Source organism: Rattus norvegicus, chromosome 1 (genome assembly GCF_036323735.1).
Source record: "Rattus norvegicus strain BN/NHsdMcwi chromosome 1, GRCr8, whole genome shotgun sequence".
NCBI lineage: Eukaryota > Metazoa > Chordata > Mammalia > Rodentia > Muridae > Rattus > Rattus norvegicus.
Genome location: NC_086019.1, coordinates 95,942,589 through 96,229,385, shown reverse-complemented (window position 1 = coordinate 96,229,385; position 286,797 = coordinate 95,942,589). Strand labels below are relative to the sequence as shown.

At 45.4% G+C, this 286,797-nt stretch overlaps 4 protein-coding genes, 2 long non-coding RNA genes, 1 other non-coding gene and 1 pseudogene across 30 annotated transcripts; 5 read left to right on the top strand and 3 right to left on the bottom strand.

Moving 5' to 3' along the window:
- Positions 1-63,655: 63,655 nt before the first annotated feature.
- On the bottom strand, positions 63,656-63,736 carry Trnas-aga33 (transfer RNA serine (anticodon AGA) 33). The gene has a single exon. It is a non-coding gene; the product is annotated as a tRNA-Ser (tRNA).
- A 19,071-nt stretch (positions 63,737-82,807) lies between these two features.
- Positions 82,808-127,396, top strand: Lsm14a (LSM14A mRNA processing body assembly factor). Of its 9 annotated transcripts, none has more exons than XM_039082050.2 (11): positions 82,841-83,164; positions 97,714-97,877; positions 101,596-101,725; positions 107,160-107,282; positions 112,993-113,169; positions 113,473-113,538; positions 117,746-117,928; positions 118,037-118,205; positions 120,069-120,300; positions 123,724-123,780; positions 126,088-127,396. In XM_039082050.2, exons 1-10 carry the CDS (start codon positions 83,044-83,046, stop codon positions 123,745-123,747), a joined length of 1,389 nt encoding a protein of 462 aa, XP_038937978.1. In that variant the 5' UTR covers positions 82,841-83,043; the 3' UTR covers positions 123,748-123,780; positions 126,088-127,396.
- LOC120099791 (uncharacterized) lies at positions 125,757-133,577 on the bottom strand. 2 transcript variants are annotated; one of them, XR_010059987.1, is made up of 2 exons: positions 129,346-133,577; positions 125,757-127,869 (listed from the first exon to the last, which is right to left on the bottom strand). It is a non-coding gene; the product is annotated as an uncharacterized LOC120099791 (long non-coding RNA). The 2 variants fall into 2 exon arrangements; XR_005498992.2 differs by having other exon boundaries at positions 125,757-125,967.
- A 3,731-nt stretch (positions 133,578-137,308) lies between these two features.
- LOC120099790 (uncharacterized) lies at positions 137,309-151,746 on the bottom strand. 2 transcript variants are annotated; one of them, XR_005498990.2, is made up of 3 exons: positions 150,355-151,746; positions 144,535-144,845; positions 137,309-137,483 (listed from the first exon to the last, which is right to left on the bottom strand). It is a non-coding gene; the product is annotated as an uncharacterized LOC120099790 (long non-coding RNA). The 2 variants fall into 2 exon arrangements; XR_005498991.2 differs by lacking the exon at positions 150,355-151,746 and adding an exon at positions 147,197-147,845.
- On the top strand, positions 151,745-230,081 carry Garre1 (granule associated Rac and RHOG effector 1). Of its 12 annotated transcripts, none has more exons than XM_063261650.1 (16): positions 153,014-153,823; positions 176,675-176,747; positions 177,749-177,982; positions 178,430-178,993; positions 200,711-200,911; positions 206,498-206,638; positions 206,938-207,033; positions 207,158-207,319; positions 208,234-208,392; positions 210,632-210,729; positions 219,708-219,833; positions 221,744-222,756; positions 224,659-224,824; positions 226,139-226,276; positions 226,940-227,018; positions 227,534-230,081. In XM_063261650.1, exons 4-16 carry the CDS (start codon positions 178,499-178,501, stop codon positions 227,840-227,842), a joined length of 3,183 nt encoding a protein of 1,060 aa, XP_063117720.1. In that variant the 5' UTR covers positions 153,014-153,823; positions 176,675-176,747; positions 177,749-177,982; positions 178,430-178,498; the 3' UTR covers positions 227,843-230,081. The 12 variants fall into 12 exon arrangements, with proteins under 12 accessions (XP_063117724.1, XP_008757377.1, XP_006228912.1 ...); XM_063261647.1 differs by having other exon boundaries at positions 178,399-178,993; XM_008759157.4 differs by lacking the exon at positions 153,014-153,823 and adding an exon at positions 152,552-152,572 and having other exon boundaries at positions 177,749-178,993.
- On the top strand, positions 195,043-195,445 carry Rps23-ps12 (ribosomal protein S23, pseudogene 12; annotated as a pseudogene).
- Positions 230,082-232,453: 2,372 nt separating the features above from the next.
- Gpi (glucose-6-phosphate isomerase) lies at positions 232,454-263,997 on the top strand. Of its 3 annotated transcripts, none has more exons than XM_063283691.1 (19): positions 232,454-232,957; positions 235,797-236,312; positions 237,068-237,158; positions 237,411-237,479; positions 239,525-239,644; positions 245,805-245,888; positions 245,971-246,117; positions 247,628-247,699; positions 248,422-248,466; positions 250,172-250,225; positions 257,763-257,823; positions 258,131-258,174; positions 258,268-258,420; positions 260,203-260,332; positions 260,494-260,570; positions 261,883-262,011; positions 263,161-263,236; positions 263,436-263,502; positions 263,587-263,997. In XM_063283691.1, exons 2-19 carry the CDS (start codon positions 236,191-236,193, stop codon positions 263,720-263,722), a joined length of 1,677 nt encoding a protein of 558 aa, XP_063139761.1. In that variant the 5' UTR covers positions 232,454-232,957; positions 235,797-236,190; the 3' UTR covers positions 263,723-263,997.
- Positions 263,998-269,647: 5,650 nt separating this feature from the next.
- Positions 269,648-281,910, top strand: Pdcd2l (programmed cell death 2-like). Its single transcript, NM_001109544.1, has 7 exons — positions 269,648-269,786; positions 269,901-270,067; positions 270,218-270,278; positions 273,953-274,311; positions 275,917-276,024; positions 279,144-279,292; positions 281,641-281,910. The coding sequence occupies exons 1-7, from the start codon at positions 269,679-269,681 to the stop codon at positions 281,769-281,771; spliced, it is 1,083 nt and encodes a 360-aa protein (NP_001103014.1). The 5' UTR covers positions 269,648-269,678; the 3' UTR covers positions 281,772-281,910.
- The last annotated feature ends 4,887 nt before the right edge of the window (positions 281,911-286,797 follow it).

The window sequence follows — 286,797 nt, the reverse complement described above, 5'->3', positions numbered from 1 at the left end:
CGCGGACGGAGGACCCCTCTCTCGGCGCCTGGTGATGGTGTGGCGTTTCTATCCCGGGTTTCAGCACCAGATGCCCCGCGCTATTGTCTCGCCAGCAAGAACACGCGGGGACACACGAATCCTTCTGCAGCTAAAACGTTTATTGTATCTTAAAGAGAGGGCCCGGGGCGCCAGCATGGCGCGGCTTATATACACCCTAGTGCAGCGCATCCACACCTGATTGGTCGCTTACCCATGATCTCATGAGGCACGCCCCGGAGTGGGCAAAGACCTGGCATGAAGGCACTCTTGCACATGCGCACACAGTTAACTTCCTGAAAGGAAGTCTGCTGGCACGGCAGAGGCCAGCACCATCTTGTAATGGCAAAAGCTATCCCGGCTTTCCACGTGGGGCACAGTGGAAGCCAGCGCCATCTTGTGGTGGCGAATGTTATTGCAGCTCTCCACAGTGAAGCCTCGTTCCCCACGATGGTACTCAGGTGTAGAGGCCTGTGAGGGAGATAATCCTCTGACTTCTTGAAATGCCAAGACCGCACCATTATGAATTTGGTGGCATACAAGTATGTCCCATTATGCCTGTTTCCTAAAAAATGTTTTACAAACTTTATTATTGTTGTTGTCATCATCGTCATCGTCATTGGTGGTGGTGGTGGTGGTAGTAGTAGTAGTAGTAGTAGTAGTAGTAGTAGTAGTAGTATTTGAGACAGGGTATCACTGTTTAGTTCTGGCTGATCTGGATCTCCTATATGGACCAGGCTGGACTTGAGTCTGAGTAATCCTCCTGGCTCTGCCTTTTGGTCATGTGCCATCATGTCTGCCTCTGAAAAACATTTTGAATGTTGAGAATAAAGCCACCACTTTTAGCGCCAGTCACAACGGCAAATGCTTAGCACTCAAGAATGATTGTGAATTTGAAGTCAGCCTGCGCTATATAGTAAGTTCCAAACTATCCTGGGCCACATGGCAAAGCTCTCCCTCAGCCACCCACTACAAATAACTTGAACAGAAGATGTAGCTCAGTGGTAGAACATTAATATGTATAAGGAGTGAATGATATGTTCCATTTCCAGAAACACACACATGCATATGCACATGTGTACACAAGTGTTTTTCAGCTACCCTTCTCTCTGGATCAAACGGCTCTTGTCTGCTTGTCTGTTTTGTCTGTCTGTCTGTCTATCTGTCTGTCTGTTTTAAGACAAAGATTTGACATTAGTCCTAACTGGCCAAGAACTCCCTATGTAGATGAGGCTGGCCTCAGACTCAAGAGATCTTCCTGCTTCTGTGTGCTGGGACTAAAGGCGTGTGCCACCACACCCTGCCCTCTGTGTTGTCTCAGACACTTTCTTCCTCCCTCCCTAAATTCCCCATGGTTTCTCTCTCCAACTTCCATACCAGATCCAAGCTCCATTCCAAGAACTCTGAGGCATAAAGAGCCCTGGGTCCTGCTAACTCAGTTGAGTGTCTGTCCCACTGTCGTCTACAATGGAAGGCTCCTCCCAGATAATGAGAGCTGAGCTTTTATTGGGTGTCCTCTGAAGACTGAACCACGGTAGCAGTGTGAATCTGAAATGCTTCCCACAGACTTATGTTTTGAAACCATTCCTCCAGCTGGTGGTGTGACCAGTTGAAAAATAAAAAAAGAAAAAGGAAAAAAAATCCAGTAAAGCTGAGGCAGCCTAGGGGTCACATGCTTTGCCTTTAGTCCAGACAACTTGAAGAGTCGGATATTAAACAATTATTTGGTGGATTGTTTTGTTTAGGCACTGAGGATGGAACCCAAGACCTTGTATATATAATCAAATGTTTCGACTTCTGACCCATATCCCTAGTTCTCTATGAGGGGATTCTAGACAGGGGCTCCACCACTGAGCCACGCCCCCAGCCCCTCATTGGGGGATTCCAGGCAGGGGCTCTACCATTGAGCCACGCCCCCAGGCCCTCACTGGGGGATTCTAGGCAGGGGCCCTACCACTGAGCCATGCCCCTAAGCCCTCACTGGGGGATTCTTAGGCAGGGGCTCTACCACTGAGGCACATTCCAACATTTACATTTTAATATTATGCTGCCTTTCTTCATTATCTTATGAAACCTAACTATTCCTAAAAGGCCAAAGAGAATACTTACTAATGGTTTTGTTGGTTGTTGTTCTTGTTGTTTTGGGGGGTGTGGGGGTGTTGTTTTGTCTTACTGTGCCTTATTGAGAAAGAGTCTATGAAGTCCAGGCTGTCCTCAAACCCAAAGCAATCCTCCTGCCTCAGCCTCTCAACTGCTGGGACTATGGTTATGCACAACTATACTTACACCTTTGTCTGTGGATGGGATGCTTTCTGGCCCCTTAATTGCTAATAAAAGCTAATGCACTTGTAATGGTTTGAATGCTTGGTGCACGGGAAGTGGCACTATTAATTAGGAGATGTGGTCTTATCAGAGGAGGTGTGGCCTTGTTAGAGGAAGTGTGTCACTGTGGAGGTGGGGCTTTGAGGTCACACATGCTCAGAGTACACCAGGTCTGCCTGAATGCCTTCAAACTTCCCACCATGATAATAATGAACTAACCCTCTGAAACTATAGGCAAGTCCCATTTAAATGTTTTCCTTTGCAGAGATACCTTGGTTGTGATGTCTCTTTATAGCAATAGAACCCTAAGACATCACTTACTTACGTCAATTTGATGAAAAATTTCATCACTGTCCTTACCATTAAAATGGCAGAACTGAGAGAAAGAACCCATCGTCTACAAAGTCAAAACTATCTATCATCAAACCCTCTACAGAAAAGTACAGTGTGACAGCACCCACCTCTAACTCTAGAGTTAGGAGTCTACTGCAAGTGAATCATGAACTCAATGGCAGTCTGAGTACACCGTGAGACTAGCTCAAAAAGAACTTCCAGGGCTGTAGAGATGGTCCAGCCATCAAGAGCACTTGCTGCTCTTGCAGAAGACCCAAGTTCAGTTCCCAGCACTGGCACTGGACAGCTCATAGCCATCTATAACTCCAGGTCCAAAGGATCTGATGCCCTCTTCTGGCTTCCAGGGAACCTGCAGTAATGTGGTGCTCATGGCATATGTCACACACACACACACACACACACACACACACACACACACACACAATGTTTTAATGTAGTTTTTTTTTAAAGAAAAAAAGGGTTTCAAGGGCCAATGTCTAACCCTCTGAGTTTAAGCCATATACAAGTAAAAGGAGAGAACAGGCTTTACAAAGTGGCCCTTGACCTTCACGCACACACTGTGGCAGGCACACACTTCCCACCGAACACACAATTATAATAAAATAAAGACTTTTTAAACCTTTTATTTTATTTTATTTTTTTGGTTCTTTTTTTCGGAGCTGGGGACCGAACCCAGGGCCTTGCGCTTCCTAGGTAAGCGCTCTACCACTGAGCTAAATCCCCAGCCCCTTTTTAAACCTTTTAAATAGGTTTACAAACTACATGGTGGAGCAGTAAGGAGGCCAAGGCAGGAGGACATCAAGTTCAAGGCCAGCCTGAGCTATCTAATAAGAACTCGTCTCAAAAAAAAAAAAAACAAAAAAAAAAAACCCTACATTAAGGCCAAGAATATCTTTCCAAAAATACAAAATGATAATCAAGTAAGAATATGGGGGTCTCTGCACACTTGGGTACAGGAAGACAGAGATGGATGAAAAGCTCCACATCACGGGCAGACACAGGTCTACTCAGGATGCTCCCAGTCTGATGTAGGAGCTCAAGGCATTGGCCTCCCTGGGACTCGGTTCATCTGATGGTGGAATTGCTACCCAAAAGGGCTTTTCCATTTTGAGAGTCATGAAAATGATCCAAACACTGGGATCTGTTTTAGAAGCTGGAGGAAGATGGATCCATAAACACAAACTTGTGCCTTCCCTTTGTTGCCTTCTGATGTTTCCATTTGTAGCATTTGAATTGGTTCTACCTAGACTAATAAAATGATTTTATGGGAGACCTTGGATAATCTAGATTTGCAAGACCCTTGTGCGCTAAATCCTCTCTAACCAGAAAGAAACCTGGAAGAGGGAGGAATAAACACAGAAGTCCCCCGAGAAGAAGAGCGAGGTTGGAAACAGCCTGTGGCCTTCAGCAGCTGTGCGATCACCCACTCACACAAGCTCACTTGAAGACTATGGCGGAGGAGGGAGAAACCTCCCAAGCCGCCTGCACTGCACTCAGCCGCAGCTGTAATGGAGGCGGCCCTCCGGGCGGTGGGGGGTGGGGTGGGGTGGGGAATAAGAATGAGAGTCTGGGAACTGCACGAAGCTAAAAGAATAGAAAACCCGTTAGAAAAAAGCTTGATGTTACCAAAGAAGCAGCTATAATGAGGAGGGGGAGGGGCTCCTAACAGCACGGGAAGGGGGAGGGGGAAAGGAGGGAGGGGACCGTGACCTCTCCAGTGCTCAGCTGCAAAAGGCCATGGCAGAGACGGAACCAGGGCTATGGGAGGGAGGTAACGGGTCCTGGAGAATGTAAGTGGCCACAAACCTGGGATATTCACAGATGTAAGGATTGTCAGAGTGATGGGGGAGTCAGTAATGTTAGTTAGCCAGCTATGGACTTAGGAGTGAGTAGGAGGTCACAGAAGTGAAGGTCACAACCAGGGAGGAAGCCAGTTCTGTTGGCAAAGCTGCTCCCAGCTACTCCAGGAGGCTGAGGCAGGAAAATATGAAACCTCAAGCCAGCCTAGACTACAGAGTGAGTTCAAAGACAGCCTGGGCTACAAAGTGAGTTCAAAACCAGCCTGGGGAACATACAAGATTTTTGTAATTGTATAACATGAAGATCTGGGAGCAAAGCAATAATACAGAATCTCCCAGTGAGGGGTCGGGGCTGGGGTGAGGGGTAGGTCACTTACCTGGCATGCAAAAGTCCCTGAGTTCATACCCAGGACTAAAAAAAAGAAGAAGAAAAAAGGAAGGAAGGAAAAGAAAAAAAGACTAGAGAGAAGGTTCAGTGGTTAAGAGCACGTCCTGCTTGTATTAGTCAGGGCTCTCTGGGGGACCGGAACTGATAAAATGAATGGTATTGGATGGTAGAATGACATATGTGTATATATGAGCCAGAGAGAGGGGACTTATTAGAGTGGCTTACAGGCTGAGGTCCAGCTAGTCCAACGATGTTGTCTACCAATAGACCAACAGAAAGTTGTTCAGTCCGTGAGGCTAGATGTCTCAGCTGGTCTTCAGTATATGCTAGAATCCTGGAGAAGTGAGGAGATGGACCTGTCAGCAAGAGTGAGGGTGAGCAGGCAGGGTCGTCTTCCTTCTTCCACATCCTGTATATATGCTGCCAGCAGGTACAGCCCAGATTAAAGTGGATCTTCCCACCCCAAAACATCAGGATTAAAGGTGGATCTTCTGACCTTGTCAGATCCCGATCAAAGGTGGGGCTTTCCATTTCAAATGATTTAATTAAGACAATCCCTCACGGGTGTACCCAGCTACTTAGGTTTTACTTAATTCCAGATGTAGTTAAGGTGACACCAAGAATGACCAACACAGTGTTCCTGTGGAGAACCTGAGTCCGACTCCCAACACTCACACCGCGTGATTCAGCGACTGCCTGTGACTCCAGCTCCAGTGATCCTGTGACCTCATCCAGCCTCTGCAGGTGTCTACACTCATTCACTAGACATTCATGTGCACACTCACGAGCACCACATTCAGACACACAGAAAAATAACATGATAAGTCAAAGAGAGAGAGAAGAGGGGGTTGGGGATTTAGCTCAGTGGTAGAGCGCTTGCCTAGGAAGCGCAAGGCCCTGGGTTCAGTCCCCAGCTCCGAAAAAAAGAACCAAAAGAGAGAGAGAGAGAGAGAGAGAGAGAGAGAGAGAGAGAGAGAGAGAGAGAGAGAGAAGAGGAATTCCCAACCTCTGTGCACTGGGGATGGGGTCTCTGGGATGACAAAGCAGCGTGCCAAGGCTGAGGTAAGGATAGAGGCTATCAGGATGCTGAGTGGGTAACTCCACAGTGAGGGCTTCAGCTCCTCAGCTGTCAGACTGCTGGTGTAAGGGAGGAGATGGTGCAGATGCTCACAGACCTTGCAGCCAACTCTCTGGATTCTCCATCTCCCAGGATGACAGAATTGCTCCAGTCTGTGGGCAGGACCAGGAGCACTGCCAGGGGAGGCTCTGAGCAGGCTAACTAGACTTTATACAACTTTCCATAGAGTTTCGTTTTTAGACCCATTTGCAACGTCAGGCTGCCTATTCCTAAGCCTTGGGAGGAGGGTTTGACATAAACCAGCATGTTTTTCCATTTCCCCACCCACCAGCTTAGAACAGTTCTGTCCTGGCAGCTGGATCATCTAACCCACATCCCATGTCCCCGTCTCATGCTTCCTAACTTCTAAAACGTTGCTCTGTTTCTTTCACGTTCTCTTTGTCCTTGTGATATCTTCTTTTAAAGGCTTTAAGATGATTTACCTATTTACTTATTGTGTTGTGGTGTGTGTGTGTGTGTGTGTGTATGTGCACACATGTGCACCTGCATGAGTCTATGTGCACCTCAGGCATGCAGGAGCCTGAGCTAACTCAGGTCCCTTCCAAGAGCAACAAGTACACTTGACCACGGAGCTGTCTCTCCAGTCCAGTGAGGTCTTCTTTGGTTGGTCGGTTCTTGGTTTGGTTTGGTTTTCAATTGGTTTGGGCTTTTTGTTTTTGTTTTTTTTTTTTTTTTTTTTTTTTTTTTTTGCTTCTTGTTTCAATAGAATTATGGGAAGAGCACAGCTGTCAAACGGGTTTTTTGAGACAGGATCTTACTTTTATAATCGCAAATGAAAAACAATGCTGTATTCACTTCAGCATCAAAGGTATGTGCTGTCCGTGGTGTGTGTACAAGGTACCTACCTGGGAGAGAGTTGACGCAGCTTGTCCTGTTGCTATGTCAACCATTTTCTGTGAGCCAACCACATCCTCCAGGCCATATCCCCAGGGATGGACTGGGTCTCTATGAAATTACCTATCACGAATAAAACCACAGACTACTCTGTGAGCGTTCCACCCGGAAGCAGAATAGAATCCTCTTTTTAAATCACAGGCTGTAAAAACATCCCTTCATTGTGGTGTGCGCATATGGAAACCAAAAGAAATGATTTAAGGAAATGGCTCCATAATAGAAGGTAATTCCTCCATGATTGAGTACAGCACCATCCAGTTAGTCCTCTCTAAAGCGTTGGTTGAAGGGAGAAAAAGGAAGATTGAGCAATCCTGGGCAGAAAGCATACATATAGTAGATGGTAACATTGGGGTTCAGGAATCGTTCCCCAAACCACATGAACATCGAGCTCAGTTAAACAGGGATGGTTTATTGAATGCATACCCCCAAGATGGATCTGTCAGAACAACAGCTCAAAGCTGTGCTTGTACACAGGTGCTAGGCCCAGTGGTCAGGCCTGACTGAAGCCATTTTAGACATAACAGTTTCTATTGACCTTTAATTTGATGGGTCCTACACGAAGCCTATAGTTGTGGAATTTCTTAGATTAACAAACGCCATACAGAACGTAACAGGGTATGTGGTCAGCATGACCCTGCTCTGAATTGAGTTATTTTTCCTGTGTCAATGACAGGCAGGCATGTTACAGCAGTGATATGAAATAGCTGGCAGGCATGAAACAAAATGGCTGCAGCTATGCTAGGGGAGCAGGCCTCAACAAGTAGCTAAGATATCGGGGCTTCTAAACTACAGGGAGCGTTCACTGCCAGCTGTCCTAATCGGAGCTGGCTTTCAGGACTGGGGCTTTTCCAGGAATGGTCTTGTTGAGGCCATGCCTAGACTCTGGGGTCACTGGGTCCTTGTTGTTAAATCCTTAAACAGTGTTAAGAGGTTAAAGCACTTGATATCCGCCTTTTAGAGATGAAAAAGAAACCACAGAGATGTTATGCTCTTGAGGTCACACGACTAAGCAACTATGGGACACAGGGACTCGAGGGCATAGGCTCCTTTCTGCTCGCTCTTCCTATGTGGGACTCTGTTTCTGGAATCACACCTGTGATGAGAAAGGAGGAAAATGCACACTGAGGGGCAGGAAGTAAGGTCCAGACGGGCACTCACTGTAATTGCTGTGGGCGCATCAGAGGGGTGTTCTCATCCCAGAGACTCGGGCTGGTGAGCTGATGAGGGTAGGGAAGGGATGGATGAGGATAGAGGAGAAAAACCAGGCAGCAGAAGCTAGGCAAGCGGGGAAAGGCATATTTGCCCCCTCCCTAAGCTGTGTGCTTAGAGGACAGCCTTCCTTGATAAAGGAAGACTGGTCCTCCATCAAGGATGTACAGGTATCTGTAGTCCTCTGGGAGAAACTCCGAATAACTCTCAAAGGACTCACGCCAGCTCACAACTTCATATATGTAAACAAAAATAATAAGAAAATAAGCGAAACACACTATCCTTATACATCGTTTGTCTGCAATGCTTCTGATGAAGCTGCTCCCACAAGTTCATGACCATGGATGGCTCTATGGTTTTAATCATAGGAAAGCTCACTGACATTAGAATCCTATCATATGGCCTGTCTCTTCCCACAGAGATGGATAAACTGGGGGCCTTGGTCCCTACGGTGACACCATTAGGAGAATGGTAGAATCTGTTAGAGTGGGGCCCATTGGTAGGGTTTTCCGAAGGGGGTGTTATATGAGGAACGAGACTGAGACAAGCAAATGGCTCCGTGGTTAAACGTGCTGGCCCCCAAGACTGAAGATCTGACTTCAATCCCTAGAACCCACATGTCAGAAAGAGAGAACCAACTCCCGAAAGTTTTCCTTTGACCTCCACTCATGTACCATGTGTACCTACACACGTATACACAAGAAACTACATACATTGGAATGAGCCTATTCTTAACCCGACCTTCTCTTCCACTTCCTGGCTCCAGAGGCAGCCTGCTGCCCACGCCCATGACCACTATTTACTGTGAGGTGATACAGCCCAGCGATCCTCTTAGAGAGCCTGAGTTATGCCACTTGGACCTCAACTTCCCAGTGTTTAAGGTATTGTACCTTGCTAATAAGTTTGTAGCCTAGACATGTCCAGACAGCTTTTCCTGAGCTCAGCGCAAATGGAGGACTCCCTGTTCTTAGCGGGGCTTCCTCTTCTCCGTCTGATCTGGGGAGCAGGGGGAATGTCACACAGTCTCTGGTAGGTTCAACTTCCTTTCTCTGGTAAGAATATGCTTAGCAAGCCCCTGGGATTTCTGGAATGCCTCCCCGTGCAAATGAGGTATTCCCAGAACCCAAGCCTCATTCAATGAAACTTCACCCTAAGAAGAAACCCTTCCCACTCTCCAAATCCCCCCTGCCCCCAATAAAGTGTATGCTCACAAGCCATTTCATTGAACATGGTCTAATAGAGCTGTAATGTTAAAATCCTCGGAGAAGTCCCACCCCCATTCTGCGGACCCACCCATTCAATCGTTCGCTTCATCCTTCCCTGCCAGGTGGGCAGCAGTGCCTGAACACTCCAAGAGAAGAAGTGGACCAGGGAACCCAGCTCTGCTCCATCCTCCCCCGCCTGGTGTACAGCAGCGCCTGGATAACCCAAGGGAGAAAGCGGAACGCGGACCCACAGCAAGGTAAATAAGCTCCTTTTGTGTCAGAGTTCGCAGAGTTTTATACTCCTGTTATATATTACATCCTGAATGCAATTTCCCCGTCCTCCCCTCCCCCAGTCACTACTCCACTCCTCCATATCCACCCTCTCTACCTCCCCTCAGAAAAGAGCAGGGGAGGAAAGACTTATTTGGGCTTATAGCTTTAGAGACTCCAACCATTGGCTGGCTGGCCCTATTGGGCTTGAGGCAATAAGAATCGTGAGACAGAAACAGAAGCTGCTCAGCTCTCACCACAATAGAGGACCAGAAATGAGACAAACCCTTCGAGCACAGCCGTGGCCCCCTTGCTCTAACAAGGCCCAACTCCTTGGCTCAGCTGTTCCATAGATTGCCATTGAATTAGAAATCCATTCATTCACTCCCCAGCCTGTCTTCATTCACTATCCAACATGTACTAAGCAGAAGTCTGTTTCCACAACCCAACCAATCTGTCCTCCAAGGGAGTGCCATCTTTTTTTCTTCATTTTTTGTCCCTCCCCACCCCCCATTTGGGGGACTTGGGGGGGGGGCAATGGGGCTTATTTGCTTTTCAAGACAGTATCTTGGGCTGAATGGATGGTTCAGTGGTTAAGAGTACATATTGCTTTTCCAGAGATCCTGTGGTGGTTTGACTGAGAATGGTCCCCACAAGCTCATAGGTTTGAATGTTTGGTCCCCAGTTACTGGAACTGTTTGGAAAGGATTAAGAGGTGTGGTCTTACTGGAGGATATGTGTCACAGGGGGTGGGCCTTGAGGCTTTAAAAGCCCACACCAGGCCCAGCCCGTGGACTGGGATACAGCTCTTAGCTACTGCTCTAGGACCACACCAGGTAACATCTGTTAACTTTTTCATCCCAAGTTGGTGAAACTATTTTAGGAAGTTCTGGAAACTTTAGAAAGTGGGACATAGCTAGAGGAAGTATACTGCTGGATATGGATCCTTTGGGGTAGATATCTTGTCCCTCACCACTTCCTATCTCTCATGGTCTACTTCCTGTCTACCATGAGGTAAAGACTGCCAGCCACAATGTTCTTCTGCCTGAGCGAATGGAGCCCAGCCATCATGGACAAAGGCCTCTGAAAACCGTGAGCTAAAGTACATCTCTCCTCCTTTGAGTTGTTCTCTGTGCTATTTTGGTTACAGGAAAGAAAAAAGACAAAAACAAATACAAACCAAAAAACCAAGTGAACAGAAAACTGATATAGATGGGCAGGCTTAGCCATACCTACTGCAAGAGCAAAAGGAAATAGATAACTGTGTTCTCAAGTGATTATGTTCAGGAGATGGCAGAGTAAAATAAGAATTTAACACACTCACCTACCCTTAGGTTTAATGATGTTTCTTTAACATGACCGCTACAAAACCTGCGTAAGTGAACGCTAACTCATCCCACTGAAGTAAAAGAGGAAAGGGCTCCTCCTGAAAGTGCTCTCTTGGGGGATGGGATAAGGGGGTTGTGGAGGGGAAACTGGCGGTAACATTTGAAATATAAATACATAAAATATTCAATAAAAACTTTTTTTAAGTGTTCTTCTTAACTGCTTAACAAAATTAACACTCCTAAAGTATTTCATGCTTAAATCTTCCCTAGGGAGGCTCAAGTCAGGTTTCCCGGTGATAGGAAGCTGTAGCTCTTGAGAATTGGAGCAAAATGACTTGTTTACTAAACCAAGGCAAAGGCCGAAACACCAGTGTTTCTGTAAAGTGTTCCTATTTTATCAGCCAAGCTGAACAGCAGGGAATCATCCTGTGTCCAGAAAAGAAAATGTAGAAGAAACAAAACGGATCCTCTAGATCCGACTCTGTTACTTTAAGGACGGGATCTAAAATGACCTGGCATGCTCAGCCTTACCCAGGGCTCCAGTGTCGGCAAGGGAACTCATTGTGCCCATCTCTGACATGATGCTAATGTTCAACTGCCACTCACCAGCAGGGGGCACTGCACCAAGGCCTTTCTGTAGGCCTCACTGGAGACTGAAACGCTCATTTCAGAAGGTTGCAGAGAGGGTAGGGGAGGCAGAGAAAGCATCACCTCAGACAAATCCATCCCCGCATAACCAAAAGCACGTTGCCACGTGGGCCTCAGTGGTACTGCCCGCTGGAGGATTTCTGAGGTTTGGCATTTTGGAATTATACGTGGCCTCATGCTTGAACCGTGAACGCCAAATCTTTCTGTAATCCTTCTGAGCATTACAATCCTGTAATATTCAGACTCACTGGAGTAAGTCTGAACATTATTACTAGTATTGGCTCTTTAAGACAGGCTTTCTCACGGTAGTCCAAGCTAGCCTTGAACTAGGTAGCCCAGGTTGGCTTGGAACTCAATCCTCCTGTCTCAGTTTCTACTGTGCTAGGACTACAGGTGTGTATAACCGTGCCCGGTAATTGCAAACATCATGTCTAAAGTCTACTCAGGAAGAGTTCTCAGCTCATAGCTTATTGGGCCTGGATTGTTTTCTGAGTAGGCTAAGCTATAAGTCAGAAAAGTAAGCAGACATGCAAGGGAAAAGCTACGATCTAGGGCCGGTGGAATGGTTTAACCGCACAGTGGTTGAGTAAGAAATCCCCCAGAGACTCGTGTGTTTGCGCGCTTGGGCCCTGGTTGGTGCTTTGAGGAGGTTATGGAACCCTTAGAAGGTGCAGTCTTACTGGACAAAGTCCATCATTGGGGTAGGCTTTGAGGGTTTCTACCCCACCCATTGGTTGTTCTTGTACTCTGCTTCCTATATGCAGCTGGGGTGTGATCTCCCCTGCTGTCACAGATGCTCCCTCTGAACCCCTAAGCCATAAGCTCCTCAGGTCGCTGTGATCACTGTATTTTATCATCGCAATGAATAAACCATTGACACACAGTCAAAAGCGCTTTCCACCATGCCGGTCTGCCTGAGCTCAGTCCTTGCAGCCTACACTGTGGAAGGGGAGAACTGAGTTCTGTAATAAGTTGTCTTCCGGCCTACACATACACACACACACATACACACACACACACACACACACACACACACACACACACACACACGCATACACATGCACACGTGCACACGCACACACACAAAATGAACATATATTTAAATAAATCAAATTTATTTTTAAAAAGACCATCAGCATTTACCATAAGCTTAAGCAAATTACCCTGAATGAATATCAAATTTATTAATAGTAGGATTGGGGGGAAATAGTAAATACTGATATATAAGAATTACTATATACTTTAGCAAAAAAAAAAAAAAGATTTTAAAGCATAAAAATTATAAAAGGAAACTGAATGTGGCAGCGCCCTCGTACAATCCCAGCATTTGGGGGCTGGAGAGATGGCTCAGCAGGTAGAGAGAGGTACTTGCTATGGAAGCCTTACAACCTGAGTCCAGTCCCTGGGTTCTGTGATAGAGAGAGGATCAACTCCTGCAAGATGTTCTGACCTCCATGTGTGTATCAAGGCCTACACATAGCACACACATAAATAAACAAGCAGGAGAATCACAACTACCTCAAAAAGAGAAGGAAGAAAAAAAATAAAAAAAAAAAAGAGAAGGAAGGAAAAGAGTAGTTGTCTTAGTCGCTGTTCTACTGACCAGGGCAACTCTTACAAGAGAAAGCATCTGAGTGAGGCTGGCTTATAGCTTCAGAGGTTTAGCCCATTATCATCATGTCAGGGAATGTGGCAGGCAGAGGGAGAGAGAGGGAGGGAGGGAGGGAGGGAGGGAGGGAGAGAGAGAGAGACAGGGAGAGAGAGAGAGAGAGAGAGAGAGAGAGAGAGAGAGAGAGAGAGAGAGAGAGAGGCACGCGCTGGGCCTAGCATGGGCTTTTGAAACCTCAAAATCAGACATGGTGCTGGAGATGCTGAGAGCTCTACATCTTGATCTGAAGGCAGCAGAGGGAGGCTGTGTGACTGCATTCCACAGGCAGACAGGAGGAGGAGGAGGCTCTGATTCCACACTGGGTGGAGCTTAGGCATAGGAGATCTCAAGGCCCACCCTCACAGTGACACACTTCTTCAATCAAGGCCATATCTACTTTTAAAAGCCCACACTTCCTAATAGTGCCATATGGGCCAAGCATTCGAACTCGTGATTTAGGGAGGAGAGTGGCAGGCCTATTCAAACCACCGCAGCTACAAATGGAGTCAGAACAATAAGTACTCCAAATGGCTGAAACATCTTTCTAGCCCCTATTTTTTATTATCTTTAATTATTTGTGTATAGGTGTCTCTAGAAGGGGTGTGGTTGTCTGAATAAGAATGGCTTCCATAGACTCATATACATCAGGGAGTGGCACTATTTGAGAAGAATTAAGCGTATGGCCTTGTTGGAGGAAGTGTTTGCAAAGCCCAAGCCAGGCCAGTGTTGCTTGCTCTTCTTGCTGTCTGTGGACCCTGTGGATCCAGATTTAAAACTCCAGCAGCATGTAGGCCTGTGTGCTGCCATGATCCATACCTTAATGATAACGGACCTCTGAAACTATAAGCAAGCTCCAATTAAATATTTTCTTTCTTCTTTCTTTGTGTCTTTCTTTTGCAAGACAGTCTTTCTGTGTTACTTTTGCTATACTGGAACTAGCTCTGTAGACCAGGCTAGCCTCAAACTCACAGAGATCTGCTTCTGAAGTGCTGGGATTGAAGGTGTGTGCCACCACCGCCTTTAATCTTATAAAATCTTATGAAAGAAAATGTTTAGCCAGGCAGATGGTGGTGGTGCAAACCTTTAATCCCAGCACTTGGGAGGCAGAGGCAGGTGGATAGCTGTAAGTTTGAAGCTAGCCTGGTCTACAGAGTGAGTTCCAGGATAGCCATGAATACACAGAAAATCTGTCTCAAAAAAGCAAAACAAATAAAAAACATTGAGGAGGAAGAGGAGGAGGAAGAAGAGAAAGAGGAGGAAGAGGGAAGAGGAGGGGGGAAAGGAGGAGGAGGAAGAAGAAGGAGGAGGTGAAGGAGAAAGAGTTATTGCCTTGGTCACAGTGTCTCTTCATAGCAATGGACCAAGACAGGTAAATGTGCACATGAGTGCAAGGACACACATTTCTCAGAGGTATAGATTACCTGAGAGCTTGCTGGGAATGGAACTGAGGTCCTCTGTAAGAGCAACAAGAGCTCTTAATGGCTGAGTCATCTCTCCATGCTTCTGAGATTCAAGCTTCGCTGGCCATGTTGTAACGTGTGTTAAGCCAGACAATTGTGTCACCAAATCTCTTAGTTCTGTTTAGAACTGATGGAGAGGACCAAAAAAGCATCGAAGTCACCCAGCTTCATTCTATGAGTGACAGACAACAGTCAGAGAAGAGCTACAGTAATAATAATGTCCTCATCTCTTTGCAGGAACTAAAGACAACCAAAACCTCAACAAAGAGGAGACACTTCTACACAGATCTGATCTATTTTGGGAATAAACACGGTTTTAAGAGGATGCTTCCTAGCAAAGAAATTTGATTTTTAAATAGGAGGGGGAAGGAGGGTGCATAAGAAAAGACTCATGGAGGGGTTGGGGAATTAGCTCAGTGGTAGAGCGCTTGCCTAGCACGCGCAAGGCCCTGGGTTCGGTCCCCAGCTCCGAAAAAAAAAAAAAAAAAAGAAAGAAAGAAAAGACTCATGGAGAGTTTATTATTAAAGAAAGCCAGAGAGGTGACTCAAGGGTTAAGACTGCATAGTGTTCTTACAGAGGACCCAAGTTCAGTTCCCAGTATCCATATCAGAAAACTGAAAGCTGACCAGAATCCCAGCTCTAAGAGATCAGTTGCCTCCCTCTGGCCTCCTTTGAGCACTTCATTCACATACACACACATACACACACACACACACACACACACACACACACACACACACACACACACAAAGACAGAGAGAGAGGCTATATGAAGTCAGGCTGACGCAGAATAGGGACCCTGAGAAAAAGACAAAAGCGACTTTAGTTCTGTGTCCTTGTCCAGAGTAGATTTGGCGAGGCCTGTCTTATGCTGGAGCCAGTGTCTCAAAGAATCAAGGTTGTTGTTTCTAGGGACACAACTATTGCCCTTGGGCTGTGGTTATCAGCCCTTAGGAGGCTGAGTCTGAAGTATGTTGGGTTCTCTTTGCCAATATTGTCCGACTTAGCTCTCTGCAGAGCTTGGCTGTTTTCGCCGCTGAAAATTAAAGTGGAATTTTCTGGTTTCTTTGGAGACTCAGTTGTGTCATGCGATATTTCCTCTGGAGACTGGAGGATGCTTTGCTTAGGCAGACACATGGAAGGTGCCTGGAAAGGGGCCTGTGATATGTTGCTAGAGCAGACACTTGAGAGGACACGTGATAATTGGAAAGAGTATAAATATAACCCAACAAACAGTGGGCCATGCTGTGTGGTATCGGCTCACCTTGCCGCTCCTTGCTGGGCTTTGTTGGGCTTTGCTGGTGACACTGTGACACTGGTTCACCTTGCTTTCTTCTCTGATCATTATTTGTTGTGACTTTGTAGAGAGAGGCACACCAAAGAACTTCTTGTGACATTCCGGCAGCTTCTTACTGCTTCCGCAGACTGAGCCCCAATCGGCAGAGCCTAGCAGTTTCTTCTGGATTGATCCGCCATTGCTGATTCGTGAATGGTGTGGATTGAGCTACCGCTGCTGCTGCTGCGTTTGAACTGTGGATACCCTGACAACAAAGACTGGAATGGCACCAAAGGGCTATTTCTAAACAGGACCTCATCTCCCTTTGCCCTATTAACCTTTCCCTTCCACTACCTTGGGTGGGCGGTGAGCTAGAAGGGAGGTTAAAGTGTTTAAGAACTCTTTTTTAAACTAGGTTTTGTAAAATCTAAGCCTGCAGAAAACAGTGTGTGTGGTGCTGGGCTTCTTAGGTTCTGGTAAGGCCTCTGGGTTTTCCCTTTCTATCTTCAGCTTTCTCATGCCCTGGTCTCATCTCCCCACCAGGACTTCATCACTCAAGAATGACCTGCTGGTCCAGGTCACAAACACATCTAATTTAAAAATACCTTTCCTTTTTCAGTTATAAAAGAAATGGTGTTTCCTTCTCTATACCAGGAGAACACACACTTGTGTGACTTGCATCACCAAAGCTCGTGTGTACAGAAGATAGAATTTGTACACCTACTGTCCTAGTGTGCTCTGTGTCACTGTGATAAAACACTGACCGAAACCGACTTGGGGAAGGAAAGAGTTTATTCAGGAACCTGGAAGCAGGGACTGAAGCAGAGACCACAAAGAAATGATGGTTGCTGGTTCACTCCCTTTCTGGCTTGCTCAGCCTTCTTACACAGCCCAGATCCACCCACCTAGATATTGCACACCAAGTACAGCCTGCTGGGTCCTTATGCATTGATTAGTAATTACTAAAATACCCCCACAGACATAGCCACAAGCCAATCTGTTAGAGGCCACTGCTGATTGTATTTCCCTCTTCCCAGGTTACTCTAGTTTGAATCAAGTTGACAAAAAACTATCCAGAACACCTACTAAACAAGAAAGCCACCACCACCACCACCATTATCGCCACCAACAACATCATGACAATCACCACCACCATCACCACCACCATCACCACCACCATCACCACCACCATCACCACCACCACCACCACCACCACCATTATCACCACCATCTTTAGAACACCATTAGACTTCTTTCTCTTTACTTGGGTTTATTTAGTGAATCTGTTGTGCTTGCAATTTCTATTTAGAATTTAACACAAACCATGACATGATGTTGAAACTGTCTCGGAAGCACTATTTGTTTACAAATAGGAAGAAAAGTTATTTCCTTCCATACTGGAGCAGCTACAGTATTCTCTTGCCCACTAGGACTTCAAGGAACAGGGATTTCTAACAGTCTTTCCAAGGGGCCATCTCGGGTACCAACCCCCAGGCTCACGCACCATATTCTCAGAGAAGCAAAAGGCCTAGGCACAAATAGGGACCTTGTTTGGGTATCCCTCTGTGATGGTTTGAATAAGAATGGCCTCTATAGGCACATAAACTTAAATGCTCAGTCATCAGGGAGTAGCACTACTTAAGTATTAGGAAGTGTGGCCTCTTGGAGTAGGTGTGGCTTCTTGGAGTGGGTGTGGCTTCACTGGAGTGGGTGTGACCTTGTGGGAGGAAGTGTGCCACTGGGAGTGGGTTTTGAGGTTTCAAAGGCCAAGCCAGACCAGGGTCACTCTCTTTTCCTGCTGTTTGCCAATCTGGATTCAGAACTCGCAGCATCTCCAGCACCGTGTCTGCCTGCATGCCGCCATGCTTCCCAGCCATGACGACAATGTACTAAACCTCTGAAACTGTAAGCAAGCTTTAATTAAATGCTTTCTTTTTTTTTTTTTTTCTTTTTCATATGACTCACCACGGTCATGGTATCTTTTCGCAGCAATAGACAAGGGCCAACCTCATCTTCTCAACCGGGTGGTCAATGCCTCCAACTCCTACCACACCCTGAAGGCTGGGCCCGAAGAATTTAAGTCAACATGACCAGCACTGATATAACCCATATTCCCAGCCAGACCTCTCGAGTAAGCACAGGGGAAACAGCCAATAAGGCACGCTGCTCCTGCCTGTGTAGAGTTCAGGTGAGTGGTGTGACCACCACATGACAACCACCTAAATCAACAGCTCTGGAGACTCATTCACAGAGGAGAAAGGAGCCAGATCTGCACGGGTGGTTGGTTGAAAGTTGCTTCAGACAGGAAGAAATAGTACACTGCACATTCAAGAATGGATATGAGCTGGAGAGATGGCTCAGTGGTTAAGCGCACTGGCTGCTCTTCCAGAGGTCCTGAGTTAAATTCCCAGCAACCACATGGTGGCTCACAACCATCTGTAACGGGATTCGGTGCCTTCTTCTAGTGTGTCTGAAGAGAGCAACATTGTACTCATATACATAAAATAAATAAGTCCTTTTTTAAAAAGAATGAACTTGAATTTTCCAGGCAGGCAGATAGGTGGATGCTGGGGAAAGGAAACTGTATTTAATTAAAAGACTAAGGAAAAGCCAGGTGCTGCTGGTGCACACGTCTAATCCCAGCACTCAGGAGGTAGAGGCAAGCAGATCTTTGAGTTCAAGGACAGTCTGGTGTACAGAGTAAACTTCAGGTTCCCAGGGGTACACAGAGGAAGAGGAGAAAGAGGAAGAGGAGGAAGAAGAGAAGGATGAGAAAAGGAGAAGAGGAAGAAAAAAGATAATAATTGGAAATAAAATAATTAGAAAGTCCACAGTGTAGCATGAATATTTACTGTGACCAAAACATCTGACAGAAAAAGACACAGAACTATAGATACAGAGATGCCAAGTATGTCTGACAAGCTGGGGACAGCAAGGAGGACATTTTTCTGGGCTTTGTTTAAAGGTGGAAGCATAGAAGAATTTTTCTTAGGGAGGCTGGAAAAAACAGCTCAGTTTTTAGGAGCACATACTGCTCTTGCAGAGGACCCTGGGTTCTGTCCCCAGAAGCCACATCAAGCAGTTTACAACCACCTGTAACTCCAACCCCAGGGGATCCAATGTCCTCTTTTGGTCTCTGAGGATATGGCAGTTATGTGCACATATATTCATGGATGTTGTTAAAAATAAAATAACCTTCTTAGTTTTTTTTTTAATTTCATACGTTATGGGTATTTGTCTGCATGTAGCTATGTGTACCATGTGCATGTCTGGTGTCCAGGGAGGCCAGAAAGAAGTGTCAGATTACCTAGCAATGGCGTTACAGCCTGTTGTGAACTGACAACACATGGGTAGAAGCAAATGAGGTTCTCTGCAAGAACAGCAAGTTCTCTTAACCATTATGCAGCCCAAGGAAATCTTTAGGAAGGAGGAGGAAGAGAAGGAGGAGGTGAGTTTTTCACAGGAAAGCAACATAGTAAGTGTCTTAGTTGGGGTTTCATTGCTGTGAACAGACACCATGACCAAAACAACTCTTTTTTTTTTTTAATTAACTTGAGTGTTTCTTATTTACATTTCGAGTGTTATTCCCTTTCCCGGTTTCCGGGCAAACATCCCCCTAGTCCCTCCCCCTCCCCTTCTTTATGGGTGTTCCCCTCCCCATCCTCCCCCCATTGCCGCCCTCCCCCCAACAATCACGTTCACTGGGGGTTCAGTCTTAGCAGGACCAAGGGCTTCCCCTTCCACTGGTGATCTTACTAGAATATTCATTGCTACCTACGAGGTCAGAGTCCAGGCAAAACAACTCTTATAACGGAAAACATTTAACTGAAGCTGGCTTACAGGTTCAGAGGTTCGGTCCATTATCCTCATGGTGGGAAGCATGGCAGCGTGCAGGCAGGTGTGGTGCTGGAGAGGAGAGGTCGCTGAGAGTTCTACCTCTGGATCCGCAGGCAGCAGGATGAGACTGTGACACACTGGGCCTGGCTAGAGCTTCTGAGACATCAAAGCCCACTCCCAATGACACGCTCCCTCCAAAAAGGCCACACCGCCTAATACTGCCAGTCCCTGTGAGCCTATGGGGCCATTTTCATTCAAACCACCACAGTAAGAGTTCAGTTTTAAAAACCATGTTCTTGGGGCTGGGGATTTAGCTCAGTGGTAGAGCGCTTACCTAGGAAGCGCAAGGCCCTGGGTTCGGTCCCCAGCTCCAAAAAAAAGAACCAAAAAAAAAAAAAAAAAAAAAAAAAAAAAAAAAAAACATGTTCTTGATCAGGTGGAGCCGAACAAAACCTAAAAAGAGGCCAATCAGTCAGTCACCACAGTCAGTCACCACAGGGCAGGTCGGCCTCGGAGGCTGCAGCTCTGAGCAGATACACACTCAGCTAGTCTTAAGCATCTCTCCCCTCAGGACAGCTCCTTGGACATGTGCTGGGTGCAAGTGCAAACAGCCCAACACATGAAAGGGCTCTCACAGTCCTATTATGGTTTGAAGACCAGCCGTCCTTCCCAGGCTAGTATAATGGGGGCTCGGTTACTAGCTGATAGGTTTTTGCAAAAGTGGCTGAGTCCGAGTGGCTAGCTGTGACCCAATCAATGGATAAATCTTTTGAGGGAGTCATAATTCAGTGTTTTACTAGGAGATATCTAAAACGTAGGTGTTTGGGCTTCATCGGGAAATGTAGGTCACTAGGGATGTGTCCCTTCTCCAGCTTTGCTTTGCTTTGCTTCCTGTCTTCCATGAGATGAGCAGTCTCTGACCCACGCTCCCACTACTACAGGCTTACAAGAAATGCAGGCACTGGGGATGGAGCAGAGACTGAGGGAACGGCCAACCAATAACCAGCCCAACTTGAGACTGTCCCATGGGCAAGCACCAATCCCTAACACCGTTAACCATACTCTGTTATGCTTGCAGATAGGAGGTCTAGCATAGTTGTCCTCTGAGAGGCTCCGCCCAGCAGCTGACTCAGATGCGAGACCCAAACAGTGGGTGGGGCTTAGGGACTGACATGGAGGGATCGGAGGAGGGATTGTGGGCCCTGAAGTGGCAAAGCCAAAGACCAGGAACTGAAACCAGGAGCCAAATAATGAATCATTCCTCTTCTTAAAATGTTCTGTCAGGCACTCTCTGTCAGATCCCCTAGGACTGGGGTTACAGGCTGTGACAACACACAGGCACTGAAAACCAAATGACTAGCATAGTCTCTGGCTTGAAATTCTCAATAATTTTTAAATGGGAGTCTTTGCTTTAATTTTTGACCATGCATTAAAGTCTGTAGCATGCCCTGGCCCCTCTGTGCAATGGCTATGATGATGATTCAGACAGTGAATTGCCAGAGAGCCTAAAGGAGACAGTGCGTATAGAATGCTTGTTTAGTATGAACCTTCCACTGATGGAAGCTGTTTTCTTTTGTTTCGTTTGTTTGTTTGTTTGTTTGTTTGTTTGTTTTGGAGACAGAGTCTCACTGGGTAGCGCTGGCTGCCCTGGATCTCAGTGTATAGACCAGATTGGTCTCAAACTCAGAGATCCATCTTCTGCCTCCCCATTGCTGGGATTCAGGGCATGCACCACATAGTCAGCTACTTCACATTATTCTTACTAAACCCCAGGGAAGAAGATAAGGAGCAGCAGACAGAGCAGTGAGGGGAACACAGAGGTCAGAGTGGACATGAAGACACAGAAGCAGGAAAATCAGGCAGGCAAAGTCCACTCACCCAAGTTGAGGCTGGTACCAGCTTTCACAGTATGTTAAGCTACTTGCTAATATCCATAGGGCCAGATTATTGGCAAGGGACATAGGTTGATGTTTATTTGAGACTTACAGAGCTCAGATTAGCATCAAACTCACAGTATACCTAGGAATGCCCTTGAACTTCTGAGCTTCTTGCCTTAACTCCCAAACGCCAAGATTAAGAAATGGACCACCACATCAAGTTTCCTGTAGTTTAGGGGAATTGAACCCAGGGCCTTTTGGATGCTGGGCAAGCACTCTCCCAACTGAGCTAGATTCTCCAACCCGAATAAGGCTGCTTATAAGCTAATGTGCCTTCCACAGCCCTATCCAAATGCATCCTTTTCTGAAAGCAACACTGTGTTGGTGTTTCTATGAGGGCTATACCCATTTTAGAACTGTGGGAGCATACCTGGCCTCTAGCTGTGAAAAGTCAGAGGAGGGACTGAGGGAGGCATAGGAAACCAATTCTTTGAGAAAAGAGAAAACAAGAGATGCTATTTCAGGGAACTATTCAATTGTTGTTATATCAAGTCGGGAAATCTAAAAGCCTGAAATTGAATTAGAAAGCTAAGTAAGTAAGTGCTGGAATAATTACAGACGCAAACAAAAGGAGCAGGTAGCACTATTTCTCTTCTTTCTCTCCTTCGTTGCTTTTGGTCAGGTAGAATTATTTGAGACGGTAGTTTCTATAACCAAAATGAATTTAACTATCATGTGGCTCGACTCACATTTCATGATAAAATTGGTGGCTTCAGCCACACTCCTGGGATAGAGAAAATGGCTCAGCCGTTGGGGAACTTGCTAATCTACCAGAGACCTGAATTCAGTTCTCAGCACCTACCACAGGCAACTCACAGCACCCAGAACCCTGGATCCAGGGGATCGAATGCCCTTTGACCTCTCCAGGCACTACATACGTATAGTGAACACACACACACACACACACACACACACACACACAGAGAGAGAGAGAGAGAAAGAGAGAGAGAGAGAGAGAGAGAAAGAAAAAAAAGAAGCAGTGTAAGATTTCTAAAAGGGAGCATTTATTATTCCTATGATCAGAGAAGAGTAAACAAATATTAGTTTTTTAAGAGAAGTAATCCGGGAAGAAAGCTACATCTTCCTGGAAGGCGTCTACAAGATGGGACGCGAGGAGGGGTTAAAAACTCAACAAACACCCTGGCAAAGCCACGGCTGAAGAGCAGACATGCAGGGAATGGGGGGGGGGGGGGGCGGGGGAAAGGCGACCATAAAAAATAGTTTTATGTTTGAAGTACGGGTGTATTACAGCTCGCGTTCAATATTACGAAAATGGCGCTTTATTAAAACATGAATTCCACTTGATCAAGAAAAGCAAATTAGCGGCTGGGTAATTCCTCTACTTATTATTTATTGAGCTAATAACAAATGCACGGGGAAATGAGACAGAAGGCTTTAAAACCTATCGGAAGCCTCTCTGTGGACCTGGGCCAATCAGCTCTTGCGAGCGGTTCTAACTCATGACACAAAAAGCCCTCTGGAGCACTCAGATGGGTTCTTTCTAAACACGCACAGCTGCTTGACACCAGGGCGCCACTAGGGGGTGGGTTAAGTGCCTACGAACAGACATGGGGCCTCCAGCACTTTTAATTCTCTAATCTGTTTTATTCTGGGTCTAATGGAATACTTAGAATACAATGGGGCTGCAGGATGGAACTTGGCCTTCCCCTCCCCCTCCAAGAATATCAGCAAGTGCTGAGGGCTTAAAACATGGCGGAGAGCTGAGGTAAGAAATCATCAAGGGCTCGGACGGCTCAGAACTCACCTCCTCCAGGGTCTGACTCACGGATCCTCGCAGGACCCCCTCACACAGTTGCCGGCTCAGAGCTCACCTCTGTTGGTCAGCAGCATCTGACTCATAGATCCTCACACGGATCCTCACACAGTTGCCTGCTCACTTCGTGCTGGTTTCATTTTCTTTCTTCCTGGCTTCTTCCACTTTGCAGCCCCCATAGATCCTCTTCTGCTTCTAACTATGAAGTAGCTTGGGGCTCAGTCTGAAAAAACATCTCTTATTTCTGAAAAAAAAAAATATATATCAAGGACTCCTATCCAGCCCTGTAGTTTTGTTATTATTGTTGGTGTTGTTTTGAGACAGGGTCTGTGGTAGCCTGGTCTGTCTTGGAACTCTACACAGCCAAGGATGGATGACCTTGAATTCCTGATCATCCAAGACTCCACCTCTAAAAGTCTGTCCTTATGGGTATGTCCCTGGCTCCCGTGGCTTTGATTTCTCCATGTTTTCATGTGTAATATGCATGTATGTGGGTGCATATTTTGCATGTATTTGGGCACACAGGTAGGCCCAAACTACACATGTGTGCCCATGCATGTGGAGGCCTAAGGCTGATCCCCAAAATCATTCTCTATTGCTCTTATACCATAATGATTGAGGCAGACACTCTGTGGCCAACTTCTGAGGCTAGAACTACAGGTGGCCTGCCGCTACTGCTTGCCATTTATGTGGGTTTCTGAGGATCCAAACTCGGGTCCCTCGTACTTGCTTAGCAAGCCCTTTAACCACTGAGCCAGTTCCCCAGCCCCTTGTGTGACTTTGACCCCCCGATGCTGAGGATTAAACCTGGGACCTTGAACATCCTGAATAAGCCATTCACTGAGAGCAGCATTCCCGACCTTTGATGCTTTGTTTGTTTTCTTTTATTTTGTTGGTTTTGATTTTTTTCCCTCCTCCTCTTCCTCTCCCTCCTTCTCCCCATTTTGGTGATAGGCTTTCTCTCTGTAACCCTGGCTGTCCTGGAACTCCCTCTGTAGGCCAGACTGGCCTCAAACAAGATCTGCCTGCCTCTGGCTTCCAATGCTGGAATTCAAGGTGTAACGCCACCATGTCTGGCTTCTTTTTCCTTTTTTGAGACAAGCTCTGCTATGTAGTCCAGGCTGGCCTGGAACTCAGATCCTCTTGTCTCTGCCTCCCAAATGCTGGGTTTCAAGTATGCAGCACCCCAGCTAGCCTGATCACTGTGGCTTCCAGTGTCACCCATGCTCTGTGAGAGGATTGTAAGTGTGTCTCTCCAGCCCTGCCTCTCTCCTTTGAAAATGGCTTGTCATAGCGTGCATCACGTCTTTCTACTTGTATGGATAACAGGCACTTTAGACTCGACATGGCCAGAATGGCTGTGCACATACACCATCTGTAACCAGCTCCACGGGATCGATTGCCCTCTTCTGACGCCCACAGCACCAGGTACACGTGCAATGCGCAGACCTATGTGCAGGCAAACACGCACACAAATGAAAATAGCCCTTTCGGAAAGTAAATGATGCCTTCCCTCCCAAATACCACAAAGTAATTAAAACCATTCGCTGCTTAATCTAGAGATTTAACCTGGACGAGGGTAATTATCAAAATAAAAATTTTAAAATCATACTTTTTAAGAATAGACAAGTGGGGGGTTGGGGATTTAGCTCAGTGGTAGAGCGCTTGCCTAGGAAGCGCAAGGCCCTGGGTTCGGTCCCCAGCTCCGGAAAAAAAAAAAAAAAAAAAAAAAAGAACAGGCAAGTGGGGTTTGAGAGATGGATCGATAGTAAAGTGTTAGTCACACATGCATAAATCTTACAGGCTGACGACAGCCTGTAAGTTCAGCTCCGGGGAGATCCAGTGCGTCTGACCTCGGAGGGCTCCTACATTCTCTGAGTGTGTGCGAACACATGCACGCGCGTGCACACCTGTGCACACACACAGTCACGAATATTTGTACATGAACATGCACACACACAATGTTCTTTTTCTGAAATCATTGGTATGTTGGGGTTTTTTTTTTTTATAAAAGAATATATTTGTTTTGCCCTGAACATAGACAATATAATAATAACTAAAACCTGTTAGAAAAAGAAAGCTCATAGCATACCTCCATAAAAAAAACCTAGTCACGACAGCATGCACCTGCAGTCCCAGCCCTCGGAAGGTGGGAACAGGAGGACCATTGGAGTCTGATGGCTGCTCAGCCTAGTTGAATCGGTGAGCTCCAAACAAGGCAGAGAGCTGGGAGCTGGCACAGAAGGGAAAGCATTTGCAGCAGCGAGGGTGAGAAGCAGCCATGTAACAGCCAGGTAGGCACGACAGCCTGTCAGTAATTCCAGCACAAGAAAGCAGAGACTAGGAACCCTCAAAACAATCTAACCAGGCAAACTCTAGATTCAAGGAACAAGAACCTACCTCAGTGAGGAAGGTAGAGAATGGCCTCCACACATGTTCACACACATGCGCGCGCACACACACACACACACACACATGCACACACACATACGCACGAACATCACACACACAATAATAATATTAAATAATTATTTTACATTTTTAAATTATGCATACTTGTGCACACATGGTCATGAGTGTGTGCATGGATGCATGTGCATTGCGTGTGTGTACACTCATGCTCATGAGTGCAGGTGCCCTGTGCAATCAGAGGCACTGGATTTCCCGGGAGCTGAACTCTCAGGGGGCTGTTAGCCACCCAATGTGGATCCTGGGACTCTAACCCTGGTCTTCTGGAAACAAGTGCCTGTTAACTAATGAGCCATCTCTGCATCCCCTTGTATAACTTAGGGATGTTTAGGATTACAGCATGAAACGAACTATGTGCTGGTCACTTTTCAAGGTGCAAACAGCTACAGCATGCACAAGAATGAACTGAGCTACCTCTCTATTGCCTATTGATCACCGGCATAGATTTGACTGTTCTGGCTGGCTGGGCAGGTATCCCCTTCCTCCCTCACCACTTCATGTGTGTCCCTTTGGAAGCTATGTACTGGGTCAAAGAGAACAACCTCCTTCATCGAGAAGAACTTTCCAGCACTCCACTAAAACTCGCAGACAAGCTCTCAAAACAGCCGACAATAGAGTGGGTGTGGGAGTGTGAAAACAATCATCGTTTCTGAAGACAACTTGTTTTATTGTGTAGGAAAGGGAAATACAGTTGATGTGCTCTTAAAGACATAAGAGTTCTTAACCTTCCAGTTGAAATTATTTTTAGATGACCTCTCCCATCCCTTCCCTCTCTCAAGTCCATACAGGTTATGTAATACATTCAAGGTCAACCAGGGCTACAGAACAAGCCCTTGTCTCAAAAAACCAAGAAAGAAAACAGAAAAGTAAATAAAAATGTCTAGAGTATATGTTTACATGTTACACCTGTCTATAATATATGGGGGGTATAAAACAAGAATAAACTATTGTAGAGAATATATTTGTTTTACCCTGAAAATAGACATATAGCTTAAACCTGTTAGAAAATGAAATCCACAGCCCAAAGCCTTGTTCCTCATCCTACGAGGGAGGAAACTGAGGCCTCATCTGGTAGGGCTAACAGCCATAATATGCTCAGTGAAAGACCACACAGATCCATGTGGACGTCACGCGTGAGGAAGTATGTCTGGTGTACTTTCTCATCCACGACAGATGATAAAGAAACAACGAATTTAAAAACAAAGAAAGAAGGAAAAGAAAATCACGACTGCCTCATTCAACAGGAGCTGACCAAAACTCTACTCGCAGTGGCAAGAACATCAAACAAAAAACGAAGCTGTTTTCAAAGAAAGTCGAAATAAACAATAATGCAGCCAGCGAGGATAAAACACTGAGAGCGAAATAAATTTATACATCAGACAGCTACTGCTCAAAATTCTCGCGCGGCTTTGGACGCTCCCGTTTGCCTGGGAGCTATGAGCACTGTCTTCACACACTGGGAAGGCTCGGAAAAACTAGTCAGTATTCAGGGTTTAATCCGAAGCCCCGTGCACTGGGCCCTCGGGCCGTGGCTGCGCAGGCAGACAGCCGCGTGGCCTCGGGAGAGGTTAGGGGTTGCGATACAAATATGCAAACGAGAGAGTTTGCCTGTGATTCCTACTGCTATTTTCTTTGAAGGAGGGGGAAGGGCAGGGTAGTGGGCAATCTTAGAGATTTGTTTAAATATCTCAGTATATTTCGATTTGGAGGAAGAAAATGATGGACGGGAATGGACACACTGGTCCTGGGGAAAATCGATACTCTTTGGAGAAAAGGTTGACGTGTGTGTGACCGTTAATTCACCAGACTCACTAAGGAGTTATTGATTTCTCAATCAGTGCCCTGGGCACTTGATTCTCCCCAAGGGGAAATTAACAATCCCAACTAAACTAACATATTCTGCTATTGAACTAAACCAACGAATGCAAAAGTCAATCCTGTCACAGGGCATGACAGCCAATTATGGGGGTGTGGGGAAGTATGTCTGTCCTTTGAGGGAATACCTGGAATTAAAAAGTTATTTAACAACAACAACAACAAAATAGTATATTAAACACACAAAGTGGAAGCCAACAGACTTTAATTTCTAAACCGGCATCTTGGACGTAGCCCAGACTAGCCTTGAACCTAACAGTCTCCTGCCTCAGCTGCCTGGGAGTGGACGTTGCAGGTGTGCACCAAGGCTATGTTTCCAACAGAGATATTTTTGAGATAGGCTCTCATGCGGCCTAGCCTTAAACTTGTGATTCCAGTGGCACCTGGTATTGGTTTAAACAGGGAACGCCCCCTAAAGTCTCACGGTCTGTTGAACATTAGACGCACGCTGGTGGCCCTAGCCACGAGACTACAAAATCTTTACATGATGGAGACTGGCTGTAGGAAGTTTGTCAGTAGGGCAAGCCTTAAGGTGTCATGGCCTGGCACCACTTCCTGTTCTGTTTCATGACTGCTGCTGCTGTGTGACTGACCAGAGCTGTGTTCCTGCCTCCATCCTGTAGGGGGTTGGGCCGGTGCTGCTTACCCTCAAATGCCAAATGCTGTACCCCAAGATCTGGATGCTCCAAGACAAGCTTTGACGTGTAAGCCTTGATCCCCAATTTAAAACTATTGGCTAAATCAAACTGGTGACAGCCAGTTACTAGGTAGACCGACCGGGCTGGGGGTCGCAAGTAGGGCTACAAGGGAGAAGGAAAGCAGAGGAGGAGAGAAGGTGGAGAGAAGGGAGTCTCCATTAGACTCGATGGACCAGCCAGACCATACCAGAGTGAAATGCCTCCCCGGGCTGCCAGACTGCTGGAGCAGAAATAATTCAGAGAAATTCAAACAGCAAGTATTTGGGAAGCAAAGTTGGGGCAGTAGCCAGACTAGTGTTAGAGATTTAGGTTAGAGATAACCCCCAGTAATTTCACAGAGGCTAATAAATATCATATAGCTTGGGTCTCACTGATTTGAAACTAGTGGGGAGGAGTTTAGTTGTAGTGTTCTATACCGTCCTCCTTTAAATTACCTTTGTTAAGATATTTTATTATAGCAATGAGAAAGAAACTTACACACTTGGCTTTTTTTTTTTTTTTTCCTGTTGAAGACGTCTCTATATATAGCTCTGGCTGCTGTGTAATTCACTATGTAGACCCAAGTTGGTCTTGAACTCAGGGAGATCCACCTGCCTCTCCCTCCCTAGTGCTCGGATTAAAGTCTGGTGCCACCATACCTGGCTACACACAGCATTTTTAAATGTATTTTTTAAAAGATTTATTTATTTGCTATCTATAAGTACACTGTAGCTGTCTTCAGACACACCAGAGGATATCAGATCCCATTACAGATGGTTGTGAGCCACCATGTGGTTGCTGGGAATTGAACTCAGGACCTCTGGAAGAGCAGTCAGTGCTCTTAACTGCTGAGCCATCTCTCCAGCCCTACACTCAGCATTTTTAAAAGATCAAATTAACAAGCTTTATAGGAAATAAAAGGCCCCTTATTAAGTCCCTAGCACTTCCAAAAGGGATGGGGATCAAAGTTGGCCCACCATCAATAAAATAAAAAGATAAAGCAGGAAGATCATAAGTTCAAGACCAGCCTGAACTTCTTGATGACAGTCTAGGCTGCCTAGTTTTAAAGAAATAGGGACCAGGCATGGTGGTACACACCTTTAACCCAGCACTCAGAAGGCAAAGGCAGATGGAAGTTTTAGCCTTTGAGTTCAATCCTAGCCTGGTCTACATAGTGAATGACCGGACAGCCAGGGCTACATAGTGAGACTTTGTCTCAAGGTTGGGGAGAATCGCTAAGGAGATGGCTCAATGTAAAATAGCATTTGATGCACATGTGAAGGGCCTGAGTTCAAATCCCCACAGCCCACATAAAGAGCTGGACACAGGCTAGAGAGGTGGCTCAGCATTTACAACATTGGCACCTCTTCCAGAGGTGCTCTGTTCAATTCCCAGCATCCACAACTGGTTGTAACGGTTAGTAGTTCTATGGAATCCTGTATCCTTTTCTGGTGTGCAGATAAAACACTCATAGGCATTTAATAGCTAAATAAGTCTCTTTTTACTAACTAGACACAGTACTAAGTGTTAGGGGGAGTTTACAGAGTGCTAGGGTTAAAGTGTAGTGTGTACATCTGTAATCCAAAAGCTGTTTGCATGGTGTGCACATCTGTAATCTAGCACTCCCAGGGAGATGGGAGGCTTAGAGAAGTGGGTTCTCAGGAGCTGGCCGGCCACTGAGCCGGGTGTATATGGTGGGGTACAGCAGGGGTCTTTGTCTCAAACAAGGTGGAAGATAAGGACCAAGGAGGTAAGGCTTTCATCTTACCTCCACACACATGCCACAGCACACATCAACTTACATCCACACTTGCACAGTGTGTCCACACACACACACACACACACACACACACACACACACACACACACTGAACACAAACACAAAAGTATACCAACATAGCCTAAACCCTTCCTGGCCCTTTCAGTAAAGCTCTCTAAATCTTGAAGGAAGTCTTGAAAGCTTCTTAAATGTGCATTTCACAAATGCTGGTTGGACAGCTCACAACCATCTGTAACTTAAATTCTATGAGATGTGAAGCCCTCATGTGGCCTCTGCAGGAAACACACACACACACACACACACACACACACACACACACACACACACACACACGGAAATTTTACATACATGCAGGCAAAACACACAAATAAAATAAAAATATAAATAAACTTTACAAGTATTTATCAGTCAATCAATACAACAAATGGGAGATATAACTGGACTTGTTGGGGCTGGAGAGACGGCTCAGTGGTTAAGAGCCCTGACTGCTCTTCCAGAGGTCCTGGGTTCAATTCCCAGCAACCACATGGTGGCTCACAACCATCTATAATGGGATCTGATGCCCTCTCCTAGTGTCTGAAGACAGCTACAGTGTACTCATATACATGAAATAAATAAACTTTAAAAAACTGGACTTGTTTTAGTATAATGGTATAATGCAAGAAAAAACACTAAATGTGTGTAGAAGTTGTGGGGTAATTTCTTAGCTCTACTCTCACAGACCAAAGTAAACTCCAGGACTCAGGCGCACTTCTCAATGGGCTCAGGATGATCGGGACAGATGGTGGGGCTGACTCTGAGGCAGTGAGGTTCAATGGTCAAGAACTTAGACTTTGAAGTCTGACAAACTCAAGTTTACATTTTCCAGTCAACCTTGGACAAGCTATGTGGACCAGTGACACGCTGCTGTACAAACTGCATGAACCAAGACTGCTCCGTCTCTCACCCCTGGCTATGTAAGTATCTTTATAGCATGGCAGCTGGCTTCCCACAGGACTCAGGTTAGGGGCATAACGTGATCTAATATGGTTTACATTCTAAAGAAATTATTCTCACCATGATATTGGGATCCAACTCAGGTCAGCCTTGAGGTGCTCTCCCCCACTCCCAAGCCATCTCACCAGCCCTATTTCTGCAGTCTTATGAGTCCCCTTCCTCCCCTTCCTTCCTGTCCCATTGTGGAGCAAATAGCTACACAGTGGATGGAAACACAAAGGTGGAGTTACCTGCTCAGATCCTGGATTTGGATGGAAAAATCGAAGTTTGCCATTGGTTTTACGTGACGGGAAGAGAAGAGTCATCAACAGCTCTGACATTTTTGATCCAAGCAGCTTAAAGGATGGAGCCACCATTTACAGAATGGTAATGAGCTGTAGGAAGCATAGGTCTCGATGTCTTAGGGTTTCCACTGCTGTGAAGAGACACTATGATGAAGGCAACTCTTATAAGGACAGCATTTATTTGGGGCTGGCTTACAGGTTCAGAGGTTCAGTCCATTATCAGCAAGGTGGGAGCATGGCAACATCCAGGCAGGCATGGTGCAGGAGGAGCTGAGAGTTCTATATCTTGTTCCAAAGGCAAACAGAAGAAGACTGATTCCCACTTGACTGGGAGGAGTGTCTCCAAGCCACCCTCACAGGGACCCCCACAGTGTTGGCCTTCCTCCAACAAGGCCACTCCTCCTAATAGTGCCACTCCCTGGGCCAAGTATGCAAACCACCACGCTCGCAGCAGCAGCAGCAACAGCATATCCTCTTCTTAAGACCAGGGTACTTTTCTGAAACAAAACGCAGCATTTCCGACCAATCTTAAAGCTAAACCAAGTGGGCTGGCTACACATAAACCATCTGTAACTCCAGTTCCAGGGCATCTGATGCCCTCCTCTGGCCTCCATGGGCATTGCACACACAAGATGCACAGACATACACTTATGCACATAAAAATAAGTAAACAAATCTTGATTTTAAAATATCTGGCTGGACAGGATTTCCTTGGGCTAGGGGAAATTATATGTTATGAAATCCCCCCCATCACTAACAACCAGCCAACACCCAAACAGCTCAACTGACTGTGAAAATTAGTTCAGAGAGGTTTAGCTTCATAAAACAGTTGGCCCAGGAGGCGTGGGAGAGGGGCGGGTGTTTCGTTGTTGTTTTGTGGGGCCTGGTTTTGTTTTGCCTGCCACTTATGAAATTCTAGGTTCACCAAGTGCCAGGTCAGGTGTACTATTTAACAGCGCAAGAGGAAACTGCAAACACGCAAAAGCCACATACATATTAATCCACCAGATGTCAAGGTCTAAGGACATTTTGGCACGTACTGTAAAACACTGCCCTCTGGTGTTAAAGTTGTCCCATCCTTTTAACAAAGCAGAAAGGAAAGAGAAGAGACTCTTTTTGTGGTACAGAAACCCTTACCGTCAGGGACATCTGATTCTGACTTGAAAAAAATTAGGAGCACAAAACCCCACCAGATTTTAGTAGCCTGCATAGGGGGGGCTCCTTCCCTGAGAAGCCCAAAAAAAGAAAGTCATGCTATTTCACACTGTCTCAGTCAACATGAATGGAGCAGTCTTTTACAAATACAGAGCAAGCTTATGCTGGTGGGTGCGAGCTTCCGTACAGAGACCAGAGCCTGACATCCTCAGTCACCACCCACTTTATATATAGGGAGAAGGTCTTGCATAGAACTGGAGCTCACCAGTTTGGCTCAGCTGGTTAGCCATGGATTCCTGGGGATCCACCAGCCTTTGCCTGTCCAGCACTGAGATTATAAAAGTGTGTGGCGATGCTCAGCTCTCAGTATAGATGGCAGGGATCCAAATTCAGGTCCTTGTGCCTCCACGGCAAGCACTTTCCCCAGGGAGCCATCTCCCCAGCCTTCACACGATAGAGTTTGAAGCACAAACTACAGTGACTGAGCATGGATTCTCAGGGCTGACGGTGAACTGAATACATCTTGAAACCATGTGAGCTTCAGGCGTCCGCAGTAGGCTTGCTTTCTCTCCCGTCGCCTCTCCACTCAGCATCAGGGTCACAGTTACAATTCAGTGAAAAGGAGGGATTTACCCAGTGGTGCGTGCACCAAACCGGGGGAAGGCCAGCCTGAGCTATGTACCCTCTCTGTCTTAGTTAGGGTTTTACTGCTGTGAACAGACACCATGACCACGGTAACTCTTATAAAGGATAACATCTAATTGGCGCTGGCTTACAGATTCTGAGGTTGAGTCCATTATCATCGAGGCAGGAGCATGGCAGCGTCCAGGCAGATGTGGATCTGGAGCATCTGAGAGTTCCACCTCTTATTCCAAAGGCAGCTAGGAGAAGACTGGCTTCCAGGCAGCTAGAAGGAGGGGCTTAAAGCCCATGCCCTCAGTGACACACCTACTCCAACAAGGACACACCTTCTAATTGTGCCACTCTCTGGGCCAAGCATACACAAACCATCACACTATCTAAGAGAGAAAGAGAGAGAGACAGACAGACAGACAGACAGACACACACACACACACACACACACACACACACCAGTGAGTACTGGCTCAACCAGTAAAACAGGTAAAGGCACTTGTCATGTAAGCATGACAGCCTGAGTTTAATCCCTGGAACCAAATAGGAGGGAGAGAATCAACTCCTGAAAGTTGTTTTCTGACTTCCACATGTGGCGTGCATTTCTTCATGTGTGTGTATGTGGTGGGGTGGTGAGGTCAGGCACACAGAACGTATCTTAGTTATGATTTCTAGTGCTGTGAGGACACTCCACGACCACAGCAACTCTTACAAAAGAAAACATTTCATTGGGGCTGGCTTATATTACAGAGGTCTAGTCCACTGTCTTCATGGTGGGAAGCATGGTGGTACACAGACAGGCATGGTGCTGGATCAGCAGGCAGAGAGGAAGACAGTAGGCCTAGCTTGAGCATCTGAGATCTCAAAGCCCACCCTCAGTGACACACTTCCTCCAACAAGGCCACACCTACTCTCACCAGGCCACACCTACTCTCACCAGGCCACACCTAGTCCAACCAGGCCACACCTACTCTGACCAGGCCACACCTACTCCAAGGCCACACCTCCTCATAGTGTCACTCCCTATGGGCCTATGGAGGCCACTTTTATTCAAACCACCACAATGATGGAAATAAATTTAAAGTTTTAAATTTTTAAAAAAAGAAACAAAGGAACTTCTCTAAGGGGTAACCAATTAGTGAAATACAGTGGGTGGCCTTCTATGCACCAGTGGCAAGGCCAGACCTATATGCCCCTGCCACCATCTTGGCATACCAAGCTTCCCTCCCACACAGCCTTCACATACCTCTCTAGGTTCATCTAGACAGTGTCATGAAAACCTGAGTTGGGATCCCCAGAGCATAGGAGGAAAGCCTAGAATGGAGGCATATATACTGCCTGGAATTCCAGCACTACTAAGCAGAGATGGGCACATCCCTAAATCTCATTGACCATTTAGCTCAGCTGAATCTATGAGCTTCAGGTTCAAACACACACACACACATGCACACACACGTATATACACAACAGACAGAGAGAAAGAGAGGGGCAAGAAAGGGAGGGAGGGAGGGAGGGAGGGGGGAGGGAGGGAGGGAGGGAGGGGGAGAAAGGGGGAGAGAGAGAGAGAGAGAGAGAGAGAGAGAGAGAGAGAATATATGAATATGAATGAGAATATTAAGCACAAAACCCCTGGACCCAGTGTGCTCACAGGGAACTCCGTGACAGAAGAGGTGAGGTAAGCTATCAGTGCCCTGCTCCAAGAACAGTGATGTTACTGATAGGTAGTGGGTCACCAGTGCTGTGCACCTGCCTGTAATCCCAGCACTTGGGAAACATAGGTAGGAAGATGACTTTGAGGCCAGTCAGGTCTACCAAGTGAATTTGTCATTAGCCTGGTCTACACAGCAAGACCCCCATCTCAAAATCCACCTCAGAACAATAAGAGATTATGCCTTGCAGAGAGCAGGGCAGAAACAGAGGCCTTCAATCTTCTCCCCGAGAACTGCTCAATTCAAACCGAAGTAACCACATCCAAACTGAAATAAGCACGTAGGGCTGTTCAAACCCAAGTGTGTTGTTGAAGCAATGGACGTTTTGATGTTACACAATCAGGAGGGGGCTGACAGCCATGAGTACAGCAGACAAATTATAAACCAGTAGAATTTTAGTAAAGAGAAGAACCAGGGGAAAGGCAGCTGAGAATCCTACCGAGGCCTGACCAAACCTCCAAGACTGGCCTCTGAGACTACTCTTTAAAGACTATTGATTTTAATTAGAACAGAACGTGTAGCAATTTATATCCCCGGGACTATCACAAACAACAGAGCAATCTCCTCTATTAGTGGAAACTGTCAGGGCTGCCAACACAGATAGATCCTTGTGGCATAGATTTGTAACACCAGTACTTGCCATGGAGTCAGGAGTTCAAGGCCAGCCTTAACTATGTAATTCATTTTGGACCAGCCTGGGCTACATGAGATACTGTCTCCAAGCAAAATAGCAAGGGAAAGAATCTGCTCTCTAGTCTCTGGTTTGCCCATTGGGTGCCTTTGAGGATGTACCACACTTCCGGGAGGCCCTATTCATTTTCTCCCTCTTTTCCTCCCTGTTGTTCGTGTGACACCTTCTTCCTCAATATACCTTCGAGTTGGCTGATCCTCCCTTCTCCAGCTCAGTGCTACCACAGAGATGCTGGGCTGAAATTCATCGATGTCGTTTTCAACTCCAAAGTTTCTATTGTCCTTCTCTTTTAATAGTTTTTCTCTCTTAACCAATCGTGTCTGCTTGATGTTATGTTTTCCCAAATAAACTCTTCCTTCTATGTGTTGCCTTGGTCTCAATGTTTTATCATCGGAATAGACAAGTGACTAATATGGAGCCAAAGGATTGAAAACAAACTAAATACCCACCAACGGGACCGCCCACCAACAGGACCGCCCACCAACAGGACCGCCCACCGACAGGACCGCCCACCGACAGGACCGCCCACCGACAGGACCGCCCACCAACAGGACCGCCCACCAACAGGACCGCCCACCAACAGGACCGCCCACCAACAGGACTGCCCACCAACAGGACCACAGGATAAACTAAATGCACTAGTTTAGTGTCAGGGGTCAACAAGGCACAGCCAGAGTCATCTGAGGGAACCTCAATTAGGGTATCACCCAGATCAGACTGGCCTGTGACCAGATCTGTGGGGAACTGTCTTGATTGTTGAATGATGTGGGACTCTGCAGCCCACTGTGGGCCGTGCCAGCCTTGGGCGGGTGCGCCTGGGTTTTCTGAGAATGGTAGCTGAGCATGAGCTAAGGAGAAAGCAAGCCAGTGAGCATCATTTCTTCATGGTTCTACCTTCAGGTGCCTGCCTTGCATTCCTGCCTGAGTTTCCTCAAAGATGGTCTGTGATGGAGCGTGAACCAAATAAACCGTTTCCTCCCCAAGTTGCTTTCCTCCACTGTGGTTATTTGTCAGAGCAGCAGAAAGGCAAACATGGCCGCTAGGTAAAATCTGTACATGGGTATATCATTTGGACGCAAAATGAAAGTGGTATGCATACAAACCGCAGCGCAGATGAACCTTAAAAGCTGCAAGCTAAACAAAAAATGTCGGTCACAATGAGTCACATTCTGTGGTTCCGTTCATATAAAACTCTCGGAGCAGGAAATCCACAGAGTCATAAAGTAGATAGTGATAGCCAAAGGGCAAACGGTTTCATTCTGAGGCGATAAAAATGTTCCTCAATTGTCTATCGTCGTGGCTGCACACATTCATAAACACACTAAAAAAGTCACTGAATGCTACACGCTAAGTGGCCAGATCCTAAGTTATATGAACTACATCTCAATAAAACTTTTTTTTCTCTTTTAAGACAGAGTCTTGTTTTGTAGCCCAAGTTGACCTGGAACTTTCCAAGCTCCTGCCTCTGTATCCCAAGTGCTGGTCAGGGAAGTCAAGAGGATCAAAAGTCCTAAATCGTCTTTAGCCACATAAACTCAAGGCCAGCTAGAGCCACATGAGACCCATTTCCAAAGAATAAAGGAAATAATACTAAACGTTTAAATAAGGGGCTGAAGAGATGGCTCACCAGTTAAGAGCACAGGCTGCTCTTCCAAAGGACCTAGATTTCATTCCCAGCCCCCACATGATGGCTAACTACCATGTTGAGCTACAGTTCCAAGAAATAGGACACCCTCTTCTGACTTCTGAGGTCACCAGACATGCATGTGGCATACAAGCATGCATGCAGGCAAAACACCCATGTATGTTAACAACGCAATAGGTTAAATAAGAAAACAATGATCTTTCTTAAAGGTTTACTTATTTATATATTACATGCATGTGAGTGTTTTGCCTACATGTGTTTCTGTTCTCCGTAGGCATGCCTGGTATTCATGGAGATCAGGAACCATCAGATTCCCTGAAACTAGAGTTATGGATGGCTGTGAGTCAGTACATGGGTGCTGGGAGCCGAACCTAGGTCCTCTGAAGAGCAGCCAGTACACTTAACCATTGAGCCAACTAACTTTTCAGCCCCAGAAACTGTATCTTAATCATGCTTTTCAAAAAGCTTAAACACAAAACTAATTATGTAAAAAAAAAAAACTGAAACAAAACAAACAAAAAAACCAACCAACTGTTTTAGATCTAGGAAATGGCTCACTGGATAAAAGCACTTGTGGTGGCTCAAGCCTAGTTACCTGAATTCAATCCCCAGAATGCAAATAAAAAGCCATACACTACCTCCTATCTGTAACCCCAGCATTCCTTGCAGAGAGAGAGCAGCACAGGCAGGAGACTTACCAGAAGCTCCTGGGGCCAGAACCTGGAAGATTCAGAGGTAGAAAACAACAGGGTGGAAGTCGAGAACCAGTGCCTGAAAATTGTCCTTTGACCGCCACACAAGTCCAATGGCAAGTGCACATCTACACAAACGCGTACAAATGTTAACATTTCTAATTACTTAATTAGCTAACCAAAAAATGTAGCTGGTCTTTGCTGGTCTTTGGGTTCTTCTTTTTCCCACTCTTGGCCATCCCCCTTCACCCCTAAAACTAGATAGGAGAGACAGAAGGATAGAGGTAAGGAGAGGGAGAGAGGGGGGAAGGGGAGGAGGAGGGAGCGAAATCTGAATCTAATTTCCTTCCTTTTGTTTCTTTAACCATAGCTACCAGCAAACTGCAACCAATCTCCCTAAATGACCAACAACCACCCACACCTCTCTGGGCTCTCTCACTTAAATACCCTCCTAAAAGTTCCTGGAACTCCAAACATCACACAATCACAAAAACTATCTGCAGCTGACAAAACCATGCCTCTGCTAGAGCACGAGGTAAATCAGGGTCAAGGTCCCCATCTCTCCACACTTGGGATTAAAACAAAAACTTATTCTTTTAATATTTCTGGGTTTGTTTGTTTTTTTTTTTTAAGAAACCAAGATTTCTCAAAAACGTCACTACAAAAAACAAATCCATCTTCCTAAAAAAGTTTAGAAAATATAAGAACAAAGAAAATGTAAGAAATAGGTAGGGAAGGACATAGCTCAAGTTGGTACAGTGCTTGCCTTATTATGTCTTAGTTAGGGTCTCTAATGCTGTGAACAGACACCATGACCATGGCGACTGTTATACAGGAACACATTTAATTGAGACTGGCTTACAAGTCAAAGGTTTACTCCATTGTCATCATGGCGGGAAGCATGGCGGCATGAAGGCAGACATAGAACTGGAGAGGTAGCTGAGAGTTCAACATCAGGATAGCTACATGCAGAAAGGGAGAGTGATACTAGGCCTGGCTTGAGCTTCTGAAACCTCAAAGCCCACCCCCCTGTGACACACTTCCTCCAACAAGGCCACACCCACACCAACAAGGCCACACCTCCAGAAGTGCCACTCACTGTGAGTCAAACCCCCACATTCAAACCCCAACATCTAGCATGTTGAAAACCCTGGGTTTGATCCCCAGCATCCCATAAACCATGCATAGTGGTTCATGCCTAGAATCCCAGCAAGTGAACTGGAGTTCAGGGTCATTCTCAGCTGCATGAGTTCAAAGCCAACCTCTTCTGGACTATGAGCATCTCACAAATGTGCACATGTATACACACTGTACATGAATTTTTATTACACTATACCTTATTATATTATAAAATCTTTTTTAAGAGAATATATGCTCTCTGTCTAGAGCATCTATTGTAAGCGGGGTTCGGGAAGAAGTAAATTTGAAAAAATAAAAGGTATTTGACATGCACTTATACATTCTTTTGCATGTATGAAATAGTACATCAGAGGAATATAAATAATAGCTTCATGGAAGGGCTTTAGTGAAAAGAGATTGTGGGGTGCTGGGAGGGCTGTGCCAGCTGTCCGCGCCTCAGGACAAGGTGGCTTTTGCTTCACAGCAGGCTGAGCTCAGAGCAAAGCCTCTGCTGTCTCCAAGTGAAAGCCTCTGCTGTCTCCAAGTGGGGCCCTTATCTCCTCAGGAAGAGTTGAATGTAACAGCCCCAAAATGCAAACACCTGTTTAGGGCAGGTGGTCCTGCTGAGCCAGGTCTGACTCAAGTCAAGACCGTCACTGCCACAAGGGTAGGCTGTTGTTAGGCACGATAAGCCCCAACTGCAGCCATTCAAGGACACCATGACATTGAAACAGTGCCTGACTTTGCTAGTAGAAACAAACAAAAAAAGGCAGCCCTTAGGGCCAGCAAGGTAGCTCAGTGGGTGTATAGGTGTTTAGGTGTTTGCTGAAAAACTTGGTGCCCTGAGTTTAATCCCCCAAAATCTATATGTTGAGAGAGAATGAACTCCCAGAAACTGTCCTTTGACCTCTACACAGGTGTCTTGACACGTGTGCGTGCGTGTGTGTGTGTGTGTGTGTGTGTGTGTGCGCGCGAGTGCGCGCACGTGCACACAAAGAAATGTAATTTAAAATTATACTAGAGCAAGTTTTCTCACCACCATTTGCCCACTACATATTGCAGTGTGTCTAATCAACTCCGCTTCTGGCTTCCATCTTCGGCGAATCCACTCAGGGCCCGTCTCACCGGCCTGTCAGCACCATTCCTGACACAGCGAAGATGATAGGCGCAGAGGTGGGGATACAGCTCAAGAGTAGAGCCATTTCCCAGGATATACAAGACCCTAGTTTGATCTCCAATACCCCTCAAAAAATAGGAGACTCTTGATGCTGGAGAGAAGACGGGTCGGCAGTTAAGAGCATTCACTGCTCTTGCCGAGGAACTGGGTTTGGTTCCTGGCACTCACAGCAGATGGTTCCCACGTAGCTGTAACTTCCACTCCTAGGGAAGCCAGTGTCCTCTTGCCCCCAAGAGGACCTATACATTTATGGACCACATAAACCCATACAGCCTCTCACACACACATAAATAATAAATACTTTAAAAAATACACGAGACAGATTAGAGAGATAACTTGGCTATTCCAGAGGACCCAGGTTCAATTCCCAGTACCTGTCTGTAACACCTGTCCCAGGGGGGCCACTGCAGTCATGTGGTACACGGTCATACAAGCAGGCAAAACATCATTCACATAATGTAATAAAGAAAAAAACCACCTTTAAAGGAAAGTAGATGGGAAAGGCTTTGCTATAGGTAAATACAGCAGCACAAATGGCTCACAGTTTTAGTCTTCCTTGGCCAGCAGTATCCACAGATTCATTTTCTGAAACACAATGTATTTCTCAACTAAACCTCCACACATTTAAAATTGAGTTTTCTCTTTTTGAAGTACAGCTCCAAGCGACTACAAGTTTTCATCCCTCTAACCCGAGGCAGCGGTTGCTTTTAACTTCTATCTTTTATTTAAAAAACTTAATTGGAAGTTTTTGTAGCCAGAAGGAGCACTTCAAAGGAAGGGGGAAAAAAATCCCAAAAATTAATACTTTATGTCAGAGGTTAGTAGGGAGAGAAACAAAGATTGCAGACACGAGGGGTTAATGGTACAGAAGAAATCCCCAAAGAGAGGAGGAAGACTGGGGTGGACTCAAGAAAGAAAGAAAATGAGAAAACACTTTTTTTTTTAAGTAGAGTGATATTTCCCCTGCTCTGAATAGAGGAAGACAACACAAGAATTCCAGCAGTGTTCGTAATGTCTCACACATAGCCCAAAGTCCCTGAGTTCAAATCCCTACACCCTGCCCCATCGTTTGCTTCATCCACACCTACCTATCCAGGGGCCACCGCTCTTCCCAGACAGTCCTGCCACTGTAGATTCGACTTTTTTTTAATTTCTATTCATTCTTGTTTCCTTTATAAAAGATTTATTTTATTATTTCTTTATGTGTGTGCACACTCGTGTATACAAGTGCCCACGAATCCAGAGAGAACATTGTAGCCGTAAATATTTAAAAAAATCCACCATCCCACCCTGTGGCCGGCACCCGCAGGCCACATGGCATCTGCGGGATACTTTCATCGTCATCAAAAAGCGTCTGAACCCAACTAGCCAAGCTGCCAATCTCCATCCCACGCTGCTGCCAGCTACTCTCTGGGCCCTAGCGCTACAGGACATCACATCCCCTGGAGCTGGAGTTACAGGCAGTTGTGAGCTCCCCAAACATGGGTGTTAGGAACCAAACTCCGGCCCTTTGCAAAAGTAATGCATTCTCTGGGGCCTCTCTGGGGTCCTGGCTGCCTCAGATCTGGGCATGCTCTGTATCCAGCCCCTCTTTAGCCTCTCTGTTCACTGTGACTGTCCTGGTTTGGTTCTCGGTTACTGTGATCAAACGCTGCCGGCTATAAACTTGGGGTAGAATTGATTTGGTTCGCACTTTCCAGTCACAGTCCAGCTCTGAGCGAAGTCAGGACACAGGGATCTGGAGGCGGGAACTGGAACAGAGACCACGGAAGAACCAGCCTGCTCTCAATGGTTTGCTCTGGCCACTTTCTTTCTTTCTTTCTTTCTTTTTTTTAATTAATTAATTTATTTATTTTTACACTCCAGATTTTATTCCCTTCCTGATCCACCCCCCACCACCACAGTTCCACATCCCACCCCCCCACTCCCACCCACCCCCATCTCCACAAGGATTCTCCTACCCCACCCACCTTACCAGACCTCTAAATTTACTGGGGCCTCCAGTCTTTTGAAGATTAGGTGCATCTTCTCTGACTGAACACAGACCCAGGAGTCCTCTGCTGTGAATGTGTTGGGGGCCTCATCTCAGCTGGTGTATGCTGCCTGGTTGGTGATCCAGTGTCTGAGAGATCTCAAGGATCCAGGTTAATTGAGACTGCTGGTCCTCCTACAGGGTTGCCCTTCTCCTCAGCTTCCTCCAGCTTTTCCCTAATTCAACCAGAGGAGTCAGCAACTTCTGTCTATTGGTTGGGTGCACATATCTGCATCTGACTCTTTCAGCTGCTTGTTGGGTGTTTTGGCCAGCAGTCATGATAGGCTCCCATAGCCTCAGTAATGGTGTCAGGTCTTGGGGACTGCCCTTGAGCTGAATCCCACTTTGGGCCTGTCCCTGGACCTTCTGTTCCTCAGGCTCTTCTCCCTTTCCATCCCTGCATTTCTTTCAGACAGGAAGAGTCATGGGTCCGAGCTTTGACTATGGGATGACAACCCCATCCCTCACTTGATGCCCTGTCTTTCTGCTGGAGGTGGGCTCAGTAAGTTCCCTCTCCCTACTATAGCGCATTTCATCTACCCCCCCCCCTTGAGTCCTGAGAAACTCCCACTTTCCAGGTCTCTGGTATATTCTAGAGGGTCCTCCCAACCTTCTTCCTCCCGAGGTCACCTGTTTCCATTCTTTGAGCTGGCCCTCAAGGCTTCAGCCCTTTTCCCCCCATCCAATACCAGATTATGTTCTCCTCTCCCCCTCGTCCCCATCCCTTTCCCCTCCCCTGTCCCTCCCCGTCCCTAGCACTATCTGCCCAGGGGTGGTGCCACCCACCGTGGGTGGGGCCTCCAGCATTAATCCCTAATGGAGAAGATGCCCCAGAGACTCGTCTATCGGCCACACCCTGGTGGAAGCATATTCTCAGTTGACAGTCTCTCTTCCCAGATGACTCGGTGTCACTCAAGCTGACACTAATAATAGTAGTAATAATAACAACGACGACAACCACCACCTAGCCTCACATCTGCTTTATGTGAGACTCTGGATTGAACCCCTAACACTGAATATATGGATGTCTGTGTATATGTATGTGTCAGTCACATTACAAATAGGGGTCAGGACTGAGGGAGCTCAAGGACTGAGTCCCAAATCTTCTAATATCTAGGTGGGAAGATGAGGAATAGCAACAAAAGAGACCGGGAAGGCTCACAGGGTGAGGAAGCAGGTGAGTCCAACAATATCATCCCTGTGGGTGGCGGCCCAAACCTCGGGGTTTGCTCAGAGCTTGAAGAAGAAAAGAACACAGGCTGGCTAAGGAAGATAAAGCATGAGAAAGGGCCGCCAGGGGCTAAAGTCCGAGCTACATATATTCCAGAAAGATGACAGTGGGATATAAAAAGCGTGGCTGTCTCCCCAGCGCTCCAGAGGCTGAGGCAGGACTGATGTGAGTTCAAGGCCAACCTGGGCTATGTTGTGAGACTATCTCCACAATAAGAACCTGCCCAATTTCTCGAAGAGACTTTCCAGGAAGTGGAAACTTAAAAGGAGGCTGTCTCTGGAGAAGGACAAAGGATAGCACTTTTCCAATCCCCAAATGATGATATTCTAGGAAATACGTACACAGAGGGGAATGAGCCAGTCGACAGGGAGACAAAGACCTGAGGAGTGTCCTTTAAGGGGGCAAAAGAAGATGGGATGAGGTGTAGAACACAGGTGCCTCCGAGGCAATAGGAAGAAAGTGAGGCACTCATGGGAGGAAGGGGCGTGTACTTTAGTGTGGAGTTATGGTTGTAAGAGAGGCCTGTCATGAGCTTCCAGGGACTAAGCCACTACCCAAAGACTATACATGGACTGACCCTGGGCTCCAACCTCATAGGTAGCAATGAATAGCCTAGTAAGAGCACCAGTGGAAGGGGAAGCCCTGGGTCCTGCCAAGTCTGGACCCCCAGTGAATGGGATTGTTGGGGGGAGGGTGGTAATGGGGGGAGGATGGGGAGGGGAAGCCCAAATAGAAGGGGAGGTGGAGGGGTTAGGGGGATGTTCGCCTGGAAACCGGGAAGGGGAATAATAATCGAAATGTAAATAAGAAATACTCAAGTTAATAAAGATTTTTAAAAAAAAGAGAGAGAGGCCTGTCATAATTGAGAAAAAGTCAAGGAGTCCTCTAAGAGAAACCCACCAGCTGGCTGTGGAGGTCTACACCTATTCCAGCACTCAGGAATCTGAGGCAGGAGGATTACCATGAGTTCAAAGACAACCCAGGCTACACAGTGAAACTCTATCTCAAAAAAAAAAAAAAAAAAAAAGGAAGAAAGAAGGAAGGGCTGGAGAGATAGCTCAGAGATTAAGAATTCTCTTGCAGAGAATGCCAATTTAATACCTGGCATGTAATTCCACTTTAAGGGATCTGATGCCTTTTTCTAACTTCTGTATGAAACCGTACACATATATATGAATATGTGTGTCTGTGTCTGTGTGTTTCTGTGTGTCTGTGTCTATGCATGTGCACACATTATTAAAAATAGATCTAGGGGTTGGGGATTTAGCTCAATGGTAGAGCGCTTGCCTAGCAAGCACAAGGCCATGGGTTCGGTCCCCAGCTCTGAAAAAAAGAAAAGAAAAAAAATAGATCTAAAAATATATAGAACCAGAGAGATGGTTCAGGAGTCAAGGCACCTGCCATCAAGCCCAGTGACCTAAGTTTGATCCCCCAGGACTCCCATGATGAAAACCAGCTCCTATCAGCTGTCCTCTGACCCCCACTTGGGTGCTACGGCATACACACTCCCACACACCCAGAGAAGCTTTAGCCGTTTTTAGGACTTGCTGCTCTCTGCACAGCGATGATGCCTGATCTTATGCAGTTGTCTGTTATACTCAGTAGAGACACTTAATCACAACCCAGAGGAAACAGAAGTGACACATTCAACACAGAGTAATCAACTGTTTGCCGTACTGCCTCTGCTCTCAAGTGCATGGTTGTCATGGAACTTGTACTAAGAGTATTCTTATGCACCGTAACATGACACTGTGTGAAGAATCTGGTCTTTTTCTTTTTTTTAAAGATATATTTATTTATTTATTATATATGAATACACTGTTACTGTCACCAGACACACCAGAAGAGGGCATCAGATCTCATTTATAGATGGTTGTGAGCCACCATGTGGTTGCTGGCATCTGAACTCAGGATCTCTGGAAGAGCAGTTGGTGCTCTTAACCACTGAGTCATCTCTCCAGCCCAAATCTGGTCTTTTTCAAGATTAATAATGTGTAGGTGAAATTATGTCCCAACTAAATAAAGCAGACTAGGGTCAGAACTATAATTTAAGATTTAACATTTTTTTATTTGTGTGCTCGTGTGGGCGCATGCCTGTGTACGTGTGTGTGTGTGTGTGTGTGTGTGTGTGTGTGTGTGTGTGTGTTCACACATGCATGCATGCTCACAGTATTTCCAAATACTAAATATCCCTCTTCCACCTCCACTGGAAGTGAAGAGGGCAGCCCGTAGCTCCTCCCACCCAGAGCACAGATGCCTGCTTCAGACTGGGATGACCCCCCAGCCCGGTCCCTAAGCCTCTGTAGTGGCCTGTGTCTCCGTGCATAACCACTGACTCTCTGAAAACAGAGAGACAGTCTGTGGGAATTGAATTACTATTAAATGACAATGGCATGAGCAAGGATGCTGGAAATCCCACACTTTTTTAAATCTTGCTTGTTGAGATTTGCTCTGTTGCCGTGTATTGTAACGCTAAACACTGGCCTCCAAGATCCGGTTACCTCAGGGAAGACGAGATCCTCACATATGCCACTCGATGTCCCCCAATAGAGATACTTATAGCCTATAGCTGGGCAGAAGAGAGGTATGGGGTTTTGGGGGAGAGCTTCAGTTTTTGGGCTTGGGGTCTGAGGCAGAGAACATAAGGGGGAGAGAAGAGGAGAGGACACCATGGAATAAGTGAATCATGAAAACACAGCCATGAGGGTTGGCCAATCAGAGTAAGAGCGGCCCAGTTGGAACATGGCAAGTCACATCTCAGGGTGATTGACAGGGAAGTGGACAGAATAGCTTGGAGGGTTGATATCTGCCCAGCTTTAGTGCTGTTTAAAGCTTATTATACATATAAAAGTTTTATCTTTTATCTGGAAACTAAATGATCAAAAGCGGGATAGAAACTCTCAATTAATAGTAAATATTGACCACAACACTTGCTCACGGAGCACAGTGGTATACACCCAGACCCCCAGATGTCCAGGAGGCTGGGATAGAAAGATCGATTGGATCCATGAGTTTGAGACCAGCCAGAGCAACACAGCAAAACTCTCGCATCAAAGTCGAACAAACAACATCTTGCAGACATCTGCACAGCAAGACAGATCCAAGGACACTAACTAGAAGTACCAGCAGCCTGATGTAGGTTGATGTCAATACGCAAGTGAGGGCTGGCACAAGTTAGGTCAAGGCCATGATTGGACAGTTAAAATTAATAAGGCGAGAACAAAGTTTTTGTAAGGCGGGAGAGAAGGAGAAGGGAGGAGAATCAAGATGGAGATGGGGAAGGATAACCCAGATCCGGGTGGTCTTGAATCGTCAAGGTAGTTGGGATGGATTTCTGTAGGCAAATCTATCTTATCTAGGTGGGAGGTTTCTATCCTTACCGATTGGTTGTAAGTTTATTGTGTGGATGTACTGTGGATTGAGGATTTAACATATAAATCTGATTGTTGGGTTGCAGTTTGTTGAGTCTTGATTTTAAAGGGTTGCTGGGAGTGTCTACCATAACTATTAGGGGGCGGATGTTGGGAACGTAAACAGAGCAGCGGCAGAGAGTTATGAGAGGGTAGCCACCACTGGGACCAGGGGGTGGATGCTGGGAACGTAAGCAGAGTCCACAGTAAGAGAGCTGTGAGACAGGCAGTCTCTGAATGAAACTGGCGTGGCAGCGACGCGCCTGGGTCACAGAGTACTTGGGGGTAGCGTGGAGCTGCTGAGATAAATTAGTGCTAGTTCCAATGGCCCTCTGGAGCCAGAACTATCGAGAGCTTGACCACCAGGGTACGCACTGAAACTGGTTCCACCCTTTTTTATTTTTTACCCCAACAGCCTGAGACCTTCCAAAGTGTCCCTTCAGTCTCAGGCAAGCACTGCTTGGAACTCAGAAGGAATTTTCAAACTTTCCTATTAAAATGAATCACTGCTGCGAGGTCTTACTTGCCATACAGAGTTCTATCCGTGCTGCTTTCTGAGGATAACATAGACTTTAGCAGGTAAGCTGAAGGCGTTTGAAATGCTTCTACATGATAAATCAAAATGTCGATCAAGCAGGTGGGTAAGAACAGAGATGCTGTTTTCTGCATGCCATATTGGTTGAGATGTTTGCTAGTCACTCAATAGAAATAGCATCTCAGGCTGGGGATACATCAGCTCAGTGATAGAGAAGAGAACAGTGTCTTGCTAAGCAGAGGGACCATGACTGTAATCTCAGAATTCAGGAGGCCGAGACAGGAAGATCGTGAGTTTGAAATCCGCCAGAGTTACATAATGAGAATCTACCCCAGCATCACACTAGCTTCCTAAAAAGGCAATTAAAAACAAAGAGACTAGTTTCTGGGTAACTCCATACTGAGGTCCACATGCCAACACCCTTGACAACAGACTAATTTCAAGGGGCATGGGCAGCAGTAGCTGTCAGGAGGCTGCTGACCATACAGGGATCAGCCAGGAAGCCCAGCCCTGAGGACTACTCTGGGAAGAGTATATGGACTTCCTTCTTTTTCAAGATCCATAAAGTACAGGGAACACAATCAAAGAACTTTCTAAAGACAAAGCAGTTTTTTCCCCCAATAATGGGATTGCATCCAGAGCCTTAAACATGTTAGGCAAGGGCTCTACCACTGAGTCACATCAGTGCCCTTGATAGTTTATGATTAGGTCTTATGTTGCTGGCCTTGGTCTTGAACTTGTTAGTCCTCCTGTGTCTACAGCCCCAATTCTGAGGTTAAAGCCCTGCACCAGGATGCCCAGATAACTTCTTTTTAAAATTTATTTTATTTATATGAGTGCACTGTCACTGTCTTCAGACATACCGGAAGAGGGCATCAGATTCCCATTGCTGGGAATTGAACTCACGACCTTTGGAATAGCAGTCAGTGTTCTTATCCACTGAGCCATCTCTCTAGCATCCCCCCAACCCCCAGATAACTTTTAACTTTGAACTACTTTTAGACTTGGAGGAAGGTGGGAGTATACTTACAGTAGGAAAATGGTCCCACAGTGATTCATCCCTGCCTTGGATCTCAAGTTCAAGGCTGGCCTAGGACAATTTAGCAAGATCCTGTTTCCAAACAAAAAGAAAAAATAATGGCCAGGGGCTGACGGGCTGGTTCGGTGGGTCCAGGCGCCTGCTGCCAGTTCTGCCACTGATACCAAGCCTGATGCCTTTCCATTGTGAGAACAATGAATGTCTCCCAGAGGCTCCTGAATGCGAACACTTAGTCCCCGGTTGGTGGCACTGTTTAGGGGAGGTTATAGGACTTTTAGGAGGTGCAGCCTTACTGGAGGAAGTACATTTGGAGCAGGTTTGAGAGGGTATAGCTTTGCCACACTTCCCTTATTCTCTGTACTTTTCCGTGTGCGGTTGAGGATGTGACTTTTCAGCCTCCTGCTCCAATCACCTGCTGCCATGCCTGCTGTGTCACTGTGAACTCTAATCTTCCGGAATCATAAGCCAAGATAAGCTTTAAGTTCCTTCTAGTCACAGTATCTTCCCCAGCAACAGAAAAGCAACAAATACAGTGTGTAGTTAGGCTGGTTTCTAACTTACAATCCTCCTGCCTCAGCTTCCCAAGTACTGGGATTACAGATGTGTGCCACCGTGCTCACTCTCAACAAATATATATTTTAGGAGATGAACTTTAAGTCATCATAGTATGGTAGAATTTCATTTTGTGTTTTTATTCTTTTTCTAGCTCAAAATATTTTGAGCGATAGAATTAAGTCATTTCCTGTTGTGTCAAGGGGCCGAGGGACTACCTTTGTACACACATCTCTGAACGCACCTCTGAGTGTCCTGAGGATATTTCTCTTTCCTTTCTAAAAAAAAAAAAAAATATTTATTTATTTACTTATTTATTTATTTGTTCTATATGAGTACACTGTAGCTATCTTCAGACACACCAGAAGGGGCATCGTTCCTTGATGAAGGAGATGGTGCTTGCTTGTCCAAACTTTTTCATTGTTATGGCAGATGTGAATGCATATGCCTACTCAGGGTGAACCGGGGTTTTCCCTAATAGTGGGAAAGGATGCCCAGGAGGGGAAGCTCATTGGCTAAACACTTGGGGCCTATCTGGATACCTCATTAGCATGGAGAATGATAGGTTTTTATGCCATGTGACCAGTTATCATGGTCCTCTAAATGGGGTGTCATGGTTATGTGTTCCAAGACAGGTAGATGACACTTATCATTCTCAATTATGAGAATTCCCAGGATTTTTTTAACCTGCTTCAACCTTACCAGGTCTTCTGTCTGGTGGTACTGTCCACCTCTCCCACAAAAAGATACTTATTTTTATTATTTTTAGGTGTGTGTGTGTGTGTGTGTGTGTGTGTGTGTGTGTGTGTGTGTGTGTGTTAGGTCTTATATTCTCCAGGCTAGCCCAGCACTCCCTGGGTCATCTCCTGAGTACTCGGATTACAGGCATGCACCATGCCCAATATTCATAGTATCGGGCTCAAACCCAAGGCTTTGTGCATGTTAAACAAGCACTCTACCAACAGAGCCTGGTTCCCAGCTCCTAGGAAGTAAAATGTTAAGAAGATTTTAAAGGGCTGGAGGAAAGGCTCAATGGTTAAGAGCACTTGCACTCCTTAAAAGGACCTGGGCTCCGGGGTTGGGGATTTAGCTCAGTGGTAGAGCACTTGCCTAGCAAGCGCAAGGCCCTGGGTTCGGTCCCCAGCTCCGAAAAAAAAAAAAAAAAAAAAAAAGGACCTGGGCTCCACACTCAACATCCACATGGTGGCTCACAGCCATCTAGAACTCCAGTTTCAAGGGATCTGACACTTTATCCTGGCCTCTGTGGGCACGCGGAGCAAACCTGGTGCACTAATATACAGGCAGGTGAACAATCTATGTATGTATGTATGTATATATATATATATATGTCTCTTTACAAGATGTTTAGGGGTTGCAGAGATGGCTGAGTGGTTAAAAGTACTGACTGCTCTTACAGAGGATCCAGGTTTGGTTTCCAACACATAGGTGATGGCTCACAACTGTCTGTAAGTCCAGTCCCAGGGCAGCCAGTGCCTACTTCTGGCCTCCATGAGTACTAGGCATACACATGGTATATCTACATACATGCAAGTAAAACACCCATACACATACATTTTAACTAATATTTTTATATGACTTATTTGTGTGTGTGTGTGTGTGTGTGTGTGTGTGTGTGTGTGTGTGTGTGTCCACAGGAGCCAGAAGATAGTGCCAGATGCCCTGAAGCTATAGTTACAGGCCTGTCATCTGCCCTATGTGGGTCCTGGGAGCCAAACTCTCTAGTCCTCTGGTAAAGCAAAAGGCACGATGAAATAAGAACAAATTGCTTGATCGAAAAGAAATATTTGAAGCTGAGTTGAAAAGATTGGCAAAGACAAAACATGAATTTGAATTAGCCCTTGGAAAATGAGGAAAAAATATAAAAAGCAGTGTTGGCTTAGATTTTTCAAAACCTTACTTTAATTATGGTTCTTTAATGCTTCAACCTCCCTTCTAGCCCACCACCCACCACAGGTAAGGGGAAAGAAAGGTTGATAGAAAACGGGGGATGTGGATCTGTTTAGAAATTTGTTCACCACTGTCCACTACTGTTGTCTGCCACTGTCATCCACACTATCCCACACCACCATCCACCACCGTCCACCACTGTTGTCTATCACTGTCCACTGTTGTCCACCACTGTCCATTACTGCCCAATATCCACTACTGTCCACTACTGTTGTCTGCCACTGCCGTCCACCACTGTTCCATACCACTGTCCACCACCAACAGTGGTGGAAGTAGTGGACAACAGTAATGGACAGTGGTGGACAGTGGTGGACAGTGGTGGATAGCAGTAATGGACAGTGATGGGCAGTGGTGGACAGTGGTGGACAGTGGTGGACAGTGGTGGACAGTGGTGGATAGCAGTAATGGACAGTGATGGGCAGTGGTGGACAGTGGTGGACAGTGGTGGATAGCAGTAATGGACAGTGATGGGCAGTGGTGGACAGTGATGGGCAGTGGTGGACAGTGATGGACAGTGGTGGACAGTGGTGGATAGCAGTAATGGACAGTGATGGGCAGTGGTGGATAGCAGTAGTGGAAAGTAGTGGATAGTAGTGGACAACAGTGGTGGACACTAGACAACAGTGGTGGACAATGGTGGATGGTGGTGGACAGTGGAAGACAACAGTGGCAGATAGTGGTGGACAACAATGGTGGAAAACAGTAGTGGACAGCAGTGAACAGTGGTGGACAGTGATGGACACAGTGATGAACAGTGGTGGAAAGTGGTGTGGGACAGTGGTGGACAACAGTGGAGTGGACAGTAGTGGACAGTGGTGGACAGTGGTGGACAATGGTGGGCAGTAATGGACAGTGGTGGACAGCAGTGGTGGATAACAGTGGTGGACAACAGTGGTGGACAGTGGTAGGCAGTGGTGGGCAGTGGAGGACAGCAGTGGTGGACAGTGGAGGACAACAGTGGTGGACAGTGGTGGACAATGGTGGATGACAACAGTGGTGGATGAAAGTAGTGGACAGTGGTGGACAGTGATGGACAACAGTAGTGGACAACAGTGAACAGTGGTGGACTGTGGTAAGCAACAGTGGTGGACAACAGTAGTGGACAATGGTGGACAAAAGTAGTGGACAGTGATGAACAATAGTGGATGGTGGTAGACAGTGGTGGACAACAGTGGTGGACAGTGGTGGACAACAGTGATGGACAGTGGTGGACAATGGTGGATGATAATGGTGGTGGATAGCAGTGATGGACAGTAGTGGACAACAGTGGTTGACAATAGTAGTGGGGAGTGGTGGACAAAAGTGGACACTACTGGACAACAGTGGTTGACAGTAGTGGACAACAATGGATGGTGGTGGACAGTGGTGGACAAAAGTGGACAGCTCTGGACAATGGTGGACAACAGTGGTGGACAACAGTGGTTGACAGTAGTGGACAACATTGGATGGTAGTGGACAGTGGTGGGCTCTGGTGAACAGAGGTGGACAACAGTGGATGATGGTGGACAGTTGTGGACAGCAGTGGTGGACAACAGTAGTGGACAGTGGTGGACAACAGTATTGGACAGTTGTGAACAGTAGTGGACAGCAGTGGACAATGGTGGACAGTGGTGGACAACAGTGGTGGACAGTAGTGGACAACAGTGTTGGACAGCATTGGACAGTGGTGAACAGTGGAGGACAAAAGTGGTGAACAACAGTGTACAGTGATGGACAACAGTGGTGGACAACAGTAGTGGATAGTGGTGGACAACAGTGGACAGTGGTGGACAACAGTAGTGGTCAGTTGTGGACAGTAGTGGACAACAGTGGACAGTGGTAGACAGTGGTGGACAGTAGTGGATAGTGGTGGACAGTCATGGACAACAGTAATGGACAGTGGTGAACAGTGGTGGCAACAGTAGTGCATAGTGGTGGGACAGTGGTGGACAACAGTGGTGGACAGTGGTGGACAATAGTGATGGACAGTCATGGACAGTGGTGGATGACAGTAGTGCACATTGTCATTGTCAGCAGCCTAGTCCTCTAGCAAACACCAAACAAGAATCAGCAGCAGCAACCCAGTCTGCTTGCAAGCGGCCAGCTCTAGAAGAAACTGTGACACTCCAATCAAAGAGCCACCAGAAGTTTTCTGATACATTTTTTCTACATAAAGTCACAAGCACAACAAGCAAAGATCAGCAAAGTGTTGCAAGGTGAACCAATGCCAGAGCATCGCCCACTGTCTGTTGGGTTACACTTACACTCTTTCCAAACAGGATGTGCCTCTCTAGAGTTCACTCCAGCAAAACATCAGATGCCCTTTCACCAGGCAGTTTCCAGGAAAATATCACCTGTTTGTTCTCAACAAAACACCCTCTTGTAAGACAGTTTCTAGAAAAACCTCATATGACACAATTCAGTCTCCAACAAAACCAGAAATTTTTTTAACCAGAGAGTTAAAACAACAACAACAACAACAACAACAACAACAACAACAACACCTGAAGTAAACCATTTTGCTAAAGAAGCTGGTTTAGCAAATAACAGGAGAGTAATCTCAGATTTATTTTACAGGCAAATGAGAGCCACCTAAGGCTTTGATGCTTTAGGCATGTGGTGATGTATCCCAACAAGAACACAGTGTCAGGCATCCCAGCAAGAATGCAGTCAGGAAGAGGTGCTCATCTCATGACAATTAGAAAAGCAAAAAAGAGACCAAAAAGAGACCAATGTCTCCATCCAGAACATACTCCCCATGACCTAACATCCTCCCCATAGGCCACACCTCCTGAAGGTTGCAGCCTCTCCCAATAGCATCAAACTGAGAAGGGAACCTTTCTCCCAGGAGCCTTTGGGGAAACATTCAGGATCCTAAGTATAGCACTAACACATTTAAGCCAGAGCTCCTTGTGAGTCTGAGACAAACCTGTACTCAGCCAGTGCCCATTGGACAAGCATGAGGGACCCTGCTTCCCGCAGACCACATCATTTTGTACCAGTTGGGTCTGTTTGTTAAACCCTATGAGATCAGTGAGCATCCTTCAAGGTTCCTGAAGCCATCTGTCTGTCAGACTTGCCTTGGACCTGCCAGTAACATACACCTTGATGGATCCTCAGTCTTCTGACTTTCCGGTCCCTTTTCTTCTCTTTAGCTCTGATGGCTGTGCTCACCTCTTTACAGCCGAGGCAAAGATTACATGAGGCCAGAGATATGGCTTATTGGGTTGTAGGGAGCAAGGAGTGAGGACGTGAGGCTTGTGTGTTATAATAACAATTGTATTAAAATACAATTCTAAAGATCAAGAATGCATATTGTCTTAGTAATGGCTTTACTGCTGTGCACAGGCACCATGACCAAGACAACTCATAAACAACATTTAACTGGGGCTGGCTTAGAGGTTCAGAGGTTCAGTCCACTATCATCAAGGTGGGAGCACGGCAGTATCCAGAAAGGCACGGTGCAGGTGTAGCTGAGAGTTCTACATCTTCATCTGAAGGCTGCTAATGGAAGATTGGCTTCCAGGGAGCTAGGATGAGGGCATTAAAGCCCACACCCACAGAGACACACCTACTCCAACAAGGCCACACTTTCTAATGGTACCATGCCCTAGGTCGTGCATCTACAAATGATCACATGTCTTGAGCCTTGCAAATATGCATTATTTTTTGAGGCAGGGTACCTCAGTCTGGCCTTGAACTGACAATTCAAGCCTCCCAGGTTTGTAGGTACGGTTGCTTCACCTCAGACAAGACCACACTCATTACCTTATAAGGCTCCATCCCTGAGGGAGAGGCCCACAGAGAGAAGACTGTAGAGGAGGTAGCACTGTGTAATGGCAAGAATTCCTTTCCATCTTCTTTAATTCTTTTCCTCATACAAGGTCTCACTGTGTAGCCTGGCCAACCTAACCCTAGCTATTTAAACTGGGCAGATGTTGACTGACAGAGGTCCGCCCACCTTCCCAAGCGCTAGGATTAAAGGCCAGAGCCACCATCCAGAGCTGTCTGCTTCTGCTCTTCAAAGTGCTATTCACCAGGGAAAATCCATGCAGGCTCTTCCGGTCCTCACTGAAACTTTCCACAGAAAAGCATCTTGGGAAAGAAGTTGAAAACATACTATCTTGGCACTAGTGTCTAGAACACTGGCTCCTCCAGATAACTGGGATTCAAGTCTAAGCACCGGTAGGGCAGCTCAAAATTGTCTGTAACTCCAGTTCCAGGGGATCAAACACCCTCTTCTGGCCTCCACAGACACTGCATGCACGTAGGACACCAGTGTAGATACAAACACTCATATAAATAAAATAAAATAAAGAACTAAAGTTTAAAAATAAAATATACACCTTAGTTTCTTTTCTTGTCGCTGTAACAAAATACTCCAGCAAAAGCAATTGAAGGGGGTAAGAAAGAAGTTGTTTTAGTGCACAGATGGACATCTATTGAGTCAAGAGAACTGAGGTAGCAGAGACTTGAGGCAAGATGGCATCCACACACAAGCAGAGAGGAATGGACAGCCACTGCTCAGCTCACTCTTGCTACTGTATATAGTTCACAATCGCCGGCCAGGGAATGGGCCCACAACTAAGATGGCCAACACCAATTAATGTAATCAAGGTAATTCTCCCACAGGCATGCCAAAAGGCTCATCTCCCAAGTGATCCTAGACCCTGTGGACTTGGAGTTTGCTGCTGGTCTCCTCTCCCGGTTTTCCATGATGTGAGCGGCTGGCATTACTGGAGGTTGTGTCACCTGAAATCTATCTCAGTACATCTCTCCCTGGAATCTGTAGAGCGTCCTCTGTGGGCTACAGAGTCAGTTCCAGGCCAGGAGATCAGGGCTTGGGCTTGGAGATTCAGTTCAGTGGTAGAGCCCTTGTCTGCCTTACACAAGACCCTAGGTTCAACCTCTGTCTTAGGTTTTCCATTGCTGTGAAGCGACACCATGACCAGGGCAACTCTTATAAAAGAAAACATTTCCTTGGGACTGGCTTACGGTTTCAGAGGTTCAGTCCATTATTGTCATAGCAGGAAGCACGGAAGCATGTGGGCAGACACGGTGCTGGAGACGGAGCTGAGAGTTCTGCATCTTGATCCATAAGCAGCACTGGTCATGGTTTGAGCATCATCAAGGTGGGAACATGGCAGCATCTAGGCAGGCATGGTGCAGGAGGAGCTGAGAGTTCTACATCTTCCTCTGAAGGCTGATATGAGAAGACTGACCTCCAGGCAACTAGGACCAGGGTATTTAAAAAGTCCACACCAACAGTGACACAACTACTCCCTGTGGGCCAAGCATTCTAATAGATGAGTCTACGGGGGCCATATGTATTAAAACTACCACAACTTCTAATACTTGTGTTAGGGGAGGAAATCTTCAGTTAACCCTAACAGTTACAAAATTTAGTAAAAAATTAAAAAATCCCATATGTTTCATAGATATGCTATGATTTATAATGTGTAAGGAGCTTGTCAAGAGGACAATTACCACTAACCATCACATGCTTACCCATTTTTTTTTTTTTTTTTTTTTTTTTTTTTTTTTGGAGCTGGGGACCAAACCCAGGGCCTTGTGCTTGCTAGGCAAGTGCTCTACTACTGAGCTAAATCCCCAACCCCATGCTTACCCATTCTTAGTCCGTGTTGGTTTAAACCATCCTCAAAAGCAGAAAGGAGGAGACAATGAGTATCTCTACCACTTCAGTTCCAGGCTCAACTGTTTTACGGTTTTATTAGTATTTTATGTGCATGGGTGTTTTGTTTTATCTGTCTATGCACCACATGTATGCTTGACCCACAGTGGCCAGAAGAGGGTATTAGATCGTAGGGCTGGAATTAAAGACAGTTGTGAGCCACCCTGGGGATGCTGGAAATCAAACCTTGATCCTCTGAAAGAGCAGCCAGTGCTCTTAACCACTGAGCCCTTTATTTCACTCTGTGAGACCAAGTGCCACTCTCTAGTCTGACCTAACCTCAAACTCACGATCCTCCTATCTCGGCCTTCAGAGCTCTGGGAATATATGTGTATATCTACATGAACAGCAAACCTTTACTCTCTGGAACAGTCTAAAAATTGTAACAGATATTGTCAACATGTTTATAGAAAGTCCTTTGGGAAGAAAGGAACTAATACTTCTTATCTTCCACTTCTTGGAAGAAGTTTCCATGCACTGTTGATTTACTCCCCAGAACAGTTCTTCTAGAAAAGCTAAAACAGAAGCCAGCACATCTGCGTACCTGCACCCCATCGCAGCCCGATTTCACTGCAACAGCTGATCCACCTTGCCTTCACCGGGCCTTCGGGCTCTGGACAGCTCAAATCACTTCTCCAATTGACTATATATTTTTGTATCATGTTTTTTTTTTTTTTTTCCCAGAGCTGGGGACCGAACCCAGGGCCTTGCGCTTCCTAGGCAAGCGCTCTACCACTGAGCTAAATCCCCAGGCCCTGTATCATGTATTTTATTACATCTCACTCAAAGTTCTTTCTCCTGATTTCATTATTTTTTTTTTTAAAAGTTATACTCATTGAACAAGGTGACACACAACTGAAACCTCAGAGTAATGGGGCTTCAGGCGTCGCTCAGTTGATCGAGCCCTGGCTTAGCCTGTATGGGGCCTTGGGCTCCATCCCCAGCATTGCATGAAACAGGTGCTGTGAATTTCAGCAGTGGGGAGGTAGAGGGAGGGATGGCAGGTAAGGGTTACTTTCCAGGGCTGGGCGTGGTGGCGTACTCCTTTAATCCCGTACTGGAAAGGAAAAGGAAGGCAGATCTCTGTGAGCTTAAAGACAGTTTGAGATAGATATATATATAATATATATAGTATATAATATATATATATATATAAATCTTTTTTTGAGGCCAGCCAGGGTTATAGCCACTGATGCCCCCTCTTAGGTAGATAGGTAGGCAGGTAGATAAGACAGACAGACAGACAGACAGGAGGAAATAATAAATAAAAATAGGAACACGATAGAGAAGCAAATATAAACGAGACATACCATAGCTCACAATCTTATTCCTTGGCGAACATCCAACAGGAAAAGAATGCTTACACATTACTGACACAAAAAGAAAGATAATGCTGGCCAATGAGGTGGCTCAGCGGATAAATGCACTTTCCCCCACAGTCCTAATAATCTGAGTTTCCCTAGAACCCATGGAAAGGAGGAAGGAGAGAGAAGCAATGCCACAAAAGTTGACCTCTGACCTCCACAGGCAAGCTGAGACATGTGCATTTCCCTCCCCCCCCACACACACACATAATAATAAATAAAAATAAAGGGTTTTGTTTTACTTTGTTTTATTTTGTTTTAAGTAAGCAGGCTTATTTAAAAGAATTTTCATGGTTGCCCAGGCCTTTATTTCCAACACTCTGAAGGCTGTTAGGTGGGTCTCTGTGGGTTTCAGACCGGTAAGAGCTATAAAAGTTCTACTGATAGGAATGTGTCTGTCTGTGTGCTGCCTATGTGTTCTGAGAATGGTTCCCATGTAGCCCTTGCTGGCCTGGAACTTTTATATAGGCAAAGATAATGCTGAACTGGTCTCTTTTGCCTCTATCTCCAGAGTGCTGGGATTATAGCGTGTGCTTTCACACCCAGCAAGAATTTTTTAAAGATATATTTTTATTAGTTTGAACTATGGGTATGTGGGAGGCTTTGTACGGAGGTGTGCGGAGGTTGAGTGCAGGTGCTCCTAAGGCCAGAGGAGTCTGATCCCTCTGCAGCCTGTGCTGGAACCCAAACTCAGGTTATCTCCGCTGTGCCACTGTGCCCTCTTCCCCGGGAAGCACGAATGGTTTTTAAAGTATGTTACCCTTCGCTTATGGAGGAAGAAACGATCACTTCAAACAGAAGATTCACCTCGAAATAAATCACTCCAGTGTTGCATTTAGTTTTTGTAACTCGGCCTGAAGCCCACACCTCGACGCAGGAAGGGCATCCTAGGTTAAGTCCCTAGGTGACAGGACTGGAGGCTCAGTCCTAAGTGAGCAGAGGACCAGGGAAGAATTATCCCTACCTGCACCAGCAACTCCCTACCCACCTTCCTGCAAAAAGCCAGAGCAAATAACCCTGGGGTCCAGGAATCGGCCAGCCTGATTTAGCCAAGGAACTGTAGCCTTGAACCTACAGCAAAAGGCTGTGAAAAGGGAAGGCTTGTTGCCTGGCAACGCCCACAAAACCTGGAATCCAGCTCCACCCTCGCGCATCTCCTCTGCGCATGCGCTTGGCGTCCTGGACTTTGTACTACTGGGGCCTTTGGTGGTCATGTGGATGACCTGCTGAGCCGCCTGCAACTGCCTCAGGGCTTCACAGGTCCCTGGATCTCACTTCTGTTCCAGCCCTCTGGGCCTCCGGGCCATCCATGGGGCCCTCTTCTACCCTCCCTCTGTGGGATTTCCTGCAGTCCAAAACTAAACCATGTCCTTCCACTCCCTGCTGATTCTACTGTAATTGTTATGTTATTAGATCCCCTCCAAAATTGAGACGGTGAAAGTGGAAAGTTAAAGGAACTCTGTTTTGTTTTTTTTTTTGTTTGTTTGTTTTTTTTTTGGTTCTTTTTTTCGGAGCTGGGGACCGAACCCAGGGCCTTGCGCTTCCTAGGTAAGCGCTCTACCACTGAGCTAAATCCCCAGCCCTAAAGGAACTCTGTTAAGATCTCAAATCCAGAATGTGCCATAAACCGATTGCACGCTGCCAGCCGCCATTCTACCTTGTACATTGCACCCAGCAGAACTATGTGCTTTTACTAAATAGTGAAACTTGGGTCATTTCCATTATGTATATGGCCTCAGTGTTCCTTCCTCCCTGTTTTAGTCTTAAACAGCTTTATGGAGAGGTGGACGTTTAATAGCTTGCACTTCTGTGCTCCGGAGGTCAAGAAAGATCCCAAGTTTTAAGGTGATCCTACTGCCCAGTGAGTTTGCGTTAGAGACCCTGCTTTAAAAAGAAAAGAAAAAAGGAAAAGGAAAAAAAAGGAATGTGTACATACTTAAAGCATGAAGTTTTTACATGTGTGTGCATGCATCCCTAAAACTATCGCCATAGTCAAGAGAATGGGTATCTCCATCATGTTCAAATGTTCCTTTCAGCCTACTTGCAATCCGCCCCCTCACCCCACCCCACCCCCGTCCCCCGAGTCACGGCCTACCCTATCTGTATGGTTCCCTTATGTAACTGTGGGTCTGTTTCTACCTATTGTACATTAACCAGGCACGGAGGCTCACATCCGTAAGTCTAGCACTCTGGAAGTTGAGGCAGGAGGATTACTGCAAATTCAAGGCCAATCTGGCTGACAGAGAGGGGAATTTTTTTTTTTTTTTTTTTTGAACAGGGTTTCTCTACATAGCCCTGGTTGTCCTAGAAACCATTACGTAGAATAGACTAAGCTGGCCCCAAACTCTCAAAGCTCTGCCTGCCCTGCCTCTGGAATGCTTGACTTAAAGGTTTATGCTACCACACCCTGAAGAAGACCGGGAGGAGGAGGCGGAGGAGGAAGAAGAGGGGAAGGAGGAAAAGAGGGGGAGGAAGAGGAAGAGAGGGAGGAGGAGGAGGAGAGGGCGGAATTGAGAAGTGAGAGGTAAGAGAATCAGAAACTCAGGTCTACAGAGTGGAGTCCATGAGAATGTCACAAAAACACAAAATCTGAGTCAAACACAGTGGCTGTGCTTGCTGATCACAGAACTCTCAAAGCCAAGCAATGTCAGGAGTTTAAGGTCAGCCTGATGAAACACAGGAAATTTGTTTCAAGAAACCCAAACCAAACAAACAGTGTAAGCACTCATTTTGCAAACTCCTTAACGCAGGCACCTGCCCATTGTCTCTTTCCACGTCTAGGTTTAGGGATGAAGCATCAATATTTTTTCCCTTTTTCCAGAGGATCTACCCTTTAGTTTTCTAACCATCCTTTCCTGGAAACAGATAAGAAAGTATGTGTCAACTATGCTGCTAAACAACATTGTTGCTAATGAAAATGACCCCCTAGTTGTTAACTTTTATCTAGTCAAGGGATCACCGTAGCTTTGGGCTCTTTCTCTAACTGCCAGTTCCCCCTTGGGGATCTGGAAGCCAGGCCTGCATGCTGAATTGTTATCAAAGAAACTGTTAGCCAGGGGCAACAAGGCGCCTCACACCTGCCCCTCACAGATCTTGTCTCCATAATCTGAGCCATTTGTGCGCTTCTGCAAAGCTTCCCACTGCTAGGACTGTCAGACACAGACACTCTTGCTGCCTGGGTGGATCCTGTCCCAGCTCCTTCTGAAGACTCTAATGGGACTGGGATTCTTGTTTGGTTGGATCCAAGAAGACTCTGCCAAGGGCACTGCTGAGTAGAGAGCAACACCCTAGCTCTTCCAGACCCCCTGATTGGATTTGGCCAGTGGACTGAGTTGGGCAAGGCGGCTCCCATCTGTAATACTAGAATTCAAGAGCTAGGGTCAAGCTGGACATGGTGGCACACACCTTTAGTCCAGTATTCAGAAGGCAGAGGCAGGCTGATCTTTGTAAGTCTGAGGGCAGCCTGGTTTATGTAGTGAGATGCTGTCTCAAAAGAAAGTAAAAGAACTAGAGGCAGGAGGAACAAGAGTTCAAAGCTGGCCTGGGCTACATAGTGAGACTCTTCTTTAAAAAAAAAAAAATCTTTTTTTCTTTTTTAAAGAAAAGCTTGAGAGGATCTACCTATCTTTCTTCTGATATGGAAAGGTCTGTATTGCATGAGGAGATAACTCAGCCCTTAGTCGCTGTGTGAAAGGCAGACACAGATTGGAATCAAAACAAATCCAGGCTGAACAGAAACTGCTCAGCGTCCACCAAAGAGACCTAAATAGAAACCCAGTGGCAGGTGGGCTTCCAGGATGGATTAATGTACACCTGAGATGGGTACTAGGTGGGCGCAAAGAAGACGACTGAAGGGGTTGGGGATTTAGCTCAGTGGTAGAGCGCTTGCCTAGGAAGTGCAAGGCCCTGGGTTCGGTCCCCAGCTCCGGAAAAAAAGAACCAAAAAAAAAAAAAAAAAAAAAAAAAAGAAGACGACTGAATAAACTCAGAGACCCCATGCCTGTGACCAGAGCTCTCGCTGAAAGAGGAAGTGTGACTTCCAGATGGACTCCAACTGTGTCCAGACTCTCAGCCTCACTGATTCATGTGGGATCTTTAGAGCTCGGGCAGAACACAAATACAGAAGGCAGGGCTACTCCAGGACTACTGGAACCGATCTGGAATCACACATGAAGGGTTAAAGAAAGTTCCCCCTGTAGAAACATAAAGAAAGTGGGTGTGGTAGTCACACCCCTGGAATCCCAGCATTCAGGAAGCTGAAGCAGGAAGAACAAGAGTTCCAGGCCGTCCTGAGCCTCAGAAAACCGAACAGGCAGGCATGGAGGTATGCTTCTAACTGCAGCTCTCAAAGGCGCAGGAGGGCCTGATCTATATAGTGTGTTTCAGGACAGCCAGGGCTACATAGAGAGACCTTGTTTCAATATAGGGTGAGTTTCAGGACAGCCAGGGCTATGTAGAGGAACCCTGTCTCAAAACAAACAACAAACAAAACAAACAAACAAAAACCCTACGGGATAGAAACAGTGAAATGGCTCAGCAAGTAAAATAAAGGTACTTGCCACCAAGCTTAAAAGCCGGAGTTAGAGCCTTGTGATCCACATGACAGAAGGAGAGAGGAAGCACTCTGAGGTTGTCCTCTGACCTCTCTTCAGTATACATACTGTAGCACACACAATAATGGCCTCTCTAATTTAACGCGACACTGCAGTCAAGCCACTGTCCTCTGCTGCCATCTAGTGGAAGCCGACAGGAATGCAAACATTGCTTAAAGGGACAGACTAAATACATTCGTTAGGGTTTTTTTTAAGCTTGTTGGAACAGAGTCTCTAATGCAGTCCAGGCCAGACCATAATTCACTATTGTAACTCAGACTGGCCTTGAACATCAACCTTCCTGTCTCAGTCTCCAGAGGATAAAATCGCAAGTATTTCTACTGTCTGCAGCGCATAATTGATTATTTTAAAGATCTTGAGTTGTTCCTTAAGATTAATAAAAAAAATCCTAGGGCTGAAGAGGTGGTTTCATGGTTAAAAGCACTAGCTGCGGGGGCTGGAGAGATGGCTCAGTGGTTAAGAGCACTGACTGCTCTCCCAGAGGTCCTGAGTTCAAATCCCAGCAACCACATGGTGGCTCACAGCCATCTGTAATGGGATCTGATGCCCTCTTCTGGGGTGTCTGAAGACAGCTACAGTGTACTTACATACAATAAATAAATCTTAAAAAAAAAAAAAAAAAAAAAAAAAGCACTAGCTGCTCTTCCAGAGGATCTGGGTTCAATTCTCAGCACCCACATGGCAACTCACAACTGTCTGTAACTCCAGGTCCAGGGGATCCAACACCCTGACACAGACATACATGCAGGCAAAACACCAATGTATTTAAATGGTAGGTAGGCAGGCAGGCAGGCAGGTAGATAGATGATGGATAAATCTTTTTTTTTCTTTTTTTCGGAGCTGGGGATCGAACCCAGGACCTTGCGCTTTCTAGGCAAGCGCTCTACCACTGAGCTAAATCCCCAACCCCAGATAAATCTAAAAATGTTAAAGATTACTAAAACCCTTCATTTACACATAGTATCTAGCAAAACATGCTTTTATAAGAAAGTTGAGTAATTTTCACTGTAGTAAGCTGGATTGGGGGGAAAACTACCCTACAACACTATTTGATATACAATTTCTAAAACTAGCACAGCAAGGCTGGGTATGTCCTAGCACTTGGGAGGAAGAGACAGGTGGGTCTCTGGGAGTTTGAGGCCAACCTGGTTTACATAGCCATTTCCAAGCTAGCCAAGGCTATATTGAGAGTCTCAAATCCAATACATAAATAAATGAGCACAATTAAAGGGGTAGACTACTTCTCTAACAATTAAAGGCACTGATAGCCAATCTCATAGGATATGGGGCCCACATCCCATTGGATTCACAAACCCTGCTGGTCGCAAAACGTACTGTCTTTTTCTATTAAAGCCATTAACCAAAGCTATAGGAGTAGGACCACCAAAATGCCCCACCTAATCATTTAACTGCAAGCTTATGTTTATCTCTGAGAACATCAACTATGCTGCTAAGAAAGACGGCTCTGAGTTTTAAAAAAAAAAAAATGGTTGACTGCAACTGACTGACAACTAGATGACATTATAGCCATTAGCTTTTGTTCATCTGTTGTACGGAAGGTTGCGGGGCTGGGACTGGAACCCAGGGCCTCGCACAAACTCGGCAAGCTCACCACCCCTGAGCCGCATATGCCATTGCTACTTTAGTTCGTGTTTCCTGAATTCGGAACTTTTTTCGTGGGCCCATCCCTTGCAGAGGCCCTGGAGGCTACATCTAGAAAATTGTGGTGGGAGTCTCCTGTGAGAAGTGGAGCTTTTAAATCAGAGCTGCCCTCAAAAAGAACCCTAGGGGTTGCTTGGTTGGGTTTTTGAGACAGGGTCTCATTATGTAGCCCTGATTGGGCTGGAATTCACTGTGCAGACTCCCACTTAGGTAAAGGAACGAGGGTCGACTTTTATCTCAGGTTAGTTCAGGTCTAAGCCCCATGTTGGGTGCCAATTTGTTGCTGGAATTTCCAGCCCAAATAAGCCCATATTAAAAACACACAATCCAGTTTTTATAATTATACGCTATACGCCAAGATTGGGCAGACCTAACACCACACTAATTTATTCCCCAACTACGAGATCCCTTATTACTCGTGATTTCTCCTGGTGGTGTTCTGTCAGCTTCTTGCTGCTTCCATCATGGCTTCTTTCCCTTCTTCTTCCGTCCTCCTTCCCTCCCAACCTCTTCCCCTCTCTACCTTCCCCCCCTCTCAAATCTCTCGTTCACATTTCCCCTCCACTGCCCATTCACAGGCTCTAGCCTTTATTGACCAGTTAAAAATGGGGAGAAGGTTCACATGAGATCACATGATGGACTGCTCCGCCCGGGCAGGGTGGGGGAACCCCTCTTGAGGAAGCAGAATTAAGATCAGAGTGCAAACAGCGTCAGGCCAACCCACAACACAGGCTGGCCTGGAGCTCACAAAGATCAGCTTGCCTCTGCCTCCCCAGTGCTGGGAATAAAGCTATACATGGCTATGCCTGACACCAGTGGAGTTTTTACCTGCTTTCTTTTTTTTTTTTTAAGATGTATTCATTTATTATATATTAAGTACACTGTAGCTGTCTTCAGACACACAAGAAGAGGGCATCAGATCTCATTACAGATGGTTGTGAGCCACCATGTGGTTGCTGGGAATTGAACTCATGACCTCTGGAAGAGCAGTCGGTGCTCTTAACTGCTGAGCCATCTCTCCAGCCCTTTACCTGGTTTCTTAAACCCTCTGAGTGACCAACAACAAAGACACTTGCTTCCAGGAATACAGGAAGGAGTTGTCCCTGCTGTGAGCTGGGCCCTGCCCTAGGTCCTTCCGGGCTGGTCATCTCTGAGCTAGCATGTGCATTTGTTTGTTTGTTTGTTTGTTTGTTTGTTTGTTTGTTTGTTTATGGAAGTGCTGGGGTGAGTCCAGCACTGCTCTGTCACTAAACCCCGTGCCCAGCCCTCACTGGAGATATTATTTTGAGGGCCTTGAACTTGTGATCCCCCTGCCTCAGCCTCCAGATTAGCTGGGATTATAGCCTCTGCCTTCAGGCCAGGTCCTGTGAGTTTAAAGAAACCTAAAGTCACTATGCAGGACACTGCCTGAAAGTCACTTTACCCCCACTTTCTTTTCAGCAGTGTATTCATTTTCTTTGTCTCTGGAGCATTTAGAAGAATGTTGAATTCTAGGTAATGTGTTGGTGGCATCATAGGTGTGAGAGAGGAAGGGTAAAGAAGAAATGCATTATTCATATACATATGTGTGTGTGTTCATATAATATATATTATATTATATTATGTCTTATTATAATATATAAATAACATATCTATAATATTGTAATATATTATAGTTCTATATACAAATACATAATGGGTTTTTGAGGCAGGGTTTCTCTATGTAACCCTAGCTGTGCTGAACTCACTTTGAAAAGCAGGCTGGCCTCAAACTCACCCTCTTCCTGCTTAAGCCTCCTGAGTGCTAGGAACACAGGTCTGAGACAGCACTGTAGTGGTGTCTAGGAACACAGCAGGAAGTCGGGAGGCAAAGCCTTGCTGGAAGAACTTGATCCCTAGAAGTGTGCCTCTGGAGGTTGCAATCTTTCCTACCCCTTCTCTTTCTCTCTGCTTCCTGTTTGCTGTGTAGTGAGCAGTCCCTGCCACATACCCTGATGCCATGCCGTGACCTTCTGCCCAGCATTGGTAGTGCCAAGACTACGAAGAACCGTCTGAAACCCGAATTGGAAACTTATGGTTTCTTCGGAAAGTCAGTTGTGTCAGGTGGCCTTTGGCTAAGGCAGACATGTGAAGGAATTCTTCACTGAAGCAGACACAGGTGAAAGGATATTTTGCTAAAGCAAGCACATGAAAGGACATGTGATGAAGGATTCTTTACTAAGGACACACATGTAGTGGTTTACCTTACACTATGTAGCTAAGCTGTTCGTTGTGACTTCGTAGAGAGAAATGCACAAAAAAAAAAAAAAAAAAAAAAAAAAAAAAAAAAAACTTCTGGTGGTGTTCTGTCAGCTTCTTGCTGCTTCCTCAGACTCAGGCTGATTGACAGAGTGATGTCAGCTGATACAGACCATGTGCTGAGGCAAGACCCTTGGAGGACATGGGATGTTTGAAGGGAGCACAAACAGGACCTGACTGAAAGAGGTTTGCTCACATGGCCAGCTATGCAATGCTTCTGGGTCTCCGCTGCGAGAGGCACAGCAGAGAACGGCTCCTGGTCTCTCCTGCTGACTCATGCTGATTCAGCTGAGGCCTGACTGTTTCTGCTAGGTCGTACCACCACCGCTGCTGATTCTTACTGGATATCTCCGCTCTACCGAACTGAACTGCTGGAACGTTCCTGAAGTATTTGCAAGTGGATCGAGCTATTGCTACTGAATCCTGTGAACCGAGCTGCTGACTTCCTGACATCACAGATGGGGTTTGCGCCAAAGAAAAATTTCTAAACAGGTGCATTTCCCCCATATCCTAAAAACTTTCCTTTCCACTACCTCTGGTGGGTGGTCGGCTAGAGGGGAGGTTGAAGCATTTAAGAACCCATATTAAAAGTAGGTTTTGAAAGATCTAAAGCTACAGAAACCATATGCCAAAACAAATCATTTCATTTCCGTCTCCTCGGATAGTCTTCTGTTGGACAAATAAGAAAAGATGACAGTCAGGTTCAGGTGTAGGGCCTGTCCCTGAGCCTCCTCTGCACTGCTCTCAAGTGTGCCGCCAAGGACTGCAAGCCCTCTGGAGCCTGTCCATTGCATTTGACTTTCTAGATCCGAGGTCTGCAAACATTCCTCTCAAAGGTTTCTGCCACAACCATTCCATAGGCTACCACAGTATGAAGGCAGCCCAGGTTGGATGTGGATGAATGAGAATGGCCATTTGAATATCCCGGATGAACTCACTCAGGCACTCTCCTGCAAATCCCAGCACTTGGGAGATACGAACAAAGAGATCTAGTTCCAGCTCTTATAGAACATGTGGACAGGATATGTAGAGCTCAGGCTAGCCTGGAAGTCAGGCATGGAAGTAAACACCTTAAGTCCTGGCACTCGGAAAGCAGAGGCAGGTAGATCTCTGTGAGTTATAGGGCCAGCCTGTTCTACATAGCGAGTGCCAGTGCCCTGTCTCAAAAAAAAAAAAAAAAAAACCAAAACAAAACAAAAAACAAAACAGAAAAGGCCAGACTGGGTTAATAACTCTGTTAAAGTAATTTTTTAGAGTAAGGATCTGGAGAGAGGGCTCCGCAGCTCAGAGGACTCTGCTTTTTCAAGGAACCCAGGTTTTGCTCCCAGTACCCACATTGTTTGACTCATTGTTGTTCCTCCAGTTCCCGGTCTTCTGGACTTCAAGGGCACTACACACATGTCACATACAAACAGCACACACACACACACACACACACACACACACACACACACCCTATAAAGTAAAATTAAATGTAAAAAATAAAAGTGAAAAATGTAATCCCCATTGTGAATTAGTAAGAGCGCAGGCCAGAAGCCAGGCATGATGGGGGGAGGATACGATGTGGTGGAGCAAGCCTTTAATCGCAGCATTCAGGAGACAGAAGCAGGAGGAGCTCTTTGAGTTCAAGGCCAGACTAGCTCAAGGACAGCCTGGGCTACAGAACTGAATGGTCTCAAAACAAAACAAAAACCAAAGTGAGAGAGCCAAGTGGGACTTTTAAACCGTGGTTGGATGGTGAAGGCCCTGCTCCCAGAGCACATTAGCGCACGGGTGTCTTACAGGCTCAGGGGTTATGTCCACAGCGGATCTGCCAAGAAAGCCAGTGTGGCCCTGCCTTGTGCCTGAACCTGCTCTCCGAGAGATGCCCTCCGCCATGCCACAGTCCAGCAGGAAGGCCTTTCCCACATGCAAGTGCCCATCGATGCCTTGTTCCTAGAGTTTCCATACTCCAGGAGCGTGAGTTAAATAAACTTTTAGTTCTTTAGTTCACCCCACACTCGGTTACTGCAACAGAGTTAGACTGTGACCTTCGGTTGTTCTCAAGGAGGTGGTATTTTTTTCCTCTTGTGGGGTCTGCTGTTCTCTTCTCTCCCTGCCACCAACAATACATGGATCTGTAGGGGAGGGTGTGAGGACAAAGCCCTGATTCCAGAGTGAGTTTCTCAATGAGCTCAGAGAGCACACGACAATTTACCAGTATAATGTTTGCTACACCAGAGTTTGGTGACACATATGCTATTATATGTTTTTAAAGTATGTACATGGGTGTTTTGCCTACATGAATGTCTACATGTCACATATATGCCTTGTGCCTTTGGAGGTCAGACGAACTAGACTTACACTTATAGATAATTGTGAGCCACCGTGTAGGTACTGGGAAATGAACCCTATTTTTCTGGAAAATTAGTCAGTGCCCTTAAGCCCTAAGTCATCTCTTCAACCCCATATTTGCTTTGTTTTGTTTGTTGGATGGGCTTTTTTTTTTTTAAAGCAGGGTATCATTGTATTGTTTAGACTGGCCTTAAACCATAATTCTCCCAACTTCTACATCCAGCCTACCGGCCTCTGTTCTAGTTCATGCCTGTCCAACAAAACCCAACGCAAATACAGAATCCCGTGCCTAAAGTACTGTCTTAGTCAGGGTTCCTCTTCCTGCACAAACATCATGACCAAGAAGCAGGTGGGGAGGAAAGAGTTTATTAAGCTTACACTTCCACATTGCTGTTCACCACCAAAGGAAGTCAGGACTGGAACTCAAGCAGGTCAGGAAGCAGGAGCTGATGCAGAGGCCATGGAGGGATGTTACTTACTGGCTTGCTTCCCCTGGCTTGCTCAGCTTGCTCTCTTATAGAACCCAAGACCACCAGCCCAGAGATGGCACCACCCACAATGGGCTGGGTCCCCCCCTTATTCACTAGTTGAGAAAATGCCTTACAGCTGGGTCTCATGGAGGCGTTTCCTCAACGGAGGCTCCTTTCTCTCTGATAACTCCAGCATGTGTCAAGTTGACACACAAAACCAGCCAGTACAAGTACCAAACTCATTTCTAGACTGCACGAACCTCACCCATGTCTTTTATCCTGAGAGCCACAATGTTACCCCCGGAACATGTCTTTCTCTAGGATTTTGTGTGACCAAGAGATGACTGCTTTGAGATCAGATTTAATAGCTGGAGCGTTTGTGACTATGGGAAGAGCTTGAGTGGGAAGGGAATCAAGCTTGGCCTGGTGGTCTCCCTTCAACTCGCCAGGTTCTGAAGTGGAACTCAAAGGATCTGAGAAGTCTACCTTTGAACCTGACTTTCCAGAACAGTTTGAAGTATAGTTAACACAAGTAAAAGGAATAAAACATGTTAACGGATTGCTTTTTTTTTCTGTATATGGCTACTTTGCCTACATATACGTGTACATGCCTGTGTATGTGTGCACCTGGAACTGGAGTTACAGTTGTGAGTTGCTATGTGGGTACTGGGAATCAAAACTGGATCCTTTGGAAGAGCAGTCAGTGCTTTTAATGGCCGAGCCATCACCTCTCCAGCCTGTATATAGTCGGACAATGTGTGGTCTCCACTTGTACTTTACCCCCGCTGTATAACACAGGGACTGCCTGTGTCAAACTGTGAACACTGAGGTGAGACACCGTCTTGCTATAGTTGTTCATACAGATGACTGCAAGCTGCCTCCTCCTATCCTCATTGCCCCCTGAGGATCAGAGCAAAACCTGGTAATGCCTGCACCCTTCTCCTTGCTTGTCCTGTCCACTCAGCTTGGTGCCAAGAACCAGTCTTAGTGCTGTGCCTCAAAAGAACAGAACAGAAAAGTTCCCAAGCTTTTAGTTCTTCAGTCTTTCCACATTCTCTCTTCAGAACATCTTTTCTTTGTAATTTATCTAAATTGTTTGCACATGGGAATTTGGGGGCTCGAGAGACAGGTCATGGGCATGTGATTCTCTGAGAGGACTTGAGTTCAGTGCCTCGCACCCTTGTCAAGTAGCTCACAGCCACCCTTAACTCCAACTCCAGTGACTCCAGTGCCCTCTTCTGGCCCCCTAGGGAACTGAATGAATGTACACAACTCCCTCAAAACACAGAGTGAGTGAGCAGGGGGAAGGAGGGAGGGAGGACACATCAGACTTCATTTCTCTTGCAAGAGAATTAAAATCATGGGAGATTTCTTGGTGTCTCCCACTCATTGAATATAGCCACCGTTGAGGTCTGGGAATCCCTGCACAAGCTGCTCAGATATTGATCTCAGTTAAACAGGGCTGATTTATTGAATGCGTATCTCAAGACTGATCAATCAGGGAGGCAGTACAGACTCAGGAGCTAAACTGTGACTCCCAACCAGAATAGCACAGGATCCTTAAGCCTGAAATTCACAAACATCTGCCAAGTTATTCCACCAATCAGGATTTAGGGATGGGGACTTCCTTAGGAACCTGTCTTTGTTGTGTACTTTCTCTGTTCCCATGGGTCGAGGTATTTGTAGTGGAGGGGACGTGCCTTGCCTAACATTGATCTCTTAGCTTGCCAACCAGGATGTCAGTAACTCACGTATATGTCTCTATCTGCCAAATAGGATGTTAATTCCCAGGGAGGTCTCCAAGACTTAAAACTTTACTTGACCCAAGCTTATTGTTCCTAACTGTACAAAGCAGTTCTAACTGACCTCTGCTGTGACTGGTTTCCAAGAACACCAAAGCACAGAACATAACAGAATATACAGTCAACTCAGGCATGAGAAAGTATCCTTATAACGAACGGCGTAAGATGGTCGGCTAAACAGGCAACAGTTGCCCAGGCCTTAGCAGCCACCATCGCCATCCCATCCCCACCAACCTCATTACCCCTGTATCTGTAATTCCATCAGTATAGGACTTTAAAATATCCTTACCCAGAACATAATTTATAGCAAGTTGCCATCATACCCACTTATGCTTAGTTACAACACATTTTGAAATTCCAGGAAACCAAATAATATCACTGTGGTACCAACATCATTTTTTTTAATTTAAAAGATTTATTTTTAATGATGTGTATTATGTAGGTTTGCGTGGGATTAATATTCATGCGCATGCAGTTGCTTACAATGGCCTAAAGAGGGCACAAAATCCCACAGAGCAGGAATTCCAGGCTATTTTTAAGCCCTCATGCATTCATGCTGGTAGCTGAACTCTGTAAGACAGCAGTAAGCACTCTGCTGCTAAGTCATCTCTTCAGCAAAAACATTTTGGGTTTTTGTTTTGTTTTATTTATTTATTTATTTATTTATTTATTTATTTATTTATTAAAGTACATTGTCGCTGTCTTCAGACACACCAGAAGAGGACATCAGATCCCATTACAGATGGTTATGAGCCACCATGTGGTTGCTGGGATTTGAACTCAGGACCTCTGGAAGAGCAGTCAGTGCTCTTAACCACAAAGCCATCTCCCCAGCCCTTTTCTGTTTGTTTTAATGTGAATGAGTGTTTTACCTACATGAATGCATGCATGCTAAATGCATGTCTAGCACCTGAGGAGGCTAGGAAGTGCATCAGATCCCCTGGACTAGAGTTACAGAGGGTGTGAATTGAACCTGGGTCCTCTGGAAGAGCGACCAGCGCTCCTGAGTCGGCTCTCTAGCCCCCAAATGTGCAGTTTTGATACTTTGAATCTCTTAAGACAAATTTCATGAAAGTGTTATGCAAAAATATATCGATAATTCTACTGTTCTGTTTGATAGTGTGTCTATTGGCATACGATTTGTGTTTTCAATGACTCAAGAACACATAATCAAGATCGGGGGCGGGCAGGGGCGGGAGGCAGTCATGATCTCAAAAAGACCAGCCCAGGCTGTGTCTGAACTTGTAATCTTACTACATCAGTCTCCGGAGTGCTAGAATCACAAGCATAGATTACCACATGCAGCGAATGCAGCTAACAGTCAAGAGATAAAATGGACAAAAGTATGGAGGTTTGTACCCAGAGAGTATGCACATTGGAATCAGTTACTGATTACTTTGGTGTGTGTGGCTGGGGGCGGGAAGGGGATGTCAGGTGGGGGGGTGGAGCGGTGTTCAAGACAGGATTTCTTTTTTTTTTTCTCCATCTTTATTAAATTGGGTATTTCTTATTTACATTTCAATTGCCACTCCCTTTCCCGGCTTCCAGGCCAACTTCCCCCCCCAACCCCTCCGCCTCCCCCTCCCCCTCTATATGCGTATTCCCCTCCCCAACCTCCCCCCAACATTCCCGTTCTCTGGGGGTTCAGTCTTAGCAGGACCCAGGGCTTCCCCTTCCACTGGTGCTCTTACTAGGCTATTCATTGCTACCTATGAGGTCAGAGTCCAGGGTCAGTCCATGTATAGTCTTTGTGTAGTGGCTTAGTCCCTGGAAGCTCTGGTTGGTTGGCATTGTTGTTCATATGGGGTCTCGAGCCTTGGGGGCTGATTATTAATGGACTGAGTCTTCCGTGTTGAAAACTTTGTCCAAGTCGGGTGACCATATTGGAGCACATATGAGAATAAGATCATAAAGAGCTCATTTGGGGACTCTGTGTTTGTAGTATGCTCCATTCCCTGGAGAAGTTCACCAGTGAAACTGAAGACATTCGGGTCCCTGGAGCTGCAGTTTTAGGAGGTTTGGAGTTGCACAATGTTTGTGTTAGGATCAACTTTTGAACCGCAGTCTGTGCTCTTAACTGCTCAGCCATCTCTCCAGCCCTTCCTTCTTGTTTGTTTGTTTCTCTCTTTTGGATTCTTCCTTTTGTTTTTGTTTTTCTTGAGCCAAAGTTTCTTTATGTAGCCCTGGCTGACCTTGAACTCACAGAGATCCGCCTGCCTCTGCCTCCAAGCCTAGTCTCCTGTTCTTATTTTTTGGGATCAGATTTCAGCATGTAGTCCAGGATGCCCTGGAATTCCGGATCCCCCTGCCTCAGCATTAGAATTACAGTCCTACATCAACATTTTCAAGGAGTAACACGTTAGACTGTTGCAATGCTGTATGAGAGGGATAGCAAGGAATCGATTACAGCCATGTGGCACTTTAGAATACTGGGATTTCTGGATCTAGTGACTGCTCAGTGCAGAGGAATGTGGACAGCCAAGTCCTCTGTTATGAAATGTCAGAAACCAGGGCACATTTGGCCTGGAAAGGATCTGTGTTTGCTCCTGTGTCAGCATGGTTCCTCAGCAAGAGGCGAGGGCAGGCAGAGGGCGGAAGAGTGTGAAACCAAGCACTGAGTACACATGCTTTAAGGAGGTCTTCATGCCTAAGGCTCCCAGAGATCGAGTTCTGCTCTAACACACTCACTGCTGTCTGGACAGGGACATCCAGAGCACATGTATGCATTAGCGATAGCTCTCCAGAGAAACACATCAATAGGATATATATAGATTTATAAGGAGGTTTAGTTAGGAATTGGCTCATGCGATTATAGAGGTCAAGGGATCTCACCATCTGCTGTCTGTAAAGCTGGAGAGCCAGGAAAGCATGTGGTATAATTTATCCTGAAGCTGAAGGCCTCAGAATGTCAAAGTCGGAGGCTGGAGGTGAATATTGTTCTAGTTTCTGGAGAAAAAAATGCTCTGACTGAAAGTACCAGAGGAAAGAAGGGTTTACTTGGCTTTAATTTCAGATTACAATCCATCATTGAGACAAGTCAGGACAGGAACCTGGAAGGAACTGGGAGGAAATGCTGCCTGCTGGCTGACTCTCAGGTTCACACTTAGCTACCTTTTTTACACAGGACCACCTTCCTAGGAATGGTGCCGCCCACAGTGGGCTGGTCACTCCTGCATCCATTAATAATCAGCCCCCGACGGATACACTCACAGGCTGATCTGTGTAGGAAACTCTCCTCAAATGAGGCTTTCCTTTGAGACGACTCTAGTCTGTGTCAAGCCATCAGTTAAACTGATTAGGGCAGGTCTGTTCTGAGAAGACAGGAGGAGGAAGAAGAGGAAGAGGAGGAGGAAGAGGAAGAAGAGGAGGAGGAGGAGGAGGAGGAGAAGGAGGAGGAGAAGGAGGAGGAGGAAGAGGACTTACCCTGACCTGAGGATGGGGTAAGTAGAGAAGATTGGGAGGATGGAGAGAGGCGAGGGAATATGAGGGCTCATGAAGGAGACTTTTTCCTAGGGGGAGACGACACACACATCTACTTACCCAAAGATGGACGTCACAGCAGATCAATGCAATGGTTTCACCAAAGTCCAAGTTGGTGAACTTTCAAGTTGTCTTGAAAGCAAGCAAAAGATGCTACCAGCAGCCATGAGGCATTCCTCGAGAACCATCAACACAGCCGAGCTCTTGCATAGGCCAGGCACCACCTTCCCAGGCATGCAGCTTGGATCTCTGGCTTCCATAAAGCCAGAGTAACCGGAGACTAGAAAAGGTTTCACAATGTGCCCTGTGAGACACATCTTTAACACCAATGGAAATGAATAGCTAGTGTGGTTGTCTAGGGGGGCACACACTGTCATCCCTGCCACTCAGGTGTCTGGGGCGGGAGATTCAAACCTGAGGTCAGACCTGGCTACATAGTAAGAACTTATCTCAAAACAAACAAAAAAACCCTGGGGAAAGAGCTCAGCCATTACCAGCGTGTGCTTTTCTGAAAGAGTAGTAGTTTGGTTCCCAGCAGCACCCACATCAGGCAGTTTACCACATCCTGTAATTCCAGGGTCAGGAGATCCTGTGCCCTCTTCTGGCCTCTTTGGGCACCTGTACACGTGTGCAACTCCATATGCAAACATGCACATGCACATCAGTAGAAATAAGTCTTGAAAAGGAAAAGGAGCTGGTGGTGTAAGCATAGCATGCACATTATCTAGACAATGACAGAGACACCAGAGCATGCTTGCCTCCCTGGGAAGGCAGCTGGGAAGAGGCTGGGAACGGTTGCCATGCGTTACGGTTGCTTCTGTGTGATGTGATGATAATCTCACGCATTTCAATCTGGAAAAAAATTTTTTTTCAAAAGAGAAATGACTGAGGGTTTTCTTTTTCTTTGTGTAGCATTGTTTCGTTCTGGAATCTTCCAATTAAGCTTTTGGCTAAACACATAAATATGATAATGGTAATTATTCAGGAATTGAGAGGTTTGCGAAAACACTGTGTGCCATTAGAGTAATCAAGCCAAGCTCTCACACATCTTGGCTTTTCAGGATAATTACACCACACTGGAGGCCCAGATGGGGTGAATGAGAAAGCCATGGGTGTCTGCCACATAGGAACAAGAAAACACCACACACAACCACTCAACTGGCAACTGAAATTTGCAGTTAACATTGCACACAAGAAAGGAACTGAAATGCTTGGATCAGGGGCAAAACATTTCTTTTCAAAACCCAAACATAGAACAGTAGTAAGAAATAGTCCTCACAACTTACTTTGATTCTGTGAGTTAAGACACAATCTTTGAAGCTGGAAATAGTTCATTTTACGTCGTCTATTTTTTTAAAGGCTTAAAAACATTTTAGATGTGTTTTATGTGTATGAGCGTTTGGCCTGCATGTATGTCTGTGTGCTTCATTCGTGCCTGGTGCCCTCCGAGTTGCAGAATGTTGTTAGCCGTCACATGGGTGTTGTGAACTGAAGCTTGGTCCTTTGCAAAAACAAGTGCTCTTAACTACTGAGCCACCTTTCAGCCACCACCCACCCACCCAAAAAAATTTTTTTTTCATTTAGGTAGTCTCACTGTATAGCCCAGGCTATCACAGGCCTCAGATTTTTCTGCCTCCAAAAGCAGATTACAAGTGCACATCACCATCTGCACCCCTTTCTCTGTTCAACTCCCAATTAGACCTAAGTAATCAACTTCTGTTGCATAACTATTTCCTTTGTGGAAGAGAAAAGGCCAAGAGGAGTCCCAAAACTAAGCACACAGTAATCTCAGGAAGCTCCTGAATTTTACATGTTTCAGGAAGCTCAGAAAGCAAGGCGATTCACAAGATCTTTCCCCAAGTTTCTATCAGCAGCCAGTAATTGTTGAGGAGAATGGCTTCTGAGTAGCTCAGGTAGGGAGCACAGAGACGAAACTTCTAGGAGCTGGGATCAACTTGATTCAGTGATGTAGCTGCCTTTGATCACCTGTGCTCCTATAAGTAAGCCAAACAGACCCATCTGCTCATGAGCTATCTTTGTGGATGACACTCTGCCTGGCAGGATTAAGCTTTTGTTCATCTCTCCCAAGAAAAGCCATACAACCGCTCTCATTATGTATCTAGGATAAATTATAAAGGAAGAAAATGCAATTTATGATTGCAATATTAGAATTAAAAATGATTTTACATATTCTTATGTGCTAATGAATTGGAGCATTAGCTAGACAACATAGGCAAAAGAAATGAGGGTTTTCAGGAGGAAAAAAAATCAGGGGTTGGGGATTTAGCTCAGTGGTAGAGCGCTTGCCTAGCAAGCACAAGGCCCTGGGTTCAGTCCCCAGCTCCGGAAAAAAAAAAAAAAAAAAAAAAAAGATTTAAACCTTCAGGAGGAAAAAAAATCAATTTTGGTTTTTTGTTTCGTTTTGTTTTCTTGAAACAGCAGGGTCTCTCTTTGTAGCTCAGGCCTGGAACTCTAATTCTCCTACCTCCCGAGTGCTGAAACTATCAGTGTGGTGTGCAACACCATGTCTGCCTAAATTTAAATAACCTAACTGCATATTCTAGAACTAAAAAGACTATACTTACTGGGATGAATAGCCGGTTAAGATAAGTACAAGATAGGCCTGGAGGGAGTTCAACAGTTAAGAGCATGGGTTGTTCTTCCAGAGGACCTGGCTCAGTTCCCAGCAACCACATGGTGGCTCACAACAGCTTGTAATCCAGTTCCAGAGGATCTAACACCCACTTCTGGCCTCCAAGACACTGCACATACTTCATACATAACGTGTGTGTGTGTGTGTGTGTGTGTGTGTGTGTGTGTGTGTACATGTGTGCATGTGTGTATATACATACGTACATACATACAAACATACAAGACAAACACCCATATAAATTAAAAGAAAAAAATTTAAAAGATCAATACAAGAAAAATAATTGAAATCGAGGGTTTCGAAATTAGCTAGGGTACTTATCCAGCACTCATATAAGGCCATCGGTTCAATGCCCAGCACCACATCACACACATCATTTTAAAAGAAAAGAAATCTATGCTGTGTGTACTTTATATTTAAAAGTAAAATTACATGATACATGGTAATTATAGCCTAGTTGGGTGTGGTGCCAAATGCCTTTTCTCAGTACTTGGGAGGCAGAGACACATGGATCCCTTTGAGTTCAAGACCTGCCTGGTCTATACAGCAAATTCCAGGAAAGCCAAGGCTATACAGAGAGACTCTGTTTCAAAACAACAACAAAAAATATTTTATGTGTTTCCTGGTTAGGGTTACTATTGCTGTGATAAAACACCATGACCAAAAAGCAACTTGGGGAGGACAGGATTTATTTCACTTACACTTCTAGGTAACACTCTGTCACTGAGGGAAGTCAGAGTGGAACCTGGAGGCAGACTCTGATACAGAGGCCATGGAGGAGTGCTGCTTACTTGCTTGCTCTCCATGGCTTGCTCAGCCTGCAAGACAACCAGCTCAGAGATGGCTCCACCCACAATGGGCTGGTTCTTTCCCCCATCAATCACTAATTAAGGAAATGTCCAACAGATCATATGGAAGCATTTTCTCTACTGCTGTTCCCACCTTTCTCTAGCTTGAATCAAGCTGACATAAAACTAGTCAGCACAGTGTGTATGCATATTACCTCTCTTCCCAAATATTTACTAAGAGAAAAGAAACAACAACAACAAAAAAGGAGTTAGATGTGAAGAAATTACTAGTCAGGATCAGAACTTATCAACTTGAACAAAAATACAAAGTTGGGTTGTGGAGATGACTTAGTAAAGTACTTGCTACGCAAGTGTGAGGGCATGAGTTTGATTCCCAAGACCCATACCAAAAAGAAGAGAGTTGGTGAAAAACGCTATAATCTAGTACTTGGAGAGGTGGAGACAGGAATACAAACACGGAATTTGCTCGTCAGGCAGTTTAATCAAACCAACAAGTTCCAAGTTGCAATGAGACACCCTGTCTCGTAAAATAAGGTAGAGAACAACTTAAAAGAAAGCCACCTTTGATCTCTGCTCTCCACGTACAAGCACACATGCTCACACCCATGTGAGCGTACTTTCAAATACAAGTGTGCACACCATGAACACATACACGAAAAATGCAAAACTTAATTATGTTATTACCAGGCACACGTCATACACAAAATTGACTTCACAAAAGGATCATAAAGACCAACCTTAATGATAAATTGTGAACTCACAGAATTAACAAGATTGATTACTCAGTAGGTATACCCAGGTAAGAGCCCAGTTTCAGGACTGGACACTGTATTGACCCATTTTTTTCCTTTATGTTGGGTTTTTTTTTTTCTTTTTTCTTTTTCAGAGCTGGGGACCGAACCCAGGGCCTTGCGCTTGCTAGGCAAGCGCTCTACCACTGAGCTAAATCCCCAACCCCTATGTTGGGTTTTTAAGATAGGTTTACATGTAGCATAACCTGGATTTGAACTTGCTATGTGGCTGAGGCTGGCCTTGAACACTTGATCTTCCTGCCTACATCTCTAAATACAGGGCTACAGGCGAGAGCCACCATACCCCATCATTTCTGCTGTTGTAACAGAATACCTTCAACTAGGTACTTTCTTTTTTTTTTTTTTTTTTTTTTTTTTGGAGCTGAGGACCGAACCCAGGGCCTTGCACTTGCTAGGCAAGCGCTCTACCACTGAGCTAAATCCCCAACCCCAACTAGGTACTTTCTAAGCAGAAGAGGATTTGTTTAGCTCACTTTTGAAGACTGCAAACCCAAGATCAGTTGTCTTATTTGTCTGTGAACTCCACTGAGTCACACATAATGGTATCATAGATGAGAGTATACAGCATGTTCAAGAGGGAGAAATGAGACAGGAAGCCAGACCACAAGTAAAGGAAGGTCAGTCTTGCTCTGTGTATAACACTTTGCCCCTAGAAGAATTCAATTCTCAGGACCAGCACTCATTTGTCTCTAACAACCCAAGGACAAGATACTAGGCCACACCCCAAAAAGTTCTACGAGTGCCTTTCGTGCCAGCTTTTGGGAGGCAGAGGCAGGCAGATCTCTGTGAGTCCAAGGTCTGCATGGTCTACAGGTCTAGGCCAGAGCAACAGAGTGAGACCTAGCCTTGAAACAAGCAAACAATGACAAAGGGTTCTATTTGTCAGCTGGTGAGATGGCTGTGATGGGCAGAAGCTGCCTGCTGCCTGCTGCCAAGCTTGATGACTTGAGTCTGAATCCCAGGATCTATGTGGCAAAGGATAGAATGGATTCTTCCACTGCGGCATGCTCTTACCTCTGCTTGGGTGCAACAACACATGTGTGTGTACACATAAAACATACACACACACGCCACTTTTCAATATTGCCCCAGTGAGGATTAAACTTTACATGAATTCTTGGGAGACACATTCAAACCAAAACAGACACAAACCTGGGGCCACTGAAGACCCTAGGAACCATGGATAAAGGCAGTTTATTTGGGGAGGGTAGATACGGTACTGGAGAAATTATCAAATTGGCAATTAAAGGTACTATAGAATTAGGGCAGGGGTATAGCTCAGGAGTGGAGCACTTAACTAATACGCATGAGGCCCCGAGTTCCATCACCGGCTAGCACCATGGAAGAAAAACCAAGAGAAATGGCAGCCGGGAGATGTGGGAGATGTAAATTTGAGTGTTGGATATCATCAGTTTATAGAAACTGACAAGGGAAAGAATGTGTTTACTGTGGAAGCAAGAGAAGGCAACTTTGGTCTGAGACCTACAGTGAATCCTACAAAGGGAAGGAGAGTCCAAACGTAAATTTGCACACCCAGGTAATGACTTTATGCTGAAGCAGGGACCCCCTTGAAGCCACTGTGCACCAGTCACAGCACAGCTCATCAATCTTTTCTCCTGCTTCCCAGAACACCCAGAGAATCACCGTGCATTTGTTCAGCTCGCCAGACATCCTACTTGCTGCTTGTGCTCAGTTCTTATCCCAGCTGTTCACTCTTGCAGCAAATGTCTACGGAGCAGCTGTCCTGGGATGGTTGCTACACTTGGCCCCAAGGATGATGCAAACAGTGACCAAAACCAAAAACCCTTCCTTAAAATATCTGCATTCTAGCCAACAAGGTAGACAGACACTTATGGCTAAATAGACATACTAGGAGAGATAAATGGTATGTGGGATAGGGAGGGAGCAAGCCAAGTAGAGGGGTGTAAATCGAGATCTACCGTAGTATTTTGTGGAGAGCTTTTGAAGGAGCCTGTGGGAGGGCCCTGCTCTCTTTTTACAGGCAAGGAAGTGGGCTGGGGGAAACCCGGAGGAAAGGGACCTGGCTGAGGTCCCTGGAGGCCAGCCTACCTAGAAGGAAGATGAATGAGAAGTTCCCCGGAAAATTTATGCAGGGCTATGGCCTGGGTTAGAGGTGAGTCAGGACTGCCACCCTACTGGGCCGCCAGAGAGGACACAGGGGAACTGGCTAGGCTGAGACTGAACCTGCCAGATCTCTGGGGTCCCTGAAGAACCAAGTAGCCTTTGGATGTTAGTCTTGTGTTTCTACGGAGGTGATGCATTTTGTCCTAGGCTAACCTGGTTTAGTGGGACTGGGACACCCCAAAGAAGCCAGTTTCCCCTAGAGCTTCCACATCAGGAAGTGAGGGTTCCCCCAGCCTACTTCATTGCCTGTAAAAGGAGAGCAGGACCCTCCCACAGGCTTCTTCAAAAGCTTTTCACGGTATTTTAAATAAATCATCTCTTAGGGCGGCTTTGTGTATAATGAACTGTGAAAGCTGTGTGAAGAAGGGATACTTGGAACAGCATGGAGCTGTGTAACGAGAAGCTAAATCATAAGCCAAACTAGCAAGTCTGGTTTTCACTTTGTGTAACATGTAATCTGTGGGGAGTAGAGGGATTTGAACAAGAGTCCACCATCTCGGGGTTGGGGATTTAGCTCAGTGGTAGAGCGCTTGCCTAGGAAGCGCAAGGCCCTGGGTTCGGTCCCCAGCTCCGAAAAAAAAGAACCAAAAAAAAAAAGTCCACCATCTCTTGCTACTTGGACATGATTCCCCCGACTGCTGTGTTAAGAAAAACGAAGTAGGGCTAAGAGAAGTAGAGAGAATTCTAAGGAAGCTACTGCCAACACTTCTGGCACTAAATTAGTAACTGAAAGAGTAACTGAGACGTCTTGTAGAGCTGTACCGATGGAGATGATCCAGAAGATTTACAGTTAGGACAGGTGTGGAGGTGAAGACAATCCAGGGGCCTTAGTAATTAAGTAAACGGTCCCGGCTCATAGTAAACGGTCCCGGCTCATAGTTAACTCAGAGAACAAGCTAGAGGGATGAGTTTGGAGTAAAACGAGTACAGTTACACCTCTGGATGCAAAGTTTTAGGATGCCAATTTGGCACCCGATCGGAGAGACGATCGTTAAGAAAGTGGAATTGACTTTAAGTGGTCAAAGCTGCAGAGAAACATTTGGACTGATGTTTCTTGCATAACTAGAGGCCAGGAGCATCTTGAAAGCTAGAAACCGGGATCAAACCGTATAAAAGGGGTTGGACTCAGCAGGAAGGAAAAAGAGTTTTGGGAACCGAGTCCCAGCGCCGCCTGGAGCAGCAGCCCTTGGGGTGTGAAATTCCTTTGGCGAAGATGGCTGTTCTGGCATTGACAGTGAGAGCTCTGTGACCCGCGGAAACCGGCAGCTGGTCATGGAGCTAAGAGGCGACCGCTTACAAAGACTCTGGGATCGTAACAAAGTACAGCCCGCCTAGAGATGGCGGAGGCCGCAGTCAGCTTCACCAGGCGGGATGAGCCCTCATCCAGTTTTCACGCAAGGTCTAGGTGCCGTGAAACATTTCCGTCTCTCCGAAACTCCTACCGAGCGCAAGCTGGCGAGCCAGTCCCATCAACTGGTCTTCGGGCCGCCGCGGAAAGAGCCAGGAACCGTCGGTGAGCACACCGAGTCTCGCGAGAGAGTGCGCGGCCTCACCCTCCCGGCATGCCCCGCGCCGCCGCCGCTGCCGCCGCCGCCGCCGCCGCGCCGCGGTTTGAGGGCGGGAGGCTGGGGGAAGGGTAAGCGGAGCCGGCGCAGCCGCCATGTTGGTTCTGAAGAAGCTGCTGTGAGGCGCCGACGGAGCGAGCGGGCGGGCGTGCGGAGCGGCGGGCGCAGCGCGGGATCTGCCTGAGTGCGAGCGGCGGGCGACGGCGGCGGCGCCATGAGCGGGGGCACCCCTTACATCGGCAGCAAGATCAGCCTCATCTCCAAGGCGGAGATCCGCTACGAGGGCATCCTCTACACCATCGACACCGAGAACTCCACTGTAGCCCTCGCCAAAGGTACGGCGGGACGGGCCTCGGGGTTGAGGGGCGCGGGACGGGCGCCCCGCCGCCCTCGCGCTCTTCTCTCTCTGCAGTCCTCAGGGGAGGCCGCTCCCTCGGTCCCGGCTCCGGAGCGACAAGGGCCGGGCCGCGGCCTCCCCGGGTTCCCCGGGCTTCTTCCCCGGTAGCTCCGCGCCTTCCATCCAGGGAACGAGTGCGCGGCTCCCGGGGCGGGGCGATCTCAAAGTCCCGGGAACCAGCCAGAGAACACACCCAGGTTCGTGTCTTCCAAGACCGAAATTCGGTCGTTCCGTCTTCTGAAGCGCCGAACAAAGCCGGAGGAGTCGAAGAATCTTGACGCCTACCTAGAGTTGAATGCGGATGTGTTGATTCCCCGGGCACCCATTTTCTCAGCGTTCCTCATCTGGGTCGGTGGCGACTGTTCTCGAGTGAACTCCTAAGGAGTGTGCTCCAAACTTTGGGTTTGCGCCGCAGACTTATGATCTCGAAAGGCCATTTGGTACCGTCGAGTCGATCGCATCTCGTTTGTCTCCTCTGTGATTGTTACCTGTTAAGCCGGAATTCTTATGCAACCAAAGGGTGCACGTTAAAGTGCTTGCTTGCTGTCCCCACGGGCCTCTTTTCTGGAACCCTGGTAGAAAGGAAAGTTCAAGTTTTGATGATCCGGGACTCTTGTACACAGTTCAGATCGAGTACTGTCTGGCCGCCGACCGACTCCGCTGTACTTGGCGTTCCATGGGGAGAGGAAGTTGTGTTGAAGGGGATCACCCTACCTGCCCCATAGTCTGTACTGTCGATACAGTCAGTTTGTGGGTTTTGTTTCCGTTCACGCGTGCTAGACCTTTGCTGTGCCAGGAAGGCAGAAAGAAAATAAACTTGAGCTTCTGATCTTAGAGGATTTTATCAGTTTTTGATACCAGGGAGGGCTATTTTTCCACCACACCTAGTGGGATTGTTAAGAACTGCGTACATACGCTAGGAAAAGAGGTCCCAGGGATAGCAAGATTCTAAATCTAAAAATGTCAAATGTTAACTGAATGAAAGAGTCGCTTTACATTACCCAACTAGTTTTAATGACCCCTTTTAAAAACAAAAAACAAACATTCCTTTTAACAGTTTCAGTTTTGGGCCAAATCGACCTGGATAAGAAAACCTTTTTTAGGGTGTTGAATTGTACCTAATAAGGGTTAGGGGTGTGGCCTGATTGACAGCTCTACCCTAGCAAGTGGGAGATCTGTGTTCCCTCCCCGGAACCACAAAAACAAAGCTTAAAAAAGGTACACTATAAAAGAGTAGGGTGATGTTTTCCTTGGTTGCATTGTGATGATACTTATGTAAGTTTTGAGAGTTTACTTTAAAAAAGAAATCCTTGAATCAAATACTGAAAAAGTCAAGGAGTCTGCTTTTTAAAGAGCAGTTTGAGGCCTGGTGCTGTGACACTCCCCTGTAGTCCCAGATGTGCAAAAGGCATCTGGAACTAGGGACCTGCTGGACTGCTAAACCAATACAGCCAGGTCTTCTCAGTTGATAGAGTGCTTTCTTAAATGCAGAAAACCCTGCTTGGCTCCCCAGTGAGAAAAACCGGGTGTGGGTGGTTCCACCAGGGAGGTGGAGGCAGGTCAAGGCATTCAAGATCTGCTTGGTACACATGAAACCCTCTCAAAAAAGACAAAAACTGAGAAGCCAAGGGCTACGCCATAACTTTCTCTTTTCCTTATTGAGTGTTGCGACACATTGCCTGTTAGAGAACCTGCTTTCATCTTTGTGGATGCTCACGGTACTTAAGGGTATATGATTCTTTTTAGTATTAAAGCCTTGACTAATGGTGTGAGGCTGAGCTTGGTGGCACAGGTGCCACTGCCATTCAGGAGGTTAGTGACAGGTGGGCCTGAGTTCCAGGCAAGCCCCATCAATTTAGGGAGTTCAACTTCAGAGTGAGACACAACTTAGTTTTGCTTGCCTTTTTTTAATCTGTTCTACAGAGGGAGATTTTGCTTCATGGTGTTAGTTTTAATGACTTTATTAAAGGGTGGATAAAACTCTCTAAGGTTCTTGGTGCTCTCACCAGGTATTCTACACACTGGTTGAGAACAGATTTCTCATTAAAGTGTTTTGTAGAGGCTTGGGGATTATTATTTGCATGGTCTCATGTAGCTTGGGCTGGCTTCAAACTGGATAGGTAGTCAAGGATGACTTTGAAGTATTGCAATGCCAGCTTCCACTTTGAATTCCTAGTCCTCTGGCCACCACCTGTGTGCTAGCCTTATAAGGCATGAGCCAGGCTTAGTAACGTTTTTTTAAAATATTTTTTATTTATATGTATGTGGTGCTAAGTGCATGTGAGTAGAGGGACTGGCAGAAGCCACAGGTGTGGACACAGACACAATTACTCTTTAACAGCTGAAATTTCTGTTTTCTTCGGCTTCCCTTGGGCTGGTCTGTTGGTCATTTGGTTTGTTGGTTATTTGGTCTGCCTGTAACCCAGGCAGTCCTAGAACTCACTATATAAGTAGACTGGCCTTAAATTGTCAGTTGTTCCTTTTACCTCTGCCCTCCAAGTACTGGTACTGCAGGTGTAAGCCCATGCCGGCCTTCTGGGTTTCTGAGGTAGGGGTCTCACTGTGCCTTACTGAGGCCTTGGATGAAATTAGACCGCTTCCATCTCCAGGATTACAGACTTGAGCTATCACAGCCCATTTTTAAGATTTTGAATGTATTAAATATTTCTTGATAGTAAACCTATCCTTTTATATCTTAACCTCAAAAAAATTTATGACTCAAAGTTTTTAAAAATGTTTTATTAGAGTAAGATTTTGGTCATCTTATTAGTTTGTAATAAACTATGGTCATTTAATTTATATTTATAACATTGTTATTTAATCCATGTATCAATATATAATTTTTCCCCTTAATGTCTAATACTTAACACTTCATTTTTCAAAATTAGAAGTTGGGGACTAGAGGGATAAATAAAGCCTATAACATGTCTGCCACCAAGCCTGGCAGCTTGAGTTCAATTCTTAGGATCCATATGGTGGAAAGAGAGAACCAACTTCAGCAAATTGTCCTCAGGCCTTTAAAAACAAATGCACACAAAATAACTATTTTTTTTAACCTTTATTTTTATTTCATGTGTATGGATGTTTTGCTTGCATGTCTGTCTGTGTACCACATGTGTGTCTGGTGCCCATGGAAAGGGCGTCAGATCCTCTGGGACTAGAATTACAAGTTGTAGTGAGTACTGGAAGAACAACTACTACTCTTAACCCTGAGACATTTCCCCAACCCCCGAAATAATTTTTTTTAAGTTATCAAAGAGCTGGAGAAATGGTTCAGTTGTTATGAGCACAACAGTTTGAACTTTGTATAAATAGGATGCACTGATGTGTTGAAATCGTTTGGGGGAGGGCACATACTTTGAATTTGAGTTGCAGGAACATAGAGAGTATGTGTCTTTACTAAGTAATGCAAAGTAGTTTTCTCTAGTAGGTGCTTCTGAGTGTTTATTTCAACAGTAAGGATTCTATTTGTTCCACATGTCTCACCAGCAATAGTACTGAGTGCCATATATTTTAATTTTTGTCAGTTTGATGGGTAGGTGGTTCAATGGGATTTTATTTATTTTTGTTACTAATTGGGTGTGTGGAGGAAGGTGTGTTCACTTGAGTGCAGGTGCCCACAGAGGGCAAAGGTGTGGATACTTCCGGAGCAGGACTTACAGGTGGTTCTGAGCCATCTAATGTGGGTGCCGAGAGTCAGATGTGCTCTTAACTGCTTCAGCCTCTTGAATGTGATTTTAGTCCCTATTTCCCTGTCAGCTAATGAGTTTTGGAGATATTTCCATGTCTAAGCCATGTGATGTTCCTCTTTCCTTAAGTGCCTTTGAAATTATCACTTATTTTTTTCCCACATTTTCTGGAGTTTTGGATTCTAATAACGCATCCTCCTTTGGATGTTTTTATTTCAAGTAACTTTTCCTGCATAGCGGTTTCTTTTTTTTCTTTCTTTTTTTTTTTTTTTTTTTTTTTTCCGGAGCTGGGGACCGAACCCAGGGCAAGCGCTCTACCACTGAGCTAAATCCCCAACCCCGCATAGTGGTTTCTTATTGTAGATCTTTATTTTAATTTAGATGTGTTTATTAGACTTTTCTTTTAGGGCTAGGTGGATAGTGTTTTTCTTTTTCTCTATCCCTGTTAATAACATACTTTTTCCTTAATCCAATACTGTGGAAATACTTTATCTTTTGAGAATGCATTTTATTTTGCTTTTTCACATTTAGGTCTATAGTTCATCTAAAACTGGTTTTATAATGGCACAACATATTTAATATCTAATTTAAGGAAAGGATTCACTTGGCTTTTATGGTTTGCATTAGAATTTAGGTCTTTTACATGCTACCACATATAATTATATATGCCTGAAACTATATAATTCATTTGATATTTTGGCTAGTTGACATTTGTATGGTATAGAATTAGGGTGACCATACCTGTAACATTACCTATAGAAAGTCATCATTTATGCTTGCTTTAATGTCAATATTAAAAACATTGCTCTTTTAATATTGCAGTTTGGGCAATAAGTTTTATCGGCCTACAACAATAAAGTAAAAGCCTTATGGGGTGGGACTGGTAATGAATGGTTTGTTTCCCATGTATTCTGCTAGAGATAAAAATTAACTCCCTTCTAGAAGGTGAAACCCAGATAAGCTTCATGGCCTTTGACCCTAACAACCTAAGTAAATGTCAAGAAGTCTTAACAGGGCAATCTGAAAAGACATTGACAGCCACCATTTAAGTGTGTTTGTGGATAATCTGGGTCATGGTGTTTTCAGCAGCTGTTTTTAGCAGCTCTTCCAGTTTGCAGTCCTGTGTTATTTTTTTAAAATTAAAATGTCTGGGACTGGGGAAATAGTTCAGAGAGTAAGAGCACTGGCTGTTCTCCCAAAGGACCTGGGTTCCCATCTCAGCACTCACATGGCAGTTAACAGCCATCTGTAACTCCAGTCTCTGGGGATCTGACTGTATCTTCTGGCCTCCAAGGGACTGCTTATGTGTGGCACGCATAACATACATACCTCAGGCAAAGTATCCATACACATGATTTTTTTTTAAATTAAAGCATAATGATCCCCTAAATAAGAATATTGGTTAATTTCCATGAGTGGATATGTAAAAGAAGTTTTATAACAAAGTAGACATTATTAGGAAGGTAAAGCTTTACTCTGTGACTTTCATTTTCACTTAGAAGAATGAGATTCGGATGCTGAAGAAAATTGTAAAGTAAGGGATAGGCCCAAATTTGTGAAATAGTTCTGGTATGTTTGCACTTCACATATGGATGAATACATTTAATAAGCCCGAAGTGCTAAAATGAGAGAAATTCTTACATGAATGGAAAAATTTTGTATGTTTAGTTAGCTGTCCTGGGGAATCATTCAGGTTGCCATTGCAAAGAAAAACCTGGAAAAAGAGTGTCAAGTCAGTAGCTTTTAAATGAATTGCCCTTAAACTGCAGGGGATTTGTGTCAGATACAAAAGTGGTAAACTGTTAACAGAGTCTTTCATTATCTTGAGTCTTGTCAGCTGGCTTAGCTTATCCTCCTGATTGTTTGTTGGCCCCGTAGTGATAAACCACTGTCCCAGTGGAGTGAGCAGGAACGCATCGGAAGTTCCTGTGAGATATTTTACTGACCTTTGAGACTGGGTCTTTTTATGTAGGCTAGTCTCGAGTTCATGAGATCTACTTACCTCTGCCTCACAGTGCTGAGATTAAAGGCATGTAACCACCACGCTTGGCAGCAACTTGCATGATGGGAAAATATAAATCTAAACTCACAAAATTGCTACCTCAAACAGCAAAGATCTCATGAAATTTAAAGCCCAGATTTCTTTCACTTGCCCTATTTAGAGAAGTTGCCTAAACTAAGGCTTCAAAGTATTTTTGTTGTTGCTCCTATACAAGCTACAGGAATACTGGGTATTTCTAAGAGTCTGAATTCAGGTGCTGTTTTTCTTGAAAGGTGGATAAGATGAGCCATGACTTTCCATATGATAATACTGAAAAAAACAGTGCACACCAGAAAATAATAGAGGAGAAACATGAAAGCAGAGAAACAGCAAGAGCTGTATTTAACTCAGTGCTGCAGTGATAACAACAGTAAGCACAGTTGGTTAACTTGAACTTAGTTGTTCTCCAGGAACACTCTGCCCATTCTTTCACAGTGCTATAAAGTAATACTTCAGCTATGTTGAAGCATGATTATATTAACATTCCGTGTAAAGTGTGAGTTGGTCAGACTTAGTCTAGTTTTATGTGTTTCTAGAAGAGCATGGGACCCAACAGGTTGATTGCCACACAGAGTAAGTACTCCTTGACCATGGGCAAGGGTCTTAGAATCTTTTATCTTTTCCATGAGGATGTAGTGCCTCACTTTTACTCATCCTGATAATTACATAAAGTGTTGCATAAAAAGTAATCAGCTACTTAATGAAATATTAAAGCATTTTTAAGTGCTTAGTGGCTAAAACCCTGACTTTTATCATTTGTTCATCATTTTCTCACTCATTGCTTTACTATCTTAATTCTGTTTACGTTTCAAGATCAGTCATTAGAGTCAGAGAATTGTACCCTCCTCATTCCACACCCCCATACCTCTCTCTCTTGTACTCTTGTACATATGAGTTTGCAGAAATCACAGCTCTCATTATATAACCATCTTCACTTTTCCTTACTTGGATTCACACACCTCAGCAGTCTTAGCCACTTCGCAGGAGTCGTGCTGTATTTCCATCCGCTACTCTTTTCTGTGAGACTCCTCCTGTGTTCCTGCTTTTCAGACCTTCAACATGTATACCCCGTTTTTACTTTCAATCTCTTGGTTTTTTTTTTAAACTCAGCAAAGAATAGCAGGCAATGTGCAGCAGAGAACAGTAATGTGCTATAAATTTCAAAAGACTGGAAACAAGTATTTCGGAAGTTTGACAATAAAGAAAAGTGAAAAAGTCATTATGTTTAACCTAACATAAACATTACACAATTAGGATCCATGTAACAAAACAGTACATGATACCCCATTGATATGTACAATATCTGTGTTCTTATGTATCAGCTTAAGAATAAACAGTAGAGCCAGTGAGGTGGGTCAGTGCTTAAAGGCACTTGGCTGGGTGACTTGAATACATATAACCTGGGACCAGCGTGAATGAAGGAGAGAACCAGCTTCTGCTCGAGGTCCTCTGACTTCATGCAGTGTGTAGCACATGTGTATACACACATAATATGCCTGCTGGTCAGTAAGAACAAACCATACCTCCACCCTTCTACCCAAGCACTTTGATCCATTCAGCTCTCCGTATTGTTTTCTTCTCTAATTGCACTTCCAGTTTCCTTGGTTGTATCATTGGGAAATTCAAATACAGTACCAAGCACAAGAAAGAATGTCCGGGTTGGGGATTTAGCTCAGTGGTAGAGCACTTGCCTAGCAAGTGTAAGGCCCTGGGTTCGGTCCCCAGCTCCGAGAAAAAGGAAAAAAAAAGAAAGAAAGAAAGAATGCCCAACTGAATTGCAGATTCAATATAAGGCCAGTGTGGCAAACACCTCCCAGCACTGGGGAGGCTGAGGCAAGCAGATTTCTATGCGTTCAGGACGACAAACAACAAGTAAATGAGTTTAAAGAACAAATTCTTAGTAGAATTGAGCCTTTAAGCTAAGTAGGTAGAAGGTAAAGCTAAGAGGTAAACCTGAGCTGTACCCCTGAAAGGCACCCAAAAGGCTCAGAATTGGCATTGGCAAATACAGAGGAAACTAGAATGCTATGAAGTAATTGAGGGTGTCAACAGAGCTAATAACTAAAGGGTTAGCCCAGTTTGTTCAGATAGTGCTTAGACCAGCAAGTTCCTACTTCATTTATATAACTGGTTACTTTCTTGTTCTCTAGAGACAATAAAGTAAATAATAAAACTGGTTCCAGAGAAACTAGCCTCATTTGAGAGCAGATGGAATGGAGTAAAGATAGACAACACTGGATGCTGAGAAAACCATGCTCAGTGTGTTCCTCTCCTAAGTTATGCTTTGCGTTAGTTTTAGTTAGTTAGTTTGCGTTAGAATTAATGCATGTGTCCTTTTTGTCCTTTTTGTTTGTTTTTTGAAGGGTCTCATTATAAAGCCCTGGCTGGCTGGGAACTCTGCAGACCAGGCTGGTTTTGAACTTGCCTTAATCAGCTTCTTCCTGAATGCTGGGATTATAAGTATTAACCACCATACCCAACTACAATTAAGTGCTATTCATCAGCTATAATTTTTCTCTTATTTTTTAAGAAAATTATTGGATAGAATGTAGTGAATATTACATACATAGTATATAGTTTCCATATATAGTATAAAATTCACCCATTTTAAGTATACAAAGCAGAAAGAGTTATACAGCTATCACCTCTTTTCTACTTTTTTTAGGAGGGTTGATTGACTTACAGTTCAGGGAAAGGTGACATGGCACGTGTCTGCATGATGGCAGGAGTGTACAGCCGAGACTCCTCCTACCTTGGTAGAATAGGAAGCAGAACTGGAATCTGGCTTTGCAACAGTTCTATCAACCTAAAGTTTCTTTGTGTCTGGTTAGTCATATCTACTCTCCTTGAACTCTGCCACTACCACAGAGATACAGTTCCTTTGTTTTTAATATGTAAATTATACTGATGGGTTTTCTAATTCAAATAATTACACTGGAGTCCCCAACTTATTGCCAGTTTTACTTGTATGTATGTATGAATGTATGTATGTATGTATGTGCATCACACATGTATCTGGTGCTAAAATCAGAAAATATTGGGTCCTCTGGAACTCTAGTTATAGATGTCATGAGTCACCATTTGCTTGGAACCCAGCAACAAGTGCTCTTAACCACTGAGCTATCTCTCCAGCCCTATCTAATAGGATAATCTTAATTGAGTAGATTTCATGGGATCTTTGGTCCCCTGAAGTTATAAATGAATCTTGTCTTGTGTCAGGAAGAGAATTCATAAATTTTTGTAGTTTTCTGAGACAAAAGGAGTAAGACCTTTGCCTAAAAATTTGTTTCGCAGAAATTTTTTCAAAAGAGAGGGGAGAGAAATTTTTCATGGACTCGAGGTATATGTCTGCCTATGTCCTACATATGTAGTAACCTGCCTTACCAGCTCTCTTGTCTCTTTGTTCTGCTCCGTCCCCCAGTGCTGGGGATAGGATTTAGGGCTTCACACAAGTTAGGCAAACATTGTACCACCAAGCTGTCTCTCTAGGTGCCCCTCTTCCCTCTTCCCATATACTTTTTTTTTTTTTTTTTTTGGTTCTTTTTTTTCCAGAGCTGGGGACCGAACCCAGGGCCTTGAGCTTCCTAGGCAGGCGCTCTACCACTGAGCTAAATCCCCAACCACCCCATATACTTTTAAACATTGCTCTGTTGTTTTTCTAGCATTTACTTTTTCAAATAAATTTGGTGCCATTCTGGTTATTTCTGTGTAGAAAACATCTTTTTTTTTTTTAAGATTTATTTATTTATTTATTTATTTATTTATTTATTTATTTATTTATTTATTATGAGCACACTGTAGCTGTCTTCAGACATACCAGAAGAGGGCATAAATCCTGTTACCATGTGGTTGCTGGGAATTGAACTCAGAACCTGTGGAAGAGCAGTCAGTGCTCCAAACTGCTGAGCTGTCTCTCCAGCACTGGAGAAGCAGATCCTGAAGTATCACCACAAACTGAAGTCTAGCCAGTGGTGTAGATACTGTCTCCAAAAATCCCCAAAAACAACAAACACATATTATTGGTGAGCTTTCTGGCAGCTTCCTATTGGAGCTCTTGAGACTTTTTTTCAACAGTGTATCTTGTACTACAACTTCATGTTGATCCAAGGAAATTAGCCTTTCTAGACCAGGAAAATGTGTGCTCCTTTTCCGGTTGTTGATTTTCATTGTAGATCTCTGCTTTACAAATATTTAGTTTTAAATATTTTTCCTCTTTGTAGTTCTGGCTGGCTGGGTACTTTCTGCATAGTCCATTCTGTCCTTGAGCTCAGAAATCTATCTTGTCTCTGTTGAGTGCTGGGATTGAAGTAAAGGTGAGCATAGCCTTGTAAGTACTTGAAGCTAGGAGAGCATACTGAAGCTCTTTCAGAGAGTCGGCTCTCCTGTCCTTGAATAAACAATGAGTGTAATATAACAGCACCTAAAATTTGCCCCTTCCTCAAGGTTGCATGTTGGTGGAACCTTTTTATTTAAAAGAAGATGATTTAGGGGCTGGAGAGATGGCTCAGCGGTTAAGAGCACTGACTGCTCTTCCAGAGGTCCTGAGTTCAATTCCCAGCAACCACATGGTGGCTTACAACCATCTGGGATCCAGTGGGATCTGATGCCCTCTTCTGGTGTGTCTGAAGACAGCTACAGTGTGCTCACGTACATGAAATAAATAAAATCTTTTTTAAAAAAAAAGAAGATGATTTAGAGGTCTGGGTTTATGATCAGCTTGCCCCTTTATTGAAGCCGCTGACAGTGCAAATGCCTCAGCACCAGGATCCTGTGGCAAACAGGAAGCAAATAGAGAAGAACAAGGAACAAAATAGATCTTCGCAGGGCGTGTTCTTAGGGATCTCCCCTCCAACAGATTTCCGAATAGTGTTGTCATGCTGTGACTCCGTGGACGGATTCATCCATTATTTACGTCAGAGCTCTTAAGATCCGCTCACTTCCCAGAGCTAGTCATCTGCAGCCATAACCTACTGAGATGTCTTTTGATTGACTGCATCTGTACAGTAGCCGGCTTATCCAAGACCCTGCCACCTTTTACCTGGCCCACTGTAGTCCCTGTTCTGCATGTACTGTGCTAAAGCACGGGAAGCCTCAAGTCACACGACTCTGGGAGACAAGTCTTACTGTGATCTTTACTCTTTTGTTCATTATGTTTCTTATCCCTTTTTCCATTTCATAACGCGTATCTCTGCCCCAGGGAATTCACCCCTATACCCCAGAATCATCTTGGAATCTCAGTTCAGATGTTGCACAGTCACAGCTGCTCTTTGATCTTCATGTGATTTCCTTTAATCCTCATTTTTCTCATTCTTGTCATTCTTTATGAGGGAGTAGCCACTTCCAGTACGGTCTTTGTGTGGCGTAGTTAAATTAAAATTGGGGAAGGAAAGGCTCAAAACTCTATTAGTTAGTGCTCGCTGTTAAGCTGCTCCCTGTTAAGTTATTGTAAACCCATGGCTTTCCTGGGTTTCCCTCGGATATATTTTTAAGCTCTGTTGATTCTAATTTGTCCTCACACATAATTGGAGTCTACAGCTGTGAACGGCTTGAGTTCCAGCTTATCCATTGTTCTTGACTTCCATGTCTACATCTGCTTCATTTATCATTTGAGTGGCAGGCTAATGTTTTTTCCTGGTATGCTATAGGGAGCCTTAAAAAGTATTCACCAATAATGACTTATCAGGGTTTAATGTAGGAAGTTCATACTGATAGCATTTTGTAAAAACTGATAGTCTGGGGGCTGGGGATTTAGCTCAGTGGTAGAGCGCTTACCTAGGAAGCGCAAGGCCCTGGGTTCGGTCCGCAGCTCCGAAAAAAAGAATCAAAAAAAAAAAAAAACTGATAGTCTAAAGCAGGGAACTGTGCTGTGAGATCAGTTGCACTGTTTTAAGAGGTTGGATTAAACCTAGCTTTGTACTTACCAAGCTTCGTCTTTCCATTTCCCTACAAGACGTCATAGGGGCTATTTATTGATCACATGAAAGGTACTCTTTTGAAAAGTTTTGCCTGGTTGGCATAAGTATGGTTCAAATCTTAATGAGTATGTATGTAGAAGATAGTAGAATGACAATGACAGGTGTGTGGTCTCACTGTGTAACCCCCACTGGCCTCAAATTTCAAATCTTGCCTCAGCTTCCAGAATGCTGGGGTTACCATCACATCCAACCTGAAGACAATATCGGGGATAATTTTTTCCTCAGATATGCTTACATCAGCTTCCTTTGACTATCCTGTGCCATTTAGAAATGTTTTGAGGTCCCTTAACTGGCAGATCCTTGTAAAAGTTTTGCCTTATTATATCACCATGTAAAAACCTCAAGTGTTTGGTTGGGGTTTTAACATTTTTGTGTTGTTACTCTAGAACTTTTTATCTATAACAGAATCAGCTCAGTATCTGTCCTGCAACCTTTTTTTTTTAAACTTTCTCTCACATACCTTCAGTATGTGTTCCCTTTATAAACAAGGAAAGAAGTTTGGGGTTTCCTTGTTGTTTTGTTTTGTTTTGTTTTTTGTTCATTTCTGTAATTCACCATAGATTCACCTGAATACAGGTTGAAAGGAGCCCTAATTGAGCTCTGGTTTTATAGAAGGGCCTTTGATTTACCCACTGTACTTCAGAACAAGCTAATGGCAACTGAGAAACCTAGGATATTATTCATCGTGGTGGTGATGAAGATGGATTTTGCTTTCTGTTCTTCATCCTTTCATATAGAAAAGGTTGGGCTGGAGAGATGGCTCAGCAGTTAAGAGCACCCGACTGCTCTTTCAGAGGTCATGAGTTCAATTCCCAGCAACCACATGGTGGCTCACAACCATCTGTAAAGAGATCCGATGCCCTCTTCTGGTGTATCTGAAGACAGCTACAGTGTACTTATATAATAAATAAATAAATAAATCTTTAAAAAAAAAAAAGAAAGAAAAGGTTGAAGTGGGAACTGGGGAGAGAGCAGTACAGCTTCTGCAGAGGTCCCAAGTTTGCTGTCTGCACTCATATCAGGTAGTTTACAACCACCTGTAACTTCATCTCCAAGGCATCCATCTGATACCCTCTGCTCTCCTCCATGGGCATTTGTTAGGCACAAACATATACTAATACACATAATTTAAAATAAAGCAAATCTTTTTTTTAAAGGTCAGAGTCTAAACCTTTTTACTTTTATTACTTTGTGGGGGAGGATATGCGCCATGCTTCCTGCCTCCTGGCGTATTGTTTGACCATGAGCAAGTGGGCTGAAGAGCGATGCTCAGCTAAAGCCTTGCGCATGCGCTTCTTACCGCATTTGTGTCCTAGCCTCATTTACCTACTTGGTCTGCTAGTGAGATGGTCTTTGGAGGAAGAGTGGGCACAGGATTCTACCTGAGTTCTACCCTTGTTCTTCCAGTTGAGACTAAGTCTGCATCCAGAAGATTGTCATCTTTGAGACTAGGTCTCCTTCATTGTATCTAAGGTTGCTCCCCTGAACATAAAGTAAAGGAACATGGAGTGTACCACCATGCCTGGGTGTTTAGGTGTTTGGCGTGGTTTGGTTTTGTTGTTGTTTTGTTGTAAGTCTTCTGAGACAGGGTCTCATCATAATCCTGGCCAACCTTGAATTTATGGTCAATCCTTCTGCCTCAACCTCCTAACTGCTAGGATTATAGGTGAGAGCTGGTGGGTTTTGTTTGTTTGTTTGTTTGTTTGTTTTTGTCTGGGGGGGGAGAGAGAGAGGGAGAGAGAGAGAGAGAGAGAGAGAGAGAGTGAGAGTGAGTTTTGTTTTGAGCTTCCCTTCGATTTTCATTTCTTTACATTTCAGAGAAGGGCATTCTGCAAACCTAATAATGATGCCATAGTTTTTCTTGAAACATACGTATTAGGAATCTTTAGAGTATGGAAGCAAGACATTAAACTGAAAAAGCATTTATTCTCAATCTAGCTGTGGATCACTTCTATGAAAAATTGACTGCAGATCCATTTCTGACCTCATGCACTCTTGCCATGAACAGTATGTATCTTTCAAGCTTTCTTATTTGGAACATCACATGGATGCTGACATTTTCAGTAGTTTCTTGAGGTAGTAATCATAAAATAGTATAAGAGACTCAGGAGTGGCTTCAAATGCAGATTCCGAACACTGTTCTCAGAGAGTAATTCAGTGAAGTTCTTCATTTATACCCAGCTTACTCTATTGCATGTAAAACATAGTTTAACTTTGATTAATTCCATCTTCAGTGTTAAATACTGAGTTAATTGAGCACAACTATTTTAGGTGACAGGCATTTTAATCTTGCCCATGGAAACTTAGCTTCTGGAAGACTTATTGTTCACCAAAGGAAATGTTACCTTCGTTGGTTTCTCCTTGCCTCAAAACTTAAACTTTGGGTTTTATATACCAGAAAATTGATTGTTGTCACCCTTTCCCAACCAGAAACTATGATGTAAGTTATCAGATCTTTATTTTGCTGAATGAAAACACCAAAAAATAAATAGCAATGAAAAAAGGACATTTTCATACCTTACCACAAACAGCCACCAAAAATAGAAGTAAAATTGTGAGAACACAGCCTCATGACACTAGGCTTCTAAGTGGAATACATTCTGCTTTGAGCAAAATGTGTTCTAGTTTACTCTTTTAAAAATGTTTGACTACATGGTAATAAATATTTTCTTATGAATGGTGTTTGAGAACTGATGCTTGGTATTTGGAACAGAATCCTCAGGCCCTTCCTAAATATAGTGAGTAGCAAGCATACATCTCATCTCTTCTATTTTCTTACCAGTTCGATCCTTCGGTACAGAAGACAGACCAACAGATCGTCCAATACCGCCTCGAGATGAAGTCTTTGAATATATTATATTCCGGGGAAGTGACATTAAAGACCTCACTGTTTGTGAGCCGCCCAAACCACAGTGTTCTTTGCCTCAGGACCCAGCTATTGTTCAGGTAACTGAAGCAAATTGCCTTTCAGAGGTACAGTTACACCTGGATAGGCTTGGCTTTTTTTTTTTTTTTTTTTGGCTTTCTTGAACCTTCATGTAACTTACTAATTAGAAGTTAACTTGAATACATAAAATTACTTGAATAATGTTCTATAGGTCTCTTTAAAGATCTTAAGTTGAAACTGAGAAGTAGCTAAGAATTTAAATACATTTTATAATATTTTCTAGTTTCAACACTATGTAGTTACAATGGCTACCATTTATTGAAAGTTAATTGCATAAGACTTTTTTTTTTTTTTTAATAAAATGCACAGACACTACACTTAAAAGTTGGTCCTCCTGGTACTCTTTCCACTTGCTATTCAATTCTCTTTTTCTTTTTTAAGTGAGGAATCACAATTTCAATGGATTCAGGTAGTAAGATTCCAGAATCAGGACCCATGCCTCTACACTATACGGATAATGGTTCATATCACAAACCAGGGTGCAAATAGCTACTCAGGAATAAAATAATTCGGTTAAATGGAGGAGGTGCTAAATTATAGTATGCATTATACAATATACAATGGTATATAGTAAGATATCACAAGCATAGAAGGGTTTTAACATAAATTCTTTAAAGTGACAGGTTAAAAATTAGCCAAAGTATTCTCTTTTAACTTTTTATTGATTCTTTATATTTGTCACATTATGCACCCCAATCCTATTCATTCCCTTTGTATCCTCCCTCTGCCCTTGCAATATCCCTTCCTCAAAGAAAATAAAATAAGATAGAATAAAAAATAATAACCATTATCACGGAAGCTGTAATGTGTCACACAGTATATCCTTTTGTTAACACATCTTTACTTGCAAATGAGCATTGCAAGGAGTCCTCAGTCTACTTTAAGGCCTCTGGCTTCTGATACACTATTAGTACTGAATTCTTATCAGGACTCCTCTTGGACATCCTTTTGTTGCCCTGTGTCGTGGAGATCCTACAGCTTTGGATCTGCAGGACTGGCCTTTTCACACAATCCAGCAATTCACAGATGTAGTAGACTTGGTAACTCAAAGCCCTGTATCTGGGAGGTAGCTGAGTTGGTCAGCCCACCAGCTCTTCCTCATACACCACCAGGGCAGGCTTTCCAGCACTGCCCCAGCTAGGCCACCCAATGCTACAGCCAACAAAGGACAGGGCCAGCTCTCTTGGTCTCATATCCCCAGTTCTGGCTCACCTATACCAACTCCACCAGGGGCAGCTCTACTGTACTGCCCAGGCAAGCTGCAGGGCCTGCTCTCCCCAGTGCTGCAGCCAGTGAGGGGCAGGGCCAGCTCTCTGCTCTCTAACCTGTCTTGGAAGTAGTGAGAGGCTAGGTGGGCATCTCTCCCTTGCCAAAGCCACCCTATGGCAAACTAGTAAGCCAAAGTAGTCTTAGAATTGAATGTTTGCATCTTTTATTAAAAACAGATGTATGGGCTGGAGAGATGGCTCAGCGGTTAAGAGCACCTGACTGCTCTTCCAGAGGTCATGAGTTCAATTCCCAGCAACCACATGGTGGCTCACAACCATCTGTAAAGAGATCCGATGCCCTCTTCTGGTGTATCTGAAGACAGCTACAGTGTACTTATATATAATAAATAAATAAATCTTAAAAAAAAATGTTTAAAAACAGATGTATGAGCAAGGGTGCCCATACCTGCAACTCCAGTTCTTCAGAGGTGCCGGTAGTGTGCACAGCAGGAAACAGTTAGGCTTTTCTCCCCCACACAGTGACATGTAGGCTATACAGATCTTACCTAGAAACTAAAATAAGCAAGCAAAGGTGAGGGAGAAAGCAGGAGATGGGGATTGTAGTCCTCACAGGATTTTTCTCTTGGTTACATCTTACAAATTACTTTTAAAATGTATATCTTTCCTAAGGTTTTTCTTCTGCCTACTAAAGGAAGATACCTACATAGTCCATCTAAGTGAAATGAGGCAAAGAGCGTAGCTCAGTAGAGTGTTTGCCTAGCATAAACAAAGTCCTGGGTCTACTCTTTAGTACCAGGGTTAGAAAAAAGAAGAGATATGAAATATTTATTAAAGTAACATTTTTAATAAGAGTACCTTAATTTTTTCTGAATATAAAAGAAGCTTTTTGATTAGAAATTGGAACTTTCATCTTTGCAAACTAGATCTTTGTCTTTTAATTTTTATTTTGGGGCAACAAAATATAAAGTAACCTTACCAAAACATGAGTCTTTTAAGCTGAGAAAGAAGAGACAATGCTGTACCAGAGGTGGCTCCCATGCCAGATGCGGCTGTTAACTTAGTGTCTTTTACATCTATCATTCAGTTACCAGTTACTTTGAATATGAGCTTTGTGGAAACAGAAAAGCGTAGGTGAACATAAATCAGGTGGTGTTAAGGGACAACTTCAACCATAAATCTTCACTTATGCAACCATGCATATCGAGTCCCTGGCATGTGCTCTTATTAGCAGAGAAGGAAAGATAAAGTCTGAACTAGCAAGATAGCTAGGTAAGTAAATGATCTGATGATGTGAGTTCTATCTATCCCTAGGACAAACAAGGTAGAAGAGGACTGACTCCCACCAGTTATCCTCCATTCCTCTATTTGCACATCAAAGCACCTCCCCCATACAGCAATACATTTTCTTTTTTTCGGAGCTGGGGACCTTGCGTTTGCCAGGCAAGCGCTCTACCACTGAGCTAAACCCCCAACCCCGCAATACATTTTTTTTAAACTTACGATCTTGCCATAAATTAGCTTCTTCCCTGTAGTCTTCAACAGAAATCACATTTCTATTGTAGGATGTTTTATAAGATCATTTAATACAATATATATGTATTATAAATTGTGTGCATATAAGTTTGGTTTTTTGTTTTTGTTTTTGTTTTTTAATTAATTTATTTATTTTTATACGAGTACACTATAGCCATTCACAGACACACCAGAAGAGGGCATCGGATCCCATTACAGATGGTTGTGAGCCACCATGTGGTTGCTGGGATTTGAACTCAGGACCTCTGGAAGAGCAGCCAGTGCTCTTAACCTCTGAGCCATCTCTCCAGCCCTGTTTTTTTTTGTTTTGTTTTTTTTTTTTTTTTAATTTAGTAAGTTGATCACTCCATTAGCCTGAAAAATACAGTAAAAGGAGGAAAGGTTTTTATCTTGGTTTATAATTTCAGAATCTTTAGTTCACTTTGTTAGGTCTGTTGAGATCTGAGAGTAGGCACATTTGTCGTTCAACAGGAATATGTAACTGAGGGTGCTCTCCTTGGAATGGCCAAGAAGGAGGGAAAGCATGTCCATGGTAGAGAGCAGTCATCCTTCATTCTCTTTTGCTCCATCTGGATTTGAGCCTATTGGTGGCAGCTAGGTTCAGGACAGTTGTCTTCCGTTAATCACTCAGCTCTGGAGAAGGCTTTCAGAAGATGCTTTACTGATCGTCTGAGCACATCTCAGTACAGTCAAGTTGACTAAGTAAACCACCATGTTACAGTTTATTATAAAATGTTTCTTGACTTAATCTAGAGATCTTAAACCATGAACAGTTTTATGTAGGATGTTGTTTCTGCATCCTTTTCGGTGAATTCGGTATGTACTGTAAGTCATTATAATTAATTGCTTTTTTGTCTAACAGTTAAACTCAGCATGTTTTTAAAAAAGCTTTAAAAATAACTGATCTTTGTTATGAAGCTTTGAACAGAATAACTAACCTGTGGTTTTCTTTCAGTCTTCACTAGGTTCGTCATCTTCCTCGTTCCAGTCAGTGGGTTCCTATGGACCTTTTGGCAGGATGCCAGCATACAGTCAGTTCAGTCCAAGTACATTAGTTGGGCAACAGTTTGGTGCTGTTGGTGTTGGTATGTAGTGATTTCTTTTTCTTTTCTTTTCTTTTTCTCTTCTCAGTTTCTTAACTACAAAGGTATATAAAACTTGCCAAAACTTTTGAAAATGTTATTTTATCTTTGCTTTAAGATTATAAACACTTGGGGTTGGGGATTTAGCTCAGTGGTAGAGCGCTTGCCTAGCAAGTGCAAGGCCCTGGGTTCGGTCCCCAGCTCCGAAAAAAAGGAAGTTCAAGCTCAGTCTCAGAAACAGCAAGTTTGAGGCTTGTCTAAGATAGAAAATATATGGGACCTTGCTTCGAAAACATACATTGTAGTAAATATGTCAAAATACATTTAAGGAGCTGGAGAGATGGTTTAGCGGTTAGAGTACATACTGCTCTTATACAAAACCCAGGTTTGATACCAAGTGCCCCATATAGTATAACCATTTGTAACTCCAGTTCAGGCAATTCAGTGCTCTCTTCAGGCATCCTAGGGTTCTTGCACACATGTGTACACATCCTCTCAGGCACATACATCTAAACATTTAGTAGATAAAGGAGCAACAAATAAGTGTTTAATCCTCCTAACCCACCAAACATGTTAATGCAGAGTAATGCATTGATCCAGTTTTAAAAAATGAGTGTAGCCAAAACCCACTTTCCGTGAAGTACAGAATCTGTTGTATAAATACAGATGACATTTGCAGGCACGACAGGGGTGTGGGAATCTGACGTATCTTATCACCTGCTAGCTTGGCTGCATATCACATGGTAAAATGGGTGTGTCTGCTCCTCCAGTCACATGGCTGACCAAGAGCTTTGGCTTTCTGCATATGACTAGCTAACCTAGGAAATAACTTAAAGAATAATTTCTACTAAATCACCATGCTTTCCAGTTACTATGAAGTAGATTAATTGTAATCAACCATCTTAAGTTTGGAGCTGTTTTAGTATTAGTATTCCTTCATAATAGTTTTATTTGCCATTGATTTTACTCTATTACATTATTTAATTTTTATAATGAAAGCTTCCAAAAATAGTGGAGAAGATCAGCAGTTCAACACAGTTAAGAGTTTGTAACTCACTACAACAAATGTCTAGGACTGGAGAGTTAACTTAGCCATTAAGGACTGTGAGTTAGCCAATGAGTTCAGATCCCTATTACTTACGTAAAAGCCAGGCACAGCAGTGGAGAAGGGTAGAGAGGCCAAGGGCAGGGATAAATGAATCCCTGGAGCTTGCTGCCAGCCAGCCTAGATGAATTGGTGATTTCAGTTCAAAAAAGAAGATGAGAAACAACTAAGAAAGATACCCAATGTTGACCTCTGGCCTTGACACACACATACTTTGCATATATATGTACAAGTGCCTCCTATACACACATGCATACCTATTTAAAAAAAAAAAAAACAGTCATAGTGACACATTTAATTCCAGCAGGCAGATTTCTGAGTTCAAGGCTAGCGCTGGTCTATAGAGCCAATTCTAGGATAGCCAGGGCTATACAAAAAAACCCTGTTTCCCCGACTCCCTTTACCCCCTGCCACCTCCCAAAAAGAAAAAATGCATAGGTCCCATAAACATGTAAAAAAGGGTGTTTTACCCTTATGCCCAATTAAAAAAAGTAGTACAAAGCAAGAATCTTGGGGTGCAGCACAGTGCTTGCCTTGCATACAGGAGGCCCTGGGTCTGATGCTCGCACCACGTTAACTGGGTGGGCTGGTGCATACTTGAGTGCCCAGCACTGAGGTAGAGGCAAAGGATCTAAAGACTGATTGGTTTTTAAATTTATTTACTTAAACTTTGTGTGTGTGTGTGTCTTTCTGCTTGCTTGAATGCATTTGTGTACACACATGTGTGCAGGAGCCTATACCATCATGAGAAGCATCACATGCCCTAGGACTGTGGGTGCTGGGGACCAAACCCAGAGCCTCTGCATAAGCAGTCATGTTCTCCACTGCTGAGCCATCTATCTAACACTAAGGCAGAGGACGTGGAAAGTTTGTGAATAGCTGCCTTCAAAAATAGATCAATCACACTGAGGCACCCTTTTTTTGATACCCATTTGTTTACCCCAGTCGATAAGTTCAGCAGGAATAGTTAACACAGGTTTATTTGCTGGTGTGCCATGCTGCGCTGAAGTTCGGTGCTCTTACAGGCAGAGTATTGACCCAAATAGACAGACGCTTGCATTTTTTTTTTTTTTTTTTTTTTTTTTTGGTTCTTTTTTTCGGAGCTGGGGACCGAACCCAGGGCCTTGCGCTTCCTAGGTAAGCGCTCTACCACTGAGCTAAATCCCCAGCCCCCAGACGCTTGCATTTTAGTTGGTTGATCAACCAGCTGTTTGATGGTTCTCTTAGGTTTCTGGTGTTAAATAATATTTTAAAGATTTATTCTATTTGGAAAGGGTGGAGGTGTTCAGAAAAGGATCAAATGCTCTAGAATTGGAGTTACAGGCAGTTGTGAGCCACCTGACATGAGGCCTGGGAGCTGAACTCAGGTCTTCTACAGGAGTAATACATATGCTTAACTGCTGGGCCACCTCTCCAGTCCCTTGTATAGATTAATTTTTAATTGGCAAGAGTGGAAAAAGGCACCAAGACAGTGAGAAAGAACAGTCACACACATTAGTAACAAAGCTCATAAAGGTCACTACTGCCGTCAGCCTTCATATACAGAGGTCAGTTCATTAGAACTCTGTAACAATCCCAAATAATGGCTGGACATAGCGGTGCACACCTTTAATTCTAGAAGGAGAAGACAGACAGGTATCTGAGATTGAGTCCAGTCTGGTCTACATAGTGAGTTCTAGGTCGGCCCATACTACATAGTGAGACCCTGCCTCAAAAAACAAAACTAAAATAAAATGCAACCCTAAATGTATGTTAGCTTTTAGAGCCCTCACAGTTGGTGAATATTAGTTCTCTGCAATTAGAAGTCGTTGATCCTATCAGGGGCTACAGACAAGTTCCATAAGCCACAAAAAATAAATTTGGAATTATAAAGGTAGTTTGAATGAATAAATAATTTGAAATAGTGCAAGCTAGTTGATCGGTAACAGATGAAAGGTGGATTCACAAAGACCACCTGTAGAGCACGTTTGCTGGCACCTGATCTGAACAGAGTGTCGGGATATATGACACAGCACTGCTTCCGGCAGTAGGGCAGTAAGGAGTGCCACATAACCAGGAGTGGAAGACGAAGGATGTTTCTGTGATGGTTTTCCTCACTGGAGATGGACCAAACTGCCCACGTTCTCCAGAGGACATTTGACAGTGAAGGGCCAGGACTCCATTTGGACTTTTTTTTTTTTTTTCTTTTTCTTTTTCTTTTTTTCGGAGCTGGGGACCGAACCCAGGGCCTTGCGTTTGCTAGGCAAGCGCTCTACCACTGAGCTAAATCCCCAACCCATATTTGGACTTTTAAAAGTAGAGCCACATTGGCACGTGGTGGGTAGAGAGTCTAGGGTGTGGGACAACTCCTAATAACAAAGCATTGTCTGACCCAAGAGTGCAGTGAGTGCTCAAGTTGAGGTCACCCTGCTCCACAGAGAACCACACAACTTCTGAGAGACTAACGCTCTACATAATCCATGCTTACGGCTTGAGAGTCAAAACATGTCAGGTGACACACTCTCCTGAATTGATTCACAGACTCAAGATTCAAGTCAAAAATCTCATCAGTGTTTTTAAAATGGAAGTTTGAAGTCTATACCATCCAATTTCAAGAATTACAAAGAATATTAAGAGCTCTGAATTATTAGCATAAAGATAGACAAATATGGATAATTAAAAATAAAGAATAGAAGAAGACCCACCCAAATACTGATTTTTTTTTCCATAAAGGTATCTATCAGAGGAAAGAAAATCACCATTTTAACAGATAGTGCTGTAGCAGCTGGATATCTCCATAGAGAATACAAACCTTAATTGACTCTTCTTAAGCCATGGATAAAAAGTGATTGGGAGGCTCATGCTTATTATTACCCCAGTACTTGGAAAGCTGAGGCAAAAGACTTTGAATTTGAGGCTAGCCTGGCCCTCATAGCAAATAATAATGATTATTGTTTGAGGAGGGAATCAGTAGCAGAGTTGAGTCAAGGAGCAGGGGGCAGGTGAGAGGATTACAACATAGTTTGCTGCCATTGATTGGCACTCCAGCCAGCAGCAAGAGGATTGGAGCTCACACCCTCCAGAGTAAGTGCCTTGATGTTCATCTTGCCTGGCAACACAAGATCTTTAAATATGCTCACTACTTTCCCGGGGTTATGGGTGTGATAGTTGGTTTCTTCCAGAGCTGACCAGCACAGACACCTGACTGGAATGTGCCTGTGTGGGTGAGAATGCGCCCATATGTGAGACTGCTACATTCTGATGGTTTTTAAGGGGTTGATGAGTAGAGTTTATCAAATTGGAGGGTTCTGGGAGCAACAAAGTGTTTTAAACAGCATGGCTGAAAGTGGTTAGAAGTAGTTGAAAAACTGGAGTTGACCACTCTGGAAATGAATAGATTTCATTATAAGAGCAAAGTGTAGGGGTTGGGGATTTAGCTCAGTGGTAGAGCGCTTGTCTAGCAACCACAAGGCCCTGGGTTCAGTCCCCAGCTCCGAAAAAAAGAAAAAAAAAAAAATAAGAGCAAAGTGTAAATAAACACTTTACAGTTTATAGGGATTCAAATACACAAAGTGATGTAAGAGGGGCAGGGAACCAGGGCTTTATAAACAGAGGTAGTAGTTTATAAGAGGAGTAATCAAATTTGTACTTTGTAAGAGCTCATTTTAACTGCCATTGTAGAGTAGTATACAAATGAGAGATGAAATAGAAGTTGCTCAAATACAGGAGCAACCTTCCTGGATTGAGTGCTTTGTATATTTGATTCCCACTCTTTTTATCTGCTTTGGGCAGAGTGCAGCAGCACAGTTCCTTCAGAGTGGGAAGCATTACAGAGTCTGTTGTCTACTGACTTAAATGGTGGAAAGCTCTAGCAGAGGATCTGCAGGTTCACCTGTTGGTACAGTAATTGAAATTAGTATGTGTCTAATGTATTGTTTCTGCTATTCACCATTTGATTATGTCATTATTTTTGGCAAGTTCCTAAGACAGTGCTACATGTGTTCCAAAAACTATTTGCTTGAAGGCTATAGGACTACATAGTCCTTTTTTTCCCACTACACTGCTATAGATTTCCCAAATTGTTTTGTATAATTTTAAGGATTATTAATGTTTTTTAAGATTTATTTATTATGTATAGTGTTCTACCTGCATGTATGCCTACAGGCCAGAAGAGGGCACCAGATCTCATTATAGATGAGCTGTGACTTGAACTCAGGACCTCTAGAAGAAAGCCAGTGCTCTTAACCTCTGATCCATCTCTCTAAGAGAGCTCAGGATTATTAGTTTTTATAAAGTGCAGAGTGGGTACCAAAACAATCAGGAAAATGCTGATCTTTTAAAAATCTTTTCAAGCTGGGAGCTCCTTGACATCCTTTGGAACAGAAGCATCAAATAGTGGTACCTTATCCCAGAGCAATGCAGTTGGTTCGGCCTTCACGCAGGATACAAGATCTGTAAAACCACAGCTGGCCCAAGGTAAGCTGCTCTGCGTTGAGTGCTTGCCACACTTCTGTAGTGGTCTTTGCCTTGCTCTGAAGGTCTGTAAACAGCGTGTATCATTGGTGTGAAGGGGTTTCATTGCTTATCTTAGGCTAACTCGGTATGACTCGGTATATTCCTGCCTCAGCCTTCTGATTACCTGGCTGGTTCAGGATTTTATTCTTCCTACTTACTGTATTACAATAAATGTTTTGCTGGATGACTTCCACTATTTTTTTTTTTTTTTTAGTTTTACACATTGAAATTTAAATAATATGCAGTTTAACATTTGTTTACAAAGTTTATCAGATTAGTCCCAGATGTGCCACTGAAGGTTGAACTCTGTACTAGGCTAACTTGATAACCCATCAAAAGAAATAAACTGTTGATATGCATGGTTTTAGTCTTACTTAACACCCCACAGACTGTAAAACCATCTGTCTGTGTAATCACCACAAAAGTGATCTTGTAGTACCTCTGAAGATGCAAGTCATGATTGAGATCTGGACTGGCAGACACCCTGAAGCCTAGACATTTTAACAATTTAATCAGCTTAAAGGATCCTGTTTTCATTTTGAAAAAGTCTGTCTTTCTACCAATCTCATAATCTTTAATCACGCAGCCCTGTTTGTGCTGTGTCCATGGCTGCCTTCAGTGTGATAAGGCCATTGTTTTATGTTCAGGATTAAAGTGTAGATTCACTTCATAAAGGTGGAGCAGTCGCAGGGCAAAGATGGGAAATATCAAAATCAGGCAGTGCTAATAAAGACAGTCCTGTATGTTTTGTTGTTGTGCATTAAAGTCACTGTGGTCAGTGTTGTCCATGCAGCTGACTTACTGATTGTGGAGCTGGAGAAATGGCTCCAGTTAAGAGGATTTAAATTAGTCTTGCCGAGGATCTGAGTTTGGTTCCCAGCACCCACAAGGGACAGCTCAGAACTGTCCATGATTCCCTCCCCAGTGGGATCTAAACCCATAATCTCTGGTTTCCATGGGAACTGAAACATACCCTCACATACAAACATAATTAAAAGTAAAAATTTAAATATATATGTGTGTGTATTATTTTCAAGATTTTCTGTAAATGGGGGCTGGGGATTTAGCTCAGTGGTAGAGCGCTTACCTAGGAAGCGCAAGGCCCTGGGTTCGGACCCCAGCTCCAAAAAAAAGAACCAAAAAAAAAAAAAAAAAAAAAGATTTTCTGTAAATGACTTGGAAATAGAAACATAAGGAATGAAACAAAGCCATAATCTTGCTTCCTATAAATGAGGATATTTTACATTTTGCTAGTTTTTTTCCAGACTTTTCTAGGCTAATATAAATGCATACTTATTCTTTATGGAAAAAAATAAGCCTTAATTTTCTGAATTATGAAATGGGACTTTTCCTTGGAATAAAGGGAAACATTTAATTTAGGTTGGCTTGTAATTTCAGTTTAGTCCATTATCACCATGGCAGAACACATGGTGTTATGCAGACAGTCATGATGCTGAAGAAGGAGCTGAGAGGTCTGCATCTTAATCTGCAGGCAGCAGGAGACTGTGTGCTACTCTGGGCACAGCTTAAGCATATAAGACCTCAAAGCCTGCCCCAAAAGTGACACACTTCCTTCAACAAGGCCACACTTCCTAATAGTGCCACTCCCTCTGGCCAAGAATTTAAACACTTGAGAGTCTGTGGGGGCCAAACCTATTCAAACCACCACACCTTGTCTTATAAAAAACAAAAAGAATACGATTTCTTTCCATCTATGCAGTGTTGCTGGCATTAGTGTCTTCCATAGAACATGCTTAGTAAATGGTAGCTTTCTTAATTAATAGCCAATATCAGACTTAATATTAAAGTTCAACAAGAATTTTTGCTAACATCATAAATATAGATACCTATTCACTGCTACTCATTTAAAAACATCTCTTGCAGAAGACCTAGGTTCAGTTCCCAACATCCCCATTGTGCCTCAACCATCTATAACTTCATTTTCAGGGGAAATCTCATGCCCTCCTCTGGCCTCTGAGGGCATTGCACATGTAGTGCACTTAGGTACGCACAGGCAAACACTCCTAACACATAAGTATAAATAAAAAATTTAAGTCTATAGTTGTCTTAATACAGTCTATATGCTATATTGGAGATAAAAGAAACCGCTCTCAATAATGAGAAATCAAAAGTATGTATGAAATATGTTAAGAAATGTAAATCTTTGAGAAAAGTTTGATGTAATGAGAGAAACCTACCTTGTTCATGAATAAGAATCAGTATTGAGAAGTCTTCTCATGATATTTAAATGGAATAGTAGAATTTAATATATTTAAAATAAAAATAGAAGTGAGAGGGAGAGGAGAGGAGAAAATAATAATAAATAGAAATTTGAGAAATAGCTTGGGGGGGGGGTGTTAGAAACATTTGCTGCTTTTTTCCAACGACCCAGATTTAATTCCCAACACCCATGTGGAGGTTCACAGTAATGCATAACTCCAACCTCAGGCATCCAACTCCAACTTCTATCCTCTGTGGACACTGAGTGTGCACGGTACATACATGCAAGCAGGCAAAACACTAAATACATGAAAATCACAAATAAATTGCTGCAAAAAAATAAATAAACCTGGACATACATCAGAACATAGTTGAAAGATGCAAGTAACAAGCTTACCCACTTGGTATAATAAAACTGTAAGACTTGATTTAGAGACGACTAAAAAGTGCAGTGTTGGAAACAGCTCTGCTCTAAGTGTAAGTGTGATGGCTGGTGGTGCAGTCTAGTGGTAGAGCACTCCCTGGCCGTACACTCCTGAGTTGGATCCTCAGCACAGCTGGGGTGGGGAAGGAGTAGGATTAAGTAGATGATTAGTATTTCTAGGTTAGGTTGGCCAGTGGTGATGCACGCCTTTAATCCTAACACTTGGGAGGCAGCAGCAAGCTGTTCTCTGAGTTTGAGGCTAGCGTGGTCTACATAACCCACAACAGCCGAGGCTAAACAGAGAAATTCTGTCTCAAACAAAACAAGATTTCTAGATTAAATTATAGTGGAGAAAGGTTGGTTATTTCTGTAAGTGATGATGACTTATAGTTTAAAAAAGTAAGGCTGGATTCCTTCACTCATACTAAAGACTTGAAAACAGAAGTATTTATATTAAAATTTGATTGGATATTTACATAAATGTGTGTTACAGAAAGCCTAAGGAACTTCATCAACTAAAATGTTTGGATTTCAGAGGCAGACAGGTGGCTGAGCAAGAGCCCTTGGTGCTCTGGCAGAGTACCCTTATGGGGGGTATCAACCCCACAGGGGACTTCTCCAGGGCACCTGACACCTTCTGGCCTTATGAAGTACTCACTTTTAGGTGCACAACACAAACACATTACAGGATAAAAATAAAATCCATCTTTTTCCAAAAAGTAATAAAGCTGGGAGTGGTGGCACACATCTTTAATCCCAGCACTTGGGGTGCAGAAGCAATGGATCTGTTAGTTCCAGGCTAGCCAAGGTTACACAATAAGACGCTGTCTCCAAAAAGTTTCTAAATTCACACAAAATACATTAAATTTTCTTTTAACTATGATAAGAATGTGATCTCCACTCAAGGAGGTTGTGCATTTTCTGAAGTTATTTTTGGATTCATTACTAGTCATGTACACCACATTTTGTTATTTGTAGCAGAATTAACACCATGATCAGTAAGATGTTAGGAAAGGGGAAGTGTAATGTGCAGCTCTGAGTCAGTAACTGCTCTGTGAGCCCCGTTGTGTCTATTGCTGTACTGCTTCAGAGGCACAGGCCTTCTTCTCAGAAGAGCAGTGATCAAAGAAATGGAATAGATTTGAAAGTCACTTAGTAGACTATTATAAAATAAACTGCAGCAGGAGGCTTTCCTCAATCTTAAACTTCAAGCTCTTTGTGATTCCACCAGTAATATCAGTGTATGGAAAACGAGGCAGGAATATTGTGGGTTCAAGGACAGCTTTATATGTTTAACAAGGACTTGGTCTAAAGGGGGAGAAAAGAAAATAAACTTAACTCTTTAAAACTGCACTATGACATATGCCTGTGACCTCTGTTGCATAGGCAAATACATTGGAAGCGGAGGCAGAAGGATCCTTTGAGTTCAGATGTTCAATGCAGCCTGAGCAGCTTAGTCCTCCCCTGTCTCAAACAGAACTTAACCCTCCCTTTTTAAGTACTGTACACCGTCTCTTGTGAGCCAAAATATTATAACCAGAAAGAATGAAAACTTAGTGTTTCTATTAATAGTACCTTATGTTTTCAGTATTCTTTGGTAACTAAACTTTTCATTCAAGTAACTTGCCATTACTGCCTGGAAGCGTGTAGACACTGTTACTGCATGCTTAGAGCACCTGGGGATTACCCCGGGTTCTCAGTGCTCCACAACCAGAGGTCGGTCGGTACTCACCCTCCTCCCCGGTGACTGAGCCTGCACTGCAGCGTCGCTCAGGATTTTCTTTCTTTTTTTTTTTTTTTAAGATTTATTTATCATATATGAGTACACTGCAGCTGTCTTCAGACACACCAGAAGAGGGCACCAGATCCCATTACAGATGGTTGTGAGCCACCATGTGGTTGCTGGGAATCAAAATCAGGACCGCTGGAAGAGCAGTCGGTGCTGTTAACCACTGAGCCATCTCTCCAGCCCCCGGGATTTTCTTTTTAAAAAATGAAGAAGGTGATTTTTTAAGCAAAACTCACTATTTTGGTACAACATCATGGAATCTAAGAGCTTCTTTAGAAGTTTAGAGCAAGCATTATAGGAACAAAAACATGAGTAGAGTGTTTAATGTCATTCTGACCTCATAGAAAGAAAAGTGGAATCTGGTAAGTCAAAGCCATGCTAAGCAGAAATGAGGCACGAGAATGACTGAGGAATGAGGTCACACTGCTCTGCAATTCTCAGAAGCTTTTTTTTCTTCTTTTTTTCTTTTTGCTGGCTTCTTAAATTCTGACGTTTAATTAAATGTCATGTAAGCCAAACATGTAAAGCTTCTAAAACCCATCTTCTGGGCTGCAGAGGTAGCTCAGTGGTTAAGAGCACTGACTGCTCTCCCAGAGGTCCAATTCCCACCAACCACATGGTGGCTCACAGCCATCTGTATTGGAATCTGATGCCCTCTTCTGGTGTGTCTGAAGAGAGTGAGTGTACGTATTCACATATAAAATAAATCTTTAAAAAAATAATAATAAATAATTTTTTTAAAAAAGGTCCCTGCCATGCTTTACTATTTTTTACATTCTTGTAACATACTTTCCTGCTTTAGTCATTTACATGAACACAGACCTAGAATCCTAGCACCAGGTGTTGGAGGCAGGGAGATCAGGAGTTTAAGGCCAGCCTGGGCTGTATGAGATTCTGTCTCCAAAAAGGAAAAGAAAAGAAAGCCTCCATTTGGCATGCCTACACTCTGATCTTTGCTGATATTCCTATACTAGGTGCAAGCATGTAGATAAAGTCATGGCAATAGTGTTACCTTGGGGGTTTTGTTGTTGTTGGGGGGGGGGGTTGTTTTGTTTCATTAGCTGAATAACCAGCCCACTGAAGATAACCAGGTTTAAACACTGGTTTAATAAAATGAATTCAGTCTTATGCTAAGGATTTAAATTGACAGAATAAAATTTAGTGCGTATTTTAATGAGGTCTAGATGGTTTTGAAATCCCAGGTTAGGGTAGTTTATTATCTTTTGGTTACATTTTAGGTCGATCAAGCCCTCAGTTAGACCCTTTGAGAAAAAGTCCAACCATGGAACAAGCAGTGCAGACCGCCTCGGCCCACTTACCTGCTCCAGCACCTGTTGGGAGAAGGAGCCCTGTACCCGCCAGGCCTTTGCCACCTACCAGCCAGAAAGCAATAGACAACCAAGAGCACAGGCGAGGTAGAGCTGAGCTGCTCCCTGTTCTGCACTGTGACCACTCTCCATCTCCTCATGGCACCAGGACTGTTACTTTATGTGAATGGCGCTAGCAGGCTGAAGCTGACTTGATTGTAATAGTGTTCAGTCTTTCAAATTTGATTCAAAGTGGGGTGTGTGTGTGTGTGTGTGTGTGTGTGTGTGTGTGTGTGTGTGTGTGTGTGTGTGGTGGGTATTGCATGTGTTGTCATCTCCCCCATTCTAACTTACACAAGTTTTTGGTTGTATATTCGGAGTTGATTTGTTACTTTGCATGTCTTTCTGTAGCTGAAGTTCACAAAGTCCCAAGGCCAGAAAATGAGCAACTCAGAAATGACAGCAAGAGGCAAGTAGGTAAGTTACCTGGATCTAATTGGTTTGGGTTTGCTTGATTTGAAGGGTTTTGTTGTTGGTTGATTGGTTATGACAGGTCCTCACTGGGTAGAGCTAGCTGTCTTGGAACTTGGCCTCCCAAGGGCTGGGATTTAAAGATATGTGCCACCATAGCCAGAAGCAGCTACGGGGTTCTGAAAGCCATGTGCCATGGTTCTCAATAGGAGATACCATTTCAAAGGACTGATCACAGGGGGAGTGATTTGTTAAGTCTGTACATGTGGCAAACTGTTGCTGGCCTCTACATAAATACGTGTCAAAGATGCTTGTCAGAAATTAATGACATCTGAGTAAGATCCATAGTTTGATTAATTAAACTCTGCCAGTGTCTGCTTTCTAGTTTCCTAGTGTGCATTAGTTCAAATGTTACTGTTGGGAATGAAGCTGGAAAATGAACTGTAACCCCACAGTGTACTTTTCTTCTATCTGTATTTAATTTAATTTTTCTGAAGTACTATTTTTCTGGAAAGGATTGTACTTGACGATGCACAGTTGTCTTTGAGTTTGGGGTGGATGTGCATGTTCTCATGGATGTGTGCAAGCAGGCACATAATGCATATGTGTGCACATGGGGGTCAAGGTCTGAAGACAGTATTAGGTGTCTTGGTCACCCTCCACCTCATTTTTTGAGGTAAGAGTCTCTCACTGAACCTGGAATCATTAACTTGCCTGGGATGACTGGTCAGATTCCACCTGTCTTCAGAGCTGGGTCCTCATGCCCATCTGTACATAGGTATGTGCAATTGGAGGCCAGAGGTTGACATTGGCTACTCTTCATCTAATATATTGGGGGAGGTTTTCTCACTTTAACCTTGAGCTTGCTAAGTTTGCAAGTTTAGCTAGCCAGCTTGCTCCAGGGATCCCCTGTTTCTGCCTCCTGAGAGCTGGGATCACAGGTGTGGGCAGCTTTGTCCTCCCAGCACTTATGTGGGTGCTAGGACTCTGGACTGCAGTCTTCCCTTGTGGTTGTATGGTAAGAGCTTTACCCCCCAGGAATGCTTCCTCAGCCCTTTTAAGTGTATTGAGTATTTGCCTTCTTGTATGTATACCTGGTGGCCACAGAGGTCAGAAGAGGACGTCAGATCACTTGGAATTGGAGCTACAGAGAGTTGTGTAGTGCCCTGTGGATAGTGGGAACCCTAGGTTTTCTGGAAGGGCAGCCACTATCCGCTTCATTGCTGAGCAATTTCCAGCCTTCAAAATAAAATCTCCTTAGCAATAAATAAATATTTAAGGCACCAGCAAGATAGTTCATCAGATAAAGGTGCTTGCTGCTAAATCTGATGAAATGAGTGTTTCTTTGTTTTAAGGCAATCTTATGAAACTCAGGCTGCCCTGGGAATTACCACACAATCAGGGCTGACAGTGCTGGCCTGCAATTCCTGATTCTGTCTCCCAAGTGCACCACCAGACACAGACCAACAATTTTTGCCTCTTTGTTTTTTAATTTATGTTATGTGTATGAATAGTTTGCATGTATGCATATATGTGTGTCACATGCTCATTGAATCTCCTAGAACTGAAGTTACAGATGTTGGGAACCAAGCATGAGTCATGTCTTCAGAGCTCTTAACCCCTGAGCTATCCCTCCAACCCTTTATTATTTTTTTAAGAATTATTTATGTATGTGAGTACACTGCAGCTGTTCTCAGATACACCAGAAGAGGGCATCAGATCCCATTTCAGATGGTTGTGAGCCACCATGTGGTTGCTGGGAATTGAAATCAAGACCTCTGGAAGAGCAGTCAGTGCTCATAACTGCTGAGCCATCTTTCCCGGCCCCCTTTTTGCTTTTTTAAATGAAGTACTTATTTAAGAACTTTCCATTTTCTTTCATGATTATTGATTTAATAAGGTTTTACATTTTTTGACAATATTAGTATGTTTTTGTTAATTTCCAATCTATTAATGGGAAACAAAATCTAAAACTTCCAAGTTAAAAACATAACTTATATGGTGATTAAAAAGTAATCTTTGTATTTATTGTTAGATACCTTAATATGCTTTGGGGGTAGGTTTTGTTTGTTTGTTTGTTTGTTTGTTTGTTTTGAGACAGGATTATTCTATGTATCCCTGACTGTCCTGGGACTCACTATTTAGACCAGGTTGGCCTCAAACTCACAGAGATCCCCCCCTGCCTCTCCTAGGGATTAAAGGTACAGTGTGCTTTTTTTTTTTTTTTTTTTTTTTTTTTTTTTTTTGGAGCTGGGGACCGAACCCAGGGCCTTGCGCTTCCTAAGTAAGCGCTCTACCACTGAGCTAAATCCCCAGCCCCACAGTGTGCCATTTTTAAGTGTATAAGCATTCTTACTTTTCCTGTACATGTTTGTGAGTGCCATGTGGCCTGGGCTGGCGTGGACCTCCTGAGCTGAAAAGGGCCTTCTCCCTTCTCCTCCTGAGTACTTGTTGCTTTCCATGTAGTTTCAGGTGTGTGGCAGGTGAATCTCTTCAGCTGTCCCATTCTTACCATGCAGAGGTTGTACAAAGAGCTGGACAAAGGCCTCCGCAGTTACAAACTCTTCTCACAGAGGAGCAGGGCTTGGCTCCTAGTACCACACCTGTGCTCTCATAACTCGAGTTACATCCAGGGAATCAGCACCCTCCTCTGACTCTGCAGGCTCATAGATATCATACACATACATAAAAACAATACATCTTCTTTTTTTCCTTTTCTTTTCTTTTTTTCGGAGCTGGGGACCGAACCCAGGGCCTTGTGCTTGAACAATACATCTTTTAATAATAGTATGTGAAATAGTAAGTTTATCTTAACAGTATCCTCCAAAACTCACTACATGTGTTAAGAGATAAAACTTAATGGTGGGGGCTGGAGAGATGGCTCAGCGGTTAAGAGCACCAACTGTTCTTCCAGAGGTCCTGAGTTCAAATCCCAGCAACCACATGGTGGCTCACAACCATCTGTAATGAGATCTGATGCCCTCTTCTGGTGTGTCTGAAGGCAGCTACAGTGTACTCATACATAATAAAATAAAATCTTTTTAAAAAAAAAAACCAAAAACTTAATGGTGGAATGCTTGCCTAATATCCAGAAGGGCTTAGGTCTCCAGTATCACAAAAACAAAAGATAAGCTAAAAGCTTCACTACCATCCTCCACCACTAAGGGTCACTAACAGAATAGTGAATTTTCTTGCAGTTTCTCCTTGGATTTTACACACATGGATTTTTTTTTTTTTTAGAACTTTAAGGTGAATCAGACCCTGTTTCCTGGCATGTAACTGAGTTACTTTTGATAATAAAATTGAGTGTGTTACAGACCTGCTCATCGAGACTGGACATGCCTGGGTGTGCTGCTCTGTGGGTTCATGCTCAAACTCAGGCAGTTGGCCATCTTCACCAAACAATGAACACAGACCTGGCACCCTGTAGTCACTTCTTATTTTTGTCAGTATGCTACTCAGCTCACATAACTGTTCAATTTGTACTTCATGAAATTATTAATCCTGCTTTGTGTTCTGCATGGTTTTGAGTTAGACTCACACCCAGATTCTGGGTTGTTTTTTCTTAGTCATACATGTGTTGGATATTTGTGGTCATAAGTTTTCGCTATGTATTTTGCTACTTTATATTGTTTATTATATCTCAGATGATTGACTACAATCCAGTGGTGATGGTGGTAGAGGTGGGGGGCGCTACGGTGGATGTGAGGGTGAAGGAGGTAGAGGTGGGGGTGGAGGTGGTGATGGGGGTGTAGAAAGAGAACACAGAGTCAGGAAGACTTGACTACATGGAGTCATCAATCACTCCCTGATTGATGTGATTGATGGAGGCATCAATCACTCCCTGGAACTGGGGTTTTGAATGTGAGCCACCATGTGAGTGCTGAGAATTAAACCCAGGTTCTCGGGGTTGGGGATTTAGCTCAGTGGTAGAGCGCTTGCCTAGCAAGCACAAGGCCCTGGGTTCAGTCCCCAGCTCCGGGAAAAAAAAAAAAAAAAAAAAAAAAAACCCAGGTTCTCTGTAAGAACAGCCAGTGTTCTTAACGACAAACCCTTTCTCCAAACCACCCCCATTCCTTATTTATATAGAAATACATATATAGAGACCTTTAAACATTTATATTATAGATTGTTTCATACAAAGACCGCAGTACCATTCTAAGCCAGCTAATACATACTGAATGTTTATTATAAATATTCTTTATTAACCTAGTTCCTGGAGTTCCTTCTGCTCCAAGAAGAGGACGTGGGGGTCATCGAGGTGGCAGGGGAAGATTTGGTATTCGTCGAGATGGTCCAATGAAATTTGAGAAAGACTTTGACTTTGAAAGTGCAAATGCACAATTTAACAAGGAGGAAATCGACAGAGAGTTTCATAATAAACTTAAATTAAAAGGTAAATTTTTATTTTTCTACTCAAAAAACGATTAACTTAATCTGTAAGTTAAAAGTGGTTTACAGCTTAGATGTGTAGAGTCATAACTTGCGTTTTTTTCCTTAGAAGATAAACTTGAGAAACAAGAGAAACCTGTAAACGGTGAAGACAAAGGAGACTCGGGAGTTGATACCCAGAACAGCGAGGGGAATGCTGATGAGGAAGATCCCCTTGGGCCCAACTGCTACTACGACAAAACCAAATCCTTCTTCGACAACATCTCTTGTGATGATAATAGGTACTGGATGGATTCTATAAGATTTATTCAGTTTTATCTTACTTATATTGTTTTGATATTTTGTCTGCATGTGTGTCCATGTACAACACTTGCATGCAGTGCCCACAAGGGCAGAAAAAGGCATCAGATCCCTTGAAATTGGAGTTGGATATGGTTGTGATCCACCAGCTAGGAGCTTTTTTAACTTAGGTCCTCTGGAAGAGCAGCCAGTGCTCTTCATTAACTATTGAGCCATCTTACCAGCCCCACAGTTGGGGGGCGTGGGTGCTTGCTTGTGTGTTTCTTTTTTTTTTTTTTTTTTTTTTTTTTTTTTTTGTTCTTTTTTTCAGAGCTGGGGACCGAACCCAGGGCCTTGCGCTTCCTAGGCAAGCGCTCTACCACTGAGCTAAATCCCCAACCCCTCGAGTGTGTTTCTTTTCCTAAAAGAATGTACTATTTAAAGGTTTTTTATTCTTTTTTTTTTTTTTCCTATTCTTTTTTTCAGAGCTGGGGTCCGAACCCAGGGCCTTATGCTTGCTAGGCAAGCGCTCTACCACTGAGCCAAATCCCCAACCCCAAGGTTTTTGATTCTTTGTATGTATGTCTTCATTTGTGCACATTCTATGGAGTAGGTGCAGTAGTCAGAGGATAACTTATAGAAATCAGTCTCGCTGGGGATTTAGCTCAGTGGTAGAGCGCTTACCTAGGAAGCGCAAGGCCCTGGGTTCGGTCCCCAGCTCCGAAAAAAAAAAAAAAAAGAAATCAGTCTCTCCTCCCACCATGTTATCTTTCCAGGAATGAAACTCAGATGTTAAGCTTGAATCTTTATCCACAGAGCCATCCCAAAAGTTTATCACCAGCCGAAAAGTTTTAAATTATAATCCTTTTTTTAAAAAGTAAAAGCTACATGGAGGAATACTTGCCTAGTATATTGCAAGGCCCTGGCTTTTATCCTAGTAACAGAGAAAAGAAAAAGAATCATAGACTTTAACCTGTAATCCTAGCACTTGGGTGGGAGGTGGAGTCAGGAGGATGGGGGTTTAGGGTCACCCTTAGCTAGGCCTAGAGCCAGCCTACGTTATGGGAGATCTTGTCCTTAAAAAACCTTACACTATTGTTTAAAAATGTAGTCACACCTAGATAAACAAGTGTTTGCGTAACATAAACCTTTCTGTTACCTGTCTACATTGTAATTCAAATGAAACCAGACCCAAATGGAAAATACTTCTTCAGAATTAACTCATACAGTAAAACTGACATATTATAGTAAAAGAAGATCCAGAAAATTTCTAATTGTCAAAAAGAAATGACCTAGAACATTAATCTAAAAGCTGCAGACCTTTGCTGCCCACATCCATCACATTGCCTTTGTCCTGACTGCAGCTTGGTGTCACCTAGAAGCAACTGCTGGCTTCTGTGTAAGCATGGATAGGGAGGCCTGAGCCCTACTAGGCTTCAGGATTGGCAAAACAGTGTAGACACTTGCTGGGTTAATTTCATCAGGCCCAGAGATTGAGCTAAGATACTAGGACCTCCATCTCCCAGCTTTTCTAAGCCAAGGCTTTCCCTACCAGCTCTGCCCTCTTTTCTGTGGCTTGAGTGAAATCAATCACAAGCCCTTTGGGGTCTTAATTCTCTTCATAGGAAAGCTTTTAGCAAATTGTATTTGTAAGAAACTAGCCTCTGTGTCATGTGAAAACATATTTAGGAATATACAGAGTTTGCATGCCATGAGAGCTGGGAAAGTCTAGATTGACTGCTCTGTTTTCTTTAGTCGAGCTTGAGAAATCAATTAAATTTATCAGGAATTGGGGCTGCATAGATTTTCTGGAAGATGTACTTTTTGAGTTGACATATTAATGTTCCTCTGCTGTTACATAACAGAGAAAGGAGACCAACTTGGGCTGAAGAAAGAAGGTTAAATGCTGAAACTTTTGGAATCCCACTTCGTCCAAATCGTGGCCGTGGGGGTTACCGAGGCAGAGGAGGCCTTGGCTTCCGTGGTGGCAGAGGACGTGGTAGTGGCCGAGGAGGAACCTTCACTGCCCCTCGAGGGTTTCGTGCTGGATTCAGAGGCGCTCGTGGGGGTAGGGAGTTTGCAGATTTTGAATATAGGGTAAGTATGGCTGAGTGCCGTGGTGAGAGCATTCAGGATGTTTTACTTGTATCTAATTTGGCAGAATTATTCTTAAAACACTAGAATAACTTTTAGTTTAACTTCTTGGAGAACATGCATAGATTATTTATTTTAATTTAAAGGACCGTGACTTCTTGGCTAATAAATAGAAAAGAGTTGGGAGGGGTTGGGGATTTGGCTCAGTGGTAGAGCACTTGCCTAGCAAGCGCAAGGCCCTGGGTTCGGTCCCCAGCTCCGAGGGGGAAAAAAAAAAAAAAAAAAAAAAAAGAATAGAAACGAAAAGAGTTGGGCAGAGTTGGGCGTGGGTGATGCATATCTTTAACCCCAGCACTGGAGGATCTGTGAATTCCAAGACAACCAGAGCTACACAGTGAGACTTGTCTCAAAGAAAAAGAATACTTTATTGAGTACTTAATTAACATCATATTGGACAAAACAGTAGCTGGAGTGCTGCCTGAAGTCTAACTGCTCTTTCAGACAAAGAAAGGAAGGTGATGACTTTTGTCTTTGTATTAGAGCCATGAGTTCAGATATCATGAACCAATAAAATCTCTGAAACACTCCCCTCCCCACAAAAAAAAAAAAAAAGGAGTAATCTGCCAGTGGTTAAGTTAGTGTTACCTTTTTTCTGTCTTTCTCTAAAAGAGAAAAGCAAATTTATAGGCTGCACACTGAGAATCACTAAAGCTGTGTGTAATAACAGGTGACTGTAGTATCACCTGCATTTCCTGTTACTGAATTTCTACACTTTAACACCAAAGGACGCAAAGGACACCTGTACATCTGAAAGCGTTGGTGTTCGAATAGTAGTTATGGAGTAGCAGGCATGGTGCTGAATGTTTTCACACTAACTCACTTAAGCCTCATGTCAGCTCGGTGAGATGGGTTCTATTATTATCTAACTTTTACAAAGAAAACAGATACAGAGATATTAAGTAGCTTGTCCAAGGTCACAACCAGAGGGTGATGATACTGGGTATTGAGCCGAGTAAGTTGGCCCTTGAGTCACTGCTCTTAATATAGGTTTGTAGAGAACTCACTCGGCTCCTGTTTTCTAATTAAGGCCTGCTCTCGAGAACCATCTGGTATATTAGCACTGGTATATTAGCAGATGTGAGAGATTCTGTGGCTCTGTGTAGCATGTTTTTGTGTACAGTTTTTCCAGTGAAAGGGGCCAGTCAGTTAAGGCAGACATTGCAGCTAACTTATTAAAGGATCCTAGTTTATTGTCAATGAAAGGAAATAGAAAAGGGCAAGGTCCTGTTATACAGAGAGCCACTGATAATAACAAAAGACAGCAAAAATTTGCTGGTGGGAGTTTTGTTGTCTGGTTTTTATAACCAGCCATTGTGGAGGGTCTCTGTGGAAGGACATTGGCAAGCTTTGGGACCAGCTATGTTGATTGTAATATCTTGGATATTGTGCCCAGCCATGCAGTTACAAGACCTTCCAGCTCAGAGCTCCTCACATCATGGAGTGCCTGCCCTTGCTTACCCGATGTCTCAGTTACCAGCGACCCCATCACAGCTCAGTAGCTCTTCCTCAGTGTTCAACCTCTGGAATGCTTGACACTGATGATTAGCCACTGACTGTCCATCTGTCTAGCTTTCTTCCTTCTCTTTTTTCTCCTTTTGTGAGAGGGTGTGACTCTGTAGCCCTGACTGTCCTGAAATTCACTGTGTGGACCAGGCTGACCTCAAACTCACAGACCCCCAACTCTGGGACTAAAGATGTTTGACACTCTGCCTAGCCTTAATTCCTTTAATGTGCTTGGATTTTGTCTAAAACAGCCTGTATGTTGTTTCATGATCTATTTCTCTCTCCTGGTCAGAAATCTAGCATTGTGTCTAGTCCTGTTGCCAGTGGGGCTACCCTCTCTGCAGCCTCATGTTTTGAGTCCCCAGAATATTCCTATCCTAGGATCTTTCTTGTTTATGGCTTCTTCCTTCCTTCCTTTTTCTTTTTTTTTAACCTAATGCCTAGAATGTTTAGATTGGTAGAGGGTATCTTACACAGAGTCAGAAAGAATCTCAGTAGCCAAGGCTGGCCTCAAATTCCTGTGTAGTTGAAGGTGATCATGAACTTGTGATCCTCTTGCCTCTGCCTCCCAAGTGCTGGGATTACAGGCATGGGCCACCATACTGGATTTTGTGTGGTAGAGATTGAGCTCAGGGCCTCACGAACACTAGGCAAGCACTCCCAACTGAGCTACACCCGCGTCCTCAGTTTTCTTGAGAGAGGAATGAGAGTGAGCTTCTGTGTGTATGCCAGTTTGCTCATAGTCACCCACATTGGCTTTCTTTCCCAGATACTTTCACTCCCTCTTTTGTGAGCTTGTCTACTTGTGCTTTATAATTTTTTTTTTTTGTCTTACACATTGCTTCTGCCATATATTTCTTGGGTTCCACCTACTTTGTAGTCTTAGGCTGACCTTGCCCCTTCTCTGGGTTGGTAAACCATACACATGGTGAAAGGATGTGACCACCTCACTACATCCATTCATTTGGAATGTCCCTGCCAACTATACGATGGCCCACGGACAAAAGCAGTGTTTGGCAGGAAGGGTTTCTTTAGGCTCACTGTTCCAGAGACCACCCACTGGGAGGGAAGGCGTGGCAGTGGGTGCTTGAGGAGGCTGCTCACATACCACCTGCAGCTGGGAATTAAAGACAGTTGAGCACCGCTGCTCAGGTCTTCCTCCTTTCAATCCAGGAACCTAGGCCTGTGCAGCCTCAATCCTTAAATAGACCATCAGGATTTGCCATCACACCTAAGCTCCGATCATCTGTCACCTTAAACATTTACAGTGATTCTCATTGTGTAACAAGAAGCTTTGCCCCTGAACATGAACTCATTTCTAAAGCATCTTGTCCTGCCCCTTCCCCAGGATGGGAGTTGCTGCTCTAGGCAGCCTTACTGAGATCAGCCCGTATAGTGTGTGAGCACTGACTGATGAGGGGGTCTGGATTACGATGTAAATGTAGTCCGCTTCTCTCTCATGTGCTACTGCTAAGTAGTTTCAGTGACTGTGGCGGGTGAGACTGTACATTTGAGTCTTATATTCTGTCAGAGGGTCCTAAGGCAATGAAGAATTTGGAGGTGACTCAGTGGTTAAAAGTCCTTGCTACACTTTCTGAGGCCCCATGTTTGGTTGCTAGCACCCAAGCTGCCTGTAACTCCAGTGTCAGGCAGTCTTCTGGCTTCCACAGGAATGCGCACACAGAAAGACAGATTACATATATATATATATATATATATATATATATAAATTTTTTTTATTTGGGCAGGTGGGGGGAAGAATCTAAAATGACTCAGTCTCTTTCCTTCCCCTTCTATTTTCTCCTCCCTCCCTTACCCCCTTTCTCTCCCTCTCTTTCTCCTATCTTTTTTTTAACCTTTCAGAAAACCACGGCTTTTGGACCCTAAAAGGTCTGGATTGGTCATACTGCTTTCTGAAAGGTAAAAAAAGAAAGAAAGAAATTGGGAGGTGTGAAGGTTGGTTTGGTGGGGACAGAGGGCCATCTTTAGTTTACTTGTTTGTGCTTCAGTGTAAAGTAACACTGCACACGGTTTGGTGTCGTGCCCTCAGAGGAAGTCTTTCAGCCAGGAAGTAGCTGACCTACTGTAAGTGGGATGTGCATCTGTAAAAGTCGGAGTGGTGCGGGTGTGATTGTACACACCTTCAATCCCAGCACTTAGGAGTCGGAGGAAGGAGAACCTCTGAATTTCAGGTCAGCCAGGGCTGTTACACAGAAAAACCCTGTCTCTGGAAAAAAATAGGTATGGCCGTCATTCTGTGTATAAGGGGAATTGCCTCCAAGATCCCCATGAATCCCCAAATCTGTACATGCTCAAGTGCCTTAAGAATAACATTGTAGGGCTGGAGAGATGGCTCAGCGGTTAAGAGCACCCGACTGCTCTTCCAGAGGTCATGAGTTCAATTCCCAGCAACCACATGGTGGCTCACAACCATCTGTAAAGAGATCTGATGCCCTCTTCTGGTGTATCTGAAGACAGCTACAGTGTACTTATATATAATAAATAAATAAATCTTAAAAAAAAAAAAAAAAAAAAGAATAACATTGTAGTAAATACATAAAATATCCAATAAAAATTGTTTAAAAAGAGCATTGTATTTACATAGAGCCCATCGTATCCTCTTAGCTGTTTATGGGGGCTTGGGATTGAACATGGAGGTTCACTTACGCTACACAGGTGCTTTCTGCAGGCCTCACTGCCAGCTCCTTGTATTTTAGCCTGCAGGGAACTTGTAATTCAGTCACGCAGTGTGACTGCAGATGGTTATACTCTGCTGGTCAGACCCGAGAGCGTGTAAGTGCAAAGAACGATTCCTACATGTTTTCTACCAATGTGTACACATACACACACATGTGTAGTTTTTATCCATACCTGAAAAGATATAGGGAGTGGACTGCGTAGTAACGGCTTGTCTGAGAGGAAATAAAAGCCCCTGACTACAAGTAAGCCTTGAGTTTAGGGTTGATCTCACTGGAACCTTCTTCAGAGCTAGTTTGCGTTTCTTACTGGTTAATTACTGTATAATTTTCCCAGCTAAATTTGTTTTTCAAACTTATTTCAATTTTAAGAGTTTTGTTTTGTTAATTTTTATTAGCTTACAAAGATTTCTTTAGACCTGATCTTATATGACTTAAAATGGCGGAGAGCCTACTGTGTAACCAAGGATGACTGGAGTTTTTCCTGGCTTCACGTCCATAGTGCTGTGACTAGAGGCATGTGCCACCACAGTCTGTTTACATGATGGTGGAGGCAAAGCCTAGGGCTTTCTGCATGCCAGCTTGAGGCTCTGCTGAGTGAGGGACATCTTAACCCTTTAGGAAGGGGTATTTCAGGGGGCTAGAGAGATAACCTAATAGTTCCGTGTGCCTGCTGCTCTTGGAGAAGACTCAAGTGTGGGTTCTAAAACCCATATTTGGTTGTTCGGAACTCTTTTTTTTTTTTTTTTTTTTTCTTTTTTTCTATTTTTCGGAGCTGGGGACCGAACCCAGGGCCTTGCACTTGCTAGGCAAGCGCTCTACCACTGAGCTAAATCCCCAACCCCTGTTTGGAACTCTTACACCCACCCAAAACTCCAGCTCCAGGGATCCAGTACCACCTTCTGGCCTCTCTGTGAAAACACAGGCATACACACAGATAATAAAAACAAATATTTTATATATATTATATAAGCTGAGGACCGAACCCAGGGCCTTTCACTTGCTAGGCAAGCGCTCTACCACTGAGCTAAATCCCCAACCCCATATATATATATTTTTTTTTTAAGTTACTTTTTAAAAATCTATTTCAAGACCAATACTGCTTTCCCCTAGCATGCAATTTTAGAGAAATACTGCTTTACCTTCTGGATTATTGTATTGCTTGGTAAAAGATGTCAAAAATTAGGAATTTTATGAAACTTGTTTCAAAAGAGTTTTATGAGTGGCCATGTGAAAGTTCACATAGTTGTTGTGTTTAAGTTGTTAGGGCAACCAAAGGTAGTGGGGTCCCGCTGAATTGCAGAATGGCGTCCTGCATGTCAGGTCTGCTGAGGGGTCATGCAGCAAGCAGAGAGTTGGATGCGGATGTTAGAGCAATGCTTCCCAAGAACCAGTGGGACAGAACTTTTCTCTGTGAAAATAAGAGGAAGGGTTTATTTAAGGTAACCTTAAAAAACTAAAAAGACTAGGAAAAGGTCTTACTGAGGAGCCATGGCTTGGAACATGAACTAATATTGCTTTTCCTTTTCAGAAAGACAACAAAGTTGCTGCATAGTCTACAAACAAGTCTCTGAACATAGGTGACTCCTAGCTCTTCATGGTCCTGGAAAGTGGTTCGGTCTTTGTGAAGAATGAAGAAGTGAAGTTGCTGTCTGTCTGTCACCAGCACTGGGTTTTGTCTGTTTTCTGCTTCACGTCAAAGCTATACTGCAGTTGCTTTGGGGCAGGAAGGCTCGTCTTAAAACACAAGCATAAGTGTGTGTGGAGTAGCAGGTTATGATTCCTTGCTTAGAGTTGAACTAAAGCCAGCTAAATGGAATTGCTAAGTGTTTTTTCTTCAATGAAAGGATTTTTCTTATCACTAATTAATTGTATTCGGCAATTACTTTGAGTTGCCTGCAGATAGGCCGTGATACTGTGTTTTGAGCCACAGAAAGTTTTGTGTGTGTGCGCGCGCGCGCGTGTGTGTGTGTGTGTGTGTGTGTGTGTGTACGTGTGTGTCCCATAATATGAGGTAGCTTATTTCGACACTTAATTAGGGTGCTGGATGGTAGAGAATTTTGTCAGTCAACTATGTACACACAGGTAAATACTGTTTCTTAGGCAAAGGTAACTTTTTTATATAGTTGTAAAATTCCATTATATTCCATTGCCAAAGAAACATTAAGAACTTTGTATAGCTGTATAAAAAGCAACTAATTTTTTAAAGAATAAACGTTTTAAAGTCAGCAAACATACGTGTCCTTGCAGAAGTCAGTGTGCTGAGGAGCAGGGATATGGGTGGGTCTTTTTCCCCTTGCTTTCCAGGCTTAAGGTTTTTTATTTCCTTTGTAATGTTTGGAACACAAATGAAGATTTGATAACTTTATTCCATTATCTAAAAAGCATAAATTATTCATGCATAGTGTATGGACTTCGTTTTGTAGCAAATCACAGGATTTGTTCAAATAACAGATATTTTAAGTGTGTGAATGTAAATAATCATAGATGAGAATGTACCTTGCTGTATTTTCAAATAAGTAACCTTCTCCTTTTTAAGACATTAAGACTCGTTGATCTATCAGTTGACCCGCTCCTCCTGCTATGCCTGGAATTCTGTTGTGGTAATGCTGACTCCTGTTTTCCATCAAAAAGATGGAGTTTTCAGAATCATCTGGCACCTGTAAAACATCACTAACATAGTGTGTAGGCCTGCGGCCTACCGATGACTCTGTACACGTTTGTTGCTAACTGTAAATTACTAATAAATCTTTTTTGATATTTAAGCTATAGTGGAAAAAGATCTGGCCACTTTGTGTTTTTAATAAAGGCCATGGAATAAAGGGATCCAAAGATTTCAATATTTTTAACTATATTGGCTTTTGTTAACTTTCTCAATAAAACATTGAGTAGTGATAGACGTGTGGGAAACTGCACTGTAGGAGAATTGGGCTACTTAAGGGTGTCTGATTATTTTTTAATTTTATATCTTTTGTATAGATCAACAAGAAAATGTCTTGTAATTTGGTTTCGTTGTTGAGATCCAGAACTTGACAGCAGTAGTTTACTGCTCCTGCATGTGAACAACTAGCCCTTTTATAGGGTCCACAAATCGTGAGATAGAACACACATTTAGGCACACTAAGCATCAGAGCACATGCTGTGGTAATGCTTGTAGGCTGAGATGTCCCAACCCAGTTCTCCATGCTCATGCAGAGTGAGCTCACCCAGAGCTCACAGCCCCCTGGGTCACTGACTGGAGCATTCGTTGTCCCAATAATAACCAGCAGCATGGTAACCCCACAGTGCATCTTCCAATGGCAAGGCTTTTAACCTACAACAGAATGAAACTGTCGATAAAAACTCTTCTCAGAGTTCTTTCACATAGGTAGTGACGTTCTCTTCATGGGACGAGAATGAAAAGCATCTTGAGTGTGAGATGCTGCCATGGTAATGCTTGCCCTGGAACAGCTAAGCCTTTGTCTAACCACTTGCAACATTTATCTCTTGTCTGTGGTCTAGGAAAGCTAGAATTCCCTTTCTGTCTGAGCATGTGACACTCACTGATTAAGATCTGTGACTTGAGGAGAAAAGATCAGCCACACATAAACGACCCTGGAACACCCTGTCCATAGGGCACCTCTGTGGGCAGATCGGTGTAGGAGGTACCAGTTGTGGGTTGCAGATGCAGCTCAAGTGAGTGGTAGGCAGCTCACCCAGAAGCATAAGGCCTGCACCTCTACACCCACTTAATGCAGCAGTAAGAATGGACCCCAAGGTTCCGAGCATGCTAAGGGAACTCTGCACCAACTAAGCCACTAACTTGTCCCGGCTGAGCATCATTTTGACCATAGGCTCCAATGTGCTGCACTAAATACCTCAGAGGTTGTCTGGCCTAGGAATCACGCCTCACAGGCCACTGATGAGCTGACCATCAACGTTGGCTCCTCTGATGGTCCTCTGAAAGCCTTGGTAGAGTCCACACTAGAAAAACTACAATCCCCCCCACCCACTTCTGAATCCAAATCCCACTTATCCACGTTGAAGCTGATTAACAAAGCACAAAGAACAGGTTCTCACTGGACACTCTGCTGGCCATCATACCTCAGCCTTCTTGGGATCACAAATGTTAGCCACCACACCTGGCAAAACAGAAACATGGTTCTACTTTCCTTTGGGGTTTTTTCCCTTTCTCTCTGAGCATGCGACACTCACTAATTAAGATCTGTGACGAGATCTTTGCATGCAAACTTGTTTGTTCCTAGGAGGTAGCAAATGAGTGTATTTTGTAATCTATCAGAAAGGTGGCTGCCTTTCTCAGCATACAGTGAGTGAGAAGAAACTTCTTTTTCTAAGAAGCATTATTTTAAGCTCTTTAATTGTCTCTCCAGGTGCCTTGTCTGCATTTACTGTTATGGGTGCCTGGGCCATACTCAGTATTTAAAAGTTTACTGACATTGGGGTGTGTCGTAGTGGTGGTAATCAGAGTATTTCTTACAGGAGCCCAGGTGGCACTGCTTTGTTTACTGGTTACAGTGAGCTTTAAAGCCAGGAGTCAGGGCACATACATACCTTTAATCCCAGCATTTGAGAGACAGAGACAGAAGAACTCTCTGAGTTAGGGGCCAGCCTGGTCTATAGAGCAAGTTCCAGGACAGCCGGGGCTATCCAGAAAGACCCTGTCTTGGAAAAGAGCTAGAAGTATGTACTTTGGTGGCAGAGCACTTGACTAATTCCTACAATGCTGTGAATTTGAGCCCAGCACCACACAAAAGGTAGAAATCAAAGTCCTGGAGTTAACACTATTTACCTCTTGAATCAGTGATAAGTGGGGACTTGCCACATAGCCTTGTGGTGACAACTTCCTGGAAGATGGCAGCAAAGGAAGTCACAGTTCTGAGTGTCACCGGAACACTAGACAAGCTCCTGTGGCAGCGGCCCTCCGAGGTCTTAGTCCTGTCTGCCAGGTCCACAGTTAGGAAAGGAAGGGCCTTGTGGTTTTGAGGTTCCACCAGCTCAGGGCCAGACCTGTGAGCCTGAGCCAGGGTCTCCTAAGTCCCAGCTCAGTCCATATTTAATAAATGTGGCTTACCGATAAAAAATACTTTCATATTAAGTCATAAACCTATCACTAACAGACCCAAATCTAACTCCAGGGCAGGATGAGGTTGATTTTTAAGGAAATGCCTTAAAATGTGCTGATGCCGTGTTGTGGCTTTTAAGTCCTGGGCTTTCAGGGAAACAAAACGGCTGTCTGAGGCAAGAGCAGGTTTTGAGTCAGGAGTGAGGCTTTCTTGGGGCGACTCACAGTCACTGGTGCTTTTAGGGGCATAAATCTGCCTAGAGCCACTCAGCCCAGAAAGTTACTTCTCGAAGACTGGCAGTCTGGAAGCGAACAGTGCCAAGGTTGTGTGGAGCCTGGGCCTAGGCAGGGGATAATGAGTCCCAACTGCCAGCTTTGGACATGTTCTAGAACCAGGGAGAGGGAGGAGCATGTTTACTAGGTGTCTGAAGGGCACCTCTACCATCCTGGTGCTCCCTAATCCAGGTAATCTTCAACTGCCAGCCTCCCTGGCCTGTCATTGAAAGTGCAGATCCCGGCAGTAGTGCAGGAAACTGCTAAAGGCATTGTGCGGACTCTGGGTTAGCTGGACAGTGGCGCTCTCTCTCACTCTAGATTTAATAGCATTTCCTTACCCTGTGTTAAGTACAGGGAGCACTGCAGGTGGTGGTTTATAAAGTGGAATTAATAGGTTTCCCTTTCCTTGAAGGCACCACATGTAAAAAAGATGTGCATGCTATAGAATTTGTGGGGATTTTGTGGTGGAAACAAGATCTCCCATGAAGTCCAGGCTGGCCTTAAATTCGCCACCTTCTTGGCTTAGCTTCCCAGATGCTGGAATGCGTTTGTACTGTGCAGCCAGAGCTGACCTTGAACTTTAAAAAGTCTGCCTCTACCCCCTAACTCCTAGAATGACCGGTATGCACCAACCTTACTGATTTTGGTATTTTAAGATGGTGTCAACTATGTGGACCTGGCTGGCCTGGAACTCATGTAGGCTGACTTTGAACTTGTAACAGTCGCTCTGCCTCTGCTTTCCAGTTGCTGGGACTGCAAGCATGGCCACCACACCTAGCTAGAAGACAGGCTTATAGAAAGGAGAGGAAGAGAAAATGGCATGCTACACCATCACCTAGAGGAGGGTTAGCTCTGTGAAGCTCACCTTTTTTTTTAAACTTTATTCTTTGTGAGTTTCACATCTTGCACCCCAGCCTGTTTCATGGCCCAGTGCCCTCATATCTACTTTGTGCTCTTGAACCCTCCCCCCCAAAAAAACACACAAAGCATAGGACACACCGTGGAAGCTGTAGGGTGTCCCACAGTCTATCTCTCTGTCCACACATCTTCACTTGCAAATGCTCAATGCAATGTGTCATTGATCTGGGGATTTAGCTCAGTGGTAGAGCGCTTACCTAGGAAGCGCAAGGCCCTGGGTTCGATCCCCAGCTCCGAAAAAAAAGAACCAAAAAAAAAAAAAAGAACTCTGGCTTCTGTGACACCATCAATACTGAATCCTCACCAGATCTCCTGGTTATCCTGTGGTTGCCCTGCGTCATGGAGATCCTGCAACTTTGGATCAGCAGAACTGACCCTTTTACGGGTCAGAGGTCAACAATCGGCATAGGCAGATTGCCAGGCCATCTGTCCCACTCCCAGGAGCCTTCTTTCAAGGCTCACTCCTAATCCTTCCCAACACAGATTTCTTGTTTCTATCCATAGAAATAGGAATGTGCCAGGGGGTTTGTTTTCCCATGCATGGAGCCAGAGGACAGCTTGATGAATTCACTGTCCTGCTTTCACCAGTCAATCCTAGGGGTCAAACTCAGGTCATCATCAGACTTGGAGGCAACAAGTACCCTTACCCACTGAGCAATTTTGCCACCCTCCCAGATAGTGTGTGCGTGTCTCTCCATCTCTCCCTCCCCCTCTCCTCTCTCTCTCTCCACCTCCCTCTCTTCTTCCCCCTCTCGCTGTGTAGCCCTGGCTGGCCTAGAACTCACTGTAAACAAGCAATAGTGACCTCAAACCTGAAAACTTGCCCACCCCACCCCCTGTCTCTGTCTCATGCCGAGGTTCCACAGTGTGGGGCTCCCCTGTGTTATCACCATCTGGCTTGCAGGCACTTGATTTCTCATTGGAGCACGTTCGATATATGAACAGACTAGCCCACCTACTCACGGACAATGCCACACTGGATAATGTCTAGCTTCTAGTAACTAAAGTGTGGCTGGGGCAGCCTGTGCCTAAACCAGAGAAGGCTAGATGGGAAGAGAAAACTGACTTAGAGCCCTGAGGACTTGAGAAGTCTAGCTGTGTGCATGCCATGTTAGTTTTCTACCCTCAGTCCTGTGTCTTTAACCTGATGAACCAGAAAACCCTGAGAATGCAGGTCAGGGATGAACTCTGTGTGGCCGACCTTCTTTCATACAATATCATTCCGCCTGCCATTTGTCCCCATGGTAGCAGTGAGCTAGGTCTTGCCCTGGAAACACATTCAGTAAGCAGTATGGTAGTCTTGTGTCCTCTCCTGCTTCGAAATACAAAACAAAAACTTTTGGGAGAGGCCTGGTGACACAGGACTTTAATCCCTACGCCCAAGAGGCAGATCTCTGTGAGTTTGAGACCAGCCTGGTCTACATGGTGAGTTCCAGGACAGCCCAGGGGTATACAGTATGACCATCTCAAAAAAGAAACTTGAGTTACCTGATCTTTTTCCACTCTGGGTCATGACTGTCTACCCGTGACCACCCTCATCTTGTGAAATCCAGTGTCCTCCACTCCCTTCTTTAAGTATGTGGTTATTTTTATTTTGGGGACAGATCCAGGCTGGCATTGAAGTTAAGACACTCACTCCCCCTTCTAAGTGCGGAGCTCGAAGATGTATACCACCACCACCCCGAACTCCTCTCTGCCTTTGGGCTGTCTTTGGCTTCTGGCCTGGAGTCCAGGAGATCATTTTTGTGGCCATGGTGTGTTCCTCTGAAAGAATTCAAAGCAGAGGGGAGAGGCCCAGGAGCAGCATATAAGGCACCAGGCCCAAGTGTTGAAGGGGACTTAGGAAGTAGAGCGTCTCAGGATGTGCCCAGTTCTCCAACATGAAGTATGAGGGTAGAAGGAATGCTGTCCGCCAACAAGGCTTAAGACTCGGTACCCATGGCTTCCACAGTGGGGTGGGGAGGACCGGCTATGTAAGCACCCTCTGCCTGCCTTACACCCAAACGCCACACTTTCAGCAGTAACCACAAGTAAACCACACTGTTTGTGCAGACGGTGTAGAGACAGTGAGCCATTCTTAGCAGTTCTGGAATTGGGGCGTGGGAGGGGCTATCTGGCAGTACACACTTCCAGATGCCGGGCCAGAGGCAGACTTGTGACAGTCCTCCTGAAGCCACAGCAGTCCGACCTGCTGAGTGACCTCAGCCCATCACTGCACTCCCTGACTCCGTCCCTCGCCCGGTGACCTTTTCCTATCATCCCCTCCTACGCAACACTGTAGGTACACCTGTCCATCCTCCCCAACCTTAGGAGCTCTGAGTCTTGGCTATCACTTGCTTTGGTCTTCAGTTGGTTAGTGGGAGGTGAGGCACCGGGAATGTAACTCCGGGTCTGGGATCTTTCTCAGCTTCATGAGCCTCTTCCTTTCTGTTCCTCCCCCATCAGATCTCCAGCCAGCTTAGACGCCATAACCCATCCTTTATCTTGCAGGTACCCAGAAGTCCCCAGCTCCTCTTGTGAGCTTCTTGTGCTTTTCTCCTGGCAGAAACCTCAGCTCTGAAAGGATCCACTTGTCTATACAGTCGTTCTTCACCAGGAAGAGACTCGTAGTCGAAGGGCAGGACGTGCAGCTTAATGGTGGAACACTTGCCCAGTGTGCCTGGGTTCCACTCCCAGCAACAAATAGTTGGGGAGTGCGCACTGCTGGAACGGGAGCCTTCCTCTCCTAGGCCGGAACTTGACCAGCAAAGCATGTTTGTGCAATCACCTCTCTGCAGACACCAAGTGCTCAGACCAGCTACTTCAAAGAGATCTGGAAGCTGCCGGACAGACTGCTCCCACCATCTAAACCACCCTTGTCTGCCTCCGGCCTTCCCCGGGGACCCAACTTTAAAAAAGACCTGTCAACAGTTTTGCCTGTGCCCTGGCACTGTACCGGCCTCGCAGCCTTAAATTACAGGCTCACCCAGCTTCTTTCGTGAGACGCCTTCCCATTATTACTTAATTACTGTGCTAGCGTACTAGTTTATGTTGCGTACAGAATTATTATTATTATTATTATTTTGGTTCTTTTTTTCGGAGCTGGGGACCGAACCCAGGGCCTTGCGCTTCCTAGGTAAGCGCTCTACCACTGAGCTAAATCTCCAGCCCCTAGAATTATTTTTATACTGTAGTAGATAACGCGGAACATTTGGCTTCGTGCTTTTTTTTTTTTTTTTTTTTTTTTTTTTGTGGGCGCTGGGGTTTGAACGCACCATTGTGTTTGGCGGCCAGCCCAGATTGTTCTAAAAAGGGCCCCATTAGGTAGCCTTGGCTGACTTTAAACTTGGAAGTCTGTCTGCCTCCACCTCCCGAATGTGGTAGCTCACAGCCCCGGGTGACTACAGCTCCAGAGGTCTTGTGCTCTCTTCTAGCCTCAGCAGGCACTCAGGCATGTGACACACAGGCACAGATACATGAATAAAAAAATTTTTTTTAAAGATTTATTTTGTGTGTGAGAATGTTTTGTCTGTAGATATGCATGCCCGGTGCCCATGGAGTTGAGAACAAGGTGTTGGATCCCTTGGAACTGGAGTTACACACGGTTGTGAGCTGCCATGTGGGTGCTGGGACTCACGCCTGAGGCCTCTGGAAGTGCTTTTCATCACCGAGCCAGCTCTTTAGTTCCCAAAAATAAAAATTAATCTTTAGAAATTGTATTTTTTTTTTAAACTGGGCATGGTGGTGCATGCTTTGAGTGAGGAAGCAGAGGCAGATGGATATCTATGAGCTGGAAGCTGGCTTGTTCCACACAGGAAGTTCCAGATCAGCCACAGATACATAGTGAGACCCTTCTCAAAAAACAGAGAGAGACTTCTACGCTATTGTTATAGGAAAGGTGGGTGTGCCACTTGTCTGATTTACATACTATAGAAGGTCTTGTACCATCACTTGGGGAGGCTAAAGCAGGGGAATAGTGACCTTGGGGCCAGCCTAGGCTACACAGCGAGACCCTGTATTAAACACCTGGTGAAGCAGGACGTGGGGAAAGCGAGGAGATGCAGCATTGGGGAGGCCGGCCTCACCCCACCCCCTGCCTGCCTTCAGATTCTGTTTTTGGTCTGTTACTGACTTTGTATGAAAGCGAGGAAAACCCTTATTCAGCAAACATTAAGTTCTTTTATTTTTAAGGTTTTTAAGATTTATATATGTATATAGCATTCTGTCTGCATGTATGCCTGCGTGCCAGCAGAGGGCACCAGATCTCATTATAAATGGTCATGAGCCACCATGTGGTTGCTGGGAATTGAACTCAGGACCTCTGGAAGAGCAGCCAGTGCTCTTAACCACTGAGCCATCTCTCCAGCCCCAGACGTTAAGTCCTTATTGTATAACAACTCTAGTTCTCATTGCAGAGGAAGCAGCAGCAAAAGGAACCAAGCCAGCTCTGGAGGAGACTAACTGAGCACTTACTACACATAAGAGGCTTAAGAGACTGAGAAAACAGGAAGTGGGCAAGAACGAGAGTGGTACCAGGAGGGGGCTGCTGCCTCCAGCTTTAAGTAGGTGAGGGATATGTGCGTTTAAAAAGTGACTGCATGGTGCCACACACATTTAATCCTAGCATTTGGAGGCAGTGCCAGGTGAGACCAACCTGGTCTACTTAGTGAGTTCCAGGATGGCCAGAGCTACATAGCGAGACCCTGTTGAGAGGCGGGTGGGGTTGACCTCAAGGGCTGGAGAGACGGCTCAGCAGATCCGTTCACTAGCCGCTCTTCCAGAGGACATGGGTTAGATTCCCAACATCCACAAGGCAAGTTAATTCTTGTCCCAGGGGATCTGAGGCTCATTCCAGCGGAACCCACATACACGGCACAGACATAGTACACAGACATACATGCAGACAACACACCCATACACATATTTTTTTTTCTTTTAATACTTACGGGAAGAAGGGCATTCAAGCAGAAACAAGAGCAGCTGAAAAGCTCCTGTGGCGGGGACGACCCTGAACAGCAGCCATGGAAGTTGGGGTGCAGAACAGGACATTTGAAAGTAGAACAGAGCTGTGGGAAGGATGTGGGGGGAAGCAGGGCACTCCATCCCAATACTGGCAGATAGGCTGAACTCTGTCAAAAAAAAAAGCTAGCAGGCCAAGAAGCACGAAGTCCCCTATTATAACCCCAGGTGTCCCTGCTCCCCGTAGTTGGGAGCACGTGGCTTGAATCTATGTTACAATGGCCTTTGTCATAGATCCCGTCTTCAAGCAGAGACCCGTGTGACACTCGGTTGAACTAAGGGAACAGTGTTCAGAATCAGACCCCTTCCCATGGGTTAGGCCTGTGTTTACCCGAAGTTAAATTGTTCTCCCCGTTTTTTGTAATCCAGGGAACCCTGTGGTGAAAGACCTTCATTATCATTTCCCATGTGGGTTTATCTGGAAGAGAAATTCTAAGAACTGGAAATTCTTGGGAACAGCCTGGCTTTGTAATCATAGTAAATACCTGCTCTGTCATCCTCAGGAGACACTGTGGCAGGGACCTCCTCAGTTAGGGTGGGGTTGTGTATTCATATGCTAAAATTCTGTACCCCAAGACCTGGCTGCCCCAAGAGAAGCAAATTCCCATGTACACTAGCCTTTGTTGTATAGGCCTTACCCTCCCCCACCCCCCAATTTAAAACTATCGTTAAGTAAAACTGACAAGAGCTAGTTACTGAGAGAGACTGAGTTTGAGTTACCAGGCTGGGAGTCGCAGGTAGAGACCAGGAGGAGAAGCGGGAGGAGCTCAGAGGAGGAGAACAATGTGCCTGTAGCTGAGTGAAATGGCTCCCCAGGACGCCAGACTGCTGGAGCATAAATAACCCAAGAAGATTCAAACAACAAGTATTGAGGCACACAGTTGGGGAAGTAGCCAGTCTAGCATTAGAGAATTAGATGAGGCGTTACCCCCCACCTCCCGTAATTGTGCAGAGCCTAATAAATAAATCACAGTTTGAGTCTCATTCAATTGAAGGCAGGTGGGGGCTGAGTATAATTCTCTTATTTTACAGGATTGAACCACATGATCATCAGTACTGTGTGAACCAGCTTTGCAGAATCTGTGCTCTGCTGGTGGTGCACACCTTTCATGCCAGCACTTGGGAAGCAGAGGCAGGCAGTTCTCTATGAGTTTGAATTCTAGGGGGGTCTCTACATAGAGAGACCCTGTCTCAAAAAAAAGGGGTGGAGGATGGGGAGCTTGACCTGAGTTGTGTGAGAAATGACGTCAGGGGCTAGTGTGCAGTTCAGTAGTAGTAGAATTCTGTCCAGCATGTAATATGAATGAGCCTAGGTTCAGTCACCAGTACCACATCGTACCAGACGAGCTATACCTGGTCTTTCCCCTGCGCATACTCATGTCCACAGTATGTCGGTATCCTGCATTGGTCTTTGTGAGGTAGGCATTGTTTTATCTTGTAAGCTGCTCGCACTTCCCCTTCTATGAGCTATTTACAAATACTCTGTATTAGGGAAAGATTTTAATTTTTTAGGATTTATTTTATGTATGTGAGTACACTGTAGCTGTTCAATCACACCAGAAGAGGGAGGGCATCGGATCCCATTACAGATGGTTGTGAGCCACCCTGATGTGGTTGCTGGAAATTGAACTCAGGACCTCTGGAAGAGCAGTCAGTGCTCTTAACCGCTGAGCCTGGAAAAGAAAAAAATTTTAACGTGAATATGGTTAACACAAATGAAAAAGTAACGTACAGTTTTGACCCTCACTGGATAAGGAGCTGCAAGCCTGAGATTCAGCACCAGAGAGGAAATCAGGAGATGCACAGGAAGTAGAAGGGCGGGACATTCCACTTGGAGGCGTTTTTTTTTTTTTTTTTTTTTTTTTTTTTTTTTTTTTTTTGGGAGAGGAGGGCTTTCCGGCTGGGATGAGAAAAGAACTCATCACACATCTAGTTTCCTTTGTCTTTTTGGACACGCTGAGGTTTTTTTTTTTTTTTTTTTTTTTTCAGAGCTGAGGACCGAACCCAGGGCCTTGCACTTGCTAGGCAAACGCTCTACCACTGAGCTAAATCCCCAACCCCACGCTGATTTTTGCATTCATTATCAATGACTGCATTTAGCTCTCGAGGTACAGGAGTTCAAGGCAGGCCATGAGCTTGCTGTAGTAGGTGGAAGGTCTTACTCTGACACTTAACATGAAAGCAGGACTGAGCCTCCAGGTGCCCTTGAGCTGGTGACAGAGGCTATTCTGCAATCGGGAAAGGGCTCAAAGGGGAGTTATCAATCTCACAGGGAATTCATGTCTTCATTTATAAGTGTAGGCCAAGTTCAAGGTCTTGATTCTCAGCCGGGGGAACATTCCTTTAGAAAAGGCACCACGGACAAAACACAGCAGCCTCGGGAAGGAGAACAAGCCTTGGATCCAACTAGTGTTCAGGAATCAGAGCCCACGCTCCTTCTTTTAAGACACATGCTGGGGGTTGGGGATTTAGCTCAGTGGTAGAGCGCTTGCCTAGCAAGCTCAAGGCCCTGGGTTCGATCCCCAGCTCCGGGGGAAAAAAAAAAAAAAGGAAAAAAGACACATGCTATTTACTGTGTGTCCTCAGTTCTTCCAGAAAGCATCTCTGTCTACATTGAGGCATTGAGGCATTGAGGCATGTGTGCACATGCGTGAGAGGTGAGTGTGTGTGTGTGTGTGTGTGTGTGTGTGTGTGTGTGTGTGTGTGCTGGTGCCCTGGAGTACAGAGGAAGGTATTGGATCCCCTGGAGCAGGAGTTATAGGTGGTTGTGAGTCACCTGACATGGAAACTCAGGTCCTCTCCAAGAGCAGCACAGACCTGTAATTATTAGGCCAACTCCCCTGCCATGTCCGATGCCTTATTTTGGCTTCTGCAGGCACCCATATATACATTTCATACACACATATGCACACATACACATAAGAAAAGTTTAGGTGCAGAAGATCCAGGGCTCTATGCTGACCAGGTTAACAGCCTTACGGCGGCGATGAGGTCCCAGGATCACCGAAGACTCAGTTCTAGGGCTGTCGGTATCTTTACAGAAAACAACCGTTGACTCAGTGTTACTGCAGGTCTGGCTTTCCTGCCTCAGCCTCCCAGGACTCAGATGATGGATAGGCAACAGCACTCTCAGGCTGCTTTTACTCTGTTAAAATCTCCTCATCCTTGCCTGCCAGGCAGTTGGTCTCTCCTGCACTTCCTGTAATCCTGGTCATAGTTCAAACATCCATGCCCTACCTGGGTCAGCATCCCTCCAAGAGCTTTGGTCAGTCTAGAAAGTCTTGTTAAGAAGTCCTTTCCAGGGCTGGAGAGATGGCTCAGGGGTTAAGAGCACTGACTGCTCTTCCAGAGGTCCTGAGTTCAATTCCCAGCAACCACATGGTGGCTCACGACCATCTGTAATGGGATCCGATGCCCTCTTCTGGTACATTTAAAGACTACAGTGTACCATGTAAATATAAATCTTTTTTTTTTTTTTTTGGTTCTTTTTTTCGGAGCTGGGGACCGAACCCAGGGCCTTGTGCTTCCTAGGTAAGCGCTCTACCACTGAGCTAAATCCCCAGCCCCGTAAATATAAATCTTTAAAAAAAAAGTCCTTTCCAAAATAAGAGGAAGAACTAGGAATAGGAACTCCACAGGAAGTTCAACAGAGTCAAGTAACCTGGACCCTTGGGGCTCTCAGAGACTGAACCAACAACCAAAGAACATACTCAGACTGGACCTAGGCCTCCCCACATGTATGCAGCTTGGTCTTCACGTGGGTCCTGAACAACTGGAGTGAGGGCTATCCCAAAAGCTGCTGCCTGTCTGTGGGATGTTCTTCTAGCTGGGCTGCCTTGTCTGGCCTCAGTGGGAAGTGCCTAGCCTCGCAGAAACTTTAAGTGCCAGGGTTGGGGGATACCCAGAGAGGCCCCCACCTGCTCAGAGGCAAAGGAGAGGCTGGGAGAAGGATTGTGGGAGGGGGTGGTAAGGAGTGGGACAATGAGTGGGATATAAAGAGAATAATTAAAATAAATAATAAGTAAGTAAATAAAAGAAGCCCTGGGGTTGGGGATTTGGCTCAGTGGTAGAGCGCTTGCCTAGCAAGTGCAAGGCCCTAGGTTCAGTCCCCAGCTCTGAAAAAAGAAAAGAAAAAAAAACAAAAAACAAAAAAAGTCCTTCCCAGATTTTCCCTGCTTGATTCTACTCAGAAATACCACTTCCTCAGTGTAGTTTTAGGCAGGGAGGGTCTGGTCTGCTCCCGTACATTGGCATGCTTAAGAGGAGGTAGCAGGAGAATCCCAAAGGCCAGTCTGGGCTACCTAGTAAGTTCTGAGCTAGCCTGAGCTACACAGTTAGACTGTCTCAGAAAGAAAGAGATATTCTGGGGCTGGGGATTTAGCTCAGTGGTAGAGCGCTTACCTAGGAAGCGCAAGGCCCTGGGTTCGGTCCCCAGCTCCGAAAAAAAGAACCAAAAAAAAAAAAAAAAAAAAGAGATATTCTGTTGCCACAAGTGCCTCTGGGTCGTATGAATGTGATCGTTGTGTGACAGTCAGTGGTGTCCCTAAGAGCCGGTTCTTAGCCAGACAAGATGGTCGTCCTAATGCTCAGAAGGCAGAGCAGGTGGACGTCAGTGAGTCACCAGGCCGCCCTGGTCACATAATAAATTCCAGGAAAGCCAGGGCTACATGGTAAAATCCCTTCCTTAAAACAAAGAAAACAAACAGGCAAACAAGCAGAACCAGTTCCCAGGCATGGATTTCTCTGTGCTGGTCTGAGCCTCTGAGTCACAGACCTAAAAATACACCACAGGGCTGTGACCTAAGCCTCGTTACTGCTCCCCTCTGGGTCTGGGGCTAACCTGTGATCGCTAGCAGGGAGCCCACACCAGCTCTGCTGCTGCCTCTTGCTCTGAGCATTTCTTTTCTTCCGTTCGTTAATTTTCTTTTAATTAATTTTTTAATTAATTAAATATGGTGTTAAGGTTTTCTTTTAATTAATTATGTAATTAATTAATGTGTATGGGTGTTTTGCCCGCATATATGTATGTGTACCACTGTGTGCCCCGGTGCCTGTGAAATCCAGAAAAGAACATCAGGTCCCCTGGGACCGGAGAGGTAGCTATCAAATGGGAGTCAATTGTAGGTCCTATGGAAGAGCCCCTTCCATCAGCCCCTTCTCATTAAATAGAAGATTGACATAGAGTCTCACCCTGTGGCCCAGCTTGGCTTACAACTCCTTATGAAATCAAGACTCATCATCCTCCTGCCTCAGCCTCTGGAGTTTGGATATTGTAGACAGGCATTACCAAACCTGGTTCTTGTCTCAATCATCCATTACTGGGATGAATCTCACTGTGTAGGCCAGGCTGGCCTAGAATTTAGGATCCGTCTGACCGAACCGTTTTTTTTTTTTAAAGATTTATTTATTTATTATATATAAGTACACTGTAGCTGTCTTCAGACACACCAGAAGAGGGTATCAGCTCCCATGACAGATGGTTGTGAGCCACCATGTGGTTGCTGGGATTTGAACTCAGGACCTCTAGAAGGGCAGTCAGTGCTCTTAACCGCCATCTCTCCAGCCTGAACCTTTTTTTTTAAAGTTAATTAATTTAGTTACTTATTCATTTTACATCTTGAACACCACCCCCTGTCCTTCAGCTCCTCCCAGTTCTATCCTTACAAACTGCTCCCCACCCACCATTACTCCCTGCCCTCCTCAGAGAAGGGGAAATCTCCCTTGGGTACCACTCCACTAAGTGTTTCCTCTTCCACTGAGGCCAGATCAGGCAGTTTGGCTAGGTGAAAGGGATCCAATGGCAAACAACAGAGTCAGAGACAGCCTCCGCTCCAATTGTTAGAGGATTCCCAAGAAGACCAAACTGCACATCTGCTACAAATGTGTAGGGGGCCCAAGTCCAGCCCCTGCATGCTCTTTGGTTGGTGGTTCCATTTCTTTGAGCCCCCATGGGTGAGCCCAGGTTAGCTGACTCTGTAGGTCTTCTTATGGTGTCCTTGAGCCCTCCAGTTGGCTCAAGAACTCAAGCGACAGCACATCCTCAACCTTTTAAATGTTGGGATTCCAGATGTGCAGCCACACCTGGCCTCTGTGCCTTCCTGACAGACAGCACCACGATGAAAGAGAGCAGCCTTCACCTAAGCCAGCCTATCTTTGGGTCAGACGCCTCTCCCCTTGGCCTTCGAGACGGACACAGGACCTGTTCTGCAGCGTTGGCTTTTTTCAACCCAGAGGATGGCTTGTGCTTAAGAGATGCCCAGTGCTGGGAACGGTGGCACATGCCTGTAATCCCCTAATCCCAAAGCTGGGGAGGCTGAGGTAGGAAGATTACAAGTTTGAAGCCAGTCTCAGACTTGACGGGGGCTTAGAATACATATGGTGGTGCACACCTTTAATCCCAGCGTGAGGGGAGGCAGAGGTCACTGGATCTCTGTGAGTTCAAGGCCAGCCTGGCAGTAATAGTCCAGGACACCCAGGGCTATGGGGAGAGACTTGGTCTCAAAATAGGTAAGTAAATAAATATATAAGCATATAAAAAAGAATCTGCTGTAGACCAAGACAAACGAGTCATTCAAACCATCCCTGGTGTCTAGACCGGTTTGTTTCTTCTTCCGGTTATGACCTGCTTTCAACCTGGAAACTGGACTCTTCCTCAGCCGAGTTAAGGTGGACTGCCGAGCCCATAATGTCTGTCTCTAGCACAGTCAGAGAGAGCTGCTGTTCTCGGCTCTTGCCAGGAAGGGAAGTACCTCCCAGACACATCCGCTGCTGACTTATCCCAACTTGAACTTGCCTCGTGCTCACCTAACTGAAGGAGGAATGGAAATTTAGAAGCAAATATTGATGGGTACAACTAAGGTTTGCCACAGCCAACTGCTGAGAAGGATGGCCAGCTAGACAGCTGGCAGAAGTGGCGGGCTGTGGGGGTGTGGCTGGCAGAGGTGGCAGACCTGAGCCCCAGGCTGCCTGCTGGAGCAGGCTAGCAGCTCCTCAACCCATTCTCCCACACGCAAACTAGGTGGAGGGGGGGAGCTCTCAGAACCTCTCTCCCTGCCTGCGGGTGAGATATAAGCTCCCCACCTCAATAGTCGTGGACTTATCCTCCGAAACTGTAAGAAGCTCCCAACTAAATGTTTTCTAAAGAAGAAAGAAAGAGAGCAGTGGGGGGAAGGAAGGAAGGGAGAAAGAAAGGAAGGAAGAAAGAAAGAAGGAAGGAAGGAAGGAAGGAAGGAGAAAGAAAGAAAGAAAGGAAGAAAGGAAGGAAGGAAGGAAGGAAGGAAGAAAGAAAGAAAGAAAGAAAGAAAGAAAGAAAGAAAGAAAAGAGAAGAAAAGAAAAAGAACTTTAGATTTAGATATGGTGGCCAAGTGTATAGTTTAGAACTTGAGAGGGTCAGGCAAGTCCAAGACTAACCTGGGCTACAAAGAGGGACCTTGTCTCATAAACAGCAGAAACCTTAGAGCATTGTGTGCACTGATGATACATAGAATTCTTTGACCTTGACATTGGAAAAAAGCTATGGATCTCAACCCCCGTGGCTTCAATTCCATGCTGTATTAGTAGCTGTCTACTACAGTTGGGCAGGAAAACTAGACCACAGTCTTACAATCTTCAGTACAACTGAAAAGATAGAAAAGGGTGGGGAAGCTGGATGTGGTGTCTGTGGTCTTACCACTTCAGAGGGAGAGTCAGGAGGATCAAGGCCAGTCTGGGCTATTAGTGAATTCTAGGCTATCCTTAAAAAAAAGGGGGGGGGTTGGGGATTTAGCTCAGTGGTAGAGCGCTTGCCTAGGAAGCGCAAGGCCCTGGGTTCGGTCCCCAGCTCCGAAAAAAAGAACCAAAAAAAAAAAAAAGTAAAGATTGGGAAAGAATGATTTAGAGTATAAAACCTGAACCTGGAAGTCAGGCAGTGTTGGCACACACCTTTGATTCTGGTACTCAGGAAGCAGAGGCAGGCAGGTCTCTATGAGTTCAAGGCCAACCTGGTCTATAGAGTGAGTTCCAAAACAGTCAAGGCTATACAGAGAAACCCTGTCTCAAAACAAACAAACAAACAAACAAACAACACACACACAGAGAAAGAGACAGAGAGACAGAGACAGAGACAGAGAGAGACACAGAGAGACAGAGAGACAGACAGAGACAGAGAGAGACAGAGAAAGAGAGAGAGAGTTCATGCTATGTGACTCCATTTACATGAAATTTATAACAGGAAAAACTCATCTATAGTGGTAATGATTGGACTAATAGTCACTGAACCAGTGAGATAGCTCATCTGGTTAAGATAGGTACTCATGAAGGGGGGAGGGGAAAAAAAGATAGGTGCTCACAACCCTGACACCCCAAGTTCAATTCGGAGGACCCAATGGTAAGAAGAGACTGTTACAGGTTTCTTCCAACTGCCACAGGTGCACACACAAAGTAAATGCACTGGGGCTGGAGAGATGGCGGAGTGCTTAAAAGCACTGGCTACTTTCCCAGAGGATGAGCATTCAGTGCCCAGCACTCACACAGTTCACACAGCAGCTCACAGCTGTCTGCCACTCCAGTCTCAAGGGCTCTGACGCCCTCTGCTGGTCTCTTCAGGCACTGCATGCACACGATGCACATACATACAAGCAGGGAAATGCTCAGACAATATAAAATGAAGTAAATATTAAAAATAAAAGCAAAAGAAATTTTTTAAAGCAGTAGTAATTGTTGGCCCGTGAATTTAGTGACTTTACCTTCTCTCCATTGTTCTGCCCTCTGATAACACAGAGTCCCGAGTGCCCTGCTAACTCCCCAGGGTCCCCATGCTCTCTGCTCCGTCTAACTCTCCGTGGAATTCTTGTTTCTCTTCAAACTGTTCTTCCCAGCCTGCCAAGTATAATCTGGTCCCAGGAGAACTCCCATGGCCTCACATCCTCACAGGAGCCAAATTCCTTGCTTCAGATGCTTCTTACAGGCAGTCCCCTCTGCCTGGAGGCCTTGTCTTCCTCAGCCAATGTCTTCTCATTTTTCCAGTGACAATTTAAATATTGCACTCCCAGCCTACCTGCAGAACACAGAAGAAGAAGGCATTATTGTTTGCTAGTGATAGGCTTCCAGCACATAGTTCTTTTGCTTCATGGCATCGTGTCTTAATTGTGCCCACAAGTTTAGGTTATATATTTGTGTTCAAGTCTCTGTTCTTCACCATGAGTGTAAATACCACCTTCGTCAGCCATTATGACAGCCACAGGAGTCCCTGGCACCCAGGAAGCTGGTGCGGGAGAATTAATAGTTCAAGGCTACCCTGAGCTAAAAGCAAGAGCCTTTACCCAGCACTCAGGAAGCAGACTTAGAAGCCAACCTTGTCCACAAAGCAAATTCTAAGTCAGCCAGGACTAAATAGTAAGCCTTATCTCCAAACAAAAAAACAGAGAACAGGGGCTGGAGAGATGGCTCGGTGGTTAAGAGCACTGACTGCTCTTTCAGAGGTCCGGAGTTCAAATCCCAGCAACCACATGGTGGCTCACAACTATCTGTAATGGGATCTGATTCCCTCTTCTGGTGTGTCTGAAGAGAGTAATCCTTACAGAGTGAGTCCCAGGACAGCCAGGGCTACATGATGAGCTCCTACCTCAAAACAAAACACTAAAAAGACAACCTTATTTTCTTAAAAACAACAACCACCAACTTTACTGTTATTGTATGTGTGGGTGCAGGCATGTTCTCACCAGTGTGCATGTGTGAAGGTCAGAGGTTAACTTTGTGAAGCCAGCCTTCTCCTTCCACAGCAAGTGCCTTACCTCCTGAGTAATCTCGCCAACCCTTACCTTTTCCTTTCCCCAATACCTAACACAGTACTGGGGTGCTCAGAAATGCGCTGAATGACTGCATGAGTCGCTTGGTGAGCCCCTATGGCTTGCTGGGTGCAGCAGTGGGGTATGAAATGAACGTTACCTATCCTCGTGGAGCACAGGGGCCTTTCCACTACAGTTCTGCGTGATAAATACTATGATTGCAAACTCAGAGTAGTTTGGGGAAGCCTTTTTACAGTGGGAGCCCCCACGAGTGCATGCCTTCAAAGAGAGCCATGGCCAGAGACCTGTATGTAGGGGCAAGCAAATTATGAAAACTTTTTAGACTCGGGTCTCTCTAAGGTGTTTTAGTGTGTGTGTGTGTGTGTGTGTGTGTGTGTGTGTGTGTGTGTGTGTATGTGTGTGTGTACATGCCATGTGTATGTCGATCAAAGGACAACTGGCAGGAGTTAGTTTTCTCCTTATACGATATGGGTCCCAGGGCTCTGATGAAGGTCTTCAGGCTCAGTGACCAGTGCCTTTCCCCCGGCCCTCCTTATTTGTAGACATTAGTTGGAAGGAAGCTCAGAGCCACAGTGATTTTAAGGTGGCTTTAGGTTTCACCAGTTCACTGTGAGCCCTTCGCAGAGCCAAATGGTGTCACCCAGACTCATTCCTAACAGTGTGGAGACCGATGGTAGATGGTAGTTAATTATTTTGGACTCTAACAGCAGAGTCAAACCATTACAGGTTAAGAGTCACTTTTTTGTTTACAAACTTCGCCTTTCCCCAGCTATTTCTCATAACTTGGCTGTGCTCAGCCTTGCCCCTAAAGCAGAACGAATTCCCCTAGCAGCCATGTAGGTTAGAGTTAAGGTTAGACCCAGTCTTGCCAGGCAGTTCGAGAAGCTGGAAGTTCGGCCCGAATCGAATCAATCCCTGCAGAGCACTGGAGGGAGGACACCCTTCCCCCTTCCCACTCACTGGGCTGCCATGAAGACTGCAGGACCTGCTCCCAATACTGTGTGGGAGGCAGCCAGCTGCCCAGCGCAGGGCATCTGCTGTTGCATAATCCTGCCCTCTAGTACCTTCCTCTGAGCTGCTGGATAGAGCTGGGGATGTGGCTAAGTTGGTGGACGTGCTTGACGGGCTGCAGGAGGCCCTAGGCTGAGGAAGAGGCATGAGGTCACCTGTAATTCCAGTACTTATAAAGTAAATGCAGGAAAGTCAGGGGTTCAGGCTATCTTCACCTACCTAGTAATTCAAGGTCGGCTTGGGCTACATGATACCCTATCCCAAAAGAGGGGCTAGGACTTGGTTTGGGAAGGAATTGACGGTTCCAGTCCAGGCTTTGTAACCAGCACCCAAATTACAGCTAAGGTCACATTGCCACCAGCAACTCAGCCAGTGGCAGTGTTCTTATCCCTTGTTTGCTAGTGATTCAACTGCCATGTGTAGGCTGGCTGTGCTAAGAGCTAATGCATATACCAAGGGTGGGTAGATCAGAGGTAAAACATTTTCCTAGCACATCTAAGGCTCTGGGTTTCATTCTTAACAACACACACACACACACACACACACACACACACACACACACACACACACACACCCCACAATGACTCACTGGAGCCTCCTAGTGACCGCTGAGTTCCTCTGGATGTATATATGTGGAAGGGATGAAGACTGACCCCTGGAGGCCTCCTCCCTGCTCTGCCCAGAGAGAACTGATAGGCTGTGGGGGAGCCTGCGTGTGAGTTACCCCCAGGCATCAGGACTGTTGCCAAGGACAGTTGTTCCGGTGGCCACAGTGCCTTTTTGTTTGAGCTAATGAATCCCCTGTTGTTCCAGTGACAAGGAGGTGGGGTTATTACATTTTGACAACCAAAAAGAAAGTCCACCCACGGCCAGGGAAGGCGGGGACAGAGTTCTGGCTATACAACCAGATGGATCTTGTATCCCTCATCCTTAGCCCCTGGGTGGGAAGCTTCAGAAAGTGTTTGACCAAGAACTGTTTTTCATTCTGTTTTGAGATAAGGTCTCCTTATGTGGCTTGGGCTGGCCTTGAACTTAAGACCCTCTTGTCTCCAGTTCCCAAATTCTGGAACTGTAAGTGAATGTCTCCACAGTCAACTTCCATCCTGACCCTTTCTTTCTTTCTTTTTTTCTTTTCTTTTTTCTTTTTTTGACAGGGTTTCTCTGTGTAGCCCTGGCTGTTCTGGAATTCAGTCTGTAGACCAAGCTGGCCTCAAACTCAAAAAAAAAAAAAAAAAAAAAAAAAAAAAAAAAAAAAAAAAAAAAAACTTCCTGCCTCTGCTTCTCAAGTGCTAGAATAGAAAGAGAAGGAAGAGGAGACACCAAACTCTGGGAGGGCGTGGCTCAGTGGTAGAGCACTTCATCTCTCGTGGACCAGGCTCTGAGTTCAGTCCCTACACCACAAACATGAATAAGCACCACCACCGCACGGCTCCATCCTGAACTCTTCCAATGCCGCCTCTCCTAGGACCAACAGCATGGATGTCCTTGGTGGTCTTACTGGCCAGGTCCACGCATCGTAGGACCTGGGCTCTGTTGGCTCTGAAATAGACAAACTGGAGTCATCCTTGGCTTTCAGGAGACCCTCACTCAAGGGCAGAGCCCAAAACACTTTTCATTCCTCTTCCTGAACCCCTGGGAGTTTGTAGGGGTTTGAAAAAAAAATCTCTTTGCTCACTGTGCACCTTTTGAGGCAGATAAACTGGGTGGATGTGGGACTTTTATTTTTTTTTCCTCCATGTGTCTCATTGACTGTCCTGGAACTTCCTGCATAGTTCAAGGGCTATCCCTGAACTCCCAGAAATCTGCCTCAGGAGTGTGGGGATTAAAGGCATGTGTTACCACACATGGCTTTTCTTTTTCTTGTGGGACATGGTCTCTCGCCTGCAGCCTGGCATGTGCTAAACAAATATGTCATTGCTGCTTGTTTCCCACACCCCCAGCCATCTTCCCACTCTTTACTGTAAAATGGGTTTCACTAAGTTGTTCAGGCTGATCTTGAACTCACTCTGCAGTCCACGCTGACTTTGATCTTGTGCTCGGCATCCAGAGTAGCTGAATTAGAGACACAGAGCCTCAACCTTGGATCAGATTTTCTTATAGAAAGGTCGGCCTCTTGTCTAAGCTTTAGTCAAAGGAGCTTGGAATCTTGGGGCCAGCCCAGACATTAGGAATTTCCTAGGCTCTTGGCCAGCTCCAAATCCCTACAACAATAAAGCCATCCAGGATCTCAGAAGAGAGGATGAGACAGGAGCCAGACATTCCACTGGATGTGGTGAGATGCACGTGATCCCAGCACTCAGGAGGCTGAGGCCAAGGAATCTGGAGTTCAAGAGCAGCTTGACCTAGACAGTGAGGGTGCCTCAGAGAAAGACGAGATCTGAGGCGGGAGAGATGGCTGGGTGGTGAAGAATGCTGTCTGCTCTTGCAGAGGACCTAGGTTCAGTTCCTAGCGCCAAGATGGTCACTCACAACCATCTGTAACTCCAGTTCTAGGGGATCTGGTGTCCTCTTCTACAGCCACTAGGCATGCACAAAGTACACATACACATACATACACATACATACATACATACATACATACATACATACATACATATAGGCAAAGCACCTATTCACATTAAATAAGTAAATTTTCATTTTAAAGAAGCCAAGTGGGGTTGGGGATTTAGCTCAGTGGTAGAGTGCTTGCCTAGCAAGCGCAAGGCCCTGGGTTCGGTCCCCAGCTCCGAAAAAAAAAAAAAAAAAGAAAAAAAAAAGAAAAAAAAAAAAAGAAGCCAAGTTCTGTCAGGCAGTGGTGGCACAGCCTTTAACCTGAGCACTTGGGAGGCAGAGCCAGGCAGAGCTTTGAGTTCGAGGACAGCCAGGGCTACACAGAAAAGCTCAGTCTTGGAAAAAGGAGGAGGAGGAGGAGAAGGACAAGGAAGAAGAGGAAGAAGAGGAGGAGGAAACTCCGGGAGGGTGTGGCTTAGTGGTAGAACACTATCATGGACCGGGATCTGAGTTCGATCCCTACACCAGGAGCATAAACAAGTGCACACACAAATGGCTGTTTGGTTTGAGCCTCTTGGCCTCAACCCCAGCCTGTGGTCAGGGTTGGGGACTATTGATCGCTCAGATAGTTTTGGGTAGGGGAAAGGCAGTGAAGGCGAGCCTTCCTCAGGGGGAGCAATCTGGAGACTAGGGGAGAGGTTTCCCCATCTGCACACAGCTCACATTGCCCTCAACTCCATCGCAGCCTGTCATGCTGTTTGAGCTAGTGCCTTGGCCTGGCCCCAACTCCCATCCATACTCAGCAGATGCAGCCAGTTGCTCTGTGCCCAGAATGTCTGGCCAGCTCCCTCCAGACCAGCTCCCAAATCCTGTGTTCTCTGGAATGCAGCAACCCACCCGGAAGGGAGCTCGAAATCCATCCTGCAGTGTTCACATCCTGCCCAAGGGAGGCCCCCCCAAAATACTTCCCTCTCCAGATTTACTCCACTGCTCCCCAGCCCCACCAAGAAGACTTGGCTGTGAAAACCCCTTCCTTGAAGGTTTTTCTTTCAGATGTTCCCACTAAAACTAACACGGAAGAGGCCAGCCTAGAAGCCTGGCTCCCACTGTCTCCAACAAGCTCGGCCAACAGTAATAGCCTCAACTGCTTAGGGAAATCAGCTCTGGAATCCCACAGGCGCCCCTGGATGTGAGATGTTCTCATTTTTCGGTTTCTCTGACATGAGGAATGTGAAGCCCTTATAAAAGCCAGCAAACCTGCTTTTTCTCTCAGCAGCTCCAGCCAAGGTTGAAGTGCGTGTCTGTGGTCTATCTCACTAAGGCAGGTTCTGGTCCTGCCCGACCTGTTCAGTATAGAAGAGCTTCTGAATTGAATCCTGTTCAGTTCTCATAGGCGGCAACGACCTCAGAGACAGTCCTGTCACCACATCCAGCTAGAGCTGTTTTCATCTAGACATACAGTAGGCTGCTCGGATGGCACAGTAAGAAAAGACAGACAGATAGGCAGAGAGACAGAACAATAGACAGACACAGAGACTGTCATTCTGAGACTGTAGGAGCCAAAAGTGGCCAACCAAATCCTGTTGCCTTCAACCCTGGTGCCTTTCCTGGGCACACCAGTACGATGGCATCGGTATCCAGGAAGCAGCTGCCCGCTTGTTCAGGTTCTACATGCAATCGCCCCTCCCCCAAGGAATCTTGGCTCCCCCTCTGCTTTACCCAGAACTGAGGAGGAAGGTTCCATTCTGAAGCGCTGTCCTGCAGCCTGCCTCGGGATCTCAGGGCTGTTGCTCTGTTTCTCCTGTCTGTTCCACCTTTCTGCTTTGGCACCTTTACCGTGAGGCATCACTACGTATTTTTAGAGACTCTGCTCCAGCCTTTGTATTTATTCACGTTTGGTTTCTTGACATAGGGTCTCCTGAAGACTAGGCTGGCCTCAAACTCCCATATAGCCTAGGATGACTTTTTTTTTTTTTTTTTCTTTTTTTCGGAGCTGGGGACCGAACCCAGGACCTTGTGCTTGCTAGGCAAGCGCTCTACCACTGAGCTAAATCCCCAACCCCCCCTTTTTTCTTTAAAGATTTATTTATTTATATACGAGTACACTGTAGCTGTCTTCAGACACACCAGAAGAAGGCATCTGATCCCATTACAGATGGTTGTGAGCCACTATGTGGTTGCTGGGAATTGAACTCAGGACCTCTGGGAGAGCAGTCAGTTCTCTTAACCGCTGAGCCATCTCTCTAGCCCCAACCACTGAGTCTTTAGCACCCTAGCACCTTGGGCCTAGCATAACCCAGTCCTGATTTTGTTGCTTTCAAAACCTGCATCAAATTCTATGTCCATACTTTCCCCCAATGCTGAGGGTGAACCCAAGGCCTCTCCTGTGTGAGGTAAATGCTCTACTACTAAACTGAACAGCAGTCCCATACATCCATTCTTGCCTCCCGGTTTCAGACCTCCATGCTACAGCAGGAGCAATCATCTCTTGCTTAAAACAGGGAGTTTGGAATGCTCTCAGGTAAGTCCTAACTTCTCTGGTTTTCTGACAATGAAACATTTGATAACTAACCTCCATTGTGTTGTCTTGGCTGGCCCTGAATTTGCTATGTAGACCAGGTAGGACTCAAATTCATAGAGATCTGCTTGCTTCTGTCTTCTGAGTGGCTGGGATTTAAAGGTATGCACCACCACTCCCAGCCTAAAACATTTGTTTCTTTTTTTTTTTTTTTCTTTTTTTCGGAGCTGGGGACCGAACCCAGGGCCTTGCGTTTGCTAGGCAAGCGCTCTACCCCTGAGCTAAATCCCCAACCCCAAAACATTTGTTTCTTAATCTCCCAAACTCTCTTTGCAGAACCCTGGGGCTTTAATACATGTCCCTGACAAGTTGTACTTTATCTCCGAGCTACACCTCGGATCCCTTTCGCTGTGTGCTGTCATGAAGTCTTCCTCAAGGTGTTTAAAGTTCCTTTTTCTCTTTTTAGGATCTCAGCTCTTGATCTAACCCTGAGGGTAATTACCTGGACACCCACTTCCACTGGGTCAGGGTACTCTCTCCTTCCCTCTTTTACTTTCCCCTCCTACCATCTGCCACAACTGACACTACATCATCATACTGATTTGTGACAGTAGTAGTCTGTTGCCACCACTCGCGAAGCAATCCGAGGGTGCTAGTACTATACCGCTCCTACACCGTCTGTCAGGTATGATGTCTAGCGATCAATGTTTCAGTCATTAATTTCAACGATAAATCTATGAGGACGCAAGCGAGCTGTCCAGCAGGGTATGGGCTAGGTTTTGAAGCATGGAGGAAAGGCCGAGCTTCGCCGCCGCCCATTCAGCACGAGGGGAGGGTGGGCTCCGGCCGGGGAAACCGCAGCGGCCGCCTGGGGCGGGGGCGGGGCCGACAGCAGACGTCACTTCCGGTGTACACAGCCGGTCCGGGCGGTGCGCCGGGAGCCGGGGCGCGTCGCAGGTGAGGTACGGGCGCCCGCCGGCGCGGGTCGGCGGGCACTGGCTGAGGGTGGCGGGCGGCGAGTCGCAAGAGCGACTGGCATCGAGGCGAGCTCGCGGGGTGCCGCTTTCCTCGGCGCCGTCCCTCTCCCGCCTGCTGTGGAGGACGCCGAGCTCGGCGGGCGCTGGCCGGGCGGACGGAAGCCTGGAGGGGCCTCTCGGCGCGCGCCCGGGACTGAGACCCTGAGGGGCGCGTCCGCTCTGAAGGACGCGGCTGCCTTGGGCCGCCGCGGGGGATCCGTTCCCGGAAGCTCGCGGCACCGTGCGCCAAGGGCTAGCGGCCTGTGGGCGACCTGGGTCCACGGGCACAGGCGGGCGCCGCTGCCCTCAGGCCGCCCCGCGGCTGCCGGGCCCGCCGCGCGCCCCTTCCTAGCTCTCGTTGAGCCCGTGGGCGCGGCGGGGGTCAGTGGAGGGCCCAGGCTGGGTTAAGGCTGAGGAAGGACCCACACCCGTAGGGCGAGCGCAGGGGTCAGGGGTGTGTCTTCCTGCTCCGCGTGGAGCAGGGGAAAAAGAGCATGCCTGTTTGGCATGATAAGAATTTTGTTTATACTTTAACCAAAATTGCCTGGAAAACGCTTAGCCCGGGGAGCCCCCAATTTGAAAATGGATTGTCCGTGCCCTTCCACACCCATTGCCATTATGAAAGCAATTCATTCTAATGTCCTTGTAAAAAACACTCGCAACTGTATACAAAGTGTCAGGAGGGAAAATGACCGCGGACACACCAGCTACGACTCGGTGACAACCACTGCTAACATTTTGGTGACATCAGTAAGTGTGTGTGTGTGTCACTCTTAGAGGTTTTGTAGTAGAGCATCGAGTACCATAATTTATCCAAACCCTGATGAGTATTTGATTGTCTCTGTCACTTGTGGCAAAACGGATTTATTTGATTATTGTCTTAGGCTAAATTTACAAATGGAGGTCAAAGGTAACATTCCATTTTTTTCTCCTTGTGGATATGCTTGGAAATCTGTTTGTTTCTTGTAATACCTTTAACATTTTTAACCTTTTTTGTTTTTGTTTGTTTATTTACTCATATTTATTTTGAACTAGAATCTCACTGTGTAGACCAGATTGACCTTAAGCTCACAGAGATCTCTCTACTTCAGTTTCTCAAGTGCTGGGATTAAAGACGTAGGCCAGTAGGCCTTGCCTTTATGTTTGTTTTTATTTTTAAGGCATATTCCCAAGTGCCAGGATAATCATCCAGGTAACCATATTGTTGTCTTATTATTATCATCTTATTTTAGGCTTAAAGTTCTAAGAATGTATTTGTAAAGGGCTACTTACAAGTTTGAGTTGGTGTGTGTTTGGATGTTTTTATGTGCCTTGAAAATAGTGAGTCTTTCCATTTTGTAATCTTTAAAAAGATCTTTTCCTTTACAAGTTCAGAGAATACTTATATTTGATATATGTGTGTGTGATACATATATGTGTAAAATATACATATTTAACAAGATTTCATTGCTGTTTCTTTTTTTTTTTTTTTTTTGCCGGAGGTGGGGACCGAACCCAGGGCCTTGCACTTGCTAGGCAAGTGCTCTACCAGTGAGCTAAATCCCCAACCCCTCATTGCTGTTTCATTAGCTTTCTTGCTGACAAGATAACAGACTCCATATGAAGAGTGCAAGTTTGTTGTGGCAACTTTTCAGTCTGGCATTTGAGATTCTAATCTTCCTCTATTTTTGCACACGAATACGTAGGTTAGCATTGGAGACCAAGATAGAAAAGTTCTCAGATTCCCTTGGCAAGCCTAGATTTTTTTCAATCTAAAATTATCTCTGGATTTTTGGAAGACAGCATCCTTTAAAAAAACCCAAACCAAATACAAAATATTTTACTAAATACTTATTCTGTTGAGAATGTGAAGCCTACTACACCAGGAGTTGTGTGTCTCCTAGATCTTCTGCGTTCCAGGGAAGTCGTGTGTCTACTCTGTCCCTTCTCCTGTGAGACTTTGTCCTCAGTGGAAAATAATGACCTTCCTAGATGGACAAAGAATGTTGGTTAGAACAAGGATTTGCTTTGTTTGGAGTGAGAAGAGCCCATTGCCGGGTTCTCTCAGTATTAATTCAAAAAGAGCCCAAAGTGTCGGTTGAGTTGTGCTCTAAACGTTTTTGGGTAGATATTGTCCATGTACGGCCCCCTTGTTGGTTCATCTAGTGGTTGCTGCTTGCTTGTTTCTGTTTCCTTTTCATTTTGTTTAGTTGTTTTTCCTCTTTGCCGTGCTTTTTTTTTTTTATGATAAAACTCAAGACTTTGAGATTGTATTTATTTTTGTTTTTGTTTTATATGCATGGATATTGTCTGAAGGCTGCAGTCTGGGTGTACAGAGCCACTGAAACCAGAAGAGGGCTACCCATCCTCTGGGTCTGAAGTTAAAGATGGTTGTGAGCTGCCATGTGGGTGGTGAGACGAAACCCAGGTCCTTTGCAAGAGTAGCCAGTGCTCTTTTTTTTTTTTTTTTTTTCCGGAGCTGGGGACCGAACCCAGGGCCTTGCGCTTCCTAGGCAAGCGCTCTACCACTGAGCTAAATCCCCAACCCCGTAGCCAGTGCTCTTAACCTGTGAGCCATCTCTCTTCAGGCCCTGAATTTACAAGTTTGGGCATGCTGGGTGTGCACTGTTACCACTGAGCTACCTCCCCAGATGCTGTGACTTTGTAAATACTTGGTGAGGGCAGCCATTCTTGTTGTTACAAACCAGCCTTGCTCTTGACTGCCTACCTAAGAGCAGTAGTGTCTATTTTCTCACCTTGTCTTTATTGCTCCACCTTACCTTGTCTGTCTAGTGCTATTTTCTTTTTCTTTTTTTTTTTTTTTAAAGATTTATTTATTTGTTATATATGAATACACTGTCGCTGTCTTCAGACACACCAGAAGAGGGCATCCGATCCCATTACAGATGGTTGTGAGCCACCATGTGGTTGCTGAGAATTGAACTCAGGACCTCTGGAAGAGCTGTCAGTGCTCTTAACCATTAAACCATTAAGCCATCTCTCCAGCCCAAAAATGTGTAGCCCAGGCTGGCCTCGAACTTGTGATCCTCCTGCCTCTGCCTCCTTCAGCAAATCCTACCGGCGTGCGCCACCACAACCTGCCTAGTGCTATTTTCTAAGGCCTAGACTCTTGCTTCCTCCCCAACCCTTGATCCATGTTTTTCCCTTCACATCCAGAGTAGATTTGGAGGCAACGACCACTTTACTTCCTTGTCCTTGGGTCCTTGGAGTGACAGTTTCTTCCTAACTTCAGCTTTGCTTTTTTTATTGTTTGCTTGTGTGTTTTTGAGAGTCTTTTATATACCTAAGCTGGCCTCCAACTTGAGATCCTCCTGCATCAACTTACCAAGTTGGGACTATAAGCATATGACATCATATCTGGTTTCTCTATGTCAATTCTTTATTTCCTTCTAAATGACCCCTAGTTATAGAATCCTTCATTACTTCCTAGGGTGGCCTGTCTGATGAATCTAAAGGTTTGCTAGCTGACGTCCCACAATCTTATTTTCCTTCTTGATTTAGATTACTCTTGTCATTTGTATTCTTCCCTACATCTTTGTTGTTTTACTTTATTTTGAGACAGGTTTTTCTATGTAGCCCTGGCTGTCCTGGAGCTCACTTTGTAGACCAAGCTGGCCTGAAACTTACAGAGATCCACCTGTCTCTGCCTCCTGAGTGCTGGGATTAAAGGCATGGTCCACTGCATCTGGTCTCCCCTAAACCTTGATTTAGATTTTGTATCTTTTTTCTTAGGGACTGCTCTAGTCCTACTCTGGTTAGGAAGAAAGTAACCCAGTGAATTTAGCTAGCTCATAGACACCTATGGTACAGGCCATTATTAGCTAAGAGACACAGCCTGGAGAAGACTGTCTCTGAAGTGTCTCAAGTACCTAGAGAGAGACATCAATAAAGTTGTGCAAGGTTTCAGGAATTTTTTTTTTTTTTTTTTTTTTGTCCGGAGCTGAGGACCGAACCCAGGGCCTTGTGTTTGCTAGTAAGCGCTCTACCACTGAGCTAAATCCCCAACCCCAGGTTTCAGGAATCTTGTCTGTTTCATTCACTGTGTTTTTCTTTTCTTTTCTTTTTTTTTTTTGTCCGGAGCTGGAGACCAACCCAGAGCTTTGTGCTTGCTAGGCAAATGCTCTATCACTGAGCCAAATCCCCATCCCGTTCACTGTGTTTTTCATCGGGGTCTAGAACATACTGTTCTGGAAACAATTGAGAATTTGTTGAATCAATGACCATCAGAGAATAAAATAAAAAATAATACAAATTTGCTATCTATAGAGGAGATGCAAACATTGGCCAAGAGACATTTTGTAAATAGAGTTTGACAAATTTCAGAGAAAACTTTAAATTCAAGCCAAACTGACCCAGCTATAACCCCAAGGAAGGCATGTTTGGAATGTGTTTGTGGCCAGAAAGCTTAAACCTAATTTTGTATACCCCAAGAAAGACTTGTGTTTCCAGGAGAGGTTTGGGATGATATCTGTAGACGTTGGGGTGGTGGGTGCAAGAGAGCTAGCTTAGGTGGAGTGAGGGTTTCTCTGTGTGGAGTCCTCACCAGGAGTGGTGGTGCATAGTCCTTGCAGTATCAAAGGAGCAGTGTACTTATGTCCTTCCTTATACTGTTCATAATTTCATCTGGAAGTTTCTGCCACAGAGGTCCAAGCTGTATCCAAAGTGCTGTAGTAGCTTCTGGTCTACTAGCTGTAGACGGGGCCAGCATTGCACCTTTCTTTTAGTGTTGCCATGAGATCTTCGAGCTTGGTAAACTTCCAGCTAGGGCTAGCTATTTTGGTACAGATGTGGTTATTGGCCTTCTGGTTAATGCATCAGTCATCTTTGAGCCTAATTTCGTCCCCCTGAAACTGTTCCTGGGCTTAGTGACAAAGGTGTTAACCAGAGAGTGGGAAGTGATGACAGACAGGCTCTTCCCAAACTGCTCGGGCAGGAAAGCCAACCTGAATGTGTCAAGGGAAACTTTCTGAAGAAGGCTGAGCTTAGCTGATAGGGTGGGGAGAGTTAGTGACTCCAGCTCCATTGTAAGAGCACAGGCTGCTTAGACAGGATGGGGACATGAATGAAGCTGCAAGGTGAGCAAGCCTGGGGTGTATAATTAGTGTTGATATCTGCGTTACTGCCGTATCACTTTGCCAGCCAGGGTTACTGCAGTGTTGTGTGTGTGTCCCTTTGAGTAGTCCTCCCAGCCTTGCGATCCATTCAGAACTGACATGCTGTTATTGTTGCCTCCAGTTAACCTCCATACTGCTTCACATTCTAAATGTATTGTGTACATGTAAGAGCTTTTCGCGGATGGTGTTCCCATTGGAGTCTACACCCTTTCCACATCATCTATCTCACGAGACCCCACGTTAAGATGGAAATAGAATGGGGGTCAGCTCAGTGCTTCCACAGCATCTTGAGGACCCTGGTTGTGATTCTCAGTATCCTCAAATTAAGAATTAAATCAGTAAGATCAAGTTTCAGAACAGTGTACTTATGTGCCCGTTTGAATTAGAGAAAGAAATAAATTTCTGAGTGTAGAAAGAAAAGCTGGGGGCAGGTGATAGAAAGAGAACAGGTTGTGTTTGGGATGGGGTGACAGGGAGGGGGTTTGAGGGGGGGAAACAAAGCCAAAATACAAAAACAACAAACAACTCAGGTTGTTAAGTAGTCCAGTCTTCTGTCTCAGCGCCCTGAGTGCTTTTATTACAAGTGTATGTCACCAGACATATCCTCATCTCTTTTTCAAGAAGAACGACATTTGGCTTATCCACTTAGAGGTTCTGTAGTACAAACTTAAGAATAAGTATAGCAGCGTAGAACTTTTAATTTTCTTAGAGCATTTTTTAGTGCAAACAGTAAATTTTTAACAGTCTAACTTTTTTTTAACGCTTTTTTTTAAAGATTTATTTATCTTATTAATAGATGGCTGTGAGCCACCATGTGGTTGCTAGGATTTGAACTCAGGACCTCTGGAAGAGCAGTCAGTGCTCTTAACCACTGAGCCATCTCTCCAGCCCCAGTCTAACATTTTTTAATATTAATTTTGAGACTAGATCTTGCTGAGTAGCCCATGCTAGCCTCAAATTCAAGATCCTCTTGTCTTAGCCTCTCATACTGGTATATGCCAGCATGCTCATTTTTTTTATTATTTTCATTTTAAAAATTAATACATTTTAACAGAAATGTTTGTGGTATCCAGTTATATATATAGGGAGCAGAGAGCAAGGACCAGTCAAACTAAAGTCCTGCTTACTAGTCACTAGCCTCTAAATCACTAAACTTGCTTTACCCAGTATGAAAATAGGAGAGGAAATAATGTGAGTTAGTGTGATTTTTTTTTTTTTTTTTGAATTTGAGATGCCATCTCTTTAGCCCAAACTGGCTGGCATGGAACTTTACTGTGTAGCCTAGGCTGATCTCATCTCTCAACAGTTCTCCTGCCTCAGTTTCTGGATTGGTGTAGTGTAAGCACGAGCCACCACAGTAAGCTTACAATTCAGTTTTACTGTGTTAATATAAAGCCCTTAGAACAGGTCCCGGTGGGAATGTGTTTTTGTTACACTGGGCAGTACAGTAAAGTGAGCCTGTAGCTTACATCCGTCACAGCATTTGCAGTTCATTCGGTGAGACAAGCACAAGCAGCAGCTACAGCAAAGGCAGCCAGAGCTCAGGAAAAGCTCCATGGGAGTTAAGGTGGTCCAATCAACATGGCTTTAATGAGATAATGAAAGTTTAATTCCAGGCAAGGTTTTACTATGTAGCCCAAGCTGACCAGGTACTCACTGTGTAGACTAGGATGGCCTTGAACTCAGTGATCCTGTGTCTTAGCATTCCAGATGATGGGATGACAACATATACCAGCATTACCATTCACAGCTGAGCTAATGGATCTTGAATATAGCTAACTTTGTAGAAAAAATAAAATGAGGGTAAGGGTCTTTTTTTGGGGACAAGATCTGGCTAAGTAGTGTATCTTGGCTAGCTGGAAACTATTTTCCCTGTCTGCCTCCTTAGTGCTGGGGTTAAGAGCTTATGTGCCCCGAGCTCACCACAGGCCTTGTTTCAAGGTTGATGTGATGTGTCTCCTAGATAACCAGACACAAAGAATTGAAAACAGGAAAGTTCTCAGAGGGGTCAAAAGTGGGTTATTTTAGTGATGGCATGTCATTGGTGTGTGGCAGCTTTCCTTGCTGTCTGTGTGCTGATGGTAGTACCATTTATAAAATTATACATGTTACTCTTTTTTTGTCTTTGAACTCATGTCTAGTTTAGGTAATGAGCTTCTTAATGCAATATATGTGGGTCTCTTCTAAGATGATTCTTGTAGTTCATGGTGCCATTGGTTTTCTTTTCTTCTCTTGTCTTTTCTTTTTGGGACAGGGTTTCACTATGTAGCCCCCGACTGGTGTCATTTGTTTTCTTAACAAAAACCTGTGTATTTAGTGTATGTTTTAAGACTCATCCCTTGATATGGCATTCCTTTAAAAATTCTTTAATTGCATTTGAAAATTTATTTATGTGTATGTGTGGGCATGAGTACCATGACATACATGTGGATGTCAGAGGACAATTTGCAGGAATTGGATTTTGGCTTCTACATTTGTGTGTCTTGGGAATCGGATCATCAGGCTTGGAAGCAAGAAACTTAACCCACTGACCCATTGAGCCATCTTACTGGTCCTACTTTTCTTTTAACTGCCCCCCCACCAACCCTCTCTTGTGGGGCAGGGGCTCACTATGGAGCTCTGGCAGGCCTGGAACTTGCTGTTTAGACCAGGCTGACCTGGAACTCACAGAGTTCTGTCAGCAATGGGAAGGTTTTAATGTAGAATTAGCGTTAGATACCACTAGAAAAACAATCACATTTTCTTACTAAAAATGACTTGGGAGTTAGATACTAATGAGATTCAGTTATGGTTAAGGAACCTGGGAGAGCTCAATCTTCCCTACCCCATCACCCTGGTTCCAGAGGCAGAGGAAACTTGCCTCCTGGTTCCCAGACTTGGGTGTTCTAGGCAAGGAGAGGTGAAATTGGGCCCTCTGAGCAGCTCCCAAGGACTTGTGCTGCCCCTGAGTCTCCAGGGAGAGGGAGATGCTGTGCTTAAGTAACTTTGTCCTGTGCTTTGTGAAAGGTCATAGTGCCCTGTCCTCAGCTGTGCCCACCACTTCCTTCTAGCTTGGAGCTGAAGGAGGAGTCAGTGATGGGCTGAGAAGAGGGAAAGAGCTATGACCTCCTTTTCTGCTGGAGCACACCAGGTGGCACGTTTAGTTTGTTGCCTGGATTTTGGGAATTGGGGCCACAACTGCAGGAAGGTAGGTTCTATTTCTGTGAGTTGTTAACTGTAATGTGGGATTGGGGTGGATTTGTCTAGTGGACCAGAGTGAGGAGTTGCCAAAGATACCCTAAGCTAGCCCAAGGCTCTTGAGAAGTGGCTGTTTCCATTTCCTGGGTCTGGAGATGTGCCAAGTCCTATGCTCTACAGTTTAGCCACTCTGTTCTACTAAGGAAACTGACACACAAGATTTCAGCTGACTTGTTTAAGGTCATAGAGTTACTACTAATCGCCTTTCACTCTGCTGATGTTTACTGAGAGCAGAAATTCACATCCAGATGAATAGGACTGCCCAGGCCATAGCAACAGCCATGGCATTTTGGCAGGACCTGCCTTCCATGTTTTTTTGTATTGGAGCATCTTTCACGTAGCAGCAGGTAAGGGCCTTTCTAGCCCATTGAACTAGGTAGTACTTCTGTATCCCTGATGTCTAGAGAAGGGCTGTGCATACATTTGGGCCTCAGTAATTGAAGGTCTGGGAAAGTGGCAGAGTAGGAAGCCAGCATAAGCCTTTCCTGCCTAGGGAGCCCATGTGAGGTCATTTCTGGTCTTGGGGCAGAGCTCAGTGCAAGAATGTTTGCTTAGGGTTGGGGATTTAGCTCAGTGGTAGAGCGCTTGCCTAGGAAGCGCAAGGTCCTGGGTTCGGTCCCCAGCTCTGGGGTGGGGGGGTGGGGGGAGATTGTTTGCTTAGCATGGGCAGAGCCCTGGGTTCGATACCCATCATAGACAGATAGACAAGCAGGCGTACATGCACACGCACTCACTCGTACACACACTCTCCCCCTCCCCTCCCCCTCCCCTCCCCCTCCTCCTCCCCCTCCCCCTCCCTCTCCCTCTCCCTCTCCCTCTCTCCTGAATTTCTGACTGTGTGACCTGCTGAAATGTTATGGGAAAAACAGGTTCCTAATTTTGTTTCTAACTTGCTGGTCTTCTTGACAGATGACAGGGCTTGTAGGGTATATAACTTAGTAGAGTCAGCGTGCCCAGCTTGGAGGAAAGAGAAACCATAATTATCCATTAGTGAAATCATCTGTGGGTGTTTTACATGTTCTTTTGTTTTTGCAACTAGAGCCTTACTGTGTAGCCCAGGTTGCTCTTAAATTTTCTCTGTCTCTGTGTCTCTGTGTCTCTGTCTCTATCTCTCTCTGTCTCTCTCTCTCCCCCTCTCCCTCCCTCCCTCTCTCCCGCTCCCTCCCTCTCCCTCTTTCTCCCTCTCCCTCTCTCTCCCTCCCTCTCTCTCCCTTCCCCCTTCTCTCTCTCTCTCTCTCTCTGACAGGGTCTCTACCCTGTCTGTCCTGGTACTCAATATGTAGACCAAGCTGGCCTCAAACTCACAGAGAGTGCTTAGATTAAATTGTGTGCTACTTTGCCCAGCCTAAACTTGATCTTTCCCTGCAAGTGCTGTGTTAGAGATATGATATTAGGTCTGGCCATAAATTATATTAACTTTTTGAAAGTGTCTAAATTTATATAATACTCCTTAATAGTAAGACAAGTAATTTTAAAGTTATTTTTTGACATATACCACTAAGTAGCAGTGTGGAATTTTAAGTTATCTTGAATAATTTTCTTTTTAAGAGATTTTTATTTTAGGTATATTAGTGTTTTGCCTCTATGTATATATGTACACCATGTGGATGCCTGGTACCTGTGGAGGTCAGAAGAAGGTGTTGGGAGCTGAGTGGTGGCACACATCTTTAATCCCAGTACTCAGGAGGCAGAGGCAGGTGGATCTCTGAGTCCAGGGTCTACAGAGTTGAGTTCTAGGACAGCCAAGACTACACAGAGAAACCATGTTTGAAAAACCAAGTCAAACCAAACAAAACAAAAAAAGAGAAGGTGTTGGCTTTCCTGGAATAGAGTTATAGATGGTTGTGAGCTGTCTTGTGGGTGCTGGGATGGAACCCAAACCCTTTGGAAGAGCAGCCAGTGCTTAGTCATGGAGCCATTTCTCTAGCCTCTTAAATAGTTCTCTAAAGGATACAATAATAAGTTTATACCAATTCAACTTGTTTTGCAAATTTTCAAACTATTTTTTTCTTTTTCAGACAGTGTCTTCCTGTGCTCAGGTTGGCCTAGAACTCTCTGTGCTCTAGCCTAAGGTTTCTAAGTGCTGGGTTACGTGCATATACCCCCATGCCTGACTTGAAGAATGTTTTGATGTGATAGTTGTGAAATACCTATTTGATTTTCTTCCATCTTGGCATACAGCCTCTGAAGTTTGTGGAACCTTTGAACTAATGTTTTTGTATACTAATTAGATCACTGGGCTGGCAGGACCTGGAGAGCTTCAGGCTGGGTACTGTTCACCTGAAAAAACCTAGGTGATTTTTGAGGATTAGGACTTAGAGTTTCACCCAGGCCTGTAGGATAGAGAGTGACTGAGTGAACTGGTCATTAGTGGCTGAGGTTTCATGTCCTGCCTGAGTAATGAGGCCTCCATATATGCCAAGGGCTGGGGCTCAAGAGCTTCAAGAGGTTTCTAGAGGATGGCACACCTGGAAAGGGCTTGGATGCTTTATGCTCCTTCCTAAGTGCTCTGCTCTGTGCATCTCCGCGTCTGTGTAGTTGGTGATACCCTTTACAACAAACTAGTAAATGTGAGTAAGTCAGTTCTGTAAGTTCTATGTGGTATGATAGCAAATTTACTGAATCCCTAGCGTGACAGCATAAGCCTGGATCTCAGCATTTGGGGGATAGGTTGAAGAAGAGGATCATGAGTTCAAGACCAGTTATATAAAGGAACCTGGTATTTTGGTAGAAGATGACAGTCTTTTGGGACAGAATCCTCCTATGGGATCCATTCCCACCTCCAGATAATTAAAGCCATCTCTTTAGCCCTTGTCAAGACCGTCTTAGTTTATAAATGAAAACTTTATCCAAGCAAATGTTTCAGAAGTGTGAAGTGTAAGAGACAATTTTGCCAGGTGTAGTATTGCATACCTTTGCTCCTATACTCTGGATTCTAAGGCAGAAGGATCATGAGCTTAAGTTCTGCCTGGGCTACATAGTAAGATTGTTCCTACCCCCAAAACTCAGCATTGTCAGTCTTTGTTGATGTCGTAGGGGGATGTTTGTGGACAAAACTCTCCTCAAGATTCTGAGACAGAGTCTTTGTATGCCCCAGGCTGGCCTTGAACTCCTGATCCTAGTGCCTACTTCCCAAGTGATGTGATGTCAGGCAGGCTTTGCCCTCATGCCCAGTTCTCCTTTTGAAGATCTCTGTTTGGCAGATTTGTGTTCTGATGTTTGGTTTGTTCTTGTTTCTGTGGTAAAGTTACTTTATAAGTTCCAGTACTTTGCCCAATAGCAGCAAGTTTTAAGAGTTTATAACTCTGAAAAGAGTAAATGCTCATTTTAAATGCAGAGAAATATGAGTCCTTCTGTCATTAGAAAATCAGAGTGATGACTAGATCTGTCTGCACAAGACCAAGTAAAACTTTTTTTTGTAACTGTTATTAAATAGGCATTCTTTGTGTGGAATTCCATGCTGATTATCCTATATCTCGTTTACTTTTCTTTTTGAATTATTTATTTTACATATGTGAGTACATTGTAGCTGTCTTCAGACACACCAGAAGAAGGCATCAGATCCCATTACAGATGGTTGTGACCTACCATGCGGGAGCTGGGAATTGAACTCAGGACCTCTGGAAGAGCAGTCAGTGCTCTTAACCACTGAGCCATCTCTTCACCCCCAACCCCCACCCCCCCTGTTTACTTTTCTACTACTGATGTAGCAACTGTAGCAACTGTTTAAAAAACAAGTCAGGCTTTGATTTTCCTCTCACCAAAAAAAAAAAGCACAAACAAAACTAAAATACAATAAACCCTCAATGTATTTACTTATTAAAGATTGTGTGTGTTTGTGTGTGTGTGTGTGTGTGTGTGTGTGTGTGTGTGTGTATGTATGTATGTATGTATGTATGTATACGCACGTTTGCGTGCCTATGTTTGTTAATGTACACTATGTGCATGCAGGTGCCCCTAGAGGCCAGAGGCCTCCCCTCAAACTAGAGCTACAGGCAGGCAGTTGTAAGCTGCCTGATTTGGGTGCTGGGGACCAGGCACTCTTAACCACTCATCCGTTTCTTCAGCTCCCCAACCTTCAATTTAAACAGAATTAAGCCTGTCCCTAAAAAGGACCATTTAACACATTTTGGCATATTTTTTTCCTAAAGCCCTCTTATTTTAGAGTAAATCTCAACTGTGTTGACTTTGTGGTTAGAACAGTTTTTCTTCTTCTTAAATGAAATGATAAGTTGTTTGTAGATCACTAGATATAAAATGCCTCAGAGCCACTAATGATAACCTACTTTGGTTTTGTGGAGAAATGCCATATTTTGTGGTAAAGCCTGATAGAGCAAGTGTTAGCTCAGAGGCAGTCAGTCCCCACCGCCTGTCCCCTTCTACTGTAGGCTGATAGCTGCTTGAAAGCAGGAGCTGTGTCTCTTTTGTTCATGTCTGGGTGACTGGGCTGATTTGTGTGAAGCTTGATCATCTACCTACTTGATGGTGGTGGGGATGGAACCTGAGAGCTCACGTGTGCTGGTCAAGTGCTCTGCCACCAAGTATGGCCCCAGCTTCTGCCACTCTTGCTATTGCTGCTGCTGCTACTACCACTACTACTTTTTAAATATTTTTTTAATTTTACTTATGAGTGCATGTGTGCCACCTGTGTGTGTGCTCTGAGGTATGGAATCCCCTGGAATTGGAGGTTGTGAAGCTGCCTCACAGGAACAGGACTCTGGTCCTCTAGAAGAACATCAAGTGCTTTTAATTCCTCAATCATTTCTCTAGCCCTTCTGCCATGTCTTGACTAGAAAAAAAGTAACTGAGTCTTGACTTCCCTCACTTTTCATGGACTATGTGCGTTCTAATACAATTTCCATTTCAGCAGTCTATGCATTAGTCTTTGAATTAAAATACTTTAGCATTCATTTCTGTGTAATAGCTGGCATCTGACTTTGTTCAGTTTTTCTGTTAAGACAGCCACTTGTGCACAGTAAATGCTATGGGCTTGGTGGACTGGAAGAGTCATTTCCTCTCCTCTGGCCTTGGCTCTCCTGCCTGCCTTTCCATTTAATGATACCCCTCCTTGCTGAGTGATTTGTGTTCAGGAAGCTGGGCCGTGATTACTTTTGTTTCTGCTTTGTGAACTTCCTCCCCCACTTCCTATTTTTACTGGCCTTGAGCAGGAAATGAGGTGGCTCCTGACTGGCTGCTGTTGAGCACTGATTTGAGGTGGCAGATGATGAGGCCTTAAGGTCTAAGACGTGCCACACTTTCCACCTTTGTGCCTTCTTCCTCTGGGAGACACGGGAACATTTTGTGATAGGGTTGAGATGATGTCATGTCCTCTTCAGGCCTTGGGGTTGGGGGAGATTGCTACTCAAAACTCTGTGAGGTGAGGCTATATTCAGCATGATCAGCATGGCTGGGTGTCCTGGCATGGCCACAAGGGTCAGTTGGAGGGATGGGTTTGCTGCAAGAAAGGATGGGAATGGGGTAGGAAAGGTGGCTGGGTGAGTAAAGCACACACAGCACAAGCATGAAGTCCTGAGTTAGGATGCCTGGCACCTGTGTAAAAAAGCGTCTGTGGGCAGGGAGCATATAGACCCCGTGCTCACAGCTTGCCAGTCTAGCTGGGTTAGGTCTCTAGGGCTCCCCTTCTTGAATTGTTTTCTAAACTACTAAGTTAGCATTTACCCGTCATCTCTTTAATAATGATATCTCTTGATGTCTTGGGAACTTGTTCCTTAATAGAAGAAGGTTGTAACATGTCTCCAGAAAAAGTAAGGTTTTTTTGTTTGTTTGTTTGTTTGTTTATTTATTTTTTTGAAACAGGGTTTCTCTGTGTAGCCTTCCTGGAACTCCATTGGCCTGGATGGTCTTAAATTGAGCTCAGATTCACCTGCCTCTGCCTTATGAATGCTGAGATGAAAGACATTTGTCATCACTGCTTGGCCAGAAAAAGTAACTTAATTGGGCTTATTTTGAGACAAGACTGCTTTGTAGCTCAGACTACCCTCGAATTCTCATAGTCCATTTGCTTTAGCTTTCTAAGTATTGAGAAAACAGATATTATGTACTACCACATGCAGCCAAGAGATAGTTTCATAATGTATTACCTAATGCATTAGGTAACTTGGAAGTGCTCAAAGCATTTGTGATCAGGGTTTCTCAGTGCTACACTGTTGGCATGTTGGGGTGGAAGATCCTTGCTGTGAAGGCAGCTGTGTATTTTAGAAGATGTTTCTCTGAGTCTCTGGCTTCTATCAGCTAGATGCTACTGGCATTTCCTCAGTTGTGATAACCCAAATGAGTGTGAGAGGCCAGGAAAGAACCCCTTTCCCTAATGCCTCATAGGTAGGTCAGCTGTGGTAAGAACCACTGTGTTAAAGGACTGAGTACTGAGTGTCCAATCTTGTAAGATGGAGTAAAGTCCAATGCTTAGTTCTGTGGCCTTACACTCTCTTGTTTATTTTTTTGAGACTGAACCTCATACTGTAGCTTTGGGTGACTTTAAACTCTATATGTAGACCAAACTGGCATCAAATTCAAAGAGATCATCCTGCCTCTGCCTCTGTCTCTGGACTGGTGATGGTGAAGACTTGCCATCATGCTTGGCTTCCTTATTTATTAAGTTGCTGCTTGAGGTTTGCATTTCTCCATGAGCCGGTGTGCGGTGGAAGCGCAGTCTTTCCTGAGGGCTTTCATGGCTGCAGTGGAGCCCGAGCACTAACATACTCTGTTTCCGATGTTCACAGAAGGCTTTCTCGTGGTGGATGTGCCTTGGTTGGGACCAGTTCAGAGATAGCCTGTATGCTGTCTAAAGGAGGTCCTCCTTCCTTTTCTCTGACCTTCCCTCCTCTTTTTCTCTCTCCCAGTTTCTTCTTTGATCTTGCTGTACAGCCCAGGTTGCTCTCAGATTCACCATTCTTCTATTATCTCCCAAGTGATTCTTGCATATCTTCTATTTATATGTGTACATGAATGGGTGGGTTATGTGTTGTACAGATGCTCATGTGCGTTGTGTATATGTGTGTGGGGATCAGAGGTCAACCTTGGGTATTACTCTTCAAGAGTCATTTACCCTGGGTCTGTTTTGGTTTTTGAGCCAGAGTCTTTCTCTGGGACTTGGTACTCAGTGATTGGCCAGTGAGCCCCAGGATCTAGGTTGTCTCTCCTTCCGCAGCACTGGGATTGCAAGCATGTATTTACTCTATACCCAGCCTTTTCACCTGGGTATTGGGAAATCAAACTGTGGTCTTTGCTTTCATGGCAAGCACTTTACCTACTATGGCCTCAGCCCTTGATTCTTTTTTTCTTTTCTGGAGCTGAGGACCGAACCCAGGGCCTTGTGCTTGCTAGGCAAGTGCTCTACCACTGAGCTAAATCCCCAACCCCTCAGCCCTTGATTCTTAACTATCGTGAATGAAGTCAGTGATCTTGTGCCTTGGAGATAGCAGGGATGTACAGGGAGATGGTAAACTGTGTGTTAGGACAGTAATGCTAATGTAGAAACAATCTGACAGAACACAGTGTGGCCCTTAACTCAATCTTGGTCAAAACTACTTCTGAGATATCCCAAGAAGCCCAAAGAGCCTTCCACATGCTAGGAGGGAGCATGTAGACGGTTGTGACAAGGGAAATAGGTCATGAGAAAACTAGGTATTAGGATGCGGAATGAGGCATGGATGCCTGGGAAGGGCAGTGTTGCACAATCTTCCGTGGGAGGATATGGTTGGTGGTGTCAGAAATAACAAGGGTGCCCCACAGGCTCTGAGGAGCCATAGCACTTGAAGACGGCTGGGAGTAGGAGGAGAGCTAGGAGGACATGCCCACCAGGGAGCTTCACTTTTAAAGATTTTATTTATTTATTATATATGAGTACATTGTCGCTGTCTCAGACACACCAGAAGAAGGCATCGGATCCCATTACAGATGGTTCTGAGCCACCATGTGGTTGCTGGGATTTGAACTCAGGACCTCTGGAAGAGCAGTCAGTGCTCTTAACCGCTGAGCCATCTCTCCAGCCTGGAGCTTCACTTTTAGATGTGGTCACAGATAAGAGGAACCAAAAGAGAACTGGGATTAAGGAGGGACAGACTATGGACTGGATCTTCTAAGGTGTCTTCTCTTGCCTGGATAGATATTTTAAATTTATGATTGTTGAGAGTAAAATTTTTCAAAGCATTTTTGTGGAGCTCATTTCTAAATATGGTTTGTGTCAGTCTGAACTGAAAACATGGGAGTGGTTGGGCTTTGAACTTCATAGACAATGACTTAACTAATCTGCCTAAGGAATTTCCTGCAGTGTCTCTCTTTCAGCCCCGGGGAAATGTTTGGGTTTTGCTCCTGGTTGGTGGGTTGGAGGGGGTGGGGGGACAGTAGAGAACATTGTGGTGTGCTTCCAAGTTATTTTTCCCTCTTTTAGGAGAAGGAATTGTCTGTGACAGCAGTTCTCAACCTGTGGGTGGTGACCCATTTGGGGGGTTGCATATAAGATATTCTGCATATCAGATATTTACATAGCAACAAAATAGTTTTATTGTTGGGGTCACCACACATGAGACACTGTGTTAAAGGTGAGAACCACTGCTCTATGGCCTCATTATCTTAGTATTTATAACTGTATTGAAATACAACTCACATGCTATATAGTTCACACACCATTTACAATTTAGTGGTTTCAAGGCTATTAACAGGTCATGCAGCCATTAACTCTACGAATTTTAGAGTATTTGTGAACCCAGGCAGAACATACCTGTATTCCCAGTATGTGGGAGGCTGAGAGAGGAAGATCATGAATTCACAGCCAGTCTGGACTACATAAAACACTGGATTACACAAGTCTCTGAAAAGATTTTATCCTTTTATCTTTCCCTTGAGCATTACACACTTATCAACCTATCGTTTCAGTGAGCAGTTTGTGATCACAAACTTTGTGCATGTGCGTGTGCAGGTAATGTTGGGTATCTTTGTCAACTACTTATCCATAATGCCTAGCTTAAGACTGATATTTTCAATTTAAGTGGATGAAAGGATTTTTATTTAATTTTATATTGTCAACCTATAACACTAGAAAGGTCAAACATGAGGTAACTAAAGTTGGCTATGGTAGCATATGGTATGCTGGCTATGCATCACAATCCTAGCACTTGGAAGGATGAGGACCATGAGTTTGAGACTAGCCTGGGCTACATAGTGAGTGCTAGTCTATATAGTGAGAACCTGTCTCAAAAACAAACAAGCAAACAAACAAGCAAACAACACACAGCTGGGTATGGTGACTCACTCTTCTAATCCTGACATTTGGGAGGCCAAGGCAGGAGGGTCACTCACTATAAATTTGAAGTCAGCCTGGACTATATAGCAAGACCCTGTCTTAGGGGGAAAAAAGGAAACACAACAAAGACAACATGGTATAATTAATTGAGTCATTTGTCTGCTTATATTTTAGGGATTAAAAACATTGAGTATTTTTAAATTACAGAGCTGGGGAGATAGCTTAGTGGATAAAGTACTTGCTGTGTAAATGTGAGGACTTGAACTTGGATCTCTAGCACCCACATAAGCCAGGCAAGGCACTGTGCATCTGGAATCTGATTGCTGTGGGCAGAGACAGGAGTCCTCAAGGGCTTGCTAGCTTGTCTGGCTGAGTCAGTGAGCTCCAGGTTGAGTGAAGAGTTACATCTTTCTATACAGGTAAGAATAAAACATACTACAGGTTGAAAGAAATGTGGCTTGTATTCTTGCCTTTGCTTTTCTGTGTACTTTATACGAAGCATTTTCGTTGATTTTAGATTTGTCTTTTTTCTTTTTTTTTTTTCCCTACATGCCTGTCCTCAACACTTTTTAAAAAATGTGTGTATATTCCATGTAGAGGGATGGCTCAGTGGGCAGAATCACTTCCTGTGCAAGCATAGGAACCTGAGTTCAGATCACAGAATATATGTAAAAAGTTGAGTGTGAATGCATGTGTGCTCATAACCCCAGCACTTTGAGGGCAGAGACAGGAAGATTTGAGGCTGGTTGACTGCAAGCCTAGCTCCAGGTTCAGCGAGACCTTGTGCCAGAGGAAAAAGGCAGAGAGTGATGGAGCAGGACATACGGCACTGACACCACACTCAACACACATGTGTATGTGTTTGTACCTTATTCCTTCTGTTTAGTTCTTCCTTTGTCTTTCACCATGTAATCATAGTTTCCTGGGATCAAGTTTCACATGGGGTACCATTCAGAAAATTTTCAGGTGTTTTTCTTCTCTTGCTTTTTTCATTTATGCATTTATGTATTTATTTCCATATTATTTGAGTCAGTGTCTTTCTGTGTAGCTCACACTAGCCTCAAACTCACTGTGTAACTGAGGCCTTGCTTGTACTCAGGATCCTTCTGCCTCAGCCACCTAAGCTCTAGACTTTACGAGTGCATAAGCCTGGTTTTTACAGGTCTTTTTGTAGGGTCTAAAATGCCTACTTCTTGGCTAGGGAGGAGTGTCTGCCTCTCATGTTTGAAGCTCTGGGTTCACGCCTCAAGACCACATAAAGCCAGGCCTAGTGTCACAGCATTATTAATGCAGCCTCTGGTTTCAGCACTTGAGAGGTGGACGAAGGAGGATCAGAAGTTTAAGATAATTCTCAGCTATTTGAGTTTAAAGTCAGCTCGGGGTATATAATAAGACCTTGTCTGTAAAATAAAGTTTATTTTGAGAGAACTGATCTTTTCATCTTAGTCTTTTTTATTGTTTTTTTTTTTTTTTTTATTTTCTTTTTTTCGGAGCTGGGGACCGAACCCAGGGCCTTGCGCTTGCTAGGCAAGCGCTCTGGCCTCGAATTCACAGAGACCCTCTGGTCTCTGCCCTCCTTAGTGCATGTGCCACAACTAGTTTAGTCCTTTGAAGACATTTCAGTTTGTCTTCATTAGCGGATGATTACTAATGGGGCTGATGATTAAGAACTCAGGGCTGGCAAGATGACTTAGCAGGCAAAAGTGTCTTCCACCACATGGTGGAAGAAGAGAAACAACTCCAACTCAGCTGACCTCCACACATGCACACACATACACAAAAGAAATATAATAAATGTAGTTTTTAAAAAATGAACTTGTTCGTTAGACTGAAGAGTAGTTCAGTGGTAGAGCTTTGCTTAATTCTATTATAAGCTTAGCCCTTGGTGCCATCCCCTAAAACAACCAACCAGACCTGGGTATATCTAGGTAATTGGCAGTAGGTTCCTCTTTCTGGCAATCCGGTCACCTTTTGAGAGCTGGCTAACTTGGTAATCAGATGGGAAGTATGGAAGAGACAAGGCTGATAAGATCGTTTCCCACTCCTGACCTCTGTAGCTGCCCGTTTAGATCTGGGCACTTACCCAGCTCCTCTAAGCAGTGTTGCTTACCTCATTGTGCCCCTTTGCCGCTGTGGGATCTAGGAAATGGTCAGCTTTGCTGTGCATATCTCAGAATACAACACATTTCCTGAGTTCTCCGTCTTCTTAGTAGTGGCTCCCATTTAAATAGACCATGGCTCAAACCTTCCTGTTAGGCTGTGATTCTCTCATGAAGAGCTTTACCATTAGGCTATCTGGATGGGGGAGAATGCCAAGGTAAGGTCATGTGTCCTACAACAAATCTTCTGCCCTTTCATTGCTGACAGCAGAGCTGCTTGCTGCTCTGTGTTCTCGGTTGCCTTGGCCGAGGCTAAGGATATAATGTATAGATCAGGGAGAACACTTCCCTACCATGATGAGGTCCTAGATTAATCCCTAACAACTCACACACTCCCCCCCCTCTCTCGTACATACATACATACATATATATATATGTGTGTGTGTGTGTGTGTGTGTATGTGAGTGTGAGTGTATATATATCAAATTTTAGTCAAACAGGAATTCATTTCTCTTTGCTTAGTGTATTGAAGTAGACATAGGGTTCATAAAGCATGTGCTACCTCCCATCCTAGGGTAGGTTTCTGTTTGGTTTAGGCGTTAGGTAACTCAACAAAACCTTTGTTGTTTATCAGTAGTGTTTTTCCAGACAAGCAAAGATAATACAGTCTGTTTACCTTCTCTTGTCTTTTTTTTAAAGATCTATTTATTATATACACAGTGTTCTGCATATATACAGAAGAGGACATCAGATCCCATTACAGATGGATGTGAGCCACCATGTGGTTGCTGGGAATTGAACTCAGGACCTCTGGAAGAGCAATCACTGCTCTCAACCTCTGAGCCATCTCTCCAGCCCCCTTCTCCTGTCTTAGGTGACACCATCAAACATTGCTTAGTATGTTCTAAACATTCTGTTTTTGATATGTATGGGCTCGTTTAATTCAGTAACAGTAGTTACTCTTATTGTCTCTGCCTATAGATGATGACACCGAGACAAAGAAACTAAAGAACTTACTCCAGGTCATAGCACTGTTCAGTGCAGAATCAGGACACCACCTAGCCAGTCAGACCTGCAAGGCCCCTCTCTTAGTGACCTCTTACTTCCTGAATGAATATAATTTTGCATTTTCTTGCTGGGGGCCCAAGATTGCTCTTGCACTGGTTCTCCATCTAGTTTCAAGAATGTTTTCTGTTGTTTGAAATAGAACTCGTTGGATAGTTTGAAGGAATGAATGTAATTGGGTCTGTATTTAAATCTATTGAGAACCTTTGCAAGTTATGTGTTGTTGAAAAGGTGCCATTTAACCTACTGAAGTGTCATTTTCTGATGTGCTTGAGAATTGTAGAATTAGAATTTATGAAGACATTACTGGACAGCTGCACTAACTTGTACAGACTTTCATAGTATTAATGTCCATACTGTGCAGCTTCTTATATTTTTGAATGTTTTCTTGGTGACAATTTTATTAAGAAGGTATAGAAGAGAAATATTTTTTAATAGTTTAGTCCTTAGGAAGATAAATGTGGATCAATTGCATTTGAAAGACAGACAGCATCAGGGAGAATTTTCTTAAAGGAAAAGAAAGGAGCCGGGCTGTGGTGTTGCACACCTTTAATTCCAACACTTGGGAGGCAGAGGCAGGTGCATCTCCTGGTTTGAGGTTAACCTGGTCTACATAGTGAGTTCCAGGGCAGCCAGGGCTACACAAAGAAATGCTGTCTTGAAAACCAGTAAAAGAAAAAAGAAAAGAAAGTATAGGGGCTGGAGAGGTGGCTCAGTAGTTAAGAGCACTGGCTGCTCTTGCAGGAAACGTGGGTTCAATTCCCAGAACCTACTTAGTGGCTTAAAACCACCTGCAACTCCAGTTCCAGGGGATCTGGGCCCTCCTGTGGCATCAGGCACACGGTACACACCCATACATGAGGCAAAATACCAATGCACACAAACATAAACAAATCTTTAAAACATTTAAAATTATTCAAGTAATATACCTACAGCTGGTGCTCATGTTGTATATGCATACATTTACTCTATGTACCACTGTGTTAGTAATGAAACCTGACTACATTTAGCATAGTATTCACACATTTTATCATCCACAGACTTAGAATTTTATTGTCTTTTAATTCTGTCTGCTAATTTAGAAGCCTAGTATTTATAAAATGAAGTTAATGATTTTCAGTTCTGGGGAATAAACAAAAGACCTTGGGCCTGTTAGGCGAGAGTTGAGGGAGGGGCTCTTGCTCAGTAGTCCAGGTTGGCATTGTTTTCAGGCTATAAGCACAAGACTGGAGCTGTCCAAAAGTAAGAGTACAGAAGTCATGAACTGAACATTGTTTTTAACACAAAATTTACATGCTGAAACTAATTTCCAATATCATGCCATTTAGAGGCAAACACTGGCAGGTAACTAGTTAGTCATGATGGCGAAGTCCTCTTGCGTAGGATTACTGCATTTCACATAAATCAGCTGTATCTTAGCATGAGTTTGAGGGGTTGTTTTTAGTACTATTGGTTGACCCCAAGGCCATGTATGGGATACATACATAGTCTACCACTGAATTACACCCCAGCCCAAGTGAGCTGTCTTTAAACTGAAATATGAAACAAGATTATATATTGATTTTTTTTTTTCCCTGAAAGTGTTTTGACTGCATGTTCTAAGAAGCCCTACTTCTTAGTTATTGGAACAGAGCTCAGGATTCAGTGACTGGTGACATTATCTAATGACCATGAGGAGTGAAAGCCGCCTCTGCTTCTTCACAGCTTTACCTTTAGATGCTTTGATCCTAATGTGGCTCTCCTGGTCCATCTCACTAGAATGTGTTTATCAGATTTGTATCCAATTTGTATCAGATTTTGTATTCTTAGTCTTTCAACTACTCCTTGTTAAAGTCACTCTTGTATGCTTGATGGTGTCCCATAGATCTCTCTGAGAACCATATAATAGCTTTCTTGTCTTAGTGTTCCTGTCCTTCACCTTCAGAGTCCTGCCCTATCCCCTTCGACTGTCTTACTCTATGGTTCAAGCTGCACTGACACTCACCAAGTACCCGTATACAGGCTAACCTCAAACCTCTGCGTTCCTTCCGCTCCAGCTTCCCAGGTGCTGGAGTTACAGGCAGAAACCACTTCATGGGTCTCAGGTCCAGAATTTTTATCTGTTTAGTTTTGTTTGTTTGATTGTTGAGATTGAGCTAAATCCCCAACTAAATCCCCAGGACTTTTTTTTTTTATCCCAGGCTGCCCTGAAACTTAGCTTGGGCTGGTCTCAGACTCACGGAATTCCTCCTGTCTTTGCCTCCAGAGTGCTATATTTGGTTTTCTTTTTCTTTTTCTTCTCTTACTTTTGTTGTTGTTGCTTTAACAATAAATTAAAAATTTTCCATTTTTTTCCCATCATATCCTTTGCTCTTCCCCTGTATTTGGCTTTTTTAAAAGTAGTTTCTGAGGCAGGAGAGATGGCTCAGCAGTTATGAGCACTGGCTGCTCCTCCAGAGGACCTAAGTTTGATTCTTAGCACTTCTCTGGCAGCTCACAACCATTTGTAACTCCAGTTCCAGGGGATCCGATGTCCTCTTCTGGCCTCTGCAGACACCAGACACATTCATAATTCCCAGGCATATGTGCAAACAAAACACTCATATGCATAAAGTAAATACATAAATCATCTTTTTAGAGGATTACTTCTGCCTGGTATGGTGTCCATGTACAGTGGGAAAGTGCTTATTGCCAAGCCTGATTAGGAGTCACATGATAGAAGGAGACAACAGACTCCCATAGGTTGTCTTTAGAATTCCACATAAATAGGCAAATGTGGAATTTTAGAATTGTATTTGTACAAGACACAATTTTTTCTTCTTATTACCATTAAACAGATTAACAACTGTTCATATAGTGCTTACATATTGCCCTAGATACTCCAAGTCAAATATAAGTGATTTTCCCCTTTGATCGTATAGCCCTGATCTGATTTGATACTTGGCTCTATAATCTATACCGGCCTCAAAACTCAAGGCAATCCTCTGCAACAACCTCTGAGGACCTGGGATTTTGGGTGTACAGCACTCTGCTTGTGTGTGTGTGTGTGTGTGTGTGTGTGTGTGTGTGTGTGTGTGTGTGTGTGTTTTCTTTTTCTTTTCTTTTTTTCGGAGCTGGAGACCGAACCCAGGGCCTTGCGCTTGTTAGGCAAGCGTTCTACCACTGAGCTAAATCCCTAACCCCCTGCTTGTGTTTTATAGAGCTCATTTAAGTTGTATAGGGGGCTGTACACAGGTGGCATGCAAAAATACTATCCCATCTTATATATGTGTCTTCAATACCCTCAGATTTGGGGACCTCCAGGCCCTGAACCCTGTCTCCTATAGATGCCAGGGATCACTCAACTCACCTAATCCTCTGGTAGGTGTTTGTGAGCCCTTTGAAGAGGAAACAAAGGAATGCTAAATGTTGAGTAGGCCCTGTTCAAACACTTAACTAGTTTTAGGTTCATTAGTTGGTCTGAAGTCAGTTAATTTGTTGCATTATCTTTGTTAGAATTTGAAGAATTTTTCTTCTTTTTATTTTTTTCTTTTGAGAAGGATTTCCTGTAATTCAGGTTGGCCTGAAATACACTAAGTTAACAATATAACCTTAGGGTTGGGGATTTGGCTCAGTGGTAGAGCGCTTGCTTAGCAACCGCAAGGCCCTGGGTTCGGTCCCCAGCTCCGGAAAAAAAAAAAAAAAAGAAAAGAAAAACCAATATAATCTTAAACTTCTTATTTTCCTGCCTCCATCTCCTGGATGTTGAGATTAGAGGTGTGAGTCATCACAGCTAGTTTATGCAGTGCTCGGGGTTGAACCTAGGACTTCATGCATGTTGAATCACATCTTTAGCCTCCAGCCTAAGAAATGAGCAAGTTAGCTTGCCTGCTCGCCTGCCTTCCTTCCTTCCTTTCTTCCTTTCTCTCTCTTTCTTTCTTTCTTTCTTTCTTTCTTTCTTTCTTTCTTTCTTTCTTTCTTTCTCCTTCCCCTTCCTTCTTCTCCCCTTCCCTCCCTTTCCTTCCCTGCTCTTCCTTCTTCTTCTCCTTCTTTTCCTGCAAGATACAGTTTCTCTGTATAGCCCTGGGTGTCCTGGAACTCACTCTGTAGCTCAGGTTGGCCTTGAACTCAGAGATCCCACTGCCTCTGTCTCCCAAGTGTGGGAATTAAAGGTATGTGCTGCCACTTCTGGCCCCCAAGGAGCTTTCTAACATTCCTCTTCTCATAGCTGGGTTTCACCCTGTCTTGCTTTCATGATGCTAATTACGGTGTCTTGATGTGAAGCTTACCAAAGTGGAGGATGAAGCATTGTAGAAGTGTTCAGAATTGTTCTTTGTCCTACAGCCTCCCTGACTTCGTCTTCCTTCTTTTTCCTCTTACAGGAAATGACTTAGAGGCCTTATGAATACATCTGTGCTTTCTTGCTTCAGACTTTACAACTGCAGGCCAACCCAGTCTGGAAGCACTTTTTATTAATGTTACAAGGAAACCGCTACCTCAGCAAACAAAAGAAAAGAGAAGACACACAGTAACAAATGCCATGTTTAAAGAACACTTGTTCCCAGAAACCTTGCAGGAGATTTGGAAGTTTTTAGCACTGAGAAGAAGCTTTCCAGGTAAATGGATTTGACAGGCAGGCTCTGTCAGAATTCTGCAGAGGTGTGTTCTTCCTTAAGGACTTCCCGTGAAGTAACCCCTTCCGCCTAAATGCTGTTGACCAGCTGGGGTCCTTTTTGGTATATAAAAGATACATTATATTACATTTTAAAAGTTAAGTTATTTTTCTGCCATTGTAAATGTAAGTATCAAAATATTCTTGCAAAGCAATTATAAATAAACATTTTCCTCAGCAAGCATATCTTCATCGAGGGTAGGATGCTGAACAGTTACAGAGCATTTTGGACACTGTTATTTTTTGTTAGAGTTCCTACCCACACTGAAAATATTAATTATATAAATCTGTTATTTTTCTCACCTTTATGTTGGATCACATGGTCACCTGCCTCATGGAAATAACTTTTTTAAAACTTAGATTTGCAGAACTCCACTATTTTTATACCTAGCCACAGTTTTGGAAAAAAGGACTCAGAGCGCTGACCTGCCAGTGGTCCCTGGGACAGTTTCCCACCCGCATGTATTGCTGCAGTGCCCAGGACAGTAAGATGGACTACAAGCGGCGCTTCCTGCTTGGCGGGTCCAAGCAGAAGGTGCAGCAGCACCAGCAGTACCCGATGCCTGAGCTAGGCCGAGCACTGAGTGCGCCTTTGGCGTCCACGGCCCCCTCTGCTCCGCTGGGCAGTCTGACCACTGCAGGCAGCTGCCACCATGCCATGCCCCACTCTACTCCCATTGCTGACATCCAGCAGGGCATCTCTAAGTACCTGGATGCCCTCAATGTCTTTTGCCGTGCTAGTACGTTCCTCACAGATCTCTTCAGCACCGTGTTCAGGAACTCACACTACTCAAAGGCTGCTATGCAGCTCAAAGACGTGCAGGAGCATGTAATGGAAGCAGCCAGCAGGTTGACCTCAGCCATAAAGCCCGAGATTGCCAAGATGCTCATGGAACTCAGTGCTGGGGCTGCAAACTTCACAGATCAGAAGGAATTCAGTCTCCAGGACATTGAGGTAAAGTACTGTCCCCATAGGATGTACTGCAGATGTCAGTGAGGACCCTCAGTTTCTCCAGACCACAGCAATAGTAGCCTTCGTCCTCTTCTGTTGATAGAGTCTTCTCGTTAAAAGTTTCGTGCCTGCCAAGGTCTGGTGCTTTCATTTTAAGTAAGTTAAATGAATACTGAGAAGGATTAGAAAGCAGGGGCTCAGTGTTAGAGTCAGTGTTCAGGGTGTGAGGTCTCAGGTCTAATCCCAGCACACACCAAAGAAAAAGTTAAACCAATTGTCTGTATTTGATGTTTGCCCTTAATTTTCTCAAATTGGAAACTAATATCCAAATAATATACTATGCAAAGTATGTAGTGAAGGACTGGAGACACGTTACACTGCACTTGCCTAACGTGTACAGCCTAGGCTCAGTCCCTGATACGGCACAAACACACGTGCTTAGGGTTCTAACTGTCATCATGAGTCATGTTTTTCAATTTTCAATCCATAGAATTACTAGTTTATGAGAAAGTCCCATGTGTTTATAGAATAAGTTATTTTTCCACTTCTAAACCCAAAACTTTTTTTCATTCAGATGCATTTGAATCTTAGTGTATTTCTTGGGGGATTTGTAGTAAAAATGAAACACTCTAATTTCGGATTCTAGATTAGAATCAAGTTTTATTCAGAATAAAGATGGCTTTTCCCCTTGACCTCAGTGAGGAAATAGCTTTTTACTGTTCTTTTTTATTCAGTGGTAGGGATGGAACCCAGAACTTTATGTTTTTACCACAAATGCTGTGCCATTGAGCTACGATGAGTTTTGTTTTTTTTTTTTGTTTTAACTTTGATTCTGTTGCATTAGTATTTTTTGTACATGTGTGCGTGAGTATACGCGTGCGTGTGTGTTTTTTTTTTTTTTTCTTTTCTTTTTATCGGAGCTGGGGGCCAAGAACCCAGGGCCTTGCGCTTGATAGGCAAGCGCTCTACCACTGAGCTAAATCCCCAACCCTGCAAGTGTGTATTTTGCCTGCATGTATGTCTGGTGCTTACAGAGTCTAGAAGAGGGCATCAGATGCCCTAGGGACTAGAGTTATAGATGGTTATCACTGCTGTGTGGGTGCTGGGATCAAACCTGGGTACTCTGGAAGGGTTCTTGTTTGTAATCATGACTGACCTAAACTCCATCTGAAAACCAGGCTTGTCTTTAACTCACAGGGTGCCTCTGCCTCCTGAGTCTTGGGATTAAGTGCTTGTACCATCACATCCTGCTCCAATTACTGAAAAATATGAAACCATGGAATCTGGAGAGGTGGCTCAGAGGTTCAAAGTGTATACTGCTCTTCCTGAGGACCTGAGTCCAAGTTTGGTTCTCAGCGTTCATATAAGGCAGCTCATAACCACCTGTAATGCTAGAATCTGAGGTCTTGATCTGTCCTCTGGACACCTACACACATGCACATATCACATATGTGCACACGCACACATGTGTACACACCCACATACATGATTTAAAATAAATCTTTAAAAACCAGACTCTTTTTTTTTTTTTTTACTTTATTAAATTTATTTATATGAGTACACTGTAGCTGTCAGACACACTAGAAGAGGTCATCGGATCTCAGATGGTTGTGAGCCACCATGTGGTTGCTGGGATTTGAACTCAGGACCTCTGGAAGAGCAGTCAGTGCTCTTAACCACTGAGCCATCTCTCCAGCCCAAAAACCAGACTCTTTTCATCCAAGGGATTGTGTTTTCAAGTCACTGGATTTGGTCCAGGAGCCATAGTTTGCTCCCTTTGCTGTTACAAATATATAATATTGGGGCTTTTTTTATTTATTTAAATATGAGACAATTTAGGAGTTTGTGTATCATGCTTGTGGAGCCATTACAATCCATTCGGTATCATCCAAGTGTGTGTGTGTGTGTGTGTGTGTGTGTGTGTGTGTGTGTGTGTGTGTGTTTTGGTGTTAGGTCTTAAACCCAAGTCCTTGCACAGGTCAGGCCTATACTTTACCACTGAGTTACATACACCATATGCTTTTTCTGTCTTGAATCTCTCTATTAAGGTATATTTGTAATTTCTGACTATTTTCATGATTTTATAAAATGGTTCATCATAATAAAAGTATTTTTTAAATTATACTTACAGGCTGGGAATGTAGCTCAGGGTAGAGTGCTTGTCTTGCATGTATGTGCATTGGACCTGGGTAAATAAATAAAATACTCATTAAAAATGCGTAAATTTCCGGGGTTGGGGATTTAGCTCAGTGGTAGAGCGCTTGCCTAGGAAGCACAAGGCCCTGGGTTCGGTCCCCAGCTCCGAAAAAAAAGAACCAAAAAAAAAAAAATGCGTAAATTTCCAAAGATATTGAACAGTGAAATGTAAAACTTAGCTAGGTGTAGGTAGCACAGGCCTACAATCTTAAATGCTAAAGAGGCAGAGGAGAGGAATTGTGGGTTCAAAATTGTAATCTGGACTGTTGGAAAAAAAATAACAAAGGCTGGACATGCAGCTGGATAGAACACTTGGCCAGTGTCCATGAGACCTCATCCATATCCCCACAACAAATAGACATATTGGGCTTTGTGCTTTTATTTCCATCCTGTTTGTCTCCACCCCAGGATACCTGTGTGCCTGATACATGCCTTTCCTGACTGTCCATGCGTGGATATCTGGTGGAGCACACACGAACAAACTGTTTTGTTCTTTATTGTTTTTGTTTGTTTGCTTGCTTGAGACAGGTTCTCACTATGGCTGACCTGAACTTACTGTGTAGTTGAGGCTGGTCTGGAGCTCAAAGCAATCTATGAACCCTTACACCCACCCTTGTTTTTTATACGAACCATGTTTTTAGCTACAGTTATACTTGGTCATTTCTTGACAAAGATGTGACATTTTGCAAGCACATTGTTACATCTCCCATCTCCCCAGAGGACGTGCAGAACAGTATTAAGCACACACTGTTCGGACTGCCACTGTAAGATGATGGGGCACTTTTAGGTTTATGTAGGGGCCCATGCGAGAGCAGTTTGTGTGAGCCTTACATCTTATGTTACCCGTATTACTGTTCTCTTCAAATCATACCCTGGAGTTTGAGAAGATAGCTAGACCCATATGGCTTTGTCGCTAATGATGGAGGACAACAAGTGCCTTTGCTTCCTCGTTGGAACAGTTAGAGAACTATGATACACAGGAGCTTAGGGAATCACTGGGGCATGTGTTAATACCTACATTGGGAGTTACTTGATTTTTGGTTTTGTTTTGAAACACTCTACCTCCTGAGTGCTGGGATTTTAGGCATGTTTTACCATGTGTTCTATTTTTTATTTGGTTGGCAATATAGCAAGGTATATCACAACACAGGCTTGAACTCAGTCTTCTTGCCTCATCCTCCCAAGTGTTGAGATTGCTGTCATGCACTACCTTACTGGGTTGGGATGCTTCTGGCTGTTGCAGTTTGACTTGGCTTTCCTCATTGAAATGCTGATTAAGGTAGTTGGCCTATTCCCATGAGTTTTATACACAATAGACTAAACAGGGTTTTGTTTCCAATGTTAGTCTGGAAACTACTTGCTCCTTTTGATGGGTTTTGGAATCCATGGGCCTGTTCTATGTGGAACAACTGACTTATAAGTTAGTTTTAAAATGTGTCTCAAGCAGTAACATTATAAGTAACATTATGTCTGGACTTTATTGCATTTATTTGTGTGTGTATGTATAAACATGGCTGGCTTATCATGACTCCCACTTGTGGAGGTGAGAGGAGAATGCTCTCCTAAAGCTGGCATTGCATATTGTCACTTGCTGTACTTTGGTGTGCTTGGTGCCCAGCAAATTTATTTCTCATGTATAAGAGTAGAGAAGAACATGGGGCTTTTAGGGTCATTAAGCTGATAAGTGCAAACCCCGCTGTTCTTCTTACATGAGTCATAGCTGTAGAAAGACTGGCTTAGTTAGCTGGAGAGTGGGTTGTTACAGAGGGGTTGCTTCTCGTGTTCCTCTCTGCTTGTCCTGCTTTCTGCCAGAAATGTAGCAGTACGTTGCCTTTGGTACTGTGCTGTTGGCTTTCTAGCCTTTAAACTTGCCAGCTAGACTCACTTTTCCTAGTCACATATTGTCACAGCAGCAGAAAGCAGAATACAACACCTCTACGACAGAAGCAGGATTGTGTATAAAGAAAGCCCTGTGGAAGTATGTAAATGCTCTTACACATTCACATGTTGTGCCCCCATACCCCCATGTGTGTTGTTTTTTTTTTAGATATTCTATATATTTACATTTCAAATGTTATCCCCCCTCCCATCACCCTCCCCCTGCTTCTATGAAGATCTCCCACTCCCACCCACCCACTCTCACCTCAACACCCTGGCATTCCCCTACACTGGGGAAATGAGTCTTCACAGGGCCAAAGGCTTCTCCTCCAATCGATGCTAGACAATGCCGTCCTCTGCTACATATGTGGCTAGAGCCATGGGTCCCTCCATGCATGTTCTTAATAGACAAACAGTGGTGCCCAGCTCCAGGAGCTGCAATTGTTGCCTGTGTATGTGTGTGCGGCCACTCTGACATCCCTACAGGGCTGTCTTTTGTATGCCATCCAGCGACTTACTCCTCCTCTGAACGCTGCTGTTGGAGTATGATTTGTGTCTGTGATGGTTCCTAGCTGACTAGCACCTGACACACTCCCATGCTCCCAGGTGAGCTGTGAGCGTGGAATCAGGTCTGACTTTACAAAATGGCTCTGCTTGAGTGCCCATACAGCTTGAGTCTCAGTGTGCCTGTCTATATAATAGAATTAGCACCTACCTTCTCGTGTTCTTGTGAAGATCGGAAGCAGTTAGTACTTGTAAAAAACTGTACCCAGTAAATGGCCTTATTAGCACTACTGCTCCTGACATGGTTTAGCAAGTGCTGGGAGTCCTCTGAGGTATGGAGCACCATTCTCTGCGAGAAAAGTGCCAGCAAGATGTCCTCTAATTGGAACACTCAGCCACAGAACCAGTTGCTGCCCCAGTACACTGCCTTCTCCAGTGTTTACCTGGCTCCCAAGGCAGCATCTTCCTTTCTCCTTTGTGCTGATTTTCCTGTTGTCTAAAGGTCTCTGCCTGGTGTGGGACTGCTGGGACTTGGACGTTTATTTTTTGAGGTAGGGCTCCCCCGCCCCTTTCTAAAGAATTACTTAATGTATATGAGTACACTGTGGCTGTCTTCAGACACACTAGAAGAGGGCACCAGATCCCCTTATAGATGGTTGTGAGCCACCATGTGGTTGCTGGGAATTGAACTCAGGACCTCTGGAAGAGCAGTCAGTGCTCTTAACCATCTCTCCAGCCCACTCTTTCATTTTCAATCAGTTTAAAACTTGCAGTTAAATCTGTAGTTCATAATAGACAGTCCTGTGTCTTAGGTTTGTATTTATTAGGAAGTCATGTAATATTATTAAGTCACATTTGCTTATGATTTATGCAGCAATTCTGCATGTATTAATTTGTTGATGTCCAGTCTGTCACAGCCACAGGGGATCTGTTAGTGAAAAGTCAGGAATCTCTCTCTTCCTGTACTAGAGGATGGTCTGCCCTAGGAAGGTGGTTGGAAGGAAAGTTACCGAGGTGACATGTGAGTAAAGAATAGAAGGTGATAAGGGAACAAACCCAAGAGAATGAGGCAGAGGGAGCAGCCTCTGAGATGGAGTCAACCTAGAGTGTTTAAAGGGCAGGCAGCCTCTCCTGTGCTTGAAAGGGGGTGAACAGATGAACAGAAGGGAGAGCTTACAGTTATTTTAAAATTTATGTGTGTGTGTGTGTGTGTGTGTGTACATATATATGTATGTATATGTGTATATATAAATTATTTGTCTTTTTTTATATGTGCACTGGTGTTTTATCTACATGTATGTTGGAGTGAGGGAGTTGGATCCCCTGGAAGAGGAGTCATAGACAGTTGTGAGTTACCATGTGGATGCTGGGAACTGAACCTGGGTTCTCTGGAAGAGCAGCCAGTGCTCTTAACCTAGAGATTCAACCCTTCTTGTCAGGCTTGGCAGTCAGCCCCTTTACTTTCTCAGCCAACCCACAGACAGCCCTAAGGTGAGTTAGATGGAAGGTGCTGCTTTATTTTTTATTTTTTTTTTCCTCTCTCTTAGGCCAGAGACGGGGCAGGGTGAGTGAAGAGAATGTCCAAAGGGATTGGGAGGGAAGGCAGCAGGATGTGCTCACTGACCTTTTGTATTAAGTGGATGCTGCTTACTTACTGGCAGTCATCACCCAGCTGACGGCTGCAAGGTTCTGGTTTCACTTTGGGTCCTCAGTGTCTTAAGTGCCAGGTCCCTGGGCAGGTGCTATGAAGACAGTCCAGAAACCCAGTATAGCTGCAGGCTCTCAGAATTCATGTGCTTTGAGGGGGCTGTACATTTTTTTTTTACTGGATTTTCAAGTCCCACAGGCAGACATGAAGTCTCATCTTTACCTCCCTGAAGCTTGGCTCCTACTTGACACACAGTCAGGGTCCTGGGACTCCTATGATTGCCATGAGTGTGTCTGAAGTACCTTCTGTACTGGCTTACTCTTCACAGCCTTAGTTTAGGTGTGTAGCCCTTTGTCAGATACATGCTAAAACTACTGTACAGCAACAGCAATGGAAAATAGTAGAAATTGTTTAAAAATGGGATTTTCATTAGCCTTATGGAATTAACTATGCATAGGCTATGGCTTTCCCCCCTTCTAAAGGTAAAAATCCATTGTGTGTCTTTGTTTTGTCTAGTAGTCTTTTTTAATTTTCGGAGGTAAGGTTTCTCTAAGTAACCTTGGTTGACCTAGAACTCACTATGTAGGCAATACTGGCCTCAAATTCACAGATTTGCTTGCCTCTGCCTCCTGAGTACTGAGATTAAAAGTGTGTGCCACGATGGCTAGTATTAGCTAGTAGATCTTTTATAGCAAATTATACTGAACTATTTCCTGACTATATATGCCAGATGAAAATCCAGAGTGTTACTGTTAATGAGAAAATGAAGTTTCTGCTGGGTAGCGATGGCATATACCTTTAATCCCAGCACTTGAGAGACAGAAGCAAGTATTTCTGAATTTGATGCCAGCCTGGTCTATAGAGCGAGTCCCGAGACAGCCAGGGCTACACAGAGAAACCTTGTCTCAACCAAACCAAACCAAACCAAACCAAACCAAACCAAACCAAACCAAACCAAACCAAATGTTCTTGTATGGCTTATATGGGGTTGGATGCGATGGCACGTGCTTTTATCCTAGAACTAGGAGTCAGAGGCAGGAGGATGAGAGTTTGGGTCCAGACTGGTTTACATAGTAAAATATAGGCCAGTTGGGGGTATATAATAAGACCTTTTCTTTTTTTCCTTTTTTTTTTTTTTTTTTAAGTGAAACCAATTCAGTTCTTCCCCGCAAGACCTCCTGGAACTTACTGTGTAGACAAGGCCAGTCTCAAACTCACAGAGATCCATTTGCCTCTGCCTGCTGAGTGCTGGGATTAAAGATGTCCATCGCCACCACCTAGCTCCAACTCAACTTGTAAAAATAATTTTTTTTTAGCCTGATGGTGGTGGCGGCACATGCCATTAATCCCAGCATTTGTGAGGCAGAGGCAGGTGGATCTCTGTGAGCTTGAGGCCAGTCTGGTTAACAGAGGGAGTTCCTGGCTAGCAGGGTTACCCAGAGTATCCTATCTCGAGAAACCAAAACAAACAAACAAACAAACAAACAATAGCAGCTTGTTTTTAAGATTACAATCATCTCACATTCCTCGTCCTCCTTTTTTTTTTTTTTTTTCCTCGTCCTCCTTCTTAACACTCCCATGTACACACACCCTCTTTGTTCTGTTTTAAATGTGTGGCCTGTTTTTCTTAAATTGTTACATGTATGCATGCATATATTTCCCCCTAAATATACATACAACTTGCTCAGTTTGTATGATGTTACTTGTATGTATATTTTTAGGGCTGATCACGTGATCATTTGGTATTGGAGAATGGATTAGTGTGCTCTTCCCTGGAAACTTTATGTGCCCCCTGCCACCATCACATTAGTATGTTTGTTGGTGGTGTCCTTGTTCAGGTCTTGTTTAGGCAGCCATGTTGGTGAGGCTTTGTGGTGGAACTTGTGACATTTGCTATGACGCACATGGTCTTAGCAACTCCTGTGCCTTTGGCTTTTCGCCCCACTGTCTGCCATGATCCCTAGGTGCAGGAGCTGTACTGCAGTTGTATCTCCCAGCCCTGCGTTTTAACTGGTTATGTAGTGGTCTCCATCTGTGGCAAAGAGATGTTCCTTGATGAGGGATGAGAGCTGTACTTACCTGTGGGTATAAAGACAAATATTTAGGACATAGTTAGCGATTATGCTGGGTTAGTTAAATGGTAGTTGAAAGTTCTCCTTTAAGATACATGGCTTCCTTATCCCTTGACAGTTGGCTGAGTTTTCCAGTACCAGGCATGATTTCCCTTTGTTGACTGGGACTTAAGTTTAATTAGCAAACTGTTGGTTACTGTCAGGGTGTGCTTGCCACTATGGTACCTTTAGGGTTATTGTGTCATTCTAATCATTTCAGTTCATAGGCATCATAGCTAGGTAGGACTATTGGTTTATTTCTCTCCTTTGGAAGCTTGGAAAAATTGGAACATTTTATTTAAAATGTATACACACACACACACACACACACACACACACACCCCACTTATATATATTGTAGATATGTTTAGTCCTTAGGACTCTTTCAGACATTCTATTATGCTGCTCCCTTTGTGTTTATCTTCTCCCTCTATATCCCTAACTTAAAGTCCCTCCCCCTTTCTCCCTTTAGATCCCTTGCACCCTGCTGTTGCCTCTCTACTGTTACTTTTCCCACTTCCACAATGGGTCCTTTTTACTTTCCTAGTTTCTGCAGTTAATCCAAATCAACTCTGGAGATCACTAGTTATAAGGTTGAAAAGTGGCCAGTCCGGGTCTCCATTAATCTCAACACTGAGGAAGCAGAGGCAAGAGGAACTCTGCCAGTTCTAGTCCAGCCTGACCTGCATAGCAAGTCCCAAACCAAGGCCTGCCTCAAAACAAAACAGGGGTGGGAGAGATGGCTCATCAGTTAAGAGCACTGGCTCTTAACTTTTCTGGAGGATCAAGGTTCAATTCCCAGCAACCACATGGCAGCTACAACTGTTAGTAACTGTAGTTCTAGAGGATCTGGTGCCCTCACACAGACAGCAGGCAAAACAGTGCACATAAAAATAAATCTTTAGGGGCTGGGGATTTAGCTCAGTGGTAGAGCGCTTACCTAGGAAGTGCAAGGTCCTGGGTTCGGTCCCCAGCTCCGAAAAAAAGAACAAAAAAAAAAAAATCTTTAAAACCCAACAAAACACCAGTAACAATAGTAAATAGAGAAAATTAAGGAATTAAGCAGATTTTTGCTTTTCTGGTATGTTATATAAGAACCGAGTACCCCAGTTGGGTTAAAGAAACTTCTCTATAAAAGCATCTCAGCACGCTTTAGTGTGAAAATAACAGCACAGTTAGAAAAGACATTTTGTTGACCATGAGGAATTCAGTTACTCAAACAGTGGCTGATAATAGAGCCATTTGGTGAAAGATTGCTGAGGGATTACATAAAGGAAGGATTAGGTCTTCTGTACCCAAATCCCAGTGATCATTCTCAGGGGTCACTGTCAACAGAATCAAGGCAGATGATGTTTCCCAGTGTGAAAGCTACACAGTATGAAAATTATGTCTCCACATAATTTTCTCTCCCTCCCTCCTTTCCTCCCTCCTTCCCTTCCTCCCTCCCTTCCTTCCTTCATCCCTTTCTTCCTTTCTTTCTGTACTGGAATGAAACCCAGGAGCAGATGTGTGTTTTACTGCTGAGTTATACTTCTAGTCTCCTCACCATATAGTCTTGTACTGCTTCCTCTTGTTTGAAAAAAAAAAAAATACAAAAACGAGGAAGAAACCCTGAAATAATCTAGTTAAACTTCTAAAATGAACTTTGGGTCTGTAGAAATATGGGGTATAGTGTACTAAGTTACACAATACCACAAGTAACTAATCTGACAGGAGGTAGAATATTCTGTAGTTAGTTGACCTGATTTGTTCAAGTCAGTTGTATGAAAATAGGTAAAGGTACTATCTTAGATTAAAAGAGAATTAAGAGAGATAACAATTAAGCAAAATGACCTTTTGGGAAGCAGAATTCAGACACTGATTAATTTGAGTTGGTCAGGTGGTGGTGGCTAATGCCTTTAATCCCAGCACTCAGGAGGCAGAGGCAGGTAGATCTTTCTGACATTGAGGCCAGCCTGGTCTACAGAGAGAATTCCTGCACAGCCAGGGATACACAGAGACCCTGTCTCAAAAACAGTAATTAATTTGAGTTACGTTTGAATGTGTATTGGCTCCTAATTGATTGGATTTTACTTTAAGACAAAAAGGGATAGAGGATGGGCATAGGTAAGGACAGGCATAGGTGAAAATTATGTTCATGATGCAAGATGGAAGCCTTTTGATGGATACATAGTGACATTCTCTGCTTTGCTTTTGTGTATGCTTGGACATTTTCCAAGTGTGTAAAACTAGAGAACATTACAAATGCATGAAAGGAGTGCTGAAGACCTAGTGGTTATTATATTTCTTGGAGGGGTTAGTGCATGTGTACCGGTCTTCTAACAGTCCAGGCTGTTAGTAAGTAATTTAGGAAGTTTAGGAAGTCAAGCATGGTACTGCACACCTGCATTCCCAGCAAGAGACTAAGAGATAAGGATGGTGAGTTGCAGGCCAGCCTAGGCGACACAGGGAGGCCCTGTTGAAAGACAGAGAGAGAAAGGAAGAGAAAAGGAAGGAAGGAAGAAAAACCCAAGGGAAATCAGATTTTTATGGGAAAATAATAAGTAATCAGAAATAAAAAGAGTTCAGAGAGTATAATTTAGGTAGGACTAGCTTTTCTGAATTAATGCTTATGGCTGCTGGTCAGTTTAGATTTCATATGATTGATTAATGACATATTCTTGCCAGCCTCTCTCTTCTTTAAAAACAGATCATCTGTAAAATAGTTGCCTAAAATCCTCTGGGCAGGATCTGGGTTCTATATTCAGCACCACAAAAATCAACCATATTTAACACACAGGAGTTAAGAGTCCTATACAGCTGGTCCCTCTCCAGCGCCTAAGGCCATTGCTGTGTACACACAGAGCATATCCCTTCATGGCAACTAGGCTTCCTGCCACCCAGACTAATGGTAAAGTGCTTAGAACTAGGAAAGTATAAGAAGCTGGATGTGGAGGAACCCTGTGAACACTTCTTGACTGTAGAAGTCCTGAGCAGGTCCTAGCCAGCTGTCCTGCTTTGCTTTTTGTTCTCTGTACCAGCCACCCTCTCGATAAATACAGGGGAGGTAGCTGCCACTTTGCAGAGATGCAGAAAGTGCTCCAGGCCTGGTAGACCAGACAGATAGAAAAGTCTCTGTCACTGGGTGTGAAAAGTGCTGTACTGCAAATGGAAAATGGCCTCAAGCCTGGCTTCCAGTTTGGCTTTCAGACACCCTGTATCCCATTCTTCTCCACCCCAGACACAGACACCCACACTCATATATTCTCATTCATATTCTTCTCTTCTCCCCTCTCTCTCTCTCTCTCTCTCTCTCTCTCTCTCTCTCTCTCTCTCTCTCTCTCTCTCTCTGCAAGGAGAGGCTGTAAATGGCTCTCTAGTGTCTAGTCCCCTTTCAGCCATGTTGTTTCAGGATTACCCTTCATAGTCTCCTGACAGCTGGCAGTGGTACTTATAAGTCGACCTGAGACAGGAAGTACTAGATGAGACAACTAGGTCTCCTTACAGGGAAAGAAGAGTGCTCCTTCATCTCCTCCACGTTCTACAACTTGTTCAGGATGCAGGCAGAACAACTGAAGTACAATCAATTCAGGGAGTTGTTATTAGAGGTAAACTTGGTATTAGTGAGTGCAGGTGGTTAGAGGCCATAACAGTGATCCAGGCAAGACATTGTAATAGCTAAGAATGGAACGGTTGTATAGGAAACAAACAAGTAGGTATTGTTGTTACTAGTTTTTTTGTTTTGGTTTTTTTGGATATGGGAGGAGTTGTCTGTTTTTTTAAGACAGGGTCTTAAACAGGCTGGCCTTGAACTCACTGAATAGCTGAGGATCATTGAATCGCTCCTGCTTCTACTTCGCAGGGTATCAATTATACCATGTCTAGTTTAGGACTAGATTTTATAAGGTAAAATTCTTGTAATTCACATGGTGTATAGCCACCACCACCATCTATCTCTTGAACTTTACGTATCTTGTGAAACTCTGAAAACGAGTTGAGGGGTTTGAATGTAATCATTTGTTTTGTGAGTAGGAATGTGACTGTGGGTGAGCATGTGCCACTGTACACATGTAGGGGTCAGAGAACATCTGGGAGTTGGTTCTCACCTTCCTCCTTATTGAGGCAGGGTCGCTTTTGGTTTTGCTACTGCCCCACATGCTATAGGCTAGCTGACTTGGAACTTTTTGTCTCCCACTCTCATCTCGCCATACGAGTGCTGGATTTCAAGTGGATGTTACCACATTGGGTTTTTGCATGGGTTCTGTGGATTAGGTCTATATAGTTGGGCAGCAGTTGTGTGGGTTCTTTGGTTGCTTAATTTATTTTGGTTTGGTTGTTTTTTGTTTTTTTTTTTTTCCAAGACAAGGATTTTCTGTGTAGTCCTGGCTGACCTAGAACATGATCTGTAGACCAGGCTGGCCTTAGACTCAGACATCTATCTGCCTCTTCCTCCTGAATACTGGGATTAAAGGTGTTCAATACCATTGCCCAGCTAGTCGTGTGGGTTTTTTCTGTCTGTTTTGAGATAGAGTCTCTTAGTGGAGCTCCTGGGTGAGTAGACCAGGCTGGCCTTAGACATACAAAGATTTGCCTGCTTCTGCCTCTCAAGTGCTGGAATTATATATAATGCTGAGTTTGTGTGTGTGTGTGTGTGTGTGTGTGTGTGTGTGTGTGTGTGTGTGTGAGAGAGAGAGAGAGAGAGAGAGAGAGAGAGAGAGAGAGAGAGAGAATATGAATGAGAATATATCAAAGTTGCCTCCAGGGTTTCTTTCTGTTTCTGGGTCTCTTCCTAGTACTGCCCTTGACTGAGATAAGAGCAGTAGGGAAGGAGGAGACACATAGAATAATAGATCTGGATTACCTGTTTAAGGTGTGGTTTTCAGTAGATAGGCGAACACTTTGTAGCTGAGGTCCACAGCTACAGAACTGCTGTGGGAACTGCTGGCTAGTGGATGGTATTTAAAGCTAGAAAACTGGATGTGGCTATCAAGTGAGTGGTGCCGAAGCAGCAGCAAGCCCCAGAGTACTCCAGCATGTTGAGGGCAGAAGATGACTGGGAAGCAGCCAGGGAATCTGAAACTGGATCAGCTGAAAAGCCAAGAGAGATTGAAGCCAGTATAGTATTTTGCATGTTGGATGTCAGGCAAAGGAAATCAGTGAAGGCAGAGGAGGAGGTTTACCCTCTCTGCATTGCTGGGACAGGACAGGCTTCTTCTCTGACCCATCCAAGACCAGCCAAAGAATCACCAGTTAGATCTTGGGGTGGGGGGGATGGGAGTGGGTAACTTAGCTTAGTGTTCCTGACAGACGGGGGTGGGAGTCCTAGTCTCAGTGAGGCAGCTCCTGAAGCAGTTAGGGGCTTTGTTGTTGTTGTTGAACACAGCTTGGCTTCAAACTCATGCATTTGAATGAACCTCTTTCCTCCACCTCCTGTAAAGCTGAGACTACCGGTGTATACTACCCTTTAAAGCATTCTTAAGGGCAATGACAACTTTTTAATAAAAATATACTCAGTTCAACAAAAAAAAATTTCCTAAATTTTATGGGGCTTGTTGGCCATATGATGTGTGGTGACTTGGATATATTTTTGATCTGCCCCATATAAACATACAATATAACTTTGGTTATAGAAAAAATTTGCATCTGAAATGGGGAAAGAGTTTAAGAGCAGATAGATGCTGTCTTTGATTTACCATAATTAATGTGGACTTAGTACTTACCTTCTGTAGCCGTTCCCTGGATAATCTTTTCTTTTTTTTTTTTTATTTGTTTTAAAATTTATAGCAATATAGCTGAAATATGAATGACTTCTTGTGAGGTTGCAGAGGTGGCTCTGAGGTTAAGAGCAAGTATTGTTCTTACAGAAGACCTGAGTTTGGCTTCCCAGCATCCATGGTGGGTGGTTCACAACCACCTGTAACTCCAGCTCTAGGGGACCTTTGGACTCTGTGGGAACCTATACTTGGATGGACACATAGCATATGCATATTTTTTAAAGATCTTGAAAAAAATGGTTAGGTGTACTGGGACAAACCTTTATCCCAGCGTTAGGGAAAGCAGAGGCAAACTGATCTCTTTATGTCTGAGTATGAGGCCAGCCTGGTTTATATAATAATTTCTAGGCCAGCCAGGGCTACATTGTGAGACCCTGCCTCAAAAGTAAGAAGACAGATTTCTTACATATTTAGCACATATGACATGGTAGTAAGTTAGATTCAGGACCCTGTATATACTACGACAGGAGCTCAAGTTTTGACCCATAACCTCAGCCTGGCAAGATGGTTTTTGGTATAATTTATTTTGGGAAATGAACAACAAAAGAACATATAATAACATCTAGATTTTACTAAAATATCCAAAGTACAAGTCTGGGACGTGCAGGAAATGGTACAGTTGCTGGTTATGGTTGTTCAGGAATAGTTAGTACTTTTATTTTTTAGCAGAACCCACACCTCTTCAAGTCCTGTCTAGTTAAAAGTGAAGATGTATCATCACCATTAAAGCCTTTGTATGTCATCGTACTTAGCCCATGTGGCAGATGGGAGCTCAGAAACCACGTCGGCTGTTTTTATTAGCAATATAGCCCTTGTCCAGTTCAGAATGTACTTTTTGTCTGAGTTGGTAGCATTTGGTGTTGTAGGCATATGCTGACTTTTTGACATTCTCTGGTAGTTCTATGCACAGCATGGCTTTTCTCTGTGAGTGAAAATTCTGGCTGCAAAAAGATTCATTGATTTTTCTTGTTGTTGTTGTTAATCAAAAGAAACCACACCCATGGAATGGAAATCTGAGTGTTCCGTGATCAGCAGGCATTCTGCCACAGTGCAGCACCAGCAGTCTCTTGTCAGGGTTTTGCATGTATGTTCAATAAGCTGTTTTTTTTTTCCCTTCTGTTTTTTTTTTTTTTTTCTCCCCGGAGCTGGGTAGCGCTCTACCACTGAGCTAAGTCCCCAACCCCTTTTCCTTCCGTTTTTAACCTGTAATAGAGTTTTCATAAGTATTCTCTATAGTCTACAAGTGGTCTGCATTCTCTGTTTCTCCCAGGACACATTTAGATAGCAATATCATGGTCTGGTCTGTGGGTTTGGTCATTGTGTAATGACTCTGGAATTACCAAAAGGACAATAAACTGTATTCAAAACAAGGTTGTGGACACTGAAAATCAAATGGAATGCGTAAGGTGTATGAGTACTGGAGAGAGGGAAATGATGGGGTGGCTTTGGAATTTCAAATGGAAGCAGCCAGTCTGGAGCTTCTTTCACTCTGGAGACTTTTCATCTGATGAGACATAAGGCACAGGATGGCTTATTAGTTCTCACCTTGCTGGGGATCTGAGGAAGATGAACTCGTAAGTAGAGTTAAGCAGCAGTGAACTTTAGGTCTGTCCAGTCTGTTAACATGGAAAAAGGTAAGCTTTTTGGGAGATGAGGTTGAGCTAGGCACCACAGCTCCACTTACAAGCAGGTAGAGAGTGCTGCATTGGGCCAGACCCTAGGAAGGAGTAGCTGTAGCAAAATTTCAGAACGTGTAGGCTGACCCTCAGCAACTATGATGGTGTAGAAAGGATGTCTTAGTTCTCAGACAGGATGGCCTTAAATTAGACCCTTCGTAATCTGCTTAAGATATCAAACTAGAAAGAGGACATGGTAGCCCAGTCCTATAATCTCAGTACAAGGTCACCCTTGCACTACTGAGGCCAGTCCAGATGAATTGTTCACTCAAGAAACATGCAAATGTGATAAACAGTACAAGAAAGCCCACTTGGGCACAGCCCTGAAGTCCAATCCGTTTGGGGGTGCCTCTCACACAAAGGGAATTGTGCTGGAAAAAGTAGGCGTTGAAGCCAAACAGCCAAATTCTGCCATCTGGAACTGTGTCAGGGTGCAGCTCATTAAGAACGGCAAGAAGATCACAGCGTTCGTGCCCAATGACGGTTGCTTGAACTTCATTGAGGAAAATGATGAAGTTTTGGTTGCTGGATTTGGTCGCAAAGGCCATGCCGTGGGTGATATTCCTGGAGTCCGCTTTAAGGTGGTTAAAGTAGCCAATGTGTCTCTTTTGGCTCTGTACAAAGGCAAGAAGGAAAGACCAAGATCATAAAATTTTGACAATGGAAACAGAATAATAAATTTTCATATCCAGGGGCTGGGGATTTAGCTCAGTGGTAGAGCGCTTACCTAGGAAGCGCGAGGCCCTGGGTTCGGTCCCCAGCTCCGAAAAAAAGAACAAAAAAAAAAAAATTTTTTTTCATATCTAGAAAAAAAAAAAAAGAAACATGCAAATGGGATGGAGAGACGGCTGCTTTTGGAGAAGACCTGAGTTCAGTTCCCAACTCCTATGTGGCAGTTTATACTGCCTGTAGTTCCAGTTCCAGGGGATCTGGCCTTTTCAGTGCGAGGCATACACATGGTGTACATATGTATATGTAGACAACACACACATAAAAATATTAACAGCAGCATCAAACAACTAAGCATGTATACCGAGAAGAAAGGGCACTCTGGTTATACCCATGGCTACAACACGGCAGAGACTGTGCGTACAGTATAAGACAGTCGGAAGGTTCATGTACTCTGTTGTTCTGCTTTGAGAGCCGGTCTCACTCTGTGACCATGTGGATTTTGAATTTGTGGATCTCATGTCTCAGCCTCCTGAGTGCTAGGATCATAGGTATATACCATAGCACCAGGCTTATGATACACCCTTCTTCACCAGGAATTCCCAGTAAGCAGGGTTCTGTTTCAGTAGCTCCCTGAAGATTATCTGTTTTCCAGAATGTCTTCTCTTTGGTACCCACCCACTGTTGTTTTTACATCCTGAATCTTGTCACAGGCAGACAGGACAGCCTGGTGATCAGAAATATCTTTTGGAGTGAGACAGACATTTCTCACTTAAACCTACTTGACATTAAGCAAATTTATCTTTTTGATTCTGTTTTATCATCTGTAAAATGGGTTATTTTACCATGTGTGGGGCTCCTGGCATGGATTAAGGTGGTGGCTGTTGGTAGAGCTTCAGTGCTATTTTACACTTAAGTGCCTGGCCTTGACTATTCCACTCACCCATTCTCCAGCTTACCCAATCTGTTCTGAAGCCTCACATGCCCTGAGTCTGTGATCTGAGAGAGCTGTCTGTGACCCTGGTACACATTCTTCCAAACCTGTGTAAGGACAGTCCTCCAGAACTGGCTCATCCCGGAGTCAAGGAGGGTGATGTCTATCATGGGGGTTGAGGGCTGGGCTAGGAAGTGAGACAAGATAAAGGATGAGCAGAGTTGAGAGCTCTGTCTTCTCAGAAGGTGATGTTTAGTCTGTTACTTGAGGTGACATTTTATAATAATAGTCACTGAAACCAGTTCCAAGAGCCAGGGTAACTACTGGTTCGGTTGGCCTTTAATTATTTACAATGTATATTTTGTCATAGTCTTAATTGGTTTGATGCTTTACACACCGTGGGAAAGAAGAGGGCAGTTCTTACAAAGAACACTGCAGATTAAATGACTCCTCACGTAAGGTCAAGCACATAGTAAAGAGCAGAGACGGCAGACTGGCAGTCCTTCGTCCTCTCTTGCATCTCTTCTCCCACCGCATCCTGCAGCAGGATTTCCCCTGCACCATTCTAGCTTTGCATCAGGAGGACCCAAGCCCAGCCCCATGCTTCTGTGGTCCAGACAACAGGCTTCACTGCCATTTCTCAGAATATTCCTTTCAGAGTAGGAAGTGAGGCTTTCTTCCTTGGTTTATCCTCAGAAAGCCTTTTCCTCACCACCTGCCAGGCGCCCTGTTCTCCAGCTGCATCTGACCTTGTGTCTATTTCTGGCTTTGTTGTCTCCCAGCCCCATTAGTAAGTATGTAACTCTCATAGGCACAGGGGCTTTCTCATTCTCCTTCTGTGTACCCTCAGGGTTTTTGAGCTTTGTACATATTAGGTATTCATGTATTATATATTTATTATTAGAAGGAGCAAGTAATTTTCATTGGTCAGAAGCTGTGAGAATGTGACTCCAGAGCAGAATGGCATCTTCACTTCCCCTCCTTTTCTTTCTCCCATAGCTTTCCAAGAGGCTAAGAAAGAGGGGAGAGAGTATGACCTGGAGAAGCCAACCGGGCTCCTCTGTGGGGAGCTTCCTGGTTCCCTCAGCCAGTGCCAGTTAAGCCTGAATTTCTGTTGTGTGCCTTGTTGTGTACTGCCACCCTCTGTTAGTCAGGGTGTTAAAAGTGTTGAAGGCAATGGGGCATTCTTGTTAAATTGTAGAATGAAGAGACTGCTCTGTCTGTTTTGTGACATGACCTTTGTGTCTGGTTTCATAACTTGTCTGGCTTCAGTCTTTTTTCCTGTAACGTGGAGATGACTTCTTAGAGGTGTTCTGGGATTGTGACACAATCCATATGAAATCTGTAGTGTAGACCAGGCACATGCTCAATGCTTAGTTAAAGCTGACTGGTAGTGTATGGCACTAGGCCTACGGTGTTTATTCACGTCAGGAGTCTCTAGCTGGATTCCTAGGTCTGCTAGGGACCTCTGTGTCCCTCACCCTACCCTTCACAGCCACAGCCTTAATGGGGAGGAGCTCTGAGGAAAGGGGCAGTGGAAACCCACGAGGGTTTAGCTTCAATTTAGCTGCTCACTATAGAGGGTGGACACTTCGGTGTAAGCTGTTTGTTTGTTTTGCTTTGCTTTAGTTTTGGATGAAGTTTTTTGGTTTTTTTTTTTTTTTTTTTTTTGAGAAAGAGATTGATTTATTCTCTAAGTTTTGTTATTCTAGAGAACCCTGACTAATACAGTTGGGGATATAGTTAAGTGCTAGAGTGCTTACCTTGCATGCTTGAAGTTTCAGATTCAATTCTCAATATTACAAAACAAACAAGAAAAAAAATCCTCACAACTACAAAATGATTCTGTTTCTACTCAAATACATTCTATCAAGCCTGAAACATTATAAAGTAAAGTAGGGATTTAGAACCATACATTTTTTTTTTTCAGGACAATCAACATGACAATTTTATTTGTAAGGATTTTATTCTTTAATAATTTCAGACATGCATATAATGAATTTGGCCTTTTCCAACCCTCAATACGCTTTCTTATCCCCTTCATAAGGCAGAAGAGAGGGTAGAAAGAAGAGTTAACCTTGCCATAATTCTTTTTTTTTCTTTATTAACTTGAGTATTTCTTATTTACATTTCGATTGTTATTCCCTTTCCCGGTTTCCGGGCCAACCTCCCCCTAACCCCTCCCCTCCCCTTCTATATAGGTGTTCCCCTCCCCATCCTTCCCCCATTACCGCCCTCCCCCCAACAAGCACGTTCACTGGGGGTTCAGTCTTAGCAGGACCAAGGGCTTCCCCTTCCACTGGTGCTCTTACTAGGCTATTCATTGCTATCTATGAGGTTGGAGCCCAGGGTCAGCCCATGTATAGTCTTTGGGTAGTGGCATAGTCCCTGGAAGCTCTGGTTGGTTGGCATTGTTGTTCATATGGGGTCTCGAGCCCCTTCAGGCTCTTCCAGTCCTTTCTCTGATTCCTTCAATGGGGGTCCCGTTTTCAGTGGATAAAGCTTTAAATTGACGTGTTTGCTCTGGTGCTTTCCACTGGGGAGAAATCATTTAGAGGGAGTAGGTATTACTTTTGGAGCTGGCCTGTCCTGGTTTCTTCAGCAAAGCAGCTCTGTTGTGTGAAGCTGGATTGGGTTTGTGGTTAAGGGCAGCATCTGACTTGGATGTGGCTGAGTCTTTTAGGCTGCTCCAAGGTACAAGATAAGGTGAGAGCATCGGGACTCTCTTAGATGTTAGATTTTTGTAGAAAACAGCCCAGACAGTTGGAGCAGATGGGATCTCACTAGATTGCCCAGGCTGGCTTTGAACTTTGAATTCTTCAAGCTCAGTATCTTTTCAGCTAGCAGTTTCTCCTTCTGCTTTACAGAAAGAAAAAAAAAACCATAGAAAATCATAACAAACATCATAGCTGTGCCCAAGTTAGAAAAACCAGACTGGGAGTTGTACACTCCTGAAATCTAAGAAACTCAAGATGCTCAGGCAGGAGGATTGCAAGTCCAAAGCCAGCCTGAGCTACTTAGTGAGACCCTCCTGTCTTAAAGTACAAAGATTAAAAAGGACTGAGGATGTTAGCTCTTTCTCATTCTGCTCCAGGCCCTGGGATAGCTTCAGTACCACTAAAAACATGAAGAGGAAGTAAGTGGGGGATGTGGAAGTGGTGAACACCTTTAGTACTAGCACTTGGGAGGCAGAGACAGGTGGATCTCTGAGTTCGAGGCCAGCTTGGTTTACTGATTGAGTTCCAGGACAGCCAGGGTTACCTGAAGGGAGAAACAAACAAACAAACAAACAAACAGAAAAAAAAAGGAGGAAGTAAAGGCACTTAGGAAGCAAGAAAGGGAACAGCTGCCCTGGTCTCCAGGCAAATATTCTTTCATGGCTTATAGTGTTCATTGGGCTAACAATTTAGAACACTTGTCTATTAGCAGGGTGAGTTTGGCTTCTGTTATTATTGCTGTTTTGAAGTAGGGGAAGGATGCCTTCTAACTCTTCTTTGTAGACCAGGCTGATCTTGAACTCAAGATGCATCTACTTAATAAGTGCTCCAAGTGCTAGAATTATCTGAATGTATCACCACATCTGGCAGATTTATTTTTTGAAAAAAAAAATTCTGGTTGGATTTGGTGACACATGCCTTTAATCCCAGTACTTGGGAGGAAGAGACAGGCAGATTGCTGTGAGTTTGAGGCCAGCCTGGCCTACAGAGCAAGTTTCAGGACAGCCAGGGCTTTGTAGTAAGACCCTATTTAAATTATAAATGACACAACCACTGGTCTGTGTCAGATTAGTGAGCTTCTTCTGCCTTGTTGATAGAATTGTCTCCTGTTTTTTGTTGACTCCTGAAAGACTGGTCTGTCAGCTTTGTTTCGTTATGAGTAGGAACATGACAGACAGCTGTATTCATAACAATATTAGCACAGCTTGGAAACAACCATATCTTTGGGTTTCATTCCCAGTGGAATATTTTCATCTAGGACAAGCCAACCTTTCAGATTTTTATTCACATGCCATGACTTTTCCCTTGCGTTCTGAATACTCTGTGGCCATAATTGAGATTATGAATGGCTCTGGCCCACAGGAACTCAAAGACAGGCTCTAGACACGGGAAGTGAGGACAGGTGGAGGGACGTTGGAAGACCCACTTGTGCCTGAGGCTTACTGCTTGCTTTGAAATGTTTTGACTTTTACATTTCTAGTACCAAGGCCCAAGAGGCAGGCACTTGTAAAGCAGGAGGACGTTGTAGCATTGCATGCTTTTATGATTCCAGATCTGTCGACGGTTGAGAATGTATTGCACTAATCCATGAGCAACCCACAGCCTAAAATCCCCTGGCTCTCTTGTTTTCACAGGTGTTGGGGCGATGTTTCTTGACAGTGGTGCAAGTCCATTTCCAGTTTTTGACTCACGCCTTACAGAAAGTCCAGCCAGTGGCTCACTCTTGCTTTGCAGAGGTAGTTGTGCCAGAAAAAAAGAACAGCAGTAGTCTGTCTGGCATGGGCCACACACCCGAACTGGAGGAAGCTGTGCGATCCTGGCGAGGGGCTGCTGAGGTAACTGACCTGGGAGATCTGTCTGTGTTCCAATGGAAGAGGCTGCTGGGGTTCTTTGTCTGTTGGCTTCCAGAAGAGCCACTCACTTTAGACATTAAGTTGTAAACCACTAGCTTGCTTATTCTTGTGATAGCAAATGTCTTTAAGACCACTTACTTTGGGCTGGAGAGATGGCTCAGTGGTTAAGAGCACTGACTGCTCTTCCAGAGGTCCTGAGTTCCTGGCACCTAAGTCAGGAATGACACAATATGAGAGACCAAATCTTTTGGGTTCAGAATCCATCTCAGAGAACCTGACATAAGGTTAAGCTCAACTAACAGGCCAGTACCTAGCACCAGTTTCTAGGCTACCCCTCATCAAGACCTACATCTAGACCAGTTTCCAGGTTGTTCCCCAACAAATCTGCACTCCCCTGTCACTTTTTTTTTTTTCTCTTTTTTTCTGGAGCTGGGGACCGAACCCAGGGCCTTGCGCTCGCTAGGCAAGCGCTCTACCGCTGAGCTAAATCCCCAACCCCGACACTTCACTTCTTAACAACCACCAATCACAGAAGTTAAGTTTATGGTTTGGCTCCCAGCACCAGCCAAGTGTGTTAAAGGCCATAATGGCCCCCCAGTCAGATATGTACCAGGCAAGAGAACCCTTTCTTGCCAATATAAATGCTTGTCTAAAATCAGGTTCAGGGCTCCACCTTCCTACTGTATAAGGGTTGGTGGGGAGCCCAAGCTCAAGCTCAAATAAAGAGACCCTAATGCAATTGCATCGGATCTGGCTCCTTGGTGGTCTTCTTGGGGTTCATAAACGCTTCCTGGCATAAGTGGAGCTGGCCAGGAAAGTGAGTACTTAGTAGGCATCCAGGTAGACTAGGTAACAGGAGTGTTTGGCAAGGTGAACCTCACAAATACCAGGGTTTCAGGAATGTGCCACCATGGCTGGTCTTATGGTACTGGGATTGGAACCTGGGACTTCGTGCATGCCTAGGTAAACACCCCACCTACTGAGCCCTGTTTGAGGTATTTTGGTTTTTTAATTAATTAATTTTGTTTTCACTCTCTGTGTAGCCCTGGATGTCTTGGAGCTCACTTTGTAGTTTAGACTGCTCTTGAGCTCGCTCAGAGATCAGCCTTCCTGTGTCTGAAAAGTACTAGGATTAAAGGTGTTTGCCACCACCTTCCAGATATTGTTGTTTTTATTTTAAAGTCTTATTTTAAGTCGTGTGTTGGGGGAATGGTATGTGCATGTGAGTGCAGGTGTCTGTGGAGGCCAGAGAGAAGCATCTCATCCCTTGAAGCTGGAGTTCAGATGTTCACAAGCTGCTTTTGTGGATGCTAGAAACTAAATTCAGATCCTCTGCGAGGCAGTACACACTTTTAATCTCTGAGCCATCTCTCCATCATTTTGTTGTTGTTGTTGTTGTTGTTACTATTATTATTATTATTATTATTATTATTATTATTATTATTTTGTTTGTTTTTTTGTTTTTGTTTTTTGAGATAAATTCTCACTCCCAGACTGGCCTCTGACTCATGGCAGCTGTGCTTTGGTCCTCCAACTGCTGGGTCACAGGCCTGAGCGGCTTCTGTAGTCATCTCCTCTTAGAAGCACGTGGGATCTTTGTAATTCGTGCTCTGCAGCTATAAGGACAGAGTTTGGATCTCCAGGTTGATTACTGGAGTTTATCAGCATAACCAACAGCAACTGCAGCAAAATCCTTAAATACCAAAATGATCTTAAGGGTCAGGAAGACTCTGCTACAGAGGACCATGACAGTGAATGAGTGATAGTGGATGACACCTGGGGCTGCCTCTCCCTCTCCCTGCTTGGGCACCCTTTCAAACACACACATAAGTTAAAAAAATCATAAAGAGTCTTTATGTAAACCAGACTCAGAAAGATAAACACAGAATACTTTCTCTGGTATACAAAGCCTAGATTTAAATCTCTGTAGATTGTGTATATAGTCTCTGTGTGTGTGTGTGTTTGTGATGAAAGGGGGCCATGATAGGCGAGGAAGAGGAAGGAAGAAAGTCAGACAGTACTTGTGACATGAGAGCGGGGGTGGGCAGGGCATGCAGGCAGGGTCGGGAGCAGGCCAGGGCAGTGGACAGGTGACGTGGAGCAAACTGTAGTGGCAAATGCAGGAAAGTGTTTGATGAAGCCCATTGCTGTGTATGCTAACTCTGATACCTCAGAAAAGTGAGTAGAAAAAGATGCTTAGCTGGCCTAATCCTAGAGTCTCATTATCGCTTGTTTTTCATGTGATTGAACCATTTTTATATTAATTTATTTGACACATGAAGCCTTCTATTTTTTAAAAGATCAGCTGCTACCTAGCCCAGCTTCACTGGGTAGATAAGCTTGAGTGGGGTCGAATGGCATAGTGGTCAGATTTGGGGAGGGGACATGATGGTGTACAGTGAGCATTGCTTCTGATTCCATACATCCTCTTGGCTGAGGACCTGCTGTAGAAGTGGCTGCAGGCCCTCTCCAAACCTGTTCACGGAGCATTCTGCCTAGTGTACAATTCCTCCTCTGGCCACTCTAGCATGGTATTCTTTAGTCAGCCTGTGGGTCTCAACCCTTTTGGGGGGTTGAATGATCCTTTTACAGGGTGCCTATGACTCCAAAACCACAGATATTTGCATTATAATTTATAACAATAGTGAAATTAGAGTTATGAAGTAGCAATGAAATAATTTTGTGGTTGGGGGTCACCACAACATGAGGACCTATATTAAAGGGCCGTAGCATCAGGAAGGTTGAGAACTAGCCCTTCTCTACACCCAGAACTTAAACTTGGATATAAGCAAATTAGAAATAGTTCATTAACTGGCAAGGCGGCTCAGTGGGTGAAGGTGTTTGCCATCAACCTGATTGTCCTGACTTTCACAAGTGTACACACAGGCATGCAGGCATACATGTAGAAAAATTTGTGGGCTACACTGAGGACCAGGTTGTCTCCTGCAATTTCAGTAGCAACTCTCACTCTTCCACCTTTGATGCTGGGGCTGGCATTGCTCTCAATGGCAACTTTATGAAGCCCACTTCCTGGTATGACAATGATTATGGGTACAGTAACAGGGTGGTGGACCTCATGGCCTACATGGCCTCCAGGGAGTATAAAACTCTGGACCCCAGCAAAGGACACTGAGAGCAAGAGAGAAGCCCTCAGTTACTGAGGAGTCCCTGTTCAGACTTGGCCCCCAACACTGAGTTTCCATCCCAGACCCCCATAATAACAGGAGGGGCCTGCATGAGGCAAATGCACCCTACTTATTATTTCATCATCTATCTAAGAAATCCTCAATACTTAGGCTCCCAGGACTGTGTGGTTCTGGCTCCTCCTCCTCTCCTATAGGTTCCATCTTGTCTCCTCCCTGTCTCCTTCTGTCTCCCTGTCCCTCTGTACTCATCTCTAAAATTCTCAGCTGACCTTCCTTTTCCACTGCCCAGTCACAGACTCCCGCCTTTTCATGTGCCTGCCTCACCTGCATAAGACAGCAATCCACATCACAGCACTTGGGAGGTGAAGCACAAGGAACAGGAGCTCAGTCAAGCTCCTCCTTCTTTACACAGTGCGTTCAAGGCCATCTTGGGATATATGAGGAGCCCCTGCTTCAAAACAAACAACAGAAATTCTCATCCTCCACCTCTTCCTTGTTCCCAGAGAGTTGTTCAGGGTTTCACACTGTGTCATTTCTGATGTTGCAGTACTCTGTTGTACTGCTCTCTGTCCTTTTTCCTCTTGTTGTTTGTTTGACTTTCTCTTCCCTATGAAAGACTTTCCTCAGAAAGACCCTCAATGGCAGTTAAAGGTTAAGTTGGAGGTGGCCCTTACTACTGTCCTTTTCCCGCTGGTGTGGGTTCAGGCCTTTGTAATCTGGCTTCATAGCCTTCTGTCATTATTGCTTCCAGATCAGCCTACAGAATATTCCCTTTACACTCTGAAACTTCAGTGCCACTTCACTGATCTTCTCCCCTGCCCACTTCCGTGTGTCCAGTGCCCTCTGCCCACTGCTTCCTGTGGGTGCCCATTCCCATACTACTGTGAAAACGGAATCTCCTGGTGTAGTCTCCTTGCATGGCTAGAACAGTACCACTTCCCCAGCTCACCTCCACCCCATCTGTCCCTTTCCTTTTATGACAACAGAGGTACCCTTTTCTCAGGTCCACGGCTCACCTTGCCATTATCTTATTTCCATTCTCAAGAAACTGGCCTCTGCCATGGCACCCAGCATTTTCCCTCTCAATACTTTTGTGCTTCCAACCTAAAAGTCTATCTGTTTCTCTGCTCTTTGGACAGTCAACTTCTTGGAGTTGTCTTTTCCTCACCTTTTTTATTCATTATGAAAACCATATATTTTCTAATTTCTCCCAAATAAATCTTTCACCTTTAATCATGACGTACTCTAAGCTCATTATTTTATCTTTTTTTTTTTTTTTTTCCGGAGCTGAGGACCGAACCCAGGGCCTTGCGCTTGCTAGGCAAGCGCTCTACCCCTGAGCTAAATCCCCAACCCTCTAAGCTCATAAAATATGTATTAGCAGGGTTGACACAGAAACCTGATGGTGTGAGTTTTGTTTCGTGCAATAGAGTCAAAGGAGAGAACCAATTCCCCAAAAGTTGCCTTCCAAACTTTACATGCAGAATGTGGCACATGTGTGCCCAGTTTCAGACTCACACTAAATAGATATATATAAGCATTTGGAATTAAAGTTAAGGAAAAAGTTGCCTTCTTTGCTCTGAGCTGATCTTTATGTGCTTTGCTAGACTCTCCTCAGAGCAGCTTTTAAGTTGCGCTTCTTGTCGTTCAGTGCCGGGTTCCCTTCTTCCTAGGGAATCTTGGCCTGGAGCTCATAATCCTTTACTTTAGAGTATGGCGGGAACAGGTGTGGACCACTGAAAATGGTCCCTAGATGCCACTTTCAGTGTCTGCTGTGCTCGCTACTACAGTTCTAGTTACTAAGTTCACCTTTGGCTGCTGAGGCATAATCTCCAGGAAGGCAGGGACCAGACTTTATTCTCTAGGTTTGGGGTAGGAGCTAGCACAACTCCTGTGGACTTAGCATTTCACTGGAAGATTCTTAGAAGTCAACTGGTTTCAATCTTAAGTCTACTAGGTTTCAGGGCTTGGTTAGACAGGTCGGCTGGTGACTTGTGAAACGAAAACCTTAAACTTGACAGCATTGAAGCTGCTAGTTTTCTTCCCTGCAGTTCTGTGTGTTTTGTAAATATTAACATTCTATCCTGACTTAGGAGAACAGAGACTAATACCTAGAAACATTATTTGGCCGGGGGTACAGGTTTATTTGGTTGGTACAGGCTTGTAGTCCTAGTTCGTAGGAGGCTGAGGCATGCCAGTTGTAAGTTTGAGGCCTGGGTTACATGGTAAAACCATCTCCAAAAAGTTAAGTCCATAGAGTTTCAGCCTATGACTTTGTAGTGTGACCTGTCCAACACCCTGGTGTATGTTCAGCTTATGTAGTTCATTTTAGGTATGGGATTTGTTGCTACTGGTAGTGTTTGAATTTTACTAGGAACTATAATTGGCCTTCTTTACCTACTAGTTATTATTTATGCCATAGGCGACATCTAGATTAAGAGAGAGAGGCTGCGATGGACGACTGGCGGGAATAGAAGTCCAACAACTCTTTTGTTCTCAAAGTGCAGCAATTCCTGAGCACCAGCTAAAAGAGCTAAACTTAAAAATTGACAGTGCTTTGCAGGTAAGTGTCTCAGTACTGTTAGATGCATAGAGAAATGAGTCCACCAAGGGGGAAGATTAGAGTCATGAAATTGGACCACTCAAAAAGGAGGAAACAAAGTAATAATATGTCATCAAGTCTCAGAAATTGTAGAAAAATTTTAACAGCATATTTAGTTTTCGAGAATTCCATGTATGCAGTGTATTCACCCCATTCTCCTTTCTTAATTCTTTCCAGATCCACTCCCGACAACTGTAGAAAGTTCTTATTCTTATTGGACTTTGTCATATTCTAATCTGTCATGATCTTGATTCTTATAGGCATATAAAATAGCTTTGGAAAGCTTAGGCCACTGTGAATATGCAATGAAAGCTGGCTTCCACCTAAACCCAAAGGCCATTGAAGCAAGTTTGCAGGTACACTTTTCTCTCCAGCGGCTCCGGGGGTTTGTGGGAGTTGTTCACTCAGTCCTGTGGGAATCAAAGGCTTTATCACGTTAGCTGTGTGTCACCTCCACTCTCCTGTCCAAACCTTTTCTAGGGCTGCTGTAGTGAGGCGGAAGCTCAGCAGACGGGGCGAAGGCAGACACCCCCACAGCCTATGCAGTGTGAGCTCCCCACGGTCCCTGTGCAAATAGGATCACATTTCCTGAAGGGGGTCTCCTTTAATGAGTCGGCTGCTGACAATCTGAAGCTTAAGACGGTATCTTTCTGTGGATTCCCTGGGTTCCAGTAACTGAGCGTGAACTTAGAAATGAAACTGACTTGTTAGGGTACTAACTCAAGGGCTTTTGAAGGATGTAGATTAAAAAACAAAAGTGGAAATCGTGGAAGGGGGCTCTAACTTTCTGAGTACAGCGATGGCCAAATGTAGGCTTATGATGTCTCTTCCTTTTCTGTGTATGGTGCTAGGGGTTGAACTGTGCTTCATACATGCAAAGCAAGCACTAGGCCACACCTGACCCTGGGATAACGTGATAAGACATTTACTAAGCAAGTTTTATTGGGCTGCTCTAGTGAGGTGGAAGCTCAGCAGAAGGGCAAGGTTTGAATAAAAAAACAAATCATTTTGTTCAGATGTTTAAGAGTTTGAGAGTGCACCATGAACTGTTGTTGGTGCTTAATGGTTGCTGGTGGAACTTTAAGAATTAAGTAACTGAAGTCTTAGTACAATAGTAACAGCTGTGAAGCATTGTGGGTGCAGGAAATACAACAGAGTGCTTCCCTTCCCATACATGTATTTAAGTGTCTCATTGGGGCATGGACATTCCCCATTCTTTTTGACAAAGGAACTGAAGCCCAAAGTAATCTACCTAGTAATTAGGACACCTGGAACTTGGGCTCACTCAGTATATTGCAGAGCCTACGACATCATCTGAAAAGTTGAGATTGGGCTAAGCAAACCTTTAATCCCAGCACTCTGGAGGCATAGGCAGGTGGATCTTACAGAGAGTTCTAGGCCAGCCAAGGACACAGTGAGATCCTGTGTGGGATGATCTGGGTGCTCTCAGAGCTCGTCTCTTGAGGATGGTTGCATGAATGCACTCCTGTACGTTTTGGAACCTTGCCAGTGTTACTCTTGAGACGTAAACTGTCCTCTCTCTTGTCAATCTGCAGCATACCATGTTCCAGCTCATCAAGGAAGCGGGCTGCTACGATGGAATCACACCTAGGGACGACCTTCCTGTGACTGAAGTCCTGAATCAGGTGTGCCCGTCCACGTGGCGGGGCGCCTGTAAGACTGCCGTGCAGCTGCTGTTTGGCCAGGCTGGGCTGGTGAGTAAATGTGAGAGGGTGAGAACTTATGGGGTGGCACATATGCAAAACACTGCACAGGCTGAGGCAAAAGGAGGGATTGCAGGCCAGCCTGAGATACATAGGAAGACCCTGCTCTTCCTTCAGAACTGAAAGTTTTGGGTTGTTTGTTTGTTTGCTTTAATTGATAACCTGTACTTGCTGGGAATCTACTTGAAAATGGTGGTGTTGTAGGCTTTCCTCATCGTAAGAAAACAAACGCACCACTGCCTGGGTGCCTGAGCCTGGCCTGGCCTGGCCACTCTGCTGCAGCTCTGGAGGTTCCTGCTGCTCAAGGGAGCGGGGCTGCTGGCCTCCTACCACAGTCCATTTGCAAGGGAGGGCCCCAACCCAAACATTTCCTATCCTAGCTCTCTGTGTATTACCTTTTGTGCAAGAAAATGATAGTATCTGCTTTGGTAGTCCCTGTCAGAGAAAAGGGAAAGGAAAATAAAAAACTTCATGTGGAGTTGGACCAGGCCCCCAGCTCAGCATCTGTGATCACTGTTTTTATTATCTGCCACATCAACCCAGGTAGCCTATGTGTACTTGATTCCATCTCATAGTCATGGTTAGAGAGTGAGACACTGTCTTAAAAAATGTATTTTTAAAGTACTCTTTGTAGTCTGATTTCTACTTTATTCACAAAAGGACAGAGTAGAATTGTGTTTGTCGCTGTTTCATGAAGATTACTTCAGGGACAGCCAGCCTGTACAGAGCTGGGCTTGTTTCTATCGAAAGAAAAGCAAGAAACAAGGGTCCCTCTGCTAACCTACGGTAGAGAGGCTGAGCCGGTTTCCTGGAGGCCAGGGCTGTCTCAGCTGATGTTGGAACTATGGCAGTGTGTGCCCCAGGACAGAGCACAGGAGAAGGCTGTTTTGAGAGACTAGTTTAGGCTAAGGGGGAAAATGTGATCATACCCAGCATCCAGGGACTTTTTACTTCCTACCCACTGATGGTAGGGCCTTTGTTGTAGCTAACAAAGACATTTAGGACCATAGTCATAGGAGTAGGAGGAGAAAGGAAACACCTGTCAGGTCAAACAAAGGCTGTTCCATGGACAGGAAATGTTTCTCAAAGGTCCAGCTGTTTATTTATAACAGTGGAAATGGACAGCATAACTGGAAGCTGTGTTTGCAATTATGAGAAGTACCTATGAGTAGCCTAACCCTTCTAAAATGGAAATATGTTTTTCTACTAGTGAGCATATCCCCAGCCCTTGAATTTGTAATCTTTCTGCCTCACTCTTGCAAGTAGCTTAGATAACTGGTTTGCATCACCAGGCCCAGCTTGGTTCAGTTTTCTGACATTTTTTCTTTTGCGTATATAAAAAAAACCACTAAAATAGCTGTGTCGCGGTGCACACCTTTAATCTCAGCATTTAGGAGAGGCAGGTGGACCCCCGAATTTGAGGCCAGCCTGGCCTATAGATGAAGGTCTAGGACAGCCAGAGCCACACAGAGGAATCCTGCCTTGAAAGGACCAAAACAACAACAAACCCCTAAAATAAAAGATGCATAATCTCTCCTCCCTTTCTCTTTTCTCTTATCCTTCACTTTCTTCTCCTTTCTCCAATCCTTTTCTTTATCTGTCCTATTTAAAAATTTATCTTAATTGAGTTGTGTGGGGTGTGTGTGTGTGTGTGTGTGTGTGTGTGTGTGTGTATGCATACGTGTGTACGTGTGTGTGTGTGTGTGTGTGTGCGCGCATGTGTACAGTGCCTTTGGAGGCCAAAAGAGGGCATTGGATCTTCTGGAACTGGAGTTGCAGGTGGCATTGAGGACCTGATGTATGTGCTGGGACTCAAGTCTTCTGAAAGAACAGGAAGTACACTCAGCATGTGAGCCAGCTCTCCACACTCATTTATTTCTTCATTTTGAGATAGGATCACATATTGCACAGGCAGACTGCAAACTCACAACGTATCTATCTGCCTTGGCCTCACAGGTCTTGGGATGACAGGAATATACAACCAAACTCATGTTGAATAATTTATAATTATAACAAGTACAGTGTAGAAAACGCCTACTTAGTTGAGTGGATCCCATAATTAGAATTTGGTTTCTGTGTATTTTCGCATTATTGCTTGCTGTCATCTCTGGGGACCTCGCTGGACTTGGTACAGATGTGCTGCAGACAGTGTCTGACATGCTTATGTATTTGGATGTTTGATACTGAAAGTGCTCTCTGAACTTGGTGGTTGTCTTTGTTTCTTTTCTAGGTAGTTGTTGACACAGCACAGATTGAAAATAAAGAAGCCTATGCACCCCAGATCAGTCTTGAAGGCTCCAGAATTGTGGTTCAAGTCCCATCCACATGGTAACATGACTCTTTTTAACAGAAACTTTGAAGGCTGTGTATCTTTCACTTCTTTGCAAACTGACATAGTAGTGTTTGCTACCTGTGCACCCTCCAGGCAGTGGGCCTGTGTTGAGGTCTGTTTGTCTTGGTTATTGGTCAATGTGGTGGAATCTAAGACCTCTGAGAAAGAGCTCCTTTGACCTCAAGGACTGGAATATAAGTAACAGATCATAATGAGCAGTGTTATAGTATTACTGAAACCACAGGGTTTAGTGTCTTTTCCCTACTAAATCACCCATTGTTTTTCTGAAGCTGAGTAGAGACTGTAGAAATTCTCTCTCAAGTCTGTCTGTTCCAGTCACAACCCTGATAAACTTGAGCTAATATCATTATATATTCATTCTTGTTGTATATCTGGGGACAAGCAAAGCTCTTTTTAGTTATATTTGTAACACTTCAAAAGATAAAGGGTTATTCATGGTTTGTTTTTTAAGAAAAAAGCTCCTATAAACAAGAAAGCAGGCCCATATGTCAGAAAAGAAGACACAGTGCACAAGGAGATGAGAAAACGTATAACCTCACGCAGTGATGACAGCAGGTGAAGATCATAGGTGCATTTTGCCCAAAAAATTAGGTTCACTTAGAATAACAATAAGAGATATTGGCAAGTACTGATTTGAGCTAGACTACAGAAACAGGCCAAGAGACTTTTGGATTGAGAAGTAACCACACAAGGTTTTTTTTTTTTTTTTTTTTTTTTTTGGTTCTTTTTTTCGGAGCTGGGGACCGAACCCAGGGCCTTGCGCTTCCTAGGTAAGCGCTCTACCACTGAGCTAAATCCCCAGCCCCCACACAAGGTTTTTGAAGGGGAGTTTATATAGTATCTGAAACTGAAACTTAACTTTTTACATTTACCTGGAGTCCGCAGACACCCTGCAGGTGCAGTTCCTTCTTTTCCTCTGTCTTTGCAGGTTCTGGGGACTGAATTTGGGTCATTAGATTTGCTGGCAAGTGTCTTTACTGGCTAAGCCATCTCTCTAACCTTCTAATATCTCTGTCTGTCTGTCTGTCTGCCTGCCTGCCTGCCTGCCTGCCTGCCTGCCTGCCTGCCTGCCTCTGTCTGTCGATGGTGTCTCATGTATTCCAGGCTGGTCTGAACTTGCTTTGTAGTGGAGGAAAACCTTGTAGCTAAGGATAGCCTTGAACTTCTGATCCTCCTGCTTCCACTTCCTAAGTGTTGGGATTAGAGGTATACAGTACAAGCTCAGTTTTATATGATGCTGGGGACCAAACCCAGGACCATACATCCTGGGCCAGCAGTCTACAATTTGAATTTCTAATTTAAATTCTCATTTAAAAGTTATTTTTTTTTAAGATTTATTCATTTATTATATATCAGTACACTGTAGCTGTCTTCAGACACACCAGAAGAGGGCATCCGATCTCTTTACAGATGGTTGTGAGCCACCATGTGGTTGCTGGGAATTGAACTCAGGACCTCTGGAAGAGTAGTCGGGTGCTCCTAACTGCTGAGCCATCTCTCCAGCCCAAAAGTTATTATTTTTGTTGTTGAGACAGAGTCTTATATAACACAAGGTGGCCTGAAAGCTCACTGTGTATCTAAGAATGACCTTGAACTGATTCTGTTGCCTCCACCTCTTGAACTGGGATTACCTATGTATGTTATCATACTTAACTCAGCAAAACATTAAACTTTCTATGAATTCTCATTTTGAGGAAAACAGACATACTTTTATATAATTGGGTGATCGTAAGCAGCTTCTACTGAACTAGTTTGTTTTCTCCCTTGGGTCAGAAGTGATTGGCAACTCCAAGTCTTTGAGGCCTGCTTTCTCAAACTTTGAAGGTAGCAGACCCCTGGGAGGCAGCTGAAGATGGAGATTTCTGACACTCAGGGGATGCTGGCAGTCTATATTTGTTTAATAAGCACCTCAGATAATCCTGGTGCGGGTGGCCAAAGGCCACTCTTGGGAAAACACAGTCTGAAGGTTGTCACCCAGTCTGAAGGTTGTCAGTCCTGCATGTGGGAAAGGCATGAGGCTTGCAGGCTGAGAACAAAACTGACAGAACACTGCCTGTGTGGTTCATTTCCTGAAATGGCATTGTATGCTGGTATTGCTTGCAATGGCTCCCTCTGCTGTCTGTTTTTTGTAATAATAAAAAGTGGTTTTTGGTTTGAGATTTTGTTTTTTTTCTCTTGGAAGCCAAGATCAAATGTCTCTGACAGGAAATGCTGGAGACCAGAAGTATTTCAGACCCCAGCTATTTGGTTTTGTTTTAAAAGTGTTTGCACATGGATATGATGAGGTATCCTGAGAATGAGGTGTAAATACAGAATGGCTTATGTTGGGACTGCTGTGCCTTAGGCCAGTGCTCATTTGCATAGCATTTGTAGTGCTATGAGTTTTCACTGTGACTTTCCACTTGAGATCAGTTGTGGAATTCTCCTCTTGTGTTGTCACTGTAGTATCAGAAAGTTTGCATTTTGAACATTTCATGTTTTCCGGTGAGAGATGTTGGACCTGTACAAGCATGTGCTCATTGAGAAGGCTAAAGTGGGGCCATGTTACTTCATTTTTAGGAAAATAATTGTCAGCAAACTAGTCAAAAGTTTATTTAGCCAGTCTTAGTAGTTACATGTATGTCTTGCTGTCCCTTAGGAGGCTGACAGAGGATCCCCAAACTTAAGCCATTATGGGCTATGTAAATAAGACCTCCTTCCCCCGTGTCTGTCTGTCTGTCTCATACACACATACATATTCTATTACGTTCTCCACACAGGCCAATACATGACATAACTTCAGGATGATGACTGTTCGGATAGTGAGTGGGGAGTTAGAGAGGAAATATAATAAGCAAAGCACAGTGGCAGGAGTGTATGAATGTCGTGATACAGCATGGGCCAGCAAATGAGATCAGTGTATAAAGCAACTACTGAGCCGGGGCGAAGACCTGTTTTATCCCCGAACCCATGTAAGAATGACCAAGAACCAACTCCACAGGCCTGTTACCTCCACAGCAGTGTGTAGCACAGAGAACACACCTTTTCTTCTTCAAAAAGGAATATAGTTATAGGGCTGGAAAGATGGCTCAGTGGTTAAGGGCAGTGGCTGCTTTTCCAGAGGACCTAGGTTCAATTCCCAGTGCTCACATGGCAGCTCATGGCTGTCTGTAACTCCAGGACACTACACCCTCATACAGACATATGTACAGGCAAAACACCAATGCACATAAAATAAAGAAGAAATAAGAAGGAAACATGGCTGGCTAGATGGCTCAACTCTTAAGAACACTTACTTTAGAGGACCTGAGTTTAATTCCCATACTGAGTAGTTCACAACCACCTCTCACTCCAGTTCCAGGCATCTGATGCGTCTGGTCTCCTTAGACGCTGGCAGTCACCCATACAGACTTACACACATTCATAATTAAAAATAATAAATCCAGGCATAGTGGTACAATCTTTAATCTTAGCACTCAGAAGAGACAGAAGGCCTTGTTAGTTTGAGGTCAGCCAGGACTATGTAATGAAATCTTATCAATAATAATAACAATAATAAATCTTAAGAGTTATGTTATTTTGGTATGAAAGTTGTTTTTTTTTTTTTGGTTCTTTTTTTTGGAGCTGGGGACCGAACCCAGGGCCTTGTGCTTCCTAGGCAAGCGCTCTACCACTGAGCTAAATCCCCAACCCCATGAAAGTTGTTTTTAAAAAGTTAATCCCAGTACTCAGAAATTAAAGGCAGGAGGACCAGCTGTATAGCAACTTTAAGGCCAGCCTAGGCTACATGAGCTTCTAACAGAACAAAGTAAGCCCTGTACAATGACTAAACAGGCGCTGGACACCGAGCCTGATAACTTGAGTGTAATTCCTAGGACCTTTGTGGTGGAAGGGAGAACCAGCTCCTACACGCTATCCTCACACGACTCTTTGCACTCACGTATACATCTGCACACACATGCACAAAATGCACATATGCACAGACACAATGTTAAAACAAACAAAAAACTTAGAGCAAGCAGGACAGCTCATTATGTAAAGGTCTCTAGTCCTGACAGCCTCAACTCAGTTCCTGGAGCCCACGTGAAGGAAAGAGCCGGCTCCTGAAAGGAGCCTGCTGGCCTCTGGGCACTCACATCCACACTCACACACACACAGTAAGTGATGTAAATTTAACGTCTATTCTAAAGCCAGGGATAGTGGAGCACAGCTTTAATCTCAGGACTCAGGAGGCAGAAGCAGGCAGATCTCTTGAGTTTGAAATCATCCTGGTCTAGAGTTAGTTTTGGGGGATGGGGTGGGTGTTATTCCATATAGGCCAGGAGCCAGGCTCATTCTTGTAACCCTAGTACTTAGGAAGTAGATGGAGAGTCATGAGTTTGATATTAACCTGGATTACAAAGCAGGAGCTTGAGAGATGCCTCAGACATGAAGAGCATTTGCTGCTCTTGCAGAGGACATGGGTTCATTTCCTAGGACCTTCATGGCAGCTCACAGCTATCCATAAGCCCAGTTCGGGGCAATCCTACACCCTCTTCAGCACTGGTGAGCACCAGATATACCCATGGTGCATGTACATTTATTTATGCAAAAATTCATACACATTAAGCAGAAAAGAATTGTTAAAAATACATAATCCATTATGTATGTATACACACACACATACACAAATGCTTTTTAGTGTCTAATTACTAGGTAATTTCTTACTTCTAAATATATAGCTGGGCTAGAGAAGTGGTTCAGTGGTTTAGAGCACTGATTGCTCTTCCAGGGGTCTTGAGTTCAATTCCCAGCAACCACATGGTAGCTCACAACCATTTGTAATGTCATCCAATGCCCTCTTCTGGTGTGTCTGAAGATATATTCACATAAATGGATGGATGGATGGATGGATGGATTAAACAGGTGGAAGGGTGGGTGGGTAGAGAAATGGAAAGGAAAAAAGAAGGAAGGATGAATAGATGGATAGATGATGTGAGAGAGAGAGAGAGAGAGAGAGAGAGAGAGAGAGAGAGAGAGAGTGAGAGTAAGTAGCCAGGCGTGATGGTTTACACTTGTTATCCAAGAATCAAGAAGTGTGAAGCAGGAGCATCATTATGAATTTGAGGCTGGACTTGCTACACTTCACGGCAAGTTCCAAGGCTGGGATACAGAAGGAAACCCTGTCTAGCGAGTGAAGGAAGGGGAAAACTTATTGTCACTTTTCATATTTTAAGCCTTTGTTCTGTCTTTGAACATATGCTTATGGATTATTTGCTGTGTTCCAAATACTCCTCTTCAAGTTGATTGTAAGACAGATGAGCCTTCCTTTATACAGTTGAGTATCTTTGTAAGGGAGAAAGAAGAGTCATACAAAAAGTGACTTGGGAAGGACAAGGGGGTGGTTTGTATCATAGAGAAGGAAACAGGCCTATTTTGGATAGTGAGATCAGTCAGAAAGCATCCCTTTGGGGTTGTGATACTTAATTGGGTGTGAGAGGCCATGCTGAGAACATTTTGGAAAGGCAGACTAGAAGGAACAGTTACTATAAAGGTCTGGGGAGCAAACTGTCATGGTTAGCAATAGTGGTGGGGAACTGGAGCAGCCAAGACCTCCAGGACCTTGAGGAAGCTGGAGTTTTGATTGAAATACTGGTAGAAGTTTTAAGCAAGTCTCAGGGTTTGTTATTTAGACACCCGGTCAATCTTTAAAAAAAGATTTATTCATTTAATATGTGTGAGTACACTGTCACTATCTTCAGACACCAGAAGAGGGCATTGGATCCCATTACAGATGGTTGTGAGCCACCACGTGGTTGCTGGGAATTGAACTCAGAACCTCTGGAAGAGCAGTCAGTTAACCTCTGAACCATCTCTCCAGCCCTGTACCCGGTCAGTCTTAAGGTGTTTTTATTGGTCTGCTTTCAAGACTGATGCATAAACTAAAACTTAATTTGTCAATTTCTCAGAAAAAAGAAAAAAGAAAGAAAAATATATTACCAGGAACGATAGAGTTCCCTTTTGTCTGAGCAACAAATGATCTCTCAGTGAAACCACACTGGCAAGCCCACACTCAACCAGACATGGCTGAGGGACATGGAACAGGTGTGTCCTGGTGACTAGTTGTTGAAGCTAAGGAAATTGGGTTTCTTTCCTAGCCAAGTCATATGGGAGCACTGCTGCCCACTTTCAGTGGTTGCAAAATGCCCAGGAACTGGCAGGAAGCCTGTTTCTCAGACAGTTAGCTCTCCAATCCAGAAGATACTTGTGGTGGAAAGACCAGACTGGACAATGGAGATGGCAGGAGGTAGTTGGCTATTCTGAGAGCTGTGCAGGCAAAGACAACAGCAGAGCAAAGTCCCTTAGGTGTGGCAAACCTAATCAGGACAGGAGAAGACCTTAGGGGCAAGTGACAGAGGCCCTTGAGAACCATATTGAGAGGAGAGAATAGTGTGGGGAAGATAAAGACCTTGTCATGGCCTTTGTCTTGAGTTTGGTAAAACACTATCTAAGCCAGATTTTGTGGCCTACACCTTTTGTCCTAGCACTCAGAAGGCTGAGGTAGACAGATTATAAATTTGAGGACAGGAGTGGAGAGATGGCACAGCAGTTAAGAACACTGACTGCTCTTCCAGAGACCTCAAGTTCAAATCCCAGCAACCACATGGTGGCTCACAACCATCTGTAATGGGATCTGATGCCCTCTTCTGGTGTCTGAAGACAGTGACAGTGTACTCACATACATAAAATAAGTAAATAATTCTTTTAAGAAATAAATAAATTTGAGGACAACCAGTACAGTTTGGTTGATTATAAGTTGCTCTGGAGCTCTTCCTTCCACATAGGTTGGGGGAGTGATCTTGAAGTTCTTCCCAAAGTTCTAGTGGTAACCTGGTCTTTCTTTTGACTAGCCCCATCCTGTTACTACCCAGGAGTCCATCAAAAAATAATCTCAATAGAATGAAAGGTAGTCTAGAGCTAGGTTACAGCTAGATGTGTGTCCAACATCTGTGCTATGTGTCCCCCCATCCCCAGCACTACCAAAACACCTATGTTACCTAGGAAATTCCAAATGCTTTAAGCGCTGTGTGTCAGGGACCTAACATGAGAACAAAAGGGATGCTGCCTCTAGCATCCCTATCACTCTGGAAACCGAGTTTAGAAGGTCAGTGTTGGGAGCTGGAGGCAGATGTGTGCAGATCACAGCTGCTGTAACAAGAGCACAACCTACTTTTACTGTCATTCAGGAAACTATAGCTGGGTGTGGTGGCAGGTAACTAATCGCAGCAGAGCTACAAAGAGAAAACCTGTCTTAGAGGAGAAATTACATGAAACAGGAAGTGGGTTTTGTAAGTGGGTTTTGTCTTAGTTACGGTTTTACTTCTGTGAACAGACACCATGACCAAGGCAAATCTTAGAAGGACAACATTTAATTGGGGCTGGATTACAGGTTCAGATCCATTACCATCAAGGTGGGAGCATCGCAGCGTCCAGGCAGGCATGGTGTAGGCAGAGCCGAGAGTTCTACATCTTCATCTGAAGGCAGACAAGAGAAAACTGACTCCCAGGCAGCTAGGTATTAAAGCCCACGCCCACAGTGGCACACCTATTCCAATAAGGCCACACCTCCTAATAGTACCACTTCCTGGGCCAAGCGTATTCAAACCACCACAAAAGAAGAGGTTTGTTACATGATCCCTAGTTTCAGGCTAATGTACACATTCAAAAGAACCAGATTCAGGTAAGAATTTCTTTATTTAGATATGTACTAGATACTTTGAAAAAAAAATTGACAGGATTCCACTCTGACTGTCCTGGAGCTTGATGGAAACCTCCTACCTCATCCTCGAAGTGTTGGGATTTATATAGGCATGACCCTCCCTAGATTTGAAAATTACATGAGTATGCATGTGTATACTGGTCTGTAAGACCCTCATTGTAGAGAAAATCTCTTATGAGCATCACCTGTCAATAAAAAAGCTGATGGCCAATGAGCTGAGGCAGGAAATAGGAGGTGGGACACTGGCAAGAAGAGAGGATTCTGGGAAATAGAGGCATGAGAGATTTGCCTAGGAACATAGAAGCAGTCAGAAACATTGGCATCTATTAAATAATTAGTCTCAGAGTCATCTGAGGAATCAGGAAAGGCTGGGGAGGAAAAAAAATTTTTTTACACCACAACAAGTGTTTCATTTTTAAATTGTATTCCATCCTTATTTTGTTTTTTGAGCGGGTCTCTAATAACCCTAGCTATCCTACAACTATGTAGACCAAGCTGACCTTGAACTCAATATCTATCTGCCTCTCCTTCCCAAGCTACCCTTACTTTTTGAGACAGGGTCTTATTGAAGCTGCAGCTAGACTGACCTGCTGTCTGAGGAGCTTCAGGGAGCCTGTTGTCTCCATGCCTAGCCACCCTACACTGAAGCTGCAGTAATACCCATGCCCAGCTTTTTTCAGGGCTCTGGGCATTCCAACTCAGGTCCTCTTTATTCACTCACATACACGCACATTGGCGCATGCACCTGTGTTTTTGAAATACAGTGCTTCCTCTTACAATGGAAAATTTAGCTTATTTTAGATATGTTCTATAGCCATGCTGCCCTGTGTGCATCATGTGTTGTCTAAGTAAGCTCTTTATTGGAGCTTGGTCCTATTGAGAGACCCATGATGCCTCTGTTTCCTCTCCTTTTGCACAGGAGTGCAACAGACTTGTTGGTGTACTCTCTAGCTTGGTTAATTGATGTACTCCCTGGGTTTTTTCTTTGTTGCCGTGTCCTTGACTGGCCTGTAGCACTTATGTATACCAGGATGATCTTAAACTCCCAGAGATCTGCCAGCTGGGACTAAAAGGCATATGCACCACCACACCCAGCACTCCTGGGCTCTTTTTGGATGCTAAAAGTACTTAAGTTATAGTTTTTTTCATAATGCTTTCTCTGAATACCTTTTCAGAGAAGTGCAGTCAAGGCTAATGTGACTGGTTTGTGCCTAGGTGCCTGAAGGAAGACCCTGCCACCATGTCCCTGTTGCAGAGAAGCCTGGATCCTGAGAAGACCCTCGGTCTGGTGGATGTACTCTATACAGCCGTGCTGGACCTAAACCGCTGGAGAACAGGGAGGTTGGTGTCTCCTGCACCTACTGGAAGGATCTATAAATATGGTTTGCACTTTAGAGCCATAGCCAGGAACACATAAAAGACGATCCTTGTACGCTCATGCCACTGAGAATATGTGGGTAACTTAAGCAAGAAAGAGAGCTTTTTGGTAACTTTATTTCAAGATGGGTCAAACATGCAGATAAGATGCAATAATTTCTCCATTACCCACATTTCTTAATCTGTTAATACTAGGCCTTCCTTGTTTTAATCAGAGAGTATGATCATGGAAAGAACTCTTAACCCAGTTCTCATTCCTGTACAAAAAAGCAGAGAAATGTTTAGAACATTTATTTGTATTCTTCATGAAGTTTATTTGTACTTAGAAATAGCTGAGTTACAAACTCTGTGAGTTGCTTGTTTTAGCACTGGTAGGGACCGTAAACATCTACCCATGCCCTCATTTCTTTTCCTTTCCTCTCCTGACAGACCGTCCATTTATTTGTACCTCAGGCTGGCCTCAGACTTACTAGGTAGTCCAAATTGTCTTGAGCTTTTGAAAGCATTTTCTAGGGATAAGAAGCTATCATACCCAGCTTTCTCCTCGTAACAGAGTTCAGTGTAGTGTCTTGTCAAGGGTTACAGCAGCCAACTGCCTTGTCCCCTGCTTCACAGCATTTTATCTATATATTCTACTGTTGTAGAAAGAGTACTCAGGGCCAGTGTGGTGACAAACATCTTTATTCACAGTACTCAGTGGCAGGCTGATCTCTTTTTTTTTTTTTTCCGGAGCTGGGGACCGAACCCCCTGAGCTAAATCCCCAACCCCCAGGCTGATCTCTTAATTCAGGGTCAGCAGGCCTGGTCTATGTGGTTAGTTCCAGAAAGTCAAAAGAAAGAGGGAGAAGAGGGGCAGTGGAGGAAAGAGGACTTAAAACTCCTTGGAAGGAATAGCTGTGCATGCCACAGCAGCAATGCGAGTGACCATCAGCCTCCTCCTCACCACCCCGCCGTTTGCGTGTGTCCATCGCTTCTCTGGTGAATCTGTCTGTCGAACTACCACACTAGCCAGGCTTTGTACTCCTGTGCTGCAGTTAGCTTTCCCTCAGCTCCAGATGCTACTGTTCCACAGCCTTGTGTGAGGCACTGAGTGGTCATTTCTCTATGTATAAAGCACAGGAACCCAGGACCCGCCTGACCAAGTTTATCTTCTGTTACTCTGATAAAGACCACGATCGAAAGCAACTAGGGGAGTAAAGGGGTTGTTTGCCTTACAGATCCTACAGTCCATCATCTAGGGAAGTCAAGGCGAGAACCTGGAGGTGGGAGCATTCTTTTTTTTTTTTAAAGATTTATTCATTTATTATATATAAGTATACTGTAGCTGTCTTCAGACACATCAGAAGAGGGCATCAGATCCCATTACAGATGGTTGTGAGCCACCATGTGGTTGCTGGGAATTGAACTCAGGACCTCTGGAAGAGCAGTCAGTGCTCTTAACCTCTGAGCCATCTCTCCAGCCCGGGAGCATTCTTAGATAACTCAGAATCACTGGCCCAGGGATGGTACTGCTCACAGTGGCCTGGGCCCTCCCTCATCAATCGAAGATCAAACCACTGTCTACTTGTAGGATTGCCTCTCAATGGAGGTTCCAATTCCAAGATAATTAGCTTGTGTCACATTGACCAAAAACCCCAAACAAAAACACCGACCAGGATACCACCAGTGAGGTCTTTTTTCAAACCCAGGCAAGTTTGAACCCCTTCTCTACTCTTTCTTCCCTGTCTCCCTGTAGCTTACTTGCTCACTCTGCAGTGCTGGAGCTTCAAACACGGTCATGGCAGTAATCAGTGTCGAGAACTCAGCAGTATCTGTCCTCAGGCTCTCCAACTTGTTTGTCTCTTTTCTCTTTTGTTTTTTTCCTGTTCAAATAGGGAACAGGCTTTACCCTGTATACAGATCCAGCTGCAAAGGGATATCTGTGATTTTGGGAATCAGGCTGACCTGCCATCTGGAAATGGAAGCAAATCCTCAGGCCTGCAGAAGACTTTCTCCAAACTGACATCCCGGTTCACAAAGAAAGTGTCATGCACCAACTCCGGCAGCACACACTATTCCAAAACCATCTTCACAGCTGGTTGTTCAGAGGAGAAGGCCAAAATGCTCGGCAGTAACATTGATACACGGTTACAGAGCATTTTGAACATTGGTAACTTTCCTAGGACTACAGACCCTTCACAGTCATCTCAGAACTCCAGGAATCCAATGGTCAATGGCTTTCTCCTGGAGAGACGTGAGAACTTCCTGCATGGGGACGATGGCAAGGATGAGAAGGGCATGAACTTACCCACTGATCAGGAAATGCAGGAAGTGATAGATTTTCTCTCAGGCTTTAACATGGGCCAGTCCCATCAGGGGTCCCCACTGGTGACAAGGCGCAACTCTACTGCCACTGCCATGGTGACTGAGCAGAAGACAGGAACCATGCAACCACAGCAGCCATCACTGCCGTTGGCCCCTCCACTACGGCCACCCCAGGCTGGAGCACACACGCCTCTGGCAGCCCAGCAAGGTCTGGCTCCTCAGCAGCAGTCCCCAAAGCAGCAGCAGCCCCAAGTCCAGTTCTACCAGCACCTGCTGCAACCCATTGGATCACAGCAGACGCCACCCCAGTCCCGGGCGCCTGGTAAATGGGGACATGGCTCATCTCAGCACCCATCACAGCCCATGGCAGCGGGTCTGTCTCCTCTTGGTCAGTGGCCTGGCATATCTGATCTCAGCTCTGACTTGTACAGCTTGGGTCTAGTGAGCAGCTATATGGACAATATGATGTCAGAAGTTTTGGGACAGAAGCCACAGGGACCTAGGAATAACACCTGGCCAAATCGTGACCAAAGTGATGGAGTCTTTGGAATGCTGGGAGAGATTTTGCCTTTTGATCCTGCAGGTAGGTGAGGCCTTCCCACAGCTCACCCCATTGAAAAGTTCATTCAGTACAGTCACTGAGGAATTCTTAGAGGCCTGTCTACCTCAGCCTTATAAGGTGCAACACGTGGATGTACTAGTGTGCTCTACTAGTAAGTACCTCCCAGACTCCATTTGCTAGGACTCATTGTCTAGAGCAGGGAGATGTAGCAAGAATGGGAAGCAGATTAGGAAAGTGTCTGAGAAGGGAGCACCTTAATCCATCTAGAGTGCCCGGGTGTTTTTTAATTCTACTTTTTAATTTTATTTTACTTTTTGTGGTACTGAGTATTGAACACAGGGCCTCCTCATACATGGTAATCAAGTACTCTACCACTGAGTCATATACTCAGCCTGCCTTTCTTATTCTCTCTCTCTCTCTCTCTCTCTCTCTCTCTCTCTCTCTCTGTCTGTCTTCTCCCTCCCCCTTTCTTTCTTAATTAGAAAGTCTCACTAATTTGCCAAGTTGATCGCAAACTTATTCTCTAGCCACAGTCAGGTTTTGAATTTGGGATCATAAGCTGGAAAGATGGCTTACTTGCTCAAGTTTAGCTTGAGTGGCAGTGACATGTAACCTCTATCTGGCTTTGGTAAACTCCAAGATGAAGTTAATGAGAAATCATCATGTGATTCTCTAAAGTTATTAAATGCTACAAATTCATAGTAGCAAGAAACTAGAAAACATAAATTAGTTTGTAGAGATAGCTGGGCTGTTATGAGCATCTACTGTGTTTAGTTCCCACAGGGCAGTTCAAACACCCCTGTAACCCCAGTTTCTAAGGCTCTAAGGCTATTGGCTGACTTCCAGACACCCATAGGGCATGCACATTAACACATTTAATATTTTTAAAAAACGTCTTATGCGTATGAATGTTTTGTCTGTTAATGTGTGTGTGCACCATGTGCATGCCTGGTGCCATCAAAACTCAGAATAGGGCTTCAGAGTCCCTGGAACTAGAGTTATGAATGACGGTGAGCCCCCGTCTGGGTGTTTGGAAGCAAACCTGTGTCCTCTACAAAACCAACAAAAACTCTTAACCACAAATCCTCCCTCCAACCCAATAGACAAATTTTTGAAAAATAATTTGTGTTTATTTTTCACGTTTTGTTTTGAGAAGGCTCTCACTGTGTAGCCTTTGGCTAGTTTGGAACTTATTGTAGAGCAGCCTGGCCTTGAACTCACAAATCCACCTGTCTCTGCCTCCTGATTGCTAAGATTTAAAACTGTGCACTACCATGTATGGCCTAGATTTTTATGTGTATGAATGTGTACCTCATGAGTGCCTAGGAGTTATGGATGGTTGTGAGCCATCAGGTGGGTGCTGGAAATTGAACCCAGGCCTAATGCAGGAGCAACAAGTACTCTTTACTGCTGAGCCCTGCTTCTGTTAACAATTTAGCTTTGGGGGACTAAAGAGATGGTTCCGTGGTTAGGAGCATAGGCTGCTCTGCCAAAGGACCTGGGTTCAATTTCCAGTACTCACATGGCAGCTCACAACTGTCTGTAACTCCATATCTAATACCCTCACATAGACATGCATGCAGGTAAACACCAGTGCACAGTGAGCTCTGGGAGACAGACAGTCTGTGCTGTGTAGTTGTTGCTTTATGGGTACATAAGCAAAGTAATTGTGGGTAGTTCAGACCTTTGTTCCTTGTCTTCTCATCACATCCAGCCCTTGCCTATGCCCAGCCCAACCTCAGACATGTGTGCTATAAGCCCTGTCTCATTCAGGAAATGGCCACAGCCTGCAGCCAACCAATGGGACAGTTACTTGCTAGGTTCTCACCACTTTACTGTGTGTATGACCAGTTCATCCTCAGGGGAGGAAAGGAAGAGGTCAATTTGCCCTGAAATCCTGCCGTTTCCTTTGTCTCAACACAGTGGGCTCAGACCCAGAGTTCGCACGCTACGTGGCAGGAGTGAGCCAGGCAATGCAGCAGAAGCGGCAAGCCCAACATGGCCGCCGGCCAGGCAACCCCCGGGGCAACTGGCCGCCCATGGATGATGCTCATCGGACCTGGCCTTTGCCAGAGTTCTTTACAGAAGGGTGAGTTCTGCCTAGAGCAAGGAAGCAACATTTGGGATCTAGATGCCGCTTACAGCCTTGGTTTGAGGGGAAGCTCACTGGCCGCCTTTCATGTTTCCTGTGCAAAAAGTATAATGTGGCTAAATCTTGGTGGGTTCAGATTCTAATAGGATGTTACGGGGTGGGATGTGTCCACATAAACACACACCTGCTGTGAATAACTTAAGACAGCCTCTTGTAAAAGCAATACATGTATATGAGATTTTAAAACTATTTCTCATTAAAATATTTAAAATATCTAAAATTATAAATATGGGGACTAAAATAATATAAAGTATATACATATATATGCTAACTTCTATAAAAAATTATAAATACTAACTTAGGAGTAAAGCCAGAGAAAACAAAAGAGCCTTTTCCTCTTGGAGCAGGGATCTTATTTGACAGAGTGGTCTTTCTGGTGAAAAGAGCATGGGTATTAAAACCCAGTGAGTATCGGATGCTATTACTATGCCCACAGAAAGCAAAGTAGGCAGGCTCGGGTGTGTGGCTCAGCAGTAGCATGCTTACCTAGCATGTGCAAGGCCCTGAGCTCAAACCCCGGAACAGCAAAGACCAAGGCACATGCTTCAACTTTAGTGTATCGGAAAAACTGGGCAGGCACAGTACGCACCTGTGCTCTCAGCCTGTGGGAGGCAGGCACACAGCAGTTTTCGTGAGTTCAGGTTAGCAAGGACTATAGTTGGAGGCTAGCCTGAATTACCTATAGAAAGCTTATTTCAGGAAAACAGACAAACCAAAAACCATAGGCTGGAGAGATGGCTGAATGATGTAAGGGTCCTTACTACCTTTGCTGAGGACTCAAATGAGTCCCAGCACCCAAATGGTAGCTCACAACCGTTTCCAGTTCAGGCCAGGCAGTGATGGTGCTTTCCTTTCATCTCAGCAGTTGGGAGATGGAGGCAGGCAGATCTCTTGAGTTTGAGGCCAGCCTGGCCTATAGAGCCAGTTCCAAGACAGCCAGGGCTACATAGAGTAACCCTGTCTGAAAACAAAACAAAACCACACATCCAGTTCATCAGGAAATTGACCCCCTACTTCTGGTCTCTGAGGACACCTGCACACAGACAGGCATACACATATACATAAAAACTTAAGTCTTTAAGAAAATTATGAATTTGTGATTCAGATTACCTCCTGGTTAATAAATGTAGAAAGTGAAAGAGCATCCCCACTTTGTTTTTCTCCAAAATCAGCCATATATCAGCAGTCATAGGCTTCTGAGAGCTAAAAGGAAGTAGTGACTAAGTCTGACCGATTTGTCTGCATTCTCAGGGACAGCCTGCACAGTGGCTGGTCAGGTGCTCAGGGAGACTCGGCCAGCTCCAGTGATGAGACCTCTTCAGCCAATGGGGACAGCCTGTTTTCCATGTTTTCAGGGCCTGACCTTGTTGCTGCTGTCAAACAGAGAAGGTAGGAAATTGCTAAACCAAGGATTGGAGAGCCACCAGTCTGCCTCTGGGGAAGCCAGAAGCCCTTTTGTTTGCCCTGTGACAGGACAAAGGCTTCTGGAGGCATTTTCAAAAGGTGTCTTCCACTATGAAAATCTGTGCTGGGCTGGTGGGACATTGGCTTTAGGCTGTGTGAGAGAAGGAAGTCCCCTCTGTTGGGTCTGTGCCTGTACACAGAGCTCTGGCTCAGATCTGCTGTCTGCCCTTTTACTCAGTGTAAAGCAAGCATGCCTTTCTCTCTTTTTTCTTTTTTTTAGGATATTTTATTCTTTGACAGTTTCATACATGTATACAGTGTATACTTATCTATCACAAAGCATTTTTTTAAAGGCCCAGACACACCCAGTGCATGTTAAACACTTTGAGTAACTACTGAATGGAATAAATTAATAAAAAGCCAAAGGGGGTTAACTTAGCTGTGAAAACACTCTCCATGCTGGCTGCAGCTCCCACCCACTTCTTGCACGAGCCTTACAGGCATGCTGCCTCCCGGGGCACACTGACCTCAGTGGACCCAAGGCCTCAGCACCTAGACTGCAGACCTAGAGACCAGAGCCAAGCACTTAATCTCCGTCCCACACAATGAAGCCAAGTGGTCATTGCTCTGAACTCTCAATTCTTTCAGGAAACACAGCAGTGGAGAGCAGGAGACCAGCACACTGCCCTCACCACCTCTCCTGACCACAGTGGAGGATGTGAACCAGGTATTGTGAGCTAACTCATGCTAAAAACCTTGGGTCTCAAAGTCGTAAAGGTTGTCTCTGTGAATTATTTTCTCATGATTTTTGTGTAAATGGGGAGATCTAATCACCTCAGCTGACACAGCCATGTTGTAAAGGAGGCGCTGAGACTATATATTAATTAATATGAGCCACACTGCACACTCGCTCACTGTTCAGATCAGTTAAAGTAAGGGCTGGAGATATACGAGTGTTGGGAGGCCCTATAAATATTGAGCTATTAAAGTTACACACATATCTAAGAGTACATGTGTAGAAACTGCAATGCCACAGTTGGGCTACAAGAGTGTTGTGTGGACTATGCAGGCATTGAGCATTAATGTCTCTGTAGGAACCTCTCCGTACCAAGCTGTGGAGGGTGGCCGCTCTCACCCTGTCCACTAGCTAGAAAGAAGAGTGGGAGTTCTGGGGGTTGGGTGGAGTATGACACAATGGCAATTCACCTGAGATGCCACTAAAATCTCTCTTCTGTTTCCCAGGATAACAAAACCAAAACGTGGCCACCCAAAGCACCATGGCAGCACCCTTCCCCGCTGCCCAGCACGCTGCCCAGCCCAGCTGCACCACTCTATGCAGTTGCCAGTCCTGGCAGCCAGTGGAATGACACCATGCAGATGCTGCAGTCCCCTGTGTGGGCTGCAGCCAGTGACTGCAATACCACCTCCTTCACCTATGTTCAGACACCACCACAGCCCCCACCTCCACCAGCACATAAGGCAGCACCCAAGGGCTTCAAGGCCTTCCCTGGGAAGGCTGAACGGAGGCCAGCCTATTTGCCCCAGTACTGACCACAGCTAGCCTGCTGCCCATCAAAGCTTTGGGGCAACTGTCCCCAGGGCTAACTAGCTGATACTAGCCCCCAGAAGGACCAGTGCACCCTGCCCCAGGGACAGAAATAATCCTTGGGTCAGAAGTGATTGGCAGCTCCAAGTCTTTGAGGCCTGCTTTCTCAAACTTTGAAGGTAGCAGACCCCTGGGAGGCAGCTGAAGATGGAGATTTCTGACACTCAGGGGATGCTGGCAGTCTATATTTGTTTAATAAGCACCTCAGATAATCCTGGTGCGGGTGGCCAAAGGCCACACTTGGGAAAACACAGTCTGAAGGTTGTCAGTCCTGCATGTGGGAAAGGCATGAGGCCTGCAGGCTGAGAACAAAACTGACCATTCTTTGAAGCTCTCTCCTCTTTAACATACTGAGTGGGACCCACACCCATCACTGATTTTATAGATATTTCTCATGTAGGCTTTCACTTAAAAACGTCTCCTGCCTAAAATGCAGTGGTATCTTAAGATCCCAGGTACACTGGCTGGAGGTTACTTAGCTCAGCACTGTCTTTGGTTAAGCTTAGACAAGATGCTAGTGATCAGAAGCAGCCCTCTGGCTTCCCATGGCCGGTAGCTCCTCTGAAGTGCACAGGGGTGCAGGTTCATGTAATTCACAGAGCAGGACTGGGAACTGCTGTCAGCATATTCTGGCTGCCCGCCCGCCCAGGGGGTGCAGCTGGTGCATGCCGAGTGCAGCGTGAAGCTGCAGCCGCTGCCCTCATTTCTTTTTTTTCACCATGACCAGGGCAGCACTAGCACCATGCTCCTCGACGGAAGGGACTGGGAGGGGAGGGACTGCACCAAGACCCCCACACTCAGAACCACAGTGACATTTGTGAGCTGGCTCAAAGACAAAGGAATTATGGTGTAGACAGGAATTCAAAATCTTTGTTTAGTCACCAACAAAAAAAACCTCACTTTTAGTTAACATGTGCCATTAAACAAATGACACTCCGTGGGTTTGGGGAGATTTTCCAGCTAGGATGGATCCAGAATAATTGAATGGTGCTTAAATTGAGAAATAATAAATATATCTATATAGAGTAGACATTTCCCACTATATATTAATTGAGGTTGCATAAAGTTCTTTATATAAAACTTATTTAAAATTTTCATATTTCATCTTTGAAAATGTCTAATTGAGAAAAATTCATGATATTTTCTGGTATGAAAGTTTGACAGTATTAATTTTTTTATATTTTCTTAAATCATTAAACCATTTTAATATATGTTAACTACTAATAAATGGTTTATTCTTTCTAACTCCATGTAAGCTTTTCCAACGAAGATTGTAATAACACATTTATGTTCTCATTTTTCTACAGATAAATTTATATTTAAAAATACCAAAAAAACCCCTATGTATACACACCACACATGCACACACACATTCACACACAAGAAAATTATTGAGGACCTGTAGGGTGTCTGAGCCCAGCCACCTGCGTCTTTAGTACTGTGTCTCTAGGCTGCCTGAGGCCTCAGCTGTTGTCATTCATGCTGTGGGTGCCATGTCTGCCTGTACTGACGATCCTTCTCAGTGGCTTCGGAATATTCACCTCACCATGTTTACAGAGAACTATTTTGTATATAGAGTTTTCCAGGCACGTACTTTGCACCAACCCTGCGTGGCTGCTGTCTGTGTTAGCTGTCACAGTGTGCACACTAATCTGTTCAAAGTTCTTGTGGCTGTTTTACTTGTAAAAACTTTCTATTTCCTTCAGTAATGTGTCCACAGTGCCCTGTGTTTCGAGTTCTAGTCTACTGCAGTACTCTCATTGTCATAGTGCCTCCCTGAAGACCTCACCCTGGGCCAAGGTCGCTCCTCGGTGCCCCAGCACAGGTGACACTGCTAATTGTCATCTCTGGTCTGTTTTTCTCTATTAAGGACAACGTTTTGTCTCTGTGGCTGTGAGACTGTGTGAATCGGTTTGTGTGGTCTCCACGTAGGTGCTGTCCGCACACCACCTGCTCTAAACACTGGTAATTCCAGGTGCTGCGCTTGGCAGAGGCATCTCTCCAAAGCGCATGTATGTGTGAGTGTCCTTAGCACGGCCAAGCATGGCTGCCTTGCTCGGCATCAGCAGGACATCATGTGACTAGTTGTGACCTTCCAAACTGGAACTCTACATTTTGTATCTTACTTTTAAAGCTCCTATAAGTAAAATAACTTGGCTTTATTAAAATATACATTTAATAATACTCTGCATCTTTTTTAAAATTAACTGCTGCAGATGTGTTAGAAGCAGTGGCTCTCAGAAGAGCTGTGCAGGAGCTGGTGTCTGGGTCATCTTGTCCTAGTCTCACATCTGTCAACAGGGAGGCCTATTCAAGGGATGGGATTGATCAGACAGGGGCAGAGCTGAAGGCACAACCTAAGGCCATTGGCCTCTCTAAGGTCCTGAGGCCTCTGCATGGGCAGGTGAAGACTGTCCCCTGGAAGAATGAGGGCTCTTTTCTGGAGTTGGTCCTGCTAGCACCCCCATCCTACCAATCAGGATGCTGTGACGTGCCCCAACAGCCTTTCTAAAGAAAACCCTTTCCCCTCAGCAAACTTATCTGTAATCCGGGCACTTAAGAGGCTGAGGCAGGAATGGTACATTCCTGTAATCTTGGCAATTTGGAGATAGATACTAGAGGATCAGTTCAAGGTCCTTGTGGCTACATAATTGAAGGCCACGCTGGACTACATAAGACCCTATCTCAAACAAAACTACAGGCTGGAGAGATGGCTCAGCGGGTTAAGAGCACTGACTGCTCTATCAGAGGTCCTGAGTTCAATTCCCAGCAACCACATGGTGGCTCACAACTATCTGGGACCCGATGTCCTCTTCCGGTGTGTCTAACAGCTACAGTGTACTCTTATAAATAAAATAAACAAAACTACAGGTGATTGACTTGTAGTTAAGTGTCGTAGAACACTTGATCCGCAAGCCCAAGGCCCAGAGTTGAGTCCCCAGTGCCAATAAGTAAAGAATTAGCTGGAGAACTAGCTGGAGACAAAACACTGAGTGTGTTCCCATTTGACCTGAGTGCCCAGCACTTCTGTCTACATCAGTGGTGATAAATAGAGCATGGTATACCTCCTCTGGCCTGTACGGGTTGGGGCAATGGCAGAGAAGGTATTTCCTGAGCTGGAGAGCTTGGGGAGGGAGGCCTCAGCCAGCCTGGGAAATGGAGGAGCCATCTGTTCAGGTCCTTAGGAGGCCACATGGGTGAGCAGCATGCCTGAGTAGTCGAGGGGATCAGTGATGCAATTGGCCTTACAATTTTCCCACAGCTCCAAGCGCAGGCAGGCATGTGTTCTTCCTTGGGTACTGCCTGAGTTGGGAATGTGGGCTTAAGGGACAAGAACAGTCTCATGCTCATTTCCCCTGGGGTCAGGTCCTGCTTATAAAGCCAAATTGCATTCAAAGACTTGTGCAGTTCTTGTTCTTGCAGGGGAAACAGCCCCATTTTCCCCATCCTTGGTAAGAGTACAGACAACCATCCTAGAAAGTAAATCAGCTGGCCATTTTAAGAGTGTCCTCAAGCACACCCGTATCACTTTAAGTCACTGCCATTAAGAGTTTCCTACCCACCCAACCCTCCTCACGTGTCAACTTGCCCACACTGCCTTACCCTGCTCCCTCCAACTCCTTGCCCTGTTGCTTTGAAGTCTAAAACTGGGTAGAGACCCCTCTGGGGAGGGGGGTGAAATTACCCTTTCACAAGGGTGCCTTAAGACCATTGGCAAACACATTGAAGTTACATTTCATAACAGCAAAATTAAGTAACAAAATTTTATGGTTGGGGCCACAATATGAGGAACTATGGTTTAAAAAAGGGTCGCAGAATTGTCAAAATTGGGAACCACAGAGTCTTTCTGCCTTTGCTTGCCATTACAAGAGTCAGCACTGCCCGGAATCCTGTATTTGCGTTTGTTACTCCCAATAGAAGGCCCCGGGAGAGCAAAGACTGAATCCTGTTAGAGCCACAGGCCATTGTTAGGCATCTTGTAGCTGATGCTGCTAGGGCCAGTATTTGCTAATTCTAATATAGAGTGAAAAATCAGACCTGATAAGGCTCTCGCGCTGAACCAAAGCGTTGTTCACCATAATTCTATCAGGACTGCTAAGAATTACCATAGGGAGCTTCGCATCAAAATTAAGTGCCGTTTTATATTTGTTTTTAACGAGAGGGCTCACACTGTAGCCCAAGCTGGACTAAGTACTCACTATAGAGCCTAGGCTGGCATCTAACACGCCTGCTTCAGCCTCCCAGTCCTGAGACCACAGGTGTAAGACGCCACGCCCTGCTACCACACTCGTCATTCCTGGAGAGCGCGTGTGCACAACCGTCCCTCAACTGGGGCATGCGCACTGCAGAGTATTTCAACCATCCCAGACGTGCAAATGCAGGCGCTTTCTAATTCACCGAGCTCCGACCTGCGTCCGCACATGCGCACATGCGCTCTCCCTACCCTCTCCGCCCCCGAACGTGCCAGCCTACACGCAGCCAGCCTAGGTGCTGCGCGTGCTCGCGGCCTCCATGCGCGTGGTCTCTTCCGCCGCCCCAGAATGTACGTGCGCATGCCTGGCTCCGCCCCCGCAGGAAGGCGCGCTCCCCCCGCCTTCAGCCCAGTGACTCAGCATCTCAGACAAACTCAGCAGTATAGGAACAGTATAGTATATATCACAAAACTCAAGGGCTTTGCTGAGGCCCTGTGGTAGAGAATTTCGACATTTCCTGGACTTTCTAAACTTGTCTCCACTCTCTGATCCTCCTAGGATCCGGTGCACGGGCTAGGTCATCTTGCTGAAGAAGGCACTTGAGGCTGATTTCGGCAGGCTCTTGTTCGCTTTCTGCACCAGGTTCAGATTGTGGTTAATCTGTGGCTGTGGATCCCAAGAACGGTCTCCAGCTCGCGGACCTGTTGGTTTTTTACTCTGCGGTTTGCATTGCTTGCCAAAAAATCCCTTGGCTGTTGAATTACTCGAGACAGGTCCTTGTTATGTATCCCTGGCTGTCCTGGAATTGGCAATGTAGACCAGAGTGCTGGAATTTAAGGCTGCACCAACGTTCAGTTCCTATCAGGAGTAAGTAGGTGAAACACCCCTAAGATCTTTGGGGGAACTTATGGGTGTACCCACGTGTGGTCATGCAGATCGACAACAGCTCCAGCATTCTAGAAGCCTTGACTACATCTTTTTTTGTTTTTTTATGGTGGGATTTCTCTGTGTAGCCCTGGCTGTCCTCGAACTCAGAGATATGCCTGTATTTGCCTACCCAGTGCTGGAGTTAAAGGCTAGGGACTGACTCCTCAGTTGGACTTTAGCTTTTAAAAAGTAGTAAACAACAGCTCAGAACAGCATAAAAATCCAGGGGAACCCTACCTGTAGGGGTCATTCTCTTGTTTCCCTTAAAACTGAAGCTCATGGCAGAGAAGATGGCTCAACCGGAAAGTCCATCAGTCTTGAGAACATTGATCTCTGACAGTTCGTGGGAACAGGGAGAGGGGACAGAAGGAAAGCCTCACAACCCCTACCAAAAGGGAGTCTGTGGACACTGCTGGGCCAGTCTGAGGACCCCTGGGACAGCAGCAACTAAGACTGACTTTCTTGCTAGTTGAGGTTCAGGGTGGGAGTGTTGTGCGTGCGCGCGCGCGCGCGCTCGGGCATGCACAATTCACAGGGAGGCCCGAGGACAACTTGAGCACTGTTCCTTAGGAATGCTGCCCACCGTTTTATATTTAATTAGACTTATTCATTTGAAGGGGTGTGCCACAGCATGCCTGTGCTCAAAGAACAATTTGTGGGAGCTCATTCTTCTATTTTGTGGATTTCAGGGATTGGATTTCGGTTATCAGCCTTGATCCCAAATACCTTTGACCCATGAGCTATTTTTGTCAGTCCCACTTCTCCCTCCCCCTCTTTTTTGGGATAGGGTCTCTCTATACATTCCTGGCTGTCCTAAAACTCACTCTGTAGACCAGGTTGTCACTGAACTCGCAGAGATCTGCCTGCCCCTACCTCCTGAGTGCTTGGATTAGAGGTGCGTGCCACCACTGCCCTGCTTTTTTTGGGTTCGCCAGCCCCCCCCAATAATATATTTTATTAATTTTTCAGCTTCATTTTTGAGTCAGGGTCTGTTGGTGAGACCTAAAGCTCACCGCTGAGGCCAGACTGGTCATTGAACCCTAGGATCCTGCTGTTTCTAGCTCTCTAGCACTGAGATTGCAAGAAGCCACGTGTGCAGGTTTTTACAAGGGCTCTGGAGAGCAAACATGTCCTCGTGCTTCTGCGGCAAGTGCTTTAAAAACTCTTCTCAGCTCCCGGGTTTTGTTTCTCAGCCATGATGGCCTCAGACTCTTATGTTGCTGATACTGGCCTTGAACTCTCGATCTTCCTGCCTTTCCTCCCCACATGATGGGATTATAGTGCCACCCCAGTGCCTGCCACCCTGGTGCTAGATGTCCAGCATTGTTTTGGAAGCTTAGCAAGTATTAAAAATTACACACATTTCCCCCAGGCCCCACAAACACTTCACTTCACCTAGTCTTCCTCCTTAGACGTCTTCTTCCTTGTTCCTTGGACTTGTGGATGAGAACTCCATTTTTTTTTCTAGGAAGTTGAAGCCTAGACTGGATATCTTGACCTTTCACTCCAAGCAGTCATGGATCCCTCACTCCTTCCGTCCTCTGTGTCCATCTCCTCCTGCCTTGACTGAAGCTGCTTCCTTTAGGACCTGCTTCACTTCACTGTGCTCCTGCTTAACTCTGACCCTTTATACAGTGTGTCAGACAAAGTCCCTGCTTTGTCCGTGTAGACTCTTTCAGTGGCTCCTCATCTCTAAGCAAAAATCAAGATCTTCACAATGATTTGCAAGCCACTGGGTGGATTTCCTTTTCTCCGATGTCACCTCTACGATTTCTTCCCCTCATCGGCTGGCTCCACTCCAGCCACATGTACCTTCCATTTGTGGGACACCTCTGAGTGCTCTTGTCTCAGATTTTACCGTGTCTCTTCCCTTTGATAGACCACTTTCCTTCCAGGTAGCAAACTGGCTCATTTTTGCCCCTTCATGCTTTTACTCAAATGTAATAAAAGCCGATTTTTTTTTTTTTTTGGTTCTTTTTTTCGGAGCTGGGGATCGAACCCAGGGCCTTGCGCTTCCTAGGCAAGCGCTCTACCACTGAGCTAAATCCCCAACCCAGCCAATTATTTTCTTAACCATCTGCTTAAAGGAAATGCTTATTTCCAAAATGTATATATATTTCTGATATGTATATATTTTTAAAATATGTATATATTTTAAAAATTTGTACACATGGGCTGGTAAGATGGCTCAGTGGTTAAGAGCACTGGGTACTCTCCCAGACGTCCTGAGTTCAAATCCCAGCAACCACATGGTGGCTCACAATCATCTGTAATGAGATTCGATGCCCTCTTCTGGTGTGTCTGAAGACAGCTACAGTATACTCATGTATAATAAATAAAGAAATCTTTTTTAAAAAATATATACATATACTTTCATTTTTATTATTATGTGTGTGGTGGACATTTTATTAATTATGTTCACTTTTATTATGTGTGGAGTGGACATACAATTTTATTAGTAGTTTTGTGTGTGAGGTGGATATATAATCTTAGTATTAATTATATGTGTAGGGTGGGTATGTGCATGAAAATGCAAGTGCCGTTGGTATTCAAAGTACCTGCAGCGGGAGTTACAGACAGTTATGAGTGCTGGAGACTCAATTCAGGTCCTCTGCAAGAGAACTATGTTTTCTTAACCACAGATTCATCTCTCATGCCTCATCCAGTTTGCCTCTTCTTAGAAGCACTTGCCAGATCTGAAATCCCATAAATTCTCTTTACTTATTTGGCTCACGTACTCACAACACTTGCCTTAACCCGGAACACTTCCTCTAACCAGGAAGGCGTTCCATAGAGTTCTGCTGAATTGAATACAAGAATGAATGAAAGAAGCAAGCCGACCCGGCAAGAGAAACTCCGCCTCTGCCCTTCAAGTCACTTCCGCGCAGAAGCCAGCTAAGGGACGTTCGCAAGTGGCTACGCTTGTGTTACAGAGAGGCCAGCAGAGGCCCCCAGATCTGCAGCTGCCGGCAAGGTCGTCTAGCGGGCCCAGAGGACAGAGGCGGGCCGGGGCGGGGTCGAGGCGGGCCGGAGGAGGGACTCGGAGGGGCGGGGCCGGACGTCTGCGCCATAAAGCTGGCTGCGCGCACTGGTACTGACTTGCTGCGCGCTGCCGCTCCTCTTTCCTTCCTCTTCCGTGCACGTACTGCTCCGTGTACTTCTCGGGTCCCGCCATGGCTGCGCTCACCCGGAACCCGGAGTTCCAGAAGCTGCTGGAGTGGCACCGGGCGAACTCTGCCAACCTCAAGCTGCGCGAACTTTTTGAGGCAGATCCGGAGCGCTTCAACCACTTCAGGTGCACGCACGGAGCCTGGGCTCCCGGGGACCCCCAGCCGCCCCGCAGGGCCCAGACTGGGGCCGCACTTTGTCCTTGATGCCTCCTTGGAGTGGGTACTTGGGACCCGCGTGCTAGCCAGAGGGCCGAGGCTGCTTAGTCATTAGAAGGAATCGGCTCCTCCTTGGGGACCCCCTCGCCCCCGCCTCTCAGTCTCAGCCATTTGAATAGGGATTTCTAACCACCCGTGAGGAGGAGGAGCCGTTGCTGGCGCGACAGGCACGAGAGAGCTGTCTCCTCCCACCTGTTCCTAGGGGGCTTTGGTCGGGCAGGGTGGGTAGGCTGAGATTTCCTGGGAGCCACGGTGTAAAAATAGAGCGGAGGAGGCACGATGCAGAGGCCAGAGAGACCTGTGAACAACTGCGAAATAGAAGGGAGGGCGGAAGAAATCTTAAACATGATGCATCCCTGCGTGCCTTGTCACTGATGCCGGGAGGAGAGGGACACGGGATGACCACCTGTGGTTCCTCACTCGAAGTCCCTGATACCTCTCCATGGGTGTTCTCTAGTAAGTTTGAGACATGGAGCTTGAAGGGGGAAGCTCTGCGGTTCTGCAGGGTAGCTGCACCTTCCTCCATTTAAGCCATGCTCCTGCCTCAGGATCTGTTTACATCTTGTTTCTGTGGCATGGCTTCCTACACTATACTGGTCAGCCTTTGTGGCCAGCCGGGCACTGTCGCTGGGGTGTGACCAGCAGCTTTTGCATCTTCCTGCAGCTTGAACCTCAACACCAACCATGGACATATTCTGTTGGATTACTCCAAGAACCTTGTGAACAAGGAGGTGTTGCACATGCTGGTGGACCTGGTAATCTTCTGATTGGGGAACTGTGATGTCTGGTTTGGGTGTGAGGGCCTGGGTTTGTTTTGGGTTCTGGGTAGGTCTAGGCGTGGAGAGGTATCCCAGGGATCTCCAGGCCCCACCGTTTGAGCAGAAGGCAGTGGAAAAGGAATCTGGCTATGAAATCTGTCATCCTCACTGGCGGTGGCCGGTGGGGTTGGACTTGCCATGATAGCCAGTGAGGTTGGGACACAAGACCTCAATGGCTTCTCTTCCTAGGCCAAGTCCAGAGGCGTGGAGGCCGCGCGGGACAACATGTTCAGTGGTTTGAAGATCAACTCCACCGAGGTGAGCAGGTCCCCACCCGAGGCCTCTTCCTTCCCTTTGAGCATGAGACCGTTATCAGCATCACCCCGTGTCCTCACCCTTACTCTTAAGCAATGCTTTTGCCTCCTGGAGGTGCTCAAGGCTTTACCGTGGGGGGAGGGGGTTGCAGAGGTTTGGGGCGTGGCTTCTCTGAGACTGGCAGCCTGGACTTGGCGAGCGAATTGGCACAGTTCCTGGTGTCCAGGGAGGGGCACAACCCAGCCTGAAGGGAGGGATTTGCTTAAGACTTGCTGAGACATTTTCTTGGAAAACTTCAGCCTCGATACCCTGGTGGATCCTTGCTGCTTGTATTATTGACGAGAATCCTGTCACCAGAGCCCTTGGTTTCCTTGGCAGTAAATAAGAGGCGAGGGTTGGAAAATCCTGGCCCTGACTTGGTGTGGAAGCCTGCAGGCATAGTAAACATTCTACACTGAGAATTCTCCGTGTTGATTTTTTTTTCTAGAAGTTATTATTTCATTGAATGATCTGAATTCCACCCCACTTTGTTTTTCTGTTTTTTAAATTTTTTTTTGATTCACATCGTGCATCCTAATCCTACTAATTTCCCTGTCCCTTCATATCCGCCCTCTGCCCTTGCACCTCCTCCCAAAAGAAAACAAACAAAAATCAGTGTCTACTTTTTTTTAAAGGTTTATTTACTTATTATATATGAGTACACTGTTGGCTGTCTTCAGACACACCAGAAGAGAGCATCAGATCCCATTACAGATGGTTGTGAGCCACCATGTGGTTGCTGGGATTTGAACTCAGGACCTCTGGAAGAGCAGTGCTCTTAACAGCTGAGCCGTCTCTGCAGCCCACTTTTTTTCTTTTAGTTATGAGTGTGTGGGTGTGTGTACATGAGTACAGGTGCCTACAGAGCTGTCAGGTTCTCCCAGAACTGGAGTTAGAAATGGTTGGGAGCCACCCAGTCTGTGTGTGCACTGGGACTCCAACTCTGCCCTTTTGGAAGGGTTATATGTGCTCTTTTTTGTTTGTTTGTTTGTTCGGTTGGTTGGTTGGTTGGTTTTTGACACAGTTTCTCTGTGTAGCCCTGACTGTCCTGGAATTCACTCAGTAGATCAGGCTGGCCTCGAACTCAGAGAGATCTTCCTGCCTCTGCTTCCTGAGTGCTGGGACTAAAGGCACGCGCCGCTACCTGGCAAGTGTGTGCTCTTACCCGCTGAGCTATCTCTTTACCCTGGGTTTTCTTTTACATGTGAGGAGTCTAAGGCTTAGAGGTCAGGGGTGCAGTTAGAAGCAGCTGATCTTGCACAGCTGGGCTTGTGTGATATAAGGGAGGCCACAGTCAAAGAGGGCTTCCTCTGAGGGGGAAGGGTGTTGTGCATTTGCTTAAGGAATATGGGAAGGAGATATAGGGTAGGTGGGGTGGCCTCGGACCATCCCACACACGGAGATTGAAGTCGGTTTCCTGACCATCTGGGACCTTTATACCTGCTTCCTTCCAAGGCTGCTATTGTCTTTAGCTGCCTGGGCCCTTTTGCCCTCGTGGCCAGGTGAGCTGCTTGGCACCTGTCACAGCAGACGTCTGTTCCGGTTTAGTTTGTGGCAGTTGTGAGGCTGTTTGGTGAGGAAAGCTTTCTGCTGCCTGTCTTGCTTCACATCCTGAGGCCTTGGGACATTTTTAGAAGGTGCCAGAAACAAGAAGCTCTCTTCCTCAGGAGGGCCGAGTTAGTTTATGGCTGACAGAGATTATTACCCATCTCTGGTCTGTGTCGGCGGCACCAGCACGGTACATCGTTCTCTTCAGTCAGGCCTTTCGTGCCTTGGGGTCCCTCCAGCCCTTAGGGGTTGTCTTTAGTTCAGGTCCTGCTGTATCTGCTTCATACAGGGGTCACAGAATGGCTTTCCCTCCCGGGCTCTCTGTACATCTGACAGCGATGTTAGTGGATGCCTAGACTAGCTTGTCCTGTGCAGAGGGCCGATTTATGCTGTATTTACCCCATCTGGGACCACTCGAGCTCTAGGGTCTGTGGTGCTCCTCATTCTCTGACCTTTTCTAGGACCGGGCGGTGCTGCACGTGGCCCTTCGGAACCGGTCCAACAGATCCATCATGATGGACGGCAAAGACGTGATGCCAGAGGTCAACAAGGTGCTGGACAAGATGAAGTCTTTCTGCCAGGTGAGCAAATGCTAGCCTCGATGTGTGTTCCGGAGTCTGACCCTGCTGATCTCCTTAGAGGCAGGACTTAGGACGTGTAGCAGCCTCAGGCAGGGGTGACCTGTGTGGTGGCTGACCCTGCCATCTCTCTGCTGAGAACTGAATTCCCCTCAGCTCTTCTCAGAATGAGCACACTCTCTTCATCCCCCAGGTCTGGACTATAGGTGTGCACCACCATGGCCTGTCACATGCTGGGAGCGAGCGGTGGGTGGGGGTTGTCAAACTTGAGGCTTTATGCAGTAGGAAAGCAAGCTACCAGCTGAGCTACACTTCCCTCCCCACGGTTTATGTGCAGGATAAAGTGTAAAGCTTGTCCCAGGTCCATACTAAAGCACATAACCACACTACACTCAGACCCCCTTGTTTTCCTCCCTCCCTTCTGTCAGTCCATCCTAGCAGGACTGTGTAACCCTGACTAGCCTGGGACTGGCCTATGTAGACCAGACCGACCTCGGACTCACAGAGATCTGCCTGCCTCTGCTTTCCTAGTTCTGGGATTAAAGACCTATTATATCGTGACCTGCCGGCTTCCCACACGATCTATGTATATGGGGTTGGGGGTGGGAGGCAGGATTGGTTGCCTTAGAGACCAGCTAACTTAACCTTCATAAACCTTTGCGTCCTCAGTGTGTATTCCTGGGGTAACCCTGCAAGGGTCGGCTAGCAGATCTTATCAAGTCTGGAGTACAGGGGTGATTCGTGGGCACTGTGGGCGTGTGTGTGTGTGGTGTGGGCGTGTGTGTGTGTGTGTGTGTCTGTATGGGCTAGGCATGCTCAGAGAGTGATCATCTGGTCGGCTGTAAGCGTTCTGGACTTGTGCCTGAAAGCTCCCACGTGTGGCTGGTCAAAGTCGACTTGCCTTGGCCAAGAGCCATTTTCAAACCTGAAAATAAGAGCTTTATCTTAAAGGCCTGGTGACGCCTGCCTATAGGGCTTCCTGGGAAGAGGAAAGCCAGAAACCCCCGGTGGGACTCTGGGTTTCAGAATGTCCCTGATGTTTTGAGTGTGAAGGGCATTCCTGGCTCTGTGTGGCAGAGTAGGAGGCTCTGATCGTGCCTTGTGAGCCCAGGCACGCTGGTTAGTCCCCTCCCGTGCTGTTGCAGGATGACAACGCCTTAAACCTGGCTGTTGGATTGCTGACTCTAGACTGACCAGGTATTTTTAGTTCAAAATGCACAGCTTGGGTGTGGTGGATCATGCCTGTAATCCTAGCACAGGGGACCTGGAGTAGGAAGACTTACCAGTCCTGGGCCAGCCTGGGCTGTGTGGGAGACCCTGTCTCAAAGCAAAAAGCCCAGTGAAAAGGCACACAAAGCAGGAGATCCCAGTGAGGAACCTACTTCCTGTGACCGGTCCTCTCAAAAGTAAACAGTACAGTCAGGCAGAGTGCTGCTGATCCCAGCGGTGGGAAAGCTGAGGCAGGAGAGTCAGAGGTCAGGGCCAGTGAGCCTGGCATGTGACAGGCTAGCACTTGAGAAGTGATAACTGTTTGAAACAATGGATATCCCAGTTACTCTGACCTGATTCTTACTTAAATCCATGTATCAAAATGTCACATGATGGGGCTGGAGAGATGGCTCAGTGGTTAAGAGTGACTACTCTCCCAGAAGTCCTGAGTTCAATTCCCAGCAACCACATGGTGGCTCACAACCATCTGTAATGGGATCCAATGCCTTCTTCTGGTGTATCTGAAGACAGCGACAGTGTACTCACATACATAAAATAAATAAATCTTTTTAAAAAAGAATAATATTAAAAAAAATCTGAGTGGTGGCTTGCATCTATAATGTTAGCACTTGGGAGGCTGAAGCAGAAGGGTTGTCCTGGGTTCAAGGCCATCCTGAGGTTAGGGTTAGAACCTGACTCAAAAAAGCAGACAAGGGGGCTGGAGAGATGGCTCAGTGGTTAAGAGCACTGACTGCTCTTCCAGAGGTCCTGAGTTCAATTCCCAGCAACCACATGGTGGCTCACAACCATCTGTAATGGGATCTGATGCCCTCTTCTGGTGTGTCTGAAGACAGCAACAGTGTACTCATATTTATAATAAATAAATATTTTTTAAAAAAAGCAGACAAAGTTCCACTCACTTTCTCTGGAGGCCTTCCTTATATAACCCATTACAGTAGCAGACAGAGGCATAGGGTCAACTAAGCCAGATGCCTGTATACACAGCATGTTTCCTTTCACGCACCTCTGAAGTACCATCTCACATTTGAAGATGAGGTGTAGAGACACCTGGCCACCCTGCCCTCATCTCCTTCCTGAGTGCCAGAAATGTAGGCGGCAGGCAGCACCATGCCTAGCTGGTTCATGCAGTTCTATAATTCAGCAAACAGGACATGGCTTGACAGTCCATTCTCACGGCTTGGGAATGAGTCTTTAAGGCCCTTGGCTTCCTGAAACTCATTTTTTTTTCCTGGTAAAATATAGCCTGTGCCTACAACTGCCTGGTTTTCTCAGCCTCCTACTATCCGTGGAAATATGGATGTCTAAAGGTCTCTATCTAGTATGTCTGCTTTGCTTAGCTTCGTTGGGTTCAAGAAGATACAGTTTCAGACACTGGTTCTTATAAAAGCTTAATGCATCTTAAAAGACTCCATAAGAAGCTTACGTGGGGCTGTCAGACAGTAGCTGCATGCACGGATTCCTTCACTGTGAGAGCAGTGTGTGTGCGTGTGTGTGTGTGTGTGTGTGTGTGTGTGTGTGTGTGTGTCTATAAACCTGATATTCTCACATGTATTTATTTGTACTCCAAATACACGTGCCACAGTGCATGTGAAGGTCAGAGTACAGCTCGTGGGAATCCGTTCTCATGCACCATGTGATTCCCAGGGAACGAACTCAGGAGGTCAGGCTTGGTTGGTGGCAAGCGCTCAACACCGTTCATGTCACTGGTCCAAGATAAACTCCTTTGTGGTTTTGCTTCTGAGCCCACTGAGATGGGACAATGATGCCACTTGGGAACCTCCTTGTGTTTGACTGAACATTTGTGTATATCTACCTTACCTCTCTGAAGATTTTGGCTTCAAATATTTTTTTTTTCTTGGTTTTTTTGAGACAGGGTTTCTCTCTGTAGCCCTGGTTATTCTGGAACCCACTTTGTAGACCAAGCTGGCCTGGAACTCACAGAGATCTGACTGTCTCTGCCTCCTGAGTGCTGGGATTACAGGTGTACACTTTAAACCTGGCCTACGAAATGCCCTACAATTTGCAGCAATATTTCCTGCCTTTCCTTTTTTTTTATTCTTCTCATATATTACATTCTGTCTGCACTGCCCCTCTCTCCTCTCCCCTAGTCTATTCTGGACACCTCCCCTCTCCCCCAGACCCACCTTTCCTCCTCTGCCTCCCCTCAGAAAAGAGCATCCTCCCAGGGACATCAGCCAAACATAGTACAGCAGGCTATACTATGACTGGGAACATACCCTCCTATCAAGGCCGGACAAGGGGGCTGGAGAGACAGCTCAGAGGTTAAGAGCACTGGCTGCTCTTCCAGAGGTCCTGAGTTCAATTCCCAGCACCCACATGGTGACTCACAACCATTTGTAATGGGATCTGATGCCCTCTTCTGGTGTGTCTGACGACAGCTACAGTGTGGTGCTCATATGCAGTAAATAAATAAATCTTAAAAATAAAGGCTAAGGCATCCCCGTAGGTAAAGGTCCCCAGAGTATTCCCACCATTTCTTTAAACCCATGCCAGCAGCCTCCTCAGGGGTGTCTAATCGGTTTTAGGGTTTCACTTACTCTTAAAGCTTCTGTCAGTTTGTTTAGAGGCACAGTGGTCCTAGCCTCATGACAGTCCAGCCTCCCACGTGGTGTAAGCTACCACGGACACAGTTTGTTTATCTTATTTATGTGTTAACATACAGTGCCCCCTGAGGCGAGTAGAGGGTGTAAATTTCCTGGGGCTGGAGCTACGGATGGTGGTGAGCTGCCATGTGGATGCCGGCAGTTGGACCAGGGTCCTCTGCAAGAGCAGCCGATGCTTTCAACTGCTGAGCCCTCCTCTCCAGCTCCTTGTTGAGGTATTTCACTAGGACCCTGTCCTGAGACTTGCACCGTTCTCCATCATCGTAGGAATCGCACCAGAACTCAGCTTGCAGCAACAGCTGTTTCACATGGCATGTCTGGGTCAGAAGCCAGGGAGCAGTTCTACCTGTGTTGTTCTTGTTTTTGTCCAGGGGGCTCTGTGCTTAACAGTGTAGTCAGAGTGTTGGCCCCTGTTGAGGTTCTCTGAAGGTATCAGTTCTGGAAGATTCTCCCTGAATGTCAAGTTGGCGCTGCCTGTTGGAAGGAAACCTCAGTTCATTTCCACGTGGGCTGAGTGTCCTGACAGCATGGTGGCTGGACTTGTTTGAAGAGAGAGATCAGAGGGCTGGAGAGATGCTGCTTCGGTGGTTAAGAGAGCTAGCTGCTCTTGCTGAGAACCCGGATTCAGTTCCCAGCACCCACATGGCAACTCACAACCCTCTGTGACTACAGCTCTGGGGCACCTGATGCCCTCTTCTGGCCTCCACAGGCATAGTACACATGTGGTACACAGATGTGCATCCATGCAGGCCAAACAGTCATGCACAATAATAAAAGTACATCGATCAGGGGAGGGAGGTCATAGAGCAAAGCAGAGGTTGTGTGACCAAGCTTCCCGTTCACGTTAGGTCATCATTACAGCACCGTTGTAGGGACACAAGCCAGCACTATTTTTTTTTTTTTTTAAAGATTTATTTATTTATTTAATATGATGACACTGTCGCTGTCTTCAGACACACCAGAAGAGGGCATCAGATCTCATTACAGATGGTTGTGAGCCACCATGTGGTTGCTGGGAATTGAACTCAGGACCTCTGGAAGATCAGTCAGTGCTCTTAACCACTGAGCCATCTCTCCAGCCCCACAAGCCAGCACTATTAAGCACAGTGGGAGTGTGCTACACGGGGGTGTGTGCCAAGAAGGCAAGAATCATTTGGAAGCAGCTGCACCTACTAGCATACATTATGATCTCAGCAATGAGGAGGCTGAAGCAGGGAATTGCCAGTACGTGGTCAGCCTGGACTATATACATAAGATTCTGTCTTGGACCCTAATGGCTGTGGATTAAGCTCAGTGGTAGAGTACTTGCCGAGTGTGTGCAAGGCCCAGGATTTGACCCACATTTATTTGGATGTCTATGTAGAGGCTGTCGGCTTGTCTCCCATCAAGACCCGTCAAAAGAGTTGGTCTCTGGCCAAGTGTCACTGTGAGACCACTGTGAGTTCCACTTTGGCAGTGAGGACCTAACAGGCCATCTGGTCAGGAATGCTTTCAGACACAGAATGGTTCACAACACGCATGCTTTTGGTCTTTGAGTAAGCGGGTTTATTAAGTATGTAGCAAGCGAAAGTTAAGAACAGCAGATAACAGAACGTCATGGAATCGGATGCTGTAAGCACCTGCAGAGCGGCTGGAGTGGGCCAGTTGGCTGAACAAGCAAAAGCAATGTTACCAATGCAGGCGCTTAGGACACCCAGCAGAAATGACAGAAGCCCTGCAGAAGCAGTTATGGTACAGTGGCTGGGTGCGAGAGGATCAGAACATTTCAGCCTTCTGTCCGTGTGTGTGAGTGCTTGTGGGCACATCTGTGCACCAGATGTGTGTGTGGTGCTGATGGAGCTCAGAAAACATCATCAGATCCTGGGATCCAGAGTTTCGGGTGTTGCGGACTGCCACACGGGTTCTGGAAACTGAACCGGGCCCCTCTGGAAGAGCAACCCTTGCTCTTAACAACTGAGCTGTCTCTCCAGCCCTGTACAAGCATTTTTATGCCATGAGATAAACAGGGGAGGGGCCATCCTTTCTGTCACAGGAAGCCAGCCTGCCTTGGGACAGGGAGTTTTTGGAGGCCATTTGAAATAAACCTTGGGGAGTCTGGAGCAAGAAAGCCGTTTCTCTTGGAGCCTGTTTAAACAGTGTGCAGCACACTGCCAGGAGAACATGTCACAGAATGTGACAGGGATCTGGCTCTGTGACCTCCAGAGGCTCCTGACAGGGCCTAGCAGTTGTCATATAGGTAAAGACACAACACAGGAGGGGTGACATTTTGAGCTGTGCATTTGGGTTAATCACATCTGGTTCTGTGACAGCGGGTCCGGAGTGGTGACTGGAAAGGGTACACCGGCAAAGCTATCACGGACATCATCAACATCGGCATTGGAGGCTCCGACCTGGTAAGGAGCGCCCAGCTCACCTTGGAATGGGGTGAAGATTGGGAACGGTCTCTCCCTAGACCCTTGCCCTCTCTTCCTGCAGGGACCCCTCATGGTGACTGAAGCTCTCAAGCCTTACTCTAAAGGAGGTCCCAGAGTCTGGTTTGTCTCCAACATTGATGGGACCCACATTGCCAAAACATTGGCCAACCTGAACCCTGAGTCTTCCCTCTTTATAATCGCCTCCAAGGTACGGCAGTGGGGGTGGGAAGGATGGGTGGATTGCCCTGGGCAATGGAGTCTCAGAAAGGATGCTGAGTGAATGGCGCTTTGTGGATCTGGTTAGCACAGCTGCCCTCAGATGGTTTCCATGTCTGGCAGCAAACGAGGTTTACCTCATAAAACACTGAAGCTGTTCAGTCTGGATTCTTGTCACAGGGCATACCCACTTACTTTATGTGATCTTTGCCTGCATGTGTGTGACCTCAGGGTGACACACAAACTCGACCAGTACTTGACACTGGACCACACGGCCAGCCTTTATACTGAGGCTCTCTTGGTTATTCGGCAAGCCTTGAATTCACACTGGAGTCCACTTTTAATATTCCTGCCTCAGCTGCTCAAGTACATTACAGACAGGTCCTTGTCACCAACATGTGTCTGAAACTACCTCACCCTACCACAGCCCCCTTACCCCCACCTCCCTTCCCTAGTTGTGACAGTTTGTGTAGCCTTGGTTGTCTTAGAACTCAGAGGTCTGCCTTGCCTCTGCCTCCCTAAGTACTGGGTTACTCACTCTTTCTTTCTCTCTTTCTTTCTCTCTTTCTTCCTTCCTTTCTTTCTTTCTTTCTTTCTTTCTTGATTTATTTTATGTGTATGAGTGCTACATCTGTGTGTACACCTACACACCAGAAGAGGGCAAGTTACAGATGGTTGTGAGCCTCATGTGGTTGCTGGGAATTGAACTCAGGACCTCTGGAAGAGCAGTCAGTGCTCTTAGCCCCTGAGCCCCGATATTTTTTTCTTAACAGATTGTCTATTCCCTTCTCTCTCCCTCAGTTTTTTTCCCCACCCTCCCTTTTCAGGGTTTTGAGGCAGGGTCTTTACTAGCTGCATGTGGTCTCTTTCAGCCCCCTGAGCCCTGGGGTTGCAGACTTGTACCACCACACCTGACATGTTCATGCCTTTCTGATTTCAGAGCCTTGCCTTGATAACATAAGGTTTATTTATTATCCTGTATACCTCATGTACCCTAATTCACACAAAATAATAAAACGTCCACCTGAGGGTCGGTAAGATGGCTCAGAGCAGGTAAAGGGGCTTCGCCATTACGCCGGATGACTTGATTCTGGGTCCCATGTGGTAGGACAGAAATATTCCCCGAAAGTTGTCTCCTCATCCCCACCACATGTGCTGTGGCACTCTCATGCCTGTACACACACACACACACACACACACACACACACACACACACACACATGCTGAATAAGTGTAATAAACTTGAAAAGTAGAATTTCCCTCTGAATTGTGAGATCCAGCCGAGGCTGGACTAGAGAAAGCTGAGGTATACTCAGCTCGTCCCTGGGAGATGCAGTGGGGCCCTTCCATGCATAGATGTAATAAGAGGGTGCTGTTAGATGCACTGCTGTGACGTCTGCTTGTAGATGCCTGTAGTGAGTGTTGCTATATGCTAACCAGTAGCCAGTGTGGCCTCTGCTGCCCACCGTGGACTGTACTGACTGCCACATGTTCCGTTACAGACCTTCACCACCCAGGAGACCATCACCAACGCAGAGACTGCCAAAGAGTGGTTTCTCCAAGCTGCGAAGGATGTGAGTGGGTGGGGCCAATGATGTTAGTGGGTGGTGCCAATGATGTGGGTGGGGCCAAGGATATGAGTGGGTGGGGTCTCCTGGAGGTGGTGGGGAATCTGAGTTCTCCCACTGACAAGTTTGGTAGGAGATGCAGTGCATGTCCTGTGTTCCTTCCCCCTCCCTCAGTAGCCCTTTTTGCTGAGGTATAAACAGGAGGAGGCCTTTCTGGCTTCCTTTCGTCAGAGCTTTGGCATTAGCAGAACCTGTTCTCACTGCCTAAGAGCCCTTTGTTTCTTCCATTCATTCTCAATAGTTTCCATATTGTGACTGAGGATCCTTTCTTTAAGTCCCTTGGCCTTTGGGTCATCTTTGCTCCCGGGAGCCACACCCACTTACACTGGGTGTCATTTTACTCTTTGGCCATGTGTGCCTTTGAGGGGGGATGGGCAGGCTCTATTGTGGCCCTTATATACCTTTTTTTTGGTTTGTGACAGGGTCTTGGCTATGTTGTCCAGGCTGGTCTTGAGCTCATGGCAACCCTCCAGCCTCAGTCTCCGTGGTGTTAGGATTATAGTCCTGGGCCACCATCTTCCTGCCCTCTTGACCTTGACCTTTTGTGGGTTCCTCTAATAGCCTCAGGGCCAAAGAGAGAGAATAGTTAGTCCTGTGTGGAATCTGGTTTTCTCCAGTGATGGGGGATCCCCACCCTTAGTGGTATAACCTGCTTCTGTCTCTTGTAGCCGTCTGCAGTTGCAAAGCACTTTGTTGCCCTGTCTACGAACACGGTAAGTGCTTGTTCTACATGCCCTCATGGGAAAGCCTGGGCCGTGAGAAAATCTCTGTCTCTCAGAATCCGCCAAGCTCAGGTGTCTGGTTCCGGGCAGCATCATGGCTGGGCTGCTCATGTAGAAGGCTCACTGAAAGCCAATTGACCTTTCCTACCGTCTCCGTTCAGCCTCTGTGATCCTGAGGAAGGACAGGCAGTCAGTGGGATAAAGTCCTCACCTACCTCCCAGGCCAGACCGATGCATGAGTCTCCCTAGTCTTCCGCACCCTGCCCACATAAGATGTGCAGAAATCTCGTTCCTCCCTAAAGCTGTTAGGCCTGGTAAAAGATTATGCTTTTTCTTGTTACTGTTGTTTTGGTTTTCTTTCCTTTTTTCTTTTTTGAGATGGCTTTTCCGTATAACCCTGGCTCTCATGGAACTTCTTTCTCTATAAACTATGCTGGCCTCAGACTCACAGAAATCCACCTGCCTCTGCCTCCGAATGCTGGGATTAAAGGCCACTACTGATCAGCTTTTTTTTTTTTTTTTAAGATTTATTTATTTTACTTTATGTGTATGTTCTGCATGTATGTCTGCATACCACATGCATGTCAGGTACCCACAGAGGTCAGAAGAAAGCATTAGATCCTCAAACTCACAGAGGGCCACCCACATTTGCCTCCTAAGTGCTGGGATTAAGGCATTTGCCACATTGCCGTGGCTTTTTTCTTGTAATTATTTATTTTTATTTTATGTGTTGGGGTGGGTAGGTATGGGCGTGCGTGAGTGCGGATGCCCTCGGAGGCCAGAAGAGGGCGCAGGATCCCCTGGAACTGGAGTTACAGTTGTTTCTGGGCTGCCTGGTGTCTGTGCAGGAGCTCAGGCAGGGCCGGCTCTTACCTGCCGCGTCATCCCTCCAGCACTCCCAGATTTGTTTGGCTAAAAGGACAATGCGAGGTGACAATAATGGTGTCAGAGCCCAGATCATGTCTGCCGTCTCACAGTTGGCCTGGCCTTGAGCCTGTATGAGGTGGGGGACGCTCAGCATGGCCCCGCAGGTCAGAGTGAGGTCTGCTCTAGGAAGCCCAGCCCCCGTGGGCTCGAGCACAGCTATGTGGTGGTTCTGTGCCAGGCAGAGCTGGGAACCACCGACACCTCGGTCCTTCTGAACACCCTTTGCCTCCCTTCTTCCCGCCTCAACCTCCAATGCCAGATATCATGGGGCTGCTACTCTGTGTCTTCTCTGCCTTCTGCCAGCAGAGCTCATTCTGTCAGTGGGCATCTCCACTGAGGATAGGTACGGGGCGTTTGGCTTGGCCTGCTGAGGGCCTGGACACTGAGAACAAGAACTGTCCCCTTAGGGATCTCTCGGGTGGCCTCATCCTCAGGAGGGGGGCTGGGTAGTGATCCAGGTTTTGTTTCTGGCCTGGGGAATGGCCTCTGGGTTTGAGTGCCATATGCTGAGGACAGGGTGTGCGGTTGGTCTACATCTCCGGTTCTTACACACCAGGTTCTGTAGCCTCAGGACCGACCCCTGGTGTGTCGGAGGGGAGCTAGCTTGGTGTGCACTTCTGAGTGAGCAATCTGGGGTGTTACCCTCTACTCAGAGCCTGCTCCCTGGGGTTGGAAGGAAGGTGGGGTCCCGAGCTCGTCGTTCCTTCCTCCCTGCAGCTCCTCCAACCTGACAGATATTCCCTCACCTCTCTTCCTTTGTATATTCCAGGACAAAGTGAAGGAGTTTGGAATTGACCCTAAAAACATGTTCGAGTTCTGGGATGTAAGTACGGGCACTTTGTGCTGTGTGCTTGGTGTGTCCTTTGCCGCGTCTTGGCCGCTGAGCCAACAGGAGGGGCCTATGAGGTCAGGTCAGCATTTATTGGGCACTTGCTGCATGTCCGTCTCCCTTTCGGAAAGTCAGAGAGACCCTCAGGGAGGGCTCATTCTGTGGGCAAGTTCCTAGTTTACAAGGAGAAGCGATATTCCCCTGGGTGCCTTCCAGCTGTACCCACTGTGAGGTAACCGGAGCCACCCTGCTCTCTCGATTAGCTGAGGCGAGTTATTCTCAGGCCTGACCTTTCTCCAGGCTGCAGCCCCAGTTTGTAAAGGCCAAAGGGCAGGGTAAGGCAGGTCCTGGACCTGGTAGGCTGAGAAGAAACCTCAGGGACAGCTGGAGGGGGTGGGGGGCAGGGAGGAGGCAGTAGACCTGGAGTCTCAGCAGCTTGCACAGCAAACCCCACTTTGGAGGCCTGTGTGCAGGTCACCCTGTAGGTGACAGTCCTGTGGACTTGGGCCAGGCTTGACTAGGAACTGGCCTCGCTGCTGTGAGGAAGGGCTATGAAGACTAAGTGCAGGGCTGCTGTGTGGGTGTGGTGCGTGTCCTGTGAGGGCAGTGGCTGTGGCTGGGCAGAGGAGGGTTCTCTGTGAAATATCTGGGGTACACTTAAGAAGGTGGGCATTCTCCCCTTTTAAAGGAGTTTTGAAACAAGGCTCTCCATGTTTGCCCAAGCTAACCTATAGCTTACAGTGTAGCACAGACTGGTCTTGAACTTGTGATTCTCTTGCCTTGGCTTCCCAAGTACTAGATTACAGGTGTGACCGCCACAGTTGTCTAATCTGTAGGAGAGAATGGTGCCCCGCCGCCCTGTGCCGTCTGCTGTGTCTGAGTTAACTCCTTTGTAGGTGGACCAGTTGTTACCATCCTTGGCACACATCCTGTGGTTCAGACGAGAAATCCCTGGTGGGAAACTGTGGCTTCTAACAGTTGTTCCTGCATGGTAAAGGAGGCGGGACTTTGCCCTTCCTCCCTAAGCTTTGGCACCTGAGCAAATGGTGGTAGGAGAGAAGCAGGTGTTCCCTGCTAGCCAGGGAGCCCAACAAAGTGGGACGTCCTTTGTAACTGTCCAGTATACAGAAAAATTGATGGGATGTGACAGAGACATTTGAGTCTTGAGGGCAGGGACAAAGAGTGATATTTAGGTACACGTAGCAGGAATTCGGGGCTGGCAGTGCTGGCAGTGGAGACGTTGTGGGTCAGGCCACAGAGAACAGCATGAGAAGGGGTGTGGATAGAGGTGGTGATGTCTGTGGAGCCCAGGAGCAGGGCTGGGGGAAGGGCCAGTCCTCAAGTCTGGTCCAGTAAGGTATGTGTGAGTGCTGCAGTCTGACTTGACATGGCCTGGTGTGTCTGGTGACTGGGCCCAGCACAGGTACGCTGCTGAGCTTAGAGTCTCTCGGGAACAGCCTGAGTCCAACATCACAAAACTGGTTTTGGCGTCTGAGACTGACATTCGAAAGTTTATCTTTCCTCAGGTATGTCTATGATGGAGTCTCTGAGGTGTGTGCAGTCATGGCTGAGGTCTCAGGAGCTAGAATCCGGTCTGAAAAGGAGCGAGGATGTATGCGCCAGTGGGATGAGGAGAGTCCAGCTGTGACATAAGCTAGTCATGCCATCTCTGTACTCTCAGGAGCTTGAGACAGGATCACAAGTTGAAGGCCAGCTTGGGCTACATAGTGGGTTCTGGGCTAGCCAGAGCTATGTAGTAAGATCTTGTTTTTAAACAACCAAAAAACAATGGGTCTAGCAATCGAGGTCTGAAGACATGTGAAAAGACATGACCTGGCCATGGAGGAAGAGGCTGGGTGGTCTCAAATGTGCCCATATTGGGGTCTCTAGTAGCTTCTGCAAAGGGAGGATTGGATAGTAGTGAGCTGACTGCTCGGATGAGGTGACCCCAGGCCTCAATGCCCTTGCCAGCTCTTCCGAGGTGTCCCAGGCTGCTCTCTGTCATCAGGTGTGTAGGGTGCGGTTGTGAGGAGGGCAGGAGTAGACAGGTCATTAAGAGGTGAGGCCTGGGGCAGGGATAGGTCGAACACAGGCAGGGACACTTGCGGTACTACGTCATTACGTGCAGTTCAAGAGGTTTATGAAACTTAAGGGTTGGGAGACCATGGTCTTCAGAGAGAACATGATAGCCAAGGCCCAAGTCACACTCGGGAAGCAGGAAACCCTGAGATTTGGCACATGGTAGACTCTGCTCTGATGTGGTGTAATGGCTAAGGTCTCCGGTGCTGGGATCAGATAAAAGTGAGTGGCTGGGTTTACCTCTGGAACAGAGTAGCCAGGCCAGGCACATGTAAGAAGGCAAGCATGGCAAGCAGATGCTGCAGGGAGGGAGACAGAGCTCCTTGGCTTGGTCCAGCTCCCAGCATCACAGGAAATGGGAGGGGACAAGTGGAGCTAAGCCTCACCAATAGGGACTGAAGTGCTGTGATTGAAACCAGGCCAAAACCGTGTGGTCAGGTGCTGAACGGTTCTGGTAGTGCACAGGTAGTTGATGATTTGGGATCTCAGGCCTGGTGGGAGTCGAGGGATGGAGAGTGGCATCCGTCCAGAGAGCACTGAAGCCAGGTCCTAAGCAGCGTGTGCGGTAAAGCTAACAGAGGAGGTGGCTTCCTGGTCTTCTAGGTGAGGTACAGTAGAGGCTGCTGAGGTTAAACCCAACCTCGAACCTCAAGTCTGCCGGATTTGGCTAAGCACAGTGACCGCGTCTGTGGAGCCAGTAGAGAGATTGGTTGATGTGAGACACTGCCGTTAGTCAGTGAATCCTCTCCTGGGTCAGTCTGGCTGAGCAAAGTAGGCAGAGCCAATCTGTCAGGTGAGGCCTCAGAGCCAAAGAAGAGCGGATCTTTGAGGCTGTGTGAGGAAATGAAGGTGAGTGGAACGCACGTCTGAGAGGAGAACTAGGGGCGTGAGGTGGGGCATGAGTGGGTGTCTCTGCGTTTTCCAGTTATGGTCATGCCCAGTGTGTGAAGAAACTTCACCTGGTAAAGTTGAAGTGTGGCCAGGCACGGGAACGTGGAGGCCAATTTCTTGGGTAAGGCCTTCGGAACCTTTCCCTGACACGAGGTTGGCTTTTTGGGAGTGTCAATCTGGAGCGAGATTAGCAGGTTGGTAGATAAGTTTGTTCGTGAGGGTCCGTGGAGACCCGAGTTCACAAAACTGGCTGTGCTGGTGAGATATGAAGTCGTAGTCAAACCTGGGGAAGAAAATGCATTAGGTCAGCTCGGTGGAGCTGGCCTGTCAGGTGGATGGAGTATGCATTCAGGGCCAGGTACACATGAAGAACTGAAAGCCCAGGATCACAGAACAGGTACAGTAGGGCTAGCCCGTGTGGTGTGTGGTCGGTGAGCTGAGGCATGTTTTTCTGGCCTTCTGGGTATGGTCTGGAACCATGGTCAACATCGTGTGCGACACCCCTGACTCACCAAGGACGTGCAGAGGATCCAGGTACAGAGTGTATCTGTAGGCTAGAACTCGCTTTGTAGACCAGACTGGCTGCGAGCTCAGAGATCTGCCTGCCCCTGCCTCCCAAGTGCTGCGATTAAAGGTGCGTTCTGTGTCACCCAGCCTGTCGGATACAGTTTAAATGTGAGGACTGGAGGTGAGTTCCTTTAGGTGGAACTGACTTATCATCAGATCTGCTCTGAGAGGCCAGCATCAGAAGTAGACAGTTGATCTGCCAGGTTTAGGCCACTGAGGCCTGAGGCGTTGAACACAGGTAGGTGTTGGATTCAGTCAAAGGTAGGAGTTGCCTCTGGGTCTTGATGGCGGTAGAGCCTGAAGAAGAGTGGTCAAGGTCAAGGTAATTTGAGAAGCCAGGGCCATGCTGAGGTAAGGTCACCTGCCAGGTATGCTCTGGAGAGACACGCTCAAATACTGTTAGGTAAAGCTTGTGGTCTGAGGAACTTAGGGTCCAGCATAGATGGGTGGACCTGGTCTTCCAGATGCGGATTGAGCTAAGATCAAACACAGGCAGACAGAACTGGCCTGGGAGGTGAGGGCGGGAGAACCAAGGTCAAACTAAGAGGAAGGACATTTGTCTCACTGTGCAACATCAGAAGGCGCCATCATGGAACACAGGTGGGCAAGCTGGCCCAGCATTGCCTCTGTGAGCATTCACAGGTGCTCTGCCAGATGTAGTCTTGAGGAGAAGTTCAAGTTGAACGTGGGTAGGTAGGGTTGAGTTGGTAACAGGATTCCAGCAAAGATAAGGATGTACCTGGATCTTTGTGGAGAAGCTGGAGGAGCCGTGGCTAAATTCAAGTGGGTCGGAGTGACATCTTCAATCAGACATAGAGCACTTTCCCTAAAATAGACAAGTACTGTTGGTCTGTCAGACTATTTGCACACCGTAATGTAAGCATGCATACATATATAGATAGACTCCTCCAAGCAAGGACTTTGGAGCTAGAGGTAAACACCTGGGATTATTCAGTCTGTGGAGCTTGGCTCTGGATGGGTTGTGTCATCTTTGAGGTAAGGTCCAAGTGTGCCTGAGTAAGTCTCTCAGTAGAAGCACATGTCAGGTAGGTCAGGTGGACTGCACATTTTGGGACGGTGCTGTTAACTGGCGAAGTCCAGGCTCGATGCTGGTGCTGTGGTTGAGCCAGGATTGGTGGTGCTGGAACGAGAAGCTCTGCTAGACTTGTTGGGAGACCACTGAAGTCACAACAAAGTGCATAGAGCTGGGTCCCCGCCAAGGTTAAGGAGTCTCAACTTACTCTTAGGGAGACGGACCTGCGACAGTTGGCTTAGGTAGAGGGTCGAGATTGTTCAGCAGCACTGGCTATATCCATGGAGCTGGCTACAGGTAGGTGGGGCCAGGCCTCCCAGGTGAAGCTGTGGTAATTGATCCATGCTGCTGTTTACCTAGCCTTCCCTGTCAATCTTTGGATCCAAGAAGAGGTGTCCTTATCACCTGGGCTTAGACACAGAAGTACCTTAGACTCATTAAGTGAAATGTGTCGGGCACCCTAGCCCGGGAATACGTTTGTGGCTGGCCAGACCTGAGGGGTTGGTCAGACGTAGTTGTGTAAGAGAACCATAATGGGGCTGGTGAGATGGGTCAGCAGGTTCAGATATCCAGTGACCTGAACTGCACCCCATGTGGTGGGGAGAGAATAATGGGACCTCCGTATACACACACAGACACACCAGTCAGTAAACAAAACCATAAGGCATCAAGGCAGATACTTCTTTTTTTTTTTTTTTCTTTTCTTTTTTTCGGAGCTGGGGACCGAACCCAGGGCCTTGCGCTTGCTAGGAGGCAGATACTTCTAACCCTAATACTCAGGAGGCTAGACAGGAAGATCAAGTGTTTGAGGCCCACCTTGGCTACACAATGAGACCTTGACACAAAACACAGGGAGGGAAGAAAGGTGGGCGGGCAGGTGAAACAACAGTTACGGCAATGTGTGTGTCTGGGTCAACCTGGAGGTCAGAGGTCAGATAGAGGAGGTGGGATGCTCTAAGCCAGTCCACTACCTGTCCTCACCAGGTAAGGCTTGGGGCTGTTGGCAGAGACCTGGGGATCTGTAGCCCCCTAGCCTGAGTCTTTCCCTAGTCTGCAGTCGCTAGTGTGTGGTCTTTGGCCTCACTTTCTCTTTAGTGTATAGTCTGAGTCGCCCTAGGGATACTCATGGTACAGTATGAGGGCTCAGGGGCTTGGGTCAGACCCTGCCTGGAATTGGTAGCTAAGGTCAGAAGCTTGACTTGTCAGTCAGGGCTGCTGACCACTGGATCGCCATTCTAAAACTGTCCATTAGGCGAGATCTGAGAGTCCATGTACCACCTAATGAGGCCTGTGAGATGGTCACTATAGCAAAGCTCTTCTGAAGCCTGAGTCTTTCAGTTCCGCCTGTGTGAACTTCCTGTGTTGGCCCTCTTCAAACCCCAGTCATCATCTCAGGATAACCTCAGGGTCCTTGGGAGTTTCTCTTCTTCATTCGTTCCTAGCTCTCTGACTGCAGCTCTTTCAGCTTCGTGTCTCTCACCCTTCTTCACATTACACACTGTGCTGTGCTTCCTCGAAGCCTCTCACCTCAGGCCTCCAGAAGATACATCCAAACAGCTGACAGATATGTGGTCTAGCACCTCTCCCTTACAGCTAGTGACGTTCTAGTCCAGTGTCTGAGAGACTTGAAAGCGCCTGTTGTTTCCTGTTTTTATTCTCTGTTGTATAAGGCTACTCCTGCCGCAGGATTCTAAACGCTGCTCTGAAGTGCTTCTCTGGATGACAGTGTTTATTCAGATCCAAGGTAGACAGTGGATGGGAAGGAGGCTCTGGGTCTGTCAGTGGCTGAGGAAACAGACAAGGTACGCATAGGCACAAGGCTATGGAGTCTGTCAGTATGTGAGGAGACACGATAGGTAAAGTATTAGTCTCTGTGTCTAATCTGGACCAACGTGGCAGTGGGCACAGATCTGGGTGTGTCAATGACCAAGAAGACATGGTAGGTTCAGGGCTGGGATTCTGGATCTGTCCTTTTATGAGTAGACAGGATAGGTAGAGGTCTGAGCTCTGGTCTGTCAGTGTCTTAGGAGATGGTAAGTAACGCTGTGAGGTTCTGGGTCTGTTACTGACTTAAAAGACAGGTTAGATAGGCATGAGTTAATGGGTCTGTCCTTGACCCAGGAGACAAGGCGGGCACAGGAATGAGGCGCTGGTCTACCAATTTCTGAGGAGACAGAGTGGGATAGGTATGAGGCTCTGTCAGTGTCTGAGGAGACAGGGGAGGCACAGGTATGAGGCTCTGGGTCTGTCGGGGCCTGAGGAGACAGAGGAGACACAAGTGTGTGGTTTGGAGTCTGTTAGTGTCTGAGGGGATAAGTCCTGGGTCTCTCGGTGTTTCAACAGGTAAGTTCAGTAGAAGTATGAGCGCTTGGTTTGCTGGCATCTGAGGAGATGAGGCATGGCACAGGTATGAGAGGTACTAAATTTCCCGATCGGTGTCTGAGGCAATAAGGTAGCACAGGTATGAGGGCTTGGTCTGCCAGCGTCTGAGGAGATGGCATTGCGAACACGTCTGAAGGTCTGTGAAGAAGGTGTCTGAGGAAACAGGTTTAGTTTAGCACAGATTGGGAGCTCTTTTGTCAGCACTGAGGAAGTAGGAACTGCCACAGGTCACGATGAGGCAGCTTAAGCACAGGTATGAAGCCCTGGCTCTGTCAACACTGAGAAGGCAAAGCTGTCTGTCTGCCAGTGCTGAGGAGACAGGAGCTGACGGATGACAGAGGTATGAGGCCTTTGGTCTGCCAGGAAGAAAAGGCCAACCCTGGTAACATCTCTGGCAATGGCTTTGATCGGTGTCGTGTGGAGAGTCACTACCACTGGGCTGCTGACTCTAGAAGAGTTGTGTTGGGTCAAGCCCTACAGGCTGTACCCATGGAAGAGTGGCTTTGCTGGAACAGGTGTGGCCGGAGGGAGGGGTAGGGTGTGCCTACCCTCCTTCAATGCCCTCTCCTTCTCTCCTAGTGGGTAGGTGGCCGCTACTCGCTGTGGTCAGCCATTGGACTCTCCATCGCTCTGCATGTGGGTGAGTTTTCCTGAGCCGCCTGCAGGGGGCAGCACTGCAGTGTGAGGTTGACAGAGCCATGAATTCCTTGCATATCCCACACACAGGCTTCTGGCCTCTGTGCTCCTGCCTACAAACATTTATCTTTTAGTACTGGGAGAAGGAACTGGAGGGTCAATATCATGCTCGGGGCCAGCTCTGAAGACAGAGGGCTTTCTTCGGGCCCCTTCTCCCGGGTCCCACTTTTCCTGGTTCCAGAAGAAACTATAGCCAACCTCCGGAGGGATATGGGAGTGGCACTTGTGCTGACGCTGCTTTTGTGTCACAGGTTTTGACCACTTTGAACAGCTGCTGTCCGGGGCTCACTGGATGGTGAGTGCTTGGGTGACCTGAGATGTATGGGTCCTGCCCATCCTTCCTCTCCCTGCCAGCTGCTCAGCCCCATTCACCTTACTGTTCTTTCAGGACCAGCACTTCATGAAGACGCCCCTGGATAAGAATGCCCCCGTCCTGCTGGCTCTCCTGGGCATCTGGTATATCAACTTCTACGGCTGTGAGACCCACGCCATGCTGCCCTATGACCAGTACATGCACCGCTTTGCTGCCTATTTCCAGCAGGTACCAGCCTCTGGGCGGGGCTTCAGGGGGTCGGGTAGCAGGTGCCAGTGCCTTGCCTTGTGCTTGGGTATGGCTGTGGTTCATCTGTCTCTGCTGCTGGGTTCATGGCACATCTTGGTACCCAAGTCCTGTTCCACCCATGTTATCAGCTGGATTTCACCACTGTGAGAGGCGCCCAAGCCAGACACATCCTGGATTGGTTGTGGGCATGTGTCTTCCTCTTTGGCTCTCTTCTGTCATTGCTGTTTTTGGGTGGTGGTGTGAGCTAGGACCCGTGACCTATGCTGTGACCCAGGTGTGCTTCGTTCACCTGGATGGATGTGTCCCAGAGAATTTACAGCCAAACCTTTCCGTATTTGTAAGCACATGTGACAAAAATTAGCACTCTTTGGGGCCTCTGATCCCGTGACCGGCCCTATTGTTCGGTCTGGGCACACCTACCTGCTCACAGTCTCCTCTCTCCTTTTCCTTTAACTCGTCTTTGTATGTTTCTGTGTGACTGAATGCCATATGGGTGCAAGGTGCCCATGGAGGCCAGCAGAGCTCAATGGAGCTCCTGGAACTAGAGTGGCTTACTCGGCTGAGTAATTGTCTCACTGCCTCCGCCTGCTAACCTCGGCCTAGTCCTGGAAGCTTCTAGCCTCCGCACAATCTTATCTGGGCCTTGAATGTTTCAGCCTCTGAAACTTCCTGCTCAAAAAGCTCACTCCTTCCTCGTTCTTTCTGAGCTCTGGCTGGCTGATTCAACTCAGCTGTTGGAGCTCAAACTCCTCTCCAGGCTGACTGCTTCAGTCTGGCTTCTCTCAGTTTCTTACTGAATTGCTCTCATTGAGCTCATATGGACTCTGGCGATCCGTTCTAATCCTCTGGCTCCTTCTCATGCTCTGGCTCGTTCTGTCTTCACCTGTGTCTAGCTTGTTCTCTCTGTAACCTGTCTCTGTAAAACTCTCCCAGTAAAACTGCGTCCTTCTCTTTTCTGCACTGTCTCCAAGTAGCTTTTCTTTTCCTCTCTCTTATGAGAGTTGGGCATATCCTAGTCTGTCGAATATTTCTTTTTTTTTTTTTTAACATTTATTTATTTCATGTATGTGAGTACACTGTAGCTGTCTTCAGACACACCAGAAGAGGGCATCAGACCCCATTACAGATGGTTGTAAGCCGCCATGTGGTTGCTGGGATTTGAACTCAGGACCTCTGGGAGAGCAGTCTGTGCTCTTAACCACTGAGCAATCTCTCCAGCCCCTGTCGAATATTTCTGATTCATCACTTTGTCTGCCACTCAACTAGACATCGCTTTCAAACATGGGTGCTTCCTTCTACAAACTAACTTTACCTTCATAGTTTGGGATTAAAAGTGTGTGCCAAGAGCCAAGCCACACTACAACTAGGAACATGTTTTGTCAGTAAATTTCACAATCTTGGGGCTCACAGTGTGATCAAATATCCTGCAACAACCTTCCATGCATTTTCACAGTTCTAAAAGTAAATACGTTTTGACTTCTCAATTCACATGATTTTCTGGGTCAAGAGAGCAGTGGGCCGTCTTCCTGGGCTACCTTAGGCCACCTATAGGAAGGACAAATAAAGTGATCCTCCTCCTGTCTCCAGGTCCATCTCGTGGTCCTTATAGTAGTCTTAACAACAAAAAGCTCAGGAGACTGAGGCCCCACATTTACAGGAGTCCCCCCCATGAAGCTGATTAAGGCACCCCAGGAAGGATCCAGGCAGTTTGTGACAGGCACATCTTACAGGTATAGAATTGAGCCTTTGTCCTCATTACAGGGTGACATGGAATCCAATGGAAAGTACATCACCAAGTCTGGAGCCCGGGTTGACTACCAGACAGGCCCCATTGTGTGGGGGGAGCCAGGGACCAACGGTCAACATGCATTCTACCAGCTTATCCACCAAGGTAGGGCCCGTCTGTCCTGGGCAATTGATGTGATGCCTGGCAGGATGAGGATGGGACAGCAGGGACCTCCCGCTTAGGGTAGTGGCTTCCTATCGGCTGCTTGGGTAGCTTCCATGGGCTTAGGGTTGTATGGATGACTACTGTCCCCTTGCTCTTAACAGGCACCAAGATGATACCCTGTGATTTCCTCATCCCTGTTCAGACCCAGCACCCCATACGGAATGGTCTGCATCACAAGGTAAGAAGCCTGCCTGGACAGTTCTTGTACTTCTTAGGATCATGGGAAAGCCCTCCTGCAACTGCCCCTCTCAGCAGCTAGATTAAGTCTCTCACTGCCATAGCAGATGACTACAAGTTTACTGCCTTGAAACCAGAGAACTAGAAGCCCGGTTGGAGGGGTTGGGGATTTAGCTCAGTGGTAGAGCGCTTGCTAGGCTCTGGGTTCGGTCCCCAGCTCTGGAAAAAAAGAAAGAAAAAAAAAAAGAAGAAGCCCAGTTGGGTTCCTATCTTGTAGAAGTATGGGCCAAATTGAAGCTGAATTAATTTCATCTCTGCTACTGTGAGAAAAGACTATAAGCAAAAGCAGCAACCCTGGGGCTTACAGGTCACAGTCCATGATTGGGAGAAGCAAGGGCAAGAACTTCAAGTAGAAACCATGGGTGAATCCTGTTTGCTGGCTTCTTCTTGGGCTCATGCTTAAGCTAGTTTTCTTGTACAGTCAGGCACCTCCTACGTAGGGATGGTGCTGCCCACAGTGGGCTGGGGCTTCGTGTATCAATTAACAATCATGACAATCCCCCACAGACCAATCTGAACTGGGCAGACTCAATTGACCCTCACATTTCAGGTGACTTTAGGCTAAGTCAGGTTGACAAGTCAAAGCCTAGAAAACAGCCAGACTTGGAAAATACTTGTTCATTCAGGTTTCAGGCAGAACCTTCTTCTCTGAGGACCGTGTTCTGGTTCCTTACTGGCGGCCGAGTGTCTCCGTGTCTTTCGTTTTGTAACAGGGTCACACAGTGCAACTCAGCCTGGCCTTGAACTTGGTAATCCTCTCCTTTGGCCTTGTGAGGGTATCGATTGCGAGGCGTGTGTCCTCTGTACTGGGATACAGCACTATTGACTTGATTCAACTAGAAAAGGGAGTCAATGCCTCTCCCTCTTAAAGTCTTAAAAGACGGTCATTAGCAGGATCCCTTATTACATACTGAATATTCCATTAGGCAGCTTGATGAGGTAGTGTACACCGTGATTGTAGGTGTTCAGGAGATGGAGAAGGAGGATCTGCCAGTTGAGGGCGGCCTGAGTAACTTAGCAAAAACCTGTCTCAAATTTAAGAAAGGATAGACTTGTAGCTTAGTAGAGGGCACTTGGATTCCATCCCCTGAAGAAAAAAATGAATAGTTTTCACTGTCACCCTCCTGTGTCATCCCATGTGGCCTCCTTCCTCCAGCCGAGCTAGGCAGTGAGTGGACCATGCTGAAACAGAGGTGGACTGGCCCATCTCTGTTGGTGCTTGCTACTGTAACTATGTGTCTCTCTCTTGTCAGATCCTCCTGGCCAACTTCTTGGCCCAGACTGAGGCCCTGATGAAGGGGAAGTCGCCAGAAGAGGCCAGGAAGGAGCTCCAGGCTGCCGGAAAGAGCCCAGAAGAACTGGAGAAACTCTTGCCACACAAGGTCAGCCTTCCTCCTGAACTTCAGCCTTAGGGTGACGTCCAGGGGCTAGAGGGATGACATCGAGGGGTCAGGGTAGGGGTCCATGGTTGTTTGTCCTACACAGCCGGAGGGTCTGTTTCCCCAGAGTAAATGTTCCACTCTCTGGGGCGGAGTGCCTTCCTCTTCAAAAGCTTGGAGACCAGAATTAGCCTGGGGACTTTCTCCCCTGCCCACTATATTTTGGCAATATTCTTTCTCTTCTTTCAGTTCCTCCCCGATCCACCTACCCAACCAACTTTATATTCTTCCTATAAATAGGTAGTAGGTAGGTAGGTAGGTAGGTGTGGGTGGATGGATGGATAGATGGATGGATAGATAGATAGATAGATAGATAGATAGATAGATAGATAGATTAGATTAACAGATAGTGTTTTAGTTAGATTTTTACTGCTGTGAACAGACACCATGACCCAGGTTCAGAGCTTCAGCCCAGCATCATCTTCAAAGAGGACAGCATGGCAGCCTGTAGGCAGCCATGGTGTAGGAGGAGCTAAGAGTTCTATGATTCTGAAGGCAAACAGAAGACTGGCTCCCAGGCAGCTAGAACCAGGCTCTTAAAGCCCATGCCTACAGTGACACACGTACGCCAACAAGGCCACAACTACTCCAAGGCGTCACCTCCTACTAGTGCCACTCCCTGGGCCAAGCACAGACAAACTACCACAGACCGACAGACAGAAAAAGCAGAAGAAGTTATTGAAAACAACACTATAAAACCATGGAGTCTGTTTTCTGTTGACCCGTGCTGTTCCTTGGTGTGTGTCTGGTCCTGGAATGGGTTCATAGATTTAGTGTCACTGTTTTGAAGAAAACCCATTTCCCCTTTCCCAGCAGCTAATTTTGCAGCTAGTTTATAGGCTGGACTTCCTGTCTGCTTTTCCTCCTCTGTGGTGGAATTCTGTCTGAGTTTCTAAGTGCATTGGCTCTGTTGGGTCCGGAAGACACCGTTTCCTTAAAGTCATCCACCACCTTTGCTCTTAGAATCTTTCCAGCTCCTCTTCTGCAGAGACTCCTGAGCCTTGAGGGGCCGGATGTGTATGGACACCTCATGTAGGGCTGAGTGCTCCCGAGCCTCTGCCCATCGCGGAGGACGTTTCTTGTTTCCTGCAGGTCTTTGAAGGAAACCGGCCAACCAACTCAATTGTGTTTACCAAGCTAACACCCTTCATTCTGGGAGCACTGATTGGTGAGTGGGGAGGGGAAGGATGGGCTGGCTCGCTTGGGGTCACTGGATGAGGAAAGAGAGGGGGCCGGGGGGTCGGAAAAGGGGGGGGGTGGAGAGAGAGAGAGAGAGAGAGAGAGAGAGAGAGAGAGAGAGAGAGAGAGAGAGAGAGAGAGAGAGACACGCTCGATCTCATAGGCACTGTCTGTTGTTTCCTCTGCAGCCATGTATGAGCACAAGATCTTCGTTCAGGGCATCATCTGGGACATCAACAGCTTCGACCAGTGGGGGTGAGTTGCTGAGGGATCCCCCTTGTGCTTTTGGATCGTCTCTAGAATGTGGCTCATCCTCCTCTTCCACCCTCCCCCTCACAGAGTGGAGCTGGGGAAGCAGCTGGCCAAGAAAATTGAGCCAGAGCTGGACGGCAGCTCTGCCGTAACCTCCCATGACTCCTCCACTAATGGACTGATCGGCTTCATCAAGCTGCAGCGCGACACCAAAATAGATTAAGCCCAGCCGCGGCCCTCCTGACTTCGTGTCCCTTCTCGCCTATGCACTGCATGGTCCTGCCCCTCCCTGCCCAGAGTGCGTACCACCGGACTTGGACCACGAGGCTTTTGGGAGAAGCTGGTCTGGAGCTGCTGTCCGCCCCCTCTGTGCACCCTCCCCCTGTTGAAGCAGGCGGAAGGGCTCTGATGCTGACGCCATGTTGTTCTGACCTGTATTCACATCCCAGCTAGAATAAAGACACCCAGAGGAGGCATGGGCTCAGCCTCTCAAGTTTACTGAGGTGGTGCTTTATCTGTCGGGTGTGGGTGACCCTGCCTCTGCGTTTTTTCGGGGCTGGGGACCGAACCCAGGACCTTGCGCTTCCTAGGCAAGCGCTCTACCACTGAGCCAAATCCCCAACCCCTCTGCGTCAGCTCTTTACTCAGTGGTGGGCTGGTCCAGGAGAAGAGGGGACAGCTGGGTGATAGGGGTGCACGCTTTTAATCCCAGCACTTGGGAGGCGGAGGCAGGCCTGAGTTCAAGGCCAACCTGGTCCACAGAGTGAGTTCCAGGATAGCCGGGACTACACGGAGGAACCCTGTATACAAAAACAAGCAAAAAAAAAAAAAAAAAAAACAAAGGGCTTGGGTAGGGTGGGGACAGGGATCTGCAGTTGATCAACTTGATCTGCGGGGCAACTTGATCTCTAGTCAAGTGTTCACCTCCTCCTACTCCTCACCTTGGTGATGTGGAAGAAGTAATTCTGCTTCACTGGGCAAGTTTTTGTTGTTTTTTTATTTCTATTTGGTTTTGGTATTAAAACCGGGAAATGGGACTGGAGAGACGGTTAAGAGCACTGACTGCTCTTCTAGACGTCCTGAGTTCAATTCCCACATGGTGGTTCACAACTATCTATAATGGGATCCAATAACCTCTTCTGGTGAGTCTGAAGACAGGGACAGTGTACTCACATACATAAAATAAACAAATCTTAAAAACAAACAAAAAACCCTTAAACCCTTCAAAAGACAGTTTGAGCAGGGTGTCATTACTCACACTCACATCCTGGCTGTCAGTAAGTCCCTGTGAGACTGAGTGACAGTCTCGCCATTCTACTTTCCTCCGAGTTAATTAGGCCCAGGGGATGGCCAGTCAGTAAAAAGACTTGGTACACGTCTTGGGGTTTCACTGCTGTGGAGAGACACCGTGACCATGGCAGCTTTTATAAAGGACAACATTTCGTTGGGGTTGGCTTACAGTCCATAGTTCTCATCTTTTATGTCATGGCAGAAAACATGGTGCTGGAGAAGGGGCTGAGAGTTCAACATCTTGATCTGAAGGCTGCAGAAGGAGTGCTACACTAGGCCTAGCTTGAGCAAGTTAAAGCCCACCCCACCGCCCCACCCCCACCCTGCAGTGACACACCCTTCAGCAAAGCCTCACTTCCTAATACTGCCACTCCCTGTGGGCTAAGCATTCAAACTGGAGTCTAAGGGGCTGGGGGGCCATTCCTATCCAACCCACCACTGTACACAAGCTTGGTCACTGAAGGGGTCTTTCTGCCATGCTTTGGAGGAAAAAGGACACAACCATGTGAGGTCTAGAGTGTGGCCACTGCTACCATCCAAGGAGACCAAGGATGTTTGACAGGGGCAAGGTGGGACTGGCCACTGGATTTAGGGCAGGTGGAGAGATGGAGATAATAAATTGGTAAGTGAATGCTTTTCCAGGCGGGAGATCTCTGCACACAGCAATTCTGTGGGCAAGTTGTACAGTAACAAACTGCCTTTTATACACTGATTAAAGGGTAAAGGGAAGCTCAGGAGAGGTTGTGTGGGACACCTCCTGGAGCTAAAGGCGGATAGGACAAAAGGGAAGCCGGGTGAGGGTTGGAAGCTCTTCCAGGGTCCGGGAGCAAAACGCAGTAGTAGCATTTAAAACTACACACAAGTCACCTGAATTTGATCTATGACACCTACATAAAGGAAGATGGGGTGAATTGATCCTAAACAACTTAGTCATATATATTATGGCAAGCACACACACATACACATGCGCACACACACACACACACACACACACACACACACACACATGCACTCACACGCGCATGTTCATGCACACACACATCCAGTAACAAAATGTAAATGGTACTTAATTTAAGGCTAGCATGGGCTGTGTGAGCAAGTTCCAGGTTTGTCTACACAGTGGATATGTGTCTCGAGAAAAGGGTGCTAGGTCTCAGGTATAGGTCAGTGGTTAAGCATACTCAAGGATTGGGTTCAATCTATTATGTGCACACACAGGCATGACTACTTGTGGGGTAAACAGTTTCTCCAAGGGTTATGTGTTAAAAGCTTGTGTCCAGCAGGTGGCACTATTGGAAAGTAGAAGGTGAGGCTCGGAGAAAAATGACTCCCTTGAGAGGGAAAGCGGTGACTTTGAGAGGTTTTGCTGCTGACTCTTCTTTCCCTGTATCCTGGCTGCCACCTTTGTGTAAATGACAGTCTCTAACGTTCTTACACTGCCATGGTTTCTCAAAGCAGTGGAACCCATGTGTGCTAGTTCCCTATCTGTTCCTGTGACTAAACATCGAGGAGGAGAGGGTTTATTTGGCTTATACTTCCCAGTCATGATCTATTATTGAGGGAAATAGGTCCTAGAAGGAGTCAACTGTTTGCTGGCTTGCTCCCCGGCGTGCACGCGCGCGCGCGCGCGCGCGCGCGCGCGCGCGTGTGTGTATGTGTGTGTGTGTGTGCGCGTGTGTGTTACAGTAGGCATTAACTACCCTGATCTATGTAATTCCCGGATTGAGGATTCTCAGGTAACTTTAGGCTGTGCTAAGGTAACAAGGCTAACCAGGACACCACAACCTGACAACCATAAAGAAGAACAAATCGTGACTTCGTTAAGTGGGCTTTTCACAGTAATAAAAATAAATACTGGCCCCATGAGTGTTACTGCAGCAAAACCAGAAGAGTCTACAATGTCACCCAGCACGCCTCGGGCATTACTGTAAACAAGCAAGTTAAGGGCAAGATTCTAGCCAAGAGGATCAATATGTGGCAGATTGAGCAAGCACATCAAGCACTCGAAGAGCGGAAACAGCTTCCTGGAGCGGGTGAAGGAGAACGATCAGAAGAAAGAGGAAGCCAAAGAGAAGGGCAGCTGGGTTCAGCTGAAGCGCCAGCCTGCACCACCCAGAGAAGCCCACTTTGTGAGGACTAACGGAAGACAGCCTGAGCTGCTGGAGTCCATTCCATACGGATTCACGGCCTAATGGACAAAAAGGAAATAAAGGACCCGGACTGCAAAGTGTTTTCAAAAAACAAACAAAGAAAGAAGCAAATACTGGGATGGCAAGAATGAGACTTTTATCTGATTTTTTTTTTTTTTTTTAAGATTTACTTATGTATACAGCGTTGCACCTGCATGTACATGTGCAGGCCAGAAGAGGGCACCAGATCTCATTATAGATGGTTGTGAGCCACCATGTGGTTGCTGGGGATTGAACTCATGACCTCTGGATGAGCAGACAGTGCTCTTAACCTCTGAGCCATCTCTCCAGCCCCCTTTATCTGATTCTTTTTTTTTTTTTTTTTTTTCCGGAGCTGGGGACCGAACCCAGGGCCTTGCGCTTCCTAGGCAAGCACTCTACCACTGAGCTAAATCCCCAACCCCTTTATCTGATTCTTATATGGATTTAAAAAATACACCTTAGGCTGGAGAGATGGCTCAGTGGTTAAGAGCACTGATTGCTCTTCCAGAGGTCCCGAGTTCAATTCCCAGCAACCACATGGTGGCTCACAACCATCTATAATGCACATCCAATGCCCTCTTCTGGTGTGTCTGAAGACAGCAACAGTGTTCTCACATACATACAATAAATAAATCTTTAAAAAAAATAAATAAAAAATAAAAAAAATAAAAAATACACCTTGAGATCAAAGACACAGCTCAGGGGTTAAGAGTAGATTCTGCTCTTGCCGAGGACCCAGTTGTGTCCGGTCACCCCAGCTTGCAGCTCACAACCACATAGAACTCCAGCTCCAGAGGATCCAATGCCTTCAGGTAACCTGCACTGATATGCACAGACATAGACATACGTGCACACTCACACAAATGAAAAGTTTATCTCATCTGTCTATTCATCCCTTCTAATTGCAATTCCCAGCACATGTGACCACACACACATACACTCTGCACCTTGAGAAACACTAGCTGAGATAAGACACCTGCCAAGCCAACTTTGCTGATTCACCTGAAGTGAACGTCACAGTCAGACTTTACAGAGCCTCGAGTCTGCCACTTTAGTAAGGGGATAAACCAAGACCGATCATCAGAACAAGCCAGTTTCACCTCTAATCTCTGGATGAATGGGGTTGAGAACAATCATTGTAAGGCGTGTGGTGTCCTCCACTCAGGTTAAAACAACACTGTCCCAGCATTTGGAAAGTAGTATTTATAGCTTCTTTTACTTGCTCGTGTGTGTGTGTGTGTGTGTGTGTGTGTGTGTGTGTGTGTGTGTGTAGGACACAGAATAACTTCACGTGTCATTCCTCTGGTCCTGTCAGTCTTTTTGTTTTTGTTTATAAAGACAGGGTCTGGGGCTGGAGAGATGGCTCAGTGGTTAGGTTAAGAGCACCCGACTAGGGGCTGGGGATTTAGCTCAGTGGTAGAGCGCTTGCCTAGGAAGTGCAAGGCCCTGGGTTCGGTCCCCAGCTCCAGAAAAAAAGAAAAGGAAAAAAAAAAAAAAAAAAAAAAGAGCACCCGACTACTCTTCCAGAGATCCTGAGTTCAATTCCCAGCAACCACATGGTGGTTCTCAACCACCTGTAAAGAGATCCGATGCCCTCTTCTGGTGTATCTGAAGACAGCTACAGTGTAATAAATGAATAAATCTTAAAAAAAAAAAAAAAAAAAAAAAAAAAAAAGACAGGGTCCTAGTAGCCTGAAAGTTACTGATCAGGTTGGTTGATCCAGTCCCAATTTCAGTGTTGTTTATTTGTTTGCTTTGAGATACTCTCAAACCATAACCAGGACTGGCCTGAGTTTCATTCACTCTGAAGTCCAAACTGTACCCAGAGTTCACCCTGACCTGGCAGTACATGTTTTTCAAATGTGCTTATTTTGTTTAGTAAAACACCACTAAAGTTTTCATTATTTTCTTTCACCGGCACCGTGTGTGTTCCTGGTACTCGAGGAGGCCAAAAGAAAGAATTGGCATTGGATCCCCTCCCTACCCTCCTCTGAATACTGGAGTTGTAGGCAGTTGTGAGTAACCTATGTATATGATCAACTTTTTTTGTTTTGTTTTGCCAGGCACGGTTTCTCTGTAACAGTCCTGGACTCGTTTTGTAGTCTGCTGGCCTTGAACTCATAGACGTTTGCCTGCTGCGAGCAACCATGCTCCAGCACATGCTTAATCTTCACATCTTTTTTTTTTTTCTCGGAGCTGAGGACGGAACCCAGCTAGGCAAGCGCTCTACCACTGAGCTAAATACCCAACCCCACATGCTCAATCTTAACCTCATTCTTCATACGCATTTTAAATCTTTAAAAATTAAGAGATTTAATTTTACAACGTGAGGTGGGGCTGGAGGTTGACTGACTGCTCTTCCAGAGGATCCAGATTCAATTCCCAGCACCCACAGGGCAGCTCATAATTATTGAAACTCCAAGAACTGACACCCTCACACAGACATACATGCAGGCAAAACACCAATACACACGAAATTAAAAAAAAATTACAAAAAAATTAAGGGCTTTTTTGTTAGTTTCTTGTTGATTGCCAATACCGTCATACTGTTTTCAGTTGTCAATTTCTGGTTAAACCTTTTTGGAGACCCTTTCTCAGGCTATCGGAAGTAAAACAGGTGGTCTCCGCCCAGGACACGGGCCAGCCGGAGCGCGTGCGCGGATAACGTTCCCTGTCAGCCACCGTAGCTCGCGCTGTCACGTGGAGAACCCAGTTGTTATGGCGGCCGTCAGGAAGCCGGTGCTGCTGGGATTTCGAGACTCGGCGGTGAAGGGCTGCCCCAAGGGACCCGCCGCCTGGACGGCTAGCAAGATAGGCGGCGTTCCGGTGAGTGTGGCTGCGAAGCCTTGGCGGAGGCTGTGACCGGGCCGGTGGGGAGGGTGTCCCTCGGGAGGGAGCGAAGTGAGTCCCCGGGGTCTGAGCAGCTGCCCCGCTCCCCAGGACGCCCTGCCGGCCGTTACTGCCCCGGGCCCGCGGTGTGACCGCTGCGCACAGCCGCTCGCGCTCGTCGTGCAGGTGTACTGCCCGCTGGAAGGCTCCCCGTTCCATCGGCTTCTGTACGTTTTCGCCTGTGCCCGTCGGGACTGCAGCGACAACCAGACGCGCAGGTAGGCGAGTTAGTCCTGTAGTGAAGGCTCTTCCCTGGTTGGGGCGGGACGGGGCGGGGCGGGACGGGGCGGGGCGGGACGGGGCGGGTAACGCTAGGTGAGGCTGAACCTCCCGGGTGGAACCCTCACTGCAAATGTCTTGCCTCTAAGCTGGAAGGTGTTCCGCTCCCAGTGCCTGCAAGTGCCAGAGAAAGAGACTCGGAACGGACAGGTAAAGCGATTCTGATCGTCACACTATGTTTTTCTATAATTTGAGGATCTTTTCCAGCAACTCGTTGTAAACTTCTGTCGATCTGTTTTTGAGACACAGCCTCCCCCTCTCTAGTCCAAGCTGGCCTTTAACTCTCAGAAATAAGTTGGCTTAAATCTTCCCTGGTCCTGTGATTACCGCCATGAACCACCACGTCGTATTTAAGACAGTTAAAAAGTATTTATGTACTGTATGTATGAATGATCTATCTGTATATACACTTGCATGCCAGAAGAGGGCATCAGACTCAGTGTAGATGGTGAACTCATATGAGGTTGTTGGGAATTGAATTCAGGATCTCATGAAGAGAGGACAGTGCTCTTAACCAGTGAGCCATCTCTTAAGTCCCTTAAGACAGTTTTTAAAAAGATTGTTTTCTTTTAAAAAAGAGATGGTTCGGCAGCTAAGATTGCTTGTTGTTCTTTCAGAGGACTCTGGATCAAATTTCAGCACTCAGATGGCAGTTCAAAATCATCTGTAGGCTGGAGAGATGGCCCAGTGGTTAAGATCACTGATTGCTCTTCCAGAGGTCCTGAGTTCAAATTCTAACAATCACATGGTGGCTCACAACCATCTGTAATGAGATCTGATGTTCTCTTCTGGTGTGTCTGAAGACAGCTACAATGTACTTACATATAATAAATAAATTTTTAAAAGAAAGTTTAAAAAATCATCTGTAACTCTAGTTCCAGGGGTTCCCTTTTTTTTTCATTTCTTTTTTTTTTTTTTTTCCGGAGCTGGGGACTGAACCCAGGGCCTTGCGCTTGCTAGGCAAGTGCTCTACCACTGAGCTAAATCCCCAACCCCCTGTTCCAGGGGTTCCAGTGCTTTCTTCTGGCCTCACTGGCACCAGGCACATAGTGGTGCACAGACATTCATTCAGGAAAAACACCCACACACATAAAATAAAAGGGAATCTAGGCCAAGTGGTGATAGCACATGTCTTTAAGCCCAGGACTCCGGAGACAGAGGAAGGTGGATTTCTGAGTTTGAGGCCAGCCTGGTCTACAGAGCGAAGCGAGTTCTAGGATGGCCAGGGCTACACAGAGAAACCCTGTCTGGAAAAGAGATTGTTTATGTATATGTGTCACACTGTGTGTGTGTGTGTGTGTGTGTGTGTGTGTGTGTGTGTGTGTGTGTGTGCGTGTGTGCGCGCGCGCGCGCGAGAGAGAGAGAGAGAGAGAGAGAGAGAGAGAGATCTTTTGAGCTGGAGTTACAGGTGTTTTGAGAGCTGCTTAATGTAGGTGCTGAGCCATTTCTCCATGCCCTTGTTACAAAACTTTTAAACCTGGTTCTTTAAAGTGCAATGGAATGAACTTTAGTCTTTCAGAATCATCAAATGCTATTCCCTCACAGTTTTGTGACCTTTTCTTAAGATTTAACTTTCAGGGGTTGGGGATTTGGCTCAGTTGGTAGAGTGCTTACCTAGGAAGTGCAAGGTCCTGGGTTCGGTCCCCAGCCCCGGAAAAAAAAAAAAGATTTAACTTTCAGTTACACATATATGCGTGCATTTATGTGATCATCAGTGCAGGTGTCTGTGGAGACAGTGGGTCTTCTGGGCTGCCTGGTATGGGTGCTGGGAATTGAACCCTGGTCCTCTGCAAGGGAAGCCAGTGTTCTTAATCACCAAGCCATCTCTCCAGCTTTTGTGACTTTCTTTTAGTTTATACTTGAGACATGTAGGTTACTGATTTTCTCATTTGAGTAAATATAGGAAAGTGTACATATGCATGAATGTGGATGGCACACATGGCTGTGTGTGAGGCAGAAAAATAATACTTTGATTTTTTTTTTTCTTTTCTTTTTTTTGGAGCTGGGGACCGAACCCAGGGCCTTGTGCTTGCTAGGCAAACGCTCTACCACTGAGCTAAATCCCCAACCCCTGATTTTTTTTCTTTTTCTTTTTTTTTCTTAAATATGGTTAATCTTTTTTATCTTATTTATTTATTTATTTATTTATTTATTTATTTATTTATTTATTTATTTATTTATTATGTATACATCATACAGCCTTCTGCCTGCATGTATTCCTGCAGGCCAGAAGAGGGCACCAGATCTGATTACAGAGCCACCATGTGGTTGCTGGGAATTGAACTCAGGACCTCTGGAAGAGCAGCCAGTGCCCTAAACCTCTGAGCCATCTCTCCAGCCCGATATTTTTTTCTTAAGCTAAGACATTTAAATCTTTTTTTTTTTTGACCCAATTGATAAGATATAATTGCCCACTTAATCATACAAAGCCCGGTGCCATACATCCCTTAAGAACATTAATAGGGGTTGGGGATTTAGCTCAGTGGTAGAGCGCTTGCCTAGGAAGCGCAAGGCCCTGGGTTCGGTCCCCAGCTCCGAAAAAAAACCAAAAAAAAAAAAAAAAAAAGAACATTAATAACAACCTGTAAATACACAGAGCGGAATCTTAACATCAGCCTTCATTGTCCTGCCACAGCTTCTTTCCTTCTCCCTCCTCGACATTTAAATCTTTACTAGCTAACTTGATAGCCTTGGGAAAAAGTCCAGCAAGGACTTGTGGAAGCACATCTCCAAACTGGCCCACCTGGCATGCTACCTCCTGCAGTCAGGATGCTTAGTGTGGTTTGATGAGTGGATGCTGCCCTTGTCACAGAGCCTGGTATGTTGTCTTTATCCACCTGTGTTTCCAGAACAACTTTGCCTCTCTCATGTATCTCTTCTTCTTGTCTCTCTTTCTCTGCTTAGTTTAGGGACAGGGTCTGGATCCATACTTCAGGGTAGCCTAGAAATCCATGTCACCCAGACTGACATCAAACTCATAGCCATCATCCTGCCTCAACCTTCCCAGAGTTGACATGAGCTACTGTGTCCAGCCTGTTTCATGGCATTGCTCTCCATTACACTCTTGTCTCTTAGGCAGACCTAAGAGCAGCTAACCCCTGAATACATCTAATCTAACATCCCAGCTGCTAAGGAGTCTGGGAAATGTAGTCCTTTCAATTTTTTAGTCCCTATAATACATGAAGGACAACAGAAAGATTGTGGGACAGATGGGTGAAGATACCTCGACCTATGTGTGCCACGTTGCCCTAGAGAAGAAAAGACAGTGTTTAAATCATCTGTTGAATGGTTGGGGTTTTATCTGGTTTTGGAATTATTTCACTTTACATGTATCAGTGCTTACCTCAATGAATATATGTGCACCACATGCACAGCTGGTATATTTGGAGGTCAGAAGCGGGCAGTGGATTCCCTGGAACTAGAGTTACAGATAGTTGTGAACTGCCCAATCTTGGGTCTTCTTAGATCTCTTAACAACTCTTAAGAACAAGTGCTCTTAATCACTGAGCCATCTCTTTCACTCCAGTTTTGTTGTTTGTGTGTGTTTTGAGACAGGGTTTTCACTCTGGGGGCCCAGGCTGGCCTGGAACTCACAGAGCTCCATCTGCCTTGCCTTGCATGCGCTTGGATTAAATGGATACAGCACCACACGCAACCTTAACATGTTTTTGAGTGGGTAGAATCCAGGAAGTTTAATTGTGCCAGAGAGGAAGGGGCTGATATGCAGGCTCCCTGGGAAAGGTACAGGAATGGGCAGGGAAGCTGAAGGTATCGGTGACGTCACTGAAGTGTGATTGGCCTGTACTCATTGTCTGTTCTTTTAGAATCAGAGTGAAGGCCTTGCCGCTGAGAACTGGTGTGAGGGCTCACATGACTGGGGAAGTGATACCGAGGAGACGCCTCCGCCACCACCCCCAGCAGATTTGGGAAGGGATTCTAATGATGCCAGAGCGCTAGACTGGACTGACAAGCTCCAAGCTCTTCACCTGCAGGATAGTGCCCTGGCTGTTGCCTGCCCTTCCCCTTCAGTCCCCACGGAAGTGCCACAGTTCCAGCCCTATTATATCAGTGTTGCCGAAGAGGATGAGTACGGCAACGTTGCGGATCTTGACCACGCCCACAGCCTCCTGCAGGAGTACCAGCAGAGAGAAGGTGTTGACATGCAGCAGCTGCTCTCCGTGGGGTGAGAGCTCGCACCAAGCTTGAGAGGTGCAGGCAGGAACCTGCCACGGTGGTTCCCTTTTGCTTGGCTCCTCTGGAAAGTTCTAGATTGTGATCGGCTTTTCTGTTTTGCTCCCCTGAGATGAGAAGAGCACATGCTGGCCTGGGCTGTCTGTGTCAGCCAGCCTGCACTACCCGCAGGCCTGCCGCTGAGTGCCCTCAAGAACTGGGCCCAGATGAGCAAACACAAGTCATTGTTGTGACTAACAGGCCGAGCATTTGCTTGGCTTCCTTTTCTGTTCTTTTGTCTGCTCATTTGTTTCTGTGCTGTTTCTGGGTGCTAGGGTTGGAACTAGAGCCTGGAGCATGTTACGTGAGGATCTTACCACTGAGCTGTGTGCATGTACACATGGAGTGCACACGTAGACGTCAGACATGGGAGGGGTCTGCTCTCCTTTCCTGTCCTCTGGTGGGTTGTGGGAAAGGGAGCAAGCACCTGGGCCCACTGAGACATCTGGACCCTGTTTTGATTTTGTTGTCTTGTTTTTGAGACAGAGTCTCATGTAGATCAGGTTGGCCTCAAACTCTGTAGTCAAGGATAACCTTGAATTCCTGATCCTTCTGCCTCCACTGTCTATTGCCACAGCAGGTTGTATGAGGGCTGGGGACTGAACCCAGGCCTTTTTCCTTTTTTCTTTTTCTTTCGGAGCTGGGGACCGAACCCAGTGCCTTGCGCTTGCTAGGCAAGCGCTCTACCACTGAGCTAAATCCCCAAACCCCGAACCCAGGCCTTTTTAACCAGTGGGCAACACCCTTCCAGCTGGGCTACATCCACAGCCTCTTGTCTGACTTTTTTTTCTTTTTTTCTTTTTTGAGACAGGGTTTCCCTGTGTAGCCCTGGCTGTCCTGGAACTCATTTTGTAGACCAGACTGGCCTCCAATTCTCAGCGATCCACCTGCCTTTGCCCCGAGTGCTAGGATCAAAGGCGTGCACTACCATTGCCTGGCTCTGATTTCTTTTTTTTTAAAATTCCTAGCGAGGAATGTGTGTGTGCATTTGTTTATGGGTGCAGGTATGCACGTGCTGCCACAGTTCATGACTGAAATTCAGAGGACCCCTTGTAGGAGCCTTTTCTCTTTTTTTCACCATGTGCATTCTGGGGATTGAACTCAAGTCTTAAACAATAAGTGCCATCGTGCTGAGCCATCGTGCTGGCCGCCTTCTGTTTTCAGTGTCTTTAGAGCAGAGGCAGATGATTGAGAAGAGATGCGCCTTGTTTGGTGGCTCTGCTGTGAGTCCAGAACTGCCTCGGACCCAGAGGCCATGGCAGTTTCAGCTCTCACCTACAAAACGAGAGGGCAGTGCTGTTTCTGTTCTCCTCACAAGCTCTGGTGGGTCCAGTGAGGGCTCCGCCCTAGAAAGACCAAAGCACTAAAGAAGGCAGGAACTGTTGCTTGAAAATTAGCCTCTGACCTCTGTAGCAGAGCCATGGCACCAGTGACCAACCCCCAGCACACACACGACAATTAACGCATTACAGAAAGAGGAAAAGTATGTTGTTCCTCTTGCAAATGCTCCAGGTCCCCAGACACTGATAGTCTCGTGTGGTCTCGCTTCTCTCGTTAGTTGCAGTGATGGGGATGAAAAATACGAGAAGACCAAAGTTAGCAGTGGAGATCCAACGTTTTACAAGTTCATGAAGAGGATCTCTGTTTGCCAGGGGCAGATTCTGAGGTAAGGAAGACACGTTGTCTTTCTGTTGACTGTAGTGCTAGCGTGCTGGTGAGCACCGCGTGGTCCAGGGGCTCATCAAGGTAAGGTGGGAGAGTCACCTGGCCAGCCTTAGAAGCAGTGAGGCACTCATCCTCTTACAGTTTGCTTTCATTATTTTAACTGTGCTGTGCGTTTGTGCACATGACTGCAGGTGCCCATGGAATCCGGAAGAGACAGGTGGTTGTGAGCTGGTCCATGTGGGTGCTGGGAACTTTTCTGTCTTGGAACTGTCTGTAAAGCAGCTCCCTGATTCACACTGAGCCCGGTACAGTCAGCATCAGTTACGATGCTGTTTCCCGTGTGTCTGCCACATGTGCACACGCTACACTGGAGGCTAGAGGAGAATTCCGGGTATCTTACTCTATCACTTTCCCCCTGGTTTATATTTTTATGTGTACATGGGTGAGTTCACGTGCACCATGTGCATGAGGAGCCCGTAGAGGTCAGAAGAGGGCTTCAGACCTCCTGGAACTAGAATTCCAGATGGTTGTGAGCCACCTTGAGGATGCTGGAAAGCAAACCCGGGTCCTTGGCAAGGGCAGGCAGTGCTCTGCAGGCAGTGCTCTTAACCACTGAGCCCATTTCAATTGGTATTTTTGTGCATTTGTCTGTGGTTCTGTTTCTCAGTTCAAAGAAAACAGTAACTCTAAAGACAGAAAACAGAGAAAAATGCTATTTGAGCTGTTGTCTTTCTCTGCAGCTGATTGGTTCAGTAACCACACCCAGGCTGGTCTAGAGGATTTCTTAGGTTGCTTTCCAGATGCTTCAAGTGTAGGAAGGACAAGAGGACCTTATGAGGGTGGAGTTCAACTCCTGCATATAGGCTGAGTTCTCCCTCAGAACGGGCCCAGCTCTGAAAAACCTCATCCAGAAGCTAAGCTAACAGACAGCCTTCCCAGGAGACTGGACATTTGCTCCACAAAACAAGTTCTAATAGGAGCTTAGGCTGCTGAGTGGAGGAAGTTAAGAGCTACAGGGTTTTCACCCAGTGTAACAACCCTGTCCTTCTATGTGGTGTACACACACACACACACACACACACACACACACACACACACATGCACACATGCACACACACGCAGGCAAAACATCCTTACACATAAATAAATAAATACTTTGAAAAAAATTCTGATCATCTTGCCTTCATCTCCAGAGCAATGAGGTGGTATATAGGCCTGCATTGCCATGTTCAGTTTATACAGTAGATAGGCCTGCGTTACTGTACTCAGTTTATACAGTATATAGGCCTGTGTTACCGTACTCAGTTTACTCAGTGCTAGGCATCAGACCCAGAGCTGCACACGTTAAGTAGATAGTCTTGGCACACACATCCTCAGCTTGTGTGTATAATTGTCCCCAACTCCAATTTGTGTGTGTTGGGAATCAAAAAAACAAAACAAAACAAAACAAAACCACGAATGGCAAGCAAGGGTGCTCCCCTAGCCTCTGTTCACACTTTAGGGTGTGTGTGTACGTGCGTGTGTGTGCGCGCCAACAGTTAGTGTCAGAGGCCAGAAGAGACTGTCAAATACCCTGGAGCTGAAGTTAAAAGCAACTGATGTGGATGCTAGGAGATGAACACTGCTCCTGGAGGAGGAGCTCCCACACTTAACCACTGAGCCATCTCTCCAGCTCTAGGATGAAAATCTTGAACTGTGTATCTGTGGGGTTCTTTCCTTTAATTCTATCTGCTGTCACATGGATGATCATCAAACTCTGCTTCTCAGACACGGTAGCAAGTGTTTTCACTTGCTGAACTCTCTCGATGACCCTGACTTTGAACTTCCTGCCTCAACTTCCCAAATATAGGATTTCATTTATGTACCCCATGCCTAGATTTAAAAAAAATATACATAAGAGGGGGTTATACTGGCTTTAGTTAGCCAAATAATATCAATTTCCCTTGATAGCTGGCTGTTGGTAAACATGGGTTATTTGATTTAGGTCTTAATCATAATAAGGTTCCATATTATGCAGTACCTGCAGGTGCATATATGTGCACATATGTGGACATACATCTCTGTGGGTTACATAATGGCTCCGGAAGGGTAATGAAGCCTTACTGGAGGCAGAGTGGAGAGCTGAGGAAGATCCCACTGAAGTCACTGTGATGTTTAGGTATGAAGATAACAGATCAGGTGGTGAGCTTTTACAGACATCCCACCAAGCTGCAGAGGCAAGGTACAGGACCTTGGAGGCCGTGGAGCTGAGGAACAGCACTGGGTTTCCTGGGACTGAGGGTACCTTCCTGTAAGTCACGTCTGAGTCAGGGCCCAGCTGAGCTGAAGATCCTACACAGTTGGCAATGTACACCAAGAGTCCTGTAACAGGCGGAGGTCAGTCAGTCGGGAGCAGTTTGCAGTCAAAGTGAAGCAAGGGCATGGCTCAGCCTGAAGCTGTTCCCTACTCTATGAGTTCCCTACTCTATGAAGTAACTTAGGGCAGGGCTCCAAGACCAGCCTGTTAGTGTCTTGTCCAACCCATCTCACCCCCTCAAGGCTGAGGATAAGTCATTGTCCTAACTCTACAGTCACCTCGGATTCCTAGACGAGCAGTCTTTGAGAATAGAAGGCCCTTCCCGATGAGAGTGAGGGTGAGGCTGTACCCTGGACAGAGATCCTCTGAGAACTGCTCTGCCCTTAAGCAAGGAGGACTCTTTTCCAGACCTCCATTCAGGAGCAGGACAGTTTCAATAAGATGGTGTGTTGTAACTAAGTAATTAGGGAGGTGGGTCTCTTTAGTCTGGTCTACATAGCGTGCTCTAGTCCAGCATCTACATGAGACCCTGTCTCAAAATAAATAGTAGTTATGGAAAGCAGAAAAAGGAGACAACACATTAGGGAGAGTATCATATAAAGGGGTTCAGTGACCCCCAAGTTCATCCCTTTGTGGCTTTCGGTGGCACTGAGCCCAGTGCTAACAAGTCTTCAGTCCCCTCAATGTTCTCCACAGTCAGCAGTGATGCCTTGCCCCAGTGTGGCTTTCCCTGTTGTCTGGTTCTGCTCCTGGTGCTGACAGTGGCCCAGATGTGTTGCTGTGTGTTTTGCTCTGATGAATGATTCTCCTGTTCCTTGCCCTAGGTATTCATGGAGTGGAGAGCCTCTCTTTCTGTCCTGCCCCACATTTGAAGTCTCGGAGGTCCCAGTCTGCAGTGGCTGCGGAGGCCAGAGGGCGTTTGAGTTTCAGCTTATGCCAGCACTGGTCAGCATGCTCAACAGTACTAATCTAGGTAAGAAGGCCTTTACTGAGCTTGTCTATCTCTGACTTTAGTATGGAATTAAAATAAAATGTTTTTTGTTAATTAATTATAGATATTATAAAAGGATTGAGAAGTTAAATTATAAGAAATTTGTATCCCAGCAAAATTCTAATACCATACTAACAACCATTTTGGTAATTTGAGAACAAGCTAATTTACACATAAGGGGTGGAACTATGTAGAGAACTGCCGCCACAGAATTGTCCTCTGACCCCAGATGTGCAGCTACACAGGTACACGCACACCCATACAGGACAAGTATAAGCTAAGTATGTACACTGCTTGTGTGGGCTAGGTATTGCTTCTAGTCCTCCTTCCTCAGGAAACTGAGGCAGGACAGTGCTTGAGGACAATGCATTGAGACTTTCAAAAAGAGAACAAATGAAGGTAGGGTAGGATCTCTTTTGGGGCTGGAGAGAGGGCCCAGTGGTTAAGAAAGAGCTCTGGCTGCTCATCCAGAGGACCCAAGCTCAACTCCCAGCACCTACAAGGCAGCTCATACTACCTGTCATCCCTGTGTAAGGGATCCGATGTTCTCTCTGACTTCCTTAAGCTCATGCATGCATGTGGTTCATATATATATATATATATATATATATATATATATATATATACACACATATATATATATATGTGAAATAAAAAATATAGTTTTACAACAAATTAATATATTGTCAGTTTCATATTCCTATAGTGAAATGTCTGAGGCTAGGGGTGGCCCAGCATGGTGGCCCAGTCTGCCCTACATAGAAATTCCAGGAAAAGCTAACCAGGTTAGCCCTAAGTCTCTGGGCTACACATCATGGCAGAACCACGTGATTAGCAAGGAAACATGTGAGACAGGGCAGGACAGGTCAGGTCTGGTCTCTTAGATTATGACCTGATGACCTAAAGACCTGCCCCACTGGGCCCATCTCCACAAGTTCCCCTCCTCCAAGCCTTCCAGGAGCATCATCTTGGGATTCTGGCCTTGTCTTACCTTTTTGGTATTTATGTAGCTGCTGTGGCTGGCCTGGGACTCACTGGGGAGGCTTTTGTTGTTTTTGTTTTTTGTTTCTTTCCATTTTCCAGGGCTAGGTATTAAAGCTCAGCACTTTCCCTTCCTGTTTCCTTCCTTTTGTTTTTGCAGTCCTGGGCATGGAACCTGCAGCTTGTCCATGCTGGGCAGGCGCTGTGCTGCTGAGCTGTAGCCCTGACGTACAGTCTTCTGTTTTTGTGTTTTTCTGAGACAGGGTTTTTCTGTTTAGCTCTGGCTGTCCTGGAACTCACTCTGTAGACCAGGCTGGCCTCGAACTCAGAGATCACCTGCCTCTGCCTCTGAGTGCTGGGATCAAAGGTGTGTGTCATCTCCACCAATTGAACCTCTTTTTTCTTTTCTTTTTTTTTTTTTAAGATTTATTTATTTATTTTACATATGTGAGTACACTGTAGCTGTCTTGAGACACCAGAAGAGGGCATCGGATCCCCATTACAGATGGTTGTGAGCCACCATGAGGTTGCTGGGAATTGAACTCAGGACCTCTGGAAGATCAGTCAGTGCTCTTAACCTCTGAGCCATCTCTCCAGCCCAAATCTCTTTTTTCCTTAATATTTGTTTATATATGTGCACAGATGTGTGAGTGTGCTCACATGCTACAGCACATGTGTGGAAATCAGAGGGCAAGCCCAGGCACTTTATCCGAGGCAGGCCTTTCTCAGTTGCTGTAGTCCTTGTACTCAGGTTAGCTGGCTTGGGATATCTCAGTCTCTACCTCCCAGCTCTAGGGGGACTAGGATTACAGACCTTGCCTTGTCTGCCTTTGTTTCAGTTTTTCCAAGACAGGAGTTTCTCTCGATAACCCTGGCTGTCCAGAAACCAGAAATGCTGTCAAATTCAGAGATCCACCTACCTCTGCCTTCTGAGTGCTAGGATTAAAAGTGTGCACCAGGACACCCAACCCACCTGGCTTTGTCCGTGGTTCCTGGTCATCCAAACTCAGATGTTAGGCTTGAGCAGCGTGAGCTTTGACTTGCTGGCGTTTCTGGGGTTTTGGTTTTATTCTAAGGAACATTAGTTTATTTGTTATGGCAGTTTACACATACATGTAGATGTAGATGTACATATCCCCACAGCATACATTTACACATGCATCTCGGTGTAGATGTAGTTTCCTTTGGTCTTTGTTTTAGGAGGCAAGGGCATGGTATAGCCTGGGCAGCTTGAACTGCCTGTGTAGTCAGGGGTCACCTTGGACTTCTGAGGCTCCAGTGGTCACCTCACTATGAATGCACCTTTTAACTTTCTCCTTGTGGAATCTAGAGCAAGTGATATTTTTCAGGTCTCACTGTGGAATTTGGGACGATTCTGGTTTACACCTGTAAGCAGAGTTGCTGGCCTCCAAATCAGCAGATGCCCATGGAAGAATTCTGTGTTATACAAGAAGACCCAGATGCATTTTTATTTAAGTAGAACACTTCGTCTTATTTATACAAATTAAAACAAGTTTTCATATTCAAATATTTGTATGTTTACCTCACTTTAGCATCTCCCTTCCCTTGAGACAGGGCCTCACTGTATGTACCCTTAGCTGGACTTGAGCTTGTGGTGTTCCTCCTGCCTCAGACTCCCAAGTGCTGGGATCCCAAGGCCACCATGCCTAACTTTAACTGTTAACATTATTTTTTATTTGGAGACAGGGTTTCTCTGTGTAGCCCTGACTGTCCTGGAACTCACTCTGTAGACGAGGCTGGCCTTGAACTCAGAGATCCATCTGCCTCTGCCTTCTGAGTACTGGGATTCAAGGCCTGTGCCACCACCACCCAGCTATTAACTTTTCATTTTAATATTGCTCTTTATTTTGGAGATGGAGCTGGCTGGGTTTGAACCACCACCTTCTGTCTACAGGATTATGATTGTCTGCATGGTAGTAATTACAAAATGGTCGCTCTTGGCCTGGAGGCCAGTGTTCTCATCCAGCAGACTCCCAAGTGGGCATTCTGTCTCCAGTTTTGTAGTTAGCATCTTCCCATCCCCTACCTGCATACCTCACTGCACCCTTTCTCAGCCTTCCAGAGCATCCTGCCCTAAGACCTTAGCTGCTTAGACTTGCCCTGTGCTCCCCCGTCCTCCTCCTCAGCAGTCTGCTCCTATAGCATCCCAGGCAGGATCTCAGCCACTGGCCCACCACCCGACTTCCCACTTCCTGCCCAGTCTCCCCTTCCTGCATTCAGTCTCTGTGTTACTAACCCCTCGTTGCATTTTTGACAGCAGTATGGGAACACTCCTAGGAATCATGTTCCAGCACGCTCTTGACCCTGTCAAAGAGAGTGAGCCCTGATGAGCATGGGGGGGTCACATGCACAGTGTAGCTGGTGAGAGCTCTTTCTGAGGGAAAGCGGCTGTACACAAACTGAAGGTTCTGGTCAGTGAGGCTCCAGCGGGGTTTGGCTGAGTATAGCACTGTAGAGAGAGAGCTGTTCACTCCTCTTTCTCTGCCAAGCCAGAAGTCTGTCCGTGTCCTGCCCCTCCCCCGCACTCCCCCCCCTCCCCCCGAACCTGTGCTATAGACAGCGACTGCCTCAGCCTGCTAGACCAGTTACTCCAACTGGAACAGAAAGTGACTGAGCACATGCAGAGCTCAGATGGCCAGGGAGATCCCCACTGCGCTCAAGATAGTCAAGAAGGGTTGACAACGGGTCTAGCTGCGCTGGGAAGTTGCTCAGTGTAGAGTTTGGCAAGGCTCCAGACTTCATTCCTAACACTACCAAAAAAAAAAAAAAAAAAGTTCACAGCTTTTCGGATCATTACAGGTTACATTGCTAAGATCCCTGCTTAGGCAGGGTCTTGTAATGTCCAGGCTGACCTCCAATTTTCTAGACAGCTAATGATGACTTTGAACTTCTAATCTTACTTCCACTTCCAAAGTTACGCAATGTACTGTCATGCTTGGTTTATGGAGTATTGGGAATCAAACCCAGGGCCTTCTGTATGCTAGGCAAGCACTCTGCCAACGTGCCTACAACCTTAGATCCCTTTTTAATTCTTCTGAGACACAGTCCCAGGCTGGCCTCATACTAACCCGTTGTTTCTCTGCCTCTGTTTCTTACTTTGAGGTGAATGTAGGTTGCTGACTAAACATTGGTGTGTGTGTCTCGGTCTGTCTGCCTGCATGTTTGTGTGTAAGTGTAGATGTACACAAAGGTCAGAAGAGGCCACTGTCTGATTCTCCATCTTAATCGATGTACACAGTCTCTCCCTGAACCTGGAGCTCATGTGTTTTTGCCTGTTCTGGCAACCAGTGAGCCCCAGTGATCTCCCAGTTTGTGCCTCTGTCAGAGCTATGGGCCTTCATAGACTACACCCTGCTTGTTATGTGGGATGTGAACTCAGGGCCTCATGCTTACACAGAAAGTGTTCCTGCACACTGAACATCTCTCCGTCCCTGACCAAGCATCCTTGAGTTTGGTTATATATGCTTGTGTTTGGTCTTCCTTAAGTGAACCATACAGTTGGACAGGCCTTTTCTACAGTCCTTCAAGAACATGTTTATGACGTGAAGAAAGCGAGATGCAAGGAAACAACTCTGCTATAAACCCATTTATGTGCACCCTATGCATGAGGCCGTGGGTTGCAGACCTAGCAATGTCAAAAAAGGAAGACACATACTCAGTGCTCTGTTACAAACTCAGGGACAGACAGATATGGCAGTACAGGGTTGCTGTGTTGAGGAACAAGCCTATCGCTATTCCTCCACTTAGTAGCCCAAGTACCTATTAATATGCAGGGCAAACACGTTGGGGATCGGTTCTAATGCTTTGATTTAATTGGGAATTTGTGTGTCCAAATGCTGAAGGTCCTTGTCCTCAATTGGGTTTTGCTTGATCAATAAAATTGTCAGCAGCTAATGGCTGGGCAAAGGCAGATGGGGTGGGGCCCTTAGATTTTCATGGACTAGGACAAGGGGGTGGGGCAGAGAATCCCCTGGTTTCAGAGGGAGACAGATCAGATTTAGAGCTGCAGAAGGAAAATTATCCAAAATGTAAGGGAGAGGGAATGAGGCCCCTGGGAAGGCTGCCCAGAAGCATCTTGGGCAGCAATGACTAGGGGGGCCACCCAGAAGGAACAGGGCAGGAAAGATAGATCATAGATTTAGAGGGTGTTGAGTCAGGAGTACTGGATGGAAATCTATGATAGCTGGGCAAGGATTAGAACTGCCCAGCCTCTGAGCTATCCAAGGCATTTCAAAAACAAGCTGTGTGTGTGTGTGTGTGTGTGTGTGTGTGTGTGTGTGTGTGTGTGTGTGTGTGTGTGTCTTCGATGATCCAAAGGGTTCCTGGGCGGGTGGTGGTGCAGTGTGCAACCTTCCAGGAGCCAGAGTGACACACAAAACTCACCACTACAGATGGCCCCAACGAGGTAGGTGAGAACCCACTTTAAAGACAATACTTAGAAATTCTATACATACATGCAAATGTTATAAGTCCGGGAGTGGAGTCGAGTCATGTCACATGGTTCCTGCACAAGCTTGAAACTAAAACAAAGGAATACAGCCACGACCAGAGAAGCCTCAGCTCTGAGATGCTGGGAGCCTCTGCTGTGCAAAGTGGCTGGCTGGTTCCCTGACAAGGTGCTAGGAAGAACACAGTGAGAAGCAGACAATAAAAGCTGCCTGCCTCCAGTCACCAGATAAAGGATAGAGATTTATAAATTTGATTTGTTTTTAAGGATAAGGGAGTATATAGATTTTGCCTGAGCCATGAGGGGATTTCTTCCTGCGGGTTCTAAACTGATACAAAGAGCTTGAGCTAAGAAGCTGGGGGCCCTGCTGTGCAGAGTCCTGCTGGCTGCTAGGAAGAAGAGCTGGAGAGCCAGATGGTAGATGCAGCCTGCTTCCCACAAGCAAATAATCAAAGGATGGGGATAAATAAACTTGATTTAACTGTTTTTAAGGTCAGAAGGGTTAAATTAGGAAGATTAAATAAAAAAATTATTTAAAGAAATTTAAGGGGGCTGGATTGATGGCTCAGCAGTTAAGAGCACTGACTGCTCTTCCAGAGGACCTGAGTTCAATTCCCAGCAACCACATGGTGGCTCACAACCATCTGTAATGGAATCCAATGTCCTCTTCTGGTGTGTCTGAAGAGAGTAACAGTGTACTCATGTAAATAAAATAAATAAAAGTAGGTTTAAAAAAAAGACAATTAAGAGTCAGTAGGTACTATCAGCACCTAGCTGCTTTTGTTGGGTACCATAAGTGCCCAGGTTATACCAGGAGCCATCAGCTCTGGCTTTAATTGTGTACTGGCTGGTTTTGTGAGTCAACTTGACACAAGCTAGAATTATCAGAGAAAGGAGCCTCAGTTAAGGAAATGCCTCCATGATTTCCAGCTGTAAGGCATTTTCTCAACTAGTGATCAAGGAGGGAGGACCCAGCCCTTTGTGGGTGGTGCAGCCTCTGGGGTGGTGCAGCCCCTGGGCTGTTGGTCCTGGGTTCTATAAGAAAGCAAACTGAGCAAGCCAGGGGAAGCAAGGCAGTAAGTAACATCCCTCCATGGCCTCTGCCTCAGCTCCTGCTTCTTACCCTGTGTGAGTTCCAGTCCTGACTTCCTTTGGTGATGAACAGCAATGTGGAAGTGTAAACTGTATAAACCCTTTCCTCCCCAACTTGCTTCTTGATCATGATGTTTGTGCAGGAAGAGGAACCCTAATGTAAACTGCCTGCTGCCATCAGCAGAGGCTGAATGTTAGGTGTCATCAGTGCATAGTGGTCCCATCCCGAGAGATACCTACAAAAGCACTCATTTCCCTAAGTTACATAGATGTATAAATAACTTTGTCCTTAATCTCATGTTGGTTGGGCAAGTGATGATGGAGGAGCGCTGTCTCAGCAGATGATATTTATTTAGATTGCTTTAATTGCTTTGAATTGTTTTAATTACCAGAATGCGTGTGGTTATAAGTTTGGTTATTAAAATTCCTCTGGGAGAGAGATCAAGCTATACCTTTAATGATTTCTGGTTATTGGACTAAGGACATGCTAATTTGGGAGATAGGCTCTGTAATTATGTTGACAGGAAAGGAACCAAGGCTTTGGACCCCAACCAGAGTGATATGGATCAGATATGGCAGGGGTAGAGCCCCTGAAGATCTTGGCAACAGAAGAAAAATTTGAGCAAATCAAACAGGACAGGTAACTTGATTTGCTGATTCCTCGACAGGGGAACTGCCCAGTGACTGGCTCAGCGGTTAAGAGCACTGCCTGCCCTTGCCGAGGACCTGGGTTTGTTTCCCAACATCCTCAAGGTGGCTCACAACCATCTGGAATTCTAGTTCCAGGAGGTCTGAAGCCCTCTTCTGACCTCTACAGGCTCCTCATGCACATGGTGCACATGAACTCACCCATGTACACATAAAAATAAAAACCAGGGGGAAAGTGATAGAGTAGGATACCCGGAATTCTCCTCTAGCCTCCAGTGTAGCATGTGCACATGTGGCA

What these genes read in the sequence shown, in the direction of transcription:
- Lsm14a (XM_063266518.1), top strand. Translation starts at nt 83,044, where the DNA reads ATGAGCGGGGGCACCCCTTACATCGGCAGCAAGATCAGCCTCATCTCC. An exon ending in AAAACCACAGCTGGCCCAAG is followed by an intron (nt 107,283 to 112,992) that starts GTAAGCTGCTCT and finishes GTTACATTTTAG; the next exon opens with GTCGATCAAGCCCTCAGTTA. An exon ending in CAACCAAGAGCACAGGCGAG is followed by an intron (nt 113,170 to 113,472) that starts GTAGAGCTGAGC and finishes GTCTTTCTGTAG; the next exon opens with CTGAAGTTCACAAAGTCCCA.
- Garre1 (XM_008759155.4), top strand. Translation starts at nt 178,499, where the DNA reads ATGTATTGCTGCAGTGCCCAGGACAGTAAGATGGACTACAAGCGGCGC. An exon ending in AAATTGACAGTGCTTTGCAG is followed by an intron (nt 206,639 to 206,937) that starts GTAAGTGTCTCA and finishes TGATTCTTATAG; the next exon opens with GCATATAAAATAGCTTTGGA. An exon ending in ACAATCTGAAGCTTAAGACG is followed by an intron (nt 207,320 to 208,233) that starts GTATCTTTCTGT and finishes GTCAATCTGCAG; the next exon opens with CATACCATGTTCCAGCTCAT.
- Gpi (XM_063283691.1), top strand. Translation starts at nt 236,191, where the DNA reads ATGGCTGCGCTCACCCGGAACCCGGAGTTCCAGAAGCTGCTGGAGTGG. An exon ending in TGCACATGCTGGTGGACCTG is followed by an intron (nt 237,159 to 237,410) that starts GTAATCTTCTGA and finishes TTCTCTTCCTAG; the next exon opens with GCCAAGTCCAGAGGCGTGGA. An exon ending in AGATGAAGTCTTTCTGCCAG is followed by an intron (nt 239,645 to 245,804) that starts GTGAGCAAATGC and finishes GTTCTGTGACAG; the next exon opens with CGGGTCCGGAGTGGTGACTG.
- Pdcd2l (NM_001109544.1), top strand. Translation starts at nt 269,679, where the DNA reads ATGGCGGCCGTCAGGAAGCCGGTGCTGCTGGGATTTCGAGACTCGGCG. An exon ending in AGCGACAACCAGACGCGCAG is followed by an intron (nt 270,068 to 270,217) that starts GTAGGCGAGTTA and finishes CTTGCCTCTAAG; the next exon opens with CTGGAAGGTGTTCCGCTCCC. An exon ending in AAGAGACTCGGAACGGACAG is followed by an intron (nt 270,279 to 273,952) that starts GTAAAGCGATTC and finishes CTGTTCTTTTAG; the next exon opens with AATCAGAGTGAAGGCCTTGC.